At 37.3% G+C, this 288358-nt stretch overlaps 6 protein-coding genes across 13 annotated transcripts; 2 read left to right on the top strand and 4 right to left on the bottom strand.

The window, feature by feature from the left end:
• Window positions 1-27958: 27958 nt before the first annotated feature.
• Window positions 27959-218774, bottom strand: LOC105386401 (connectin). The gene is made up of 4 exons (XM_048627160.1): window positions 218584-218774; window positions 53634-53666; window positions 29094-30162; window positions 27959-28849 (listed from the first exon to the last, which is right to left on the bottom strand). The coding sequence occupies exons 3-4, from the start codon at window positions 30148-30150 to the stop codon at window positions 28308-28310; spliced, it is 1599 nt and encodes a 532-aa protein (XP_048483117.1). The 5' UTR covers window positions 30151-30162; window positions 53634-53666; window positions 218584-218774; the 3' UTR covers window positions 27959-28307.
• On the top strand, window positions 131709-135691 carry LOC105398842. The gene is made up of 3 exons (XM_048627165.1): window positions 131709-131920; window positions 132623-132835; window positions 133474-135691. Exons 1-3 carry the CDS (start codon window positions 131878-131880, stop codon window positions 133542-133544), a joined length of 327 nt encoding a protein of 108 aa, XP_048483122.1. The 5' UTR covers window positions 131709-131877; the 3' UTR covers window positions 133545-135691.
• LOC125489902 lies at window positions 143146-148872 on the top strand. The gene has a single exon (XM_048627478.1). It carries the CDS (start codon window positions 143146-143148, stop codon window positions 148870-148872), a length of 5727 nt encoding a protein of 1908 aa, XP_048483435.1.
• A 51304-nt stretch (window positions 218775-270078) lies between the features above and the next one.
• Window positions 270079-274742, bottom strand: LOC105387772. Its single transcript, XM_011558555.3, has 2 exons — window positions 273787-274742; window positions 270079-271005 (listed from the first exon to the last, which is right to left on the bottom strand). The coding sequence occupies exons 1-2, from the start codon at window positions 274574-274576 to the stop codon at window positions 270992-270994; spliced, it is 804 nt and encodes a 267-aa protein (XP_011556857.2). The 5' UTR covers window positions 274577-274742; the 3' UTR covers window positions 270079-270991.
• Window positions 270409-270810, bottom strand: LOC125488497 (cyclin-dependent kinase inhibitor 1C-like). The gene has a single exon (XM_048627479.1). It carries the CDS (start codon window positions 270808-270810, stop codon window positions 270409-270411), a length of 402 nt encoding a protein of 133 aa, XP_048483436.1.
• A 7085-nt stretch (window positions 274743-281827) lies between the features above and the next one.
• LOC119692681 lies at window positions 281828-287356 on the bottom strand. 8 transcript variants are annotated; one of them, XR_007267297.1, is made up of 3 exons: window positions 285852-286941; window positions 282721-282834; window positions 281828-282364 (listed from the first exon to the last, which is right to left on the bottom strand). XR_007267297.1 is itself a non-coding variant. In XM_048627269.1 (3 exons), the coding sequence occupies exons 1-3, from the start codon at window positions 286532-286534 to the stop codon at window positions 282271-282273; spliced, it is 906 nt and encodes a 301-aa protein (XP_048483226.1). In that variant the 5' UTR covers window positions 286535-286941; the 3' UTR covers window positions 281828-282270. The 8 variants fall into 8 exon arrangements, 5 of the variants coding, with proteins under 5 accessions (XP_048483226.1, XP_048483224.1, XP_048483223.1 ...); XR_007267298.1 differs by lacking the exon at window positions 285852-286941 and adding an exon at window positions 284861-284974; XM_048627269.1 differs by having other exon boundaries at window positions 282706-282834.
• Between the last annotated feature and the right edge of the window lie 1002 nt (window positions 287357-288358).

Raw genomic sequence — 288358 nt, forward strand, 5'->3', positions numbered from 1 at the left:
ACATAAATCTGTATCAAATTTTAAAATTCAATATAATTTATTGTTAAATTCATTACGATACTTGATTAAGAACAAAAAAATTACCTCTGAAGTGTATGCTTTAGGAAACCCCCGAAATCGCAAAGCCCCAAAATGTAAATTTTATGCCCGCTCCGTATGATAGAGGCATCTAAACAGACTACCCATTCGTTTCCATTGTTACGTCTATTTTACTTGTTATTATAGCGAAATTTTGATTATGAATTGAATGCACAATGGAATGTACTTACTCACACGTTTCATCATCAGTCGATAATGAGCACCAAACTATTGACTAAATTGAATATACCTACGGATTCAAAATATTTTTTGTGTATTAAATCAACATTTTATAAAATTATTATAATACACTAACCTTACTAACTATAATAAAATAATACAAAAGTAAAACTGTAAGACTTTTTCTCTCCTGTGAAAGCATAAACAAGAACAGCATAACGCCAAAATACAATGTAACAACACTAACAACACCTATAAATAGTACTTCGCCAACGCTATAGCGCTACTTCCTTTCAATTCTCACGTTTAACTTTTAATCTCGCGTTCAACACTGAATGTGCAATATCAAAATTGCTGGCACAGTCACCCTCTTCGCCGGATTATTACTGACTTTTTAAAAACGTAAGCTTTTATAAGTGAGAATTTTCAACACCTTTTTAAAAGAACTGGATTGCAGGGTTCCGCCGGCGTGGCTGTAAACGGTACTTCAAACTTTCCTTAGACTTGGGTTTTACACCTCTTTGATTATTTGTTTCGCGGAGTTAACTGGATGGAGCATTGGTAGCTCAGTCGGGTAAGCGGCCGCTTCTCACGCCAGAGATACGAGTTTGAATCCCAGCACTGACATGTAGGTACCAATGGATTCTTTGAATTTAAGCACAATGTAAATTGTATACCATCGCCCTAACGGTGGAAGAAAACATCGTGAGGAAACCTGAATATATATCTATCTAACTATCTGTCCCGCAGTGGACTAGCGTGGTGGGAAATGGTCTAAGATTAGGAAGGCAGTTAAGACCTTGGGGATATGTACCCTAGAATGTAGACAAGGAGATCCGTATTTCATATTTATTTTTAAACAAAACAATAAGTACCTAAATAAAGAACCATAACCCTAGAATTCAGTCAGGCTTGCTCGGTGCTAGACGTTTTGGTCTATTTGGCCCCATCCGTCGCCTCTCTCTCTAATGATACGGACATCGACAGGATAACTGTCATATTTTTTCAGTCAAAATATTGAGGTGGAAAATATTTTTTATACTTTGGACCGAAATGTAGAGTTAATATGTGTGTCTGGTTTAATTTCCAAAATTAATCCACAAAAGTTATCCAGAATGACCCCCTGAGTCACCCTCTTTCGTGTGTATAAAATTACGAATGAATAATCATGTGCACACAAAAAGATCCACATGGAAAACCTCACAATACATGAATAAAAAAGTATCATAAAATACCTCCTATGATATCACAGTCATGAAACCACCAACACATCCCTCAAAGCGCACAACTTCTAACCCTTTCAATGCACTTCCAAATGAACCGTTGTCACAAACAAAACCGGCTATCGTTCAGATTAGCACAATAAATGAATAAAAGACCAACAATGAGCACTGGGCTTAAAGGCGCGCGTATATTAAGCGCACAATAGGGGAGGCGCGACGCTTAAATAATACGGTAGATATCCGCAAACTCACTGTGCAGTTTAGGGTTGAACATGCCTAGGTAGTCTAGACACTAACAAAGTTTTTTTTTTGTATATAATGGATATTATCTGAGTTGTTAATGTGCTTAATAAAGGTTAGGTAGCTCGGAAAGGGAGTAACAAGGGCGGTCACAAAAACACCAAAAAAATTACAAAAAGCCATCTCAAGTTAAAAAAAATGCATATTAAAAAAATAATTAGGTACAAATATCTTGTTTCCAGATTGATCATACAATTCTTAGTCATCATCATTTATAGCAGTCCACTGCTGGACGTAGGCCTCTCCCAAAGCACGCCACTGGATGCGATCTAGATAGCTTTCCGCGTCCTATCATAGCCAGCCACCTTTCGCAAGTCACCCCATCTAGCCCGTGGACGTCCCACACTACGTTTCAATTCTTAGTAATACGTGCCAAATTTCATATATAGATCAAGGTCAAAGGGAAATACTATATGATATGAATTTGCATGTCAAAATTCCAATATACTATGCTTTATATTAAATCTAAAACTGTTATAAATAAATATATCATAATTATACCTTATTTATGGTATGACGTGTGGCAATCCTACCTTCCACACACTCTAATGATCGGTCGCCATCCACGGCCCAATTTACTGTACCGTGTATAGACCATACGAGCTCTTTTGTTTTTTATCTCCTTTGTCCTAAATGCGATGAATTTAAATTGTGAAAATCCGTTCCATTTTTTATTGGACCGAGATAGCGCCTTCGGATTTTTGCGTGTCGTCTAAATTATTAATTTTATTGAAGAGATGTGAGACAGAAAACCACAGACGTCTGTGTAGAAAACGAAGTTATACCTACGGTCTTTCATACTGACTATTCCACCTTGGTTTCAATTTGTAGTACCTATGCAAATACAAAAATCTTAAAGAAAATCCAACGTTTGTAGCTAATACTCGTAGATCAACAGTGACGTCACACGTAGCGCTACGTGCTACGACGTGCTACGAACAGCTACGGCGGCGTAGTATTTTTTTTTTGGTAAAATTATTATAAACTCAATAGCATATAGGTAACAACGCGGACTCGGATGTTTCAGTAATTATGTTTACGTTTTATAAAGTTTATTAGTTTAATAATAGGTATTATAATAAAATTACTTACGGGTGTCAAATTTATAACATCAAAATGATGCTCCATATAATCCATATTATTATGCAATTTGTTCACATTTATTGAGTCCATTAAAAGATCGTTTAAAATTGTATGAATAATGGACCTGCAACACACAACAACGTACTTATGTACATTTTTCAGCCGCGAACTTAAGCCATATAAATTAAAATGATATATGGCTGTGCTAGTACTGAAAATTTAACAAGCCTTTGAACAGTGGTTCAACTACAACTTTATTTTACAAAATATAAATATTATTTATGAAATAATTTGGGACTGTTTTACTGCGCACTTAATTATTTTATCTATTTCTTCTTTATTGATCTACATGTTAATGCAATACGCGTACGCCTTCCTCCTTTATTCCATAAGTCTTTCATTCACCCAAAGGTTGCCTGAACGAGATTTTAGCGATAAGCAACATCATGCTATTTGGAAGCATAAGGATGTTACCTCAGGAAATACCCTTTTTTTCAACATCCTGTATAATGTAGACCCTGTGTTCTATTAATAACAATACGTAATTGTGTAATTTGCGTTATCGTGGCTTTATAATGTATTTTTAAAAGCCCATTAAACACATACAGGAATACGCTAAAAGTGCGTTAAAGAAAGAATCTCCATAAAACAGTTTGTATGAGTCACTAGTGTGTCCTTACTGTAACTAAGTTCTCACTATAAAAGTAAACTTTTCATTTGGCCGTAGCCACTAGAGGCCTATAAAAGCTGATTCTGGATTAGCTTTACTGACCAATGTTATGCTGTGGTGTATTTTTGGTGTAATTCGTTGCAATGTAAGTACTTAGATAGAAAGTAGGTACATTTTACTAATTATTTAAAATAAGATAATGTGGTAAAAACAATGACTACAATATAATTTCACGTCTTGAGACCCTCATACAGGGTGTTGCAAAAAGGATATACTAAGCCGAAACCTACATGTAGGTACACTGTACAGCATGTTATATCTAAGCCCGAAAATGAAATCAGAATTTTAAAAAATGCGTTTTTTTTTTATTTTCCATAGAAACTTTGTTGGTCCCGTGACTTTTTTATTACGACTTTTTTTTCGGGAATTCGGAAATTCTGATAACGTTTTCGGGCTATGAAATAACATGCTGCACATGTAGGTTTTGGCTTAGTATGCCCTTTTTGCAACATCCTGTATAAGGGTCTCAAGACGTGAAATTATATTTTAGTCATTGCTTTTACCAATGATGCAGCATTTTACCATACTGACCTGCATTACCTGCATACCTTACAATAAGCATATTGCATGTTTTTATTAAGGGGATCCCTAAAGCTAAAATGCTAAAGTCGGCCTGATATACTTGATTAGATTGGAAAAACGGTAGCTTCTATCACATTGATAAAAATATATATTGTAGCAGAGGGTATACTGAACATGTTAGTTGCTTAGAAATTGGTGCAGGATTATAATAAGTATGTTAAAAAAAATTGCAAACACACCATGTCTTTTGCCATTTTTTGACTTATTATGAAAAAACCCTCGAAATCAGAGGGCCCATTTTCATGGAATCTTATATGTATGTGTAGGTAATTAAATTCTTAACAAAGTTACCTTAAAGAGTTGGATTTAATGGACCAGAAGTCAACTTTTTTTGCAAAAAACTAATAAATTCCGGTTTAAAAATGATGACGCCGTGACAGATTTCAGATTTCTTCAGTCGTCGCCCTGGTGGCGGCCTGTTAGGAGCGATACCCACGCCATTTTATTTTTAATCAAACATTTCACAAAAACTGATTAAATCAACAAATGATGACTGCAAATATTATAATACATATGCATTTGCTATGAAAAGTTAATTTTCTAAACATTTTAGATGGAGAAAAGCCGAAAATTCTTAGAAAACATTTCGCCTTTTCGATTTGTTTACATTTTTTACTATAGAGTTACAGATGCATAGATAAAGGTAAACATTACACATAATGACACTTATTAGATTCTCCGAATAAGAACTATACGGTCAATACAGTATGCCAAAGCGCGAGCCTGTTTATATTCTGAGGGGTAATAATTTAACTTTATTTTATTTTAACGGTTGTGTATGCTAGGTAAGCTACACAATATACAGGGTGTTGAAAATTAAGTTCTCAATTTGTATTATTTGAAACCAAAAACCGTAATTTTTTATAATATATATTTTAAGATGTGGTAGTCTGTACACTAAAGGGTGTTCAAAAGTATAAGTACTTTTAAAAATTGAAGAACTAAAATGTACATATTTTTTTAAATCTATGAAGGTATTTAACAAGCTTTGCAAGCGGTTAAGTGCGACTTTATCTACATATATACACACATACATACACTCTCACGCCTTGTACTAATGTACTCCCTTGCGGGGTAGGCAGAGGTGCATTGCTGCACCCACTACCTCTGTAGTACGTGGTGGTACGGTCTCGACCTTTCGGACAGTCAGTTTAGCATCCGAAATGCGTGATCGTTCGTTCACTGTCGGAGCAGGATGAGAACTAGCTCTTAGCTTAAAAATAGTAACCGCGTTCCTAGAGGGCTGACATCCCAAGGATTCATTACGAAAAAATGGACAACATTTCATTTTTTTTACCCTACATTTTTATTAGCTATTCGGAAAGTTTATTAAAAATTAGAGGACCCGTATTTTTTTATTTTTCATGTACATTTCTTTTTCCATGTTATTTTTAACTTTAAAGTTTATTATTTTAAAACCGGAAGTGACGTCACATATTAGGCTCAATTTTGATTTAAGTCCTTTGCCTTAGTCTCGAAAAAAAAAAACATAAATGACACTGACAACTGACAGGGTGACATAAACTTTGTTTACGTGCCAACCAGCAAATGGGTCATTTTCAAATGACAAAAAAAGTGTGACATTGATAATTCTTATGATACAAAATACTTATCATGAAAAAATAATTTTACTAAGCATTCCAGTCAAGCATAATTGAAACACATGAATGCATAATATATTACTATTTTTAAATAAATATAATGTACTAACCCCAATTTTTTTAGCTATGTAGGCGGTGGCATGCTCTGGGACATATTATATAGCGGGTCATCTCTTAATAAATGCGTACTAACCATTTTATATACGATCAATAAAAAAAAAGTCAAAAAGTGTCGGAACAGAATTTATGAAAATGACCCAAATAAACAACAAAACGTCACGATAAAACGTCAACGTCAATCAAAAATGACAGTGACAGTTACTTTTTTTTTTTCATCGATAGGCTTTGAGCAACAAAATTCATCGCACCTAATGCATGACGTCATCAGCACTTTTTGACTATTTTATGAATTTCTCCAAAATGATACATCCAAAAAATTCAAAAATATTTTTTTCGTGGCCTTTATAGCTAAATCTCGAAATGGTTTCCGATTTATAGCAGCTTTAGTTTTTTGAAATGTTGTCCATTGCTGGAGCTGTGCTCGCCATGCAGTGCATGGGCTACTTAGGAATCTGGGAGGCTGTTGCAAAGGAGTCTGTTGCCTCTATACGGTACGGGTGCCGTGCGATTTATGGCCCTTCCAGGAGCACCTGTTTTGTCAAGTCGAAGAGAATGGCTCGTATTCGACGCAACCTGCAGTACTGGTGGGATTGGTTGGAGGTCTGGACAGCACGTAGCTGCAGCAGCCGTCATGCCGTCATTCGACGCATAGATGCAAAAAAAAGTTGAAATTCATGTTAATAATTAGATTTTAATTTTACAATATTGCAAAAAAAAAATATTAACATTGTTGAGTATGTTATTTTATTTTAGTAAAGTAGTAATAAAAACAAAGGCTTATTGCATAGTTTTCGTTCACGCTCGCCTACATCGCACGTTGTATATGAGAATAAAGGGAATTACTAAATTTTCTTGTTTAAAAATCACGGTTTCTGGTTTAGAGGAAAACAAATTGTAAAATGCGGAATACAGTTTTTTTTTCGAATAAAGAGTAAAACAAAACATGTAAATTCAAAAAACGTTTCTATTGACACTAGGGCATACAATACCGCAATACCGGGAACCCGGAAAAAAAATAAGTATTTTTCAATACCAGTATTGAAAGTTAATACCGGTATTGAAGTAATACCGGAATCGGACTTTTTAGGCTATAAATAAAGCGATTAAGGTATAGTTAGCCTTGTGTTCTTATATACTATGAAAGCGCACTAGTTTCCAATAGTTTAATGTAGTTTTTGGCCGTTGGAAATCTACTGTTGCCCATGCGTAAACCGACACCAAATTTTTTTTTTCAAATCTATCATTTTAACTCTAATACTCAATTGTCGTAGAAATCTATATCTATAATTACAGAATTTGATTGCCTTTTCTTGTTTTAATTTTGGCCTATAGTCCTTTAAACACAATATTTGCCATTTATAACAACAAGAAAGTCTAATACCGGTATTAGGTAGAACCGGAATCCCGAAGTAGTAATACCGAAACTCAATACCGGTATTGAAATTATTCCGGTATTGCATGCCCTAATTGACACCAACTGACACTAATTGACTTTTCGCCGAGAAAAGTGGAGTTACAATGTTTGCGATCTAAAGTGATTATAGAATAATTAGAACACACTCTCACTCACATCGAAGTTATTTACCACCCAGGTTGTCTTCCCACATCCAGGTACCCCGTTCACCCAAGCGATGGTGGGCATCGTCCAGCTATTCCAGGTAGCGTTAATGGTTTCCGCTTTTGCTAGGATTTTGTCCTCTAGCATAATCCTGGTACACTGAGCTACGACCACCATTTGGTTGTTGTGTGGGAGAGTGAGTTTCGGGATGTTGCGTTCCCAGGGCACGAATCCGCATTCCTCGCTATAAGCCGCCATATACGCTCCAGTCATTTTGCCTCTGAGGACTTGGCAACTACTGTTATCGTATATGCAGGCTTCGGCCTCCTCGAGTAAAACTTTTAGCCGGCTTTCGTTCTCTTGCCTGTAGGTCTGCATGATCGTTTTGCAGGACAAGAGATTTACCTGCTTTGTGGCGGTTGTAATTGCCATAAATTCGATGGCGGCATTCTCTAGATGGTCGTTTGAGGTGGTAGCTGTTTTCAGCTTCGGTGGGACCACCTGGCCCATATCCGCTCGAGTAATTTTCCTCTGGGCAAGCCTTTTTCCAGTTTTAGGTTCTCTGGAGATTTGGCGCCTCTCGGGTGTCCTCTGTGGTTTTCCTATAAGGCTTGAGGCAGCTGCTTTAAAAGCCTGGAGGAACCCTTGGACACGCCCTTGCGATGTTAAATTGTGCATCCTCCTTTCCATGTTCCGTTGTTCTGAAGCGGCGACAGCCCCAGCGGTCATCCTCTCCTGTAGGCGTTCAGATCCGGTGACCAAGTATTCGGCTTGTTGGTGGCAGTTGTCAATGCCCCTCGCAAGTATATGACCTTTGAGAAAGCTTAGATCTTCGCCTCTGTCCTCGTACACCACTATTTCATGATGTTTTGAGGCTTTTAGGCAACCCAGCTGGTCAACAATTTCGCCTTTCCTATACTCGATCACCATTGCGTCTACGCTTATTATCCTGGGGACGTTACTGTCTAGCGCTATCTCTCCAAGCTTACTGAGCCATGAGCATGCCTGAACGAACGGGGTGTCGTCGGCCCACTCGAATAGTGCGATGGTCTTGTTACGCCATCGCACTAGTCTGCAGGGCTGATTTCCCACTAGGGTTACTGGCAATGCGTCGTAGGCTTTACGCTTCATGGTAGCCTTCGATGTGCTCCCATTTAGGAGAGAGGCTAGGCCGGGTGATATGGCCACGCTCTTTCGCGCCCCTGAGATACAGAAGCTGATGCCGAGTCTTTCACTGCTTCCGTCCATGAACAGAGCCACGCTTCGGAGTCTTAGTCTAGCTTCTCCTTTTTCTCCACAATCCAACAGCTGATGTGTTGCTGTTTCTTTAGGAGTTGCTTGTGGTGGTGCTGTGATGGTTGTGACTGAGGCTTGATATACTGGTATTGATTGCGGGTCGGGGCGGGGTATGGTGCTGTTTCTCCTGGCTGCTACTCTGAAGACACGATCTGAATAAGATAGAAAATGAGGTCTATGCTTGGTGTCTGCCAGAATATCTTTTAATTCTGACTCCACCAAATTCCTGTCTATCTATGTCTCCAGATCTTGTCTTGCAGCAAGGAAACGGGGGCAGTCGAGAATTATATGCCAGACCGATTCAATGATGTTGGGGTCGCATTCACATTCTGGGCTTTCTTTGAGTTTAAATCTGTACAAATACTCTCCCATCCCCCCATGTCCAGTCAGCATTTGTACGTGAGCAGGGGTCAGTTTGGCACTTCGCGTAATCCGGTAAGCTTGGTTGACATCCGGTAAGAATTTACGCGTGACTGCTCCTGTACTGGATGTCGCATATCGGTCTTGCCATTTCCGGACCGATTCCTCTCTGATCTTTTTCCTGACATAGGACAGGGGGACTTTGTCATAGTCGTGGGAGGTGCTATGTAGAGCTGCCGTTTTGGCGAGCTCATCGGCTCTTTCGTTCCCGGCAGTTCCAATGTGTGCCCTCAGCCAGAACATTTTTATCTCCCTGCCCTCGCACACGACCCTCGCAATGTTTTCCTTTATGCTTCTTGCCAGGGGGTGGCTCAGTTTCGGATTTCGGAGCAGATCGAGTGATGATCTCGAGTCGCTCAAGATGTTCACTTTGTTATCCGTACTAGAGCTCACCAGTCTTGTTGCCCTGTGAAGGGCATAAAGTTCCGATTGGAAGACCGTGCACGACGGGTGGAGACCAAAAGTCTCGGACAGTTTTTCTTTTCCATCCTCCCACCAACTTAGGGCGGCGCCGACTTTTCCCTCTATCTTGCTTCCATCCGTGAAGATTTGGGAACCGGTATGCAACGGGTTGGTGTTTTCAAAGAACTCGTAGTTGGTAGAGGTAAGTGTGGACGGATGTGGTAAGTCCAGGTACCCTACTTTCCGTTCGAGCTCTTTGCCTGGCGGGAGGTAGTCGGTTGACAAAAGTTTTTTGGATTTGTACAGATTTGCTGCCTCCTGTATTCTGAGATCGAGAGGCAGCAATCCCGATAGTGCCAGTGCAGATGTGAGCAACACTGTTCGGTAGGCTTTGCATATTTTCTGCGCGAAACCTCTTTGCAGCGAGAACAGTTGTTTTTTGTTCATTTCCAGTTCAACGGCTTCCGACCAGACGCTTGCGGCGTATGTCATGATGGGCTCCACTACTGCGATGTATATTGTCCTCACAATTTCACCGTTAAGTCCCCAGGTTACTTTCGCCGCTAGGTTTCGGCTTAGTTTAGTATACCCTTTTTGCAACAACCTGTATAAATATGGGCACGGGCACGACTTTTTATAATTAATGATTAAATATTAAAAATACTTTCAAATAAAAATAAATATTTTCGTATCACTTACAAAACAATATTACTTACTTAGTATATTTTTAACAAAGTGGCATGTCTTCACTTTAATTCTTTCGAGTACTATGTTAAAATTTCATGTCATTGTCCGTAGAACGCCCCGCATACCTCAACCCCCCCTCACTAGATTTGACAGATTCTGATTTTCTTCCAGCTTTAGTGACAGCCTTAATAAATCTAAATTAAGAGCGTGCCAACTGTAAAATATTAAAAAAAAAATCTTAATCTGTATTTTTTATATTACTAGTAATGTTAATAGTAAGTAGGTAAGGATACAAAACTGCTACAAACATAAGACATTAAAAAAATATAGTCGGACGAGAGAAAAAAGAGTTAATTGTATAAAATATGCTAAAAAATATCCACCAAAATAGCAGAATCCAAGGTGATTTTACGTGTTACAGCAATAATATGCGTTACTGATATATTATTCAAGACACTCCGCGCCGGCACTGAGATTTACGGCGCTGCCGCGTTTTTCTGTGAATTTTCAGGGTATTTTGTTTATTGTCGTAACCACGAGAGAAAACTGTGCGTGAAAAGCATGCATAGGTAAAATAAAGTTTAATTCTTCTTCGAAGGAAAAATGGAAGGCCTTTGCCCAGCAGTGGGAAAATAAAAAGGCTAATTAAAAAAAAAAAAAACTTCTTAGCGTTGATGTGGTAAACACTAGGACAGAACTAAGGTAGGCCACCATGGTTAGAGGATTCTGGTCAGTTACCCCGACTGCCCAGGGTACGCCAGACGACCATTGATTTATCAGGTAACACCATAGAATAACGCGGACTAGGTACAAACAAACAAATAAAATAACATTAATTGTATCCGTTTGTACCGATAATTATATTGTTTTTCACTGTCAAAGAAAGGAAGTTCACTTAAAATTTCCTGTTCAATCATTATTTCCTAAGAACAGATAGTATATTTTTATACTTGAAATATTAGTAGTTAGTTTTTTCTAGGAAACTCCTGCGTTTTTATTTTTCATAGATTTATCTGGCTGATTTTTTCATTTGTCAGATAAATGTTCTCTGGCAAATAAAATTGTTGCTTTCACTGTCTAATACGATAATAAGAAGCGACAGCATCAGAATTATTCCCCAAGAAATTATTATTCTCTAAGAAGAAACATAACCACTATCTGTGGGTCGACTTCATTGATGATCACGTCATGCGAAGCAATGTGTACATTTCTTAGAAAATATAATAATATGTGCGGCTGTTGGCCTAAGCTTTTAAATATAACAATATTAATTAAGTAGGTATCTCAGTTTTCAAACGAATTTATAGGACATCACAGATTTATATTATCCTAACTAATATTATAAATGCAAAAGTAAATGAGTCTGTCTGTCTGTTACTCTTTCACACCAAAACTACTGAACGGATTCGAATAAAACAAACTTTTTAACAAAAAAAAAACCGACTTCAAAAAAACAAAAAGATGAACACTAAAAAGCGAAAAATAAAGACTAAATATTTCTTGTCGTAACCTGTTAGGTACCTATTAATTTAAGTAAAATAGAATATTTCCACTATCGACTTATCTGCTTGATGTCGGTGCCAAGCCGAATACCTAGATAGGTAGAATAAATATACACACGCCAATGCACTATAATAATATGGAAGTATCCACAATCATCTTCTTCCCGCGCACGAGACATACTTACATAAGTACCTACCTAACGCTTGCGCCGGTGTGGGGCTGGTTCTGAGCAACGCAACCCAAACGGGCAGACACGTGCGGGCAGACGCTGTCAACGGACGTCCCGAATTATGAAAAAATCGATGCTTACGTTACGTTGTTGATAAATTTCTATGCTAAGTTGAATGTTAGTCTTTGATAGTTTACAAAATTAGTAGTAGATATTTCATTAGATTTATATTCCACTTTTAATTTTATTTTGCTGTAGGTATACATGTATCGCTTAGTACCTATTAAGTAGGTGTTATATTTCGAGCTTGGCACCGACTTCGAACAGATAAGTCGATAGTGGAAATATTCTATTTTACTTAAATTAATAGGTACCTAACAGGTTACGACAAGAAATATTTAGTCTTTATTTTTCGCTTTTTAGTGTTCATCTTTTTGTTTTTTTGAAGTCGGTTTTTTTTTTGTTAAAAAGTTTGTTTATTTTTTGCTTTTTAGTGCTAGTAATTAAGTTTAGAATTAATAGATTAGTTTAGTCATAAGTAAAGTATAGGTACTTGTAAGTATATTAATAAAGTTTAAAAAGTTTGTTCTGTTTGCTGTTTTGTGATAGTCATTAAGTTTATAATGAATAGTTTTTTGTTAGATAAGCGTAGTTATAAGTAAAGTTAGTATAGGTACGTGCAAAATAAATATTTTTTTAAAGTTTGTTTGTTGAAGGTTTTTTTAACAAAGTTTTGTTTGTATCATAAGTAGAAATTATGGGGAGACCAACCAAAAATGCAGCCCGCATGAAAGCAAGCAGAAAAATGGAGGATAAAGTTAAAAAGAAGGAACGCTTATCCAAAAATTTAAAGCGAAATGCTGCATCGCGTTCTCAAGAATCGCAACATACTCGTGAGGCAAGATTGTCTCAGATGAGAAATTATATGCGCTCTCGATTATCACAAGAGATGACTGAACAGCGTGAACATCGATTGAGCGTTATTTGTGACCGTTTGAGTAACGAAACTCCGGAGCAACGTGAACATCGACTCGATGTTATCAATGAACGTTTGAGTAACGAAACTCCGGAGCAACGCGAGCATCGACTCAATGTTATCAATCAACGTTTGAGTAACGAAACTCCGGAGGAACGTGAACATCGACTCAATGTTATCCATCAACGTTTGAGTAACGAAACTCCGGAGCAACGCGAACATCGACTCGGCATTATTCACGAACGGTTGAGTAACGAAACTCCCGAACAACGCACTGAAAGGCTAACTTCAATGAGACAGCGTAATCTTGAGAACAGTCGAATTGAAACGGAAGAGCAAAGAAGAGAACGCTTGGAGAATATGCGTGAAACTTCCCGCAGAAATAGATTCCTGGGGGAAAATAATTTTCTATCTGCCATCAACGAATTTGCTGATGTTCCATGTGGTATATGTAGAAAATTATTATATCCTAAGCAGAGATGCTATCTTGACACATCATGCAGACAAGATTTACTGCCTAGTGAATTAGTAGAAATGAATAATATTGTGACATGTTCGCGATGCTCTACCAGCGTGAGGAAACGTAAAGTGCCTTCCAAAGCATATTGGAACAAAATGGACGTTACACCAATACCACCAGAAATAGCTAGTTTGTCAGATGTAGAACAACGCTTACTAACAAGAATAATTCCGTTTCTAAAAATTATTAAGGTACAAAATAGGTTCAGTCAAAATTGGTGTAAAGGACAAGTGGTTTTATTTGCACAAGACGTTGTAGAAATTGCTGAGCAATTACCACTTCCTCTCTGCAATGCAGGATTGGTTGTTGTAGTAGAAACTCGGGAGAACTTGCAACAACACAGAGAGTTTAATTTAAACATTGAAAGAGTAAAGACTGCGTTACAATGGCTACTATTACATAACAACCTATATCAAGACGTCATACCAAACTTTGCTAGTATATTAGACAACGATATTTCACAGATATTTCAGGTTGCTGAATTTCATGATGATGATAGCAATGGCAACCAAGTGCAGACTGATAGGGCTCAGCAAATCACTGTACAGCAGATACAATCAAATCAACCCAGCAGGCTTGTACACATAAATAATGATGTATCTATTTTACGTGGTTCTTTTCACCAAGGTAATGACAGATTTAGCATAGACTCTCGTGGAAGGCAGTGTACTGGTATCGCAGCAACTGCTTCTGTCGCCTTTTCATTATCAGATGCAAATACATGGACGGTGAGTGATGTCGACTATATATTGATAGTTGGAGATACATACTATCATGAATGCATTTTAGCACGACAAAATCCCAATGCTGGAGAACAAAACGTTGAATATTTAGCGTTGAGAGAACTCCTGCCACGGTTGTTGTTTAATGGGCATTGGGTGAATGTTAATGTTCAGAATAATGTCTCGATTGATGGGCATATTGATAAAGATCAGAGCGAGGAAGGATTCCCAAATTTAAAAAATGCCTTGGCTTGTTTTTTTAGGGATCACCAATGTGGAATTCTTACAAGCAATTCAGTTTCTGTGGCTATTGCTTGCCAAAGCATATCGGGCAATACATATTATTGGTTATTTGATTCTCATGCTCGGGGGCCAAAGGGTTACAAAGCGTCATCCAGAGGGACTGCGTGTTGCATGCGCTTTGTCAACATAGATGAATTATTCGCAATCCTACGTCGCAATTTAAAGGTAAATAAAGGTGATGATCGTTTTTTCAACACATACTGCATTACACCGATTTCAATTTGCATCGACGAGAATCAAGCAGAGCAAGTAGTTGCTTCTCAAGCATCACACCACGAATCATTACATGATCCACCCTGTAATAATTTGGACGCACCTTCTGTGGTGGAATACGTCGTAACGCAAGAGTCATTTATTTTCGGATGCTCCCCTCAAGGCCCTGTCAATATATCCCCTGTAGATACGTTCCAAGATACACCTATATCTATTGGCACCGACAAGAGAGAAGCAGTGCAAGAGGTTGCTTCTCATTCATCACCCGTAGTGGAACACGATGTCATTCAAGAGTCACTTGTTTATACCTGTTCCTTTCAAGGTCCTATCCCTGTATCATCTGATGATACTACAACTACACATGAAAACCAGGTTATTCAACAATGCCCAGACACTTCCCAAGATATTGTGTTGCCTCCATATCCTATTCCGAGTGTGTCGAATAATTCCACAACCCCGATAACGCATCTACGATTACATACAACTAATTTAGAAAAACGAGTAATTTGTTCGACAAGTTTACTTTATTCTATTGACGAAGACGTACCGACTTTGGATACCATTGTTAACGCTAATAATGGACATAATTTAGATGATCCACTCCGAGTTGTTGATGTCCAAAGAAAAACTGCACCACCGCTTAACATTGAACGAGAAAAAAGGATGGAAGAACTTTGTTGGTATTTTCTTTACCCCGATGGTAGAAACGGTTTTGGTGAAGATAGAGATATCAGTATAACTGCTCTTGATTATTTCCAAGCTCGAATTATGAGCAACGATCCTCGATTCCAAAGAAACGACTATTTATTCTTTGCTCTGTCTGTGGTTGAATATTTTAGAGCTAAGGCAAGTGTTTCCGTTTCATGTAGAATGAAACAAGGTGAACATACACCTCAAGGTCTCGTCGATAATATGCACCTAACGATGAGAAATATCAGAGGCTCGGCTGCATACTGGAAAAGATGTTGCTCTGAGTTAATTGCTATGGTGCGGAGTCTTGGCCCTCCAACTTGGTTTGTAACATTTTCATGTAACGATCTGAACTGGCCAGACATGATCAAAGCATTACTCATAGCAGATGGACGCCCTGATGCAATGCCTGACGCTGTCGAAGACATTCCCTTTGATGAACGACTCGAACTTGTACAAAAATACCCAGTTGTTGTAGCGAGACAGTTCACACTTAGGGTAAACGCATTAATGAGATTTTTAAAAATGAATGCCGACTGTTTAGGAGGATCTATTACAGATTTTTGGCACAGAATAGAATTCCAGAACAGAGGGAGCCCCCATTTACATATGCTTTTGTGGTGTAATACTGTACCAGATTTTGATAGTCCTGAAGGGCTTAGAATAATCGATCAGGTCGTGTCATGCTCACTTAACGGTGATAATACTGAGCTGGTTAAAAGGTTGCAAATTCACAAACATTCCACAACATGCTATAAAGATAGAAATACTGGTGTGTGTCGTTTTGGATTTCCGAGGCCTACAAGTGATACAACGACCTGCTTAGAACCTGATGACGCCCTTCGTAATAATGGGCGTTTTTGTATACTGCAGAGAAATGCAGACGAAGTTATGGTTAACAACTATAACACAGTTCTTCTAAAAATTTGGGGAGCAAACATGGATATACAACCTTGTGGAAATGTAACAGCTGTTGCATATTATATTGCCAAATATGCAAGCAAATGTGAACCCAGTGATTGTGGCGATGTTGTGAGGGAAGCGGTTCAGAAAGCAAAACGGCAAAGTAATGATGTATGGAAGCAATTGTTTTCGGTTTCTATGGCGATCCTTGGACAACGCTTAGTTAGTGCACCAGAAGCGGCTTATCGTCTCTGCCACTTGCCTCTAAAGATGTGTTCTCGAAAAACAGTCTTCGTCAATAGCTGTCGTCCGGAACAACGTTACAGACTATTACGATTTGGTGAAGATGAAACATCGATTTTCAACAACATATTCGATCGCTACCAGCAACGACCAAACGAATTAGAAGAGGTAAGTTTGGCTGAATTTTCGGTTCGTTACGAAACTGTTTCGAGTACAGTGTGGACCGATGATGACGGTGACATTGAGCTAAGAGATCAGGAGAACGAACACCCACGTTACATAAAACTACTGGATCAGACCAGAATGAGAATCAGGAATCAGGCCGCAGTTTTGCGCACTCGGTACTATACCCTGAATAGTGACCGAGAAGGGTTTTTTTACAATCTGGTTGTGTGTCACATCCCTTTTCGCAATGAAAGTGAACTCATGGAAGAAGGCGAAACAGCTGAAGCTTGTTTCTTACGCCGACAATCAGAGTTAAGGCCTCTTTTACATAATTTATCCGTGGAGCAGTTTGCCCATGCTGAGCAAATTATACAACAAGCTCTTGTTCAAGCTGTAGCACTAAACACTGTGAACGATGACAGAAGCACCAACGACCCTAGAGAACATAATATAAACATATACGCCGAGGACCAGATCAATGTATATGCAGATCAAGATGATTTTATCGACAATAATGATTCCACTGCTATGCCCGATGAAGTTTTTGTAAATGGAATCAGAAGCCTCAATGTTCAACAAAAAGATTTATTGAAACAGGTGTCAGATTCCATTGATAAAGATATCAGGTTAGATGAAAATCAGCAGCCTTTGTTATTATTTATCACGGGTGGAGCTGGTAGCGGGAAATCATTTATATTAAAATTAATTGTTGAGCATATTAAACGCTGCTATGCTCCCACGGTGGACGTGCTGTTGAAACCAAATTTTGTTGAAGTGGCGTCTTTGACGGGTGTTGCAGCGCGCCAAATTTCTGGTCGAACGCTTCACTCGGTATTTTCACTTCCTATTGAAAAGACCACTACGATGACTTATCGTAAAATGAGTGGACAGCCATTGGAACGGGAAAGACGGAAGTGGCGTTACATAAAATGGTTAGTGATTGACGAAATATCGATGGTGTCGTATGAAAATTTGCGTATAATCCATTTACGCCTGCAGGAGTTCAAAAACAATCATTTATTGTTTGGAGGTGTAAATGTATTGTTATTTGGCGACATAATGCAGTTACCGCCAGTTAAAGGGCATTGGTGCTTCGATCAACCTTTGTGGTCAAACGCAGAAATACATTTATGGCAACAGTTCTCCTTCTGCGAACTCACCATCAACATGCGTCAAAGTAGCGACGAGGAATTCGTGGATTTATTAAATAATTTGCGATTCGGTGAGCTCACAATCTCACAATTGCAACTTTTGTGTGAAAGACGGCGAGTTGAACAGGTTGGTGATTTCGCGGATGGCGCTGCAGTTAGAATTTTTCCTACCATCAGATTGGTAGATGAATATAACTGTAAAATGACGGATCAATTATTACAGTCCAGTCGCGTTTACACCATGCACGCTGCCGATGAGTCTCGAGAGGCTGCAACGTACGGAAAACGGCCACCATGTAACGTAATTCCTGCTGACGTTAATAACTGTGGTGGTTTGTTGCACGTACTAAAACTGGGAAAAGGATCCAGGGTAATGTTAAGGCGCAACATATCAGTTACTGAGGGTCTCGTGAACGGTGCGATGGGAATCATTTGCAAGTTTAAGTGGCCGGCCCTTCGTCGCGATCAGTTAGAAGCAGGTGAGTTGCCTGATGCAGTTTACGTTAAATTTGACGATGAGACCATTGGCATCAAAGTGAAAGACAGTGAAGGCTTAGTGGCAATAGCTCCTTCAACAGCAACATTCCAAGCTAACAAGGGCTACGGGGATGTAGAAAGAAGAATGCTACCGTTAATCTTGAGTTGGGCTGTAACTGTTCATAAGCTTCAAGGTACCACCTTAAATAAAGCTGTAATTGACTTGGGAAAGAAAAACTTTGCCAAAGGCCAAGTGTATGTTGCCCTTAGCCGGGTGAAGACATTAGAAGGTATTGCACTTTGTGATTTAGAACCAAGAAAATTACTTACTAGACCACATGACGAAAAAGCACTACGAGAAATGGAAAGATTAAGACGATTAAAAGAAGTAATTTAAGGCCCGAGTTCACAATACCCTACCCTACCCTTCTTACCTTTTAAACCTTCCCTGGATTCCACGAACATTTCAATACCAAAATTAGCCAAATCGGTTCCACCGTTCTCGAGTTTTAAGCAGACTAACGATCATCAATTCATTTTTATTTAGGTATATATATATAACACGATTAAAGCTTTCAAAGCCGTTAATGCCGTATATATAACACATAATTATAGGTAATTCGACAGGCACCTAACCTAACCTAAGTAAATTGTCTTCAAATTTATAGTAGGTACTTAGGTAATAATTTTTTTCTATAAAATTAATCGTAAAGTAAAAGATAAGTCAAATCGTGTATCAACACATAATAATATTATGTTATAATTGATGCGAATGATATCAATAAGTCCTACTCCTAGTGTAGTGGTTAGTGACCCTGACTGCTATGCCTAATGTCCCGGGTTCGATCCCCGGCCGGGTATATATTTGTTTAAAGACAGATGTTTGATATTTGTACTCGGGTCTTCTTCTGCGATGAAAAATCAGCTCTCCGTTACCCATATTATAATTATCTGTCTAGTTTGGGGTCAGATGGCCGTGTGTGAGATGTCCCCACATATTATTATTATTGCTTTCAATCAGTAAAGTCCAAACAAAGTTGCTGCTTATCGTTGAGGGGTTCCCCCTGAATGCCTTTTGTTTCCATTATTAAATCAAATTGTTATGATAAAATATAATAACTATATTTAGGTTCTGTGCTCCCTCCCTAGATGGCACTGCGAGCGTTAATTCTACATCGCGGTATGGTTGTATTTCTGGATTGGCTCTTATTTCACAATACTGTTATAAACCGTGGTACGCGTCGCGGCATTAGGTTTTATTCAGCACATTACATTACATACCCAAATTAGTGTATGTTATTCCTGCTAGGCTAAGTAGGCTAGACCACTTAATATTAAATTTAAGTCTTACTACTAGGTATTCTATACGACATCTTTACGTCCGAACACGTTAACAAATTCTTCATCGCGGTATTAAGATTTTTTCTGCACTATATATAGGCAAATTAGTATTTGCTACCAGTTTCGTCAATTCATACTAGAAATTATTAAAGTTATGACTGTTGTTACTTCCGTAATTTTAATACCTGGTATATTTTTGAAGTTAATAGAATTGGTTTCAAGCTGCAATAAGTCCTACTAGCTAGTCTATACGAGTCATTTACGTCCAAACATGGTGTAGTTGCTGCTTACCGTTGAGGAGTTCTCTTGACTGGCTTCCGTTTCCATCATCAGATCAGCTCCAGGTCACCATCATATTTTTTTGTTATACGAACTATATTTAAGTTCTAAATTTCATTAGAATCGGTTAATTGGTGCTCAAATTGGAAATTCATACCCTGTTTTTACCCTTTTTCCCACCCTTAGGGTTGGAATAAAATTCTGAAAAAAAAATGGGACCACCCCTGAGATAAGCCCAGAATATCAAAAAAAGAATTATCAAAATCGGTCCGTAAACGACGAAGTAATCGTTGAACATACATAAAAAAAAAAAAAAAAAATACATACAGTCGAATTGAGAACCTCCTCCTTTTTTCGAAGTCGGTTAAAAATTTGGTATACATACGATTTTTTATCCTGGAATTCCCACGGGAAAACTTTTTAAGACGAAGCGAAGCGCGCGGGCACAGCTAGTTAGCATATTTAAGTCACATTGGTATCCCTCAAATTAAATACACACAGAATTATATCGATAAAATCCAGACATTTGTGTAATAGCAGCTCAGACATATTTACTCAAATCCGTTTTACCTAAGTTTTCATGAGTCAAGAACTCCGATGTAGCAACTAAACAATCAAAACTTGGTTGAATTCTTAAGTAACAAGATTAGTCCTTTGGGACTTGTATTAAGTTTTCGACTAAATCAAACTTTCAACAAGGGTCTGATTGATGTATTTACCTGGAATTATTTCTGAAAATAGATCGAAAGATCTTTGTGCTGTATTAGCTTTTTACAGGCATTTAATAAATCTATTAAAAAGTTAAGTACAATGCTGTTTGAAAAATGAAGCGTAAACCTTATGAATTTATGATTTGCTTCGTCGAATTTCTACTCTAGTTGACGGTAAGAGTATCAGGGATTTCAAGTATAATACTACTTTAAACTATCACTGGTTTTATCCTAATAAATTCCGTGGACAGGAGACCTTAAATTCCTACTACCATTTAGGTACGTTTGTGAAAAAGCGATATTTTTCACATATTCTGTAGCCGGTGTTGTTCGGAAAACATTTAAATTCTTGTTAACCGGACTCCCTTTATAGCCAACGGCACAATAAGTTCCAATTTAACCGGTTAACTGCCCGTTAACCGGTTCAAACCATTCGCGGTCTACGCTCTACCGTGTCTATTATATTATAGGTATAGTTTTACACTCTTACGCGCTATCGTATGTTTTATTGATGATCTTTATAAATATTTCTTTAAATTTTAAACCCTCCTATTATGATTTTTCCTCATGCACACATGTGTAAAAAAATGTTTTGATGAGTTTACTAACCAGTATATATACCTAGTTACTTTTTTAGTTTTTTATTTCTTTGGTTTTTTCTTGTATCAATTGCGTTTCTTACATTAAGTACGGGTCAGCTTTTTTTCCGGTTCAGAGCTGTTGCCTTTATGAAAGGTAGTTTTCGAATTTCAAAGAAATATAACTATTTATAAGTTCTCATTATTTTTACTCAAGAAACAATTAATAACCGTCTTTCCGGTGCAGTGCAGTAAAATTCTCAGAACAATTATTTCCCGAAGACGTCGTTTTAAACATGTGTACTTATTCTGAAACTGCTCTTACTTCCATCCATAGTTTTCTTAGATCATTAATCTTATTTCATTTATAATCGATTCTAGTATTTTCAGTAGGTATATAAATAGCGATGAATTATCCTTTTCTAGTCTTAAACTCTAACCAAAAATCCAAGTAAAATAAGGGGCCGTCTCCACAAGCGATGAAATCGCGACGGTGCTATCTTACGCATTTTACTCTCAATGAAGGTGTCTCCACACGGCGATATTATCGCTGCGATGCGACGAGTGGTTGAGTATGGTGAAACCATACAATGATGTCGATTCTGAAGGCAGAAATTCTAAATTTAGAGCTGTCAAAACCTTAATTTCTTTTTTTAAAATTCGTCTCTATGATTGTTTCCGTAAATGACATTTTATGCTAGATTTTTTTTAGTTTGTCAGCGTTAAAATTAGAATATCTGCCTTCAGAATCGACATCAATAACATACTAGTACTCGTTATTCTATGGCGAAACGTCAACTCGTCGCAATTCTGTGACCTGTGGAGATGGCCCCTAAGCCAACGCAAAAAATTCATGTACAAACGTCAAACTCTGTACATAAAAAGTTATCGTTTGTTTGCATGTTTCGCTTTGCCTTTTGGCGGATGTTTTGCACTATGGGTCGAGTTCAGCCGAGCCTGGAGGGTTAATCTATACTGACGAAAAATGAACGAATGAGACATGTCGTGCGATTGGCACGTTTAATACAACTAGATAGAGCCGTAGATCGCGCAGCAGCTCTCTGAAACGTTGTTTTTCGTCATATAGAGTGACCCCCTTGCACTGCAGTAGAGTGGGTAGATTTAATATTTGTATGTGCTCACGTAAATTAAAACACGGCCGCAGGCTTCGTAGGATTAAACTATAACGCTTCTTGGACAATTTGTGTGACTACCGCAGCTATTCGCAGTGTGTGTATCTGAATTTAGGACGATTGGTGGACCTTAGTTTACTGTTTGGTGAAACATTCTTGCTATCTAGCTTTTCTACGCATCCCTTTTTCAGGATTTTCCATTGGATGGTAAATATTTATGATACTTATATACACAATAAACAATAAAGGAATTCTAAGGAGTTCATTATGTTGTTCAATAAAGATATATTTTTTCTTATGCAGAATAAGATATTTACAAGACAAATATTTCACGATGACAACTGAACAAGATGATGACAATGGTGATGACTAGAACTGAACTGCAGAAAATTAATGACAAAAAAAGAAAATCAAAAACTGCAAACGACTGCACTTTCATTACTATTTTTGCCTTTCATTCTCCAAGTACACTTTTTATTATGACACAAATCCCCAACTCACTGCTAACATACATATTCAACGACACTCACCATTCCAAACATAAAAGACGGCGGAACCGGAAGTAAAAATTTAAATTTCAAACTAAACATGGCGTCATCTGAGTGACGACGCTCAAACGCATATGCATGGCGGTATCAGGGCAGCGGTGTAAAGAAGACATGGCATAATGCACCCACTGAGAATTTAATTACTGTCACATATTATTATATTATAACACACGGCGGCATATATAAGCTTTACCTTTTTTTACTCTAATAGCATTAAACATTTCAATGTTATTAAATCGATTTCTGCTTTGCTATGCACTATACTATCAAAATAAGCCAGCAATAGATTGAATGACATTTTTTAAATATTTAGTGAAAGTCGCGCAAACTGCATACTCAGATACAATAATAAAACTTAATGTTTTAGAAAAACGTATGTCAATACCAATAAATATGAAGGAAACTAATTTTGACAATCCTTTTTACCTTCTTTGCAAAAAATACACATTTCAGTATGCCACTTCTCCTCTAAACCCGAAGGTAATTTTGAAATAGCCCGGGGGCATATTTTGTTGTCGCGACGCAGCCTTCAACTGCACCTTGCCAAACGATAACTGCGCGATATGTGTAAAATTTACACAGTAATAGTGCAATAATTTTCGTGTAATAGCTGGAATTGCCCCCCACGTAGGTATGCCTGTGTAGATAAGCTGGCCCCCAAGTCTGCTAAGGAATGGCCGCACAGTTGTGTGTCGGCAGCATGGGTTTTGCACTGTAGGTGTTCATTATCTGCGTTTTAGGAAATATTTATTGCATTTTTTTTAAAGAACTAACGTTAATAAACAGTAATAAGTGTTAGTGTTTCATATTGCACTACTGGGACTCACTCACCAAGAGAAAACGGATACCTAAAGTCGGAAAACCATTCAGACGACACAGCATTGAGCCCCCATTCCTTAGCAGACTTGAGGCCCTGAGCGTTTACTTATGAAGCCGTTACGGGTAAGCTTGGCTCTTACTGCGGTTGGTAATAATAATAATTATAGTCTAAGGAGGATTTTCGAGAGTGCACTCGGCCGATGAAGCCGAAATAAACCTAGTGCTAGTTTTCAACCAAGTTTAATTTTGAAGTCTTTAATGAAACTTATGATTTTGAAAATAGGTTTTGTGCTTTTACTTTGATGGTGCGCTTTGGAATATATTTTTTATCTTCGAGCTAAAAATGTCGAATACCTAATATGTTTGTCTTTCTAACGACTCACAAGTGACATTTTATAAGTAGAATTGCATCATATTTCAACTATTTATTTTGCACTAAGCACTTAGTATGTACGGTAGGTACTTTTGATTACTTTTATTTGCTCATTTTCAGTTGGTTCTAGAAACTTCATAAGCTATCCTCAGAGAACACTCCATTCACTCAAATTTCAATTTTACGCGTCAACTTTCTTGAATTCCGACCAAACTGAGTCAGTGTGTGCTCTGCCTTAGGGCCTTTTCATTTTGTCAATTGAAGAACGTTTTGAAAGCGTCTTTATGTATATTTTTTTCTGTAGTTAGGTACCTAACTCATCTTTTCAGCATCGTAAAACGTTAACAGTTAAAAAGTTAACAAATGTATGTATATCTATCTAATATTCGATAATCACACGTCTACAGAGCGATCCAATTAAATTTATAGTGATGATTACAGAGTCCTGGTGGCTTAAAAATTATACGATCTGATCCTCTCAATCGCGAGACCTTAGACCCGAAGGAGACGTGCATAAAGGTTCCATCCGAGAGAGCCAAGAGCAAAAAGACATACAAAATATAAATACATGACGAAGTGCTACGAAATTTCGTAGCCCGTAGCTCTCTCGTAGCATAAAGCCTCGTAGCATATCAAGGCTAACTAGCGCCACGAGTAAAAAATAAATTATTATTTAAAAAAAATATTATTTAAATCACTTGACAATCGCTAGTGTGATGAAGCCCCTAGCGCCGGCAGTATGAATTATTATATTCATGCAGAATATGAAGTCGCCTCGCATGCCACGACTTACGTTTGTACTAATAAATATTAATTTTTATAATAACATTCGTGGTGGAATAATTTGAATAAGCTCAAAGAGTTATGCTGGGACTCGGCTAGAAGTGTTTTTAAACTAAACTTTTTCCTATTTAGATTTACGAAACCAAGAATTAATGCATAATGTAAGATTTTCCTTCCTCAAAATTCGTGTTGTATGCTTATAGCATTAAGTTCACCTTTTGTACACTTGTATTTAATATTTGTGAAATAAAGAAAAGAATAACTCTCGATAACGGGGCTTTTGTGAAATGGTGGTACAGTAATAATTGTAAAATCCTATGTCAAAATAAACCATATTTAAAAAGAATACACTTCACCGTTTAAAACATTTAATTTGGAATTTGATGATAATATTTACGTTTTTATTTGGTAATTCATAGCTCACAAGTGTAATAAATAGACTAGACATGTGACATATTTAGCACTCTTTCAACGCGTCATGTACCTGTGCGTCAATCAATCTATCAGTGAGTTTATCGAACTCATCAATCCGCGCGTTCAACGTTGAATTTCAAAGTTTATTTCGGCTGGGCTGAAACCTAAACCTTGTAATTAGGATTCCAAAAGTCTAGAAAACTTTTCCGTCGGGAATGTTGAATGGATCTAATAATTTAATTAGAAAATAATTGGTTTTTATACTAAATTTAAGAAAGCATTGCGTATTTTTAAAAGAAATCAAACTATAATATTATTGCGTTTTAGTTACGGATTGTTATAATCTAAGGCGCTCCGCTCACTGCAACCGGCTGCTTTCCTATGTTTTCTTGGTATATGCAGTTGCAGGCCTAGTTCGACACTCACAGAATAAGGTGAGGCGGCGTCTCGTCGCGGTGCTGGCCAGGTGCTGACGGCGCCAGAACGCAAAATTGTAGCGGAACATTAGGTAGGCATAATTCACTGCGCCTGAAAGCCGGCTACCGTGACGCCGCCTCGATTTGAACTAAGTTCTAAGTTACTTTGTTCAGAGTACAATACCATAAAAAAATTACACGCCCACGCTATGCTGTATGCCGTAGCCAGAGACCAAACCGTCACTCGTGGTCGGTATATTTTTGCGGCGTTCCTGTCAGTCCGTATATCAGTCAATGGTTTGCTGAGAGCAAATGTATGGCTGCGACTCCGTACTGCAGAACGAATGGTGCCGGTTGTCGGGGCGGTTTATGTCATATGCGGTGATTGTATGCGTAGGTTTACTGTCTATAATTTTGTAAATATCGATAGATAGAATAATATACATATTTAAATATATTAGTACGTAAAAAAATTGAAAAAATATTACCTAAACTTTGATTTTTTAACAAAATGTGAAATATTTCTCGGCTAGTAGCACAAAACTTCAACTAGCAACTCGTGTTTAACCTTAATAATTCTAATAAACATTCCAACATCATATTTTACATGTTTAACATTTTGTTATTCCATTCATAACATAATGCAGCAGCTAGAAGCATTTATTTCTGCAAGTAAAAACCGCAATTCTCTGAGCGACATGAAAATTTCAGGCCACTTTCAGTTTCCTACACGTAGCGCCATCTATTGCGTACAATCGGAACAAACACTGAAGCCCGTCAGGCTATATTGCTGGTTGTGTAGGTGCGTATATCGCGCTACTTTAGAAAGATGGCCTCAGTAGCAGTTTTTTAACGCCTTTGTTTCGAGGCTTTATCATTGATTGGTGGAGTTATTTGGTGGATATTACGCCATTAGTTAGATAGCGTGCTAGTAGATAGTTGTTTGGCTTTCTGCCAGTTATTTTCTTCTTAAAGTCGTAATTTATGCGATTAATTCCCGAAGGAGAATGAATCAAACAAAATACTTGTAGTAGTGTCATAAGTAGGAGAGGACATGACAGTCATGGCGAGTGTAACGAGCTCTTTTACACCTTATACCTGTATAATATATTATACGCCCACCTAGACGGAATTTTCCAAGACTTAATTTTTTGATAAAATAGCAGGTTACTTATTCAGGGCTAATATTTACTGCCCATACTTTTTATTTCATTTTTATTTTATATGTGTGAAAACTTTGAATTGGCTATTATTATATTATTATTAATCGAAATTTCTTATGTATAATATTTAGCTGTAAGTTTTCCTATGAATAAATAAATAAATAAAAAAAATAAAAATTCACCCTCATTCAGTGTACAGAGTTCCTCATTCTATGTTACAATTTATTAACATACATTCTAACTGCCTATTAACCTACGTCGTAGGCGTAGAAGGTAAATGTATTATGTGGAACTTCTCAGCGTGTGGATTAGCCAGTAAGATGTGTTGTCAGTAGCTGACTGCTCAGTACACAACGGACGTATACAGGGTGTTGCAAAAAGGGTATACTAAGCCGAAACCTACATGTGCAGCATGGTATATCTAAGCCTGAAACTAAAATCAGAATTTGAAAATTCGCGAAAAAAAATAATAATTTTCCATAGAAACTTTGTTGGTCACGTGACTTTTTACTATGGGAAAAAATTTTTTTTTTTCGCCAATTTCCAAATTCTGATTTTAGTACAGTTGATATGCCACCCGGAGAGACTCTTTTAATGCACATAAATGCTATTTAACTAGTGAAGCGGTATTTTCTATTAAGCTCATACTTACGCATCCGTTCTGCTGTTATGAGATACTTACTCGTCCGAGTTTCTCCTGTGCCTTATTAAACCCGCAGTGAAGAAAATTAGCAGATTCTTTAGGTTTTAATAGTTTTTCCGATATTGAAACTTGTTTATGTAATAGTTTTATGTAAGAAAGACTAGATTAAACTATTTTATTTAAACGTTTTTAGAATTAAAAGGCTTTATAAATGTATATTTTATAGAGGCTCACTACTATAAATAACTTAAAAGGCAGAGGAAGTATGTAAATTTAATAGAGAGCAATATCAGATTACAATAATAATGTAACGCTGTTGGGATTCGAACCCAAGATTCGTTGCCGTAGTTTGTCTGATACTTAGTCGTCCAATCTGTATAAATATTTTTGAATATACCTATAGGTTTGATGGATGAACAGCTTAAATAAAACAAAATGCTTTACAAAAAATTACATCGTTTAATTCATACAAAAAACCTTGTGAAAATACTTTTTACAATGTTACACAATAATAATCAGACATAAGTGTTCATATTTAATGACGCTAAATTAACTCTATAATGAATGGTGCACAAAAGAAATGCTATTACTACTTAGAAAATACCCATTAATTATATAGTACAACACATATTATTATTATTATTATGGTGAGTAGTATCAACACTATTGTTTAAACATGTACGTATGTATTAATTTTAAGTGCTCCAAGTATTATTACCATATATTGTATACTCCAATTTATTTTAAGCTGAATCTTAGCTAACCTTACACTTTAATGACTAGACGAAAATTTTATATGCGTAGAAAGATGCTTACGTCAAAAACAAATACAACCAGACACTCCATAAAACAGTCACTTGGAATTGAAACGGCGTAAGTGAAATCGCTACGTTTGTCTGATCTTCGAATCTGTATGTTTTCATTTCATTCTGAATGGGAATTATAGGGTCGACCATGAAAGGCGGTAGTTCTGTGGTCTTTATCTCCTTTTTGGGGCACGGCAGAGTATTGGGGGCGATCTTCAAAACATTCCTTTTAACGCCTCTCTTAGCGGTCTCCTGATTGATATCGTTGTTGTCTGTAATAACATCTTTGACTTCTTCGAGCGATTTCTTTACTGTGACGTTGTTTTTAGCGTTCTGAGTCTCGATGGTGATTCCGGCGTGCAGTATTTCCTGATTGTAGTCCTTAGTGTTGATGCTATCGTCGGGTAGTTTGTTGTAGGCCGCGCTGACGACCGGGGGGTCCATTTGGCAGGTGACGCTCCCGAGCGAGTCCCGGGTATTCTGGCTCTTGGTCTCGTTGTGCAGCAAATGGAACCATTTCAGTTGGCAGTCGCACACGAAGTTGTTTTCTGCAAAAAAGAACAACCGGTTAAAACAAACGCGAAGTAGGCCAGATGAAATAATTACGGAATCCCTCGACATTTGAGTTTCCGCTTTCCTTATCACCTAAGCGTTCCCGGCGGTGGTATCAAAGAACAAGTTAGTTCCTAAGCATATTAAAGCAAATACGAGCATCTCTATTTCAACTCGTTTAATATTCAACGTGTGTTTTAAGTTTGTTGCGGAGGCGCGAGGATATCAAATATTTATTACCTTCGAGGAGTAGATTGCTGTTCTGAGGTTTGAGGTTGTCGAATATGGGCTTGATATTGTCGAAGGTGAAAGCGTAGAGTTTGTTGGAGCGCAGGTCGAGGGAAGAGAGGCCGCGGACCCCCTCGAACAGTCCCGTGGGGAGCCGAGCGAGGTCATTGTCCTCTAGAGACAACTTGCGCAGCTGAGACAAGCCGTCGAAGGCGCGTTCAGAAACAAACTTCAAGTCATTCTTCCCCAACAACAGCTCCTGCAGGTTCCACAGCTCCGCGAAAGTAAACTCCGTCAAGTTACAAATGCGGTTTCGCCGCAGATCCAATTTCCGCAAGTTTGCCAATCCGTCAAACGTGTGCCGGTTCAAATTGAATATGTTATTTTTGTTCAAATCCAACTCCAATAGGTTGAACGTGTGCAGGAACGTGCCGTCTCTTATGGTTGAAATGTTGTTTTTTGTGAGCACGAGCTTCTGTAGTTTCGGCAGGTCGAAGAACGCGTTGGTTTCAATTTCAATAATCATGTTGTCCTCCAAGCTGATCATTGTGACATTAGGTAGATGTGCGAAGGCGAACTGTTGTAGATTCTCGATTTGGTTTTGCGTGAGAATGGCCTCGCGTAGGTTAGTGAGATTGGCGAGGGCGTAGGGCGCGACGTCGACAATGTTTCCGTATTTGATGTTGACTGAGCGCAGTTTTTGTGAGTACTGCAGCGCTCTGTTGGGCACGTATCCGAGCGCGCCGTCCACACGCACGTTGAAAGATAAACTCTGCAGATTGGGCTGCGATGCGAAGCTCTGCCAGATGACGTCATCGCGGGGGATGCCCCCGTTGAACACCCAGCACTCGGCTTTTGTAGCATTCCTGAGCTCCCTCGTGTTCTCACAGTAGCAATGCACCTTCGAGTCTCGGTCGGTTATGTCGCAGATATTCTTCTGGAAACCTCCCGTTTTCTCCTTCGTTCGCCTCTTCGGGTTGTCTTTAGCCAGAACGTTGATTTGCATCTCGGTGACGAGTGCGAGTGAGACGACTATATAAATGACGCCGGCGATTCTTGGACGCTCCATTTTTCGATTAATCTGCAACAAGAGAAAATTGTTCCGTAAATAAACAAAGCAATTAGGTTCACGTCAATCAATGTTAAATTTTGCGAAAGTTACACAGAATGGGTATTGCAATTTTCTAATGGACTTTTAATGCTATCTATTGTTTTTAAAATTAATAAATCAGTTTACTTAATAATTAATAAAAATACAACGAGGGTTTCTTTTATTATACAATCGATTTTTGTAACAATGTAGTTTTCACTCGGTTATAATATCAAATTTTAAAAAAATATTATTTCTATCTGTATCAGTTGGTTTAAAATAAGTGTGACATAAGATTCCTAATAAATTTTGTAGCATTTTTTGTTATCTTTACAAACTGACAGTAACTAAATGCCTGTGAATGGTATTAAAAATGTAGCTTTTATTTGGTAAGTCTAAATTTAGTTTAAATCCACAGCCGTAATGAAATAGTCAGATGCAAGTACATACGGCTGCAAAAATATATGTGACTCTAGATTCTGGTAATAAATCCAAGTGGTATCTTGAGAGAGCTATCCGTTTAGTTTTTTATCGCATTTCTTGGCTCGGCTAAAACACTGGAGAGTGTTTGAATCTTAGTCTAGTCTTAGTTTTATAAGATAATTTAACGTTTTGCAGCGTTTTTGTCTTAGTTGGATAACCGTTAGAGACGTTCAAACTGTTATGCAATTTTATCTCCAGTTAATGTTGTAAGTAGTCTAAAATTTTATCTACGGGAAAAGCATTTTACTTCGTGATTTTGATTGCACTGAAAACATTATTAATAAGCAAAGCAGTCACACTCAGTGCTGTCCGTAATACTTAGTCCATCGCAGTACAGAGGCTGGAGGGTTTTTGCCATATTCACATGAAGATATCGTTCACACAATATTTGTTTAAAATTATCATAATTTCACACCGTCATATTTGATTCAAATATTATATTTTACAAATCAATACAAAATAACAGCCGGAATCTAGGTACTAATTTACGTTAAAATTAGAACAATCAGACAATTGTATTTGCACGCATAAAATATGAACCGCCGGTCCAGATTGATATCGACAAACACTTCGGCGCGGCGCGCATACGAATAACGTGATTCTGTAATGTGTGTTTTGTATATTTGTTCAACTGTTTAAGTAGTGGAAATGGCGATTTTCATTTGATTTGTCGACAAATAAAATGTAAAAGCCATAGAATCAAGGCAAACACTATAATAAAGTTTATTAGGGCAATAATAAAAATATTCGTTGTATTTTATTTCCGTCTTGTTCATAATTTAAGGATAGTGGAAGTAAATAATAAGAATCACAAAAATATCTGCCATATTCTACCTCTTACAAAGATACTCTGGTTCTACCTTTTCATAACTTATAAATATTGCGATAATTGTGTTTTAGCGTCAAGCTTAAACTTTTTAACAAAAACAAGATAACACCAAAATTCAGTCCGACATAAAGACATCATATTAGGACTCCAGACAAAAGACGATAAAAGTTTTTGTAAGTTCCGGACAGACTCTAGAGTGTACGACTTAAGTTTCCACTTTCCTTATCTGTCCTCTAGAGAACATTTAACGTCAGATATTTTTACTCACAGCTAAGATACGATTCATCATCATCATTCATTTCATTTATCTAGTGACACTGTTAAACGTTTCAGAACTTCAGAAGTTCAACAATAAAATGCATAAAAATCGCAGCGGATTTAAATGATGAATGACAATTTGAAAAGTTTCCTATTTATTATTATGGATTTTATAGAGAATACTAATAGAGTAATGGAATTTAAAATCAATATTTCGTCATATACTAGGTACTTTAATGTACCTACAATGTAATTCCCGAAGGGGTAGTCAGAGGTGACTCGCAAGGGAGTCACTCGCTTTTCGCTGTACATTTGTATTCATGGGATAAGTCGTGGGCCGGATTGCCGTTTTTGAAATTGAAATACATATCGCACGTTAAATTTAACGATATTAAAAATTTAACAAAGGTAACTTTATAAAAATAAATATCTAAGTCATATTCAGTGATCATTTCACAAAATACCTAGTTGCAAATTTTGGCAAAAAGGGAAACCTACTCAAAACTTTAACTAAACAAGAAAAGAGGCCAGCACCTTGAGACAATAGAATCTTGAACAAAAGAAACAAAAACCCTTCGGTCACGTCCGACTTATCTTCATCTCTATCTCTTGGGGGTATTTAGAGTGAGACGGCAACAGTTCACGCACTTCTTCCGATGTAATTTCAGATATGAGCCGCTTGATCGATGTCCCACTTGTTGTCACGGGGTGTCCATTTTGTTTTGTTTATTGCGACAAAATGGCGACAAATTGCTGCGCCATATATTTCAGTTGCACCCGACATGATGTATTTGTCCGTTGATTTATGCCCAATTCATTTGGCCGCTGTTGTTTTGCGACAAAAAATATAAAGTTCGGATTTATTTACTGTCATTTTGAATTTTCGAAGCGATTACCGTTCAATCTTCGGTCGTGCATTTTTATGGTGATCAAATTGATTTGTGGATCATAAAATGTTAACTAGCTGCCATTGCTTTGGATTTTATTCTTTTTATGCTAATAAAATTTATACTATCAATTTTATAAGCTAATTCAAATAAAAGCATAATATTGTACTTAATATGTAAAAGGTCATAGTATAATTAAAATGACATAAATATTCGTTATTCAGAGCGATGGAACACCTGAAAATCCATAAAGATACCGAATAGAAGATTTTATCAACAAAAAGGGTTTCCCGTTATAATTCATTAAGCAAAAATGATAACACTGTGGCAGCAATAAAGTGTATTATCGGTCGCTACGTGACAATAATACGTTACTAACTCATTGGACCCGACCGAATTTCCACAGTACAGGAGAATGGGATAGATTTTACTTCTATAATATACAACTTTGTGATTATTTTAATACATTGCCATAAAATATAGACACAAATTCAACAGATTTTTAAGCGCCGTAAAATACCTAATAAAAAACTTTAGCTAAACCTACATAGAACTGCTTGAAACTGATATCCTTTGGGATAGCGGTCAGGGTCACTAACCACTACACCATTCGGTAGTCCAGAATCCTGGGAATGGCAGTGGAACAAACAATAATCGTATTTCCTATGAACCTATTCTATTCTATTCTCTCTCTGTGGGGGTGTAAGTACCTGCACCTGACTCTCTCGAGTGGAACCTTTGTGCAAATCCCCAAGGTCTAAACTGCCTTCCTAAGCTTGGACCATTTCCCACCATGCTGGTCCACTGCGGGTTGGTGGGTTCTATTGAGCTAAATCAAGATATGCAGGTTTCCTCATGATGTTTTAATTCACCGTAAGAGCGATGTTATACATTGTACTTAAATTCAAAGAACTCATTGGTACATATCAGCGCCGGGAGTCGAACCCGCATCTCTGGCGTGAGAAGCGGGCGCTTAACCGACTGAGCTACCACCGCTTAAAATTTATTTTGGTATGATGCTTATTTAATAACTCCCGGCTCCCGGCCTACTATCGGGAAATGCTTAGTTTGTCTTTCGCAAGCACTCTTATGAATCCTCGATCGCGGAATCCGAACGGACGTGCGTTCAAATTTAAACGAACCGCGCGCGTGTGTACGTAGTCGTATCGGAGATTCCATCATACTTCGTACTAACATTAGCTTTGTAAAGAGGAGTAATTTTATACGTGATTGTATGTAGGTGTATGATTTGATAATAAAATCTAACCTACGAGGTTGACTTTGAAATTTCTTCCACTATAATATTATTAATATACTAATTGGGGTAGGGCACCAACGACGGGGGTAAGTAAAGCTCTGAAAGCGCATTTATACAGGGTGTTGCAAAAAGGGTATACTAAGCTGAAACCTACATGTGCAGCATGGTACCTACATCTAAGCCCGAAACTGAATCAGAATTTTTATGTTTCGGCTTAGTTATACCCTTTTTGCAACACCCTGTATAAATGCGCTTTCAGAGTTGCTGCCAATGCGGCAATGCTTGAACTCAGTGACAGTACTTTCACTATGACTTTTATCCTAAAGATAACCTTTATCCAGGCATTGTTAAGCAGGCGCTAAATGACGTCAAAAAAGCACCTAGATTACAACCTGCCATAAGTGACGGTAACAAATCTAATTCTTTTGCAGCTAAGGGAGAGATTTATGTGAGAGTTTTGGCAGCCAATATCGGTGACCTCTGCCAACCCCGGCCCAGCCGGTGAGCCGTTTATATTCATTACTGATGATGTAGACATGAGGGTTTGGTTTAGCCGTGGTTGTGAATTTAGTAGCTTTTCGATTTTGACCCCTACATAATGCCACCGTTTTCCGGAAAAAAATAACGTAGGTTACACCTAGCTAGCGGTGTGACCTTGCGGCTTCGCTAAGCGAGCGAGCTAGGAGCTGTTCTCTAACGTGAGCTAGGAACTGACAAACTTAAGAACACACATAAATTCACATAAATTATTAGTGGTTTAAAAAATAATGTAATTAAATGGAAAACACAGAAATTGCTACTGTAGAGTTTTCTCGCAGTACAATGAGGGAGTCATCGAAGGTAACTATTAGAACATTAGGCTGATACTTAATTCGTGGGCCGTAAGGATGATATTTATTTGAACTGAAACAGTACTGCTTGAACAGCCACCACTAGTACTCTGCCTGTAACTAAAACAGGAATTTCACTTACTATTTGGTGGAAATTAATTCGAGAAATGCAATGTTAATAGAGAAGTTTGGTGCAGTAAACGATAAACTTCTGTTTGAGGGTAAATAGTATGGGATAAAGCATTCGCGTAATAAGTTTGGGGACGAAATTTGTTTCATTAATTAGACACTGCGAGGTAGTAAAGTTTGGAACTACTTATTTGGTGCATACCTGCATTTTGAAGGGGAATTTTGAAAATGGTTTTGGCTATAAGCAACGTACAAAATGGTTTTACTCGTTGCATTATCTTCACCTGGTTTCATACTAGGTACTTATGACTTAAATATTTTTTACCATTCAGCCGTCACACTACATTTTTACAAACATTAAGGTTTGTAAAATTCTTATTTCCAGATTTATGACTACATATACTGTATGACACCGTTATAGGTAATTAAACGTCACTATATCAAGATTCGTTATAGTAAAAATGACGGAACATGACTTTAACAAAATTTTACTCTTTCTTGTAGAACAAAGAAGTCTAGACTAAGTATTTAAGTAACAAAGTCGCAACGTATGATCACACACTTTGTCACTGCGGGTGAAAATTTTATCACAGGTCCTAAAACTCACGGCACTAAACTAGACGTATCATTATTTATTACATACGGCCGCAGCATAATGTATTGCTCACTTCCACAGGAAGCCTGGCCAATTTTGTCTCCTGGTTATAGTAAAGAAAACATTAGAAGCTTAAACTATGTTCCCACTATGTATTCAGTTGCTTATAAGTGCACTTAGTTTACGCACGTCTACATTTTATTTAGGTTTTTTTTTGGATTTAATTTAAGTTCTGTCTCAAAATAATAGACCCGTTTTGACAGCTACAAAATGTACTGTACGCCAATAGAACGATACGTCACTTAATCGCAGGACAATCGACTGTTGATGAACCGCCCTGAATCTGTAAATTTAGTATCTGAGATAAAAAAAACAGACTTTAGTTACTTTTGGGGCAACAAAACATATTTTTTATTAAAACCGGTAAATAATAATCCAGAGTACCTATGTGTATTTTATGTATTTCTTCAAGTTAATATGCATTTTTTACCTGTCAAAACGTGTGCCGCTTCTACCATAGTTTATAATATTACTCTTTGCTCGTTACACGCCTGGTGGGCGGAAGGCTCTTTGTTGTCCGTTTTTGCAGCCATTTTTACACCTTTTAAACTCTTTCATGTAACTCGCTGTTAGTGGGCACGATGAGCTCTTTTTGTAACGTTGTGTAAGACCAATATTATAAAAATACTATTTTTAATTTACATGGTGCTACAAAAGCGGTGTAGTAAGCAGTATGAAGGTGAGTTTCTAAACAAATTTATAACTTTTTAAAATTTCCGTTATCCTTCAAGAGAGTACTTAAGATATACATGCCTGTATTATTAATTGAGAAGCAATTTTATTGGCAGCTACGACGCAATCGAATCAAGTAGTATCTCACAAAAACTCTACATAACAGGTAGGTATACATAAAGGTACTCGTTTCAAAAGTACTTATCAATCACCAGATTACAGCCATGAAGTCCTGCCCATAAGGTCACTGGCACCAGTCTCCCTGCATCATCAGCACTCTGCATAACACGGCGTTGGCAGCGCGCCGCCGCCCGTGCCAGGGTGCACAGATGTTTATTTATTGATTTGATTTCTGAACGCTATTCGACCGGATGGGGCAGTGGTTAAGATGATAATATAATCAAATGTAGTAGGTAATTTAAAAACCCGTTATAGTGACTCTGACTGCTGCGCCGAGAGTGCTGGGTCCGATCTGGCAGATATACAGGGTGTTGAAAAAGTGGTACACTAAGCCAATGGCGGGGGTAATTTAGGGGATCATTCTTAAGCTACTTATATTACTTATGGAAATTCACGCGTGTGTTTAGAAACTTTGTTGGTCACGGAACTTTTAACTATGGGAAACTGAATTTTCGTTTCGCGAATTGACAAAATTCATAAAACAAAAGTGTTCCAGGATAACCCGCATTTAGCCTGGTATACCACTGTTGCGACACCCTTTATGATTTCTTAATATGCGTGTATTAATTGTGTCGTTTGACGATGAAAATTCTATGAATATGGGCGCTAATCACTGGCTAAAAACCTCATCAACATTACACCATATCGGAATTTTCTTCCTGAATATGAATATAAACTGTCACGTCATTCCCGCGCCTTTCAGTTCATAAAATGGGGAATATAGCGTGTCATAAAAGGTATTTTCATTGTGAACTGCCGACCGCGCCTGTGGCAACCCTATGACCTGTTTGAATCACTAATAAGGGAGGTCTGTAAGTCGGGCATTTTGTCTGAAACTGTGTCGTAATGGTGACAAGTTTATTCGATGTTGTGAAATATACGGGCGAAACGAAATATCGCGTGGCTTCCGAAAAAAGTTAGTCTTTAAACAGTATTGCTTTACCATCTTCAATGTTTAACATAAAAGTGATTTAAAGGTTGTTTGGTAGAAATATCCATGAGCAATATGACTTTGTAAATAGCCGTTTTATATTTGCTGCAAATGAAGAAGGTTATAGGTAATTGTAAAACTAAAGAGCTTTACTACAGTAAAGGTTATAATAGGTATAAGTATTATTAATCCCTTTACAAGCCCTAATAATCACAACCACCCGACACAACCAAACAAACCAACAAGGCACAGCAAACAATCGAAATTATGTCTACACAAACACGGAATAAGCCGCATTATTGAGTGTGCAAACGGCCGCTGGGATGATTCGATATTGGCACCGTTTAGCGCGGTTGAGAATAATCAAAACAATGTATTTGTATTCATGTAGCGCTCCCTCGCCGCCCCTTTACTCAGCCTGTGTCGCGAGACCGTGGCGGGGGAAACAGCGGGAAATATTAACTGTACTACCACAAAAAACTTTAAACACTGATTAACTGGTGTTTAAATCGAAATATGACTGACTTTGTAGGCTTTTGACAGCGCTAAACATCTGTTAAATACTGTCTAAGTTTTTGTGGTAAGGCCCTAATGTTTTAAATATTATAGACCAAAGACGTGGCTTGATTGTGAGAACGAAGATATGAGAGAGTGTGAATGAGGATATGACAGAGAATATTTATTTGACGACCGAATGGCGTAGTGGTTAGTGACCCTGACTACTGAGCCGAAGGTCCCGGGTTCGATTCCTGGCTGGGGCAGATATTTGTTTAAAGACAGATATATGTACTCGGGTCTTGGGTGTTGATATTTATATTTAGTATCTATCTATCTATGTATTTGTGTAGATATATCAGCTGTCCGACACCCATAACACAGGTTCTGCCTAGCTTGGGGTCGGATGGCCGTGTGTGAGATGTCCCCACATATTTTTTTTTTTTTTTTTATATGGTAAAATGGCGTTTGTGAGCTATAACAACACCAAAGCTTGTTTTTTTAAATATGAATTTTAAATAAAATCATGTCACTTATTCTGGTGTAGGAGATCATTGTGAGGAAAGCAGCACATCTAGATTCTATTGCATTGTACTCATTCAAAAACGGAGAACGCGAGACCTATCACGTGAGTACAAATCTACACCGAAAAGCGGGTATCGCTTTCGGGGAATACAGTCGTGAGTATAAAGCCATAAGAGTTAATATGTATGTATGTGGGTATGTAACTCAAGTTAATCTACGTCTTCTGAGTGTGTCCCTGAAGTTACTAATAAAAAAGTCTGTTTTCCTTTATCCTGAAATAAAACCCCTCTTTTTTCGTGGCCACAGCCCAGTTGGTAGTAGAAGCAAAGGATTCTTTTACGTCAGTTCAGTCAGTTGCAGAACACGCCGGAACATACCTTTATATCCATCCGTTACCGTTGCTATAACAAAGACATGTCGATTCTATGCTTTTTGTACCATTTGTACCTCTGTACATGTACAATATTATACTATGGATGTATTTATTATTATTTTATATGTAGGTCAGATAGAACCCTTAGGTTGTTGTTGTTGAATATTACGTTACCCAAAGTCAAAAATTATGTGAAACGCGAAAATTACTTTATAAGTAAAGTATCTATGGATGAATTGTTTTAATTTAAGCATATTGTAAACCACTAAAGTAAATGTGTAAGTGTATGGATGAATGAATGTTTTTAACTCTTTAATCGGAAACCGGCTCAATAAAACCCAATACTGTTTTTGTAAGAACAAGCCATGAGTTCACAAGACATTATTATAAAAACCATCATAATAAATTAACGGCACACAGCAAACACATTCGCCATTACCAATTTGGAGCTCGCAGATCCTTAGAGGTACATTACACGTACATCCTAATATTTATGCCCGTTCGTTTTTATCCCACACCTCAGGGGTCTGATTGAATTTCTGTTGAGGATGATTTAGTGCGCATAAATAACCGATTCGATAACCCGCGTGATTCGCGAAAGCCCCAAGATTTGGTCTCGGTATATTGTGTTTTTTGATTTTTTTACTTCGAAATAAAATGGTGTTATAAGTTGGGCGTTTGCCTATTTATGGAGTAATAGTTTTTTTAAGGCAGTTATGATTTAATTATAGTTGAGGCGATTTATGAGAAGCTTTAAAACCTTACTTTTGATTTAGTTGAACCGATGATGAACCTTGTTCCAGGCGCGAACACAGACAATAAAATTATGCAGAATAAAAACCACGTCAAACTTATATTATTCACATCCTTTTCAGTCTCGGTTTCAGTATAATAGATATATCCTCCTCGGCCATTCCTCAGAGCCTGAAGACAAAAGTCTTCAACCAGTGCGTTCTGCCAGTGATGACGTATGGTGCAGAGACGTGGACACTGACGGTAGGACTGGTCCACCGATTTAAAGTCGCTCAGCGTGCTATGGAGAGAGCTATGCTTGGGGTTTCTCTGATGGATCGTATCAGAAATGAGGTTATCCGTCAGAGGACTAAGGTTACCGACATAGCTGTCAAAATATGCAAGCTGAAGTGGCAGTGGGCTGGTCATATCTGCCGAAGAACCTATAACCGTTGGGGTAGACGAGTTCTCGAGTGGAGACCACGAACAGGCAAACGCAGCGTGGGACGCCCTCCTGCCCGCTGGACTGACGACCTTAGGCGGGTGGCGGGTAGTGGTTGGATGAGGAAGGCCGAGGACCGAGTGTTGTGGCGCTCCTTGGGAGAGGCCTATATCCAGCAGTGGATGATTATTGGCTGATGATGATGAGAGGTATATAACAGGTGAAGAGTGTGTGTAGCATTGCACTCTGCCGACCTCATATATTATATGAGTCAGACGCAAGCCTCCATCTGATGTTGCACTTTGTGTAGAAAAAAGTCAAAAGAGTTGTCCAAAATCTTGCAGTTGCGTATAAATTTCCTTGTATTTCCATAATAAGCCTTTGAAACAGAGCTCCGACTCGCTCTCTGGCTTGGCAACACGAGCTATGGGACGCTGCCAAAGAGGTTTTAGGTAATTTAAATCTGCCATTATTTTTATTTTTCGCGTTATTGAATGTCGCGTTCGAATCTTAAATTTAAAGAGGCTGCGCGCGTAGCATGGGTCGCGATACATACATATGTTGTAACTATCTCACGCAGCCTTGATTTAAACGTGGGTGCGTTGTAAACTTTCAGCTTCATGTAATTCTGTAATTTTACTAAGATAGTAAAGATTAAGAAATATTTCATAAACTATGGGTTTATTTACTGAGATAAACATTATAGTAGTATAGGCAATCGCAGTCCATAGAAACCTTTAAGTCTAAGGTTCGTCTGCACTACCTCCAGAAACAGAACAATCAGCAGCAGATCTAATATATAGTTTATCTGTTTTGTTGTAGTTTGTAAGTGTGACGATGATATTATTATTTTTATTTTTTTTTGTTATAGTAACTATATATTTAAATTATGTATGTAGGTATATATATATTACGTATTTATAAGTATATTTTTTACGTTTATTTTATGATATTATGTATAAGTAAGTATATATTCTAGTGTTAAACAATAGATATTAAACAGAATTAAACTGTTCTCATTGTCTTTCGCACTACCTATCATTTTCTCCACAACGCCCAAGGTTAACTGGAAGAGAATGCTTTTAGCATTAAGTTCGCCTATGTACAAATAAATTTATGTGCAATAAAGAATTTAATAATAATAATAATAATATAATATTTAATAGTTTTTTTTTTTACATAATTTATATAATTTACAATTACAAACTAAACTACCTATATATTATACAAACTAAACCTATGTACATAACTAAAACTATATATAGAAGAGACCTTCTAAGCCTGGTCCCTGTGGGAGGGTTCCCAACACGCTGGCGACATTGCCCCGCTGGATCGCCAGACTCAGGCGCTGGCGGAGGTACGCCCCGGCTCGTTTGTCCCCTGAGACGTCTGCGAGCCGGGAAGAGATCTCTTTGACCAAACTTTTGGCATCCGGACCCCATGGCCCCATCGTTTCAACGCCAAACGGGAGAAATAGGTATGTGCTGTCGAGCGACCTGTATTTCTCCCGTTTCAGGTTTTCAGCAGTACCAGCCGCCGCTCCCGCCGCCCTGGATGTATGTGGGACGTGTGACGCCGCCAGTGTGTCGACGCACGTGGCATCCCACACTAGCGACCTCCCGTGTGCCCAGGGAATGAGCGACATCCCGTCGGGCCTCTTTCCGTCGTCGCGGATGACACCGGCAGGTTCCAGCACCGCCGGGGTGTTGACTGACACAAGGGCCCGGCGCAGGATGTCGTTCAGTGCGGCGTGGCGGGACAGGCGGCCGGCACTGCGTCTACACGAGAGGCCATGGTGGCCAAGTTGGTTGACCTCCGCTCCGCACGGGCAGTGATGGGGCTGGACAATTTTCATGCCAAGCCGAAGGCCGATCGCCGTCTGGAAAGACCTGTCGTCGAGGAAGGTTCCCACCATCGGCGAGGGCAGGGCATGGAGCCAGAGGCCTGACTCGCGTTCTGCCGTCGCCAGGAGTCTTGCCCTCTCTGTGTTGTTGGGGCTCGTCTCGAGCAGGTGCCTTCCTGTAGACAGGCATTTGGGCTCGTCCCACAGACGCTGCGAGTGCGGGTTTTCGGGCAGTGCCTCACCAGGGCAGATCAATTGCCATGCCTCCTTGGCTTCACCACAGCACGAGACCTCAGAAACACCCAAGGATGGGTGAATAATTTTATTATACAAGGCCAGTGTGCTGTGGGTTGAAGACAAGAAGGCGGGTAGGGCTACATCCGACACCTTTCTGACACCGATGCCGCCGAAACGGATGGGTAGAGAGGCCTGGAGCCAGTCGCGGTCTCTGAATGGTAGGTTTAATATTTTACTGAGTGAATTTTGTATTAGGTTGTCTATGTCTGAAAGGATTGTTTTGTTTTTGAAAATGGGGCTGCATCTTAGTATGTATGTGAAGTTGGGGACAAACAGTGAGTACCGGATTATTTGAAAAGCCATGTGTTTACTTATTTTGAGGAGGTGTGGGATTTTATTGGTGAAAGAGTTGATTTTTTCAGATATGAAGTTGTTAATTGACTGTTCATGGATGGGAGCTCCGAGGAGGCGCAGAGATGTTTCGTCTAGTATTTTAATATTGGGGGCTAATGAGTTGAAGCGTTGGATGATTATCGATTTTCTCGCTTCGGATATATGTGATGGGATGAAAATTTCGCACTTAGAGCTGTTGAGTTCCAGGCCTATTTCCCTCATATTGTCCGTGAGTGTACGGAGGTCGTCGAGCACGGTGTCAGACTCGCCTCCCAGAGTGCCGTCGTCAAGGTACCACATGTTCAGCTTCGACTTCAGGGAGGATATCGTTTTGTGGATGGCGAGGCTGAAGATGGCGGGGCCGAGCGGATCGCCTTGTTGGCAGCCGACTTCGGAGTGGATGAGATTTGAATTGTAGATGAGATTGGATGGGGATGAATAACATTGCCAGAGGTATGGATATATTTCTGGTGTGAGTTCTTTTATTTCAGTTAGGAATGTACCTCTGTCTATTGTGTTGAATGCGTTTTTGATGTCGACTTTGAGGACAACCTCGCCACCGTCGTGTTCGATATAGGTCCGCAGTGCGTGGACTGCGGCCTCGCATCCTCCCTTGGAGCCGAAGCCGAGTTGGAGGGGTTGCAGGTAGGTGCTTAGTTTTGGTAGAATTTGACGGCAGCAGACTTTGGAAGCTATACGTCTGAGGGTGGAGCCAACGGCGATGGGTCTTATGCCCCCATCCTTTTTGTTGAGGGCACAGAGTCTGGCGCCGTACATGAGGGGGGCAATTAATGTGTTGACCTTCCCCGCTAGCATAAGGTTGATAAGTGCCGTCAAATTGCTCAGCAGGGTTTCTCCTGCCTGGCCGGTGCTAGCGAGGAGGTCTTTCAGGTGTTGGGGGCTTAGGCCGTCCAGTCCGCCGGCGGAGCCGCAGCGGAAAGACATGATGGCCCCGTACACGTCGGTCCCGAGCACCTGCAGCGGGGCGGAGTCGCTGGCCGGGGCGTCGGGGAGCTGGGCGGAAGGCGGCTGTGGCGGGTGCTTTGATTGTAGGCCTTGTAGCGTCTCGGGGGTGTCTGGGGCGACGCAGTCATTGGAGAACATAAGTTGGGTTGCACCTTTTATGTCTCCATCACTTATCTTGGTTTCTATTATTTTATACTTTTCTTTAGGGTGGTAACTGAATTTTGTTTGGTTGGTTTCGGAAGGCGGGTTTGAGCAATTGTCTTTTATTGCTTGGGTCAGAGAGGTGTGTCTTCTTGTGGTTTCATCTATATGTAGGGTTTGGTAAGTGAAAAAAAACAGGGATTTCCACGAATCTATGGAGTTTTCAACGGTGACGAGTCTAAGTACGCTGCTGAGTTTGCTTGCCACGCTTAGGCGGGCACCCCGTGGGATTCTTTTTACTACTGGATGTCTTTTTTTTTAATTTATCAGCTGCTCGTGTAGAGGTTCGTCAGATGGGGTGGTGGTATTCGCGTTTGATGGTGGGGTGAGCGGTTGCGAGGGTGGGTTCTTGGGGTGGGTTTTCCCGATGTGGATGTTCACACCTCTCTGACCTTTGTACCGTGCGTTGCAGTCTTGGGGGCATAAGGGACATCTCATGTAGTCGTGGCTGGAGCTCCGGTAGCCTCCGTGGCTGGGGCCGGCAACGCTCTGGGACATTCCGATAATTCGCAGGAGAAATCTGCTATAATTTGGCAGGAGGAAGGCATTTTAACTAGTTTTAGACATTTTGTTTGTTTATTTATAAAATTTTCGCTGTTTTCGATTTTGAAAACTATTATTACCAATATTGTTTGGTTTTGTAAATTTTATGAAGTCACTTAAATATCTTGTAAAGTTAATTTTGTAAAGTTAATTTAAGTAAGTTAGGTTAAGTTTTGTAATAATTTTATACCTATATTCTGTCCGATCAGGAAACTGTTATAATTAGTTATTAAGGTGGGCGTTAATGGCTGCGCCACAGTGTTTCACTATTGCAGTTGTTAACGTTTTAAATTGTCTATTGACCTACTGTTCTTGATCAAAATAAAGATTTTTATTATTATTATTATTATTTATGAAACATCAAGAAAGGATCATCACGCTCCCGCTGAATAAATTTCAGTATACAACTAAATATATTAATAATATTTTTCGTGAAAAATCTTTAAATGACTTTATGTGTAATTAATTAGGTATTTCAAAATCAGGGATACTTTTACTTTGGTATGACTTTTCTCAGCTTTACATTTTAAAAGGAACAATTCAAACATGCAATTGTTAAACACTCAGTTATATCTTTTAAAATTGTGTTACGTCATCTTTATAGAATAACCTCATACATTATTTAATTTCACACTGCATAAAGTTCCATAAAGGATTATGGCGGCAACAGAACCAATAATCCGGGCGAACAAAGGCGCATTAGGTATTGCCAATAATAGGTGTTGTTCAAATCCGCGTTGTGGCATACGATAACAAAATTATCAATTGTTCACTGGACTCGCAAATCATTACTGGGTCAGTGGCGATTCCACTAACTTTAAAGTCTGTTTTTTTTATCTCAGATACTAAATCGTCATATTCTGAACGGTTCATCAACAGTCGATTGTCCCGCAAATAGAACGATACGTCACTTAATCGCGGGACAATCGTCAGAATCCCATGGTCTGTTTTTTTTAATCTCAGATACTAATATCTGATGGGAGTCGAATCATTTAGTTAAGCTTGACAAAAAACAATCGAACGAGAACTGTCATGCAATCGTTACGTTTTAATACGATGAGATAGAATCTTATTAAGGACAGTTAAATCCCGAAACTTTGTTTTTCGAAAGGTAGAGTGGAGTGACTTCAGTTTAACTCGTGTGTAGTGTGTTCGAAAGGAGCATCGTTTAGTATCGTGTGGACCTGCTAATTCTTTCTGCAATGTGACAGACCCTAGACCAGGTCTAGTGTTTGTCACCGACACACGATAAAAATAATCTGTAGATAGTTTATTTGTTTTGTACAGGAAGAGACCCTGTAAACTTTTATCGTAGGCTCATCATGAAAAATCAATGTCATAAAAATGAATTTTGATATTAAAATTGATGAGATGCCGGAATGAATTTCGTACAGTATCTAACCTAGACAAAAATATAACATGTATGACATGAAAAGGTATTACTCATTTTTAGCAACTGAAATAGTAGAAAGTCTCTGCAAACTATGTGTTCCATTCCATTAGCTGCAAAGTAAATAAAACACCCGTTTGCTATGAAATTTTAACCGAAATGTACGGTTTTCGATTTACTCGTAATTTAAACTAGCTTTTGCTCAAATATTGTAGCATACGTATATTTTTGTATAGGTACATGTTTCTATCATATCCATGAAAATACATAATTAATATTTAAACTATATTATATACAAAACTAAAATTTAAGATCATGATTCAATAAAAAAGAACTATCTTAGCTAGTATTAAGGTAAGCAAGCTTAAATAAGGTAATTAAGTTTGCCATCCAAAAAGCAATCTTCACATAACAACATAAGATTCAGTAACTTGTGTCACTCCATTAAACCTAAGCACCGATTAACTCCCAGTCAATAGCATTCTATACTAAGCCCACTATGTGGAGGATTATTCTGGAGAGAGAAGCAATCGAAAAGCAATTATAAGATGCTCTCCTCTGATTGGCTGGCTACGAGTTGTTAACGGTTTTGTATTTGTGAGGTAGGTCAGTTCAATATCGGATTGGAAATGTCTTGAGTGTGCCCGGAAGTCCAGAACGAGGTTGAAAGATAGATATGGTTTCGTAAGTTTGGATCAATAGATACTACCTACATTTTAGGTATTGTGGAGTACTATTTGTGGCGCGGCTCTATCTGTTGTAGATTATATGCAACAGGGTAGTTTGGTGATTATGATGATGTCGTGTGTTCGCACACAACGGAATAAAATTACTCAATATTAAACTCGTATACTATACTAACGTATTGAATTTTCAATCGTTCCAGATTTATAAAATGGGCTTCATCATCACGACCCATTACGTCCCCACTGCTGGGGCACGGGTCTCCTTCCAATGAAGGAAGGGTTTAGGCCTAGTCCACCACGCTGGCCAAGTGCGGGTTGGTGGACAATGTGGAAAATGGGCTTAAAACCTAATAATTATAACAAAATAAAAAGCAAACTCTAAAAATTACTAACAAGTATGAAATAATTAAGTTTTGAGACCAATTTTATGTGACAGTACTTAAGCAGGTACTATTTGTATTTGTATGTTGGTGCAGTGAAAAACTAATCCGAAGCATTATGGCAATCCCGATGGAATGGATGGCAGATGGCAACTGAATACAATATGACAAACACTAGCCTAACCCTTGCGTTTGCCTCCGATACGCGCATTAGAAGAAGAAAAACTATTTAGCTGAACAGAATAGGCTCTTCGTCGTAATCAGCGACGCGTCCCGCATACCAAGCGGTTCCTTGTCTTTGTGGTCTCCAGTCTGGGAGTTAGTGTTAATTTGGACTCGACCTAATTTAGGACGAGCAGGTATTGGCGAAGGGGCAGTGGTGGAGGGGAGGATGCAGCGTGCATTTTACCCCGGAATAATAATAAGGAAGGAATAAGGAGTTCAGAGTTGTGCTTGGGGAAATAGCACCAAATTGCAACACTGAAAGGTTCTGGTACAAATGTCCAATCATAAAAATATATAAATTAAAGGTACTTAATTATAACTTGACTAGTTTCATGAAATACAATAGTTACGTATGAAACATCTTTTGTATACCATATTTATTGACCGAAGAATAATATACAGCTATAACATAGATGTAAATTATAGCAAAATAAACAAATACAATACTGATGTAACATTTAACACTTATGTAGCTCCACTCAGTAACTACAAAGCGGAAGCTTAAATCAATTTTCTATGGATTCTCGCGGTAATTAAGATGGATTCCCGTGAAATATTTTAAGTTCGTAATCTAATACCGAACCCAACTCTCGGATAACTCTTCAACTTCTTCGATGATTAATTTCGGGCGAAACTAAAAACTTCCGATGAAAATTCACCAAAGGAAAATTGTGAAACTACTAATTACGTTTCAAAGGAAGTCGCTGTCCGTCAACATATTTCCGTTTTTTGCATCGGCTTTCAGATATGAAACTTGTGATGTTGAAGGAACTTAGAATATAAATAACGGAGGTACACGAAAGTAGCCACCTCGAGTGATATGTCTTCCTACCTACCACCACACAGGAGAAATTGACAATCCTTTAGCAGCGTCGCATCGCCAGTCAAACATCTGTCAGATCCATACAAGTTACGTCAGATTTAAAAGCGAACGACGCAGTTTAATTATTATTAAATTTATTGCTATAGGTCGCGCGGAACTACAGTGACATTGACAACAAGCGCCCCCGCATTCCCCTCCCACCGCTCACATACCTAAGGCGCGGCCAGCTAGTTCCGCGCTCACTATAATGTACGGTGGTGGTAACCGCACTGATTCATGTCCCATCAGTTATACATTATGAGCGTTCGGCGTAGTAATCAGCTACTGACGCAAATTTGACTCGCATCTTGGGTTTCACTGTATCAATTAAAAGAAGATAGCGAAAAATAAATTGCTAAACATTTAGGTAAGTATATAGAATGTTTCAAAAATGGTATACTAAACCGAAATGGGTTGACTCAGGCTGTCATACTGTTCAGAATCATATACACTGTACTGAAACAAACATTATACAAAGTCTCATAAAATAATAAACTAAGCAAAAGAAAAAACATGTTTTATTATATTTTTTCGGTCTACTTATTTTGATTGCCACTCGTCATCATATAAAAAGTTTCTATAACTCGAAGGTCGGATAACTTTGGAAGTAGCTATTTCTCCGAGGAACACATTTGGGACATAAGAGGTAGGTATAAAAATATAGTGTTGGGTTCTAAAACTTTTTTTATTTAATCCAATGTAAATTCACAAAGCTAAGATGAAATTAAGTACCTATGTATGGTCTCCCGTTCCTAAACAGTTATTAACAATTTGATTTTGTATGCAGTGATTCCCACGAAAAAGCTCTTCTGCTTAGAAGATGTTTTATTTTATAAGTGAATTTCTCATTAGCAGGTCATTCCAAACAATAAATACTTAACAATGTTTCAATATAAAACAAACTTCAAAATCGAGAAAAAAAACTGCTGTTTCAAACTAAAACCACTAAACGAAAAAGTACGGAACAGCTAATATTTCTTATCAGAGTCTCTGCGTATCTTGGCTAAGTACATCTTGAGAATTCAATGCCAAATTTTCACATCAAACCTTTCTTACTTTGTATAGTCTGAATTAACTAAAAGAGTAAACATAAACAGAGTACTACTTACTAAGGTCACTCTATACGACGAAAAACTAAGTTTCGGAGCTCTGCTGCGCGAACCACGACTTTATATCGGGTACACTACATAAATCCGAATTACTTTTTTACGAATATGAAAATAACGATTTTTAAAATTACGAATTTCATAGTTCCGAATAATTCACAATCCCGAAATTTAAGTTTCCGAATAACGAAAATCACGAATAGTTTATAAACGAAATTTCAAACAACAGATTTATTAAAATGACGAAAGTCAATTTTCCGAATATTATTATTTCGATCTTTCAAAAGTACGATTTTTTATAATATCGAAATGTTATAATCACGAATCCCGAAGTTTTAATATTCCGAAAATACAAGTTATCGAATGTATCTTAGTTAACAAGAAATAGTTATCTTTTAGGAATAGTGTGTTATTAACCGTATAATCCGTATAGGTACAATTTAACAATATTGTTTAAGCTACATATATTATGTGAAACTACTTTGTTTTTTCGATATCTATGTGCACCTAACACGCTCCTCCTCGCTTTGCTCGTCGTCGCACCTATCTTTAGGTTTTGGTTGTAAGGTTTTTTGGTAAACACCATAAAAAGCCGAGCAATTATTTTGCTCTATATTTGAAACGCTCCGCTCCGCTTCGCTGCGCTCCGCTTTGTTTTTCGATATCTATGTGCACCTAACACGCTCCTCCTCGCTTTGCTCGTCGTCGCACCTATCTTTAGGTTTTGGTCCTAAGGTTTTTTGGTAAACACCATAATAATCCGAGCAATTGTTTTGCTCTATATTTGAAACGCTCCGCTCCGCTTCGCTGCGCTCCGCTTTGTTTTTCGATATCTATGTGCACCTAACACGCTCCTCCTCGCTTTGCTCGTCGTCGCACCTATCTTTAGGTTTTGGTTCTAAGGTTTTTGAGACGTTCTTGTTTTTTTTTATCAAAATCACGAATTATCACATTTTCGATCGGGATTTTAATTTTTCGTGATTATAATTAATGGGTATTTTATTTTTCGTATACTTAAGTAATCGTATTTTATTACGTTCATGTATTTGACAATCGTAATTACAAATCTTCTTGGTTATAATATTCGAAATTATAATTTACGTGATTTTTATAATTCGGTATTTTAAAAATCGGTATAGCAATATTTCGTAAATTACTAATTCGGTATTTTCAAATTCGGAAAAAAGTTTTTCGGAATATTTGGGTGTTCCCCTTTATATCGTTGTTTTAAACGTGTTGATTGCACGACAGCTCCCGTTCGTTTGTTTTTCGTGAGTGTAGAGTAACCCTCCAGCACAGCTTCTGCTTACCACATCATTGTTTGTGGAACACTCTTTCCGTCCTATTCAACTCCATCCATTCCATTGTAATGAAATAGCTATTTGAATTGCATCTGTTTAACTCTGCAATTTTGATTTGAGTATTTCACGGATTTGTGTTATTCAGCAGTTAAGTATTGAAGACTTCTAGTAAATTTATTGGAATTTAAGTTACTAACATAGAAATGAACCTACAAACTTGTAAAACTCTCTCAGCACAAGCTCGCTTGTACCTATTGGGGTCCACCTACCCGCACTAGGCCAGCGTGGTGAACTAGCCCTAAACCCTTCCATTGGAAGGAGACCCGTGCCCCAGCAGTGGGGACGTGATGGGTTGTGATGATGATGATGATGATGAACCTAAAAAATATAATTATATAACTTAAAACATAGTTTTATTGAACCAAAAATTATAACTCTACAATTTTATCTATAAATGCGGTAAATTTTCAATGTAAAAACTTTTTTTGAGAGCCTCATCCGAAAACCGAAACATATATAATCATAGACTATAATTATTAGTTTAATACAAGATATTTTGTTTTCAAGTCGCAAGTTTCTAATAAATCCTACGCATTAAAACAATATGAAAACCAATACGCAACATACCAAGAATTACCACAGTTTATCTAAGTTCTTACAGTAAATTAGACTGAGGTCATACCTGAGGTTAAGGCTGTGTTTAGTTTCATCAGAAATACAGTTCTATGAATTGTTTCATAACTTAGTTGTTGCTGGAGGTAACCAGGGTTCATTGACTTCAGTAGTTTTGGAGATAGAGCCAGGTTAATAAGATTAACATCTCACTTATGTACCTACATAGTTGTCAAAGGTAGGTTCTGTAATAGGTATAGTATTAATTGTAGTTTCACGAAGTTAAATTTATGTTGATATTCAATACATTTAATTCTGAATAATTACAATAAAAAGTATTTCATTAAAAGTTCTTGGACAAAAAGTATTCTAGTGTGTATAAGCAATTTGTACCTACTGTAAAGTTTTTATTGAATCCGATCAGTAGTTTTTGCGTCAATGACTGCATTTGACTCTCGCAAACTTTCACATTATAACAAATCAACAAAAGCAATATAACAAATTACTAGGCATAAGCCTATCTTAAGACACAAATTCTTAAGTTTCCCCGACCTAGCCTTTCCAGTCACCGACTCACCACCTGTCTAAGACCGTCAGCCGCCGGGCGTCCCACGCCACGTTTGCCTGAGCGTATGCATGCATGCATACAAATAAGAACTCACGTGCCCCAGTAACTTTATGTATCGAACAAAATATTCAAATAGCTAAAGTTCTCCAACGCAACCCGGACAAGCTCCTCTAAACAATACGATATTCAAAGTGCAAGCCGCATCTGAGAACATATTATATGAAAATTCTGTGTAGATATAATATTTACGCTGTTATTTGTTGCGGTTTCGAAGAATTTTCATACTTTGCAAACAGCAAAACAGTAAGTAGCCTTGTTGAATTCTTACGGTGAAGGAAAACATCGTAAGTAAACCTGTGCATATCTAGATGATGAACCCCGCAGTGGACCAGCGAGGTGGGAAATGGTCAAGCTTAGGAAGGCAGTTTAGACTTTGGGAATATGGAAAATGATTCCATTCCAGAGATCCAAATGCAGGTACTTACACTCCCACAGAAAAGAGAACCCAAAAGTAAAGTCTAGAAAATAAGTCGATATTATCTATATACAAGTTATATTTCACAATTGCTTTGCAAGATTTACACAAAACCTTAAACGCAAATTAACTTTATGCGTTTACTATTTTTATATTCAGTGTGTACTTAGGTATACCTTCATGAAAGCATTATTGGTACGTATGTTTAATATGGTAAAAGCTATGAATTCGTTATTGCAGTTACGGTCTCAATAGTATGAGATCGTATGAGCAATTTACATACAAAGTGACACAGAAAAGTTCTTTGAAACATTCCCAATACAAACGCAGCATTACTTATGCTACTAAACCAATAAACATTTACATTAAGGAAACTAGTGTCAAATGCAATAGCACAAAACTGTCTCCAGTTTCTAACTTTTCTCGGAACTAAAACGTTGGAAATAAAAATGCAATACTGTACCCGCATCCTTAGGGAAATACTTCGAACGTTGGTTACTGAAATAAGCACTTTCCGTCTTCCGTCCAACGTCTTTGGTCGTTGGAAAATGGCTCTTATTTTGAACAGCTTAAAAATTGGGAGTTTAAAATGAAATAGAGGTGGTCGCACTAAACGGTTGATACTCTTTGAACTGATCAAATATGTAGTTGTGCCTCGTAGTTTTCAGTAATGAAAATTTTATGTGGTCTCTCTACAGGGACTCGGGTTATATCAATAATAAATAAAACTTCCAATTGAGAAACCTATTTGTCTTCCTGGTGTGATAGACAATAACTGGTACTTTTATGTGTGATATAGATATTATAGTACATTTTTAGGTTTTCTTTGTATAAACCAACCAAATAATTGCTACTAACCGTCTCGTCTAAGCCCAAAAAATAAACTTAAAGAAAAATTTACTCAACGCCATTGACAAAAAAACTCGCAATAATCACGTAATAAAAAGGCGACAGAAAGTTTTTTTTAACCCGTCGCCAGGATGACACTTGGAAGAAAAAAACAACGATGGCTCCGTTTTTATAGCAAAAGTTTGTCTCGACTGTTATGGCGGATCGTCGAGAAAAAAGGGTTAAAATGGCACAAGTACTAAGGTTTATGTTGTAACGGCTAAATGGGAGTTTTTTGTCACATTTTTAGGGAAAAATGGCAACGAACCTTCAGCTGCTTTTGATTCAAGGTTGTGTTGTTGTAAGAAATCATAGTGTCATAAATTCCTTTTCGCCTTTCGTCAAATGCTTGAGTAGTAATTAAAGGATATTTTTTTGATTTAGGGTGGCTTGCACCAAACTTTTAGCGCAATTAAATCAAATGCTGTCTTGCTTTGACAGTAAAATGACAGAGCAAGAGATTTTATAACTTTTTTGTGCAAGTCACCCTAAGTTTATTTATTCCTAGTACTTAGCTCACTTTCCTGATTCATAAATAATCAATGCGAATAAGCAGTAAACCTAATCAATAAGACGCCTATAAAATCTTCAATAATATCCTCAACACTTTTGATCACAATGCCGGTGCCCATCCTCTGCAAATAAAGCTTAAAAAACACAAAACCAAATCAATAGTAAACAAACACATTACTCGTCCAAATTGACCAGAGTCAGACAGCCTCATAAAACCGGCAGTTGGGGAAAAAAGGCAATGGTCAGTATTGCTCTTGGATGCTGTCCAAATGCTCAATTCAGAACTATGCTCGCTCAGGCACCAGCAATTTTATATTAGACCAACTGGCCATTACCTTAATCGTTAATCGTTATAATGAGCTCAAACCATTTCTGATTGGTCCTCCTTTCTGTGTTTGAATTTAGAAGTTTTAGATACTTTTTTATTGTACGAGTAATGTCAATGAATGAATATGAGAGGTATTATTGCATTGCAGTTTAAACATTTTTGTTCGTAGTCATTACTTTTTACTACAATTTGTACGCCGTTGTTGCGCAGTTATTATATACTTACGTAAAATATTATTAACTTTAATAAAAAAACAACTATCTCACCTATGAAATATCAGCTATGGTGGCCCCAATGATCTGTAATTAGAAAAATACACAATTAATTAAGAGCGTGGGCTATAATAATAATATACTATATTTGAAGTTTCTGCTCCGAATTATCCTAACTGTAAAACCACACTAAAAGCAGACCTAAACACCGACATTTATAATAACTCTCTTTTAACGTCGGTGTATAAAAAAGCGGCACCTATAAAAAATGCGCGTACCTATACATCTAAAGTCATTACTATAAATATTGTCCTCCCCCTTGTTTCTTGTTAATGTAAAAAGGCATAAGTACTTTATCAAAATTTAATACACAAGTGCGTTTTTTAATAAAAGAAGACTTCAATATCATAATTGAATTCGTAATAAGGGAGGGGAGATTTCGCTTTCAAATATTTTATATCTGTATATAACAATAAAAGCGGTTGTATCTCCGTCGAGTAAGCAGCACTCGCTTCTCACGCCAGAGACGTGGGTTCGAATCCCGGCGCTGACATGTTCCAATGAGTTCTTTGGAATCTGCCAAGTGCAGGTAGGTAGCACAGAGGAAATAATAGAATAGAATAGCAAAACAAATATGATTTTGGTGTATTTTCATGAGTTATTGAGTAGTTTAGATTAGGTAAATACCAATAACTTAACAAAAATCTATGAGTTTACTTACGGAGATTAAGTTGAACCTAGAATAACTAGCAAAGTCCAACCTCTGGCTCTTGATTTCCGCTGTCATGTTATCCCTTTGCACACGACATGATTCATAATCATAATAATCATAATTTTTTTGAAGATTATATCATGAATGGTACTTATTCTAAGTAAAATATTGTGTACTGTAAAACACGAGTTACTACATAGTAGGTATTCTGAGATAATGTCGAGAGAGCGGAAATCGGGGGGCCTGATAATAATAGTCACAATTAATAATAATCATCTTGACCTATCGTGTTCGGCTTTAAGTGTATTACCTAGTAAATACGAGCTTACGCTCCCGGCTGATTTACTAATCTGTGATTTGTCAAAAGCTATCTGACGGCGGAGTCAAATGAGACATAATAGATTAAGCTTTATCGCTGTTGGTTTGTGTTCGACTAGGCCTTAGTTGTAGTAATCAATTTAATTGACTAGTCGGAATATTCTGGCTACCATTATGAGGATTGGAACCTGGTGTCCGATACTGTGTGCATATCGCGAACTGGTTTTGTGTACCATTCTCCGATTAAAATGTATTAAATCTGACACTTATTACTTTGTAGATGTTGTTTTGTTTTGACTTTGCGATAAGACAACCTGTATCGTCACTTGTTCCTAAGGGTGCTTACATAAAGATACTGGTTACCTGTATCTGCCCGTACCGGTAACCTGCTGTTTATCTTTCTGCGAGTGCGCTAGAGCATTTCCCGGTTTTAAATCTCAGTGAGCGATACATAATCAAGTTACCGGTACGGGTAGATACAGGGAACCCGAATCTTTATGTAAGCACCCTAATATCATAAGCTCCTCCTGTATGCAAGTTGTGAAAGGGCACGTGAAAATGACCACTGCTTACGAACCAAAAAGAATGATTCCATTTCAAGAATACTACCCCAATCTGTCACGACAGTTGACATCGGGCACATTATCAAATGGGCTGCGTAATTATTTCCATAATAAATCGCGCCTTTTCTCGGATGCAATCCGTCAAAGAGACCAAAAGCCGTATCTTTTCATGAATAAGTCCCCCAAGAAATATCACTTTCACTCTGATTTTTTGACGGATATAAAAGACGAACTCATCATATTTTTTTCCAAGAAAAATAAATTGCGATGAATTTAGCGTATATTTGATTAATGGTGTGTTTAAGGGTTATTAGTTACTTGAATGAATATTGTGGTTGAGTCCTTAATTTACTTTTAAATATGCGATTTAGGATATAACTTTGCTATGAATAAGGCCATTTAACATGTAGATTATCACCTTTTGAACAAAATTTCCTTATTTTTTTCAATAAAATATATTTTTTTAACTTCATACTGTACAAGAACAAAAAACGCTATCCGAAAACTTACTTCATACTTTCCAAAAGACAAACTTAACACTTTGCTGTACACAGTCGTTTCACAACAAACTTAGCGAGTTGCAGACTTAGGACCGAAGTAGTCGGTATGAGCGCTGTGGGGTCACTCTATATGACGAAAAACTAAGTTTCGGAACGCTGCTGCGCGAGCCACGACTCTATCTCGTTGTATAAAACGTGCCGATTGCACGACAGCTCTCGTTCGTTCGTTTTTCGTCAGTATAGAGTAACCCTTCTGAGCTCCCTTTTCTCGTTGAAACCTCCTTGCTGTTATGCACACCTGGTAGTTTTGAGATGCCGAATTTTATCCACGCGTCCGAAGTAAGGGGTATTATAAGTTGGAAACGACTATTTATTTCAGATAGGATCACAATGGATAGGCAGGAGGATAAGAGTCTATGCAGTTAAAGTTATTATTATAATCATGGCGTGCTTTTTTTACCTAGGGAATAATAAATATCTGGTGGGGACAACTCACACACGGCCGCCTGACCCTAAACTAGGCAGAGCCAATATGGGTGTCAGACAGATCATATAGTATCTGCAAAAATACATAGATAGATGGGCAGTTCTTCTTTTTAACCTACATAATGGATAAAAAATTATCCCGAATTTGAAAAAAATTACTTTAGCTTTTTGGTGAACTCTAATATTTTTTATGATAGCTACATTTCTATTCTATCGAAAAAGGTGGTTGGCCGCGAAGTTTAAGTATTTTTTCAAGATTTTCAGAACATAATACGTGGATAAGGCAAAGAAAATTACACCTTCGTCACAGAATCTTTTATTTTTTTTTATCGAAATAGTCTTCGTCGATTAAAATGAAACTTTTTTGATACGTTAATAAACAAAATACTATTTTAGAAAACATATGAAGGAATGGATTTTTAGTAATAACAAAATATTTATTAAGTAGTTATTACCACTCTGTCACAATTTCAGCTAAAATGAAGCTTGTTTTTGCTATAAATATTTTTTCGCTACTAATTACAGTCAAAAATTAACAGCATAGACGTTAACATCAATGACTAAATTTAATATGATTTTTCCAAAGTTGCACTATTTATAACAGAACATATAAACGACCAAAAATAAGTTGACTACCAGGAGACACCAATCGTTACAGAGTGGTAAACGATGTGACATAGTTGTTATTCTATTGAATATGCGGCAGCGTTTTGGAATAAAACAGTTTTATTTAAAAATAATAATTTAGTAACTTACTTATAAATCATTATGGTTTCAAGTTAGTCAAAAAAATTACTGGATATATCTTTATTGTTAGTATAACTAATGAAATCACACTTGAGAACCTCTGGAGAGTGAAATATCCGTATTTCAGGAACTTAAAGGACAAATTTGTTCCAACTACATAAAATAGTGTTTATCTGCACAAATAATATTTTCGGCAACCTAAAATTTAAGTAACTTAATGGAAAATTACGTAATTTGTTAAAGTTTTAACCAGCCATATTTCGAAAATACAGCAGTGGCTCATAGAACTTGAAAAAAATACTCTTTCCTTTTTTAATTGCCTTAGAAGCTGGAAGGACTTTAATGTTATCATCAAACATCCGATAAATCATTCTCCACCATATTAAACAGTCTACCACATTCATCGTCTGTTCTTGAGAACAATAGCACGAAATTACCTTTTTCACAAACGAAACTTTTTATTAATGCAGCGCAAGTGTATTGGACGTTCCTTTCGCTTCTTACTTTAACCAAAACGTGTAGTTTCTCTTTAATTTTTCTTTGGTGAATTTCCTCAGGTTGGAGTGTTTCGTAAGAATGTGACAGATTTGTCGTGTGACAGAGGGGTAAAATGTGTTGCAAAGTCGATTAGCATTTAAACAGTAACATAAAGTGTAATATTCACATGTTGATTGCAAAGTAATTGTTATTACCAATGAGTAAATAACAAAATAATTATTTAATTGTATTTTATTTTAACAATTACCTACGTGACGAAGCTGTCGCCAAATAAACACACGCACCTCCTGTCACACTTTGCGGGTGGCCGATACGCGGTGTCTGGATCTCAAAGGGGAAATCTTACCAAGGGGAAAAGGAGACCTAAACTCTGATCGATGGCAATAAGGACGAGTGGCTCAAACAAATATTTTAAATGGCAACCTACGTGACAGAATGTAACTACTAAAACATTAGGTAGTAAGAGACAAATTTTCAACATTTTTTTAAAATATTTCTGAAATCATTTAAAAATATATATTTTGTTTTACTAAATAGGTAATATCTTCTGGAGTTTAAATAAATTTTTATATTTTATGTCGTCATATATATTTTTTGTAACATTATCGAATATGCGCAGGATGAAGTGGCGGGAGACAGCCAAGATTCGTATGAAATACACCTCTGTCACGCGGATTTACCACTCTGTAACGTAATTTTAAATACAAAAATATAAATTTATATTTTTGTAAACGTGCACAGCCGTTGTGTTTTTAGTACAATGCACGCTGAAATATAAATAAATAAATAAATATTTGAAAAACTCATGATTTTTTCTTCACAACTGATGGAGACTAAGTTATGTAGGTTAAAAAGAAGAACTGCCCAGATATATTTTTTATAATTATGTATAGAAGTGCTCATCACACGAATGTTTGCCCCGGGCGGGATCCAAACCCGCGGCCCCGTTCTTCAGAAGCATTAGTAAGTAATTTTTAAACGTTTGAGTTTGACTGCTTTTTATCTAGGAGTTCAAAACAATTTGAGATTTCACAATTGAAAAGATATTCAAATATAAAAGAATAAAGTAACTTACGAATGCAGGTTTCACAGTAAAATCTTTTACGATTCGCTTTTTAGCTCAAAATCTCGAATCGGAAATGAGCCATAAATATGTAAATAGGTTTCCGGATTAAGTTTTAAAATCTCAACATAAAAGTTCAAATCTCAAATCCCCTGCAGAGAAATGTATTTACAGAAAACTAAATTTAAGTGACGAATTTATTATAGATTTTTATATACCTACCTACTATTAATAAAAAAATACGTGGAAGCCGTATTTTTGAATTTGTACAGTGCCTGGTTAACGAGTAACGAATATTAAATTTATCCCGACAAAATGGGTTGTTAAAAACTTATCAAATAGGTGCCCAGTAGGAAAACTGTTTGACCGTTACTAGGCGTACGTACTGCTGCAAATTGCAAAGAGTGAGAAACTGTGAACATTTACGATGACTTGCAATAAACATATGAATGTAATTGAATCTATTGCTGTCCTGCTCAGTCAATATAATATATAGTCAAAGCAAGATAGCAATAAATTTAATGTTTGGTGCAAGTCACCCATTAGCATACTAAAACGCTGCGATAATTGTTGCTACCTTAAAAGTTTGCCAACTGTGGACGCAGCCTAAATAATGTCTTAACTTTTGTCCAGAAATAGAGCTGTCAAAAGGATTTCTTGGACTTTACTACGAGGCTAATTCAATCTCCTAACAGGAATTTAGATTAGAAAACGAATAATTGGATTTACTGGGAATTGTACTGAAGATCTAGCAGACGGAATAAGGGAAGTTTAACTGTACGCAGGTAACGGAGATCGGACTGTCTACAAGACGGTATTTCATAGTTTATATCCGACTAGCTGTTCCCGCGAGCTTCGCTTCGCCTTAAAAAGTTTTCCCGTGGGAATTCCGGGATAAAAAGTGGCCTATGTTCTTTCTCAGGGTCTAGACCATCTGTATACCAAATTTCATTCAAATCCGTTCAGTAGTTTTGGCGTGAAAGAGTAACAGACAGACACAGTTACTTTCGCATTTATAATACCTATTAGTTAGGATTTTCTGATTATCTCTATTTTCTCTAGTATTAGGTACTTTCAAATCTTATTAAACCAGATAAGTTTCAGTATAAGTTTATAGCGGGTTTACTACTAAGGAGTATGACTGCCATCTTTGGATATTTTTTTACGGAAACAGACTTATCAAGCTCACCTAGCTACAACCATATAGGCTGTATACAGAAAGAAAGCTGAAAACTTGTAAGCGCTTACTTTACTATGGATATTTTTCCGCGCTTATCAGCGCTGGTTCGACAAAATATAGAAAAGTAAGAGCTTATAAGTTTCCCGCTTTCTTTCTGTATACAGCCACAAACCCTATACAGAATGAAAGCTGCGGTCTGTCAGCCTCATGCTTTTGCCGAACCAGCGCTGATCAGCACAGGTAACAACTAGAGAAAAATATATATCGTTCTTTCTGTAATATCAGAAATACTTCTTTATATAAAGGTTTCTCAGTAGAAATTAACTTAGGAGATTAAAATAAAAAAATAATAATTGAGAAACAAACGAAGTCTAAACGACTAAAAAGAGAATGAGAAAGCTGTAACTCCCCCAGTATCAGATAACCTAGATATCCAGCCTTTCATACCCTTTTTTTAATGAAGCATCTCGGCTGAGAACGTAAATCCTTACAAAACAATCTAAACGTAAGAGCCGCGACGATCTCTGCCTGTAGGGTTACTCTATATTATTATGACGAAAAACAAAGTTCCGGACTCTGTCTTGTTGTATTAAACGTGCCGATTGTACCCGTTCGCTCGTTTTTCGTCAGCAAAGACTAACCCTCTCGGTACGTAGAGTCTAGGCGAAGAGAGAATGCGTAGAGGCAAAAATAATTGGACAATTTTTGGCATTCCCGACAGTAGTAAACGGGATAATAATATATAAATAAGTGAATGGGTGTTACGGAAAATCTTAGGTTTGTTCCTAGGAGCTAACAACTACGCTGAGTTGCTTCATCTGGTCTGCTTATTGGTACTATTGGTTTGCTTCGACACACTAATTTTTCCTTTTCATGGAACTGTAATGCATCTATCTCTTATTTATGTATGTGTGTTATGTTTAAGGGGAACAAATATATGCTTTGTCTATATATTATTATTTTATATCTAAGCAAGAATATAACATAAATATTTTAAAACTAAACTTTAAAAATCTTCATAGTCGTTTAGGTTAAATTTTAATATAAGCCAGCAGGTTTCAAGGCGCTTATTTTATGTTCCGCAGAGTCTGGCACTTTTTTGCTTCCTGCTAAGCGTTGCAACGAGACTTGAGAAAAAACCGAGATTGTTCCCACAATCTTCTAGAAGATAAAAGTACATTTTTATTTAAGCTCCGTTTTGAAGATAAATTATTAAATTGTTTGCTGGTTGCGGTTTGTTCGTTTAAGTTAAAATTTACAACATCACCTATTTAATTTAGTTTCTATACAATAGTGTGATTAATCACACGTAAATAATGTAGGTATTATGTCTGTTTATTAAAGCGAATGAATAATTTGCTTTAATGAAATTTGATTTAATGACTATCCTTAAAAGCGGTACTTATAAGTTTTTTTTTTTAAATTTAGCACAGCACACTTTTACAAATGAAAATGTTGATGATACTTTCACATAAATTTCCGTACGAAAAGTTGTCCAATTTTTTTTCCTGCAAAGAAAAAACAGACGGACGTCACATTAAATACCGTAAACATATTTTTATTATTCCACGCACCACCCTCGCTCATTGGAGCGTGAATGATAAATAGACTTTATCATGGCCGCCACACGACATTTTTGGGTTCCGTACCTCAAAAAGGAGGAACAGAACTCCTATTTAATAGGATCACTTTGAATTCCGTCTGTTTTTCTGCCAGTATGATCTTTTATCTCTGAAATTTGTTGCAATATAAAGTTGAAATTCATATCATACTTATAACAATATTCAAGTCTACGATCCTTAGTGATCCCCTGAGTTATGCCTTTTCGGCTTACGAAGATAGTAATAAGTACAACTTCTGCAACACCTTGTATAGGAGATAATCAAAAGTGGTCAAGATAATTGTACATACACATACTCACGACTTCAATCCCCGAAGGGGTAGTCAGAGGTGACTCGCAAGTGCGCCCACTTACTGATTTCACTGTACATGTGATGATGTGATGAGATGTGCGGGAATCCTCACGATGTTTCCTTCATCGTAAGAGTACGTGGAATAAATACTATACAATACACTTTATTTTCAACAAGAACAAAAATTACAAAAATCAAATCTTAAAAATAAAACAGTAGTACAAAGAGGCGGCCTTATTGCTTATAGCAATCTCTTCCAGACAACCTTTGGATGGAAGAGAGTGAGTCTATATGATTGTGAGGTAGTTGTGGTGCAAGTATATACATAAAAGTATACTACTTAAACATACACTAAATAAATAAAACAACAACCTAAAATCGTTATTTCTAATGAATTCATTGTTACATTGGCAGGATTGATTGATTCATTGATACATAGCCCACGACTTCAAGAATGAGAGCCACCACGACTAGTCACAAGAGTAGTCTAGATACAATATTGAAATAAAGGAAACTCTAATCGTACTACGTACATGAGACGAAAGCCTTCAAAGCCCTACCTTCATAGTAAATTCTTTACCCATCTAATGTATTTTCCCCTTTCAGTTGCAATGGTCTAAGCCATTTTCAGATAATCCCTATAGAGCTTCCTTTTACGTACTACGAATGTCGAGAATATCTTATGCACATGAACATAAGAGCTATAATATAGGATTATACCTATTAATGGTAATGTAGCATTGTTCTATTAATTAAGTTACATAATATTAGGTTGAATATTATTTGGTTTATCTCAAAAGCACAATGGCTTATAAATTAAACTCACATTAGCATTTTATGTACTACTAGCTGTTCCAGCGCGCTTCGCTTCACCTTAAAAAGTTTTCCCGTGGGAATTCCGGGATAAAAAGTAGCCTATGTTCTTTCCTAGGGTCTATACCGTATGTGTACCAAATTTCATTCAAATCCGTTCAGTAGTTATGGCGTGAAAGAGTAACAGACAGACACAGTTACTTTCGCATTTATAATATTAGTTAGGATTAGGATTAGGATGTAACGCGTCGCCTCTTTTCGCCAGTTTACCGATTGATGTATTTACTGGACATCATGTAGGTACCGATATCTAGTACCAAAATAATTTAAACTGACTGTGTCGAAGAACTTTTCAAATACTTTTAAACTCGCGAGCTTGTAAGTTGAAACTTTCAAACGAAACTAAATAAAAATATTTACTTGAGATTTTTCGGCTCTTTTATGCAAGTTAGGATTTTGAGGAAAGTTGTCTAAAAAACTCAGTAACTAAACAATTATATAAGTACCTAAACAATATAGTTTACTAGGGGTACATTGTAAACAGATTTGTTCTGCGACTTTAGGAAAAAACTGATGTTTACTATAGCTTTTATTATGTTTACATAATAAAAGCCAACCATAGTACCAATTATATTTTATATCGATAGATATTGGCTCTTATGTGAGATATTTAGTTCAAAACATGCTTTGGTGTAACTTCCAGACTTAACGTTCTGACGCTAGTAATACAAACGGCTGCACTTACAAAGGCATAGCACTTTAGACCTCGTGACCTATTTATACCAACTCTGCTGTGTTTCCTAAGCATCACCAAATTCATAATGCAAAGCTCTATACTCAATGATTTATGTAACATCTACTTAGTTCTAGCTAATGCATGGCAGACTACTTGCTAAGGTCATATGAAACAAGTTACGGGTAAGCAATGCAGTTAAAAGCGACTAAGACCAAAATATAGCTGCAAAATAGAGCTGTCTAAATTTTAGTGATAAGGTGACCATTACATTTAAAGAACCAAGTGCCAATTTCTCCATTTTCATTATGTAACCGACCAGAGACCGTTCATCAATTATACGTCATTTCCATATAAAATTCTTGACAGATGTGTCAAAAGTCAATCACTAATACCTGGTTATGCTTTAACCGACTATGGAGAAAGTGGCACTAAAGAGTCGTCACCACGCCACAGACGCCATCGTGACGATACTATCGTCATGTCAGGCATTGCTATTAGAAGATTACGGCAATATTATCGCCGAGTGGTTGAAGGCGCGAAACGTCAACTTGTTGCGATTGTCCTGTGGAGACAGCCTCTCAGAATTTAGTTGAGTCTTAGGGCCAAATTCACGGGTTGCCTAGAAATCTAAGTTTTATTAAACTTCGATTTCATTAATCACGATTGCCGATTTCGTCTAACTGCGTTTAGACTAACCTGAAATTCATCGGTGCTATTTTAATCTCGTTTGCGTCACCGGTGTTTCAGCTACAGACGAGCCAGCAACACTGAAATGCGTTTAGTTATTGCGTTGCGCCGTACATACTTTTTGCGTATTTTGATTTCAAGCAATGGAGTAACAAAACGTTTTGACACATTATAAAACAAAAAAATAATATATGTCGTTGTCAAAGCGTTGTTATTTGCTCAGTGGTTTGTTTATGACGTTTGACAATGACAGCTTTCTATAACTGCGATTAGCAACGCTAACTGGCCAATTTATAGCAGTTACAGCTGTAACTGCGTTTTGCTCTAATCTTGGTTAATATTGGTCAGTGAAAATCGAAATGAGCGTATAAGCTCGTTTAGAGCATAAACTGCGTTTTCGATCCTTCTAACGACGTTTAATTACTTCGGTGAATTTGGCCCTTAGTTAGGTTTATCCAGATCCCAATTAAACAGGTTTAGACTGTATTTCATATAATGATAGCTTTTGAAACAATCAGTATTCCTAAAGAAGCCTAGATTCTCCATTGTTGCCAGAATATTACTCTCTGGGCACGACCAAGCTTCCAAAGTTTACAGCGTTCACAGTAAATATTTTACTTAGTACCAAGGAAGTTTTGGTAATAGGTCTTTTGCCGTCGCATCTTGTAAACATCTGTTCGTCTCTTTCTAACTTGCGTCAGTTTGGGAAGTTGGAAATGGGAATGCTTTTACAATGTAACTGCCTAGGTACCTACAAAGTGCACTGTTGGTACTTTTACTTTGTAGTTAAGTTTAGTGGTAAGATGTAAGTAGGTAGTACGTATAGTGTGATGACGTACTCGGCTATCTATACGTCTAATAGTGATGATAAGGTGTACAAAAAATATTATACTGGATTGGAATACTAATAATAAGAAGAATTGCGAGTAAACTAACTAATTAGTACTAATATAGACCGAAATAATAGGCTACCTACTCAGTAATTAATACTAGACTCTACCTACTTAATTTATGAACATTTCATTGCACATCATTATAGAAAATTACAAAATACATATATGCGTAGATTAAAAACATAGTGGATGTAAAAAGGCGGGCCAAAAATCAATTTCTTCAGTACTTGATTGCTATGGAAAAGATGAAATTAACACTTTAATCTTATATTATTTCTCTATCATTGAGGTGGATGGGTCAAAAATTATAGGATCGTTCTAAATTATTCTAAATTGTTCGCATCGATAGCCAAGTATTTAATTGTATTTCCAAAACAAGAGAAGTGGATAAACCATGGAACTTTTAAGGGGTGTTTTAACTAACAATTATTGTTTCTAATTCAATTCGGCACTCCATTATATTGTTGTTAAGAAGTTCCGCGTCTTAAGAGCTTTTGCAACTAAATGTAAAATGTAAAGGGGTATCCTAATTGTTTACTTTTAGTTTCATCCTGCTGATTTGAAATCTTGTATTTTTTGAAAATGTTTTATGATTTTATCTTCGTAAACCTAATTAGGTAGGTTGATAATGATAATTTATTTTTCACGTCGTCATCATCAGCCTGTTGTTATCACTTGAAAAGCTTGCTTTACTTTGGCGTTTCCAAAGAAGCACCACAACCTATTCTGTCCACAACCACTACCGGTCAGGCCGTTGGTCCTGCTGACCGGCGAGCGTCCCACGCCGCGCATGCCAGCTCGTGGTCTCCACTCGAGAACTCGTCGGCACCGGTCACCAGACTAAACAGAACATTTCCTGTATACAGGGTGTTGCCCGTTTGGCCACCCGTTTGTCCAGCTAGTTTGACGTGATGCATGTTAACTTTGCACTGGATCTGCTTTTAACCAACCAGTCACATTTACCCGCTAAATGCTAAAGAGTAGCTGTACTTACCCCGACCACATCGCGTTCAACTAAACTTGTCTCTACTGACTTCAGTTGGCTGTCTATCACATCAGCTGTATTGCCACTGCTGTAAGGTCTAATATTTTGTGTTTGGGTTCAATCGTGAAATGACAAGCTTGTGTGAATACAGGGTACATTTCCGACCACAATATTTCAAGGGCCGCACTCCACTCCGTCTGATGAACACATCCGACACAGCCGAAATGGACAACTTACCCACATTTTGATGCATAAAGTGTGTAGCGTTGTACGCCATCAAATTTATAGTTGGAGGCAAAGTAGGTTGGCAACGCTGAATATAAAATGTCCGGATCTTTTTATTAGTCTATGTCGCATACCAAAAAAGTTGTTTTCATCAACAGTTCTTTCAAGCGGAAAGACACACACTCACGGTCAGTGCGTTATATTATGTAGGTATAGGTCGATGATATGATGCTGAAAATTGAGATTATAAAGTGACTTTTATAGGCCTTAAGAAGAACCTAACCAACGTTAAAAACCCCCGACGTTCGACACTAAAAGTAGCATAACCTTTGAACGGGTAGACCGGTTTTGATAAAATATGGCTAAGAACACTTAAGGTAACGCTACCTATAACCCTAAAAACACAAATCGAAAATTTGTTAAGCCGTTTCTGCGCTACGCTAGCACATACAAATACACACTTCAGATATTCGTCAAAAACCCTCCGCCTAAGTCCATTCGGCCGGTCAACATCTACGACTCTCGCCGAGTACAGAGATGCAATTTGCGGCAAGTAATGACGTCCGGGAAAAAACCGGGCAACTGCTCCCATCCATCCAGCAAACTTGGACAGTTCCAATAAAAAAAATGTACTACGTGATTGGCATAACCTCCAAAGTTTTACCGAACTAGGTTAAGTGGATGTTGAAACTATACTCGATTCGCGGAATGCTGATAGGCTCATTATCTGGTACCGGAATTGAAGAGTGGAAAATAAATGAAATTGGTTTTTGAACGGCTGACTTCGGTTTGGCTTCTAATTTTCTTCGCCTAATGGTGAAAGCGTGTTCATTGCTGGAACTGTGGAAACGAGTTTCATATCGTGTTATTTCCATTCTTAACTTTATTCGGTTAGCAAATGTATTGATGCTAAGTGGATAATGTACTTGTCTACTGTTTGTTAATTGTATTTCTCGACATTAATACGGTTTACATGTAGCTTAATGCTGACCTGCTAGAATTACGTATTTCAGGGAAAGTTAAATATTATGGTAGTTAAATTTTCAAATTTGACATAAAATGCGCCTTTATAAAAAGGTTTTATTAATAGATGCGAAACACACTATCAGTTCAGTAAAAACGCTTCCGAATCAGACCGTCATATTCCTAAAGACACATATTTACATGTCAAACTTATAACATCACTTCTTCCTATCGTGGTTAAACCAGCCATTTCAGGCAACAACATAAACAACCAGCATCCGACGTTTCTGCCACTTCCCTCATATTGCGTGATGTGCGAAGTTTTTGCTCAGTTTTTCTCCTCTGTTTTCGGCGAGGTCGGCCGAGCAAGAAAGATAAATGCCTCCTTCTTTCCACCTGTGATGTCCGACTACTCGCAACTTGGGCGAGGTGAACTCAGGTCAGTAAGGGAACTACAGCTACCGTACCACCGGTGACACATTAAGGTGGGTAACAACGGTGTAATGTTACATAGCAAGGCATTTGTGCAGTCAGTACGTAGTATTACGGGGAAACCAGCGAGCGACGAGCCGATTTTAAAACACAGCGTTGCGTAACATGCTCCCTGAGAATGTTACATTACAGTCCGTAACGTTGGTCAGTCCCCACCTTTAGCAATTAACAATCCATAAGCAGCGAACGTCGCTCGCCTGTCAAACATCTGTCAGATCCATACAAGTCGCTGCTTCAGTTAATTGCTAATGTGCCGGTACTGCAGCATGTCGGTAAGAAGCTGATGGGTTCTCACATTGCCACGTAGGTCTTGTGTGGTGTGTGTGAATAAACATGGTGCGTATCGAACAATATGTAGTAAAAACATAATGACGACGCTGACTGGATGTATGTTAGCACAGTAGTATGAGAGTACGGTCAGCATCTTAACTAGCTTTAAACTTGTGTGTGCACCTTGCCAAACTAACATAATTTACAAAGTTTCAATTTACAAAGTTGATAAGTTTGACAGTGTACGTACATAGCTACTTATAAAGCCCGTATACCTACTACTACTAGCCCGTACTATTACTTATAAAGTTTACATACAGTAAATATTATACTAATTTCTGTTAAACTACAGAATATGACATTCAATTGTATCGGTGTAATCATACTGCTAAAAGTTTACTCCAACTTACAACCTTTTGCTCCGGTCACTCAAATTTTTTCCAAAGAGAAATGTCGACTTATAAGGCTCGTACGCTGGGGGTTACACAGTTCCGTTACACAAATTATGTGACACATTTCTTACAAGGCAGCCCGTAAACTTTATTTGTATGTTTTTTTATTTAAGAGTGTGGCCTCTTACCAGGGCCCGAAGCTTACTGAATTTGATGGATGTCATTTGGATGTAAAAACCAAAAAATTACATATTTGATAGTAGCCAGCGAGCTATGCTTTTCCCGGGTAACGATTGGGATAAGATCTTTAGACAGGCTGAAATTAGCATCCACACTATCTCTTGATCCTCATTTAAATTTCCCGTTTATGCTACTTACACAAGATAACACATGTGTTTCTACATAAAAATATTAAATGCCGTCGTTCCTTTACGAGTACTAAACGAAAGGCAAGTACACAATTGAACATCCCCAATATTAGTACGAATAGTGTGTATTCATCATCTTCAAATGCACATTTGAAACTTAAATGCAAACGAGTCATAAATCACCTCAGATCTAGTTTCAAACAGAACTCAAGTTCACACGTTTGACTCAGTTTAAGAATCATTCTTTACTCTAAGAAGATAACGTCTCAGGAATTTTCTATGCCTGGAGCTGGATGATAAAACACGCTAACTAATTATATTTATATGTTTCATTTTAATAAACGACGAATAATTGAATTTGAAAACCTGCAGAATTTTTTATTATGCTAAAATTTTATTCTTTGAGTTTTTTAGGTTCCATAAAATATTTCTAAGCTAGGATTCCACAAATATTGTTTATTTACTATAAAAGTAAATAAACAATGTTATGAATAGTAAATAAAGTAAATTTTTCAGTTGAGAGCGTTCGTATGTATTTGTTATTTAATAACGTAATTTTTTAATACTTCACCGCAATAATTATATTCCAGAGATTCACTCCCGGAAAAAAGGCAACGTACAGAAGCCAGTTTCTTTGACACCATCTCCCAGCCTATAACAAGTAGCGCCCTCATAATATATGGTTGTTCTAATTCGACCGACTCTTTGGCCGCTCTCCAAGCCCAGTGTGCCCGCGTCTCTGCAAACTTTAATATTTTGTCTCGGCAAGATATATTACAGCTCTAAGTGTTGAGAGTTCTTTAAAGTATGTTCTGGCTATAAAAATGGTGATGGTTGAAATTAATGGCAGCTACTCGTCGGTCGGGGAGTTTTCATCGGAACTTTATTCAGTTTGGCCTCCTACTGGCCTCTATCCGGAACGAAGTTGGCTGAAGGCTGAAAGCTGATACTTTTGTTACTCTTTTTTGTCGGTCGCGAGTTGGAAATAATTTTTGTTTGGTTAACTTTGGACTTTTGAAGATAAGACAGTGTACAAGATCATGTTTTATTTGAATGTGTGGTTTAAAGTTTTGGTTCTGGTGGACGGAACTTTCAAAGTTTTTTAGTTTCTTGTTTTGCGTTTGGTACAATGGAAATGAAAATGTTAACAAATGTAGTTACTTTGATTGGACTAGATATAATATGGAATGATAATAATAGAATTAAAAATCATTGAGAAAGCTACATCAATATTTTTCTGATGATGGAAATAAACGTACTAATCAGCACATACAAACTGCACTTATATGCTTATTATGTTGTAAGTTATTGTCTTTGATAATTTGCGTTAATTTAAAACAATACCGCCACTTTGTACATTTATTTCCAATGTCCAACAAAACAATCTCAACAATCATAATGGTACCTACACTAACCACATCTCTAAGGCTTCATTAATAACTCTGACAGTTTATCGCCAAACAATGCGCAAACACTGTACGTCTAGTATAGGTTGTTGATAGTTGACACAACGTTTATAGTTTCAGTTTTCTTCCATACATTTACAAGCAGCGCCTCTAGCGGAAACTATCATAAACTAAAATTGGTAGTATGAGTTATTTCAAATCGTAGTTTTAAAAAACGAAATAAGTTTACGTGTAAATTATAGCTTTTTGGTAGTACGAGTTACATGTTTGACAGATCTTAGGTAGTCAGCTTCAACGAATTCGAAAACTTTCATAGTTGTTGCTCTCACTGAAAATTTGTAGGTGAGAAGCGTTTTTGTTGTTGGTTAGGATCTAGTTAGAATTTAATTTGTGACTATCAGCGATCATATTTTGCGTGGCGAATGGCTGCAGAGGCAGAGGAAACCCTATTAACCACTAGGAACTAACACAAACTTAAGAATGCGGAGTAATGATGGCAGGAATAGTGCTTGTTATTAGAGATAGTTTATATTGGTTCAGTGACTGGACCCAGTAGAGTACTATGTTGGTACTGATCCCGCTTGGACGCTATTTTCAACCAAGTCCAATGCGACTGTGTCGTGAAATCTGCCTTACTGCGTCCGTGCACTGAACCAATGTATATCACCATTAGGGTGCTTACATAGAGATACTGGTTACCTGTATCTACCCGTACCGGTAACCTGCTGTTTATCTTTCAGCGAGTGCGCTAGAGCATTTCACGGTTTTAAATTTCTCAGTGAGCGATACCTAATCAAGTTACCGGTACGGGTAGATACAGGGAACCCGATTCTTTACGTAAGCACCCTTAGAAATGAAAAATAAATGTTTAAAAATAATCATTTATTACTTATATAGTTATCCATTACATAAATGGCCTAAATCCCCACGAGAGGACGATAGCGTCGCGGCGTTGACTGCCACGGACGAATCACGCGTCGACGGGTTGTCCTAGGACTCTGCCTTGGTCTCAGTGGGGCAACAAGTATTGGGCTTCTTCCGACGACAGGGCATCTTGGGCTTCGTCCAACGACAGAGCGTCTTGGGCTCCCCACATGTGCAGAATAGGTCGTAGGAGATTCTACACCATGTACGGACATTTATTTATGGCAGTTAACCTGCCGTGGGGTCCATCGGCAGGCTTGTTTAGGTCCCCATTCCTGTAAATAGTACGAATAGATTAGGTCTAGTAAAATATTATTTATTCCTACAATTTTACCTTAAGTTATCGTAAACATAATAAGTATATAGGTAGGTAGGTACTTACCTTTCCATAAAATCTACAATTAGGTACTTCGAATTGCGATGCACTTGTGAGGATCATTCTTAATTTTATAATTTTTATAAATAAAAGCTTGTAAACCAAATTTCAGTTTGTTTTTGTTAGAGTCATTGACATTGATTGACATATATATATTTTGGTTAGAGTCATTGACATATAATATACGAAAATCAAGACGCCAAAATGACATGTGTGTTTGCCCTTTCTTTTTACAAGCGCTAGAAAGAGGTAAAGTATCTAGAGTGAAGTTCGCACAATCGAGTTGTAGCATAAACTCGTCGCAGTCGTAGAACAGTGACGGATCTGATTTTTTTCGATTTTCGGATTATTGCAGATTCTTCTTTAAAATTTCATTATTTACCTATACAACAAAAGTTTTTTTTTAAATCTTTTATAATAAACGAAATACAGAGTCGAACACTGACGGTTTTGATTTTTTCGCGTAGAACATGGGCGCTTGTGCCGTCCCGTCGATGTTCCGCGGTGACCCTCGCCCCCCGCGACCCGCTCCCGCGCGACGGTTTGTTTGTTCTGTCAGTGTTCTCTGTAGGAGCACATGGAACACGTAATGAGTACTTAAAATGTTTTTTTGCTATAATTATTATTTAAAAAGTTCTGTTTTCCATGTAAATATTGTTTTAATACTTCTCCCATAGAACAAAGACGGTCTCTTAAATCCGTCGTTATTCTTGAAACTTTGTTTAAAAAAAATAAAAGCCCTAGTTTTCGCTAAAATCATTGACAAGTTAGTTATAATTAGGTACGGTGTATTAAAAAAACAATATTGTTTGTTTGTTAAATTTAGTGTCGGTATTTCAAATGCGACTATGTTCTTTGTCCTAACTATTGGTGTTTTGTATATACCGTCATTGTTTTATGGATAAGTGGTAGACGTGTGTAGATAACCGTCGTTATTCTTTGGAATTATTTTAGGATACGTCGTTGTTCTTTCCTAATATTACGTATTTTCAATGGAAAATAAATAAATTTATGATTTTTCAGTATATTGATGCTAATTTATTATGTTTTGAAAACTATGTGCTAAAAAACAATGTAAAATTATGTATTTAAGTACTTTTTTTGTTCATCAACTCTACTGCCAGAGGCAGGTGACGATGTGAGCACGGTACCATGCGGGTAGGTTTGGTTGGAATTATGTTTTTCCAGCCATTAGCATGAGATACCAAACATACAAATCAAGTCAGCCGCAGAATCCACATCAAACATTAAATTTCTGTATTAACAGCTACCTCAACAGTTAACAGTTACATCAACTGCAAAGGGAAAGTCCTAGCATCAACCGAATGCTAGTGATTGTCAAACAGCTGATAATGACCATCGCGAAACAGTTTGAGAGGATCCTTACATGGCTACGGATAAGATGACAGCAATTTCCTTCATTGACTGACCACAATCAGTAAATTCTCTAGTTCTAGGGGTGAATGGCATCGCGGGGGAGTCAACGTGATCGGACAGCAGTGAATTTACTGTTTGTGGGCAGAAAATAATTAAAGAAATTGGTATCATCTTATCCGTAGCTATGTAAGGATCATCTTGAACTGCTTGGGGATGATAATTTTCCTCAGTTGTTTCACAATCACCAGCACTCGATTCATACTGGGGCTTTTCCTTTTAAAAATAGGTGAGCCCACTTTATTCACGTATTAATTTCAGGAAAAATTCCCCGTAAATTCTGTAATTCTCACATTATACTTACTTCTCCATAAAAAGGGTGAGAAATCCGACCTCGGAAACTATAGACCCGTTAGCTTGACATCACACATGTGTAAATAATTCACAATCGCATCCGTCCTCTGCTGAAATAACATCAACCACCAGAACAAGCCGGTTTCCGACCTAGTTATTCTACCGCGAACCCTCTATACACGCTAAATCAGATTATTGAAAAGTTCATAGAGCTTAACACACCACTTTACCATGTATTTATTGACTATACAAAAGGTTTCGACAGTATCTACCATCAAGTAATACTTTCCGCCCTTAACACCACAAAATTCATCCAACCTACATCGAACTCGTTGGTACTATCTACATAAACAGCTCAGCCAACGTGAAATTGGAAAAACCTGGTACTGGTCCTACGTTTCCGATTGAAAAGGGTGTCATACAAGGCGACCCTCACTGTACACGCTTTACAATTTTCCTCAAAGAAGTCTTCAAGAAGTTGACACAGTCCTGGGAGGACAAGGACATCAATTTCGGAAGTAAAAAATAGTCAAACCTCGGTTTTGCGGACGATATTGCCCTATTCTCCCACTCAACGCCCGAGCTCCAACAAATGTTGCGAGAGCTATCCACGGCAAGCCTTGAAGTTGGACTAAAGGTGAACGTTCGAAGACAACAGACATGACCAACAGCACGAAACGTAGGGTTGAGGTAGATAGGCAGGAAATATAATATGTCAATGAGTAATTTATTTGGGCGAGATAGCGTCCTTCGTCGTGGGTGCTAAGACCGCCAAACTGAAGTAAGTAGTATGTCGTATGCAGCCGGATAGGTAGGGTAAAAATGCTACCAAATGGGTAGCCGATAACGGCCGCCGGCACAGGGGCAGACCCAGAAGAAGATAACGGGATGACCTAGACGTGTTTAGTAGGAACTGGAATGAAGAGGCCATGAGCAGGGATAGCTGGAAGACCCAGGAAGAGACCTTTGCCCAGCAAAGGGTCACAAATGTCACAATTGAGTTGGGAAACTCCGTCACATATTCTCCTCGGCCATCCCTGATCAGAGAAGAAGACTTTTATCATTAGAGCCTGAAGACAAAAGTCTTCTTAAACCAGTGCATTTTGCTAGTGATGACGTATGGGGCAGATAGGTGGGCACTGACGGTAGTACTGGTCCACCGATTTAAAGTCGCTCAGCGTGCTATGCTTGGGGTTTCTCTGCTGGATCGTATCAGAAATGAGGGTATCCGACAGAGGACTAAGGTTACCGACATAGCTGTCAAAATGTGCAAGCTGATGTGGCAGTGGGCTGGCTATATCTGCCGAAGAACCGATAACCGTTGGGGTCGACGAATTCTCGAGTCACAAATACGGACAATCGTAGGCTGGTATCCAGTAGTGGCTGGATGAGGAAGCCCGAGGACCGAGTGTTGTGGAGCAGCTTGGGAGAGGCCTATGTTTAGCATTGGATGATTATTGACTGATGCTTGGACACAATGGGGTCTTCAAAAAACATCTTAAATAAATATTATATAATAATTGTATTTTGTAAAAAAATAGGACCTAAACAAAAAATAATATAGCGCAATCAGCACCCTCCTAAATAGGTTATTTAAAGATCCGTCTTTGAATTTTTCCATATATTCCCTAAAACAACGACGAAAAGTATAATACGCCATTAGATACGCAATAAAAGTCCGTAAAAAAACGACGTATCATATAATGCGATATAGTAGGATACTTAGAACAATGACCTATCTGATTTTTCAGGAAACCTAGACTTATTACAGACTAATTATACAGGCTATATTGCAAAAGTCCATTCGTATAATAATGTGACCAAATTTCAAATGAATTGCTTCAGCCGTTTTCATTTTATCGAACAAAACGTTGTTTAAAAACTTTAACTGGCTCTCCTGTAAAGTTGCTGTTTTGCAGATCCGTCATTGTTCTACGACTGCGACGAACTATATCGCATGAACTATAATAAAAAAATGTAACTCATACTACCAATTAACTTGGAAACTATAGTGCCACAATCTTATCTGTTCCGGTGGTCAAAATGTGCAACAACGAGACGTCATTGTCAAACGTCATTTCATACTCTGTGCGTTATTTGAGCGAAAAAGCTGACGCTACGTTATTTAATTTGTTTTGTGATTTTCTGGGTGAAATACTGCCAAAAGCGCTGTAATGTGATGCAAGAAAAGTATTACTATATAAATATTGGCTTTTATGCAGGACGAATAACGTATTCAGGCGCCTTTAATTCCGTTTGAAAAATTGGAAGAACGAGTTGCAGCGGCTACAGGTAAGTGTTGCCAAATATGACGAATAATTTTACCCATATATACTCCATGTAATTTTATGAAATATTTTCCCGAGAGGCCCGTGCCCCAGCAGTGGGGACGGGATGCGTCGTGATACTCGTGATGAAAAGTATATAATCTTTATTTTTCTTTGATTACAGGACGTGACATGATACTTTTAATCTTAGGCAATATACTTACCAAGAAGAATTTCGCGCACCTGCAGCGATTTTAGACGAAATAATGATGATTTATGACATGTCATTGTTTTCCCAACCTATCAAGAGTTGGCTAAAAGAAATTGCTTTTTGGCAATTAGCCTTTGGAAGGAGACCCGTGCCCCAGCAGTGGGTACGTGATGGGTCGAGATGATGATGATTATGATGATGAATTAGCCTTTGCACACTGTATCAATTTCTTTTAATTGTATGCTCTTGTTTCTTGTTACTTTAGAAAATGAAAAATAAAGTGTTCAAAAATAATACTTAATTAATAGTTTTTTTTAAGTCTATCTATCTCGTTATTCCCACGACCCACATATATTACCTATACCATTGTTATCTAGATTTAATCTCCTATATCAGAAGCAGAACACAATCAGAACTAATTTTATTTCTGTTCGCCGTGGACAAATTTTCCATACAACAAATGTCGTTTGATATATTATATCCTCTACTTATGAATGTACCTAATTATAACAATAGGTAATAGCAGAAATGCATTGTCATTTAAACCATAAATAGGCAAAATTTAATCGATGGCATCACTGGATTCAATCACAGCGACGTCGCCACCGGAACAGATAAGATTGTGGCACTATAATAGTTTGGCGTGCTTACGATTTCTATCAACGTTGACATATATTGCAAGCCCGTACTAGACGCTCTGCTCAATGATAGTAAAACCTTCGTCATGTAAATTGACATTTTATTTGTCAAAACTAGGGGGAGTTGGGGGATGGTAACAAATTAATTCCCGGAAGTGAACAGTGGTTAGTAAACAACTCAAAGTAATGTAGAAAATATTCATTGTTTTATTTCGTGCTTTTCATTGTAGGTATTTAGGTAAAAATCGTAAGCGAGTTTGATTCCTGACTAAGTGTGATTTGCGCTGTCTTGCTTTGACAGTATATTTATCAGATGAAGAGATCATAGATTAAACTTTGATAAACTCATTGACAAGAAAAATTGCTCCTCACTTATTTTCTCCTAACTCATCAGACTCTGTCTCGTTGCACTAAGCGTACAAAACTACATAGGTAATGGTCCACAAACCTACCGACCAAGTACGACCACGTTATTTATTTAATTCTTTATTGCAAAAATATAAAAAAGGGCTTAATGCTAACGTTATGATAAGCAGTAAAGAAATTATGATAAATTTATTAAATCATGTTAATTCTACTACAATACGTTTAATAGCTTGTCCTGTGTGGAACTTCTGTCAACCCTTCTGGTGATGTTGACTGTCCTCTTGGGACGGGATGGGCTCCAGGAAGTAGGGAGGAGGGTTTATTGATTACTTAGTTGTTGATTCAAAAACCATTATTAAATTGGGACATACTTTGTTTACCTAATAACTTCTAAAATATACAGACTTTTATTTGTTCATGAGCTGTCTTGTGTGGAATTAATAATATAATTTTAGACAAAAATGGCGCCACGAGGTTTTGAGCCTTGTGGTGACCCTCTGTATCTAATATCTACAATCATATTTGGTTTACGTGTCTCAAAATCCCAATTCCAACCTAAATACTAATTCGCACAAAATCTTACATGTCCATACGACGACTCAGACCTAACCTTCGCCGCGTAACCCCTAAATTAATGTGAAAAAAGTTTCTAGGATAAGTCCTAATAGCAAAAAGTACGGTAGCCCACCTCTGTTTGGTAATGGTGCTCTGATAGGCTTTGCCTAATGGCCCCATTTGCCACTTTCATGTTTCACCTTCTCGGGCAAAAAGCCACTTTTATCAAAACACGCGAAAACAAGCACTTAACTTTGTTTATGACTTATAATTTATATATTTTAGTGTGCCCACATACGGGAATACACGAATATGTGTACGTACGTTAGTAAGCACAAAACATTCTCAGAATGTATATTCTCTATACAATGTTTATATTAATAAGCAGATTCCAATTTTAAAAAATCTGAGCAATAAAATGTCTAGTTATGTATAACACGCGTAAAGTGGTGCCAGATTCAAATCCCTATTTAACTATTTTTTTGAAGAAACATGATTATTTTTCTTACGTAAATACCAACTCTTTCCTGTATAAAAAATCTACGCCATCTAGAGCAAAGTGCGAGTGTTTATTTCTCATAACACGTATGTACACAATAGTTCGTTGAATAATTCAGCCATTCCAACTGACACAGGCAAACCTAAATTAATTCAGCATCACACATATTTCCTCGCAAGAATCTCACACAGCTCACACATCTCAACATTCTCAACACAAGCACTGGTTTAGTTGGAAAGGAAACAGACACCGAAGTGAACACTTTAGTTCCCTTTGTGAAGTTGGCAGTGGAAGTGTCAAGTTCTTTTTTCCCACCCTGTAGATGACGTGTGAAGCGCACGACCAGTTTGCGAAGACCTCTGACCCGCTCAAGTTGCTCGAGTAAAAAGTGGGTTGACGGCGAAAGGCCAGAGGTCATGTGGATGGTCGGCTGTGCTTGTTACAAGTACTATGATAGGGTTGAAGTCATAAAGATATGATGGCGTTTATAGGCGTCTTGTTTGCGTAAACAATTGTGTTTTGCTCTTGTCTAATTTTGCTCTCGTGGTTCTATTGTGCCGTGCCTGAATATTCTGCGTTTCGGAATCGTTTCATGGTTTATTTATGGCGATTAATGAAGGTAAGTATATTCTATTTATTTATTTAGGCTCTATTTTATAATTGATGACATAAGTACCTATTAATAATTATTTATTAAAACACAACTACGAGTTCAATCCTAATATGTACATAGGTGCTATCTAAATCTATATCACATATTAAGTAACTCGCTATTTCGCTCTTAGTTAAATTGAATTCACAATAACTCCAACATCTCTTCCATAATCTAGTTTCGCCATCGAACGTCCATTTCCACGTCATCCTCCACTCGTAAAGTAGCAAATCACGTGAAAACTCACTGCGAAATAGGAATATTATCAAGGAAATGGGAATTATTTCCCGAAAACATGAAATCCTTTACTACTGAAAGCCGAAAGCCTGCGTATTTTAATCCTGTGCAAGCCTGCACATCTGCAGCCATGTTTATTTCAATCTAGTTGCTCTGACAGTTTCGATATTCAAAGTGAATCGAACGTCACATTGGAAATGAGGTTGTATTCCGCTGTAACGACACTAACGACGTAATGTTGCCTAGATTTTGAAAGCGTGATAAACCAGGAGTAGTGTTAAAAGTTTCAGATATTTTTGAGGATAAGTACTTGATCGTGCCATGCCTTCTTGCTGTCTGCATGACTGCAATAATGTTAGGTGATTGGAATAGATGCTACAACTTTAAAATATAAATATGTCCTCTAGGTTCCTAGATTTAAAAAAAATATCTACCGGTACCGGTAAAAATATCTAGTGGTTGTTAACCGAGCTTCTACTCAATAGTTAATGTACTTGGGTACATATTAAATAACCTTCATTTAAAATTGTATTACGAAGTTCCTGTGTACACATAGGTATAATGTAAGTACCTATTTATATTTTTCTACTCAATACACCCACCACCATTATCTTAAGCCGGCGCATCTGCGTTTCCAATCCCGTCTTCGATATTCAAACTCGAATGGGACGTCAAATACAAAATGAATACAGAATGAGTGAGAGAGGAAGCGCCTAGAGTCTAGATCAATTGAGGAAGCCTAGCGCAACCTTACTGGGGGCGAGTCTGCTCACTAACAGCGGCACGCCGTGGATACAATGGCTTGTACAGTGCCCATGGTTTTCAGCCATAAATTGACTTGTTACATAAATAAAAATGAAGTACAAGTTTTGGTCCCATTTTAAATAAACAAATAGATAAAATAGTGTTTTACTACTCATAATAAGAATCCATAAACGCACGTGAAAATCCCAATTGACTTATCCCCAATTGACTTATAACAGCTCCTGAAATTTAATTATGCAAAACTGTCTAACTAAAATAATAAAACAAAATTATATTGTCTTTTTGACCTACCATAGAGCGAAAACTACGAACTTCCGACACACCGTAGTAAAGTTGTTTATTAGCGGAACTGTCATCCCGAGGCGTCATTTGGCGTCGAATATCAGTGGAACTGACGTCTTTGATATTACTCGGTCGGATCCGAGAACATTTCATTTTAATTAACTACGCGCCGCCTCTACCCCTTTTTAATGTCGTCTTGCGAAGCGAATGCCTCTTGCTGTTTTCATATTCAGCATGGTACTCTGAGATTGGTTTGGTGATATGATAAACTAAGAACTCTTGAATTTTTCAAATATGTTTTAAATGTAAACGTTCTTAATTTAACGTTATAGGTAAATCATCATCAACATGCTAATTCTCCACCATCAATCGTATCCTGCCTAATATGACTGTATCAATCAAAAGTACATAATAATTATAATAGTACTAACCTATGCCATCTTAAATTTTACCAGCTATGTCACATGCTAATATTAAATTTCCTTCTCTACATCTACCTACAATTGTTGTGAATAGACACCGTCTAGACCGGAACAATGTTCTGGCCCCAATTTGTAGCGTCCATTATCTCAAGATTGGCTTTACACTCAATCCTTTGAGCCGCCGTGATAATGTGTCCAGTCCAGGATCATAAGTACATTCATGACAATAAGGATATTGCATTGGTCACCGAAACAACAGTGAATTTGAGCTACCAGGCTGACATAGGCACTGCAGAGTTCTGTGCCAACTTGGCAGTGCCGTCGTCTGTCTCGCTCACTCGCAGGAAGGTTAGCGGAGTTGGGGTGCCTCTCGCTCGCACCGACCGCAGAGCGAAGTTTGTCGGTTAGCAACGTTGAGGCAAATTTATAGGCCGGGCCAATTTCCGTCCCGTCATGGCCAGTTCAAAAGGCTAGTCCAGTAGGACAAAGCCTCTGATCACGGCAGAGAGTCGCAGAATACAGAATTTTGCATCGGGCACAATGATGCTCTAATATCGCTCTCATGAATCACGACTTAGGACTAGTTATGACACAGCCAATGTGAATGACATCAATCATGCTCTTGAGAATGGAAATTGCTTGATTTATAAACGTGAGTTCGTTTCGTAGAATGCGATTAGATGTAATGTAATGGAAGACTATTACGGATTTAGGTTTATTTGTTCTAATAACACTGAGAGATTATTTCTATTTTACTTTTCTGAAAAACCGATATGCTTGATAATGGTATAAATGCAATTCATAGAGTTTCTGATTTCAAAGCATACACCTAAGTCTTGATTAACGAAAATTTTATTCAGACAATGACAGCGCTGCCTTTAACACTTATAACTAGAAGTTGTGAAATAATATTTTGACAAATACCTATAATGTCATGAAAATGACTATTAGATTATATCCCCATAAACTGAACCCTCAGGATACTCATTTAACATCCATGAAAAACAATTATGGACCTGTTTAATTTTAATCCTAATTCGCTATGCACTAGAAGCTAATACTAATAAGCTAATCCAAAATTTAATGCGCTAATTTCAAAGCGATTTCATATTGGTGCATAGCAATTGCAAACATATTTGGCAGACTAATTTAACTCAAAATATGCATCCGATAATGCCTAAATAACCTATATCAGTGCGTAACAACACGACAATGCAAAACATTATGACATTGTATGGTATATGCGTAAAATTTAACAGACAAGTATGACATATCAGCATCTGTGCTATTCTGGAATGGCTAGCAATGCTAGAGAGTTGTTGTAATCACTTTTAATAATTTATTTTCATTAGGTATAACATTCACAGAGGAATTCACATCCATAAGTTTAATGAGTAAGAGGTAATCTTTTGCTGTAGTGATTTATTTTAAGTCCTAAGGTTTATTAAATCTCTAATAACTAATTAATTAAAAACAGACACATATTAATAACAATAGGGTTATAATTATTATGAAAATATTCTTACTTGTTAATAAAATGTTATGTTTTTGTCCTTTGCTTTATGTCTGTTTAGTTCATATACTACTGCTAGGACTACTCCCATTGTACATATTATATTACTTACTAAAAAGTAGGCCATAGGCCCGCCCCCTATTACATTGGGACTAACATTAACACTGGCGAAAAGTAGGTGCAGCAATGCACCTCTGCCTACCCCGCAAGGGAGTTTAGTACAAGGTGTGAGTGTTTATATTTATATTTTTGTTATATAGGTACTCAAAGGTAAATAAAACAGTACACCTACTTGTATTTACAGAATCGAACTTTACAGTTTCGGGTGGAAATATGTGCATAATTCTGTATACATTTGAATGCGCGCTCGGATTCATGTAAATTTGTTCGAGCCTCATCGAGAGTGGTATGCGGCGTGATATCCGATGTTAATCCAGTTAATCAGCATTCTAAAACTGTTAAGGTTATAGGTACACAATAATCAAATAACAATACGTAGGTACCCACTACTATAAAAAATATATCAGAATGCTGCAGTGTTATGCAGGGTATAGAAAACCGAAAGGACTCAGGAAGTCATTCTTAAAAACTTTTACACGATGATTTTTGGAAACTTTGTTCTCGGGTCTTGGATGTGCCCGTAAAATGGCAATAGGCCCGCCCCCTATTACATTGGGACTAATATAACACTGGCGAAAAGTGGGTGCAGCAATGCATCTTTGCCTCCCGTAAGGGAGTATATTATAGTATATAGTACAAGGTGTGAGTGTTTATAAAAAAAAAACTGCCTGCACAACCAACATTTCCCTGTCGGGTTAAAATAAAATAAATCATAACCCTCCGAAGCAGCTGCACCATCTTACTATATCAAACTAGCAGCTAATAAAAACAAGGACGAGCATGTAAAACACGGCTCCAGCTTGTTTAAGTATTCACTCGTTTGTGCACATTATGCTTTCGCATAAGTACTTGCAGATTCATTTTTAACATACATTTGCATTGATTAACATTGATCGCTGCGCTTTGCGGCGGCCATTTTGTATTGCACCAATCTCATGGAAATGCTTTACTTCTATGTGTATTGTATTGTACTGACGAGCACTGAAAAAGCTGTTTTGGTTGGTAATATGCTGATGCGCTGTTAAATGTACTTCAATATTGCAGACGGCGTCATTAAGCTAGCCTTTTCCGTGTAGGAGTAATTTGGTGCAATTGTCACTAGAACTTTTTCATTGCTTGCGAGTGTATTATGGGAATCAGGATGTATTGCTACATGCAATAGAACTTAATAATTGTATGGTATTTTAAATCGATCTGAAAGTATATCGAAAGTCCGATTGAGACTAAACTCAGTATCCGATTTTTCATCATATTGTATATACACAAGATTTTTACGTAGAAAGCCGCAACCTAAAATCTTGCGTCTCTATTTCTATGACAAATGATAACACACATACACTCTCTTTGTTTTTACGATTTGACCTGAAACTCAGACGAAAAATAGAGCTAATTTATAACAAAACACAAAACATATCCTCAAGCTCGCATATGACTTGTGGATCACTCTATATGACGAAAAACTAAGTTTCGAAGCGCTGCTGCGCGAACCACGACTCTATCTAGTTTTATTAAACGTGTCGTTTGCACGACAGCTCTCGTCCGTTCGTTTTCGTCAGTATAGAGTAGCCCTCCTGTTGCGACGCGACTCATTGTACACAAAAGTATGAAAGAAGAGTCATTTCGAGAGAGCTGCACAGGCCCATTCGTGACTTGCGATGAAACGTGCAGTAAATGAGACAGGGGCACACCAAGCTTCGTGCATGCGGGTGTGTGGAACCTTGTCATATTTAAAGGTTTGGAACTTCGCATGAATATTCCAAAAGCTTATTTGGATTTGTGGGTGCAAATGAGAGTTACATACATGAAAATAAGAATCAATCACAGTTCTTTGTAGTTCGTAGTGAATAACGATCATTTAAATAACAACGAACAATCATAAGTAATCAACTTTAAAAACTTACTATTTTATAACCAATGGAATAAACCTGAAGTGACTTGATAAAGTACCTATGTATTAAGTAAGTAAAAATAACAAACAATATTCTTATATTCCTAATGCCACCGTGTCAGCATTCGCATGCTACATTCAAACAACACACTCGAGCGAACCTGAAACAGTCCATTTTCACGTGAATTACGAAGATATGCAGCCATTTATTTACCTTCATCTGCTTGTGTGCGGAATATATGTGTTTTCTCCAGCTACATCGCCGGCCTAACATAAATAACGTTTTGCTAACATTTACTCAAATCTGAATGGTCCCTGAAAACAGCCGGTTTTTTATATTTCATTTTTTCGCAGAGTAATCTACTCGTAGCCCCGCTATGGTGATCTGCAGCTATTTATTCACGTTAAGGCTTTATTTTATAAATAGAGCAGTTAAAAAGTTAAAGTAATGAATTAATTAGGAAATTAAATACTTCCTTTATGAAAGTAGTTCTCCCACCTGGATAAAATTACAAAAAAGTTTTGAAATAAAATAGGTACTTAGATATTACAAAATATAATTTCAAAACATAAACTATAATAATGACATATCAATTAGGAATCATAATTATATATTTATATACGCCATTAAGTGTTAAATAAATTACAATAATAATGTGTTACAATTACTTCCTAGAACTACCAACAATAAGAAAAACAATAAAGGTCAAAGGAAGGAAAATATACAAAACACAATAATCAAATAAAAGAATGAAAACGAATACACGTGTATGTCATCCCGAAACCATTGCCATTTTTTCCACTCAATTGTCTTTAACTGACAAACCCGAACAAAAGCTTTAATGTAGACACAACCGTTAACAAAACTTCGCTAAATTAATATTTTCCCCGAAAAAAATACACAAAGCCCGCCAACAAAGAAAACGGCAGCATTTGACAGTTTTTTTTTGTAGCTCAACAAAGAGTTCATTAGTGGGTGCCGTGTATGTACATACAGGTAGTCGCAAAAAATCACCTCAAATGTGTAAAAAGCATATCGCGATGTCCTGAGGTACCTAATTAAAACTGCGGTTTAAACAAACATACCTGTGGCATTTTTATTATACACAGTTTAAAAATTAGTAGGTATTAATAAATAATAATTATTAAGCTTATATGTATTGTATACCAACTAGTTTTAAGTCTTTTTTTTGAAAAGATGGCTCAGGAGTTTCTTGCCTCCGTTCTTCTCCTTAGACAGAAAGAGCCCCCCCTTATCCGAACGGAGAGTAATTTGTAAAAATTGACGTTCATCAGAAAATTTTATATTTGTACGATGAATAAAAAATTTTGAGTTTGAGTTTGAGTTTGAGTATTTGATGTCACAATTTATGTTATGAAAATGAGTTATAGGCAGATAGTCAAGTTACAATATCTTGAAAATGAAAGGAAATACTTAAAAGGCTCAAAAAAAAGACAGAGACTTCAAAAGTAATGAGAAACTTCGATGGTCATGTGACTTTTTAGTAAGTGTACAGAATGATTATTTCACGAATTTCCAAAAGTCGTAGAACAAAAGTTGTTCAGATTAACCCCCTGAGTTAGCCCTTTTCGTTTTAGTATACCACTCTTGCAACACCTTGTAGATAACATACCAAACAATTATTCTCTTTTCTAAATTATGAAAGACAGGAATGGGATACTTAGAACGTTAGAACTATGTTTCTACCTATCCCTTTCATCACATCTGATGCTATCAGTGAGTTGTCAAGAGTAGTTAAGGCTTCAGAAATATACGTGGCTTTTACTTCTAAGTACTACGAAGGGGATTACAGGCTGTTCCATACTGATTATAATCGTGTACAATATTTAAGAAAAATAGTTTTTTTCCAAAAATAATGTTCCTGTATATATATTAGCTATACAATTTGTACATGAGCCAATTACGAATCCGACAGAAATTGAAGATCGAAATACATGCAGATTGCAGAGTTTAGATTAGATTACGTTACATTTTAGTAATTTAGATTAGATTAAGTAGGTTACTGCAGTTCAGCTATTGTACCAAGAATCTTAGCAGGCATATTAGTATTATTTTTTATTTGGGAATTTTAGATAGGTTTGACTAAAATATGCCTCTTTTCAATTCCATTCATGGACATTTAAAAAACAAGAAATTTTAATTTATCTGTTTGTAAGTTTAAAAAAAAATTAAATGAAAATCATTTTTCCTGGGGTCGTCTTGGGGGTGTTTTAAATCTCTTTTTCAGGCAATTGCATACCTACTTTCAGAACAATGGTTTATTGAAATGTAGTTGGTCACACAGGAGTCTCCCGATTAGTAAAACCCATGTCACGACCGCGGCTAGGTAATGAAATATTAATAATGTTTCCCTTTCATTGGAGTTGCTGAGGAGGCAGTTTAGTTTGTACATGTTGGGAGCTATAGATAGTAGAGTAGTAAGTCTTGATATTTTCTTGCTATATTTACTGAATTAATATTATTAAGTATTATCAAAAAAACAATCCCATAAAACATTTTATACAATAATTAAATTATTAACCGTTTTAAATCAAATATTAGTTACCAATATTTTTTTGCCACAAAGAAATTGTGTATTTAAATTATAATATTATTTATCTAAGATTATTTAGAGCTAACATATTTTTATATACAATGAAAAGTAAAAACAAGAACAAAACAGTGTTATTTACTTAACTATTTGCTAGACTCTGCTAGAGTATTCTTTATATAGGTAAATAAAAACATAACCACCCATATTTCACTGCGTAAAAATAAAACGGTAAAAAAACATGTTTACTCCCGCCAGATGAAAAAAATATACTTACGAAACAATTTAATGTTTTCTTCGTAAAAATACGAGCCAATTCGCTAATAATAACAACTAAATTCATGGTGTTTTTTACTATTTTTCATATTTTTCTTATCAAATAGTAATTGCTTGAGTACAATAATATTGCATGCGATATAAAATCACCGAATTTAAGTTAAATTATGTCAAATGGTGAAAATTAATTAATTAGTTGTCGATGACAAACACTAATAAGGCTAGCATGGAGAAAAATAGGCTAATCAGATTCAGGTCTTGATTTGATCCGTACATTATTCAAGTCATGTATCAAGCATGACAGCAGGATATACATTTTATTGGGTTTAACTGATGGTTGCGATTTTTATGTTAACTACGAATCAAAAAACTGGAAATAAGTGACATGCACTAACCGGCCAAAAAAGGTTGGTCATGTAAAAGAAAGAGTAAATGATACTTCACTTGAGGTTGCTCCTTCCTTACACCCATAGATAGTAAATATTATTGAAATGTAAAACCTGATCCACAACTTCCAGTCAATTATCCTCAGTACAATTTTGTTACCTCATAAATAAAAAACAGCACTCTTTCATCCATCATAGCAGAGAAAGGAAAGCGCTTAAGAGCGATACCATGAAAGAAAATGAAAAAATAAAACATATTTTATTATTAGCCTCGGGAACCGCTCTTGTAGGAGAATAAAAATGCACTTCAATGCTTTTATTATTTGGATTAAAATAGGTACCTATCATTGTACATAAAAACGAGGATACAGCGAAATTTATATGGTTTTGGCTTTTAAATAGGTTTAATTTCCCGCGTGACTATATGAAAGAGAAAAAAGTCATATTTAAAGGAAAAAAAACAAAAACTTATTTCAGTACCTACTTGACACCCATGCATACATAATAATTATATTCTTTCGATTGTAATCCCTGCTTTTCACTGTACATTTGTAAATTTGTTCGTGATAGATCGAGGGCTGTATCGCCGTACAATGCAGTTAGGGAAGCTAAATGTGCAGGTTTCCTCACGAATACATCTCGTTTTCATTTCGTTTAATGACGGAGGATAATCTCAATAATGAGGTAAAACCTCACAAATTGGTACAGCACACAAAGCGGCGGTGTAACCAACCGCACGTGTCAAATTTCCGTTTTCTTTCCGTCGTTTATAACCCGCGATGACAGATTACACTGTTTCATCTCACACTGTGGTCAGACCCTTCCGGAAATTCGGACACACACCTTTTTGCAAAATGTTTTTTAGGGGCTACGGGATGTGGCGTGAAGACAGCTAGACTTTTAGAGATGTACATTTTGCTACCTTGTCACTAACAAAGCAAGTCGTTTATTTTCAAAGACATTATTTAATGAAAAACGGTATTTTAGGAAAGTTATCAATGCTAGGGTCAGAAAATTGTTGATTCTGTAATACGGATTCAATAAAAATATGTAGTGCTCTTGTATGATGGTTTTACTAGAGCCATATGATTTGGTTCTTTTATTTTATTGAGTACCAAAAAAATCTACAAAGATAATTATTAACCTACATAAATTCCGCCATTTTAGAGAACAACCAACAAAAACTAGCGTTCAATAAACTGTTGTTTGTTCAAAAACCACCGGAGCAAATACTACTAATGCACTTTTGCTTTGCAGTTTTTTATTTCGACTCCGTTTTGGCGTGTCGTGAAATTTATAGCGTGAAGCGCTATTCATTTCACAAAACTGTAAGTCATCTGTGCCTGATAACGGGGGCGAACGCAAGATTGATTCGAAAACGAATATTTATTTGTTTTCCGCCGTAATCCTGGTATGAAACGAAAAAATAACATGTTTAAAATGCGTTTTTCCACGTCAACGTTTTGTTGAATTTTCAATTTGTTTATTTGCTGTTTGATTTATATTAAATTAAATTAATTTACTTACACAAAACTACAATACAATGTAGGTAGGTATTAAATAAGATTACATTTTATTCATTACCTTATTATATAATCATAAGATAACAGTATTACAAAACAAACACCAAAGTGTGTGTTACAATCTAAACTCTTTCGCTTGAATATTTTTCTACCAACAAAATAAGGACGATATTTGCAAAATCTCTTGAAGTTTGCAATTTCTGTCCAATAAAAAAGTTGAGTTACCCTGCTCTCAACACACAAAGGGGCAGAAAAAGCTTGGAAATTGTTTGTCAAATAAAGTTATGCCAATAAACGTAAACAGTGTAGGAATAAACTCGGTCCTGGGAAGTTGCCCCTCTGAATATGAAATTACCTGCATAATTGTATGATTGTACCGCATTAGCTATTGCAATGTTGTGTTGAAACGTTAATGTGTATTTATGTGGGGAATTTTGTCGGCAACTTTAATTAGTGGTTCCAGCGGTATTTATGATTGGCATTGTTTTCAGGTTATCATGTATCTAATAAGCGGTATGAAGTCCGTACAGCAACTTATTAAGCCTAATTCGAAAATTACCATTTCTTTTAACAATTATGCTTTCTTGATTTTGCAATTCAATCAAATAAAAATTCAACGGGAGAGTCGCAATCAAAACTCACATAACTCAACACCAACATAATCGTCTTTGCATAATCTCATTCGTTCAGCTTTAAAAGACCAATTATGCAGATGCAAGACTCAATAAATAAAAAAATCTACCCGTTTAATTAAAACCCGGGCAAGGAACGAACGGGAAGGAGTCTACAGAGAGGTGGAAGAAAAAAGGCCGCAATCGGTTTAGTTCAGAAAAAAGTCCCTTGTAGTGCGGCTTCGTGTTCGATAGTTTAGATATCGATAAAAAATATACATACATGCTTATCGTGTGTAATATGTATGTATTTTTATAGACCCTAAAGTTTTCAGTACTTGAGATTCAAAGGACGCAAAGCGCAGAATATAGAATATTTTGCGTTTTGCGTCTTTCTATTAAAGTTTCAATACTGTATTGTATATACTGTGTTGTATATTGTACTGTGCTACCAGGTTCTGATAATATTGAAAGAAAAATATGGAAAATTTATAGGAAAAAAAAACTACAATGATAAAATAGTAAGTACTTGATTACTCTGCTCAGGTTTATAGAAACGGGTAAAGGTTTAACTATACCAGGGACGATATCACAAAATTACTCCTAAACGGAAAAGACGAGCTTAATGTTTTTTTCATTGCCCGTGAGTATAGGTTTATCGATAGCAACTAGTCTGTCCTAGTCGTCGTCGTAGCTATAAGGAGGTGTGAGTTTACGCTACAGGAGTAAGGAGGAAGGCTAAGGAGGATCGCAAAATTTCCTTTACTTCGATTTATGGCTAGATCCTGTCAGACCACTACAGGTCCCGTTTAATCGTGTTAATTAAGTTCTTAGAAATGTATTCGGTAGCAGTAGGATATTGAATACTTAAGCCTTCCTACATTTATATTTAATTGGTTGTCAATAACAACATAATAATATGCATTTGCATATACACAACAAAAAAATATTCATGAAGTATAAAACAAAAAATTACCTACATAAAATATTAACCTAATAATATTCGTTAAAATCATGTTACAATGAAAGAGTCCGCCCAATGGTAGCAACTCGTAAACTACATTTGCAACTAGAAATTACATACAATACCTACATCCTCGCAAACTTTACAAATTGCTGGCCCTCCAACTTGGTAAAGTTGCTTGACTAGTAAATTTATTCATGAACATCTGCAACCGAGACTTGTAACAGTCAAAGTGTTCGGATTTTGAATGTCACACCGGAAGCTGCCAGGACGTATGGATAGAAGTCGTGTTCCATTTTCGAACCGACTGGTTGAATCAACCAATCACGCGGTAGCGCGAGCGCGGATGTGTTTTCGCCTCTTTTGATATTGTAATGTACGTTGGTTTTCAGTTGAGAGATATTTACGAGGCTTGCTATAGAATAATACTGAAATAAAATACTTAATATTTTTTTCAAATGCGAACCCTTTTGTAATTTAGAATAGAAAAAAAGGTCAGTTCTTGTTGTTTGGTATTTAAATTGGAATTATCTTCCGAAATTACGAGTACAAATTATTGAGTTGGGTTATTCAATTGGGGTGCATGAAAGGAGCCTAAAGTAACGTCAACGTGAAATCAACTATTCCTTACATGATGGTCGTTCTCTGAGCAGCCAGCTACTAACGCTAGTCTGACCATGATAACAAAGGCTAGTCTAATATATATACTATTAAATAATCTAACAAAATTTTAGGTCAATACTTACTGAAATTCCTAAATTAAATCAGGCAATAACTTAAAATCTCTCTAACAAACCCCGTGAAAGTACACAGTACAGTTAACAGTAATAGCTCATGCTCTCGCACCGGAAGCAGGAGCGTGATGATTCCGCTCGCGGCGCTTCCGGTGGCAGAGGGCGCTGCCGGCGCTCTTCCGCGTTCTTTTTTCAAACGCCATGACAAATGAGAAACGAGCGTTTACAAAGTTAGCTAGCGGGTGACGTTTCGGAAACCTTTGTTGAATGTGTCAGTTTAAACAAGTTTGTGTGTTACGGTAATTTCGAGAAAATTTGAGTCACTGTTATGAGGTTCAATTTTATTTTGAAAGAAACTATTTTTGATTAGGGCTTTAAAAGCGGAGTGTCTGCTAAAACTTACTTTCAAAAAGCCCTTACAGACTTTAACACTTTTTGACAGCTTTTCCTCTACGACAGCTGACCCAATTCACATTCCATAGGCAGATTAGAAAATCGTCCATTTTCCTTTTCAACCTATCGCCTAACAAAATAGGCCACTTGGTCTCGCACCCGTCACTTATCCGGACAGTGCCGTATGTGGCCCGAGTGATTGGGCCCAAATTGATGTAATTGCCCGACCATTGTGCGGCCGTGATGCCGGGTTACTTTCAACTGTAACGTACGGATGGGGACGAGCCCGCTATTTCATTTTACTACGCGCGCTGAGTGGGTCTAGCTGTAGCATTGATGGCGTATTTTGCTGCGAAAGTGTGCAGGTTTTATTTTGGGAGTGTAGGTATTTTTTTAAGCAACGCAACGTAAACCGTAGTGTGGCGTTTGAGTTTAGCAACACTAAATTTATCTGCCTGCCCTAAGCGAATGAAGAAGAGACCAAACTTTTTTTGGTGTTGGCCCTTGTATTTTTTTGGAAAGATACCGTTGTCAAACTCTATTATTTGATATCGACATGCATGATTAGAAGGTATAAGAATAATCTCACAATCAATAAGTAAGGTATTTGTCATAATTATGTTGTGAGCTTAGTTTTTATTATTTCATATAATATATTTCGCTTACACTCCACTCCTCTCTGAAAACGAATAAGTGTTTGCCAAAAGTAAATATAAAAACTGCTAGTAGCTCTATTCCCATATATTTTAATCCAATACACTTGTGTTCGGCGCCGGTAATCCATCTTCTCTTCACATCGGATATTACCAATAAAACAGAGTAACACTGAAAATGCCGGTTTCATGTTACTACTTCAAATATAGCTTAATATTACGCCGCTTTTGTATGAGGAATAAAACGAATTATTTCGCAAGATAACGTTATATTGCGTACAACAAAACAACAACATATTTTGGCTGTAAAAGTTTTAGTGTCGCTTTATTCGGGTATTGTTTTATGCGAATTATAATGAAAGGGATAAGCCAATGGCCAATGATGGAGAATAAAGTTAGCTAATCTACACAAGTTTTAATTTTTACCAGTGCCTGAAAGATAGAAATAATCTTTTTCCTTCAATGATTGTAGGAAATGAAATTATACAGGTTGTTGCAAAAAGTGAGCATAAAAAGGTAACTCTAGGAAACATTAAATTATTTTTTTTACTTTTGAGTCTTGCAATAATAACTTAAAATAAATACAATGTTCGGTTTAATAAGGTAAGGTAAGGTTCGATGGTTCAATGTATAGGTATACCTAATTTGAATAAACTTCAAAATTATTTGTACTGCTAACGATATTATAATATCTAATAAACGCGGGGTAATGTCGCCGTTATTCAAGTTTCATAGAAACGATTATGAAGGCGCGCCAGTTATTAAAATCCATTATAACGTACAAGTTTATTGCGTTTTCAGGGTTCCGTATCAAATAAATTACGTAGGTAGGTAATTTTTCAACTTTTTTTTTCATCAAAGACTAGGTCAGTGTGGTGGACTAGGCCTTAACATTATGACTTCAACCCTAACTACGTTTAGTGCACTTATTTCACACGGATAAAGATACTTCAGTAATATCGTTTGTTCTTTTACTTTTTGAAATTCAAAGGATCATAAGTATGTAGGTAAGTTCCTAATAATAAAGTAATAATGCTAAGAGTATACGTACTCTTTTAATATTTTATGTTAATAAATACAATTATATTGTAGGTATGTATCTAATTGAATCATATGCCATGGTACGGAACCCTGAAAATGAAAACCTGAAGCCTACTTGGCTATTTCTTTTCGCTTCTTGGGTAGGGTGTGTCGCGCTTATAAAAATGGCTAGCTAACGGAGAGGTAGAAATGAGAAGCCAGGGTTCAGCTTGACACAAATTTATTTAAAGGTCAACGTGGGTTAGGCCTACACTACACGATCAGTCAGTTTTCAGTTGGTACGGATAGGGACTCCCCTGAGTCGAAGAGTATCGGCGTGGAATCCCGATAACGCGACCGGCGTGGAAGTCCTCTTCTCCAGTGCCCAGGTAGGTAGGCAGGCAGGTCACGTGGCCGTTGCGTGCGCGTGGCGTGTAGCTCGGCTGCGCGGCGTGGTCAGCAACACGAAGGTAGGGGGTTGCCGAACCAGCACGTAGAGGGCGAGCCGTAGAAGTAGGTAGTTCCGTGCAGTAGGTAAACCGTACCGTGGACCCCGATATTGGGGAAGACACGCACAAGGCACCACTGGTAAAGTCTAGGTCATTCGACACTTTAGAGCGGGCTAGGCACCTAGAGGACTGCCGTGAGGAAGGGTCACGCGCAGTCGATGCCGTAGCCCGTGGACGAATCATCGAGAGCCAGTGGTCACCGAGTGGGGCTGCCGCGAGAGTGGGGGTTTTGTGCCCATCCGGCGGCAAGGGTGGACCTACGGAGATATTATTTTTACACATAAATGATTGTATATAAATAGATAAACTTTTTTTGAAAACGTAAGTACAGTTGCAGCAGTAAGTGGTATAATACCTAAATATTAAAAAATATATATTTCTGGATATTAGATTGGATAATTCTTTAATATTATCTTCAGGAAAGCTATCAAAAGGTAATGTTGTAGGCAAACTATGAACCACCAAAACACATGAGCTTAATAGTCAGTCCAAATGGCTTTCCCGTCGAAACTTAGACACAAGCTAAACTCTGTCACTTGGTTATCAAACGCATTATAAGTAGAGCTAATTCCGTTCTAAAAATTAATGGGTTTTTACTTGGATAATTATTATCATACCTAGTTCTGAGCAAATGCCATTCAATAAATAAATACATCGGCAAGAAGTTAAAAAAAAACATAAGTTCAAAAAAATCAGCAGGACGAGAACGAACACAAGTGAACATTTTCATTCACTAGATCTTTTCGTTACGAACACCTTAATTTGAATGTAGATCGCTAAAAACCGAAGGTGGGTTTCCATCGATATTTTTTACTACCGTGTGACTACTTTGTATATATTCTAACTTACTGTAGGTAATTCAAACTCACTCCTACTAAAACACCTTAATGAAAATCTGCAAGCTGCATTAGTATGCCGTAGTATGTAGTATTAGCCTATGGCCCGCGGGACTGACAACCTTAGGGGCCGTCTCTACAGACCAATCAGCGTATTCAACCACTCAGCATGTGGAGACACCCTCTATGAGAGTAGGCCCTGTGGAGACGGCTCTTTAGAAAGGTAGTGGCTGAATGAAGAAGGCCCAGGACGCAGTGTGTATAAAATCACACGCAAACTCCTTAATAGCCTGAGATACTTACCATTGGTTATCCAGTAGAAGCAGATACTGCATGCAAGAATAAAAAGCTCAACATTATGACAACACTTTCAACAAAAAGAAACAGTCTTTGTTTGTAGGAGCATGCAAACGTTATATGTACGAGATTCTACTATTTTTCCGACAAACGTTGGAATAAGTAAACATAGTAATAATAACAAGAGAGTTATGGAAACATCTTCAAATCCGTTCCTTGGAAATTCTTTTGTTGTGAAGAAAGGATCATACATTCTAGTCGTAGAATTTCCGTGTTGCAGACTTTATAAGTTATTTAGTAAAATATACCAGGTGCATCATACAATATTTTAACCCGGTACGGTACTCTTAAATGTACAAATAGATAGCTAGGAATAATTTTATGCCGTTTACGAAAAAAAAAACTTGAGTAACGTAAAACGTATCACATAGGCTTTTTCTTTCACTACGGTGATTAAATTATAGTCTAGCTCTTTTGTTATTTACCGACACCACAGGAAGATTCTTGTTAGCCTCTACAAGTACTTTGTCACAACATAAGTTCAAAGTGGAGTCGACAGTACCAGCCTCATCTGCCTCCCCTCACCATATGTGGGCCATCAAACTCCTAGTTGGCGGGTAATGTCAGCTGAATATTTCTCAACGCCGGCACTATGGGCGCGAAACGGGCTCTTAACCTTATTTATAGCCTGACATTCTCGCCTCGTGTTAGATATGGAGAGGTTTAACACGTTCCCTGACCAGTATGATGTATCGCCGTGATGAGATGACTTGCCGTGTCTAGGTTAAAGCACTGATAAAATGCTATACTGTACAAAATTTCATAATTTTAAAATATCAAGATCGCGTAAGAAAAATACGAAATAGAAAAATTTAAAAGTGATAATCCCGACTATAATAGACATAATTAAATCTTGTCTGATTTTCCCATTTTTGACATCTATTTCGAATTTACCAATAGAATAACGTCAAGAGAAGTGACAGCACTACGCACTTAGAGCGCTAATGTAAACACTTCAAAAACACAACCATTGAACGCGTTACAAATTGAATTATGTACCGAGTCTGTCACTCTCTACGACGGATTTCCGCGCCAAGTGACTTCTAATATGATTTCCGAAGAGCAACGAGTAAAGGAGATATAACATGCCCTAAAAATTTTGAGTTTATTTTAATATAGAACTAGGTACATTACAGGCCTTTGCCCAGCATTTATGGTATCTTTATAAAAAAGTAACTAAATTAAATACACTTGAAAAAAACATTCATCTAAGTAAGTATTTGTTGGACAATGGACATTTACAAAACAACTACAAACTATCACATTAATTTTAAATGATTAAATTTAATTCTGCTGTCCAAAACTACGATATTATTGACTCTACAATAAAAGTAATAAAACAACTAGCTTAGATTAGATTGAAAGAAAACCGTCATTTCCACTGGCAATCCTTGTGCTAAGATAATTTCTCAGAAACTGGGTCTTAATTTTAGATCTTTTCAAGCCGAATCTGAGAGCTCCTGCATATAACCATGTTTTATATACCTATGTATGTACTATGTATGTATATAAGTGAATTTAATCCTCGTCTTATCTTATTTAAAACGAATCCGTCGAGTTCAGAATGGAGACGTATTTTACAAACGCTGATTAATTCCTATAAGGCTGGGAGCACATTGTTGTGTCTCTATTTTTAGGGTTCCGTAGCCAAAATGGCAAAAACGGAACCCTTATAGTTTCGTCATGTCCGTCTGTCCGTCTGTCCGTCTGTCACAGCCGATTTACTCGGAAACTATAAGTACTACAGTGATGAAATTTGATGGGAATATGTGTTGTATGAACCGCTACAAAAATATGACACTAAATAGTAAAAAAAAGAATTGGGGGTGGGGCCCCCCATACATGTAACTGAGGGATGAAATTTTTTTTTTCGATGTACATACCCGTGTGGGGTATCAATGGAAAGGTCTTTTAAAATGATATAAAGTTTTCTAAAAAACATTTTTCTTAAAGTGAACGGTTTTTGAGATATCAGCTCTCAAAGTCATAAAAAGTATGTCCCCCCCCCCTCTATTTTTATAACTACGGGGTATAAAATCTAAAAAAAATAGAGGTGATGCATGCTAATTAACTCTTTCAACGATTTTTGGTTTGATCAAAGTATCTCTTATAGTTTTTGAGATAGGTTGATTTAACTGTAATTTTGCTGCTACGGAACCCTTTGTGCGCGAGCCCGACTCGCACTTGGCCGGTTTTATTTTATATGTTTTTTTTTTAATGTTTTGGTAAGTGTACACTGTTATTAACTGGTCTTTATCCGTTGTCCGTGAGATTTCTCACGACGTTTTCTTTCATCATAAGATCACGTGGTAGGTATAATTATTATATTTTAATTCCTCTATTGAAAATAATTCATTGGTACATGCCAGAATTGGATCCTACTGCCTCTCGAATGGGAGCCAAGACATTATCCGTTTCGCCATCACAACTTTCGGTAATATCTTTATGCACAGAGCTCAAAGCTTCATAAGGTTATGAAGCTCACAATCAGAAACTTTGCACTGTAATTTAATCCCATTTAAGCATATCCAGTAGTAGCAACAAATTCAAAAGTTCCACGAAAAAAATATGGTCCCTAATACGGGGTAGAAATTTATCAGTGAAGTTCACCATCCCATGCCAATGTCCCGGCCGGTCATATATAATAATATGCATTTAAAGAATCAAATCTGATTTCGTAAAAAAAAAAACCATACTGATAACGACACTGACATGTACGTTTTATGAAATATCCTCCTATTTTTAATATTTTATTAGTTCAGAATAATAAAATAAATGTTCAAATATTACAAATATACAGTTTCGAGTTTCAAAGTAGTGGAATTTCAACAACGATGATATTTTTGAGCTTCATATTGTATTTCAATACGTAATAACTGGATTTTACTATTACATTTTATATTAACAATTTTTGGTACTTAACCGTTTTTTATTAAAAGCTTTTTTTATTACTTATTAGCTATTTAGTTTATTATTATACGGTAAACACATTGAACGTACCTGAAAACAGTGCCGCATCAGGTAGGTAGCCACCACACGTGTTTAGGTGTAAGCTGAGTTGCGAGCTTTTTCGGTGCTGAACATCACACACTTTTTCGTGTAGGTAAAATACTATATTATTAGAAACCTACGAATTTTGTAAATACATGTTTAGTTGCAAGTTCCTTCTATTTTATTTGTTTGCTATTTAAGTGTTTGTTTTGGTGTGGTGCTAGACAAAAAAAAAATTTTTATTCTTTTATCTTCAACACAATTTTATCGCCTGAGTTTCAACGATACTCAGATCTATAATGTATTTTTTTCTTACTTGGCACAGATTTTGAGCAGTCTTGGAGTGTCTTTTTATTTGAATAATTTTTTTAAAAAAGTTATAAAATAAAACATGATGACAGATGAAATACTTACAAGCAAAAATGATTGATTTCGTAATAAAACCATTTATTTTGGCTTTAGTTTATTTGTTTAATAGTATTTTGATAAAAAGACACATAAAGATTGTTTACCTTTTGTGCTAAATAAGAATGAATACAGTATAACGCTACGGGGTACTACGGGCTACGATGGTGCTACGGGCTACGAGGATGCTACAAGCTACGAAATTTCGTAGCACAATACAAATATTTATTATGTTATTTAATTATAATAATATATTATGTATGCCACCCTAATCCTAACTAATATTATAAATGCGAAAGTAACTTTGTCTGTCTGTTACTCTTTCACGCCAAAAACGACAAAACTATTGGATTTGAATGAAATTTGGTATACATGTCGCAGGCATCTGGTTTAATCTCCTTTTTGATTAAACCACTAGCCCGTTCATTGGATGCCTGCGACATACATATGGTCTAGACTAGACCCTGATAAAGAACATATGCTACTTTTCATACCGAAATTCCCACGTGAAAACTTTTTAAAGCATAGCGAAGCTTGCGGGAACAGCTAGTTTTTAATAAAATACCTAACAAATATTTAAACAAAACAAAAGTATTAGATACTAGAAATACTGCAATTAAACATTTCATGAAACCCATTAAAACTTCAGAAAACAAACATAAATTATGGTGAATACAAAACACAACAAACTAATAATTAACTGAAAGAAACGTTTTGTCCGAATTCACAACTAGCGCAGTTATAACCCGACCAACACAACTTTGAAAGTGGTTCCAAAAAAATATACCTACCATAGCTCTGATATTTTTTATAACTTGAGGCAGCTCAGTGTATACTTATGATTAAAAATATGTTTCCTGTATAAACTCAATTTTAGAAAATATCAGCATGATTTCTATTTCTATAAAATAGGTATGCTTTATCCAGAAAATGCAGATCAGTTTGTTAGACTTATCTGGCAAGGTGTGAAATACAATGTATAAGACGATCCAGAAAATAAGAATTATGTACTTACATAATATTCTTATTTTCTTGACAAATTATTTTGAGCCATAAACTACAGACATTCGATACCTAATGCAAATAATTATGTTCCACCAAAAAAAAAAAACATTGATGAGTATTTATTATGATTATTTCACTCAGTTCTATATTTACGTTGGTCGAGCAGCAGATGAACACGGGATTATCGACTATTACCGTATCTTAACTGCTCACTTTTGTATTGAAAGTGCAGTAAAACTGTCACCAGTTATTTTACTAGCCCGTATATTGAGTTTTATGTAGCGGACGGCGGATTTGAGTCTATCAATGGCCGGATTAAGGTGGGAGCTCGGGAGAATATGGGCAGCAGGTTTAGTCATCTTTTATGCTTTAAAATATGAAGATAAATACTACCACTACTGGGGGGTGGCCGAGTTTAGGGGACTCAACCTTTTTTATTATATCAATATCAAAAACAGCGATTCGCGACCTATCACGTGACGCGAGTACAACTTTAATGTGCATGTGCAGCGAAAACGATCTGCTTGAAAGTAACTTCTACTACTGCTGCGACTACCCCTATCGTGAACATATTGATATAACCTATGTTTTTTGTTGTGTGTATGTATATTTATGATATTCTAGGGGCTGTTGTCTTGGTCCTTTACATAAGTCAATTCATAAGTATTCCCTTATAAATAAATAGCTATAGAAATCATCCTTTGCTATTTTAAACAATAAACATTAATTAACATAAAGTTTGCTACTCTTAAAACGGTTCACAATGAAGGGAATAAACTCTGAACAAAAACACTTATTCCCTCTGAAGCGTCGAATTACAAGCGCTTCTTTATGACACATTTCTGAGACAATGCTTTGAATTTTTCGCCCAAGAATTCGGTACAATGTTTCTGTTTTCAAAGAATTATTCAAATTCTGACCCAGTTGCGTTGGGCTACAGTTGCATTTGCTACACCGCATTGCGATATTCGCTTCGTACGTACTGGCCATCTATTCCTTGTATTATTTCCTATTATTTCTATAAACATATTTTATTTTAAAGGAATGATACAATATAAAAATACCTCTTAGCGTCAATTCACACGTACCACAACCACACCACGTCGCAGCGACAAAATGTGGTCAAGCTGTGGTTACGTGTGAATTGTGTGACAGCGGCTTTTTGCAGTTGCGTTGTGGCAGCGACAAAATGTGGATGTGGTTGCGTTGTCGCTGTCATTGCGATGTGGTAACCACGTAGTCGTGTGCAGTTAATACGGAAAACAGGTTGCCGCGGTGCCGCCGCCACGTGGCGGCGTAGCCGTTGCGATGTGGTTGCGTTGTGGTTGCGATGTGTTTGCGATGTGGTCGTATTACACAGGTGGTCGATAACAACGGCAAAATGTGGTACGTGTGAATTGGATTATTCATTGTCAATACAAAATATTTGGTGGGTGGGTGCAAAAAAGTATACACATCACTTATAATTGTTTATTATTAATTAATGCAGAAATTAACAGTAATTGAAAATAATAGTGTGTTTTCAAAACATAATATAGACAAATTCAGTGGATAATTGTTAGTGGGCAATTTACTCTATGTTATAATAATATAGCACTCGTACCTGCTGGTTGACCTTTGTTTGACCTTATAACTGACACAAAACAATAACAACAAGATAATAATGACCTCCTCTCAAGCACTTCAAGAGACACAAATGAGTCTGGAGAGAACTGTAATCGCCAGAATGGATGAATTTAAAAGAAGGCTTGGGAGTTTCAGTTCATCCACTAAGAAGGCGGACCTTGAGGAGCTCACACAGGAGTACTGCAGCTTCAAGGAGACAGTACTGCCCATGCTGCGACTGCTACAAGATCAGATTCTCCGTATCGCTGCACAGGTTGATGAGATGGACAGCCAGACCCGCCGGAATGCCCTACTCGTCTCTGGCATTAAAGAGGATGATGGTGAAAGTCCTGCGGCATTGATTTGCAATATGGCAGTTTCTGTGATGGGGATCTCCAACTTCGACAAAGCATCAATTGTACACTGCGTCAGGCTTGGTGTTCGACGGCCTGATTCCAATCGACCGATTCTGGTTAAGTTTGGCAATTTGAAGTCCAAATCTGATATATGGATGAGCAAAACGAAGCTGAAGTCAAGTCAGGTCGTCATTAGCGAGTTCCTGACCAAGCCTCGTCAGCGCATCTTTCTCCGCGCCCGCCGACACTTCGGGATCAGCAGCTGCTGGACGAGGAGCGGCACCGTCATGGTGAGGTTGCCCGACGACAGCCGGGTCAAGGTGCTGACCGAGGCGGCGCTGGACGAGCTGTGCAAGAAGCACCCCGCCGTCACTCCAGTAGCCAAGGAGGCAGTCAAGGCTTCCATTGCCAAGCCGGCGACCTCCCAGCACAAGGGCTCTTCTCCTAAGGGTCGTACTGCGCCGTCGGCGCCCGCGACCAGGAGCAAGACTGCTGGCTCGGCGGCTTCGAGGGACAAGCGGTGATTGCACGTCATTGATCGTTTGCGTTTTCTTTTCTCTTTTCTAGCTTCATTTAATTATTATCTTGCAAGTTGAAGGTATTTTTTCTTATTAATTTTTCTAGTTACCTCTTTAACCTCTTTTCGAATTGTAAGTTAATACTGTCAATGTCAACTGTCATCTGTCAGTGTCTGTGAACACAACCATGTTGAGCCTCAGAACATTAATCTCATTTAATAATTTTCTTGTATACAATGTAATTATACCTTGTTTCACGGGGAAAGACATCTGACAGGACCCTTATTACATTCGAATAATGTAGTTAATATTGTTATTGTTTTGTTTATTGGTCTTTGTCTCTTTTATGTTTTTTTTTGTTTTACTTTCAGCCAGCAGGAGAGTGCAGGCTAATTTTATTCTTTAATATAAAAGTGATTCGATTTATTTTTTTTTGGCTTCAATTTTTTTTTTAACGTCACTTGATAGTATTTACTGTTTATTATTTATTATATTTTATTATTTATTGATATTTTATTTTATAATATATCTATTTATTTATGTCTGATACCGATAATGAATCTTTTATTTCAGCTAATTCATCGCTATCTTACTTAAGTGCTGACGATGACCTCACTCTGAGCGCCGTTCTGACTAAGGAGTTTGCACCGTTACATAAAAACTTCAACGCCTGTCACATAAATGCTCAGAGTATTCCCGCACACTTCAGTGAGCTCCTTGACACTTTCTCCTCTGGTTGCTCTGATGCTATCCTGGTGTCAGAAAGTTGGCTTAAACCCACCTTACCCTCCACCTCATACTCTTTGCCCGGATACATATTAATTCGTAACGATCGCGTGGGTGGTAGAGGGGGTGGGGTTGCCATTTACCTAAAAAGCAGCATTCCATACAAGGTTATAGCATCTTCACCCGCTAGGAATGCTCCTGCTGAATACTTGTTCGTAGAGCTTAACTTCGGTTGCAAACTCCTCCTTGGTGTGGTCTACTGCCCACCTACTAATGATTACTTCTCCTCCTTGGAATCCGTCCTAGAACATCATATAGCCAACTACACACACCACTTAGTTTTGGGTGATTTTAACACTGACCTCCTTGTTACTGACTCTCGTTCACGTAAATTCTTCTCCATAGTCGATTCTGTCAATCTACAAGTCATGCCGTTAATGGCCACTCATCACTCCAACACTACTGACACTCTTCTCGACTTGATCCTTACTTCCGATAGCTCCCTCGTCGTTAATCATGGCCAACATCTAGCCCCCGGTTTCTCTCGGCATGATCTCATCTTCTGTTCATATTTAATACGCACCCCAAAAACGAAACCAGTGGTATTGTTACAAAGAAATTTTGCGAAGATGGATGTGGAGAAGCTCAGACAAGATGCTTCGTCTATCCAATGGAGTGATATGCAGGACCTACCTAGCATTGATGATAAGGTCGCTTTCTTATGCTCCAATGTGATAAGCATCTTTGATAAGCATGCCCCAGTCCGACCGGTTAGATTAAAACACCGTCCCTCGCCATGGATCACTGACACTGTCCGCAAGGCTATGGCACATCGCGACCGTTTATTTCGTCGTTTTAAAAAAGACCGTACCGATGAAAATTGGTCCGCTTGTAGAGCTGCAAGGAATCGGTGCAACAAGCTGTGTAGGAACGCCAAACGCCGATTCATATTTGAACAAATTGAGCTCTCTTCGCCTGCAGGTACCTGGAAATTCCTCAGGACTCTTGGCGTGGGCAAACCTCCTAACCAGGATACACGTATTCCCTTTGATATCAACGATCTCAACCTCCACTTCACTTCAGTTTCATTACTTGATCCTGATATCAAAAGGTTATCTTTAGATAATATTAAGAATTTTACAATTCCCACGCCGGACATTGACTCCTTTAATTTCGCACCAGCAACTCGGGACGAGGTCAAAAAGATCATTCTTTCGCTGAAATCCAAGGCTGTGGGACATGACAACATAGGACGTTTTATGATCACAACCCTTCTTGACATCCTACTCCCCGCTATAACCCATATTGTTAACTTTTCCCTTTCCTCAGGCCAATTTCCTAACCTTTGGCTCAAAGCCTACGTCCTTCCTCTGCCAAAAGTCCCAGCGCCCACCGCTCCCAACGAGTACCGCCCTATCTCCATACTACCCTTCTTATCCAAAATCCTAGAGTCTATTGTGCATCGTCAGCTGACTATGTTTCTCTCAAATGGTGGTCTCCTGAACCCATTCCAATCTGGATTTCGTTCTGGACACAGTACCACCACAGCCTTGCTTAAGGTGACTGAAGACATCAGATGTGCCATGGAGGATCGGCGGGTAACAGTACTGGTCCTGGTGGACTTTAGCAATGCGTTCAATGCCGTAGATCACGACCTGTTGCTTGCCGTTCTTCGATGTCACAAGATCTCCGATCCCGCTGTAAGCTGGTTTTCTTCATATCTTCGTGGTCGCCAACAGGCAATACGTTGCGGTCCTTCTGATATTTCAGACTGGGCTGACTTGTCTGCTGGTGTTCCTCAAGGCGGCATCCTCTCTCCCCTACTTTTTTCAACCTTTATTAACTTAGTCACCTCAAATCTTCTATGTTCCTACCACTTGTACGCCGATGACCTGCAGATCTACAACCAGGTCAAATTAGACGATTTAGATGCTGGCATTGCTAGGGTCAATAGTGATCTCGAGGAGATATTAAGATGGTCTCGTAGCTTTGGCATCTCCGTTAACCCTAGTAAGTGTCAAGCCATGATTGTGGGTGGTTCAAGGCTGTTATCGGGTCTCGACTATGCTGCGGTGCCACCAGTCAAATTTGATGGTCGTGTTGTACCTTTTTCTGCAACTGTGAATGATCTTGGCCTGATCATTGATCAAAACCTAAGTTGGGATCAGCAAATTGATAAAGTATCCCGTAAAATTTACGCATCACTCCACTCCTTGCTTCGCTTAAAAAATTTCCTTCCCCAGCACACTAAACTTGCCCTTGTTAATTCTCTTCTTCTTCCCATTTTAGACTATGCGGATGTGTGCTATCTGGACCTAACTGAAGCTTTGCTCAATAAGCTTGAACGCTTACTGAACACGTGCATTCGTTTCGTTTTTGGGCTGCGTAAATATGATCACGTTTCACAGTACCGCGCTCAATTGAAATGGCTCCCCATCCGTGACCGTAGGAACCTGCGTATCCTTTGTCTTCTCTTCTCTATCCTCCACGAGCCCAATACCCCACCTTATCTAAAGTCTATGTTCCAATTTCTATCTGACACTCATACCAGAGACTTACGTTCTTCTCATAATTCAATTTTAGCCCTACCCTCCTTCCACTCTGGTTTTATATCTGACTCTTTCGCGGTCACGGCTGTGCGTCTATGGAACGATCTCCCTGATTCCATTAGGAAAGCTCCGTCTCGCAACGTTTTTAAGCGTCTTACTCGAACTCACTACCTTAGTAAGATAGTTAGTTGATAGCTCTTTCCTGAACCTCTAAATTAATTCTTGTTATATAATATTAATATTTATATAATAATATAAAAAAAAATAAAATATTATAGTTTATATATATATATATATATATAGGTATATATTATTTATATTATGTTTATTTATATATTCATTACTTATATATAGTTACGTATTTTATATTATATTTGGTAATTATTATTAAGTGACTTGTTTTAATTTTGTAGTAATAGTGTTGTTTTCTTTTTGCACACCTTATAATAAAATTTTCTTGCACCTCCTGTGGGTTGACTGGTAGAAAATGCTTGTAGCATTAAGTCCACCCTTTGTACACTTATTTTTATATTTGTGCAATAAAGGATTAAATAAATAAATAATAAATAAATAAAATATACGCCCGACCACATGGCGTGGTTGTGGTGTGGTTGTGGCTGTGGTGTGGTTGTGGTACGTCTGAATTGACCCTTACTTAGAATTCACGTTCCATTTTCAATCAAGCTACCGTTTAAAATATTATAAAAACAGCGTTTTCTAACGTCAGTTTGATTTTTATGCGTTTATTTCGAAACTATTAAACCACCAGCAATACACAAACGTTCCGTTGAATTTATTTTCCACCAACCCAAAGCTAAAATTGCAACAAAATATCTAAGAAAAATTGCCTTCACAAAATTAATTAGCAAACACAAAAAGTGACACTCACAACCCACAACCTCAGATGACCGGAGTAATTAGCGCATCTGTCTCGCCGTCTCACTCATTCATCACGGATGTCAACGGCCGAGCAAGAGATGTCTAGAGTTAATCAGCTCCGGATGACAAGTCTGACAATCTCTTTGAATTAGATAATACATAGTTATAATGTGGGTGTCGTGTTTAAGTTTAAGTTCAGTTTAGTTTTTAGTTTTAAGTTCAATTTTCTCTATATTATATTAACTAATCTTTTATTAACTAGCTGTTCCCGAAACCAGGGTATCAGCTAAATCCATACCAAATTTCATTAAAATAGGTTCAGCTGTTATAACGCCTTCGCCTTTATAATATTAGTAAGATGTTATAGCTTTAGTTTTCTTAGAAAAATTAGACCCAAGGTACCTACTTGTGGTGCTCCTTTGAAGAGTCCTATGTCCAGCAGTGGATGATTATGGATGAAATTTCTCAGAATAATGTTATTAGTCGTTGGGCACTTTTTCCTTTTACAATGAGGCGTTTGTTAAAAAAAAAAAAAGTTCCTTTTTGGAGAAATAGATGGCGTTGTCTGGGGTTGTACCAACTTTCAAACCCTCAGAACACACTCAGATCACAATATTTATGTTATTCTGTGAGGCTAACGAAATGTGAAAGTGACGTAGGTAGGTAGAACATTGACAAAAGAATAAAGAGGACTTGGCATAAAAATCGGTACTTAAAAATATATCGTCGTCTCTTTTTAACTTATTGGTGTTATCGTACGTAAAAAAGGACAACAGTAGTTTTGTCTTTGCCTAAAATTACAACATTGCGATCGGTCGCCATATTGATTGACCAAGATTGACATCCAAACACAAGGTACTTCAGCTGTCAAACAATTTGTTTGTTTACATTTTTCAAGAAAAAAGCCGCCATTTTAATTGACACCAAAGTTTAGGTAAGCGCATTTTTTTCGTTGATATGGCATGTCCTCTCTTTATTCTTTTGTCAATGAGGTAGAATTGTAGTATTATTTTCTCTATGATGTCGATGTCACTGTTGCTTCAGCGTTCAGTGCGATTGTGCGTACAGCCGTTCTTTTCAAGTTTTCTCATCAGTTCTCGCACGCAGCACCCGTTCAAACGGCGCGCATAGAGAAAAGAACACTACGTGACGGCGCGGGTAGAACTATTCACAGAATACTTAGCACTATCCCAAGCCACATGCAGTCTGAGCCTCGGAAGGATGGCTCGCGCTACCACCCGACATTTAATCACAACTAGTGAGTTCTTATTCTGAGTTTAGTACTCTTTGCTCTCTATGTAATTTTTGACAGTTGGTACACTGCGTTTTCACGCCATCTATCGGCTTACCCAAAAGCTCAACTGACAGCTGTCAAGGAAAACGGCTCATATTGGTAAATTCTGCGAACACTTTCATTCAAATACGTACCAACATTATCAATGCAAGTAGTCTGATAATACCTGAAACAAAACAATACATTAAAACAAAATGAGCAACCTTCCAAAAGTGCTTTTAATTTCAACGCGAACAGAGAATAATGTGAATAATCAGAGCACATTCACAAATAAAGCACCTCTTAAAAATTAAGGTGGAAATCGGGTCAATATACCTCTCTTTGCCGTTTTATTTAAATTTACATAAGTAAATTGTAACGAGCGGGCGAATGGGAGAATGGGGTCGCAATAAGGCTCTGTTGAGTTATTATTCGAAGCATTGCATGCTGCGGTGCTATTCTGTACAGCTACCAAGCCACCACCGATACATAAGTAGAATCGCTCGCCTTTGAAACATCTGTCAGATCCATACAAGTTTTGTCAGATTTAAAAAACGAGCGCCGCTGCTTAAGGATGCCTAAGTGCCAATTTCGCCATAGTGGGTTAGAGCATAACCTAAATTATTGCTTGACTTTTGACCCATCTGTCAAGAATTTAATATGGAGATGACGTATAATTGATCCACTTTTCCCTGGTTAAGATCTAACCGACTATGGAGAAATTGGAGCTAAGGCTGTGAACGAGCTGTCAAAATCACCCTCCGGCCCGTCAAATTACTTATATGAAGCGGTTAGGACAACAAATAAACTAAGAAGGTACCACTAGCATGCATTAACTTGCCACATACCTAAATACCTATACTTACAAACATAATAAGGTACAGAAAAAAATTAAAATAATGTTCGGGTAGTATGTTGAATTCTTCTAGCTTTAGTCGAGAGTATCGTACGCGCTGAATGGGAAATGTAGCATTAATTTTGTTTAATGAATTGTCGGCAAACACCGGCGGCGGCGATAACGAAAGTTCAATTATTCATTATTTAACGATTGTTTTTTAAATACCTTAGCTTTGTAGTGTACCATTGTACCTACCATCATAATTTAATATTGTAAAAAGGGTTAAATTAATACATAGTTTTTTTGTTGTTGTTGTAGAACAGAACAAAATTTAAGTTTGTTTGTTTTTAAAACATTTATTCCTCTAAAACTTATTATATTACAAGAAATATAAATACTCTGCCAAACTGTTATAACAGTTTAGTGGTAGACCATGCTCTCATACTTAAATATAGGTACTTAGGATAGTGACAAACATTAAACTAACATAATCAATATTTTAACAAAATGGTAAGTATACATAATAAAAACTAGTTCGCCAGCTTGTCTTGCTTACCGTAATACTTACTTAATTTTAGCCTAACTATACGTTCTTAGTTGTAAAACCCACAATTAATCTCTTATAAACTTACATAAATCTATGTTTAACATGTGCGTTGTAGGTAGTTAGGTTAAATGACAGTTTATCATTAACTATGAAGTAAGTACAGTACAGTTTAAAAGGGACAACCATTTATAAAGGCATTTCGTTGACTCATCAAGGCTAAAATGACACAGCCCTTAATAGCCCTGTTACAACATTATTTACATAATCGTCGCTACACCAAAAATGCCCAACCTCCCCTTTGTACCGCAGTAGCGTTCTTATTCCATATGGTGTAGAGCTCAAAGTTATTTGTTAAGGTTTGTTTTATCGTTACGATCTTTTCTATGTCATAAGGAGCTTTCAATATTATTAAGATTTGTGTTGATATTAGTGCTTTCAATTTGATACAATCATTAGAAATATCGCTTCAAATTGTGCGAAAAAACTATTACAAACCTTTTTTGTTTAGGCATGGATTTGTAAAAGCTCTAAAATAATAATAAGTAATATTCACTTCCAATCACTTCCATGGTAGAGTACATACGAGGAATTTGTAAGTGCAAATAAAAAAGGTAATTTTATATTTACATAAAATACATTTGTACCTACCTATTCACTATTAATTGAAAAAGATAATTTTACTTACATACTAAATACTACGCACAACATAAGAGCTCTGTTTTGTATTAAAATAGGTTCTATATCTATGTCATTAAGACTGTCATCCGATGATAGGATAACGCGCTTTGTCCCAAAACAAGTCCTTTGGGACAGAAGATATTATGAAGGTGCTAAAGATAAGGGCTTAAAGGTCCATTAATTAAGATTCTGTGTCTAAATTTGAATTTGGCTTATAGAAATATAAACGTACTGGCTTATACAGAGTATTGCAAAGCTATGGTTTAGTAAGCTTAAAGAAGGGCTAGCCTTACTAAACAACTTTTTCCTTAGACTTTTGAAAATATCGTCATAGAAATAATCTAGTAACGTGACCAACAATCATTTTTTTCACGAATTTCCAAAAGTTGTTTGAAGAAATTATAAAGATTGCCTGAAAGAGATCGCTTTTAGCGGTGATGCTGCCTATTGTGCTTACTCTTACATTATAGAGGTGTGTTTTTCAATAAAGTCATGTATTGGATTGTATAAGTTACTAACATACCTATGAAACTACTATACAGGGCTAAACATAACGTGCCGCGTTCCCATTACTCATGCCAGTAAACACGCACTACAGGGTGTTCAAATTTAAAGTCAATATCACACTTTGATGTCAATAGAACTTGTTCACGGGAGCGACTGTAATTCGCATTAAGTATTCCAAGTGTAGTTTAAGTTGATGTAAGCGGTTAATTTAGGATTTGAGATTATCGTGAATATACCTACAGGGTAAAATGTTATCAGTGGTTTTCATGTTGCCAGGAAAATTTATGCGAAATACTGAAGCACCGTTTACTTTTAGATTTCGATCGTTAGGTATAGTTATACAGCCACCTTTTTTTATTTTTTATTTATTTAATCAAACATAAAATACATTTAGGTTACAAATGAATAGCGCGTCAGAAACCTGTTAGGGTTTATATGCGCACTATGGTTCCTCGACTGAAATATATACATAAATATAGTGCTACAATCAATAGGTAGGTACAATTAATTTCAATTTTATCTTGCGAATAAAAGTTACTAGACATAAAAAACTTATTAATATTACGTGGGTACATGCAAAATCTTTATTTCTCTGGTCATTACGAGGTGAGCAAAGCATTGGTATGCGTACAGTTGCGATCTATCTTTTATTATACAATAAAGGCTCACAAAGAGATATGATAAAAGTAACTCAACAAGATAACCAAGATACAGGATGATACATTTTTAGCATGTAAAACAATGTTTAATCTTGTATGATATGTATGTTTAATGTTTTATTGATGAGAAAAAAGTTTTTTTTTAAGTTTCTTTTAAGTTCATGTTGTTAATCCCATTTCTTATATCAGTTGGAATTTGATTTATTAATTTTGGTATTAAATATTTTGTTGTGCGTTTCCCGTAGAAGTTCGTAATTGGTGGTAATATAAGTTTTTTATTTGTTATTTTTCTAGTTGAGATGGGATGGGACACTGTTTGTTGGAGATCCAAGTTGAAGAAGTTCTCTTTAAGCAGGGAATAGTGTACATTACTATGAACTGGTAAAACTTTACAATGTTGAAATAAACCTTCAGTATCATCTTTGAATTGTTCTTTTATTTTTGGGGGTACCAGCATTTTAAGTATGCGTAGTTGTAATGCATAAATTCTGTCAAGATAAGTATTAAAGGTTCTTCCGTAGCTACATGATTAGTGATTCTGCGAGCGATTTATAAATGTTTAATCTAATTGTGTACGGTATCTTGCTCTTAATTACACCTAGTCTTCCCATGATGCATCGGAGATAGAACCTAAAAATATGATTTATTTGGTTTTAGTTCCACAGTATTAAAAACAAATATAAACGCACAATTCGGTTTATTTTCATTCGTTTCGATCGGAAATCACAGTTAAAATAAAATAAATATAAATAATTAATTAATGCAGCTAATAATGCTAATATAGCACTTTAAGAAAATATTTCTACACCAGAATATAACTAAGTTCCTAAGCTAGTAAGTAGGTATATTTTAAACCTTACCGCCTGATATTAAAGGCGATAAATCCACGCTAGCACAGTTGAACTAACATTTCAACTACAGTTAGATCCGCCCCGGTGCTCTCGTGCTAGCTCCGTTTTAACAAAGAAAATAGTTACTCAACATTATGCTTTGTAATTTTCATAATACCATGCAATTCAACTTTTGAATTTCTGGACGAAATCTCTGAACGCCTTAACGTGTTATTCGAATTCTTATTACCTAGTTAGAAATTTAGTAATAAGTATAGAAAAATATAATATTGTATCACTACTATTCACTTAGGTGCTTAATATATGTCTAAGTATGAATCACAACAGTCAACTTAATGCGGTAATCAGAAGTAGGTAAGTCGTTTCGAATTTGTTTTCTAACGAGTAGGTATGTATTCAGTGGTATATTTTATGATACCACCGAACCTATGTACTTATAACAGAAATACAACTCAAAGATCCTACAAGAATACCTAAACTCTCTATGAAAAACTTTGCTATAAATCCAACTTAACGCTCGCCTCGAACCCCGCATAAATGCGCTCTCTCATAAGTCAATTATGACGTCACAGGCACGCGTGCATTCAGAGCGATGCACAGCGAACTTCTGAACGTTCTCTTCAATAGTCGTTTATCTCTACTATTAGTATAACTAGTTTTCGAACGCGTCCCGCGAGTGCAAACTTTCCCGGCTCTATAACGTTAATTAAGTTATTCCAATATTGAATTTCGAAGTGGGCGCGCGGCTGTCGAAAAACGGTGACTGGCCGCCGGGAAATTGATAGGTTTATTTTTTTTTACAGGTGAAAAATGCGAGCAAAAAGGTTGTAAACTTCTTTGTAGTGAAAAAATACTTTAAAATTGTGTGTTTATGTAATTTAGGCCTTCGTTTTTACTTGGTATATTTACCTATGTACATACGTTAAATGTAGCATCTATACATACATTAAACGTGGTGTTAGGAAAGGAGTGATAGGATAATGAACCAAAAGGATTTTTACATGGGTAGATATTCTAAACAACGTTGCTCGACGTTTTCATGTTTTTAAAGATACAATCTTTAAAAAAATAAGTGAAAATTAAAAGATTATCATAATTTTACTCACCGTAATATCTCATAAATACACTGACGAGCAATGAAACAGTTCTATGACATATGAAACGGCAATGACAGTAGGTGGATCAGTTACATGGCTCGCGAGCGTAGAAGCTAGTTTTAAAAATATGTCCATTGCAAAGTTGGTCTGAAGCATGATCACAGGATTCGATACTATTTTTGAAACTATACAAAGATATGGAAAAAGAACAGTATTGTATACTGTCACTGTCAAAATGTAAGGCAAATTTGTCAGTTCCAAAAGTAACATTTGTTTTTTCCATATGTTTGTGTAGATTCGAAAATAGTATCGAATCCTGTGATCGCTGCACTGTTCACATCTGTGTATGATTGACACTATCCTCATTATTTCATATCACGTCCCAATTAATGTTGGCTATAAACCATCAATACTGTATGAGTCAAATGTATCATAATATATACCTGCGGACTGAGCTTCTGGAAATCCAATTATTAGAATTAATTAATGTGCAAAAACATCATATTTTGAATCAGTTTAGTGATTTCGTTTAACAACTTTAGAGAACAAATTAATAGCTTCTTCTTACTCTATTTGAATAATGCATATTAATGTTAACATTTATAAATACAACTATAATTGAAAATGGTCCGTGATAACAAAAAGAAAACAGCAACTTCTAAGCCAATATTATAAAGACCGCATAAATAAAATTTATAATTTTATGCAGGGTGATACAAAAGGACTGAAACTGTAATCAGAAAGAAGGTGACTCAGGGAGTCATTCTGATCAACTTCAGTCGTAATTAGAAAATTTGTGAAAATTTTATTCTGATTCTCAGTAGAAACTTTGTTGGTCACGTGATTTTCCAATCTAGAAAAGCAATTATTTTTCCGAATATCTAAAACTCGCAGAAAAAAATTGTACAGGATGACGCCCAGAGTCACCCCCTTTCGGCTTACCCATTTTGCAACACCCTGTATTATGTACCTATACTTAGGTACCACGCCGCATAATCTCATAGAAGTGCAAAACCGCAGAGCTCTTTTTTCATAAAACATAAAACATTTTCACAGACAAATCTGCAATCCCTCTCTAATCCCCCTTTGTTGGCTGAAACTTTAGAAGATTACGTTCTAAAAGCATTTCCCGGACCGAGGTGTTAGGTGCGCGCGGCGGCCGGGCGCGTGGCTGGCACTGGGGTTCCGTACTTATTTATTTACGAATACTAAAAAAACACACACAAAAACACGCACTCACGCCTTGTACTAATGTACTCCCTTGCGGGGTAGGCAGAGGTGCATTGCTGCACCCACTTTTCGCCAGAGTGTTATGTTAGTCCCAATGTAATAGGGGGCGGGCCTATTGCCATTTTACGGGCACATCCAAGACCCGAGAACAAATATCTGTGTTTAAACAAATATCTGCTCCAGCCGGGAATCGAACCCGGGACCATCGGCTCAGTAGTCAGGGTCACTAACCACTACGCCATTCAGTACTTATTTATTTACTAATACTATAAATTTAATATACACTCACGAGCAATGAAAATGTTCCAGTGAGACCCTCAATTACTCCTAAACGGACAAGGCTAGCTTAATGACGCCGTCTGCAATAAGCAAGGAATATTACTTATAGTATTTTTCGAGTACCATGGCAAACCTATATGTATTTATCAGAAACGAAGCACATGTATAATGATTACATGAAAAAGATCCAGTGACATATAGGACGACAATGGTAGGTAGAACTTTTTCATTGCTTCACCAGTGTATTATGTGAAACAGCTTTTAAAGGGCAAATACGGAGAAAGGTGATTACCAGCGCCAATCGCACTTTGTATGAAACAGCGATCTTTATGTACATACGCCCTTAATGAGATATTTAAAACTGCATTCAGGAGATGATACTTTTACTTTGTTTAGCTTCATAATGTTTACTCCACAGATTTATGAACGCATATTATTATAAAATTTATACTTAACACGTTAAATTAATAGCTTTCTTTTATTTTGTCTACAGCTGGCTTCCAAACAGAACAACACCGTTGGTAAGTTTTCATTTATTTATTTACGGGACCCTAAATACCTTAACAGATTAGCGATCCATTTTAGTAAAAGCGATACACACCGCCCGGCACCCTGTATGTATCCGTAGGACAATATAGTAGGTGTTGGTTAGTGAAAGTTTGCACCACAAACTCTTGGTAATCATGATAATCTGTAGGTCGGCTGGTGGAAAATGCTTTTAGCATTAAGTCCACCTTTTGTACACTTATATGTTTTTAAATTGTATTTTTATGTATTTGAGTTTTAACACAACTGATGTGTTTTTTTTTCAATTAGCGACGCTAGATAGTAGATGGCTTCTCTCATTGCCTTATTTTATCTCTGCATTTCACTTTAGAGGATTTAATTTCATTCAGACAGTATTTCATTGAACATTCTTACTACATCAACAACAATCATCAACAAAATTTGTTTTACATATATATGTAGTGTCCCACTACTGCTACTGAGAAAATATCTTACTATTTAAGTAAGTAACATAAGAATACAGCTTCACATCCAGGTTTTTATTAACAACGTGAGAACACCTTACAGAAATGTACCCAGTGAACCTTGTACTTCCCCCTATTTACCGCCAGTTGCTACAGACATTTTAAGTAAGACCCACTAAAGTTTTACTCAAAAACGTCTGACCTTATTTCAAGTTCTTTTTCAGCCGTTTTCAATTTACCACTTGCGGTATTAGAAAAACTTTGTGAGTGCTCGGAATAGATGGTTGCAAGTTTGACACTTTAAGCACATCTTCTCTTCGTTTTAAGTAGAGTTCCGAAAACGTTGTGTCTTAGCCGAAAAGTGTCCTCTAGAGTCTCAAGTATTAAGCCGAAATATTTACGAGAACGAAATTCCGAAGAACGAAAACGAAATTTCACCGTAGGCATTCTGCTTTCAGACACAGTGCAGCATTGAAACTATTTAGAATATGAATATAACACCTTACATAATTTATATTCGTCTCCTACCTAATTTCATTCAATGCTATTGGGTTGATCTCTTTTTTGACCAGTATCCCTGAAATTTTATATGAAAATAAGCCTTCAAGACATAGGCCTCATTAAGGAGCATCATCAAACTCTATTCCTAAAAAAAATATCAACTTAAAGTCAAACGTGACACAAGGTTTCTAGAATGCGGTTGCTGGTTCCACTTATACTAACACCCCAGAATATAGCCGAAAGTAAATGCAAGTATGTGGCCTCTATTTCTACGTACTTTTAAATAAACTTTACTTTTATCGACAGAATCAGGTGTCCCGGTGTCAAACCCTCCGTCCCAAAAACCCGGGATTATAAAGACGTCCCGGGAGTGTTTTACAGTTTTCTGGTGCTAAAAAGTTATGCTAAAAATGTTGAGTAGCTTTAAGTGATTTTGTTCAAGTTTCTGAAATAATTATGATACTAATACACAAAAGTAACCACTGGACCTCTGCACCACCTTATACTTTATTTTGCCTGTATAAAAAGTAAAGTGCAGCCACTATAATTAAAAAAATAATTGTACCAATCACAAAATTTAATACAATAACAATTGTATTATACCTACCTAGTAAGATAATACGAGATAATCTTATAATACTTTCCCAGAATTGGGTATCAGATACTCGTACTGCATTTTTGCATCGGGAAAAGTACCGCAGCTTTAAATATAAAAATGATATAAATATTCAGTATTTAGGTTACGAATACACCTAGATGTCCGGATGGCGTAGTGGTTAGTGACCCTGACTAATGAACCAAAGTTCCCGGGTTCCCAGCTGGGGCAGATATTTGTTTAAACACAGATATTTGTTCTCGGGTCTTGGATGTGCCCGTAAAATGGCAATATGCCCGCCCCCTATTACATTGGAACTAATATAACACTGGCGAAAAGTGGGTGCAGCAACGCACCTCTGCCTACCCCACAATGGAGTACATTAGTACAAGGTGAGTGTTTATATATTTAGAATAAACCTAAGTGTAATTTTTTGTCTTTCTGTTTTAAAAGTATGGTGTCCGTTTGTGTGTCAATTACGAAGGAAATGTCTGAAGAGACATATTCTTCAAAAATTATTTTCAAATGCATTTATCATTGCTCGTAAGTGTATAATGTTTGTGTTGATTTATTTATTATTTATAAGGTTATGATTTTGTTGTAATACTTGTTAAGTTTAGATCATATTATCTTCCTAAGGAGGGTTATCTCTAATGATGAGATGCGATGATAGTCACGTCTATTGAATACGTGATGGAATTTAATGCTATCACCACACCAGCATGTCATGTAGTATACATTTACATTGCACCTTTATAGAAAAGCAACGTTTAATGAAAGACTACATCTAATAACTGCGTAGGCATTGCCTTTTCAGGGCAATAAAAGGGCTGTAACGGATTACCATACAAATAAAGGTGCTTTTTTCAGTTACCCAGTAATATTAATGGCTAAGTCCAATAATAGCGGCGATGGCACAGAATAGGTACTCATTGAATCAGAGAGCATGTATTGTATACAGGCTGTTGCAAGAATTTCAAAATTCGCGAAAAAAAAGTCATTCTCCATAGTAAAAAGTCACGTGACCAACATAGTTTCTATAAATTCTGATTTCAGTTTCGGGCTTAGATATACCATGCTGCACATGTAGGTTTCGACTTAGTATACCCTTTTTGCAAATACAACATAGGGTGGAACTTTTTCAGTGAACATTTAGAAGGTATATAGAACGGTGTGAAAATGGTTTAGCTTTCAATGAGGGAACGACATAGAAGTTTTTAAAAACAGTTTCATACTAATAATGTTTCACAAAAATTTTGAAACAAATCAGCTGTTTAATTTTCAAATTGATCGGTCCCTATCCGGTATATAGAAGAGTTACCGATATTGATAAAATCCCGCCCTGTATAATGCTATGACCAAATATTTATTATGCTAAATTAATGCATTTTAGATACCGTTCCGTCCTTTGTTGGCTTTGATTAAGTGATATTAGTTAGAAGTACGTGAGTTATTGTTATTGCACTCTATCACATTTGCTAATGGGACTTATTTATAGGTATGTACAAAATAATAGGTATAAATCTATGGAAGTAGAAAAAAAGACAAAAGGAATCTCGCTAACTAAAAGTGAGGCACCCAAAGTAAGTCGATTTCATTGTTGAGACGAGCCCGGCACACACATATTCACACTCAAAGTAAGTCAGTCTGCCGCCGCGCGCCAATCACGTAGCACCTACGCACCCAAACACTCTCATGTCGCCACCATTGCTGTGCCTCATTTTATAGTTTGCGAGATTCCTTCCGTCTTTTTTTTACTCCCATGTATAAATCCTTAAAGACCTTTTCTTAGTCTAAGGCGCACCGCTCACTGCTTATATGGATAACAACATTTTTTTTTCAATAATACCTAGCTATATACCTAATTTTACTTTCGAGTCGTCTACTTATAAAATTACATGGTATATTGACCACACACCACTTACTTTAAAGTGCATGTGATTTTCTATTTTACCTTTAATTGACGAATGCATAAAAAATTTAGAAGCAATTGTACAAATTGCAGTGTTGTTGACTCGAATAATAGGCTTGTTACTCGACTTTAACAAACACTGCAACCAGTTTGAATTCGATGCATGATTTTAAATAAATAAAACTTAATTATACTATTTAATTTTATTTCACTTAATAAACATGTTTGTCATAAGTTTGAGTTGAAATGGTCTGTCATTTTATGCTTTTAAGTATAGACAGAGCTTCAATTAAACTTTGCTTTAACTACGTACAAATATACACGTTTTAAACACACAAATTATCATCAAAACAATTTAATAACACGTTTTGCGTGAAAACAAAATACAATAACGAACCATAAGTACCAAAGAACCAGGCCAAAGTGTCGATAAAACAAGCATTTCACATGTATGCGAATGCCATTATAAGCTTTATGAACATTTTCGACATCACCCAAAATGGCCTGTTGATGTAAATGTGTTCATTTTATGTAACGTTCATGCGCGGTTCGGTTTAAATGTAACACCCTGTATGTGCCGTGAATCTTACTGTAACTGGTGTAAGCTTTTTTAATGTATGTATGCAGGTATAAATATTTTGGGTAGGTTGTAGAGTTGTATAGTCCTCTATCCACGTTAACCTATCGATCATTGAAGGAATCAAGATTGAAATGATTGATAATAAGTTATATAATAATGTTGATTCTGAAGGCAGAAATTCTAATTTTAACGCTGTCAAACTAAAAAAATTGCTAGCATAAAATGACATTTACGGAAACAATCATAGAGACGAATTTTAAACAAAGAAATTAAGGTTTTGACATCGCTAAATTTAAAATTTCTGCCTTCAGAATCGATATCATTGTCAGTACAAGTCTGCATGTTTGTAAAAGGCTTTCTTTTTAAGTTGAAGAAAAAAATCAATTATTGTCGTTTTAGAAAACAAAGAACATCTATTAAACTCATTTATTTTTGAACATTGTACCTTATTTAGGTAAATAACCTAGGCACGAGGCATATATTTATTTATATACTCTTGATACAAGGAAATAGACGCTTTTAATGGGGATGAATACATTTCATTTGCTTCCTCAGTCGTATTCATTGAAAGAAGTCACAGCAATCTTAAGTAATAAGTTTATTTAGGCTACGACTCATTTTCTGATGTAACATTTTTGGGAGTTCTTCAGCTAATTTATTATGAAGGTCCTCAAATGCTAAGAATAACAATATACGAACAAGATGTTATACTGCCCCATACAAAAATAATGCAAAAAAACTGTTACCATTTTGTTCACTGTCAAACCGTTTTAAGTTCAACCTAATTCACACACACACACGCACTCACGCCTTGTACTAAATGTACTCCCTTGCGGGGTAGGCAGAGGTGCATTGCTGCACCCACTTTTCGCCAGAGTGTTATGTTAGTCCCAATGTAATAGGGGGCGGGCCTATTGCTATTTTACGGGCACATCCAAGACCTGAGAACAAATATCTGTGTTTAAACAAATATCTGCCCCAGCCGGGAATCGAACCCGGGACCATCGGCTCAGTAGTCAGGGTCACTAACCACTACGCCATTCGGTCGTCGGCCTAATTCATTCTATTTTGACAATATATATATATTTTTGTTTAATTTAATTATTACTTAAGTTCTTACTTCTTACTTAGCTGTTTTTGAAAGTGAACTTTTTTTTTGCTGTGTGTCAAATAAATGATTTCTATTCTATTCTATTCTATTCTAATGAATGAATTAAGTCACAAATCTTCTAACCGAACTAATTCAAAATAAGAGCTCATTGGTAGAAGTAGGGTGTTATTTGTCGAGACGTTTTTTATGCACCGACACTCCATCCTGTGTATATTGTTAATCTAAGAGGTCCTCAAACGTCACGATGTTAAAATTGGGTACGTTTATTTCCGGCAGGTTTTTTCGTCTTTCATCTTGCGTAAGTTAGTTATTAAAATGTGGAGATGTATGTTTTGACTTGATGTTGACTGCTGCCGTTTCAAGTAGGTAATAATGTAAGATACTTACGTAAGTAATAATGTTTTTCTAAAAATACTCATATATAAACATCCCACTTGTGACAAAAATAATGTAGGTACAGTCAGCTGCATAAGTAGCTATACACTTTCGAACCTTGTCAATCTAACAAACCGCCTATCTATTCATTGAAGCATTGACGGTTCGTCAGTTTGACAAGGTACAGAAATGTAAATGGAAACAACTTTTGCAGCTGACCGTACCTATGTAGAATTTTAGTTCCTTTAATTCAATTTATAAATAAAGTTTTGTATTGACAAGAAAAGGAGCATAATATAGAGGGACTGAAATAACGTACAAACTTTAATCCGGCCGGATCCGGTAAGTATCGTTCCTTAAACAAATATCTGCCCCGGCCGGGAATCGAACCCGGGACCCTTAGCACAGCAGTGAGAGTCACTAACCACTGCGCTATCGTCATCAGTATTAAACGCTCTCAAAAAGAGAATTAAGTATAGCGAGACGGACTCAGCTGCACCACAGAACTAGCTTATAAACCCTGTGGTAGGTTTAGCTTATGTACTGTTACCTACAGGTACAGCTGGTAGTAAAAGTGGTTAAAAACATCACTATTTTAAGAGATAATATTTCATACAACTGCTTTCCAGCTATCAACAGTTGGCTGGAAGAAATAGCTTCTTGGCAATGAGTCAGCCTTTGTAAGGAAATTTAGTACCTATGTTTTACAAATTCTTTGGAGAAAGAATTTGTAAAACATAGGTACTAAATTTCAAAGCAAAAATGGAGTGTTTTTGTATATAAATAAATAAGAAATTAAATCAATAAATCATTGTCATGAAATTCAAATACATTGAATCAGGTTCTGGAAAGAAGAAACTAGAATCAATTTTTAGAATTAAAATTCATAATGTGTGTAAATTATTATTAAGTAGAAAAATATTAAAAAGTGTCATAAACACTATAGTATTGAAGGAGGAGCGTTTTATTTTCAATTACCCCTACTAGGTTTACAAAAATCTTATTTCCAAGTGCAACTATCTGGATGTAAACTCGACATTTTACGTGTATATTTTTTAAGAAAATAATCTGTTTCATTGCTGTCACTACCAGCCGGCCATATTTAATAACCGTGCAAGCCGGGCTCCTATTATGATTGTTAGTTTTATAAAAATGCTGCAATCTCAGCCCGGGCCGCGGCTTGGGGACCTATTATGTTGTCGCATGGGCTTATGGAGGGCTGGGTGGTTTAGTGGTTAGTGACTCTGACTGCTGAGCCGAGGGTTCCGGGATCGATCCCCGGCCGGGCTAGATATTTGTTTATTAAGGGCTGATTTTTCAATGGTTGTTTGGGGAATAATTCTGATGGTGTCGCGTCTGACTATTTGTAATAGACAGTGACAGCTACATATTTATTCGTCAAATAGCGTTTATCTGACTATTGTAAAATCAGCCTTAAGACAGATATAAATATATATATCTCGAAGTTTTCCTAAATTCTTTTAAAGTACCTACAGATTTCATAAAATTTGTGTTTGATCTGAATAAATTCTTTTTATTAAGTTTCTGTCTTTATCATAGCTACTATTTAGTTATAAGTGCAACTATGTATATCTGTCATTGTGATTTGTTGTGTATGTAAGAAAGTGGACCAAATAAACGCTTTACCTATCTATCTATCCATCTATTATAAAAAGGTCAAATTCATCAAAACCTCTTCCGAGTGCAGGTTTTGGGTAAATGGAGTAAATACGAGGAGTACATTTTGTACAATTTAATTAATGCAAAGTTTAAGCTTGTTCATTTTCACGAATCTCCACATTTGAAACAGTGGCTCAGTTTAATTAAAAGTTATTGTTCGAAATAATTATTTAACATTGTGTCAGAATAATAATGAATTAACCCTTTTCATTTTCAAGTCACTAAAAAACTCTTTTTGTGAATTCATGCATCAACCAGATTAAAATTATTTTTACTGAAAGAAGCAATTAACAAAATTTAATGTGTATGATAAAATAGATCCAATATAACATTAATAATTGTAATGATCAGTCCTCCAAACTTATATAGAGACTTAACTAATCAGGTACTAGGAACACATAGCATTTACGAAGTAAATTTCTGCCAGCATACACCTGTAGGGCGATCACGAAAAACAGAGCTAACGTATAGAATCGAATGCTAGTACGACTATTCGAAAGTGCTGTCAACCTGTCAACAAAAATATGGCGGTGTATAGATTTCCGAAAGTTTGACAGCTATCATTCCATAGGTCATTCTCAGAATAATATTATGTACTCTGTGGTCATTCTATTCGAAAGGTAAAAAGTATTCGAAAGTGCTGTCAATTTGACAATAGTCGCACTCGCATTCGATTCTATACGTTAGCTCTTTTTTTCGTGATCGCCCTACTGCATGGTTACTCTATACTAACGTAAAACGGACAAACTAGCGCTGTCACGCAATCAGCACGTTTCATACAACGAGATTACTTCGCAGTTCGCGCAGCAGCATTCCGAAACTTAGTTTTTCGTCATATAGAGTAACCCCATGTAGTATACAGCTGGCGGTGTGTGCTGGCTCGGAGCTAAGGGGGCGTAATCGGGGTTTGATGTCACAAAGGGACTGACTGCAACTTAACAGGAGGGCCTCAACCATACTGCACTTAGCTGATGCCACAGGTACCGTAGCAGATGGATCAGTTTGTTTTGCTGATTAATTTACTGGCTTATAAAGTTTAGTGTGGTATGAATGGTATTATTTTTTACCGACTTCAAAATAAGGAGGAGGTTCTCAATTCGTCGAGATCTTTTTTTAATTGATGAACTGACATCGATCTATTAACATCATTCGGGAAAATTTTGGTAATGGCAGTCCGAAAACAAAGTACCTATCTATGTTTAAACAAATCTATCCCACCGGGAATCAAACCAGGAACTTCGGCGCTTTAGTCACTTTACTCGCCAGAGTTTACTATTTTCAGTGAAATATGTATAAATTATTCTGTGCCCTCTCTGGGGGTATCTAAAACAGTTTTGCTGTAAAGCCGTCGATGGCCTCTTAACTTCTACAACTTCAATTGCTGTTTTCTGTTGAATCTAGAAAGAAGTTTGTTTATAGTGATTGGTGTAAGTTACTTATTTATAGTTTACCTTCCTACAATCTAAGTTCCTTGTACTGAAGTTAGTTGGTCGAGTTTGTAGGTTTCAATTCATAAGTTTCATATTAGGTAATCTAAGCTACAGGTCGCACAACTGTACTTTAGCACCGAGCAGTATTGATTATCACGTCAAAATTGACATAATGTGTATGGGTCTGACAGATAAGATAATCTGTCACTCGGCGGTGGAAAGGCAGCTGGTCAACAAAATTTTTTAAATACAAAACTTTCAATCTCACCAATAGCTGCTTCAAAACAACATTAAAAACATGCTCTTTAAAATCTCTAACCAACTTCAAGTGGAATCTGCGGACCTCACATACACAAGACTCACATAAAAACTCAGCAAACGGGTCTCCGTACTACCTATGTTATAAACATGCAATCTCTCCGTTGAGGAGGGTTACTTTACCTTGACAATAAACGGTAGATAATAATTGTACAATATTTTATGATGGTCAATATTATGATTCTACCACCATTTCACAAAAGCCCAGGCACTGATAAGAATAAATAGAATAGAATAGAAGTCCTCGAGCACATTTTCGATGCTTATAGAGTGAGCCCCCAATATCCACAGAGTAAGTTATTACTTCGGACAAGTTGTCGGGGAGACGGTAAACGAGCAAGTTTCTAAATAAACTAATTTAGTCTGTGCGCTGCTGCTGTGGGTTTTTCAAGCTCTAGTGTGTTCCGATAGAGTTTGAGGATCGGAAACAGATTTCCGAGTTGCTGTGCAGAAACTGAGGGCTTTAAAGGACGGAAATATATATATATACATAATAATATATTTATTTTCAAATGATAATTAAGATAAGATGAAGATTAAAAATTTAATTCTTTAATCGGTTTGGTTGACATCGAATAAACAAACATCAATATATCAAAAATAAAAATAATTTACAGTTAACATACATTTACTAGTAAGTATAGGTAACCAGATACGTAGGTAACACTAAGTATATAAAAACCTTACAACAGCCGTTAGTTATTTTCGAAAGTCCTATAAATATAAAAATAAATGTCATTTAACCCCCTCAAGAACACAACGCAATTTTGGGTAAAAAATCCGAATTTTTGCTGAAATTTAATAATATATTATGTAGGGCAAAACTAAATTGCCATAAAATTGGCTAAAAATTTAAACTTATTTAAATATTTAAAGGCATTGGTTCAGCCTTCACCGATTCTCAATTTAGTATTAAATGTTATATAGTTAAGTATAATAAAACCTATATTTTTTTTCTGGAATTTTTAAGTATACTTATTTTATAAAGTAAACTTAAAAAATTACCTTTTCACAAAACAGTTATTAAAAAATAAATTATTTAAATAATTCCAAGGAACAATTTGTGGCCGATTCGCTCTTTTTGATCTCTACTAAGACTACTCTCGTATCTCTATTAAGAAACTAACAGAAAAGACAAAAAGCCACATTAAGTAGTTAAAGAATGTATGTATTTAAGTTATGTCTGAAATTCTATTAACAATTCAGTCTCATAGCTCTACAGTCCGCATCTATTTGGTGTTCCGTGTCGTAATCTGGCGAAACAAAATTGAAATTGAGTTTCTATCGTCATTTCATTTCAAACTGATCTGTTTAATCGGTCCAAATTATCCGATTTCGTAAAATGCGTTTCCGATCAGCATTTCGAAATGTGATTTCAGTTATTGGATTACATTCTCTTAGATTTTCCTACTAAATGATGATATTAACCTTAAGCGTACGACTACGACACACATATAGAGAGCAAAAATGGGATTAAACAAAAAGGAAAACACCTACCCATAGGTATATTATTTTTGTGAACCTTAATAGTACTTTAAGTATAACAGAATTTCGTATTCTGTGTTCTCATTTCAGGTTAATAACTTCTATACAACTTTAGCTCCCGTGCAAAAGGCAACAATGAAGTATTTACGAAAAGAAACAGCAGAAAGTGTGAAAGCCTACCGCAATTAGGTTGAAGTATTTCATTTACTCTACACCGGGCAGCTCTCATTTACCAAAGAATTCACCAAACCGCCATCCCTCAGGTAAACCCGACATGAACTAAATTAACGTTGTATTGCACAAACTTCATCTTACTCAGCTTGTTTCTTCACCGGTGTTATTCTCGCTTCTTGTTAATTCACTCTTAGGCCTATATTTCACCGGGACGCCATGGCGGCGCAACCAGTCGCCGGCTACCAACAAAATGTATAGAGCTGGTTGCGCCGCCATGGTGTCCCGGTGAAATATAGCCCGTAGAGCTCTATACATTTTGTTGGTAGCCGGCGACTGGTTGCGCCGCCATGGCGTCCCGGTGAAATATAGCCCTTAAAGTTACATTCGCGTCGGCAGTGATGTTCTATGCCACGCTCACATAAATTGAAAGCCTTTTGTCTAAACAAGAAGGCAATTTAACATTTTGAATTCTATTTAACCAGCTGTTAAAGGCAAGACAGGTTATGTGACTTTTATTGCGAAGGCGAAAGGGTTTATTTTAAAACAACCTAGGTCAGGATACATACGGCAGGATTTACTTTGGATTAAAATAACTAACTTGACAATTTGCCGCGCAAACTTGACGCGCGTGACATTATTTTGACGTTTAATACAAAATGGCGGCTGTTTAGAGCGGCAACGCGGTGGCAACTGGAATTAATTTCGTTTGAGTGAAGTGCGGTCGACGCGTCTCATCGTGAAATGTTTATTGTGTTGTTGTTCCGTTCACGGAATTTATTGAGAATGTTGTTTGTTTGCTTTCTTCCAATCTGGAAGGTTAGTTAAGTTACTTTTGCATGTATATTTTACGTAAGGGCTCGTTTTCGTTCTTAAAATAAATTCGATTTAGCGTTGCACAAATGTCATTTTAGAGTCAGGGTGGCTTGCACCAAACATTTATCTTTTTTTGTCGATAACTTCAAAATAAATGTAAGAGTTACATAATATTCATTTAACTGTGTAACTACATGACACGAAGACAAATAACCGGTAGGTACTTACATCAAACTCTGTCTCTGTGCTAATACGTTATACATTTTCAAGTTGTAGTTGCTCCGACTTTAGCCAATAATCATGCATTTTTCCTCCCTACCGAGATAGCCTCGTAACTAAACGCAGAACATTTTATTCTTACACAAATAAGACCGCAGCCCCCTTATCTTAAATTAACACAAATTAAACCTACAATATACGAAACAGCAAGAGGGAGGTAACGAACAAATTCTAGTACAAACCGGTCTTTGGTACTCTTGAAACGCAATGCATTGGGTCAGACTTACGTTCTCGTCAAAAAAGCTTCATTTTTTTTAAACCGTTTTCTTAATTAAAAAAGTATTATGGTACCTAATACTATTTTAGAACCTAGCACCTATCATCTATGATTTTATTTCTTTTCCGCCAGAGATTTTGGCCTTTCTTCTTATTTACTTCTAAATTATATACGTATATAGACAATGTCAGTAAAAGTGGTGCTTATAATAGCTTTAAGTTTTAACAACAGGTAAGTAGGTATTAGCTTAAAGAACATTTTTCATGAATTTTAATTATTGGAAACATGCTTATTGAAACCATTGAAACCATTGAAACCATATATTTATTGCGATTGTGGTCACAGGTGAGTTGCAGGTGTTAGACAAGTATACAATGTATAAAGTATACAAAAGATGAACAGGCACAATCTGCTTTAAACAAAGCGTACAATATCAAAATTTAAAAATCATAATATTAAAAGAAAATATAAATAAACATAAAGATGGTTACATTATTAATTTCAAATGACATTATTCTTCAAACAATAACATGCAAAAAAAAATAGCTTAAATAATTATAATGGCACAAATAAAACAAAACAAATATATTATATTATTATACATTGCATCTGGCATCAAAAAATAGTAGGAATAAAACTTAAAATTAAAACATGTCAAAATATTATTTATCATTAAAAAATTCATCTAGATTATAATAGCATTTATTTATTAACCATGTGGACAGTGCCTGTTTGAATCGTCCCACTGGTAAAGACGTAATTTCCTTTGGTAGAGCATTATAAATCTTAACAGCCATTAGATATACACTCTTGTGTGTGGTAGCATTGCGAACAAAAGGGAGATCTAATTTGTTCTTGAATCTGTCTCTTAGTCGCCGGCTATAAGATTCCGGTTTTGGATTGAAAAGGCCAGTGTTCTTTTTTATAAATAACGTTATGTCTAATATGTACAATGAACACAAAGTGAGAAGTTTTAGCTTTTTAAAATATGGTCTACATGATACGGTAGAGTCGTTTATTCCACATAATGCTCTTAAGGCTTTTTTTTGTGCTAGAAATACTAGATTTATATTAGTTGAATTGCCCCACAAAATTAATCCATAGCGCAGATTGGAGCATACATAACTATGGTAAGCCATTTTTCCTGCTTCTAGTGTGGAAATATTAACAATCCTTCTCAGGACAAACACATATTTATCAATTTTCGTGCACACCATTTGACAGTGTGCCTTCCAATTAACATGTTGGTCTAGTATTATACCCCACATCACAATATTATTATGAAAAGCACACAATAATATTGTGATGTTTTGAATGAAGAAAAGCAAGCTTGTATAGTATTATAACACATAGCGTTTCAAGAGTACGGGGTCTGACCTATTTTGTGTTTAAAGCGCTCACGCCTCAAATACAGGGGGCGCTTTCAACTGCATCCAGGCTAAAGGAGGTATGGAATTAAATTGTGCCGCCTCCTTCCCACTAGCTTATCTCGTAGAGATGCACCCAGTACTGGAATCCGTGTGTAAGCTATAATTTTGAATGCATAATTTTAAAGTGGGGTGACAACATTACAGTGTAAGGTTTTGAAACTTTTACTTTTGAAGAATGTGTTGGTACTACTCGGAAGGGCTAGTACGGAGCGCATTTAAGACGTGACAAGAGTTTTGCATCGCGCTCACTCACATCCCGCAGCCTCAAGAGCGAGCGTGACGGAGAACTCTTGTCACGTCTTAACAGCGCCCTGTGCTACAGGCCCAGGTTAGCATATAAGTAGGTATAGTAGTTATAGTTTGGTTGTATATTTAATGAGATTACTTTATAATTGTGGGATTGTTTATTTTCAATATTCTTCTTGTAAGTATATGCAAGTTTTGTTTAAATCCATTTTAAAACTTATGTCGACATCTTTACTTTACAAAAGATAATAGCGTAAGATGTCGTGTTAAAATTTTAAGAGGCATTTATCATTGTACCTAGTCTGTTTCCTGGACATCAAATTTAATCCGTCACTACTTATTCCTTATTAAATGTGAATCCGGATTCGTACCGGAGCCCCAGCGGTAGTCGGAAGGCTTTGGATACTCTAGCTTCACAAAAAACGAACCCACGAAAGCTGTCTAGCAATTGGTATGTTTAGTGTTACGAGATAGAGTTGGGTGTACGGTCAGCTGCATAAGTAGCTATACCTATACACTTTTGTATCTTGTCAAACTACCTAAATGACAAACCGTCAATGTTTGAATAGGCAGTTGGTGACTTTGACAAGGTACAAAAGTGTACAGCTACTTATCCAGCTGACTGTACGTAGAAGCGCTCAGTAACTTTTTTTTTGTAAGCTAGAGTGATGCCGCTGAGCTGCAAAATATTGCAGCGAGTTGTGTCACTGGAATTTTCCGGAATGTTGCCGGAAAATACCGGATAAGCGACGCGTCTTAAGCTAATGTCGTAGAAGTGAAGTTTTTATGACGGCGGTTTACTCTTTGAAAGGAAGTAACGGGTTGTATGTGCTCAATGTGAAGAAATATCAAAGATAAAAGTTTAAATGACGCGTGCGTAAAATACGTAGCTTGTTTATGTTTTGAACCGACAGGGAAAAATAGTACTATGCAATCGAGTTCCATATATTTATGTTACGGTTAATACCTATTATGGAAGAAATTCTATGATCCAGTCCAACTCGCATTTGGCCGGGTTAACTGTAAAATAATAAACATATTAGTTTTTCGACTTGTTATATTATAAATATCAAGTGGTTCAGTATTATAAATAACCAAGATCCGTCAACTATCTCCTTTTATATCGAACTAATCTATCTACAATCTGTGTTAGCAACCTATAATAAGAAACAAACAAGAAAAGTTTATGATTATCCACAAACAATTACATCAGTAAAGCTAAAGCATCACAAATTCTCAGAACACCAGAATTCAACATAACTTCATATTTAATTATTTCCTAAAAATAAAAAAAACAACCTTCATATTTGCAAATTAAATAAGGAACACCGGGACTTGCTCAGTGAAATTCTGAAAATAATTTGGGTTTAGGTGAAAAGTCGCGCACAAAAAGAAGAAGTGAAATACCTATTTGTAAATCCTTGACTAAGAGGGATATATTCCCTTCTCGAGTCCTGCTGTGTCTACGAAAGTTAATGTACATATGCAGACATGAATAACTTAATCAGGTTATTTAAAATTCAAAAATATTGATAACAACATATAAATTTAACGTGTCTGTGTATCTGTACTTTCAAAAGTTATGCAACTTTCACTGTTAAATATCGGGTTTTTTTAAGGTTGGTTAGGTTATTTTCTATAACCTATTTCAAAAAGAACCACCCACTGCAACTCAAAATCAATTTAACCTTCAAATACCAGGAACTTCTCTCAAACTCCTTGTTCTGAGGATAAGACGTAGCGTCTTGCATTCCGTCCTGTAGCGCCATGGATCTCGCGGGCTATTCCCAAATGCCTCACCAATTTATCTCCACGAATTCTTCGTCCAAAACGTCGTTTAGTCGCACTCTTATTTCTGGCTGGATTGCGGCTTGAGCTTGATTTAGGTTTCAATTCAATTGGGCTTACCTGACGATCGAGCGAACAGATTTTGTTGGTGGCGTTGAGTGCTGGGTGCTCAAGGATAAAATGTACGTTGAGGCTATAATTTTTCCAAGTTTGGGTTTGGTAATATCAGAAATAATAAAATAAGACTTAGATGCGTTTGTTTAATTTTATCTATGTATGTTGTATAAAGAGGAGAACTGACGGATGAGTTCGCGGTGGTCACCGGTCTAAAGCAGGGGGATGCCCTATCGCCTATGCTTTTCAACCTAGCCCTGGAGCATGTTCTCAGAGGAGTTTTAGAACTTGACTTCGGGCTACAACTCAATGGAAAGCACAAGGTGGTTGGCTATGCCGATGACCTAGCGGTGCTGGGCAAAACAGCTGAAGAGGTTCGGAAAGCTGCGAAACTCCTTGATACAGAAGCCGGAAAAATTGGTTTAAGAATAAACCGCGGAAAATCCGAATATCTCCACATGAAGCGCTACAAGGACAAGTCCGTTCGCAGACAAGACCTGCATGTTGGAGATGTGACGTACAAAGGGGTCTCCCGGTTTAAATACCTAGGTTGCACTGTCACGGATACGAACACTCGCGACGAGGAAATCGATACCCGCATCCAAAGCTTCCTGCGCTGCAGTGCCGCTTTGCATAAAGTGTTGACGTCTAGGCTTCTGAGCAGAAACACCAAACTCAGAATTTACAAAACGGTAATAAGACCGATACTGATGTACGGGTGTGAGGCCTGGACGTTAACGCAGAAAGAAGAGAGCAAACTGCTGGTGGCGGAACGGAAGGTCCTAAGGAAGATCTTTGGCCCAAGACAGAGACCCGATGGAAGCTGGAGAGTCCTGAAAAACGCCGAACTGGAAGATCTGATGGCGGGGGCTAACATAGTGGGAGAAACAAAAGCCCACAGACTTCGCTGGCTAGGCCATCTCCAGAGAATGGGAGAAGATCGTAGCGCAAAAAGAGCCTACATGGGCCGTCCGACGGGGCGCCGACCGGTGGGCCGGCCCAGGTACCGCTGGAGTGACGCGGTGGAGGCGGACCTGCGCGAGTTACAAGTCGTTGACTGGCGGGAGACTGCACTGGACCGTCAGAAGTGGCGATCTCTTGTATCGGAGGCCAAGACTCACTTTGGGTCGCTGAGCCAGCGGAGTAAGTAAGTAAGTAAGTATGTTGTATAAATGGGTTGGAAAACAATAAATGTCAAATTCACGTTAGTTGTGTTAGTTTTAATAAGGAAATATGATACGCGCTAAGGTCCCGGTTCCCAAGGGAAAACCTTTTGAGGCATTCGCCTACAAAGTTCGCGGGAAAAACTAGCTCGTTCAGAAATGCAACAACAATGCATGACGGCTACCATTTTCTTCTCCACTCACGATTAAGCCGTGTATCCTGTATAAATTATCAACAATAAACAAATAAATCTTATACATTCAAGGACATCACAGGAACATCCTGTACTTAGAGCTAGCAGACGCAGAAGCTGAGAAATATGGTAGAGAAAATGTCCCGACGACAAGAGAACGAAAAAGCCGCGGCAAACGATAAAGAGCTCTTTGAATATTGCAGCTAAATTCATTTTTAATTAACTCGATACAGAGTTGACCGACATGTCAGCTTTTTAATTTCGTCGGTAAAGCATTAAAGCGTTTTTTTACGAGTGAGTTTTCCTTGAATATTATATTAAATTTTTAATTTTCATGTTTGACATTTTATTTTTGGCCATCTTATTACTCACGGTGCTACTGAGCAAACTTGCGCCCGATCATAATGAAATTTCGGTTTGTTTACCGTGTTGTTTATTAATAAAACTGATATTGGTATGTATTTTTGCCAAGAAATATTTGGCAAGATATAATGAGACTACATATTATCTTATGGATAAATGTTATAATGTATTTAATACAATAAATAATAAAAACTTATAAAGAATTATAAGCTTTTACATTAACGTATACCTACATATTATCAAGAAATCTAGTAATTTATAGTTATATACTACACATACAATGACATACATTCCTACATATTTTATCTTATCTTTATCTTATCATAATAAATTTATCATGGCATAATAAATTAAAAACATACAAAAAAGGCGTGCAGTAAAACTCTTAACACTTTACACAGTATCTGTTGGCTAGCAACATTAATTGTCTATGATCATTATCTATGTTTTCTATATTTCATATCATTGTCTATGTTCAACTTCCTCTTCCGTTTCTGCTCTTCACACGAAAATACACGGATCAATCACAATTCCCGTTTATTATTACTCCCACGAGCTTCAAGCACCCCCAGGGCCTACAAACCAACCACATACAGTCCACTCCGCTCCATGGTCCTTCTCGGATCGAGGGGTAAGCTGGGAAGTACGACAAACGCAAAATCCGTGCGAACTATTTTCGAGCTTCGCGCCATACAAGTTCAAAAAGGGCGCCATCTTGCAGCTCCACGCAAATTATCCATCGTGGTGTGCAACAAGAACGCAGCGGAAGGTGCAATTTCGATCGTCGAGGTTGGCAAGACTGCGCTGAGATCAGCGCCACCAACAACCAATCAGCGAGCGCGAATCTGCGAGTCTGCGCTGAGAACAGTGCCATCGACCAATCGGCGCGCGCGATTCTGCGGGCCGAGAGCATCCGGCGCACGAAGACACCGCCGACTGTCAGCCGACCCGCCGCAGCCGTCAAAGTCGCAAACGCAAAGTGCAAATCAGAAAAAATTCAACTCACGCCGCCATTTTTCGGTTGACATCGAACAATATTTTAGTATTAGTGACTATAAGTGCTAAAAGTTAAGTGGTGCAATTGTATTTACAACCAAAAATGGATTTAAAAAAGCTAAAATCCGCAAGGGGCTTCGTAAAAGGTACCATTACACGTTTATATAGCTTCGTTAGAAATGAGTTGTCACAGTTGCCGCTAGAAACTTTAAAACTTAAATTGGATAAAGTAAATAGTGCATTTCTGGAGTACGAATCCCTCAGCAAAGAAATCTTGTGCATAGATCACGAAGATTCTGAGGATTTCGCAATTGTAGAAGACCAGTTTTGTACGATTGCCACTATTTTAAACAAAGAGATAAATTCACGGTCACCACCTCAGATTCCAGCGGCAACTGTACCTTCAACTCCAGCTACAAGTGCAATAAAGTTACCTCCTATAGATATACAAACTTTCACAGGTAAATTCATAGATTATGTACCATTTATAAACATATTCATGTCACTAATTGACAACAACAATAGTCTAGATAACATCCAAAAACTGTATTATCTCAGATCGTTTGTGAGAGAAGAGCCTTTTGATCTCATCAAGAACCTGCCATTGGTAGGTGAAAGCTATCAGGAAGCTCTTAAACTACTTAAAAATAGATATGAAAATAAGAACAGAATTGTCAATGAACATATATGCAACCTTCTAGATTTGAGGACAGTAGGAAAATCTACAGCAAGCAACTTAAGAGAGTTTGTATCAGCTATTAGGCAACAAGTAGCCGCCATAAAAAACCACAATCCAAACATCATATACTGGGATCACATACTAACATGTATAATTCTGCGCAAATTAGATGGTTATACGTCTCGGGCATATCAACTCGAGCGGGACCTGGACGCCGAACCCAGCCTGGAGGATTTGCTCTGCTATCTGGACAAAAGGGCTCTGGCGCTGGAGGGCACCGACCAGGGTCTTCACCACCAACAACCCCAAGCAAGATGGTCGAACTACGGGAAGGTAGCAGCACATGCAGCCGCAGCTGACAAGCCGCCAACCTGCTTAAATTGTAAGTCGACAAATCATAAGCTATTTAATTGCAAACAGTTTCAGTTGATGGCGAGCAAGGAGAGGATAGATTTTGTTAAACAAAATAAGCTGTGCAATGTCTGTCTTGGTGCGCATTTTTCAAAGTGTAGGTTTCACTTCAGATGTGCTGAGTGCAAAGGACCCCACAACACTCTGGTGCATTACAATGAGCCTGCCCTCGCACCTCCTGTTACTTTAACAGGCAATAATAACAGTAATGTACTTTTACCCACAGCTAGAGTGAAGGCTATTGCAAAGGATGGTACAGAGGTTCATTTCAAAGCACTACTGGACAGTGGATCTCAAGTTTCAATAGTCACCTCAAAACTAGTCCAGCTCTTGGGTTTAACTCCCAAACAAAGTGCCACAAATATAATAGGCATATCAAATGCAAAGAACCATTTGAAATACTGCGTCCCGTTGGAGATTCATTCACTGAAATCAGCCTTCAAGACCACAGTAACCTGTCACGTCACCGATCAGATTACCTCTCAACTGCCCCAATCTAAAATCAATTTAGATGAGTTACAGCTTCCATCTAACATTGAATGGGCAGACGAGCAATTCAATGTGCCAAGTGACATTCACATGTTAATGGGTGCCAACATAATGTTTCAGGTGCTACTGCCGGAGAAGAGCAGTGTGACTCCTGCCAACAACAGCGGGAAGCAGTCGCCAGCTCAGAATGATCTGCACATCTTTAACACACACTTCGGCCACATCATCGGAGGGAGTCTGCCGACAGGTTCCATTAAGGGTCAAATATTATGTAATAAGGTAGTGCTAAAATGTGAAATGGATCTCAATGAAACACTAGGCCAATTTTGGACAAATGAAAAAGTACCTGAAATATTTTCAGAGAAGTCTCCAGAACATGAGCTCTGTGAGCAAATATTCCAAAATTCAGTAGAACTCAAAGATAAACAGTTTCAAGTTCCATTGCCCTTGAAATTACCTCTGTCTGAAGTAAAAGAGACACTAGGTGATTCATTTAATTTGGCTCTGAAAAGATTTCATAACTTAGAAAAGAAATTAATGGCAAACCCAGAGCTATTCATGCAATATAAACAATTCATACATGAATTTTTATCTCTTGGTCATGGTCACTATGTCGACATTGAGATGTATGACATCAATAAACAGGCAGCTTACTACATGCCTCACCATGCAATAATTAAGCCAGAGAGTAAAACAACAAAAGTACGCTCGGTGTTTGATGCGAGCATGAAAACAAACAAAAAAGTATCATTGAATGACTTACAGTTGAATGGTCCTGTGGTTCAGAGAGATCTATTTGATATTATGCTGTTGTTCAGATTAGGTAGGTATACCATTACCTCAGACATCAAGCGCATGTTCAGGAACATCCTGGTAGATCCAGCGTTCACATCGCTGCAAAACATTCTCTGGAGGGACGATCCCAGTCAACCAATAAAATGCATTAGACTAGATAGGGTAACCTATGGTCTCAAGAGTTCGAGTTATTTAGCTACTAGATGTTTAATAGAACTAGCTAACAGGTATGAGAATGAATATCCCTTAGCTGCATTCATACTAAGGAACAACACTTATGTCGACGACGTGTTGTATTCTCACAATGATTTAGCCACAGTACGTGAAGCTAAACAACAATTATGCTCGTTATTGAGTTTAGGCAGTTTTAACACTCATAAGTGGTCCTCCAACAACGAGTTGGTTTTGTCAGATATACCATTGGAGGATCAACACTTTGACAGTATTGATTTGCAAAAAGACAACTACAATATGAAAACCCTAGGTCTTCAGATTAATACTAAAGAGGATAATTTTATCATAACTTCACCAGGAACGTTCGATACAAATCTACTCACAAAAAGAAGCATACTTAGTTATATAGGTAGGTGCTACGATCCGATCGGTTTCATAAATCCGACAATAGTAGTAGCAAAATCAATAATGCAGAAGTTATGGATCAACAACACAGATTGGAATTCATGCCCTCCAACTGATGTAGAAAGGGAATGGATCCAATTCACTGAAGACTTAAGACTCATGGAACCAATTCAAATCAATAGAAATGTAAGGTTTTCAGACGAAGACACAGTGGAGTTGATCGGGTTTGCAGATGCATCCAGTTCCACGGCACACGGTTGTTGCATCTATCTGCGAGTAACCACCCCAACAGGTAATACCACGTTACATCTACTCTGTTCTAAGTCTAGAATAAACCCTATACAAAAAAAGGGGATGACAGTGCCAAGGCTCGAATTGAATGCCGCACTATTGTTATCTAAATTAATGTCGAAAACATACGACACATTAAAATTAAAAGTTAATGTGAGCAAAGTTTACTTATTTAGTGACTCACAGATTGTCCTAGCATGGCTCAAAATGGAATTAACGAATTTACAAGCATATGTCGCAAACAGAGTAAATGTAATCCGTCAGCACACCGTCAGCTGGCAATGGTTGTATATTAGTACTGATAATAACCCAGCTGACCTCGTAAGCAGAGGCGTCAGGCCGCATGAGCTGTCAAGTTGCGAGCAATGGTGGCACGGCCCACGTTTCCTGAATGACAGTGAGTATAACTTTCCTATTACTGAAACGAACACTTCATCTGATTTACCAGAAGTGAAGCACTGCTTAGTGCTCTCCAGCGACCACGGGTCTCACACAGGCCCGCTCGAGTATGTGTTGGAGCGCTTAGTCAGCAATTGTTCTGATCTTAGAAAGATGGTTAGACTCTTAGCATACATATTGCGATTTCTAAACAATATGAATAAAAATAAAACTAAAATAAATCACGACTATTTGTCTAGTGCTGAATTAAATTCCGCTTTAATGCTTATAATAAAGTACGTTCGAAACAGAGATACCTAGATTCTTTGTGCAAAAATAACAATCTAAAAGGAAACTTGTCAAATTTACATCCTTTTGTAGATAACGAAGGCCTCCTGCGCGTAGGTGGTAGACTTGACCATGCTGATATAACTTACAACCAAAAACATCCAGTTATATTACCAAGAGAATCTCACATTACTACACTGCTTATTAGAAGTGAGCATGAAAGACTACTGCACGCAGGCCCTAAGCTATTATTATCTAGTTTAAATCAAAGATTTTGGATTTGTAATGGATTATCAGAAGTTAAAAAAATAACTCACAAATGTATTACATGTTTCAGACAAAAGGCTACGGTAGCCAAACAACTCATGGGTTCATTACCGGCTAGTAGAGTAACCTCTACCAATAGAGCTTTCGTGCGAGTAGGTGTAGACTTCGCTGGACCTATCGATGTTAAATTGTCACGCGTAAGACGCTCAGTAATTGGAAAAGGTTACATCTGCGTTTTTGTATGTTTTACAACAAAAGCTATTCACCTCGAGCTAGCTTCAGATTTAACCACCGACACGTTTCTCGCTTGCCTGCGAAGACAAATTTCGAGGAGAGGTCTTATGACTGAAATACATTGTGACAATGCTAGCACATTCAAAGGTGCCAATAATCAATTAAACGAACTCTATAAGTTGCAAAGCTCACAAAATCACCGTCAGCAAGTTTATAATTTCGCTTCTCAACAGGGTATTCAATTCCATTACATACCATGTTATTCACCGACGTACGGAGGGATATGGGAATCGTCCGTGAAAAGTACAAAGTACCACCTGAAAAGGGTGATAGGTAAAAATGTGTTAACCTACGAACAGTTAAGTACTGTGCTGTGTGAAATCGAAGCAGTCCTCAACTCTAGACCGTTGCTACCCTTGACCGCTGACCCAACTGACTACTCTTACCTTACACCAGGTCATTTTTTAATTGGTAACGCCTTAATGATGTACCCTGAAAGCGATATCACTAATATCCCACAAAATAGATTAAAGTTTTGGCAAATTTGTACTCAAATCAAACAATCATTTTGGAAAGTCTGGCACAAAAACTATTTAAATGTATTACAAAATAGACCTAAGTGGAAATTTGATGTATGTAATGTTAAACTAGGTAGTCTAGTTATTTTAAAAGAGGACAACGCACCTCCAATGATGTGGCCCATGGCCAGGATTGTAAAACTCTTCCCCGGGCATGACAGCAAGGTTAGAGCTGTAGAAGTGAGAACTCCTAATAATAAGTCTCACATTAGGGCTATAAATAAAATTTGCATATTACCTATTGAGGATAATATTTAGTAAGTAATTAATTTTAAGTACTTGTTGATGTAGTTGTAATTCAACCTAACTTTGATGTTATTGTTAAACTGTTTTGTTAACACCATTGTTATTATTGTGTTTTATTAGATAACTACATGTGTAATTTCCCTTTGTTGTTAATATAGTATAACATCAGTTGTTAATATACTTAATGTTGTGGTTTGAATGTTATTTCCTAATACGTATAGGTATATTATTAAAAAACCATTATTGTAAAAGTAAATTGATACCTAAAGATGTTAAGTACATAGGCACAGAGTTATATTTCATACATTTATTAAGAAAAATATTATTTGTTTTCTCATCTTGTGAGGCCGCAGCATGTTGGCTAGCAACATTAATTGTCTATGATCATTATCTATGTTTTCTATATTTCATATCATTGTCTATGTTCAACTTCCTCTTCCGTTTCTGCTCTTCACACGAAAATACACGGATCAATCACAATTCCCGTTTATTATTACTCCCACGAGCTTCAAGCACCCCCAGGGCCTACAAACCAACCACATACAGTCCACTCCGCTCCAGTATCACAATAAGCCTTCCTGATCTTGCCGACAAGAAAAAAGAACCACAAAAGTATACAGCAACTTCGTGCAACCAAACAAGATTTATACAAAAATTCACAAAGTGGGGAGTAACAACGGATTCAAAGGAATATTATATCTTCGCGATGTGTTTTGCGAAACTTTCGCCATATATCATTCTCGTGTTACTTTCTTTCGTCGTACTTACTTCATGAAAATAACTCTATTATACGGAGTGTATTCTTTTAAAGTTATTCGTTTTCTCGCCGGCGCCTTCCTACATTTGGGCGGGAAGCAGGAATGAGCTATTCGGGCTAAGTTTGTGAATGTATTTCAGGGATTTCATATCCACATAATATACAAAAGAATCATTTTATAAGTCACTCATCAGCTTGCTTCTTTCACAGGAACTTGTTATTCCTCGATAGGCTATAATTTAAATACATTATTAAAGTAACTTTTAAACAGGTAGTTAGGTACATAAACCGTATTATTTATATTTTTCAGTCAGTAGAGTTACTTGTTTTATTAAATTTTAGTTTAAAACCGTTCCAAAATACTCACACGTTAAAATACCCATCAAAGTGGACCAAGGGACCGAAAATGAAAGAAATATACATGAAAAGAAGACCCAATAAGGTATTTTCCGTGAAATCGGTTAGAAAATAAACAAAGTGCGGCAATGTTGAATGAATATGAATTGAAAATGTTTCAATTCTACTATTAGTTCCGTCAATAGTTCCAATCAAAGAAAATCTCAACTTCGGTCGCAAACTTTGTCTTTTGATACGTCTGTTTTGCCTCCCATTGAACTACTCCCTGAAATAGTGATGCTGAAAGTTTCATAATTTTATATCGATATATCTATACTTTCATCTCATAACGAAGAACTGTTAAATACATTGATGGAAGAGAAAAACCAGATCCAGTAAAATTATACTTTTGGTCATATTTTTACTTCCGAATAAGTGCACTCAAGAATGTCGATACAATTTTTGTTACGCAAATCATATTTTTTATAAAACCGATGCAATTTTCTTAAACAATGAATGAATGAATTTTTCAATACAATATTATATAGCCTCACTAGCTAAATATATATCGATAGAGTATCAATAGCCTACCTTGTATACATTTTATCGATAGTATATCGATAGTCGAGTATGGAACGGCACTATTCTGGACTGGATCTACAATATTCCCAATACTAATGGTCTATCAGAGCTGTGCAAGTTTTAATTGTGCGGAAGCCATTGGCAGAATCATAGCAATCATAGAGGGTATACAGGGTAGTGTTTTATAAGTGATCAGCCCGAAGGCAGCTTCATTTATTATTCCTTACTAGGTTATTCATTATTAACCTGTGCCGACTGCCTACAGTACCTAAGGCTTATTATTTATTATAAGATAACATTCATTGGCTTGCCTGAAGAGGCATAAATGACCAGTAAAACAATGCCAAAAGAACAGTTATAATTATAAATCAACTTCGTTTGTTGAAACATCAGAGAACAGCCAGAGTTCAGTTAATTAATACTACGCATATAAGTAGGTATACATAGTATGGATAATAGGATTAACTTGAAAAGGCAAACTTGACATGGTCGTGTTAATGTTATGATTATTAATTATGTGTATGTTATGCTAATGGTAGGTTGATGGTGTAATGTAATATGTGCTTACATAGTTAATGCGATTTGAATAGGGTTAAGTTAATCATTATTTGCTACTTAGGGTGTCTTGCACCAACCCTTATAATCGAGATTAAATCTATTCCGGTATTTACAATAGAACACACTTTATTTGCACCAAAAACAAAAACTTAAAAATAAAGCAGTACAAAGAGACGGCCTTATTGCTTAAAAAAATGACCAGGCCAATGACTTTTGGATAGACAATAGTGAGTATATAAATGATAGTGAGTTGTGGTGGGTGCAAGGATATACATAGTTATAACCATCATAAAATAAATAAATAGATAAAGGTGGCGTCTTTTGTAGAAACTGGAATGGTGGAAGCTTTGGCTTCTGGTGAACCTTTGTCCACCATTAGGACACAATAGGCCAAAAATATTCTTTTAAAATACATAAAAAGTGTAAAAATATAGGTCTTTAATCGAATGAAACCCAACAAAGACGTTCATTTGAACCGTTGAAACTCATAAGCGTTCACGGAGCCACATCGCCCACCACATTTAATGAGATAGCTCGATAAAATGAAAGGATTCCTTTTATGGGCCATTCATATATTTTATTCGGTCGTGATTGGCGCACCCGGCCCAAACAAGGCCCACTCCAGCGGGGCTATTCTGGTACTTTCAAATTACAAAGTAAGCTGTACGTTAGGTACAGGTTTGATGCTTTTTGTGAAAGTGATACTGACAAACAATATTACACTATATTCTAGAGGTAAATAGAAATCACACTGAAAAGTTGAAAAAAATAACATATTCTCACATATTTTATTCCCGACGAGCGACGGTATGGTACTTGGGGAAAAGAGTATAGCTTGACCAGTAGATATTGTGGTTTCATTTTTGGGAGCATGTAGAGATTGACATTGAATAGCTCTTTAGAATATGAGCTGGACTCTCTAAGAAAAAAAAAACACGCACTCACGCCTTGTACTAATGTACTCCCTTGCGGGGTAGGCAGAGGTGCATTGCTGCACCCACTTTTCGCCAGAGTGTTATGTTAGTCCCAATGTAATAGGGGGCGGGCCTATTGTCATTTTACGGGCACATCCAAGACCCGAGAACAAATATCTGTGTTTAAACAAATATCTGCCCCAGCCGGGAATCGAACCCGGGACCATCGGCTCAGTAGTCAGGGTCACTAACCACTACGCCATTCGGTCGTCTCTCTAAGAGTTTGTTATTAATAAAATAGTTAATTTTGTCTTGGATTTCATCGCGACACGGTAAGATAAAAATACCAGAATCAAACGTAAGTACGGAACCGGGATTTCGCCCAACGAAAGATACTTAATTAATCATTTTACGACACCCTTTATAACTTTACAGCTTGTTTGTTTTTATTAGCTGTAACAAAAACAAGTTAGTTAGGTTAGGAGGACAAATGAATTCATTAAATTTACGATGGCAGAGCTACTAGACAAATCATAAACACTTTCACTTAGAAACTCCTTTACGAGGTAGGCAGAGTTGCACCCCTACATAATAATATATTAAGTGTATATACCTAACAGCGGATACGATTTGGATAGGTGAATAATTGCTACTCTTACAAGAAAACTATTTATTTAATTCATTTATTTATTTAATTCTTTATTGCACAAATATAAAAATACATGTACAAAAGGTGGGCTTAATGCTAAGAGCATTTTCTACCAGCCAACCTACAGGAGGTGCAGGAAAACAAGTACAAAGATGTGCAAAAAAAAAAAACCGTAAAAGTATGTAAGATGAAAAAACTAGAAACTAAAAAGTCACTTAATAATTTTCTTAATATATTATAACAATACATTCAAATAATTATATAAATTTATAAAAGATAATAATAATATACATATAATATTAGGATACATAACTATAATATATACAAACATATAATAATATAATATCCAGACAGGTACACGAAAATGCTATTTATTTAAGTTGCTGAGATAATGAGCGCGGGTTAGTCGCTTGAAGATGTGGCGAGAAGAGGCTTCTCTAATATTCTCGGGAAGATTATTCCATAGGCGAACGGCGGTGACAGCGAAGGAGTTAGACATAAAGCCGGAATGGAAAGAGGGCAGTGCTAATAGATGATTATGGGAGGAACGGAGATGACGTGTATGAGTGTCAGAAAGAAAATCAAACATGGATTTAAGATAGGGAGGAGTATTAGGCTCGTGGAGAACGGAGAAAAGGAGACATAGGATACGAAGATTCCTACGATCACGAATGGGGAGCCATTTTAGCTGTGAACGGTACTGAGAAACGTGATCATATTTACGTAGCCCAAAAACGAAACGGATACAGGTATTTAATAAGCGTTCAAGCTTATTGAGTAGCACTTCGGTCAGATCCAAGTAACACACATCCGCATAGTCTAAGATAGGTAGAAGCAAAGAGTTTACTAAGGCTAGTTTGGTGTGTTGTGGAAGAAAGTTTTTAAGGCGAAGCATAGAGTGGAGAGAAGCGTAGATTTTGCGGGACACTTTGTCTAACTGTTGCTCCCAACTTAAGTGCTCATCTATGATCAGACCAAGATCATTGACAGTTGGAGAGAAAGGTATCACACGACCGTCAAATTGAACTGGTGGAACAGTGGTGTAGTCCAGAGAGGATAGAAGTCTTGAACTTCCTACAATTATTGCCTGACACTTTTTGGGGTTGACGGAAATGCCAAAAATGCTGCGACCACCTTAGTATCTCATCGAGATCTCCATTCACCGCCGCAATGCCAGCATCAAGATCGTCAATTTTAACATGGCTGTAAATCTGCAAGTCATCGGCATACAAGTGGTAGGAGCAATGAATGTTACGGATACTTAGTTTTAAGTTAGGTATATAAGTTAGGTAAATAAGTTAGGTATTAAGTTTTGATTTGTTAGTTATATTTTATTGATTATTGACTCAGTTTACCTACCATTATTGTTGTAATAAACGTTTAGGTACTGAAAATAAATATGTGTACAATAAAGAAGTATTATTTTGAGTTTATGTTATGAAAGAATTCTTTATGTTATTGTTATGATTGTTACCTATTGTTTTGTATTCTATTAAAAGGAATGTTTAGTTTTAAGAAGAAATATGTAATATTATGTTAAGTTTTTTAACTCAATAAATCATGGTGCGGGGGCGCGCTGCCGCGCTAGCATATAAATGGGTGGTACGCCGTAAGCGGCACCTCACTTCGACTCCAGCCGCCCACGCAGCAACAACTGAAGAAATCGAGCATTTTCACTGAATAGGAATTACCCCTAATCCCTCTCAGTTAATGGTCCTTCGAGCCGGATCCTGTTGAAAAAGGAACCTGTGAAGAAAGAAAATTGCTGCCTAAGCGTGGGTGGCTGGTTTTACCTACTGTTCCCGAACGAAGAGGGGTCAACGAGCACGGCACCTTGGGGGTCCCAGGGCGACTGTTGGAGGCTGTGCGGACCATTGGGTCAGCCTTCAGCGAGCTGCGGCCTTTTGAAGACACCAGGGGGGACCAGTGAAGCTCAACAACACTTACAAACGATTTTTGTTTCTACACGCGCTAGTCGCGGCTCGCGTTGTCACCTTGCGGTGTTAAACGACTCGTGAGTAAACGCCTTCGGGCGGGAGTGACGTACGGACGACGTTACCAGTTGCCTTTTTCAAGGCGACTGTACAGTTCGGCCGAGCCTGTCAAGGTGTGCGAATCCTAGCGGAGGCCCTCTCAGTAGGCACAGCTGACATTGCGGGACATTCCCCCCCGTAATTAGCACTCCGACTAGGCGTATCACCCTCTCACGGTCGGTACCTTACCTTCACCTATCCCGCACGATCCATTCTCCGCTAGAGTAACCCTCGAACGGAGCTGCTAGGGTGTTAGGGACCGTTAGGGCTGGAAGAGCGAAAATCCGAAGACTCCCCCGACTGCAAGATGAGTACTACACGTGAAACAAGAAGAAAAGCGCAAGTCAGAGAGAATGAGAAAAATACTGACGTTGAAAGCGCAGGAAGATTAAGGCCACAAGCGGCCGAAGAAAGAAGCATAATAAACGCACAAGTGAGAGAGAATAAGAACAATACTCACGTTGAATGTGCAAGGTCACAAGCGACCAAAGGCTCGACAAGTACCGAGCAAACTTCAAGCACGGAGCGGACGACAAGTACAGAGCAGACAACAAGTACAGAGCGAACAGCAAGTACAGAGCAATCTGCGAGCACCAAGCACACGTCTAGCACCGAGCGAACAGCGAGCACGAAACCGAGCACTCAAGCAAGGAGTGCGAGAGAGAAAGCGAATAGCACTAATATGCACGAAGTGAGACAGAGAGATTCTTCATTAGGTACGGTGGTTAACCGTGCGGTTAATAAGAAGCCGGGCTCCCGAGCATCTTCGTCATCTAGCAAGAAGCGTGCCTTTCTCGAGGCGCGTCTCGAGTTGGAGAAGCGAGAGAAAGAAAAAGCAGAGGCCGCCGCGGCACTAGCCAGAACGAGAATGGAGCTGATAGAACTGGAAGAGCGAGACTCAAGCGACCTGAGCGACATAGAGGGCAACGATGACCTAGTTTCTCAGTGGGTGCACAAGTCCATCCAGTCCAAGCCGGTCTCCGAGGCAGTACGCACGAATCATCATGAAGACTACTTCGAGCCACGGAGGAAGGAGCGGCAGAGTGACGCCGCCGTCCTTGCGAGCGCTATCGCAGACGCAATGAAAAGCGTGACTCGATCGGCGCCGACTACAGCGCCACGATACATAAACGAACTACACCGTTTCGACGGAAACCCCGGCGAATGGATTCCGTTCCGCGCCACATACGAAGATACCGAAAAATACTTCAGCGAATCAGAAAATATCGCTAGATTAAGAAAATCCCTGTTCGGTCAAGCACGAGACGCCGTGAAGTCACTATTATACACGAACGCACCGCCTCAAGAGATACTCAAGTCATTAGAGCGACGATTTGGAAAGCCACTGCATCTTATCAAAAGTGAGATAGCGGCGATCAACAGAATACCGCCTATGACTGCCGACATCAAGGGCATTGGCGTGTTTGCGAGTACCGTGGCCAACAGCGTGAACACTATCAAACAACTGAATAGAACGGACTACCTATACTCGAACGACGTGTCCGAGAGAATAATCGACAAAATGAATATGATGGTTAAATTCCGATGGTACGAATACTGGTCATTAAATGATCAGCAACCTATTTTATTGGCGCTATCGGCATTCTTAAATAGAATAGCGGACCAATTCGAAGCATATGATTGCACGCCGACTACCTACAAGTCATTTCAACCGAGGGAAGCATTCAAAGGAAAACCACGACGTAATATGGTACACGCAACTCGGGAAGAAAGCGAATACAGCGGCGACGAATCATCTACCTACTCATACAGCGAGGAAGAAGAAGACAGCGAAACAGAGATAGTAGCTACTGCCACCCACGAGACACTGAAGTGCAAACTATGCGGAAAAGACGGGCACACGTTAATTAAATGCCCTCAGTACGAGAAAGCAAGCACTCAAGAAAGATGGGAAATAGTGAAGAGAATCAAAGTATGTTTTCGCTGCCTGAGACAAAATCATCGTAGCCCGACCTGCCGGGCCAAGCCATGCGGCAAAGACAACTGTCCGGGACGACACCACGTGACACTGCACCGTGACAAACCGAAACCTGTCGAAAAAGATGACGCCAACAAGATCGTATCCGTGAACCACATAAGCGCGACGCGTGCATACCTAAAGATAGTTCCAGTGGAGATATCTGGACCACAGGGCACCACGAGAGTCACCGCACTGATGGATGAAGGATCAACCGTAACCCTCTTGTTAAACGAAGTCGCTGATAAAATCGGAGCGCAAGGACCCACCGAAGAGCTATCTATCGAAGGAGTGGGCGGCCACCGCATGAAAAGCACCGATTCAATGCGTTTAAAATTACGCATAAAAGGCCAGTTCACACGCGAATATCACGATATGGACACCCTGACGATCGGACAACTGAACCTCGCCACACAAGCCGTCTATAAAGAAGACTTAGAAAACTGCCCACACTTGGCATGTATAGCGGATCAGCTGACATACGACCGAGAGCGGCCTAGTCTATTAATAGGACAGGACAACTGGCACTTAATCGTGTCTCGCGAGTTAAAGGCAGGAAAAACGACGAAACCTGTAGCCTCACTTACCAAGCTAGGGTGGGTGCTACACGGGTGTCATAGCCATGAAGCGAAACCGGTCAAGTTCGTGAACCACATACACAGTCAGAGCGAAGAAAAAATCGAAACGTTGATAAAGGAGCATTTCAGTCTCGATTCGTTAGGCATCTCGCCTAAACGACCGGCCAGCGACCCCGAGCAACGAGCACTTATGTTGTTAGACAAAACTACGAAACGTCTACCTGAGGGAAGGTTCGAATGCGGGCTGCTATGGCGCAAAGATGACGAAATCATGCCAAACAACAAGGAGAGCGCACTACGCCGACTGAAAGGCATCGAACGTAAAATGAAAAAGGACGAAGCATTCAAAATAAGCTACAAAAAACAAATAGACAACTTACTAGCAAGCGGATACGCCGAACCGGTCACAAGCGCACCCACTACGCCGAGAGCTTGGTATTTACCACATTTCGCCGTAGTACACCCACAGAAGGGCAAGATGCGACTGGTATTCGATGCAGCCGACCGATCACACGGCAAGAGCCTGAACGACGCATTATTAAGTGGGCCAGACTTGCTACAGTCCTTATTTGGCGTCTTGATACGCTTCAGAGAGGGACCTATAGCCGTCGCAGCCGACATAAAAGAAATGTTCCTCAGAGTGGCCATGCGAGAAGAGGACCGCGATAGTCTACGCTTTTTATGGCGCGAGAAAGAGACGGAAGAGCCACGAGAGTACCGTATGAAAGCACTCATATTCGGCGCGTCATCGTCCCCCTGCTCGGCGATATATGTGAAAAATAAGAACGCGAAAGAGTTCGAAAACACGCACCCAGAAGCCGTACGCGCCATTGAACGATGCCACTATATGGATGACTACCTACAGAGTTTCAAAACCGAAGCGGAGGCACAAAAAACCGCTCAAGACGTAGATCAGATCCACAAACACGGCGGTTTCGAGTTACGCGGCTGGGCAAGCAACCGATCAACCGTTATACAACAATTACAGACGGTTAAACCCGAAGAACAGGTTAAAATCGGTCAAGACGGACAAACAGAGAAAACACTCGGAATGTTATGGAACATCGGTAAAGATACACTTCAATACACACTGAACTTGAGAAACACGCCCCGTGACGTCATCGATGGCACACGCCCGCCTACGAAGCGTCAAGTTACGAGCGCCGTCATGTCAGTGTTCGACCCGCTAAACATAGCCACGCCCGTCCTCATACAAGGCAAGAAGTTAATTCAACACTTGTGGCGTGAAGGAATTAGCTGGGATGAAGAGATACCCGAACGATACATAGCCGACTGGAAAGAATGGATACAAGGCCTAGAACAGCTGCAGAGCCTTCACATCCCTCGTTGCACATTTTCTTGTGACGAGGGGGAGATGCACACATTCGTAGACGCCAGCGAAACTACATATGCTGCGGCTACCTACTGGAGGACGACTCAAGATGGAATACCTACCGTGAGACTGGTCGCCGCAAAAGCACGCGTAGCGCCACTGAAAATAACTTCAATACCGAGACTAGAATTGCAAGCCGCGCTACTGGGCTGCCGACTAGCATCCAACGTAGAGAACGAAAATTCAGCAAAAGTCACGAGGAAATACTATTGGTCCGACTCACGAACAGTGTTAGCGTGGATAAAATCAGACCCGCGCACTTTCAAACCGTTCATGGCACACAGACTGGCGGAAATCGAAGAGCTAAGCAAAACCACCGAATGGAGATGGGTGCCGACTAACGAAAACGTAGCCGATGACGCCACACGACGAGCGCCTCGAGAATTCGACCCCAATCACCGTTGGTTCAACGGCCCAGCCTTCCTGAAAAACCCACCGACTAAGTGGCCAGTGGACCGGAGCGAGCCCTCGCCCGTCCCAGCGGAAGAAAATAAAAAGACTGTCGCAGCGATAAAAGTCGTACATACAGAAATACCTAACCCACAGAGATTCTCCAAATGGACACGCTTACTGAGAGCCACTGCACGCCTATTACAGTGTGTCGACGTGTTCAAGCAACTCCTGAAACATGAAAAGGTCACCGCAATCAAGCGCACCGTGAAAGACAGTACGTGGCGAAAATACGATAAGAAGAAACAATCACGCCCGTCACCGCTCACCGCGCCCGCGTTAACCCACCGTACCTACCTACCTATTCAGCCTGAATACCTACAATCGGCTGAAAATCTGCTCATAAAAACAGTGCAAAGAGAAAGCTTCAACAACGAAATAAAGTGCATAACAAATAACAAACCACTAGAAAAAGACTCTCGCTTGAAGCGATTATCACTGAAAATCGCTGAAGATATCCTGAAACTGGACACGAGAATATGTGCCGCCAACTGCATAAGTGACACATATAAACACCCCGTAGTGCTAGACGGAAGACACAGAATAACAAAGTTGCTCGTCGCTCATTACCACAGCAAGTTCAATCATGGCAACATTCACACCATAATGAATGAGATTCGCCAAAAGTACTACATAACTTCGCTCAGAGCTATAGTCAAGACCACCGCTCGAGAGTGCCAATGGTGCAGAACCCACAAAACTGCGCCACTGACGGCACCAATCGGTGATTTACCCGCTGAAAGGTTAACCCCATACCAGCCGCCGTTCACATACACGGCCGTCGACTACTTCGGTCCGCTAACCATTACAGTGGGCCGAAAGACTGAAAAACGCTGGGTAGCTCTATACACGTGCATGACAACACGCGCTGTACACTTGGAAATAGCCACCTCATTGACCGCCAACGACATGATACTCACACTAAGAAGATTCGCGGCGAGGCGAGGCATGTGCTCTGTACTCTACAGTGATAACGGCGGAAACTTCGTACGTGCAAACTCAGAACTGAAAACTGAATTCGAAAAACTGAAAGACCTAGCTGGCGAAAAAGGCATAAAGTGGAAATTCATACCGCCCGGAGCTCCTCATATGGGCGGTACGTGGGAACGATTGGTCCGCACAGTAAAAACCGCACTGTACGCGACCCTGAAAGAAAGACAACCACGTGAAGAAGTGTTACATACACTGTTATTAGAGGCTGAACATCTGGTTAACTCACGACCACTAACACCACCAAGCCTAGATCCAAATGAAGAAGAGAGCTTAACGCCTAGCCACTTTTTAATTGGCCGATCGAACGGTTGTCCACGCATCGGCGATTTCGATGAAAACACCTTGATAGGTACACCCACGTGGAGAACAGTGCAATACCTAACTGACACGTTCTGGAACCGCTGGCTGAAAGAATACTTACCTACACTGTCACCGAGGCCGAACACTGAAAACCATCCTGAAAACCTGAAACCCGGTGACATTGTGTTGATAGTCGACTCGAACTTGCCAAGAGGAGTCTGGCCTAGAGGCGAAATAATGACTATACACCCAGGCCCAGATGGCAGGACGAGAATCGTAGATGTCCGAACAGTTGCTGGAACGCTGAGAAGACCCATAACAAGACTCGTGAAGATCACCTGAAAAGGAAGTACCGTCTCATACGTGTGGTGCTCAGTACTCATCTTCGCACGAGGGGGAGAACTGTTACGGATACTTAGTTTTAAGTTAGGTATATAAGTTAGGTAAATAAGTTAGGTATTAAGTTTTGATTTGTTAGTTATATTTTATTGATTATTGACTCAGTTTACCTACCATTATTGTTGTAATAAACGTTTAGGTACTGAAAATAAATATGTGTACAATAAAGAAGTATTATTTTGAGTTTATGTTATGAAAGAATTCTTTATGTTATTGTTATGATTGTTACCTATTGTTTTGTATTCTATTAAAAGGAATGTTTAGTTTTAAGAAGAAATATGTAATATTATGTTAAGTTTTTTAACTCAATAAATCATGGTGCGGGGGCGCGCTGCCGCGCTAGCATATAAATGGGTGGTACGCCGTAAGCGGCACCTCACTTCGACTCCAGCCGCCCACGCAGCAACAACTGAAGAAATCGAGCATTTTCACTGAATAGGAATTACCCCTAATCCCTCTCAATGAAGGTGTAACTATTGTGCCATTTTTAATAAAATCATAGTTTAGTAAGCCGACCCTGGTCATCTTAATAGTAAAAAAAAATAATACGGATCTTCAATTAACAAATGGTCTGATTTTTATCCCGGATTTCCCAGGGGAACACCTTTTAAGGAAAAGACAAGCTCGCTGGATCATCTAGCCACTTAAAATGTGTTTATAGTTATTTATACAAATAAAACTAAGGTAATCTTTATGAAGTGAAGTTCGGTAAATATAAAAATTGGGATTGTTTCCGTACCAATCATACACATCCTAATTCCCAAAACATTTATAAAAAATGCATTATATTACATAAGTAATTTACAGGACTGAAAGTTGTGAGTTCCGTATTTCGTCCGCACAGCATCGCTCAAATTTTATTACAACGAAGTTATATTCCTCGACATTTTCGCCAGGCGGTGTATCCGACACACTCCGAAGTTTTCAGCTTCACAATATTATATTTAAAGGCAAACAATTATATAAAATTATACACGCACCAAACTTCCAGAAGCCTTATTAAGACTGATTGAACTTAAATAATTATGGTTAATTGTACTGGTATGATATGTATCGCTATCAGTTTAAAGATATAGTACCTAATTGACGACTCATTGGGTAAACCGTTGTGAGTCGTAACATTTATTAAGTTTTCAAAACTACTTCTGGGCCTCTTGTACGGGTTTTGCAAATTAGGAACATGAAAAAAGTTTAGGTTTTCTTCTGTCATCTGCATACATTATTTGTCAAAAGTCTCATGATAGTTTCCGCTAGAGGCGCCACTTTGTATGCGAGAAAACTGAAACTTTTATAGTTTTCGACAATGTATCAAACCTGTACTTGACGTTCATGTTTAATTTTGAAATAAAGTACGCTAGAAACAAGGTTCCGTGTTCGACTGTCATAATTATTTTTATTTACATTTACACGTCTGTCATGTTCAAAGTGATCACAATAAATCTTAATATTACACAATAAAGCCCCATTTCGAGTGGAAAATTACATTTTGCAAAGTAAATTTCAGGACAAGTAACACGTAATGAATACGGGCTTACAAGAAATCAAAATGTTTTGAATAATTAACATTTTGTCTCCGACTCTCGGTAATAAGGTTAAATCCGAAATGAATTTCAATATTAATTTAATATTTATCACCTTTGTCTTAAACGAATTGAAGATTTTATATTATAGCTGGAAAGGCAAAAAAATATTACTAACTTTCAAAAGTCAACGCGGAAAATTTTGGTTTCTATCTGATTACTGCAATGTATAGTAGTTTTTTTTTTTATTAATAAATAAACAAGCATTTCTTAGGTATAAAAATAAATTTCACACACGTTTTGTTTTATTCAATTTTAACATCGACCCGTCCTTGTTGATAGATGCTTAACCTCAAAATTAAGAAATAAATCCGGTTTAAAACTACGATGCTACAGCTATTAAAATACCAACGTCAATCTTTTAACACCGTGAACTTTTCATCTACGGTAATAAATAACATTGCTGCAAATAACTAATAAGTGTGGGATACGCACCACCATCCATCAAGTTACGTAGCCAAAGCGGGGTTTGTATTGAAAATAGAAATCTGCGCATCATCCAACATTTACTTAGGCATTCTATTGAATGTATAGCGAAGTGGCTCTTTGTAAACCTCAAAGATATATGAGGAGATGATTAAATTGAGCTCACTTTAGTCTGTGATGAAACTTGTACTTTGTATCTGAGGGGATAATTTGATTTTTGAGTGGCAATGTTTTTAGATTAGTTTTGGCGTGAATTGAAGCATAAACGGCTGACTTTTTTTGATTGAACATGCCTAGGTAAGAAAAGCATTTGAATAGGGACAAATTTGTGTTTTTATTTTTATTCGAAGCTAATGTTTTCTATTTTTATGGTAATAATTCATAGAACAATGCCATGACATAATTTAACATTATGTATATTCTAAAGAAATCGTTAAAAGAGAAAAAAAGTTTTATCTCGCTTGAATTGTCTTTATTTCAGATATACCTACCTATCTACCAAAAGTTAATTTACAGATGTAATACCCACCGTATTTACTCATCCCCTCCGCGTATTAAGCATCGGCCGTAAACCTGTGTAACTTACAAACAGATAAGCATCTTTGTAGCTCGAATAAAATTGTTTTATGTTTATGAAACTACCCACATTATTGCCGGAGCAGGGCCGCACGTATCTGGGCCTTACTGAAGTAATCCCCAACTACAATTAAACTCTCATTTCAGGGCTCACCTTAAGCCGTGCACACAATAAAAGCTATAATACTGGTTGCAAGTACCTAAATTGCCAAATATTACTGAAATACGCTTAAATATTTAGCACGTTTCATAATTAGGTTATGCTCAATGAAGTCGGATTACCTATTTTTTCTTTAAGTGTACTTAAATAACTTATTTAAAAATGCTGATTAACTTTAATAAATAGGTCGGTACATTCAAATAGACCATTAATAATTTTTTGAAAAACAGTACCTATCATTGACACAAAAATAAAATACATAGTGTCACAAAAAGGATATAATGGTGAAGGACTCTCGTTATTCCTCTCTTTTATTCTACGATTTGTAATGTAAGACATAATTTACAAATCTCTTTGTCGGTTGATAAAGTCCTTAAGATAAAAAGAGACACCCACTTCCTATAACACGGCCTTAACATTAAAATGCCAAATTGTCAACCGAAAGACAATCAAAAACTTCGGTAATGGACACTCCGGATTATACCTAAGTGGATTTTAAGCACATTAAAACTCATAAAGTCACTAAGTGATGGCAGTTACCGACGGTGAGTAAGTTTCGGGTCTATTAATAGGTGCGGTTGAAACACGGCTTGCTTGATTTTGAAAAGTTTGTTGTTTCACACGATAGATGGTGGCATCTAGTAGAGACCATGAGTGAAATGTAGGTGCCGTGAAAATTCCTAACGTTGTTTTACTGTATTATAAATCTGAGTGGTCACTAGTGGTAGAAGTACCTAGGTATGTTAAACATAACGTTTCCTTTTTAAACAAAAAATATGGTTATATCGATGTTAAGTATCAAGTACCTATATACATCAATCATCATGAAGGTTTATGTATGAAACATTTAAGAAAAATACATTAAATATACCTAAGTTATGGTAATGAAAAAGAAATTACCTATCTTAAAAGTGCTAGCAACGATTCATACTACGGCGACATGAAATAGAAATAAAAAAAAACTTACAGCCTAACAATTTAAGTAGCCGGTGTTAGAAACGACGAAAGAAACATTTTCCCGTAACATTTCATAGCTAAGGAACCGTTGAGAAATCTCGGAAGGGCCTGCACTCCGGATTTGCGAATACAATTCAAACCCAATCGATCGCGATCATGACTAGTAGCGAACTATAAAAACTAGACTTTTCATGAATATTTATTTATTTATTTATACACTCGCGAGCAATGAAAAGTTCCACTAACAAAGTGTCGACACAAAATTTAATTAACAATTTTAATATAGGTACCTAATATTTTAATTTTTACTAGATAATGTTCTGAGGCACTGTTAAATGTACTTCAATATTGCAGGCGGCGGCGTCATGAAGCTAGTTTTCTTTTTTATATTTAGTGAGTAATTTGGTATTGTCTACGCCGTGACGTAGACGCGGCTAGCCGGTTCGGCGGCCGCCCCTCCGGCCCCTCACCTCAAGCCTCACCCAACAGCAGACCTCCAACCATCGCGCTACTGAACGCACGTTCCCGCGATTGAAGTGAAATTAGTACTCAATATACGGATCAAACCATAAATGATCTACTTATTTCTCATGTCCCTAATCTCTTGGACATGAAGTGGCGACCGGACACGACCTGCAACTAGAAATCATCGGGTCAAACTATAAACTACGCAGCAAGACGAACATTCCAGAGCGCGCGGCAGCCGCCACGTTGGTTACGCAACAAGCAACCACGTTGTAACCTCCACTTCGAGTCGATTCCTGCTGCACCCAGTGGAGATACCACTACCTACCTACTGCCTAAATCACTGGACGTCGTCAGGAAGACCAATCAAGACCAATCTGCTGCTGCTGACGTGCCTACCTGGGCGCAGAGCCTAACTCCGAACACGAGAAGCCATAACCTACCTAACTTTCTACCACGAGGAGCCTGAACGTTGGAAAGGCACCTTACTGCAGAGGCATACCTGGAGAACACCTACCTGCAACGCCTGCACACCTACCTGCCCGCGGAGCCATTCTACGAGGAGTTGAAGTTGCCACTACCAGACAACGCTTCGCCTGCCTAATCGAGTGAGCCCGTTCCTTTCTATTTCTTTCTACTCCTTTCCCTGTGGCTTTTACTTGTGCAGACTGGAGGCTAGGTTCTCTTACTGTTGCTACCTAAATTCTACTTCCTATAGTATTCAAAATTTTTAAGCTACAAAGTAGTACAAGTCTACAGTAAGCAAATGAAACCATTACGCTAAGTTCTAATTACATTTACTGAGCACTTACCTAATACCCTTGCTTTCAACTTAATTATAAATCGTTTCTATATTTCCTACCTATAGAAAATTCACTTTGCCTATAAGTACATAGCTTTCACTATTTATTTGCTAGTTATAAATACGCGTAAGCTACACTCAATCTTATCTTACCCAATTAGGTACCTACGTACTAAATAAAACCTATTTACATCTAATGCAATGCTTACAACCGGTATTTGACCATATCGATTGCCTATTTACATTGCACTAGCTTTGCCTAAATTCTACTCAATTAAACCTATCACCTACCAACCTACCTAACTATTTCACATACAGGCCTACCTATGCACCTATAACTTGTATGTCTATAATCTATAACAGCTGATCAACCCAATCCATTGACCTATCTTCTTCAATTTGTTACCTACAGTTTATTCAACCTTCTTATCTCGCATCCTACCAAATCACCTTTCTATTCGCTCGCTTTGCTTCGCTTTAGACGGAACAACATTCTATTCCAGTGGTCGGCTCATACCTATCAGCCCGCAGCGGGCCAAGCCTGGAGCTGTGCACTCCGCGCGTCGCGCGCCGAGACTGACCCCCTCCACGCGCCGCTGACCTTGACCGCCGAGCCCCAGCTGATCTCCGTGCCGCTGAAGTCAGGAGCGTACCGTAACAATTTTAAATACCTAACTAATAATTTTCTATTGATAATTTCATCACATAATGGCGTCGGACGGAAAAGGCGCAATGAGTACCGATGTTAAAGACTTAATGGCCAAACGTAGTTCAATTAAAGGCCGCATTACCAAATTTAAAAATACTTTAGACATTTTGCAACCTGTACAAAACATTTCTACTATTGAAATAAACAAATTAGTGATGAAACTATCAAAATTCGAAGCCTTATTTATCGAGTTTGATGAGCTGCAGGGTCAGATTGAGATTCTGAACTATAGTAGTCAAGATGCTGAACTAGCAACCCGGGATTTGTTGGAACAAGATTTCTACCATTGTATTGCAACTGCCCAAGATATTATAAAAAATAATACTCCTCCTAGCAATGATGATCAAGCCAGTTCATGTACTTCCCATTCCCAATGTCACCACGATGATCACAACACTCTGGGCTTCCGTTTACCGGTAATAAATATTCCCGTTTTCGACGGAACATATTTCAAGTGGCTTGAGTTTAAAGAAACCTTCACATCTTTAATTCATAAAAACGAAAACATAAAAAATATTTACAAATTTAAATATTTACAATCCTATCTGGAAGGTGAAGCAGCTCGAGTCGTTTGCAACTTAGAAGTTACCGACCAAAACTATTCTCAAGCGTGGGAATTATTATGCAGTCGCTACGATAACAAAAGACAGCTGATAGCTAACCACCTTAAATCATTATTGAGTATTGATAACATTCGTGAGTCGGACAAATCATTGCGTTATGTAATTGACCACATAAATAAAAATCTACGAGCTCTAAAAACACTAGGCCTACCTACCGAACATTGGGACGTTTTGATTATGTACCTAACTAGCACTAAATTAGATAACAGTACGTTGTTTAAATGGGAGGAAAGAAAGAATTCTTTACCTGAAATACCTACACTACAAGACTTTTTCGAGTTTCTGAAAAATCGGGCCGATGTCCTCGAGACAGTTAACAGAGGTAGGCAGGACAAAGTTACCAAACCAAATAATATAATTCCTTCTTCCAAAAATCAAACTAAAGTACTCAATGTTACTACAACTAAAGATCCATCTCAGTCCCAGTCTAAAGGTTCCGTGACATGCATTTTGTGTCAGGGGGGGCACTTCCTACATGAGTGCTCGGACTTCAGGGCCAAGAGTCCCAGTGAAAGAAACTCAATTGTTTCTTCTAATAAATTATGCAATAATTGCCTAAAGAGCGGTCACACCGCCAATGTTTGTAAGTTGTTAGGTCATTGTAAATTCTGCAAACAACGACACAACACACTTCTACACATAACGCCTAATAATAATAATAACACACAAACTAACCAATCAGTTGCAATGTCTGCCCTTTCCTCAACCGAAACATTGTTATGTACTGCAATGATAACATTAACAAATCCTAATACCAACCAAAGCATAACTGCTCGAGCGTTACTAGACTGCGGCAGCCAGTCAACGTTCATCACCAAGCATGTTCAAGACAAACTTAACCTACAACCCGAAAGCTCCGATATAAATATTATTGGTATCGCTAACACTCCCTTGAACCTAAATACACAGCGATGCGCTGTGAGCCTACAATCTCGTGACTCCAAATTCAATGTCACGACCTATTGCCTAGTATTGCCTATAATTTCCGATAGACTGCCTAAAAATGCAGTGGACACATCCTACCTAAACCTACCTAATGTCGAACTAGCAGATCCCACTTTCTTTGAACCATCAACAGTTGATATGCTCATTGGTGCGGATTTGTTTTGGGACATATTAGGATCCAAACAGCTCCCTCTAGCGAATAGCAACTTAACTCTTAGGAGTTCTAAACTGGGTTGGCTTATCGCGGGACCACTACCTATTAAATCTAATTCCAAACCTAATGAAAAACATAAAACTACCCTATGTAACTTTCTTCGTCAAGATGACTCACTACAATCAATTGATGAAAACCTAACAAAATTCTGGAAACTGGAAAGTTTACCTGAAACTAAACCTATATCTAAAGAAGATGCGCTGTGTGAAAGGCACTTCTTATCTAATACTACAAGAGATGATGATGGGCGTTTCTGCGTAGCTCTGCCTTTACGTACTGATCCCAGTACTTGTCTAGGTGATTCTTACAACTTAGCAAAAAAGAGGTTCTTCAATCTAGAATCTCGCTTTAGAAAACAGCCACAACTAAAAGAGCTCTATTCAGATTTTATACATGAGTATGAATCTCTCCACCATCTCTCTAGATCACCTACCGATATCCCACCTTACAGTCAATGCTATTTTCTACCACATCACCCAGTCTTGCGAGAAGAGAGTGAATCCACTCGTTTACGCGTAGTATTTGACGCAAGCGCGCGTAGCACTTCCGGTTTATCAATCAATGACCTTCAAATGATAGGACCGTCTATACAGGATTCACTTTTCAACATTTTGTTACGATTCAGACTTTACAGATATGTCCTATCCGGAGACATGGAGAAAATGTTCCGTCAAGTTTTGGTTAGGGATACTGATCGTAACTATCAATTGATTTTATGGCGTGATAATGAAACCGACCCACTTGAAGTTCTTCGCCTTAATACGGTAACGTACGGTTTCGCTAGTGCTAGTTTTCTAACAAGCCGGTGCATTTGGCAACTTGGCGAAGAGTGCGAGAATCCGAGCATTAAAACTATTATTCAAAACGATATTTACTGCGACGATTTACTGACTGGCGCAAACACAGAAGAAGAGCTGCGGCTAATTCAAGGCTCAGTATCGAAAGAACTTCAACGGGGCCGCTTTCACCTAAGAAAATATCGTTCAAACTTACCTGATCTCTTTCCATCAAAATCACAAGCTCTAGAGCAAGATAAATTAATGATAAGCAACTCCACTAGCACACTAGGGATTGGGTGGGATCCTACTTCAGATCAACTACATTTTAAAGTTCAACACATACCTAAAACTAATGAAACGACAAAACGATCTATCTTATCGACTACATTTAAAATATTCGACCCTCTCGGATTACTATCTCTCTATATCATTAAACCTAAAATAATTTTGCAAAACCTATGGAAACTAAAATGTGATTGGGACACTCCAGTGCCCAAAGAAATTCAAAACGCGTGGTCCAAATTTTCCAATCCACTTCATGAACTATCAAATTTAGAAATAAATAGAAGAGTGCTTGTTGACAACCCTATAAATATACAAATGCATTGTTTTTGCGATGCATCCCAACAAGCTTATGGTGCTTGTATCTATCTTCGATCGTACAATGACCAATCACAGATCCATACCGCACTCCTAACTGCTAAGGCTCGCGTAGCTCCAACAAAACCGACGACGATCCCACGCCTTGAGCTTTGCGCTGCACTACTTGGGTCACAGTTAAGCGCTGCAGTTACTAAAGGCCTAAGGTGTACTATTGACAGTCAAGTGTTTTGGACTGACTCACAGGTCGTACTTGCCTGGCTGAAGTCGGAGCGCGCGACTATGACATTTGTTGCGAATAGGGTAGCCGCCATAAATGAGCTTACCAAATCTTCTTCTTGGCGCTATATTCATACGTCTGAAAACCCAGCAGATCTTGCATCACGTGGTATCGATCCCCAGTCAAGCAATGAATCTACGCTTTGGTGGCGTGGACCTACCTTTCTATCTCAACCAGAATCTCATTGGCCTACTCAAGTCGTCTCTATACCCAAAGACGTACCTGAACTGAAAGCGTACTCCGCTATCGTGGGGGAGGCTGCGCCTTCAGCGCCTAAAATTGAATTTACAAAGTATTCTAATCTATCACATTTACTAAGAGTCTACGCAACAATCTTGAGATTTATACATAACTGTAGAAATCCAAACAACAAAATTATAGATCCATTAACATCTACTGAACTAAAAGCTGCACTCAACATTCTACTTAAAATAGCTCAATCAGAGTCCTTTTCAAAAGAAATTAATCAATTAAAATCAGGCACACCTTTACATGCAAAATGTTCAATTCTCTCCCTCAACCCCTTTATCCACACTGATGGACTACTTCGAGTTGGAGGAAGAATTTCAAATTCTACTTACCCCTTTGATAAAAAACATCAAATTTTATTAAAGGCTGATCATCATCTGACTAAACTTATTTTTGAGCAAAAACACAAACGTCTCTTTCATGCCGGCCCCTCTCACCTACTTGCATCCGTGAGAGAAGAATATTGGCCTATTAGTGGTCGAAATCTAGCTAGAAAGGTCACTCGCCAATGTATAGTCTGCCGTCGTTTCAACGCGCAACCTATGTCTAACATTATGGGTGACATACCTAACGAGCGCCTTCAAGCGGACTATCCCTTTAACACTGTCGGCATCGACTACGCTGGTCCGTTCTACATCACTGATCGTAAGGGCCGAGGATGCAAGATCACAAAATGTTATCTTTGCGTTTTCGTCTGTTTTCGTTTTAAATGTATCCATTTAGAAACAGTCAGTGAACTAACAAAGGATGCCTTTATTATGACTTTGTCTAGATTTATTGCTAGACGAGGCCTACCTAGCGTAGTATATTGCGACAATGGTAAAAACTTTGTTTCGGCAGCGAAAGAAATCAGTACCTTCCTCAATTCCAACAAGAACTCAATTGCTGACTTTGCAGCTCAAAAGGGCATAGAGTTCAAGTTTTCACCTGTATACGCTCCTCACTTCAACGGCCTGGTTGAAGCTGGTGTCAAATCAGCCAAGTTTCACCTCCAGCGAATATTAGGCAATAACCACCTTACGTTTGAGGAGCTATCCTCCATGTTTGCCCAAATAGAAGCCATACTCAACAGCCGTCCCCTATGTCCCCTAAGCACCTCTCCTCTAGACTTCCAAGCCCTAACCCCGGGACACTTCTTAATAGGCAGGCCGCTGACGTCTTTACCCACTCCGAGCTTGATTGACATCAACTTCAATCGCCTAGACCGATTTCAACGCCTGGAACAACTAAGGCAACATTTTTGGCAGCGCTGGGCTAATGAGTATATTTCTCAACTTCAACAGCGTACCAAATGGCGAGTCAAGTCCAACGAACTCAAGCTCAACGATCTGGTCCTGCTAAAGGAAGACACATCTCCTCTCCACTGGCGCCTCGGGCGCGTGCACCAGATCTTCCCTGGACCTGATGGCATCCCACGTGTGGCCGACATATCCACCAGCAACGGGATCATGAGAAGGGCCCTAAACCGCATCTGCCTTCTCCATCGACCAGACGACGAGTGTTGAAGGCAAGGAGCCTTCAACGGGCGGGAGGATGTCTACGCCGTGACGTAGACGCGGCTAGCCGGTTCGGCGGCCGCCCCTCCGGCCCCTCACCTCAAGCCTCACCCAACAGCAGACCTCCAACCATCGCGCTACTGAACGCACGTTCCCGCGATTGAAGTGAAATTAGTACTCAATATACGGATCAAACCATAAATGATCTACTTATTTCTCATGTCCCTAATCTCTTGGACAGGTATGTCACTGGAATTACTATTTAATTGCTCATATGTGTGTACCTTTATAGTTGTGCATTCAGATGAACTTTACGAATTTTCAATCTAGTTCGTGACAGTGTAAACATAGTAATTTTTAATAAACTAAATGTATATATTTTAATACCTACTTTATTGCGGTGGTACAAATATATGATTTGCATACAAAAAATTAGGCAACAGTTCCTAACTTGTTAGGAAAAAGAAACTAGAGTACTAAATAAATAAAATCGTAGTAGTAAACTCGGAGTAGCCCTCTGGGGTCTCGTTTGAACAATTCTCCCTCACCTAAAAGTTAACACTGAGAGTATTTCCTTGTTACAAATTAAGGGATCATGAAAAATACAGGAACAGCGAAAAAAGATTCACAAAAGCTTCTCACTTTGATGTTACGTTCATTCACTATTTTTACTGTTTTTGTTTTTGCCATGGCTGGATTTTGTTCAATTTGTTGCATTTCCGTAATAGTACAACGCGTTTTATTTGGGAATTCTGGATGTATGTTAATTAATGACGTATTAATTGTGACAATACAAGAATACGTAATACGGTACTGAGTATATTTTTTAAAAGGTGCGGTTTTAAACTAATCCAAAGCATGTCACCAACTTAAAAATAAAAATAGTTTTAACCTGCGAACATATCAGAGAACATAATTATATAAAAACAGACTTACCGACAAATTGAGAACTTCCTTGTATTTTGAAGTCGTGTAAGCATTTTTACTACAAAAAATCTGCTAATTTACCTGAAAAAAACAAAACCATATGAGTATTTAAATATGTTTAGCAAAAGTATTTTAAACTAGTCAGTACTTATTCACCAAAGAAACACCTGTACGTTGAAAAACTTTTAACAACCCGGTATACAGCACTAGAGCAGCTCGCCCTAAGCACTTTGGAGCTATAAAAGGACCATTTTTCACCATTTTACAGCTTAATAGCACGAGTAAAGTTAAAACTAACAATAAAATAAAACTAGAACAGGCGAATAACTTTTAATAGTTGTCCTGCCCGGCATAAAACGAGCCACACGAGGACGTGTGTGTTACTACCGGCTGTTTATGGAATATAACTCTTATGTCAAGCTCAGCAGGGGTGAAAAAGGCTTCAGTTCTTTGCACGTAAACTTTGTGTCGATGTTACGTACTGAATTTTAAGTTATACTTTTTAATACGTGATTTTTTTGTTAGGTAAAGTGGTAATTGAAAAAAAATAGTACCTACCAACTTATTGATGGTGGGTAAATTTGAAATATTATCATGGTGGAGTGTTGGTTGGTACACTTGGTATACCCGCTAGACCTACGAGCAAAGAAGCCCGCGGGAAGGCTGATTGTATCGCTCCATGGGAGAGGCTGAATTATTAGTGAACTGGTGGTAATTACCTACCAAAAAAAAAATACTGATAGTAAAAGCATAGCCGTCTTTTCCAAAATATTACTCAAGAGTTTAAAAATGGGTAGGTTTCTATTTTTAAATTCAAATTCAAATTCATTTAATTTATTCACACTAAATCACAACATACACGTATGAAATTCTACAAAACATTATAATTAAATTACTGGACTAAACCACCTACATAAATTAAAAAAATCGGTTTTCAATAAATATTAAACAACAATAATGTTGAACCAACTGCTCAGCAAAAACTTTTATACTTTTGATAACTGCTTTCATTAAACCAATATGATTGGTCCGTTCTCACCGCACTGAAGTTAGACACGGAACGCTCACATTAAGCTGCGTACAGACCGGCCCAACGAACGCCCAACGATGGATATTTATCATACATAATACAGGGCAGATTGCAGCAACGAAGGTCAACGAAACCCGTTCGTTGGCGTCCGTTTGGCCGGTCTGTATGCAGCTTTACGAACTTAACTACTCTACAACAGGCGTGTCGACAGTATTACATTATCAAAGATTTAATGACTTTAGAGGAAAATACACATTCAAAGGATTTAAAAAACTGATTTAGTTTTATTTAAAAAATTGAGATTAATAAGATTTTCAATAAAATAAAAGAGTAAAATACTGCAATCGGCCATTTTGACTGAAACGCCAATCACAGCGCATGACGTCATACTTATGTACGCTTCACTGTGTTTTGATTACCTTACATACTGATTGCGCGTTACGATTGATATATGTATATTTGTTTTTGTGATTTATCGACTTTATAACACGAATCTATCTTTAACAATGGAACCAGGTTTTATTAATGCAAACAGTGCAAATTTGCCCAGGATCGATTTATTGATGTTGGGCGAGTTCCTTGCAACAAATAAAGAATTTTGCCCTTCCGAATTTAGAAACGTTAAAACCTCTTTGTAAGTTTATTTTATTAGTATTTATCTTTAAGGCCCGGGTCTCCTATTTACGCCGTTGGTCGCGTCCAGCGTCACGCCGTAGGCCGCGTCACGATGCTCACTACATCTACGCGCCAACGTCGGCGTGTGAGGGAGACCGCATCAGTACATTTCTATAGTGAGCATCGTGACGCGGCCTACAGAGTGACGCTGGGCGCGACATACGTCGTAAATAGGAGACCCGGGCCTAACTCTCTCTCTCCCTCTCTCTCAGCCTTCTGTAGTCCACTGTTGGACATAGGCCTCTCCTAACGATCGCCACCCCAAACGGTCACCCGCCATCTGCATCCAGCGGCTTCCCGCTACCTTCTGCAGATCATCAGACCAACGGGTTGGGGGCGACCGACACGCCGTTTGCCGACACGGGGTCTCCACTCCAGAACCTTTGTACTCCAGCGGTCGTCGGCTCTGCGGGCTACGTGACTAGCTACGTTATCTTTAACACTAGATATAAATATGACTAAGTAGCAATCAAACTCGTTTTAAACTCGTAGAAGTTTTATTTCGCCGAAGAAGTTTGTTTCGTAGAAGTTTGTTTCGCCGTGCAAGCTTTAACCATTTATCTCTTATTATTTTCTTGTATGGGACATGTACAAACACCTTGTTGGGTGTCGTTATTGATGTATTTTTGCACTGAGGCACTGCACACCACTTATAAACTTTAGAATTCATTTTTAACACAAAAAATACGCAGTGTTTGTTTACTTTGCTGTTGTAAACAAATTTGACGTACGTAAGTGTGACGTCACACACGACGCCATGACACGGCGAGCTGTTTTCGCGCAGTATTTAAAAATGTTTATAAAAATGGCTTTAAATTTCCAAAATCTTAAGTTTATTACCGAAATATAGGTTTTGTTGTAAACAATAGATGGTTATCTGCATTACGGAAGAGGATTTCAAAATCTTTCGCCTTCCCTACTCCACAACTTCATAATCTAACTTCAGCTATATTTGGCTTTTATGCTAATTGTAATACGGTTTAATATTCTATTTCGACCGGACGCTTCACTGTCCAGGGCAAGTCAAAGTTGGGCGGGCGGGGGTTACGGCGTTTTGATCATTTAAATTTAATGTTTAGACAATGCACTTATGATAAATTATTAGGGCTTTACCACAAAAAATTCAATTCAATTTTGGTTGAATGGCTCTTTGCCGTGTGTGACTAACACGGCACAAAAAATTAGACAGTATTTAACAGATGTTTACCACTGTCAAACGCCTACGAAATCTGTCAAATTTCGTTTTGAACACTTGCAAAACGGTGTTTAAAGTTATTGTGGTAGCACAGTTAGGTTTTAAAGTAATTATTGTTAAACCTACTTATTATGTTTCACACTTAAGAATATGTGTAAAGTTGTAACACTTTTTACAGTAAGTGTAATTAAAATTAGTAAATGCTGATAAGTAACCGCGTAACAGCAGTTTTTTGTTTCTGTCAAGTAACGTGAAATGTACTACGTATAAGGGCTGTGTTGACAAACTGATTAATGCATTATAGGCACCAGCAGTTACCGTACAGTCAGAAATTGAAAACCCGAAGAAATATTTTATAGTACAAACGTTGCCTCCCGTGAAACCCTTACTAACTTCGCGAATATGCAAATATTATGAACCGTCCAAGGGGTCACTCTCTAAGCCCACGAACGAAGAAGAATTGTCGCGCAACCGGCACACTTAATACAACACAATAGAGTCGTGGTTGGCGCTGCTGTTTTGTTTTTCCGGAGCGCTGCGCAAACCCCGGCTCTATCTCGTTGTAATAAACGTGCTTGTTGCGTGAAAATTTTGGTTAATTTGTTCGTCAATTTAGAAAGTGACCCCACAGGGCGCGGCCAGAGCATTTCACTTAATAAAACGCCCCCGAATTCATATAGAAGCATTCCAATTTACATTTTACACTTACCTAATTTGATTTTTTCGGACCCAATTATCCGAAATTGTATTTTTTGTTTGGAAATTGAGGCAAATAAAGTGTCCAAGCTGTGAAACCTTACGGTATAATTAGATATAAGTTTCCATCTGTGTGCCGCTGAAGCGTCCGCAATCGAGATATCTTCAGTGATCATAACTGATATGAAACTGACTGAAGTAGAATATGAACATACAAAACAACAAGTATCAAGACTACTGTGACTGTGTGCGTGAGCCACGCGTACGTAGTACGACTTCGTACTTAAAATTGAACAGAACGGTTTTGTAATAGCCTTCTTAAACAACACATGGAACAGCCACTCATTGGACGCGTTTCTGCGGCAGTAGATCCCGGCTGCTGCTTCGGTAGCAGTCGTGAAGCCTAGTCGAAGCCTAGTTGAATTAAAATAGGTTTGGTTAGTAACTGACAACTTACTCAAAGCGGGTCACATCTGGCCATTCTTCGATTAAAATAAATAATAATAATAATGAATTAAATACAAAATAAAATAAAGTTTGTTTTGCTCTGATAAATTATTTTAAAAAACTAAAAAAGTTTATCCGACTAATTTTAGATGAAATTTGAAGTAGGTAGTTAATAGTTATTGAAAAGTAGAAAAAATCACAATATCTTTGGGGATTAGACATGGTTCAAAAAAGAAAACAATACTCATTGCATATTGAAACATACCTTAAAAACTAATTATTAAAAAAAAAACTCCATTATTCCAGTTAATACAGACACATCACCTCAAAATAGATGAAACATCTTATTCGAAAGCTTATAAGTTGACTATATGTTTTAAGACGTCGAACGTTACACTCATCGACTTGAGGAGTTGTCCTTTAGTCATACAATTGAATAGCGCCATCCAATGAACGCGCAAGTGATTCAACCAAAAAGGAGTTTCAACCTGCCTGAGACATGTATATAACCTACATACAATAATTTATTTCATCCCATGAAAATTGAAATCCTATCCAGCCCAACCATCAATACATACTATAGTAACGAGAGGTCACACCTGAAAATTTCATTAACTTCTATAGATAATAATAGATTAAAAACAACGTATATTGCAATTAATAATTAAACGCATACACGAATTCCTATGCAAAAATAGATTGCTAGAATATTAGAAACAATATTAAGAGATTAAAATAATATTAGAAAACTAGATTTTTATATTTAGATTTTTACATCTACATTGTACCCAATATATTTAATACAAACAAGGATAGTCATTACATTCCACAGAATAACCAAACCATACCGCGAGGTAGAAACAAGCTCAACAACGACATCTAGTGATTTTTGTTATGAAACACATTGATACGCCTTGTTTCACCATAGTCTGTTAGATCATTAACACCCCTGTTACATTGTAATGTAATCAATTACCTATACGTCATCTCCATTTTAAATTCTTGACAGATGTTCCAAAAGTCTCTTGTTATGATCTAACAGAGTATGGTGAAACTGGGGCTTAAATATTAACACAGAATAATAACTAGTGATATTATGTAGTAGATGGCGGGACGACTTGGACAAGTTCCTACCTGAGTGGTCCGAAGTGGCGGAGGATCGCGATCGTTGGACCAAATATAAGGAGGCCTTTGCCCAGCAGTCAGACATAAAACAGACTATTTAAAAAAAATTAGGTACAGGCCTTCTAGAATGTAGGGATTTTCTTTATAACAAAGCTTATAGATTGTTGGTACTTATCTATATTTACTGAACCTACGCTTAATATTATTTCCGAAGGTAGGTATGATGGAAGAGGAAAAGGTTATCACAATGAAATCGGGCTTCTCCTAAAAAGCAATTTCCATAATGTGTCTTTTATATCGAGACCTCGAGATAACGAAATACGAAAAAATACATGATTTAATGATTGATATCACATTGTTATAAAACAATATTACATACACTACATAGGTTTATATTTATGTACCTACATTACTTTTATCTTTTTGTAGTAAAAAACAAATTGTCTTTTCATTGCGAGATTGGTTCTTTGTTTTATTATTGTATGTGTTCTTTGAAAGATTCCTGTTTTTATATGAACAAAGCTTCAGTGTTATTTGTTTTTTTAACTTATTGTCAAATTACTCGAATACAAAGTGGCGCCCCTATTGGAAACTTTTGACAGATAATGTATGCAGATCACAGAAGAAAACATAAACTTTTTTCGTTTTCCTAAATTTCAAAACCCGTAGTTTTTGGCTATTGGTAATAATAATTATATTATGACAATGTTCATATTCCTATAAAAATTATAAAAATATTATTGTGTCTTTCACTTAACCAATTTCGGTCCGGATTTCAGGGCATGATACTATAACCACTGTTCTTCGGATAGTTTCTGGCTATAGAGATTCTTTGTAATAAAAACGCACAGGTATAATTGAAAAAAAAAACAGATTTCAATTTGAAATGGATAGTATTGGAGCAATTCGCAAAATGGTCGATTTTATAGACATATCCAGGCACAAGAGTATCTGAATCCAATGATTTAATTTGATACCTTGTTGAATTTGGGTAAAACCTTTTTTTCAACAGCAGTTTTAGTTTTATAACCATACCATACTGAAGTAATTTTTAAAAACATTTAGAATTTAATAAATATATTTAAAGATATAGTATCACCTATCTCGGGGGAGTAGTGAACCCAATAGGAGGAACAGAGATGGACATCGAAACCCGCCTAAACAAAGCTAGAGGTGCTTTTGCCCAGTTAAAGCCGGTGTGGAGCTCTAACGCCATGACCCGGCGTACAAAAGTGAGTATTTTCGAGTCTAACGTAAAGTCAGTCTTGCTATACGGTTGCGAAACATGGTTCGTTCGGAAAGACCTATCCAGCAAGCTACAGGTATTTATCAACAAATGCCTAAGGCGAATTTTGCGGATTTACTGGCCACGAACCATTTCTAACGCGAAACTGTGGAGGCTGACTAAGCAGAAACCCATCGAACAGGAAATCCTCACAACAAAATGGAGGTGGCTGGGTCATACCCTCAGAAGACCCGAAGAAATCCCGTCGAAGCAAGTGCTCAGCTGGCAGCCAACCGGAAAACGTAAACGGGGCCGCCCAAAAACAACCTGAGAATGAGGCAAAAGTTGTGGGAATGAAGTGGGAGGATCTCGCAGCCGCTGCCCAAGATCGAGCCAGATGGAGAAATCTACTCAAGGCCCTTTGTCCCTGTTGAGGGATGTATGTATGTATTTAAAGATTACAAATTTGCATTCCGAGATGGAGTCTCTGTCTCGAAGCTTTTGCTTTATGATTATTTATTTTCAATAAAACCTACTCCAATTAAATCTAAAAAAATATTATAAAAAAATTATAGTGGTTCACTTTTTATTTCGCTTCTTCATTTTTTTTACGGCCATATAATAATCCCGTAAATTAAACCGGCAGCAGCGGATATCTCTAAATCAAAATTAAAACTGCGAGAATTCTACCGGAAAATAAGGTCGTAATTTTCTAAATTTAACCCTCGAACGGCCATCGATCTATCACTCCGTGGCATTTCCATTGATTTATAAGTTGTTTGTTTCAAAATTATTACCCAATCTTCAATATAAGACCGTAGACTTTGAAGAATTATGCCGTAATCCTTTAATAATTGGATTATCGTTTGTGTTTTATGGAGATTTAAAAACATCAAAGTATTAAAAATATGCATTTAAAAATTATATCTATCTACCCCAGTATTATCAAGAATACCTATAGATTGTAGTTTCAACCCTCACAGAAAAAGAGGAGTGTTAAAACAAGGAGTGTTAAAAAGATTAAGTGTCTGTGTGCGCGCAGCGTAAAAGTAAGCTTAACAGCATTATTGATTATAAATCACCTTCCTATGGTTCTAGCATGGGTATGTTTGACAGATAAGTAAATATTATTTAAAAATTACTGATACCTACAGTCCTACATATACATGACATACATGACATTACTCAGAAATTTAGACGTTTACCCAGCAATAAATAAATTCGTAGCTACATGGAAACAAACACCAACACACTTATAAAATCACCCTTTTTGAGGGTTAATATAACATGGTCAATCCGACCCATCACCCCAACAAGCATGAAAATAAACACAGCGATCAATACAGTGTTGATCGCGCGGCGGCGGCGGCGGTGGCGGCGGCGGCGGCGGGCAAGTAATCAATCAGACTGACAAAGTGCGGAGGCTGTTGTGACGAAGCGAGCCTGCACAGCGTCGCTGTCTGCGATGTCGATGAAGATTTGTGCGTCGTTCATTTGTTTTTTATTTATATGAATTCAGCAACGGTCAAGTCAAAGTGGTGGTGGCGTTGCACTAGGAAAAAATGTGGTTAATTTGTTTTGTAGTCTCCGATGAAGGCACGTTAGTAAATACACAAAAAAAAATTGTCCACTGATAAAATTTCTGTAAGAACCTATTTGTAATCGGAAAGTAACTTCCCGACTAAACTGTTTAGCCAGTATTCTAAACCTCGTCAAACAGACTTTTACATTTTTCAAAAGAATAATGAACATAAGATAACCATAGAACAAACTTATATTTACGTAGGTATGTAAAACAGTCAAATAACCCAATTAGTTATTATATCGATAAACTATAATACTGTCCACCACTACAACACAAGTCGACGATTAGACTACAAGGAGTGTCTTCAAACAACAGCCCATTCACTCCGTGCGACGAATTCAAGTTAAGGAGGTGTTTATAGTAATAGAAACAATTGCATTAGTTTATACAATTGTATTCTTCTATTCTCAGTGGGGTTGTAAGTACCTGCACCTAGCTCTCTCGAATGCAACCTTTGTGCATATCCCCAAAGTCTAACCTGCCTTCCTGGACTTTTTCCGACTACGCTGGTCCACTAATCTGATAATTAATGTAATGTATTGTAAAAGTAATATTATACCTGCACTTGACTTTAGTTTACAGGTAATTTTTATGAATCATCATAAAAATGTTCTTTCGTGGAGTAACCTTCATACATCACATAATAATTATACTAATTGAGCATTAAAGTCAGTCCAAGCAATAAAATGGTTTGCTCAGCCAAACTTTAAACACAAATTTGTTAAAACGGCGCCATTTCCTAAATAACCCACATCTTTTGTGTTGAAACGAGTTTTTAATCAAAACGAGCGTCTCAGAATTTTCATTAATTTGGAACGTCTACCCCTTAAATAAGGAGGCTTAACGAATTATTCCAGTTAACATTAAGACAAGCCAAGAAATCTGTGGTAGCGTCTTGCCATTCGCATTAGCTCTGTGCTTCTAAAGTACTCTTCATTTACATGACGTGCGGGAGCATACAGGGTATAAAAGTGGTCCTACCAAAACATTTCATGTTAAATATTGCAAATAGAAGAACATTATTCACCTCGTACTGTTAAAACGTAATCAGAGCATAATCTTTTGTAGATCCAAGTTTCTAACCCTACATTTCCATCTCGTAGCCCGTAGCCCGTAGCTCGTAGCTTGTAGCCCGTGGCCCGTAGCCCGTAGCCCGTAGCCCGTATTCCGTAGCCCGTAGCCCGTAGCCCGTAGCCCGTAGCCCGTAGCCCGTAGCCCGTAGCCCGTAGCCCGTAGCCCGTAGCCCGTAGCTTGTAGCCCGTAGCCCGTAGCCCGTAGCCCGTAGCCCGTAGCCCGTTGCCCGTAGCCCGTAGCCCGTAGCATGTTACCTATAGCGTGGCCCGTAGTAGCCTTTTCCCGCTATTAACATAGTAGGCGTGCAAACCATGGAATCAACTGTAGAGTCGCAGAGTTGGCTTATTTTGGCGGTGCTTTGGAGAACCATAAAATGTTAACGAAATCTTTAATCACATATCCTACCCATCAAACTGAACAACTTTTCCAAAAACATACCTACCCTCGCTGATATTTTTTCCTCAATCTCCCATACAAAGTATATTTTTTTAGGAAAGTTGTTCAGTTTACATCCTGTTTACATTCTAAGGGTGACGCATGGAAATTAAAATCATACAAAGAGACAATAAATAAAAAACTAGATACCTACATATAAATAAATAAATATGTGGGGACATCTCACACACGGCCGTCCGACCCCAAGCTAGGCAGAACCTGTGTTATGGGTGTCGGACAGCTGATATATCTACACAAATACATAGATAGATAGATACTAAATATAAATATCAACACCCAAGACCCGAGTACAAATATCTGTCTTTAAACAAATATGTGCCCCAGCCGGGAATCGAACCCGGGACCTTCGGCATAGCAGTCAGGGCCACTAACCACTACGCCATTCGATCGTCAATATGAGTTACTCTATACTTACTAATACATTTTTTCGCGGATTTAGAACGTGTTAGTGTACAATAACATGTGTGATGAAAAAACACGAATGAATCTCCAACGAAACACGATAGCTCGTGAAAAGGATTATAAATATGAAAAATACTGCATGTTTTCAAAACATGTTTAATCCGTAGAACTGAACTGACGGATTTCTAACAAAGGGAAACTGACTGAAATAGTACGATATGTCTATGAATAGATAATTATTAATATACACACGCACGTTAGACTAGCAAGAGATACAATGCTATTAAATTAAGTACGGATTTGTTAATAATTATACTATAGTTTTGAAGATTGCTTCTTATGTTACAGTGTGAAGTAATTTCACCACAAATTAAGCTCAGAGAGTAAAACAGTTTTTTTGTTAAAAACACAATTAGTAACATAAGAATGATATTTCAAAATAAAACCAAACCAAATTCACATTTAATCGAAAACAATCAGATAACGTGAACGTTTTAACCGTTTCTAGATCATCCGAGTATATAAATCTTTTTAACGTAAAAAGGCTCCGGTTTTCTTATTTTAAAGTAATTTTGAACAATCTAGATTTGCGCCAGTCGTTTCCACCACCGCTGCCACTGCCGAGTGTGGGCCAAGTTATAAATGACAAGGCTCAAACAACGAGCAATAAGATTTCCTCGAAACAGTAAATCCTGGGCTGGAAAATATTTACTTTTTTATGTAGATACAGATCTCGTGAAAACAAATTGAGTTTACCCGTGAGTCGTAGTTAAGATAGTTTTCAATAAATTTGAAAACTCCATCTAGCCACTACCGGAGTGGCTTGACGAGGAAGGCCGAGGATGAGTGTTGTGATGTTCCTTGCAAGCCCTATTTCTAGCAGTGGACGATTACTGACTAATGATGATGACATTTTGACCCAACAAATATTATTATCACTACTTTCATTACACAATTTTATCTATAAAGAGAAGATTTGCAATAAGGTGGAATTAATGCTAAAAGCATTCTCTACCAGTCAACCTGCAGGAGGTTCAGGAGCAGAAAAATCATTATCTTTGTAAATGCTCGTCTGTCCGCTGCCTCCTACACCTGGCGCCGCGTCCTCGACAGCTCACCTCTGGGACTGTCAAGCCTCCAGCCAAAGTCCCAAAAGCGATCACATTTGTGTTTGCCCCTACAGCTTTGTGGAACATTCGAGAAATCCGCCAACAAAGGAGAAATTTTTCACTCCTTATTAGATTTGTGGCTGTACTTTTGTGGCAGTAATTGTTTTTTTTTCTCCCGCGGATTTAATTTTTGTCTTTTTCGGTTCTATTTTTGAAAATAAATTAGAATTATTTGCCCGGTATTACAATAAACCAAATCGTTATTTTATGTCCTTTTTTAGCCTTTTGACACTACGGAACGGGTTTAAATAAATTATCATGGGTGTGTTAAGTATTAAGTATTATATCACAAGGTTTAATTAACCCATATTAAGTGTAATATAATTCAGCTATTCATTGCTTACCGAAGCCAGACAAGTTAATTAAAGTTAATAATTTCCATGAAAATTCCTTGAGCATAAACTAAAGGTCACACATGTGTACGATTGGCATTTCACGTACAACCCGTTCACTGTTGTTTGTAACCCCCGATGAAAAAAGAGGATTAAGAAGGAGGCTTAAGATTAACTTGTCTGTGTATCTGTCTGTGTAAACGGCTGAACCGATTTAAGCTTTTTTTTTCTTTTTTATGGTTCGTTCAACCCTAGTCCAGATCTAGTGACTAGAAGACTAAAAACGTAGATTCAAAGTACACATTTCTAGTTAGTCTTACTTTTTTCTACTCGGAACACGGCGATTTATGCCTGGGCTTTCCCAACATGCGACCTAAAATTTAATAAGGCTTCGAGTACACTGAATTTACCTTAAACCATGCTCGGCTGTCAAAGCGTCCGTAGTCGAGCTAGCTTCAGTGAAGCGTAACTGATCATTGAAGTTAAACAACCCACGACACTGACATAAATTTTTAGAAGTAATTATTTTGTTGCTATGGTTCCTTTACAGTGATCACAGGATTCGATACTATTTTCGAATCTACAAACATATGGAAAAAGAACAGTATCGTCAACTGTCAAAATGTAAGGCAAATTTGTCAGTTCCAAAAGTGACATTTGTTTTTTTTCCATTTGTGTAGATTCGAAAATAGTATCAAATCCTGTGATCGTTGCACTGGAACGTTTTCATTGCTCGCCAGTGCATTCGCAATGCACAGACTACACTAGTACAAAGAGCGAGGACCTACTTAGCACAAGCGGAGGCACGGAGTTAGCCGGAGACGCGCAGATAATTACATCTGAGCTAGAGACAGCGGCATTCGTGCCGGGGAGTAGAATGGCAGAGAATAGCCGTTTGACATTATTATTGTTGAAATGTATTTATTAATCATTGCTATGTTATACATTAGGGGCGTCTTGCACAACAAAGTTAAATAAAATTAAATCTATGACCTCTTGCTCTGACATTATACTGTCAGAGCAAGAGACAAACTATTTAATTTTATTTAACTTTGTTGTGCAAGACGCCCTAGGTACAAAAGAATTAAACATGATGAGGAACATTGTGATTTAATGAACCATATCTACCAGTTATATCTAATCAATGTACCTAAGGAGATGACCTTGCAAGCTCATTTTTTTTACGATGGTAGTTTAAATAAATATCTACGCCCTCGTCATATATACAATTAATTATGACATTGTTAAGACCTTCACTTCAACAACTTTGTTTTCGTAAATATCAAGGTACCTTGTAAAACAAAGACACTGTGTACAGTTAGGGGCAGATAAACCTGACCCCCCTCAGAAGCATTGTTAATATGAGAGGGGGGTCAGGTTTCTCTGCACCTGACCATACTACACAATTTAGGTACTTTTTGAGCGATCTCATTTGTTCATATTTATGAACTAGGTACATAATATTTTGTAAAATTACAAAACTGCTGTAGAATCCTTATACTCAGTTATGTTCGTGGCTCTTATTACATTTAAAAACGCCACAAAATAATCATAAATATCAAATGCATCTTCTGTGCTTATCTTTCATTTGACGCTGGTCGCGCCAAGCAAACGAGAATTAATTTTATGCGAATAGTTCGTTAATTTAATGCTGTTTTCGGTGTATGGTTTGTTTTCTTCATTGCTCAATTAGATATTCTGTATAACAGTTTATGCTTGAAACGTGATAGAAGTTATATTATTTGTATATGGAATGAGTACCTAAGTACTAGTATTATTATTATACGTATGCAGTTGTTGCAAAAGTAAGCCGAAAAGGGGTGCAAGGGTTTTTTCAGAACGAATTTGGTTCTACGACTTCGATTGTCTTCTGTTCTATTCTTTTCGGATTTCAATACCACTTCTGCATCACCATGTATATCTCATAGATGTAACAGAAGATGATGCAGCTCACTAATAACTACAGGCACCAACAAGGTACAAAACATTTTCTCTCTCTCTCTCTCAGCCTTCTGTAGTCCACTGTTGGACATAGGCCTCTCCTAACGATCGCCACCCCAAACGGTCACCCGCCATCTGCATCCAGCGGCTTCCCGCTACCTTCCGCAGATCATCAGACCAACGGGTTGGGGGGCGACCGACACGCCGTTTGCCGACACGGGGTCATTCACAAAAACATTGAACACGGGGTCAAAACATTTTCACTGCTGACATATTTGTTATTTCTGTTTTATTCCCGCAGTATAGTTGGTGCACAAAGCACCTAGTATCCTATTATATTCCACCTACCTACAATGTAACCAATGTTGTTTACACAAAATAGTATTTTCCTAAATTTTCAAAAGTTCTGTTTGGATTTAATGAATTATGCAATCGCACATTATGATTTTAACATTATTCTCCGAACAATGGCGTGGAACAAAGCGATCCGATATTTCATTATGAAAAGAGTGCTGTGCTGTGCACACTGTGTGTATTGTACAGTCGATGGCAGAGAAAACTGACCCCTCTAAGTAGTATTTATATTATTTGTGACATGTCTGATTGAATTTATTTACTTTATTATATAATTAATAATAATTATATGTACATATATATATATATACATATGCACTCACGACTGTAATCCCCGACGGGGTAGTCAGAGGTTGCTCACAAGCGAGCCACCCACTTTTCGCAGCGCATTTGTCCTCACGTGATAGGTTGTGAACCATATCGCCGTTCTGGAATAATTAATTATATTTCTTTATTATAATAACAATATATGTATGACGATGTGTGGAGCTGAATAAATGAATAAGAATATTGTCGCTTTTGGGACAGCTCTGGTTTCTTTGCTCCAAACTGTACTTAATGGAAAATGTAGTTAGTTACACGTACCTTCAGGTACTAAATGCCAATAGTTACGAGTAATACTTTTAACCAAATTGGCAATTTTTTTCGATTTTGAACTTCTAATATACAGGGTGTAGCAAAAAGGGTATACTAAGCCGAAACCTACATGTGCAGCATGATATATCTAAGCCTGAAACTGAAATCAGAATTTCAAAATTGCGCGAAACCATGTAGAAAACAAAGAAGTTTTTTTGTTTTGGTTTATCCGTTTATAATCGGTTTATTTTTCGACACCGTAATTCAGGGTGTATACTAACTCCCCTTCCGAGGTTTGAATCTCGCCCAGGGCAAACATTCGTTTGGTGAGCACTTGTGTTTGACTTGTGGCTGTTTGATCTTTATACATATATAAAATAAAATATTATGTTAGATTTACGTACATGTTGATGAAATCCTAGTTTGTGGTCGGACAGCCGGATTGGAAAGTGTGTAAATACCAACTATACGCAATGCCGTAGCCTAGCTACAACAATACTTCGTACCACAGCTGCGGCAAGCAAAAATATACCTACATAAATATTTGTACTACGCTGTAGTATTTATTTTTGCTTACATTTCTAAATTAATCAAGCCAATCCCACACACATAATAATGTGCTTTTAACTAGCTTTTAACAAATCCCGTATTTGAAATGTCTAAAATGAAATACTATAACTATCAAAAGTGAATTTTATTCATCAGGCAGGCTTAAAGCATTTTAAAATAGATTTTTCATTCAAATATTTGCTTAGCTGCTCATATAAAGTCCCCGTATTAGTGTCATGCCGCTATGTGATCGTGTTTGTTCGCGCTAGAGTAAATTAGGTCTCATGGGCATAGCCTCAAGATCAAAAGATAAAACCCCTGGCTTGGTAATAAATATTTTTAATTAGTTATAAATATTTATAAACACTGGCGTAGTTTATTTGAATTATAGAGGGCGCATTCTCGTCATTAAAAAAGATTCCGACGAATTGAGAACCTCCTCCTTTTTTGTAGTCGGTTAAAAAGACATTGAAATCACATAAAAAAAACTGTAATTTTCCATTTAGAGCATAAACATATGAGACGTATTTGAGGGTTAAACACGTTTTGATAGAATTAAAACGGTGCCCTTATAACCAAATTAGAAAACATGAGGAGGTTCTCAATTCGTCTGTATGTATGTATTTTTGATTTTTATTATTATTGTAATGATTAACCTCTTACTTAAACTTAATAGGGGAGACCGGGGACAAAAGTAACAGTTTGTAGTTTCTGTCTGATTTCTCGTTATTAATAACATTTACGATAAAATAAATATAGTCACATAAAACTTTCGTCTATAGTCTACAAATATCCTTTATTACTTTACTTAATGCATCCTGAATTTTAGCAATTTTAAAGCCTCAAAAAAAAAAGGGAAATCGTTACTTTCGACCCCATGGTCAGGACGAAAGTAACAAGGCATGGGTCGAAAGTAACAACCCATAAATTCTGCCCAATGTTATAAATACGATTCAAAAGAAATAACAAAAAAACAATCAAATTATTTAGTTAAGAAAACTTCTTAAAAAACTATCAAAACTAAAAAAATCTTATGACTTATTGACAAAACTAAAAAAACACTTCTTAATATAAACTGTAAATGAGATCCATCATTTAAACTGACTAACTGATAAGAAGTTGTTTTATTTGTGCCATAATATACAATATTATGACACAAATATCTAATCAAAACAACAAAAAATAAAAATTTACAATGTGACATGGCAAACTTACCTAAGTAACACGTTACTTTTGTCCTGCCGCGAGCTGTTACTTTTGTACCCATCCCCATTTTTTAAATATCAGGTGACATAACTTTAGAACAGCATGTGTTATTCGAAAACAATTTATAACATGCTACAGACAATCTTATAATGAATCAATGAGCAAATAGTCATATGGTTCTTGGCATCTTAATTCTACATAAACACTAAATGAATAAACACCAAAAAACTTACTTTTGGTGTGTAAAATCACAAAATGCTCACTAAAACAAACTTGCACCGCGGCTCGGGCGCGGAAAATGATAGCATGCGCGGGGGGCAGTGCAAGCTGACAACCAGCGGTCGCGTGCGACGTTTCGGCTATTGGGGAAGTCTACAGAGTCTTTGTTACTTTCGACCCGCTGTTACTTTTGTCCCCGGTCTCCCCTATTTAATTACGTAAATGATCATAAAGTATGTGATTCAGTCACTTAAATAACATACGATTAAAATGATATGGACAAAATCCCTGCATTTGATCCAAACTTCCGACAGACAGATAGACATGCAAAATATAAACATAAACACCTCCCTTTTTGAGTGAGGGGTTAAAAGCATTGACACGATTGGGATTGGATAAAGCGAAAGAACAAATATTGATTCGGCAAAAATCTGTAGGATGAAGAACAAGAATTTTAAGAACACAAATAAAAGAAACGCCTCTCTTACCAAAATAACAGAGTATTTTGCTCCCTTAAATATCTTGGGGTGAGTCTAAATAAAGAATACAGACATCTAAAGGGCCCAGTGTAGGTTTTTTTTACCGATCAAGCAATGAAAACCAACAGATACTGTACTACCACAAAAATCTTTAAAAACTGTTTAGCAACTGTTTAAAACGAAATTTACCAAATTTTGTAGGCGTTTGACAGCGCTAAACACCTGTTAAATACCTATAACGTTTGTGTGGTAAGGCCCATAAGGTCGTTTGTCCACCGCACGACGTCAACGTCACGTCACGAGAACGAGACGTGACGTAGCCGAAGAAGTAGACGCAGGGTGTCCCACACAATGTTTTTTTAATTTACTATTATACTAAACTAAAAAATAGGTGTGTACCTAATAATGTAAGTAGGTATTAAAGTATATTACCTACTCTGTGGTAGGTATTTTGTTATACGTACTCGTCATAATATGATTACAAATAGGAAATTACCTATAATATAAAATTAACATGGTCTAAGTACACTTATCCAGCCAGGTTCAGCTAAAAATATTTCTATCTTTAGGTCTTTTTGCTCTTGAATTTAAGTTAACATAACAAATCCTGTTATTGTGAACTCACCCTTAGACCTTTCAACCAAGCAATGATTCGGAGTGAAGCCGCGATCAGTAATTGGTTTTCGTCTACACTCCCCCCCCCCCCCCCCCCATCATTTACACCAGGAAATATTGACTCTTGAAAGCGTATTGGAGAAAATTTTATTAGCATATAAAGAGAGTTCTCAAATGAAACTCGATTTTCAGTTGAGTCGGGCTATTCTAATGTGAATAACGGCTTCAATAGTTAAAATTTAATTATAAAGACTGCATCTCCAGTTGGCAATCAGTAATAACGAACTAAGTGTCGAAAAATTAGTTTTTTTATCAAATTTCAATAAATGTCTTAACTACACTCGTGACTCTCACTTGCATTGAAAACCCATAAGACCAAATTACGGAAAAGGAAAGCTTATATCTATAATATTAGTACAAGTGCATTTTACAGCGCATCAGAATATTATGAACTAAAAATTCAAATACCTACTCTGTTACATTTAGAAGCGTCCGTAGTCGAGCGGGCCTCAGTGATCGTAACTGATCGCTGAGGTTAAGCAACAACTGACACGGTCAGCCATTGGATGGATGACCAATTTCAAGTGGTGCTTTTCTGGACGCTTCCGTGCTTCGGACGGCACGTTAAGCCGTGGGTCCCGGTTGCTGCTTCGGCAGCAGTCGTTAAGCCTAGTCAGAGGCCTTCGGGCGGCTTGAAAACATCTGACAGTCGGGTTGCCCACTTACCCGACAACTCTCTCAGCACAAGCTTGCTTGTGTTGGGGTCCACCAACCCGCACTTGGCCAGCGTGGTGGACTAGGCCTAAACCCTTCCTTCATTGGAAGGAGACCCGTGCCCCAGCAGTGGGGACGTAATGGGTCGTGATGATGATGATTACATTTAAATTAAATGTTTTGAAGTATTGGTGCCTATTCGTGGCGGCATTTTGTGGGTGGCAATTTTTCATTGCTCCCGAGTCTATTGCTATAGTTCAACAAATACCCACTTTCACAATTCACACAGGCTCACATCTGCTTCACATTCACGTGCTTGAAGCTGAAACCACATTTCAGCGTGAAAGATAAATCAGTAGGTAAACTTAACCTTCCAAGTCGGTAGACATGAAAAGTCTTGTCACGGCAACAATGGGGCAAGATATGTTGCCTCCTTCCTTCCCGCAGCCTTCCCCGCTTCCTGTCTGGGCCTAGGTATGTTATGAAATGTGATATTACTTCGAGGATTTTGTCTACGGGAAAGCAAGAAGGGTTGAATCACTTTTGTAGCTTTTCATTTTTTATTATTGCTAAGAGTAAACTGTTCGCCACCGACTGAGTTAGCGGCGTATTAGTTTATTGTGTGAGGTATAACAAAAGTACGTGTTTTTATCTTGAGAAGGTATAATATACATATCAATAGGCATTACTAGAAATGTAAATAACAATACGATGAATTGGTAAAAATTAAATACAAAAATCAATAATTCATGTCTTAACAAAAAAGTTTTGAACTTGAACCCGTTGAATTAGGGGCGAAAAGCAATGAAATACTTTAAGTAATACAAGACCAAACATAATGCTGCTATCTTACAAACTATTACAGTAAGTTTATTTAAACTACGCCGATAAACAAGTTCTCTTACTTAAACCAACACTAGTTATTGCGCAATCGCGTGTTTAACAAGAATTTGTTCAACACCTTATTATATCGTTAACTTTTATGTGGTTGGGGTGTTCCATGACGCCTAATATAACTTGCTTTAGTTAAGTTGTAATTTATAATCGAGGGCTTAATTTTTTGGGCATTTATATAATGTATTTTTTCTTACTTGTCGTAGATTTTGAGCAATCTTTTAGTGTATTTTTATTTAAATTAATTAAAAACCAAAGTTATAAAATAAATCATATACTCGTAGTTATTTCAATAACTGTAGGTACTTACAGTGTTTTTAAATAAATATAGGTACCTACTTCATCCGACCCATCAGTCCCCACTGCTGGGGCACGGGTCTCCTTCCATCGAAGGAAGGGTTTAGGCCTAGTCCATATCATCATCATTTATATATTATGTACTATTTATAGGTACCTACTAAATCAACAGGAAGAAAAAAAGGTATATTTACGTGGAAATAAATTTATAAAACCGAGACGGGCTAAGTTCACTAACATAGTTTAACTTTTGTTTAGAAAAAATAGAAATAGACAAAGTTTGTTCGTTCGTATTTTAAAATTGCATTTATAAAAGTTTTAAATATGTTTAAAATAGTTCTTTTAGCTAGCGACCTCCTTTCGTAGCGTCGAACAAATAAATAGGAAGAAATGAAACTATTTCTCGCTATTACATTTCATTTTGCAAACTTAAATAGTCATTTATTTATAAAAAAAAACATATGTTATCGCTTTCTTCGGACAAGGAAATTTGAATCTTTAGCATAGCATTACAATGTTATTTTTTTTTTACTAGTAACGTGAGTGTTAAATTTGTAACTGTAATAATAATAATATTGAGACTATCAGTTATTTAAATGTTTCGCTATAAAACATTATTGGTTACGTGGCTTATTTCTACTAAGGAGACCTGTTTTTGTCACGATTTTCCAAAAGGCTTAGGACCAAAAAACCGACTTCAAAAAACCACTAAAATGTAAGAAATAATTTAAGGTTTACACAAATTCTACTCGTATGTGACAGTACAAATATACCTAAGCAGGAACTGTTCTTTTTTGATGTTGGTGCGGTGACAAAGTAATCTGAAGAAATATGGCACCAACTTCAAAAAAGAACAGTTCCTGCTTAGGTATATTTGTACTGTCACATACGAGTGGAATTTGTGTAAACCTTAAATTATTTCTTTCATTTTAGTGGTTTTTTGAAGTCGATTTTTTATTTTTTTTAATTATTATTTTATTTTATAGTTTTTAGTTTATTTGCAATAATTTTCAATCAAAAGAAAGGTGCAAATGATACCAAAAAGTCCTTCTAATCAATACGAATCATTCAAGCCTAAACACGAAGTAGTTGCTATATACCGTTGAGGAGTTCCCCTGACTGCCTTCCGTTTCCATCATCAGATCAGCTCAAGGTCACCATCATATTTTTTTGTTACAAGAACTATATTTACGTTCTTAATTTCATTAGAATCAGTTAATATGTGCCCAAAATGGAAATTCATACCCTGTTTTTACCCCTTTACCCACCCCTTGGGGGTGAGATAAAATTCTGAAAAAACCAATACAAAAAAAAAAGAATTTTCAAAATCGGTTCATAAACGGCGGAGTAATCGGTGAACATACATAAAAAAAGATCCCGACGAATTGAGAACCTCCTCCTTTTTTTTAAGTCGGTTAAAAATAGTTTACAGTATTCCCCTACTTTTCCACCAATCCACACTAGGCCCCCGTGGTGGACTAGGCCTAAACCCCTCCTTCATTGGAAGGAGACCCGTACCCCAGCAGTTGCGACGTAATCGGTCGGCGGATGATACCACTTTTGCAACACCCTGTATAAGTCAGATAAGTCAGTTTCAAAAACGGCGATTCGACTATCACGTGAGTACAAATATTTACAGCGAAAAGCGGGAGACTCACCTGTGAGTCACCTCTGATTACTCCTTCGGGAATTATAGTCGTGAGCATAATAATTATTTCCATTCCAACTATAAAGTACTGACATTAAAGAGAGCGATTTTGCAAAGACTTTTTATCATTATCGGTTATTTACTTACATTTACATACATTTATAAAATAAAATACCGTTTGGCAATGACTTTTTAATGGAATTGTCCTTAAATAAATAAAATACATCGATTAAATACGGTCTGTAACAATTAGTTGGATCCACTTCCGTTTTCAGGACTTTATAGTTTTACTGTATATACATACGTATGTATATAAGTCTTCTATTCACCCACAGATCATTGTTCTGAGCTTAAAAATGCTGCCGGTGCCGGCGAATGGAAATCGTGCAGAAAACAACGCTTCCTCGACTGGAACGGATTTTCTCCCATTCGTTCTGAAACTTTGATGTTCACTCGCCGATGCGTGCTGAAACCGGCATTTGTTTGAGAATTGCATGTTTTTGAACGTACTCGTAGATGTAGGTTGAAGTAATATATTTTTTTTAATGTTAATGATTAGTGTTAGTTTTAAGTATTCCGATACACGATAGTTATATTTTTTTAGAACAAAAAAACTGATTTGTTTTTTTTAAGATACAGTGCGACAAACTTAACTGTTCCGGTGAGAGCGAACTAAATTGATCCATATCTCATTATTTACTAATGAATTATATATTGATATAGAGTAGAAGGGTTTATTGAAACCACAAGAGCGAATTACCACTACTGGCAATGTTAAAATCTTATAGAATGATGAAATATTACACATTTACGTGAGCTGTCACCGGAACAGATAAGTTTGTGGCACTGTATTTATTTAGCCCTTACAACATAAGTGACATCTGTCTTATTGTTTATTGATCATTTATTTATAATATTTCTTGATAATACAATCAATGGCATTTATTATTATTATTATGCTAGACACACCAACCAAAGTTATTATACAGTCACGGGCAAAACAACAGTTCCACCTACAAAATGAGATATTTTTACAAAATGTTTACGTTTTTAGTTGCTAATATTCTGATGCGCCGTTAAATATACTTAAATATTGCAGAAGGCGTCATTAAATTAGTTTTTTTCGTTTAGGAGTAATTAGGTGATTTTTCTCAATGGAACTTTTTCATAGCCCGTGAGTGTGAAACTTACACAATTAAGCACCCTTGTTTTAAAATGAGAAATACCTACAATACCTGAAATACATGTGATTCCTTATCAACAGGGAAGCGTAATTTTATTTAAAATGGATTTAGCGTCATTCCCGTTCATAAATCAAACGGGCTATTATTTCATACGGATGTCATTTTGAAATGAATACAAAACGAATCAGAGATAAGGGTTTTTGTACGTAAACACACCTTTTTACTATAATAAATCATTTAGCGGACATCGTAGGTACCACCAGGTATATACCTAGATATCCAAAATAAAAACAGACATAGCATTCAAAAAGGGTTTATGATTTCCTATATTATCATTCTTATACAATGTGCATACTTTTGTGTTATTCTTTTATCGTTTTATGGTACGTTGCTTAAAAAAACAACAAAAATGCGGCTTTATTGCCCCTTAAATACCCCCCTATAGGACATAACGTGACATGTATCTACGCTTAAAATTGTCCGGCGCAGGGGGGTCACTCCATCTGACAAAAAATTTAGTTTCGTAATTCTATTTCGCGAGCCACGACTCCATATCATTCTAATAAACGTGCCGATTGCACGACAACTCTCGTTATTTTTTCGTCAGTATAGACTAACCCTCTAGTCGACCTATTAGACCTCCCGTTTCGCCGTACAATGACAAAAGGATGGTCAGACTCAGACGGACACACCACACTGAGCCGACCTATTGTCCCGCTCGCCGTACACCCGGAGGTAAATACAAAATCGATGCTTACCTCATCCTGTCGCGTGACATTCTATTAGCGTGTGCTCAAACGCCGGCGGGCCAAGGAAATTGGTTCTCAGCTTATCTGGAAAAAAACCTATTTAGCGCTGCGAGGAGACGTAATTTTATGTGAGAGTATGCGCTAGGGTACGCACAGACTGGGACGAATCGTATAATTAACATATTATAATCTTCATTATAAACGATCGAATGAAAATTGGTAAAGTAACGATAGCCATTTTTTTATATCTATTAAAAAATTTACTTAGCTCTACTTTCCATACAAACGCAACACTCACTGGACTTTTAAGGACATACTTTTTTTTGTTATTATGTGATCTAAATCTCCTCATAGCATGGGAGCCATAATAAACAGAATTCGGTTCAATCTGAAAGCACCATACACTTAGCTTGGTGTCAAGTAAATTATTTATCCCGTGTTTATATTTTAATCAAATAAGTCGAAAGTACGAGTACATATTATAGTAATAATGTAATGCTTAAGAAATTCAGCACAAATATGTAAATTTCAAAATTATTCCTCAGAAAAAACGTTGATGAAAAACGCATACTTACCTAATATCATGTTATACCTACATGGTGATGCAAACCCGCATTATTTTTGCATGTAAAAATTGATTGACACAATTTCCTTGATAGAATCCGCGGGACGCCCCAGCTACAGCAAGTGCATGGAAATCAAGCTATTTGTAGCGAGCTCACAGGCTGCCGGTAGCTACGCTATTCTGGAACTACGCTATTGCTTGCTGCAGGAAATTATGCTATGTTTTTTATCTATCGTATAACATCTGTTACTAACATCACATAGCCAGCGGTGCCCAAGAGAAAGGTCCAAGCTCCACTAGCTGACCACCGATAGAGAAGGATGGAAGCGCCTGGTGTCAGCCCCAGACTTCTCGGAGGAGTAGTTGGAGTGAAGAAGAAGAAGATAGCATCTATTATAATATATGCATAGCATATTATGTGGCACCTAAGGAATTACGTTAGTGTTGCTTCAATGGTTTGAAATCTACGAAGTCTGTCAGCCAAATATTGTAACTTAGTGTTAATAATGTATAAGAAGTCCTAATTTATAAAATTTTAGACAGTCCATTTGTATAAAATCTGTGAGATAAAACCAATTTTTAACCAGAACAGATTATTTAGTATTTATTATAATGAGGGCTATCGAGTTTTTCATATAAATTAACTCTCACAGCATCCTGAGGCCTTCACACCTACAGCCTCTTCGTCAACATCAACAGTAAAGTTGCAGAATAGCACGACTATTTGCTATTCCGTCAGGCTGCCAAGGTTTGGCGACCTATAAGCCGTTCATTTTCCTATTGGGGCACGAATCCGGGGTCTATCCAATTTTTCAAGACTTTCCGAAGACGCGCGTCTTTATGTTGCCTGTATTTTTATGTCTTTTAAATGGAGTATCGAATGGGTGGCGGTGTCAGCGTAGGTTCTTGTAGCTATAGTTATAGCAATTTTAAGTGAATATACCGTTTTTGTTTGGTTGATTTGAAGTCAAAATGAGTGAAAAGCTAAGAAATTGTGAAAAAGCGATCGAAAAGAATCGATGAAGGGGTGTTATTAGAGATTAAGTTCCAGACATAATAAAATTGAAATATCATAATATATAAAAATTGTGAAACATAATTTAATTCCCAACAAAGTGCATACAACCAACAGCCCACAAACTTAAAAAAGAACCCTTAGCTTTACCGACCATAGACAGCGTAGAAAAGACAACTTAGACCGACAATACAAAGCAAACTTTGTGTATAACATTCCGACAAGAGACAGAAGCAGAGTTTGACGCGACTGTACAAAGGGAAGGAAGTGGCGTTCAACAAAGGATTTCTTGAAAAACTTGTGGAAGCGATTGTACGCCAGGCCTCGATGCTATTGTAAGAACTGTGGCCTAGTAGTGAGACCACGATGCGTGACCGTGATAGTTTTAAATAATAACATGAGAAAAAGCAAAAAAATATTGTAAGTGACGATATAATAACTAAAAGTTATATTTATTCGAAGTAAGTATTCTTTTTGACTTATTTATATCCGTATTATTTTGGAAAGCACACCTGATTTTCGCCGAAATAATGAGTTATTCCACACATCTGGACTTTTTGGAACCCCTTGTACACGGATGGAATTTTATCAATGGAGAACCAAAAAAAAAATAGCTATTTACGAGTACGTACTTACCTTATTTTACTCTACAGGGTGAATTTCAATACGGTGTATGTTGAGTGGAAAAATATTACCTGCAACAAATAAAAACATCCATGATAGTTAACAATTTCTAGCAAAAGTTTAGTGGAGTATGATTATGAAATGTATTATTATTCTATAAACATAGACAAATACTACGTAATATTATGCATGAAATAGTAAGTAATTGGATACAACATTCGTAACAATTTTGATCACGTTTGTTTAACAAGAAACGGAAGTTACATCGTAATACAGATTTTAATCAGAAAACTGTTCCTTATTATGAGAGATATAGCTTATCTCGATTAGAAGGGATAGCACAGTGTGCAAGACGAGCTCATCAAGATATGACAAAAGTTTTGCATTGCATTCACTCACATGTCACGATAAATAATTTCTTGGCGTCTTGCGCCCTGTGCTAGGCTAACCAGTGGCACAAATGACATTTACAACACCTTGTAAGTAGTTCACTATGCGTATATTATGGCCTATTCGTAATTATTAATCTAATTTATACAAAAGTCACATATCACCGCCTACACAAGCTCCGCGTCACACACAATGCCTTATGTTTGTCTATGTGCGTCATAAAATAAGATAAATAAATACTGTAGCTTATTCAAGGCATATTTTCGTCTCTAAAGCAATATTGAATTTGATGAACACGTTTATTGCACTCACAGACTACACCATATACAGGGTGGTATTTTGTAATGCCACCTGAATAAGTGCTCATAATAAAGTACATAGAAAACTTTACTGAAAGGAAATAATAATATTTTGTAAAGAAACTTAAAAAGCTTTGGATAATTGCCGGCTTAGCGGAACTTGAATTGGTACATTCGGCAATTACCTATGACTATTGATGAGATTAAAAAATACCAGCCATTAAAAACAAGAATAATTTAGGAGATTCCGCAGTCCGCTACCTATTTACAATTTGGCTTTTATACGGATTTCAGTTAAAACAGGCACTGTATCAATTTACAAACACTATCTATGCTTCCCAAAATACGACGCTGTCGTTATGATGTAATTTTCCACGATACATGTCAAATACAGAGTGTCTAGAGGACATTTGAAAATCTCAGTGAGGGTTCAGTTTGCATAGGACTAGTATTAGGAATTTTCGCAAAATCTATCCCGTAATTTTGGATTTAAATGTCGGTTGCTTATTTTTTTTTGAAATCTCAATTGTCTCAAGCGTTCCAATTGGTGGTCTTATTATTCTGTTATATTAAATCGGTTTTATGTAAGCAGAGAACGTTCGGAATTGAGTAATCAGAAACTGTTTAAATAGATAAGTTCCAATTAATAATTTAGCACTGGTTAATCGTTTAACTATCAAATATTTCTGTTAAGTCATTTCTTAACTAGAAATCCTTGACAAGTTTGTTTGGCTTATATGGATCAAAATACAAATGAGATTTAAAAAGTATTTTAAACGGTAATCCCAACAAGCAAAATGGTCGAATAAGGGCCCATTTATAGCACTTAAAATCGAATAAGTATTGATTAATGGCTGAAATTTTACTAGATTGTGCCATAAAAGTGGTACAGCTATTAATAAGCATTTTTATCTAATTTGCGCTGTAACAATGTCGAATACACATCTACTCGACCTATATTCGACCTATATAGCCCGTTTATTCGACATTTCTATAAAAGCTGCTTTATTTTATTTAACGCACACATTAGTGCTGAAAGAGAGCTTTAAGAGTTATTAATTCGCTTATTGATTGTTCAGGTTGCTATTATAGAACTATTACTCATCATTGTATTATTTGGATCTAATTAGCTGAATAAAAGATTTTATTTTACTATACTGCATCATTGTAACTCTTATAGCTTCATTAATCGACATTTCGAATAAAAGCTTTCAAATAACTGTAATAGCTCACATACTATTTGAAATGCTCTTATGGCACATTAATTCGATAAATAATTCAGTAACAGCATTTTGGTTACGTTTATACAGTTTATAGTATTTTAATGTGACAAGCAAATAAATAATTCCATTGCACATTCATTTTTTTATTACGTGATAAAATGGATTACAAGTCATGGAAATTAAAAAAGAAAATTAAAACAAAGATACGGAAAAATTCAAACTAAGGTTCAAACAAAGTATTTGTCTCAAAATTCGTCAAGTGCGATGGCCGAAACGTCAAGTGGTTCCGTTGTTCCACAGAAAACAACTGAAGAAATCGTGGGCCTGGTGTCTCGGTCCATAAAACATATCCTCCCTTCTCAATTGTCTGCACAATCTTGAAAACCATTCTGGAAAAAAAGCGTGATTAGTATCTTTTCTGCTTTATTCAAGTTGTATACTTGCTTGCTTTGCAATCAATCAATCACTTTTAAATGTTTGCTATATTCTATTCTGAAAATCAATGTAATAAATTTTTCATCGTGTGAAGAAAATGAAGTTTTTTTTTATAATTATATAGTTGCTAATTTATCATTAAGTATGAAATGAAGCAAATATGAACCAATCGTTAATTAATTACATTTAATAAAATACATCAAATGACATTCACCCCAACTCGGGTTAGTCAAGCTAAGGATTTTGCATTGAGGAACCCTAAATTTATTTAATGATGGCTGCTTGTTTTGCTATAAGTGCAACATTGTAACTATTATTGCATCAAAAATCGATTAATAGTGCTGTAATAGTGATATACGAACAAACATGGCTATTATTTTATTTTTATAATTTATTTAATTAATTTTGACCATATTTACTATTTTTTAAGAAAGATTTAACGTAGCCCTTAAACATATGTTAAAGAATTCCTATTACTTTATCGATAAAGTTAAATGCGCCTAAGATTTTTCGTATACGAATGTGTAAAATGCAACAATAGAAATTGCACTAGTAATAACTCATTTAGTTATTAATGGAGACTTACTTACCTTTATGCTTTTGTAATCAGTCATTACGATAGATCAGTCACAATAATCCACAGATTTTCTTCCATATATTTTTCTGCAACAGTGTGACTAAAATTCAGCTAAATAGTGGGGAAAAAGAAATTTTGTTGCATTTATCCCACAAAAATGAAGAGTTGTAGCAACTCGACAGCTATTATTCTACTTATTAGTCGATTAATGAGCACCACATCGCTGTTACTGCACCCTTAGTGTAGAAGCTGCAACAAAATTGCTATGACAACCCTAAATTGGGTACAGTTTACTTTTACTCGACTTTTAACCTACTATATAAGCTTCTTGGTTACAATCACTCGACTTTCATAGCACTGAATTGCTGTATAATTTGTGCCCTTTTCGCGTCGAGACAGCGCTGCCGTGACCATTATTCGACTAATTACGGGACTTTTACAGCACATATTAGCAAAACAGGAACGTGGCCGTTACCTTTATTGCACATATTTTTGCTACTTGGGATCCAACGCTAATTGCGAAAAAAAAACATACCTAATAATTGAGCGACTACAAAAAATAGGGCGTTCTCAATTTTTTGGTAAGTACGAATATGTATAATTTACTGTTTATAGCATACGTTTATGAAACCAATATGTAATACACCTCCTTTATTTTTAATTTTGTTGTCATCTCTCTCTTCCTCACAGTTTATTCATGTAGTTGTCTCTGTCACCCGAGTCTCGCTATAGAAGCTTCTTATTTCCGTTAATTAACGGCTATGGAACTTTCGAACACGCTTTTCTTCTAGCAAGTTAGTTTTGATGGAAATCCGGGCTTAATATAAAAGTTTTTCGGCGTAGAAATTACTCCCGCAGTACAAATAAATGGAATCACTGATGGGAAATAGAGGTTTTATGCCTTATGCTGTATTTATTAGTTTGTGTATTCTACAATATATATTGTAACTATTTCATATATCTCTATATCTAAAACCAGTCCAGTAAAACGTCACAATTTTTTTGATACATACAGTGACATACAATTTGTGGAGAAACGGTTTCGGTAATTCCGATGAAGTGGACGTTAATGTGAATTTCTATACAAAGAATACTGAATGCGATGCGTCCGTTGCGTACGATATCGAAAGGTGGACGTTACTTATCTTAAACAAGTTTACGTGCCGCGGGGCGGGGGCGAGTTAAAAAACCTGGCCGTAAAGAACCAACGGACAAGCTAAGTAGCTAGTTAACACGACATTCTTAGTTGATGATATTCTGATGCACTGTTATTTCACTTCATGGACGTGCAAAATTTCTAGCAAGTGTATTTGCTGCTGCCGCCTGCCCGCAGGACTGACGACCTTAGGCGGGTGGCGGGTAGTGGTTGGATAAGGAAGGCCGAGGACCGAGTGTTGTGGCGCTCCTTGGGAGAGGCCTATGTCCAGCAGTGGATGATTATTGGCTGATGATGATGATGTATTTGCTACAGAAAATCTGTAGGTAACTGGAAGATAAGATAACTATGTTACAAAGAAAGTGTTGGAAATGAGACCTGAAGGAAGGCGTAAGAGAGTAAGACCAAGAAAGACGTGGCTTGATTGTGTGAAAGTAAATATGAGAGAGTGTGGAGTGAATGAGGATATGACAGAGGATAGTGTAAAATGGCGTGACATGACGCACAAGCCGACCCTAAATAAGGAAAAGGCTAGGAAGAAGAAGAAGATCTGTAGGTAACAACGCACGTAGTTTTAAAAGCTATGTCTAATGGCTACATACTTACCAGCTACAGCCGTGAATCATTTAACATTTCAAACGTCCGAATCAAAGTAAATGCTTCCACATCCGAAATACGCTTACGAGCAATCAAAGGTCGCATTTGAAATTCACACACAAACTTAATTACATTTGGCGACCGAACTGGATCCGGCAAATCACGCCCCTTTTATAAGCTCATAGGCATGTAAGTACCTTAACAACATAAACGGAAACCTTAATTCTATGAAACGCTATGAGCCTTTGACCGAAAACCAAAATTCAATGTGTGTGACCTTAAAATTCATCCATGAATGGTGGTTTAAGATGCCCGCCGTCCAACCACCCTTGAATGTCCAAATTTAACCCTTAAAATGTTGAAGCAAATACAATAGGGATAAAAGGAAGCTTATTCTAGAAACATTATTGATTGAAACGAAATGTGTGACGGTTTTAATAACGATTTCTAAAGACAAGTAATATTAGAGAATTTATAAGAATAAGTAATATTTTTTTTTGTTACTTAAATTAAAAATATATTTATTTATAAGTACCAAATGTTCCTCTCATTGCTTGACAATCTTGATTGCTGAAACATGAAATTCTAAGAGATTATCTGAGGTAAATAGGCGTGTCCGTCGTCTAGACGGGATATTACCCTAATTTAATTTAATAAAAGTATATTCTGGTGCCGGAATACACCCCACCGAGCCAATATGCAAATTTAAATCGTCTCAAAGTGGGGTCTTCTTAATTTATTTAAAAAAAAAAGTATTTCTTGAGAGGTAAACATAAACATCGGTCGATTCAGGCAGGATTATATTTTTATAAGTGGATACAGCTGCAGTAACTTTGTTTTTTTTTTCAACAAACACCTTGCATTACCGTCGTTTCCAGTTCTGAGATGTCAAACATTTAAGAACGATATTTTTGGAAAAATTGAAAGTAGGTATAAAAAATAGCATAACAACAAATAAATTTAAAAAACTATACAGTCGTTACTTTGAAACGGATTTTATATGAAGCCAAGTTATCTTTAAACGTAAAAAATTAAAAACCGACTTCAAAAAACCACTAAAACGTAAGAAATAATTTAAGGTTTAGACCAATCCTAGGTCACAGTATAAATATACCTAAGCAGGTACTGTTCTTTTTTGATGTTGGTGCAGTGACAAAGTAGTTAATCTGAAGAAATATGGCACCAACTTCAAAAAAGAACAGTACCTGCTTAGGTATATTTATACTGTGACCTAGGATTGGTCTAAACCTTAAATTATTTCTTACGTTTTAGTGGTTTTTTGAAGTCGGTTTTTAATTTTTTTAAAATTATTATTTTATTTTGTTATTTTTAGTTTATTTGCAATAATTATCAATCAAAAGTAAGATGCAAATGATACCAATATGTCCTACTCGTTAATACGAATCATTCGAGCCCAAACACGAGGTAGTTGCTATATACCGTTGAGGAGTTCCCTTGACTGCCTTCCGTTTCCATCATCAGATCAGCTCAAGGTCACCATCATATCTTTTTGTTATAATAACAATATTTACGTTATAAATTTCATAAGAATCGGTTGATAAGTGCCCAAAATGGAAATTTATACCCCTGTTTTTACCCCTTTACCCACCCTTGGGGGTGGAATAAAATTCTGAAAAAAAAATGGGACCACCCCTGAGCTCAACCCAATACATCAAAAAAAGAATTTTCAAAATCGGTCCATAAATGGCTGAGTAATCGATGAACATACATAAAAAAAAAAAAAAAACATACATACAGACGAATTGAGAACCTCCTCCTTTTTCGAAGTCGGTTAAAAAGGACATGCTTTCATAAAGACAGAGACCTTATTTAATCATAAAGTTTAAACATAAATATTCTTGTTCTTAAATAAGAGCGTTACATTCAGTAAAATGAATTAAGTTAAAGTAAATAAATTCGGGTGTTCACGGTAAGAGGAAAGTTTCAGTCTTGATAAAGAATATCTCCTTTGTTGACACTTTTGTTGGACAAAAGACAGAATTGTATAACTTTTAGGTAACTTCCGTTAAAGTTACTTCTAGGTATACCTACTAAGATTATTAAGTAAGTTTAGGAAAATATTTGTGCACAGTGACCAAAGTTAGGATCAAAAGTATTCAAAATAATGTTCTCTTTTCATACCGTTACGATAAGTAAAAAAATATCAAGCAAAAAAATATCAATGTCCTGATTTAACAACAATAAGATTACTTGATTTACTTATTGATACGTTTTTTGTTATTACTGTAGTTATGTACATAATTTACCTATTAAGATTATGTTTACAAGTATAACAGTTGTACATCAAATACATTTGAAATGAATACTCATCAAACAACCGCTAAGGTACACATTCATCAAGAAAACAGCCTTACAGAAACCAATAAATTGGCCCGAAACGTTACAAAAGAGCCTATTCAATTAGGCACTTTATAAAAAAGCGGAAATAAAATACAGCAAAGACGAAGAAACGAGACAACGTAATTATCGTTCTGTCTCCATTTCTTCCGGCCATGGCGAGATCAATTCAACGATGAATATTATATGTTTCAATTAAATAAACGGCAAGGAACTGGTTAGCGGCAAATAAATTATTCGTATCTGAAGTCAAATGTGTGCGTAGAATGGATTGCACGAAGGCGCTCGATATTTTATCTTCTTCTTTATCAGTAGTAGAAACCAAAGAAAAATGTGGACGAAAGTGGAATGAGTCTCACCTAAGACCGATGCCACACGAGACGAGCGTTCGTCGTTCTGGATAATAGTTTAGTGCCCCACCCACCTATCGCTTACTTGTTTTGACAATTATTCGGATTCAAAATGTACTGAATTTGACATTAATTACTTCGTGAATGTTGTTTCTTTTGACTTCGCGATATGGCCCCTGAACGACACGATGCGTCGCCGTCCGTCACTCCAATGGATTCAGCTGACGCAGCGCTAAAGCAACTCACACACAACTCCCGTCAGCCATCGCTCTAAGATAAAAAGTTTGATGATGGTGGCCGAAGATATCACTTTGGGCTAGGAGTCAAATACATTTTGGTTCAATAGGTATTTAGTGTGGAATAGCTTCTTATTTCTTTATTGACTTCAGAACGGTTCCCTTGAAGAAAGTACATACATTGACCTGGCAACGGGAACGTCAATGATAAAACTCCGCCCTGTATATTTATTACAAGTAGCAAAACATTGAAAAGCGCTTTCAAAAAGGGGATTTAATATCCTGCGTCACAGTAAATACCCACTGTACATATTAATTTCCTTGGCTGAATAGGGATGGGTATCACGAGCGTTCAAACTCCAGTGACGCGGACACGGCTTTAAAAATACTTAATAATACACCCACGTGCAATGAAAACGTTCCAGCTGCCATTTTTCAGTGCTGGGGTACGGGTCTCCTTTCGAAGAAGGATGGGTTTTATCCCTAGATGACTTATAGCCAGCATGGTCAGCAGTTAGGCTTGGTGGACCCCATAAGCAAGCTTGAGCTGTCGGGTAAATGGGGAACCCGACTGCCAGATATTTTCAATTGCCGAAGGCCTCCGACTAGGCTTTACGAATGCTGCCGAAACAGCAACTAGGACGCACGGATTATCGTGCCATCCGAAGCACAGAAGCACCCAGACAGCAACCACTTAAAACCATCCAATGGGTGATCGTGCCATGTGTTTCTCTACATGATCAGTAACGGGCACTCAAGCTAGCAGAGCTTGAATACGGATGCTTCTTGTTTTCCGGTATTACTTATACTAAAACAAAATCTTGTTTCCGTAACCTCAAGAGTATTTCGAAGACTAGCGAGAGGGCTCTCCAGTGTTGTATTGTAAAACTTTGTCGATATCGACCCCAGTGTTATTACTTAAGCGGTCGTTTTAATTAAAATCGTGTCGTTATATTAATACGCCCCAAGAGATTTCCAATCAGTACGAAAACTTTAATATTTACTTCAAAGAAATATTTGTTCAGTGTTGTTATTTTGTGAGCTCTGGTGCTCTATAGTGATTTTGTGAATGATTTCGGCATTCGATTCAAAAAGTGGGTCACATAAATAAAATACAAATCCTTATCATAGTTGCTACTTTATGAAGCTCTTACTTTTCAATACATTTCGCTAGGTCTCCCCACCATCCCATTCGTAGTATACAGTTATTTCTAACTATTTGAAAATAAGGGATTTTTGATCAAATTTCTGCTCTTTTCATTTAAGGCTGTCACTAAAGCTGGAAGAAAATCAGAATCTGTCAAATCTAGTGAGGGGGGGTTGAGGTATGCGGGGCGTTCTACGGACAATGACATGAAATTTTAACATAGTACTCGAAAACATAAAAGTGAAGACATGCCACTTTGTTAAAAATATACTAAGTAAGTAATATTGTTTTGTGATACGAAAATATTTATTTTTATTTGAAAGTATTTTTAATATTTAATAATTAATTATATATAAAGTCGTACCCGTGCCGATATTTATACAGGTTGTTGCAAAAAGGGTTTAATACTATGCCGAAACCTACGTGTGCAGCATGTTATTGATGTTATTTCTAAGCCAGGAAATGAAATCAGAATGTAAAAAAATCGCGAAAATATTATCAGAGTTTAATAGTTCAGGGTGTTGTGTATTAAACTCTGCCCCCGTGTAATAAAAAAAGTATAGTTAGCCGAAAGGGCGTTACTCAGGCGTCACTCTGAAAAACTTTTATCCTACGTAATTTTTTATATTCATGAAAAAAACGCTTCTTCATATAATTTTTTTTTGGTCACGTGACCTTTTAGTTAGACGACCTGTTTTTTTTTGGTGTTTCAAAAGCAGAACAGTAGTTTGCAGAACTCTGCATTTACAGGGTGTCACAAAAGGTTACGTAGCTGGCAAAGGGATATGGGGAGGTCACCAGAAAAATAATAACATGTAAGTACCCCCGCAAGGGAGTACATTAGTACAAGGCGAGAGTGTGTATTTTTTTTTTAAGTACTTATGTGTATTTGGGATATGATAGAAATAATATTTTTGTTTCTTAAAAACCAAAAAATTTACACCTTGCTGCGCTCTTTTGCTCACTGTAAGTACACCTACAAATATTGCTGTATTAAAAAAAATGGTTTTGTTATAACGATTATAAAAAAAAAGTTATTTTCATGTCAAGGAGTCATTTACCTAATTACGATTTCACTCAACAGCAGGTGAACTGAAAAAATAAGTTCTAGTTCTATCATCACTTTAGATCGCAAACATTGTAACTCCACTTTTCTCGGCGAAAAGTACTCTTTGGTGTCAATAGAAACGTTTTTTGAATTCACATGTTTTCCTCTTTATTCGAAAAAAAAAAAAACTGTATTCCGCATTTTACCATTTGTTTTCCTCTAAACCCCAAACCGTGATTTTTAAACAAGAAAACTTAGTAATTATACCCTTTATTCTCATATATATACAACGTGCGATGTAGGCGAACGTGAACGAAAACTATGCAATAAGCCTTTGTTTTTATTACTACTTTAGTAAATTACAATAACATACTCAACAATGTTAATTTTTTTTTGCAATGTTATGTTGTTAAATTAAGATCTAATATTTTATTAACATGAAGTTACTTTCAACTTTTTTTTGCATCTATGCGTCGAATCACAGCATGACGGCTGCTGCAGCTTACTGCTGTCCTGTCCTCCAACCAATCCCACCAGTACTGCAGGTTGCGTCGAATACGAGCCATTCTCTTCGACTTGACAAGACAGGTGCTCCCGGAAGGATCATAGATCGCACGGAACCCGTACCGTATAGAGGCAACGGACTCCTTTGCAACAGCCCCCCAGATTCGGAAGTAGCCCATGCACTGCATGGCGAGCACAGCTGCAGCAATTTTTTCGTGATGAATCATTGGGATGTCATCCCCGAAGGAGGCTCTCAGCCTACCTCACGACCTGTGTGACATTAGAAAAATGCACTGTGCTAACGCCGTTTGCGAGCTTGATTTGCAGGACCGCGTTGTATGCCAAGTTCCACAGCAGAGGGGTCCAAGACCTACCGCTGTGGAACTCCGCAACTGAACTTCTTCAGTGAAAACAAACCCTCTCTTTTCGCATCCTTAATGTACTTGTTAGACACGTATGACCTCTGTCAATTTTCTGCAGATAAGAAGACAAGTGATGGTATACAAGAGCCGCCCTAAAGGTTCGTCCTCTAGGGGATAGAGTTGAACGCGGTTACTATTTTTAAGCAAACAGCCAGCGCAACAACTCGCCCGTGGTTCTTATCCTGCTCCAACAGTGAACGAACGCAAAGTATTCTACCCACTATTCGAATCCGCATTTCGGATGCCAAACTGACTGTCCGAAAGGTCGAAACCGTACCACCACAGAGGTATGACTCGTTCGAAGAGCTTATCAGGCTCTTACAGCAATCAGATGTGTCGGTACACTGAAAGATAATCTACAGGCCTGCTTTATTTATTTAGGAGCACTAATGGCCTCCTTTCAGTCATTGAGTCACTGGCACTCAGGCTGCGGTTGAACAGGAAGATAGACTGTCTAAACAAATCATTTTTAGGCTAGTTAAAAAAAACTTTAGGTGGGTAGTATGCCAACTAGAACTACAAATAAAACAGTATTTTTGTCTCCTCTAAAATTTGGTCACGAGGAGTTACGATGATTACGATCTAAGGTGACGCTGACGATATTTTATACAAGGTATTGAAAAAAGGGTATAAAGCTTAGCCAAAAGTGGATTTAGGTGCCATTCTGGCGACCGAATGGCGTAGTGGTTAGTGACCCTGACTACTGAGCCGAAGGTCCCGGGTTCGATTCCCGGCTGGGGCAGATATTTGTTTAAACACAGATATTTGTACTCGGGTCTTGGGTGTTGATATTTAAATTTAGTATCTATCTATCTATGTATTTGTGTAGATATATCAGCTGTCCGACACCCATAACACAGGTTCTGCCTAGCTTGGGGTCAGATGGCCGTGTGTGAGATGTCCCCACATATTTATTATTATTATTATTTATTTATTATTCTGATCCACTTTTCTTCTACAATTTTGAAAATTCACGTAACAAAACCTTTTACATAGAAACTTATTCGATCACGTGACTTTTTACTATAGAGACCGAATTTATTTTTCGAGAATTTCCAAAACTTGGAGAACAAAAGTTGTTCAGAATAACCCCTGAGTCAAACCCTTTCGGCACAGTATACCCTTTTTGCAACATCCTGTATAGGTAATATCAGGTTTATAAAAGACCTGGGCCTGTAGAGTGAGACTCGGCATGGGGAGTCATAATTTATAGATCTTTTAGGTTGCAGTGGCGAATGGGCACTGGTAGCCCTGCCCTTTTCTATAACTATAACTATAGGTAATTTTATGGCAATTTAAAAATGGTATAACATTTATCTATTTGAAAAAATCATTAAAAATATACATTACCTATCACCCTAATTTAAAAAAAAAATTCAGCCCTTACTTTAAACTTATAACACCCCTCTATTTCCTTCAGGGGTTAAAAAACCTGTGTATTTAATATTTTCTTATGAGTTTTTTTTTAAAAACTAGGCTCTTACATAGTTGTACATAATATTATGCGGTATTTTATTCCACTTGTAACGCATAAAATTCATAGCTACAGTAAACATTTCATTTTTTTCATGGCGAGATACAGTCGCACTTAACCGCTTTTTTGCAAAGCTTGTTAAATAGATTTAAAAAATTATGTAAATTTTAGATCTTCAATTTTTAAAAATACTTACTTATTTTTAACAACCTGTAGTGTACAGACTACCACATCTTAAATTATATATATTTTTAATTAACTACGGTTTTTGGTTTCAAATAAAACAAATTATGAACTTACTTTTCAACACCCTGTATATTGTGTAGCTTACCTACCATACACAACCGTTAAAATAAAATAAATTACCCCTCAGAATATAAACAGGCTCGCGCTTTGGCATACTGCATTGACCGTATAGTTCTTATTCGGAGAATCTAATAAGTGTCATTATGTGCAATGTTTACCTTTATCTATGCATCTGTAACTCTATAGTAAAAAATGTAAACAAATCGAAAAGGCGAAATGTTTTCTAAGAATTTTCGGCTTTTCTGCATCTAAAATGATTAGAAAATTAACTTTCCATTGCAAATGCATATGTATTATAATACTTGTAGTCATAATTTGTTAATTTAATCAGTTTTTGTGAAATATTTGATGAAAAATAAAATGGCGTGGGTATCGCTCCTAACAGGCCGCCACCAGGGCGACGACTGAAGAAATCTGAAATCTGTCACGGTGTCATCATTTTTAAACCGGAATTTATTAGTTTTTTGCAAAAAAAGTTGACTTCTGGTCCATTAAATCCAACTCTTTAAGGTAACTTTGTTAAGAATTTAATTACCTACACATACATATAAGATTCCATGAAAATGGGCCCTCTGATTTCGAGGGTTTTTTCATAATAAGTCAAAAAATGGCAAAAGACATGGTGTGTTTGCAATTTTTTTTAACATACTTATTATAATCCTGCACCAATTTATAAGCAACTAACATGTTCAGTATACCCTCAGCTACAAAATATATTTTTATCAATGTGATAGAAGCCACCGTTTTTCCAATCTAATCAAGTATATCAAGCCGACTTTAGCATTTTAGCTTTAGGGATCCCCTTAATGTGGGAAAAATCGTAGTATCACTATAATATCACCTGCATTGGCTTTTAGTTTTCTTATATATATAAACCTGCCAATCGTTCTATTCCTAATTATTTTCATAATTATATAAATCCTATTGTTTGCATTTGCAACAAAGAACCAATCCAATAATTATTTTATCTACTCCGACCCGTAGCCAATTCCCACATATACCTACTAACTGGCGAAAAAACCAGCTGAGTAAATCCACACACCCAGCAAATCCATCTCGGCAACTGCTAACACAATCCGGCGCGCGGCGCGAATCAATTTGCTCGCGACGTATCGTGTTGCACTTTGCACTGTTGAAAAACGATACTGGGCGTCTAGAGTACACACGAGTATAGGTAACACGTCTTCTTAGCTTGTTGGTCACAAGAACTGGAGCTGGACTGAGGTTGGTCCCGAGGTGAAAGGGTTAGCCAGCGGTTAGCGATTAGCGTCAGTTGCTTAGGTACCTACATTATGAATATATTCATAATTTAAGCTATAATATTATATTGTGGAGGCTCCTTTTATGCATCCTGCAACCACAAATGGCAGTAGTTGCTTGGCAAGGATGAGGAAAGCATAGGCAGATATTCTGAGACACTGGTTGAATATAAAAACCGAGCAACGCCATTGGTGACCGCTATGTTGTTTGGTCGTTATTGGTTTAAGGTAGGCCGCACACCTAATTTTCGTTAATAAATTCAACATGACGGATAAATTACCGCCATTTTGTTACCCTTTCATGATACAATGTGCACAAGGTAACTTTTGTAACTCAATACATTGAACTCTCTACAATTTCAGTTACTCTAAACGTAACTTAGTTAAGTCGGCAGCTTTGTAGAATTAGTGCTAGTACGGATTTCACTTTGACAAGTCAACTAATCAGGAAAAATGTAATCAAGTACCGATACTAGCCGAGCTTACGCCAACATTGCTTAGTGAGACCCGCCAGACAATATTGGCCTTAAGCTGCTTGATAAATTGATTTAGTTCAGCAAGTTCTCTACTTATTTAGTTATACTGCTCGATGTATTTGCAAGAAAAACAGCGTTCAATAAGTTAATATTTATCAATGCATTATTGTTAATGATGGTGAGTTTTGATTAAAATTTATCAGGTATTACTTTTTTTTATAACATTTGTATCTTGTCATTCAATTAACCATGGTTAAATTTCTGCGTTAAAAATACTTAACTAAATAGGTATGATGCATGCCAGAATAAAATACTTGTTTTGTTATGAGAGCTGACTAATTGGCTACGGTGTAGTATTATGTAGCTACGTGGCATCGGCGTAGCGTCGTAGCGTCGTAGCCGTGCTACGGATCAGTGTAGCACTAGAACTCTGGTACTTTCGTTTTTTGAAAATTATAATGTCATAATACCCATTGAGCACAGCTGTCTATTATGTTATAGTCTACTGTAAGGTAAATAATTTTTATTTACATTACCTAAGTCTCGGCCAAACCAATTAAAAATTCTTAGAAATAGGGTATAGATAACAATAAAAATAAAAATAACAGCACTGAAAATTATAACTTTAAGATGCCTTAAGTTTAGTTTGAACAAAACACAAATTCCGAGAAAATAGGTTTAAAATACAACAGAAAATTATAAATCTCGAGGTGGGATACGCTATTTTAAAATCAGGACACCTGATAGGTGCATTGTCCGCTTGCCAACACAGGTGGCTTCCGCCAACAGAGGGCGGTGCGGGGCGCATACAGAATGCACCTAGAACATTGAGGTGTATGATTTTATAGCAAGGAGAGGCGCCAGTTTTTTTTAGGTATTAACTTGATAGGATCTAGCGATAAACGATACATGTAAAGTGCGAAAAGTTGACTACAGACTCAAATGCCAGTACCAAACAATATAGTAGGGCAGCAATTATTATACTCGTACATAGTGTTTTTTGACATTACAGTGCCACAAACTTATCTGTTCCGGTGACAGTTCAAGTAAATATCTAATATTTCTTCATTCTATAATATTATTATAATATTAGATTTTAAGTTTGCCCGTAGGTAATGGTAATTTACCCTTGAGGTTTTTATTAACCCATCTAATCTATATCAATATACAATTAATTAGTATGTAATGAGATATGGATCAATTTAGTTCGCTCTCACAATAATCCTCGTGATCTGATGCGGCAAGGTTAGGCCAGACCTCTGGATATTTATTCTTTTGACGCGATTTCTGTAATCGTTCCTCAATTATGGTAGCACGTAAAGCACCTTTCACGTTTAAATTTTATGGAAGTAAGTTCCTTCACAGTTAAAAATAAACTTAACGTAATAAATCAGTTTTAAAAATACCTAAAAAATATTGAGTCTGCGGAAATAATAATTTTTCCTTGTCAGCATTCCGTTTGTCTGCGGGCGACAAATTAGCCCTTTTGTCTAAAAAATGGCCGTCGCCATTTGAAAGGTTTTGAAGACAATGACAACGTCCAAAAGTTTTAGAGAAAGCCAATGGAACAAGGAAATTGAATTGTATTTTATACCGACAAAATATGGTGTTTTAGGTTGACATGTACTATTTAATTACATTTAAATTGACCCTGTTTTATACTTTGACAAGTGGACACGCATCGTATATGCTGCACCCTTCTGTTTTCCCATGTATAAAACTTTACTTTTCTGAGTTATTTGAATAATAATATTATATTTTTTTTCGGATATCGGTCCATCATTTTTTACCAGTTCCACAAACCGAGTGCCTAGTACATTGACAAGTTTATTATGCAATATTGATATACTATAAGTGTTTCTACCTTAAACGCTTGATTCTTTTAAACTGAACGCATAAAAAAATTGGATGTACCTAGTAATAATTCATGAATTAATGTCTCGCCAGAAGAAATAAGTAAAACGCCAAAAGGGTGAAAGTTAATGAGATGTGCAAATTTTTCAGCCTGAAAGCTTCACATCGGGTCCGCAACGGAAGATAAATAGAGGTTTCGAAGAAAATAATCGAAGCCTTAACAGCCATGATCTCTTCGCCCCGTTGTGCTAGTAACGGATTAATTAGGAGTCTGGCCCGTTGCCCCAGTTAAGATTATAATGTTCAATACATTTTCGATAAGTCGAAATATTATTATTATACGTGTTTGACTCATATTTATCGTCGCATTATTATCATAATCATAGTCCACATCATTCTACGGCAATAATAAAAATGAAGGACAGAGATCTACCACAAAAACAACACATCCATAAATCACCATAGAAAAGCCGAAAAATACCAAACATTTTCTATTTTTCTCCATGTAAAACCAATAGCAAGAGTATTATCGTTACATTTTATTAAGACAAGTACATTATTATCGTCTCATATTGCACAGCAAAGAAAACAAATAAATACATGAGCGCAGCAAAAAAACCGCCAACGACCATGTCATATTGTCGAGTTCACCTACTTCAGCGTTTTGTTTTTTGGCAGTCGATGCCGAGGCTATGAAGAAACATGACTAAATAAAAATTAAGCATGTGGATTAATTCAATACATGACGACTGGATGGCGTAGTGCTTAGTGACTCTAAGTGCTATGCCGAAAATCCTGGGTTCGATTCGCGGCGGGCGCAGATAAATATGTGTTTATATTTAGGTATCTGTTTAGATGTATCAGCTGTCCGATACCCATACTCCAGTTTCAGCCTAGCTGAAGGTCAGATAGCCAATAACCATGTGTGAGATGTACCCACATATAATTAGGTATATTATAAAGTGTATTGTTTTTCGGACCCGAAAAACTCTACGGGTGGAATCTACAAGTAATTTCTACTATTTAAAAAAAAACCCATATGTGGGGTTAAATCTCAATATTCTAGAAATAGCGGCCATTTTAAAGTTGCTTTGAACTTTTTTTATGTAACTTTTAAGCAGTTGTGGATATTTTTATTGGATAGAGATGGCTTTTTGCGGATAAAATAATTTAATTTCATGTCTGTAAGGCGTTTAAATCTCAAGATAAGATTTTCTATAAAGAAGAAGAAAATCTGATTTAAGTTACTTATACCACATATGGGGGTTTTTTCTCGATGAAATTTCTCTTAGAATCCACCCTTAAAGTTTGTCGGGTCCGAAAAACAACACACTGTATCTCTTTGAATTGAAGAATCGCTAGCATTGTCTGAAATCTATTCAGTTGTTTCTTCTGAATATATACTACCTATATGATACGTAATAAAATTATCCATCACGTAGACATCTTTGTTCTAAATAAGATAGCCTCCTCTTACACCCTGTAGATTGTAGAACTAGTTATTTACTTCGGGGAACGATCACCGCGGGTCAGAGAACCCTGCACGAAAAAAGTCTTGGAATAAAGAATAGAAAGAGAAGACAAACTTTACATTATTTTGCACGAAAAATGACTGTGATACTTTACCTTTTTATTAGGTCATGTTCTGGTAACTCTCTATATGAAATATAATTTATTAATACCTCTTGTTTTCACACGTTAGCCATTTTCATATTTTTTATTTCCTATCTATGTGGTTGTCTGGAAGAGATTACTTTTAGTAATAAGGCCGCCGATTTTACTATTTCTTTTTTAAAGATAAAGATAAAAGATAAAAATTCATTTATTGTAAACATGGGTAAATAAAATGGTGTTACAAAAATATAAGTTCTCCATGCTTTGCACTATACAGTACGTACAACTTTTTGGATTACCTACACTATAAAATTCATGCAAATTTATATAAATTAAGTTCAAACTGAGATAACACAATAATAGCAATATAATAATTAAATAGTCATACAATAATAGTCATTCATTTAGTTATATAATAAATTATAAAATGTCATTTAGGTAGTCATTAATTGTATAATAACATTTTTTTTGGAAAATACAATTAAGGGTCGGCAATAGGCAATCGAGGGTTGGCATTGTCATAGAATTATGTAGTAAATGATGCTCTACAGCCTTGAAAAAAATCACACAGGTAGCCGAAGAGTCTAGCTAGGTGCTGAATCATTCGAATTTAAGTAAATGCTTATGGATAACTGTAAATTAATTACGAAAAACCAGTAAATCACACTCCCGTATTGTAACAACTGTGTCGTAATTATCAAGAATTTTCATATGATTCTTATCAAATTATAAAGATAAATGCTTGGACTAGGCGCTAAATACCTTGTTTTTTAATAAACACACACCTAAATAAATAAATAAATAAATATGTGGGGACATCTCACACACGGCCATCCGACCCCAAGCTAGGCAGAACCTGTGTTATGGGTGTCGGACAGCTGATATATCTACACAAATATATAGATAGATAGATACTAAATATAAATATCAACACCCAAGACCCGAGTACAAATATCTGTCTTTAAACAAATATCTGCCCCAGCCGGGAATCGAACCCGGGACCTTCGGCATAGCAGTCAGGGCCACTAACCACTACGCCATTCGACCGTCAACCTATTTTGTGTAAATTAATCCCAAACTTGAGCAATTTTTTTCCCTCAAATCTTCATACAAATATCTATGGCGGCTTTCTGTGTTATAAAATCATAAACACAAGCGACGTTTGACTCAGTCGGCCGGTGGCCTCCAAAGAAGGGTCACGTCGGTTTAGGCAGCACTGACAGCTCGCGATCTAATTGTGTACAGACACAAAATCACTGCACATTGGTTGTCATTGCACTTTTTCAACTTTTATGACACCAACATAATTTGATTTGAAATTGAGGAAGCATAATTCTTATACTATATTCAATAAATTAAATGATAATGTTTTTTATTAGTTAAGTCCATGGTACTTCTTGATTAAATTATAATTATTAATGCATAACTAAAACTAACTAATATAAAATTAAAATTAAACCAAAAAGAAGATGCTGGCCAGATCGCTGCCACTGTCGGGTAGGGTACCCAAGACGCTGGCCGCGTTACCCCGCTATATAGCGATGCTTAGCCTTTGTGATAGGTAAGTGCCAGCCCTAGGGTCCCTTGAGACTTCTATTAGTCTGCTGCTGATGTCTTTAAAAAGCTGACGTGCCTCTGGTCCCCACGGCCCTGGGATGAGGAGCAGGAATATAGTGAATGGATCTAAGTGATGACAATACGTAGGAAGATTAGGTTAGGATTCAAAAACACAGTCTCATGGTGCTGGTTGAGGCATGGTCTCGTGAGGATCTGATGAGGGCAGTAACACGGAGGTGACTGAATTTTATTTCAAAGATTTAATAGCTAAAGGCATCGAGTTTGGGCGCGGTGGTAGCTCAGTCGGGTAAGCGCCCGCTTCTCACGCAAGAGATGCGGGTTCGAATCACGGCGCTGACATGTACCAATGAGTTCTTTTAACTTAAGTACAATGTATACCATCGCTCTAACGGTGAAGGAAAGCATCGTGAGGAAACCTGCATATCTAGATTTAGCACATCTAGATATGTGAACCCACCAACCCGCAGTGGACCAGCGTGGTGGGAAATGGTTCAAGCTTAGGAAGGCAGTTTAGATCTTGGGGATATGCACAAAGGTTCCACTCGAGAGAGCCAGGTGCAGGTACTTACACCCCCACAGAGAATAGAATAGAATCGAGTTTGGGCTATTAAGTATGTTTTTCAAAGAGAGAGAGAAAGATATTTTAGGTTTCCTCTGGATTAGTTAGGTTTACTGGGTTTACTAAATTCATTCGTAACGTAAAATTGTCAATGACGGAATTTCTTCTATATTTCTTCTATGGCGTGATTTGCAAAAGTACCTATCTAGTCAACCTGCCACGGGGTGACTTCGGTGGGTAACTCAGAATAATACTAATTATATGTTATTGCATCAATAATAAAAAAATCAAGAAAATATTCAAAGTTTCCATCCTCGCTTTTCACGCACACAAATCACAAACTCATGCCTTGTTCTAGGAGCAGGGTCTACCCTGGTGCATTTCCATGACCACTTTTCATTAGCGTCCCACCGGTTTCGATGCTCAGCGGAATAGCACCATTAACCATTATTATTCTGAGATATCATCACTTCTTATTCTGAGTTACCCAACATAAAATCACGCCATCAATTGAAATCATTTTTTAAATTAGGATTTGTCTATGGTGTGGTCCCCAAATTTAAGGGTAAAAGCCAAATAATTATATTTTAACCTTTTTTTATACCTATTATATTAAAAGACCTATTCAACGATACCCTACCTACACCATCAAAATAACCGGAAAAAATATCAGCCCCAATTTACTTGTATGGGAGAGGGAGTACCCCAATTTTTTTTGGGTACTCCTCATACTCGTATCTATGCGAAATATCAGCTTGATATCTTTACCCGTTTCTGAGAAAAAGGGCAGTGACAGACAGTCAGTCAGACAGACGGACAACAAAGAGATCTTATAACGGTTGCTTTTTTCCTTTTGAGGTACGAAACTCTAAAAATATGAAAAAATATTATTCTGCCACCAAAAAATATACTTACAAACATACATACATACAACAATCAAAAAACATTACTCTCCTCCTTCGGCAGTCGGGTTAAAACAAGTGAGACTGATTCTGAACTTTTGTTCTACGAGTTTTAAAAATTAACCAAAAAAACCTTTATCATAGAAACTTTGTTGACACGTGACTTTTTACCATGGAAAACGAATTTTTTTTTTCGCGTTTTTGCAAAACTCGTAGAACTAAAGTTGTTCAGAATGACCCCTTGAGTCATCCCCTTTCGGCTTAGTATAACTTATTATCTACACTTTAATACCTGTAGTTACCTTTCTACAAGTAAATACCACATTTGTTTAGAAATCTAATCGGGTTCCGACCCCTATTAATTTCTACTCTTTCCTGGTGCCTACCAGTGTAAGTAAGAATTATACTTACTTACCCTAAAATCACCCAAAATGTACTTGAACATAATTGTCAATAAAGTTGGCGAGTAAAAGTTTATCGACCCACTGTGCAAACTTACATGTGTGCGTGTCACTGCGTGTGCTGTGTGAAGAGCATTGAAAACCCAAAATTGGCGCGGCACGTCACCCTGTACGGGGCCTTAAGTTCATTTTTAAATTTAATAATGTCAAGACATCTTATATTGTAAGGCAGTTTGTTGTACAGCTTAGGGCCCATACACACAATACTCTTAGTTAAGAGCGTAGTGTTGTAGCGCTCAGTGAACAGCCTGTCTCTGTTGCGACGTAGTCTTACAGTGACATCGGTCATTGTTTTAAATAAATTTGGATTTGTTTTCACAAATAGTAGTATCTCATAAATGTACAAGCAAGGAAATGTTAATAGACTGTTTTTGATAAAGTATGGTTGACATGAATCAGTGCTTCTTAAATTAAACATTGCTCGAATGCACTGTTTTTGAGCTTTGAATACCTTATCTTTATCTGTGGAGTTGCCCCAGAATATAACTCCATATCGTAGTATTGAAGCTGCATTACCATGATAAGCAGTTAGGAGTGTTTTTAGATTTGTAGTACGTGAAAGTTTTTGAAACTATTTTTTTCTTTTCTATGTTTGTGAAACTATTTCTGTTTGTGTGCAATAAAGAGTATTTTATTTTTATCTTTTATCTTTATAATACAACCAAACAAATAAATATAAATAAGCACTTATAACGCTGATGTAGTAATAGGTGCAAATTCACTCACTGCCGTATGATCATTTTAAATATAAATAAAAGAAGGAACCAACCTTATCATTTTATGTTTTTTTTGCTCTGAAGGTAAGGGAAAGGAAAGACCTGGAAAGACCGTTATGACATGGCTAGCCACAGTGTAAGCAACATTCAGAACAGTGATATCTAATAATATGCATTTAACTAAATATGTTGATATAATGCCACATGTTATGTACATCTAAACTACATATCTATTTCGTTTTTCGTATGTCTAGGATAAGTTTTTAGGTATAGTAGTAGTAGTTTTAGGTATATAAGTTTTTATATGTTTCACAATCATATTATTTTAGATCGCTTAGTTTTTGCACACCGATACTCTCCAATCTCTACCTCTTGCATGTTGACTGGCAGAAAAGGCTTTCAGCTTTAAGTCCACCTGGTACATTATTAAAAATATATCCGAGTGCCACTACTGCAATTCCCCCGCTGTGCCCAGCAGTTGCAGCTGGAGCATCCTTAATCTTGTTGAGAAGTACAATTATTGTTATTGCGCTGTACCGGAGTTGTTGTTACATTGTTTTTGTTGTTCTTACCGCGGCTGTGCCGGTGATGTATGCGGTTGCCAGTCGCACTGATATTTTGAAGCCTTTTGTAGTGAAAACTGTGAGCTTTCGTAACGATAATGTGTTTGGAAATACACACACGAGTAATGAAAATGTTTCACTTTATGAATTTCGACACTAAATAGCCCCATTTTTTAGATTAGGTATTGCATTTCCTGATCCAAATGTTGCAGACGGCGTTATTAAGCTAGCTTTTTCTTTTTTAGGAGTAATTGGGTGCTTTTATTAATGGAACTTTTTCGTTGCTCTCGTGTGTACTTACAGATGTCCAGTCCTTTAAACCAGAGAACAACCTAAAGTCTGGTCAATGTATCTATTTATTTTTAGTATGCAAAAATTGAGAGAAACCTCAGGCACTTCATACTACCTATAATATTAGCTAGTAACAAAACTAGTAAAGTTAAATTTAACAAGTAGATTTGTTTTGGACTCTTTAATCTACTTCTAGACATATACTGCTAAGTATTACACAAATATTACCTTGTTTTCTTGTGATCGTCGATGCGAAACATTTTAATGAGCCAATAATAATTGTTTGATTCGTTTGGACGACAAGAACAAGATGAAATATTGGCTATGTTTTGATTTTATAAAAAAATTAAGACAATAGATACCTATTAAATACTAATAGGTACACTAATTACTTTATCTCTAGAATAAAAGACACGCGCATCATAATTATAACCCAACAACAATTATTATTATTAATAACCCGCTGCTGGACATTATGCCTCTCATACGGCTACCTTCGTCTTCTTCATGCCAACGCAACCACAGCCTTAGACCCGAATTCATGGAACGAACTGTTAGGTATAACGCACCTTTACTACTGTTGCCGAGTATTCGTATTATTAATCTAGATTTGCCCTTGTGTGCAGTTTTATTCATTAAAAGTCTCGTAAAATATATCTATTCTTTTTTGTTTTTTGTTTTCTGTATTATCTGTGTTTGTGTTATTAGCGTATACCTAAATTGTTTTTCTGTGTAAGTGGTGTATTTGTGTAGATCTGAATAAATGTCGTTTCCTTCTTTCCTTTTTTAAAACTTAAATCTTCGTATTAACGCATAAGTTAATTATGATTAGGTTATCTAGGCGTATCTAGGATACCTAGGTGGAAACCTGCCACTAGCTCAGTCGATCGGAACCTTTGCCCACGCTCCGTCTGACTTCAACGTGTAAATACAGGGTGTTCCGGGAAAGGTATTTAAAGCAAACAAAGGTTTTTCTCTGATGGTTATTAAAAAAAAACGGATATTGGAAAAACGGTTGAACCACTGAATTGAAAAGATATTATTAAATTATACCTATACCCAGCTCTTGCTAGTAACAATTAGTACGTATGAATAGAAGTTTATACGTTTTGACGCATACAATATTACAGTTTGGTAAAGTCGGGTTATGTAGTCACTGTTAGATAAAGAGAAAAATATAGAAATGGGAATATTTACTAAAATAAAAAGTCACGTGACGATGAAAGGTGATAAAACCTTGTATGTGTGTACTTTGGGCTCAAACAAGAATTGAGAAAGCCTCGGAACTAGAGTTATTCAGTGTCAAAAGATGCATAGGGGCAGATTTTTCAATAGTCAGATAAATGTTATCTGACGAATAAAATTGTTGCTGTTACTGTCTAATACAACTTTCAGACGCTACAACATCAGAATTATTCCCCAGATAACTTAACTGGCTATTGAAAAATCAGCCCTAAATTACATTTATTTATTTCAACTTACAATATATTTATTCAACATCCTGTATACGTGTAAGCCAGCTATGTAATAATGAGTTCATGTGTAAACATCCTGACACAGTCTGCTGCCTTTTTCTGCAGTGTTTTTTATCCTTGACGGTAAAAAGAGGGGTTTCACGTTAACGCGTCTGACGTCATAGTATCTGGATGTGTGTATATCTGCATGAAGAGATGTCAAAAAGGTGTCAGTTGCCTACACCTGCGCAGACAGTAGGTAAATAGGTAAAGTTGTCACCATATAATGACATGTTTTGACAGCCATACAATGTTGCATATTAAATATAATTTTGATACACTTAAACATAAACGTATATATTGTGACGCTACTTAACTAAATTTTTTGTACCATAATCACTAGGACCTTTAGTTGTTCAGGATAACATTAAATACCTTTTAATTCACAATTCCTATGTCCAGCTTTACGCTTCTGTATTTAGAATTAAACTTTTTATCACTTTTAGTCTTTCTTTTCATCTGCAACAAAAACCGTGGACATAAATTGAGGGCAAATTTTATTCGAGCCACAAAAATACCGTCAGATATTTTTGGCAGCCGCTCTGCTTGGAAACATTTAACCCATCTACGACATTATTGCTCTATGACACGTCCCGTCATTTTACTGGCGTTCAAGCAGAAACAGCCAATTTCTGAAGAAATAGGGGCTACATTAGCACTGCAGTGGTCTGGTTGTTTTATTGAAAAGTGCTGGAGAAGTGCGCTTTCGGTGGCGATTTAAGTGCCACTGGAGATACGAGCGAAATGTGCTATTAGTGGACAGTGTCTTATTATTATTATCAGCAATTAACAAAGTTTTGCTTGTATCGACAATGTTTCTTCAGAGAAGTAGGTAAATTTATTGGTACACCACCCTCTAATTTGTCACTTTGTTTCCGCAATGTATAAGGTTGCCTGTAAGAGATCGCTCTCAGCGATAAGGCCGCCTATTGTACATTAGTTCTAGTCTATAAGTATGTTTTTTGTATGTCTGATTTATGCGGTGTTCAATAAAGCAATGTTCTATTCTATTCTATTCTAAATTTCAAGAGTAACGAAGTAGTAAGAAGTAACGAATTTTTGAAAGTCGTAGAATAAAACTTGTTCAGAATGGCGAGCTGAGTCTCTCCCTTTCGACTTACAATACCACTTTTGCAACACCCTGTAGAAAAATAGAAATTCCAGGAAATTACCGGAGGAATTTAGAAACTTCATAACTCTAGCACTCAGCTTTAAAACTCTCCACCAACAAATAACATATTGCAACAATTTAAGTTCACCTCACAAAGGTTGGTGTAGCACCTCCAACTAACTCTGAGTTAGACCAGTTAGCGTCTGCACAACTCACAACTGTATTTCAGCACTCATAGTGTTGAGTTGAAACTGTTGATTGGGCAAAGTGGCTCTGGTTATAATGAAGAGTGGTGGGGGGGAAGTTTTATTGATGTACACTTGTACGGTTGTATAGTGCGCATCGTTTTATAAACCCAGGTTCCGAGTTTAACCATCGATAAGTGCTTCATCATCATTAGCTTAATTGTAAGGATTTCATAAATCAATCTCACTTAAAACCGCAATGAATTTTTTTAAGCTTCTCAAAACTTCTTCCTTGTTAGCAAGAGTATCGGATAATTTTTGTGGGAAGTAACCTCATATCTGATTCGCTATTTCAAAGAAACCCCGAGTAGGTAGGTAGGTTCGGTGGCCTGCGCCTAAAAGTACACAGACGGAGTTTTTAAAATAGCGATCTCAAGCTCACATGCTGCTCAAGCACATCCACATAAACACCACTGCTACACACATCACACACAACACGTCCCCGGATTTAAAACAGATGTAGCTGGTCCCTTCATCATCAGGGATCGCAATTTTAAAAACTCCGCCTGTATACTTTTAGGCGCAGGCCACCGTACATCCTAATCCTAACTGTGTCTGTCTGTCTGTCTGTCTGTCTGTCTGTCTGTCTGTCTGTCTGTTACTCTTTCACGCCAAAACTACTGGACGGATTTGAATGAAATTTGGTATACATATGGTCTAGACCCTGGGAAAGAACATAGGCTACTTTTTATCCCGGAATTCCCACGGGAAAACTTATTTTTAGAAAACATTTTGCTAATCTTGTTAGCTTCGACTGCTCTAGTAATATACTAGGTTAGCTACAAATACCGTTAACAGCTATAAGCCATCGATTTAGAACCTTATTAACGATAGTTGCCTCTATTTACCACGTACGCGTAACCTCTTCATCTTTTAATAATAGGTACGTAACTGCATGGATGTTATGCATGTTTTTAGTATAATTTAGGGATTATTTAATGATATCTGCATTCAAATATATTTGTTAATTCTGCTAACAATGGGTAACACAGACTCAGAAGCATACGCCAACTCTATAACAACCCTTGTTTTCAGCCAACCGTCAAAAAAAAAAACCAAACACAAATAAAAAAGACGAGAACCAAAAAGTAACCTCATTTGTATGGAATTTAACCCTGTTTAATAAATTAAAACACCTCAGCCGAAGATCAGCGGCGCGTGTGAATAAATAAGCGCATATTTCCCTCTCGCCCACACCCTTCGCCCGATCTCATTTGCTATAATATTTAGCGGGGCCTATTACGGGATAAGTTTTTTACGGCAAATTCCCGGAATAAGCCCTTCAGTTTATGTGATTCCGCGAGACATTCAATAAGTTTCCCGGTTTCCCCGGCCTCCTTGTAACTTTGCACATCTTATGCGACCTCTTTCAAGATGGCGCTGAAGGGTGCGGTGGCGCTAGTGTCTACGCGAATGTACTACAGCTTCAATGTTGATGATTGATTTTATCTTTACTGTAGTCATCGTTTAGCGTAGATGGTTCTCATTTTACCTGTCTGTAAATTGCGCATAGTTCTAAATAGCACTTAACTTTATCTCATTGTAGGTAAGCTAATCTAATTTGTCTTTGTCCTACAAAAGTGTATAATTATAACTGTATTAATATGCGCAGCAAAGACTATAAACAGTACTAAACAGCACTAAACTTTATCCAATAGACAGATATGAAACTTTAAATCCAGTTGATAAAATACACCTTCACTGCGATTTACTAGATCAATACTATTTTAATAGGCAATACAACATACGCCTACAACCAACAAAAAAATCAATAGTTCCTTATTTACCCACGGCCCAAAATTCTTGCCAATCTGTACTTGTAACGCACAGCGTCATAATAGTACAGTACACCCCACGCTTCCGTCTCGTTAATAAAATATTAGGGCTTTAAGCTCGCGGGTCCCCAGACACAAGGGCTGTAGATATTAGTGCACTTTCTACAGATGACATTCAGAAGGGGGATATCCGTTTAGGATTGAGACATACAAGTGCTGGTTTAAAATGGATGGTTCTTTGTTTAGTGCTTGTAAAGGGATTGGTGGATTAGGAATGTTAATGATTTGATAGTTATGAAAATGTTTAGAATAATGATGTGTGTCTTTATTTTTAGTCTTACACGGGAAAACGCGCCTACATTTATGACATACGAGCTGTTCCCGCGAGCTACGCTTCGCCTTAAAAAGTTCTCCCGTGGCATAAAAAGTACCCTATGTTCTTTCTCAGGGTCTAGACCATCTTTATACAATACAATACAATACAATCCTCTTTATTTGCACCAAAAAAAAAAACAGAATCAATACAAAATAAAACTTAAAAATAACAACAGTACAAAAAGGCGGCCTTATTGCTTATAGCAATCTCTACCAGACAACCTTTGGATGGAAGAGAGTTATATAAATTAAAAATAGGATTAGAGGTAGTTGTGGTGCAAGAGTATAATACACTACATAAACACTACATATACTAAATAAACAAATAAAGCAACAAAATAAATACAATATATATATACCCATATAATACTATATACATATACATACCTACACAGAAAGATACATGATATACAGCAATAATATATTCAACTAAGGCAGAGACTTTAGGTAGTGCCTTTTGACCCCTTCTTTGAAGGAAGCCACAGAAGGTGCACGTCTTATTTCCTCAGGAAGAGCATTCCAGAGCAGTACGGCCGTCACTGTGAAGGAATCGCCGTAAAAGTCAGTTTTGTGCAGCGGAACTTGCAGACGCAAGTTCCAAATGACAGACGGACAAACACACTTTACTTTCGCATTTATAATATTAGTTATGATTAGTTAGGATTAGGATGGCATTAAAATAAACCTATCTTTTTAACCCAGAATTTCCATGAAGAAACTTTTTAAGGCGAAGCTTCTGGGACGAGCTAGTAAATTAATAAGATGCTCATAAAACTCTATAATGTTCCATTACACATAGTTCGCTGGCTGTGCTTTCAAACAATAAAGTATGACTCAAAGTAATTGAATAGATTTATGCGTTTCCGTTTCGAGACATTTACGACTCTCGTTAAAAATGGGTAATACTTTTTGTTTGTAAGATAATTTTATTTATTGATAAATTTAGTATAAAATATAACAACGGTAGTATATATAAATAATCACTTTGATTATTAAATTTTATCATAATTATTTAATTTTGCTATGGCCTAACTTGTATCTTGGTTATAGGTAAGAATTTAAAAATAATATTTCTTTTTGTTTTAGCTCAACATATTTATTTGTCATAGTATTGCATAATTTATCTTACAAGAAACCTAATACCTACCTATACGCTTTGATTACAATGAAAGACAAAATTAACTAGGAAATTTATCGTACAAATTATTTTGATGCTATAAAACATATCCTTCATTCACAGAAATCCACCGAATACAAAAAAAAAAACATCTTAACATTGTACAATTTGTAAGAAAAGATTAGCATAAAAAACGGTGCAATCGGTCCCTCGGTAACCTTTACCCCGGCGTTTAAACTTCCTCTCCAATCCCATTACGGAATCACCATTAATTATTCCGAGACAAAAAATGACCTCTTTAATCAATATCCAATTAAGGGGCCCTCCACATATCGGGGCGACTTAAGACACGCTATCTTAAATTTAGTGTTGCCATCTTACACTTAAATTTTTTATAACAAAAATATTTATTTTTGTTATGAAACTGTATTTTATATAGAATTCCATCATAAAATATAAATTACACAAAACTACCATACTTTTTATCGCATTAATTTAGGTGTATACATATTATTTTGTTTGTAAAAATCTTGCTACCTTTAGCTTCTAAACTCTCCTCCAACTTGCATACTTTTTGAGCGAACTAATTTATCTTCAACAAGTCACTTTTTTAATCATTTGGTTTATTAATTTATTTTCTTATGGCAACACCGATCGAACTCAGCGCTAACTAGATTCTGCTTATCGTGGGGTGTTTTTTTCACAATGAAAGTCGGCGGAGGGTGACAAATGCAGCTTCGTAAATTAATTGACTCTATTTATTAGTTGACACGTATGTTCTGGATGTGAAAAGGCTGGCATGTCAATATTAGCCTCATTTTCCGTTTCTCTGACGTTCGATTGATGATCTTAGTTACACCCTCTTTCTGAGATGAGTGTTTGAAAGTAACTAAACACATGTATTTAGAATCATTTATCTTTGGATTAATGAATGAAGAATCTCTTCTCTGCCTATTTTTCTTTCATTATAGTATAGGAAGTATAGCTAAATAAGTCACATGGGCACCTAAATAAGTTAAGTGTTTTTTTGGAAATCTGTATGGCACATCGTTGTGTTTATCTGAACAATTTTGACTCTACAATTATTAAAATAAGCAAAAATATATTTGTCTTCTCCATAAAAACTGTGTTGGTCACGTCACGTCAGGGCAAAATACGTAAAATGAAAGTTGATTAGAATGACGAGATCAGTCACTCTGTATAAAAATACCACAGTTACTTCTGTTTAAATGTCCCGTGAAAATATTTTTGTGTGTGTGTACACAACATAGCTATAAGGAAAAACAGTAAAGTGTATATCCTCCTTACATCCGATGGGTTCAGTTATTTATCGCTGTTAAACCTTTTTGGAAGAAAACGTTTTTCCTGAATTCAAGTAAAACGAGATACATATTATTTATTTGCACCGCCATTATATAGCATTATTTCTTATAGCACGTCTCCCCGCCCTTTATATAGCTTCCTTGATCGGTTTTGTTCTTTATTATTTATTAATTCTTGTGAAAATACTGGCCTACCCTCAATTGTAAGCTTCGGGGTAGAAGTGGTATTACGATGAATAAACTACAACAAAAAAGCCATCACTGCAGATTCTTTTAGATAGATCCATCAAAAATAGTACAGTTCCAAATTTAATTCTTACACCGCACAAATTAAGATCTTTAAAATTACTTCCAAAGTGTTACACTAAGTTAATCTCTTTTTACCTATACAGGGGGTTGTAATTCTATTCGTGAAAAAAAATACTCAAAAATTAATAGTAAAAGTCAGATGAACAGAGAATATTTCAATTAGGAAGTAGCCTAAAGTTGTAGTTGTAAAGTATTTATTATATATGTACATTGTACAGGTATTATTCAAAAAAATAATTACTTACCCAATATTGTAAAAGACAGGTGAACAGAGAATATTTCAATTAGTAGCCCAAAAGTTGTAGTTGTAAAGTATTTATGATATGTACAGGTATTACCCAAAAAAATAATTACCCAATATTGTAAAAGACCACAAATTTATTCAAGTTGTTGCACAAAAGTTGTTCAGCATTTTCCCTGGAGTCAGGCCCTGCTAGCTTACTGTTCCTGTTTTGTAACACCCTATAGATAAGAAAGAAGGGATAATTATATGCACACCTGTGCCGTTATTTATTATTATTACTTCGAAAGTTATTCACTAAAGTTGAAAGTCAAGACTGAAAATACAAAATGGACCTTGTTTCATTTTCATAATGTTTCAATTATGTGTTAAGTATCTCACTAGATTACACTATAATTAGTTGTAAGAAAGTACATGGTATAGTGAGACTAGTCAGTTGGTACGATTTCAAGTTTTAGTACATATGGCATAGATTTATGGCAATGGCAATATCACCCTTCCTTCGTCGGAGATAAAAAAAATGCACGTATGGGAGGTTCTATTACCCCTCCCGCAGATTAAGATCCATGCATTAAATTCATGTATTTTTTATCTAGCCTCCTGACCCCGAGAGGTATAAATGTATACACTGTTAATAAAATTTTTTTAAATTAAAAAAAAATACTACTGAACTGTTTTGTCACTTTGTCAAAGAACAAATTGTTTAAGGGATAGGTACTTTATAAAACTTTAAAAGAATAACAGGGATACTCCATAAAACTTTTAATATAGGTATTTTTAAACTATATATTATATTTTTTTTCAATGTCCTACTCATAGCACGCCAGGTGTCAGGAGGCTAGGTTTTAGGTTTAATAACATACTCGTAGATATATAACAAAAACGGGATATAATGGCCATAGTTAATAACTCTTACTGTTGTGTCGAGGATCTTGGATATGATTTCCGGCCTAGATTAGATAAGTTAGATTTTTCCCGAAAAATGGAAATAGACTTGCCACATATTACATTAGGCCTAAACAGCAGCAGCAGTGGGTGCAGCAACGCACCTCTTCCTAACCATCCAGCAATTTTATGCGTGTTTTGCCTACCTGAATCTGAAATACAGAATGGACCGTCTAACCACTGGGTCATCCTAGCAAGCGCGTGACAATCCAATCTCTACGAAGGCACTATTACGTGCTACAAAGCAGTTTGCACTCTGCTCCTACCTCCGTACAGTTTGCGTACTAGCCTTATTTCCAGCCAGTTATCTCACAACTTTATGTTAAAGCACAAAAACACGCCAAGTTATAAAAACTAACAACGCAACGTTGCAAAAAATCCAACTATTTTTCCCGTGGAGAGGCCTGTAGAGAAACTTTGGTAATATTGTTAAATATTAACATCTGAGGAAGTTTTTGTTTAACAACTTTGGGGTTTGTTTTTTTGTGGTATTATTAAAGTTGCCTTTTTGGACCTGTGCGAGAAATAATTCTTTATTTAAAAAGCTTTGCATTTTATGTTTAATTGCGACATTTCCATGTTGGAGTTTGGAGCAGAAATAATATGAAAAACAATTATATATTAGAACTCATTATTCAGTTTTAATGATTAAATATTACTTAGTAATATTTTTGCTTTATTTTATAAATGAGGAAACGAAATAATTATGTAATCTAAGTATGAGAAAGAAATGTGTAATATACGTATGGTACCTCAAAATTAATTTCACGAAGTTTAAATAATATAATCTTAATTAAAACCTTAGTAGGTATGAGTGTCAGAGATTTGGTATTAAAGGTGAAGCATCCCTAAGTACATGACTTTTATATAAAAGAAATATTGTTTATAATGTTCTAATTCATAAAGCATAATAATTCAAATAAATTAAACCATTAAAAAATAAAAAAGACACTGTTTACTTTTGCATGAAATCTCCAACAATTCATGAAGCTAAACTTTTATCCGTGCCCTGGCTTTTAAGAACTATTAAATATAATTTCAGCACATAGTTTTCTACAAACCAAACTTTTTACCCACCTCAAAACTCAGCCAAAACTGCACCGACACCGCTCCCCGCCAACTGTTCCAAACTCACACACAACAAAAAAACAAACTGTTCGGAAATCGAATCATGATCACAGAAACAAAGTTTGAAAACGCGCGAAGTTTGCACGGAATCGCGCGGGAAAACACAACGACCCCTCGCCGTGTGTTTAGTGAGACTGGCTGGAAACAGCCGTAGGTACCCGGCGCTTCCGCGATACAGAGCCATCTGTCGGGGGGCCGCCGGACCGAATTCGAATTTTGTATTTGCAACAGAAGAACGGAAACGGAGACGGCTGGAACGGAAGTGAGTAAACTTTTCGTATTGTATGTGACCAGTCTTTTGAAATAAATTAATTTTAGAATATAATAAATAAAATAATAATGATTAGTAGGTGGTTTGCAAATTATTTTATAAATTAATCACATGGAGTGTTATTATTTAGTATATCTAGTGATGAAGACGATTATGATCATATTAGATTAGAAAATAAATTACAGGTTATAGGTAATTTTATTAATTTAAGTCTAAGATTCAAGGTAACCTAAGTACACGCCAGAGGCCGGTAGTGGCTGAATGAGGAAGGCAGAGGAAAGAATGTTGTGTGGCGCCCCTTGGTCTCCCAGGAGCGCCTTTGTCAAGCAATGGAGGATTACCTACGGGCTGATGATCTTAAAAGTATAAAGAAAATAGGAATTTCTCTAAAACTGCACTTTAGTTAAGTAATATATTTGCAAAACATACTACTGCCAGGTAAATACATGTTCAGTCTATGCACATATCTAATAATAAACGAAAGCTCTTACTCGCATTTCTCATAAACTTGTGAGAAAGACCTGCTAAGACTATTTAATTCTCATAACACCTTAATTAATTAAACAAATTGCAGCTCCTTAACCTTTCTCACCCCTATTACGGGGAACATAAGGTACACAATTCAACAACCCAATTAGTTCAAATAACTAATTTCTTGTTAACAGCTTTCTGAAATGAAGCTCTTAAAACATATTAAAGTCCTAATAACTGTTCTTACAAAAATATTACAGAGTTTAACATAATTATGCATATAGTACTTTCTCATCAGTAGGTATTTTAATATTGAGGAAAGGAAAATTATTTTTTACTTGGTACGTTGAAATAATATTATGATACTGTCGAGAGGTTTCTTTTAAGAATGCCAACCATAGAGTAACTTATGTATACTTAGTAAACATGCCTACTTAACTCCATGACTAAGGGCCATTTTTTGATCCCTAGTTAACTCAACCATTGGTCAAAAATGGCGACCATTAGTTAAAAACCGCTCAAATTTGTATGCAGCTGTCATGCTTGACAAGTGACTTGACTAATGGTTAAAGTTGACCACGGATCAAAAAACTGGCCCTAAGTGGAAAAATAAAAATGTTTATAATACATTAGTAATATTGCACATGCATTTTTATACTTAATCATATGGTTTTAGAGCTTAGGGAGAGTTCATTAAAAACTCTTAAACTGACGAAAGAAACACAAGGTTAGATAGACTCTTTGTATTAATTATATAGTATCTATATATTCATGCATTACTATGAATAATATATACAAAATGCCTACCTGGGAATAAACGCTACGTAGGAAGGTGTACAGTATTACTGTACAAGGAAAAAAGATCCCGACGAATTGAGAACCTCCTCCTTTTTTTGAAGTCGGTTAAAAAGTAAATAGGAACAAGATGAACCTCATACCTATGTATATGTACAGGCATATCTGCTAAACGATCGAATCTGATCAATGTTATATGTATAATTATGTATACCGACATGTTTTGTTTATGTAATATTGTATCCAGTTTGTGTACATTCCTGGAAACTACTTATTGGTTTCCAGTTCATATGAATATATACAGTTGCTATGTATTTATCATGTATGCGTGTGTTTATATGTATACACTCACGAGCAATGAACAAGAGCCAGTGAGAAAATCAACAAATAAACGGAAAAGGCTAGCTTATTGACGTCTGCAATATTCAAGTAGGTACATTTAACAGCGCATGAGAACATTGCCAACCAAAGCGTAATTTATTCTTTTAGAGTCGTCATTTTGTAATAATTTTTCACGAGTGTATTTATATTTACTTATATCGGTCTGCACCAAGGTACCATCGACTGTGTACAAACCTAACCTGTGTGTAAAGGAAGGGATCGAAAAATACAACATTGAACACAATTCGTCCCTTGCGGGCCATATTGGGCATCGAAAGGCCTCTTTACTCTGTCCGTTTGGTTCTCCCCTAAATACTTACTAGTAGACGCATGGTTAATTCATTCTCAGAGGGATCTTGAGAACAAGGAGGTCGTAACCTCAGACAGGAAATGTGTTATGCGTTTGACACGTAGACTAAGTATATACTATATCCTAAGTCTATGGTTTGACACGTGTTAAGGTTCCATCACATTAGGGAGACGGGTTGCACTGTATGCCGAGGCGCACATATATAACATACAAACATAATAATATGCTTACGATTCAATCCCCGAAGGAGTAGTCAGAGTGGCAAGCAAGCCACTGTACTTCGCTGTACATTTGTACTCACGTGATAGGTTGCGAGCCGTGTCGCCACTTTTGAATAAGTACAATGCACTTAGGAAAGAATCTGGATGTGCAGGTTTCCTCCTTCACCATTAGAGTACGTGGTATAATGTATTTAAATTTATTATTTCTAAATAATTAATTGGTACATACCACGAAAATACTAGTGGCATAATAATATTTAAATATATGGCCCAGCACGTTGCTGCCTGTCACACCGCCGACATAATCTGCTCAAACCTTTATTATAAATTGCTTTATATAGTTGCAAAAAGTTTCAGATCCAGACTTTTGGACTTCGATAATACAGCCTTATTGCTGTTAAAACTCTATCAAATGTCTTAACATCGGTCAAATTCCGTTTTGAAGTCCCGTTAAATGTTTATTTTATTTAAAAAAGTTAATATCCATCCATTAGTAACCCGGAGGTATTCGCGAGCCGTGTTGGTAATCGGTAGGTACAATCTATATCCCCGGCATAAGCTTCAAAAATATATTTCCTATGTGAACGGAATATTTAATGTTAGCGATAAACGTATATAAATAATCATAAGTTGTGTAGGTACCTATGCAGTTTTGTTTAATTTAATGGCACTCGTCTTTTAATGGAGGCATCAAAAGAGGTGTAGAGGTGTCTTTCGTAGACGCGCTATTAGTGTTACACTTTACTGGGTTATCAATAGTATCAATGTTATAAAGATTTACTTATTCTATTTTTTGCTTTCATATTAATGAAAAAATAAAGGCGATTATTGCAAACCCCGTATCGGCAAAAAATGGCTTGCAAAATAAGCACTACCTACATAGGTAGGTATAATTTGTCAAAAAGTATTTTCGCCTTTCGGCGGTTTTCATTCGAAAAACTATTGACATTATTTACGATTCAGCAAACACTACGTTTGGTATAAATAAATGTATTTCTGTGTCGCTTCATTGGACAGAATTGCATGTTTTTTGTTTACTGTTATGTGAAAATGTTATTAGCGAAATTTGCTAGACAACGCGACCGATCGAGTTATCTCGTTGTTTTTGTGTGACTAACTCCAATGGTAATTGAAAAACGTTGCAGTTTTTATACATATACTTATTTAAAAACTAAAGAAAATATAAAGCTCCTATTTTATATGATGTCATTTTGAACAACGTTTGCTGTAAAAATTAACTCCATCGCGGGACCAACAAAATTCCTACAGGGTTTTGCAAAAACGGTAAGAAGGTGATCGGGGGGTTATTCTGAATAAAATTGTTTTGCGAATTTTCAAAAGTCATAGATCAAAAGTTTTTCAAAATGACCCACCTAGTCACCATGTACTATCATCAGCCAATAATCATCCACTGCTGGACATAGGCCTCTCCCAAGGAGCGCCACAACACTCGGTACTCGGCCTTCCTCATCCAACCACTACCGGCTACCAACCTAAGGTCGTCAGTCCAGCGGGCAGGAGGGCGTCCCACGCTGCGTTTGCCTGTTCGTGGTCTCTCCACTCGAAAACTCGTCTACCCCAACGGTTATTGGTTCTTCGGCAGAAATGACCAGCCCACTGCCACTTCAGCTTGCATATTTTGACAGCTATGTCGGTAACCTTAGTCCTCTGACGGATAACCTCCTGTACCTATAGAGAAGCTAAAAATATTTTCCTGAATTTTTCAATGTTGTTTAGGGCAGGGTCCCCTTCCGGGTTATCATTTAATTATCACTTTTAAAACACCCTGTATACATACTTAATCATTTAACATTTTCTCGCAGCTTATTTACGTCACATAAAACTAAAGTAAACCAACACAACTCTGATAAATTCGTTTAAATATTTAATCATACGAAATGGAAATTAATATTCGATTGAAAGGATAAAATGCATTAATCGAAAATAGCTAAAGGATTAACATTGCTCCGAAACTACTCTCAACCCAATTTCGACGAATAAATTGTTAGTGCAACAAAATTTAAATACTTTTATAAATAACATTTTAGATACATAATAAATCATTTTATCATCAACCAACAGTCAATCAACACTGGGCTTATATTTTTAACAATATAACTTTTTGCTTGCGGTGCAATATATGATTTTTATATAATTTATTATCTATTAAACCAGATTATGGAGTATTATGTACTCACAGAAAAGCTAATAGTAGCTTAGCTATGCAAACATGTATTTAATACAGGGTGGGCTACCTGGGTGGGTAAAGTACAATTGGTACAATGACATACTGTCATAATAATTATTATCTTAAACTTCTTGTCATTTTAATCAATCACTCTGTTTCGTTTGGATCACGTCTTTTAGGGCCACCCTGTATGTATGATAAAGATAACTGCACCAAATCATAATACAAACGTGACAATCGCACCATTACTCTCATTCCAGCAGGCAAATAAATACCCTTTGTACTGGCAAATAAAGTTGCTTTTTAAACTACAAGTTAGTTTTTACAACTGCCCGCGAACAAAGTTTAATTATTATGAAAGGTTTTCATTAAAATCATTTTGTATTAAAACCTCGACGCTGGATGAGCTCAGTAAATTAGTAGGAAAAGTTTGTTGCGAACAGCTACCTTATAGCTTGCGGAGTTGCACCAAGTAGGTAGTATTACCCAATTTCCTTTTTACTATCGTGTGTTTTTGTTACAATAGTGTTCTTTTGTTTTTTCTTATGTGTTTGCAACGCGTTCACACGGTAAGTAATCATTGAGGTGGTTCTGAATGCCTGAATGCAGCATGAGCGAACGTAGATGCGTTTTATCTGGGTTGGACTGTGATTGTTATCTACAGGGTGTTGCAAAAAGGGTATAGGTACTAAGCCGAAACCTACATGTGCAGCATGGTATATCTAAGAACGAAAATGAAATCAGAATTTCAAAATTCGCGTTTTTTTAAATCTATTTCTATAGAAACTATGTTGGTTACGTGATTTTTTAATATGGAGAATGACTTTTTTATACCCCTTTTGCAACACCCTGTATACAAATGGAGATAATACACACAACGGGCCAGAGTGAAAAAAGCCTTGAGATATTTAGAATAAGTTTACGTGATCTCCATCCATTGGAACATCCTGTAGAACAGAACGCATCAGAAGTTTATCAGAACATTTATTAGACAGTAACTGAGTGAGATGAGCACTCACGTCATGTTAGGCCGAGTGAGTGATCCTATTGGTCTATACCAGGGGTTGCCAGCTTGATTAGAATCAATACCGACTTTTACCCCGAACCCTGTGAAATGTACAAAAAAGGTAGAATTTTAAATACCTATTATATTGAATAAATCAAAGTCCAGTAAACCATTTTGTTGCTATAATAAAATGGACCATAGATTCACAATATACGAAGAAGATGGTAGGAACATTTGAAACTGTCCGCATTTGTTTGCTGTCAAACAGTTTTATGTTCAATGTAATGACAACCATTGTACCAATGAATAAAGTCAAAAATCTTTTAAACGAACTCATTGAAAATAATAGTTTAGTGGTACAGGTGGGGTGTTATTTTTTGCACTGACACTCCATCTAGTTTGTATTAAAACATCGTTGTACTGGACTGATCGCCGCGATCGACTGGTTGGCCACCCCTCGTCTATACTGTCTAATAAATTGAGTTTCTCTACCGCAGATATGCATCAGACTTCAGGAGCTACCATGCCATGCCCACTGTTTAATTATAGAGCATAATACAATAGCAATAAAGACGCCCCGTTTCAAAGTATGTATAAAGGCTTTGTAGGAGATTTGTAAGTTGACGCAAAACACAAGAATTTCGAAACTTTGTGTCATTCAAAAATTCTAAATGCATTTCGCGCTGACTTACCTTTCAAAAACCTTTTGTAAGTTCCATGAATACGGGAGGTTTGTAATTAATACTGTTATGTAAGGTTCACGTTATATTTCAGCCTTATATCATACATTTTGAAAATGAATTTTCTAATACATTTTAATACATTCCCAAGCTAAACACACAAGCTGTAAAGACGCAATTTCACATGAACTTAGGTAGTTAAATTGAGTTTGAACGTTGTTCGTGGAACCGTCTCTATGCGAGATAACGCAATATTTGACACAACAGGCGACGCGTTCACACTTTGACACAAGTTTATGAACGTTTAACTCGATCAACGTGATTATGAGATATTAGTTCTTGTAACGTTGTATCCTTGTAAACTTATAGCCCTCTTACGGGTTTAGCTGGAGTAATTATCATGAACGTGTAGGTATAGGTAAAGGCGTACACTGCACCCAGTCTTAATGTCTTGATCTATGCATCCGAAATATTGTCTGGCAGAGATCGCTTCAAGGGATAAAACCGCCTTTTGTACCCTTATTAAGATAATATTTGTTTTGTTATTTATTACTACTGAGCTGTGCATACATCAACCACATAATAACGAACCATTTATACCTAACTACTTCTCAAAGTTCAAAGCTTATGTTTATCTACGTAATATCGCATAGCATATAGTATGTGAGTCCAAAGAGCTTAGTCAGTCACTTTGCCGAGACTCTGTTTTGTGCCCCCGGATTAAACGGCCTAGACTGTCACATGGGGTTAATCTTTAACTGTATGTGAATAGAATTGGGGCCTCGCTCTAGCCGAATTGGTACGAGTTTCATGCCAGTACTGTTGATTTTTGACTGACAAATCTAGCTTTTCTGATGCAAGTTGAGCTCCAGTTGGTTTAAAGGTATTAATGAACTGTGTTTTATGTAAAAGGTTTTTTGTGAATCATGTAAGTGTTTCGTAGGTATTCAATAAGTATAAATGCGATCTGGACAACATCTTCTTTTAAGTTTAATTTTTATTTTATATTAGTTAGTTTTAGTTAGGCATTAATAATTATAATTTAATCAAGAAGTACTATATAAGTATAAATATAATTTACACTCGTATTTCTATGGCTATTGTTAGGTTTTCATGTGCCTAGTATAGTTTTAACGATTTTTCTAATAAGACGCTTATTCTTGAAAATATCTGAATAATCACTATCCGAGTGATAAAAATTCCATTATCACAAAACAAGATTTGGGACTTAAACAAATAGTAATAATGTTTTTTTTTATTTCACAGATAACCTCTATCCAGACGCTGTTAGACTGGCGATGGCGGTAAGTCATTGAAATTAATAGCAATTGCCATATCATAGCGCATTAGTTACAGAGCCGATACTTATAAATCATGAGAACAAATCCACATGAGGCAAATTTGACTATCTAGTTATAATTATAATCATATAATTATGTAGTAGTAGTATAACTGTATTATTGTACATAAAACACTTAAAATAACTTATGTAGGTACACAATTATTAAACAGGTTACAAAAGTGGTATACAAAAGTGGTATATTAAGCCAAAAGTAACTCAGCAGGTAATTCGAAACTATTTTTGTTCTCCACCATTAAAAAAAAATTAAAAAAATAACATTTAAAATACTTATATACTAGAAAGTCTCGTCACCAATATACTTTCTACGCAGGAGCAAAAAAATTAGGATAATATGAATATAGTAGTTTTTTCCATCCGCAAACGAAGAGTTAAAACTTACTTTACTTCGTTAAATAATTAAATTTACTTCTTTTTCCGGAAACCCTTATTATCAGCTATTGAATAAACCTCAATGTATTATTTTGTCAGCCAATCTACTAGAGAGTCTACAGAGACAAAGCTTAAAAATACAAAGCTGCGGCGCCATCCAACAACAGCCCTCGAAAGCCGAATTCCGTATTAATTACGTGTTTTCTTTGGGAGGCGAGACCGCCATTTGCAATTCAGATGCTGTTACAAAGGCAGGTCTAAGTGCCATAGATTCATGAGCGCGCCCTCTGCTGGTAATTGGCTGTTTGATTCAGTGTTTAGATAATTCATTGGTTAAATGCTGAGGCCTGTATCGGATGCGCTTGTTTGGACATTGTTAAAATTTTTGCATTCGATAAGTTTTTTAGGTTAGTAATTAATTCGTTAGTAAAAAATATATATTGTGTAGTCAAATTCTCGTTAGTTCACAAAAATGTTTACTTTGCTACGCGCGGCTACGAGCTACGAGGGCTACGAGGTTGCTACGGCCTACGGCGTAGCACTTTAAAGTATTAACGATTCACTGAGTTTTTTTATGAGGTCCGGAACGCACTCATGCATTTTATTGGATTATTTTACCTGGAAAATTGACTTTTATACGTTTGTATATAAATACATGTATTCAGAGCCACGTTTGTTCTAAAATGGATTCACACAAGTATTAGAGGTTTAGAAGTAGTGAGTTATAATATAATTCATCACCATTATCTACATCTGACAGTGGTTTTAACTTGAGTTTAATTATTTGTTATTAGGAACTCGAGTTTCGAGTTTACTCAAAATTGTTTGACATTATTAAACATACTTTGTATGTACCTATCTAATGCAGAAACTGTAATGCATGTTTAATAGTGATTTTGATTCATTTATAATACCTAAACCATATAATTATTTTTGATGGATGAACTACCTCTGCGGTCTAGTGGTAGAAGCTTCGCAACCCACTTCGACAACCCAGAGGACCCGGGTTCGATTCCCAGATGGGACCATCAATTTGTGTTTCAAAATTGTGGTTCCAAGTTTGGTTAGGACATAGAAGGCTGATCACTTGATGTCCGAAACAGTGAAACGATCCATGCTGTCGTAAAGCAGTCAGTCCTGTGCCTAGCTCTCTCCAGTCGTGTCGGTCAATCCGTCCCATTGGGCTATGAGAGTGATGGAACAGAGAGTGCTCCTGCGTGCATGGTCGAAATTCGACTTAGAGAGAACTATTTCAGATGTTAATTCTATACTGAAAATTAGTCATCAATATCAGTGTGAATAACAATGTATAATTAATTCATACTCAAGTCCATCACTTGTTTTAGTAAATATGTATTATATTAAAAAGACAGCGAAAATTTTACTAAATTATTGGAATAACAACATGATTGATGGCGACCGAATGGCGTAGTGGTTAGTGACCCTGACTACTGAGCCGATGGTCCCGGGTTCGATTCCCGGCTGGGGCAGATATTTGTTTAAACACAGATATTTGTTCTCGGGTCTTGATGTGCCCGTAAAATGGCAATAGGCCCGCCCCCTATTACATTGGGACTAACATAACACTCTGGCGAAATGTGGGTGCAGCAATGCACCTCTGCCTACCCCGCAAGGGTGTACATTGGTACAAGGCGTGAGTGCGTGTTTATTTTATTTATTTTTTTATTTTTACAACATGATATTTTCAGGCAGAAAAACGGTTATGGCATTCCTTCCTTTATGACTTTGTCATCTAACTTCTGATTAAGGGAGAAGCTTTTTTTATGGTCTTATTTACGATAATAATATTATCAAGTCCAACATTTTATAAACATCCCGTATACGGCAAAAATCGGCCATGAATACAATTTAATCTTCAAATATCTATACTTAAAATGTCTAGATTCTCGTAGGAGTATTGAATAAGACTTAACGAGCATCAAATAAAATACTGACTGAGAGAAATCCCAAAAATGTTAAGCTCCTCCTATTTCACTGAAATCTATTTCACCTTTCAGATGTAAATGGTAATTTCATTATTTATTTATACGTGTACAAGTATAAATTCTTGATTTGGCTCTTTAATTAAACCAATTAAGATTTACTTGACGACAACCTTTTAAGGTTCCATGGCCAATGACTTACGGCGAGGATATTATAATTTGGCATAACTGTAAGGGACGTTATGGTTTGGTTATGGTATCTGTAGGTTTTCAATCGGTATATGGTATTTTGATGTTATTGGGACAAGAGCTTTAATTTGATAAAAAATAATTGATTTATTACACGTTAGTAGTACAGGGTTTACACTAGCAATAAAATTTATGTCGATTTAGGGTGTAAAACTGTAAACAGGTGTGACAAGAATACTCTTTTTAGATTTTTCATAAGAAGTTAGAAGCAGAAGTTAACATAAATATGCATAAAATATTTTTTATGTAAACCCTGCGTAGGTGTGTACGGTGGCGTCAAACTCTGTACACGTATCTCCCTAAATCAAACAGCCGTAGGAGTTATTTTTGACCAGCAAGTGCTTCATTCACGGTGGCGTCGACTGTACATACCTCACGCTGTTTCGGACTACGCTGACACTTTGTAAGTACAAGTTACACTTCCCATCGGCATAGATGAATGTCCAGTCCGTAGACCAATCAGGTAGCTGTATTTCATGACGGCTGCCGGGTTTCAGACTGCGTTCCAAGCAAACTACTCACCCGTTATGTGGAGTAGCCAAATAATAATGATATATTTTACTAATTTAGTACTAAGGATATTGCGCTAATCTGAGTAGGCCATAAGTTATGGTGTATAAATGCACTGAAATTCGATGTGTTTCACGGTAGAACCCTGTTATAAATGTATCGATGCCTGTAACTGGAGCGGACGCTTTGTATGTAGCTAGGTACTGAGACTGTATCAATCGAAGACTATAGGTATTTTGCTGTGTTCCCAATATGCAAACTGTTTGCTGCCGACTTGACTGAGTTGTTCACTATCACAGTATAAAAGTACTACTTACACTTACTTTTCGATTAAATTAACTGTTATTATACTCTTAAACTAGCAAACTTCAATATTTTTGTACTAAACCGATACGCCGCTAAGTAAGCTAGTTTTAAACCTACTCTACGCAATTTGGGGCTTTTTAAGTTGATTTTAATAACATTTTATTTAAATGAAAAATAAGTGTAATTATACTCTTACACTGTGATAGTTAACAAGTAGGTAACGTTTCATCTAGGTATATTCAAGAACCATTAAACAACGTGACTTGGATATAATTTAAGTAACTGCTAAACTTTAAACCGTCTGTATCACTGATATATACAGGTCGTCAGAAAACTATTTTCTTAGAGGGACTATAAAATTTTATATCGCAATTTTATTCACTATCTGGCCACCGTTTCGTGCTGTTACAAGCGTTTTATTTGAGTTTTATTCGCGTTTAAAGTTTCTTAGTGGAATTGAGACATTACTTAGTCAAACGGGTGCACTGGGAAACAGATATCTGCTTAAATAACTTAAAAATAAATATATAAAGGAAACTGTAAACACCCCACCCTAAAGTCACTATCAGACAAATTCTAAGCTGACTTTCCTCATTCATAACCTATAATGCAGTTGAGGTTAACATTGGTCATATAATCACAAAACAAGTAAAAAAACTTTTCGATCTGAATTGGTGAAAGAATGTCAGACATAGATTACTAGCTTAGTAGTCCATAGACATTTATTGCACGCTTCAACTTTAGAATGAATATGCCGTATCTTACACTTTTTATTGTAATATTATTTGAATATCATTGAGGTTAACTAAGCCTAGCAAAGGACTGAAATAAATATTGAAATTTCAACCTCAAAAACAGACCTATCCCGACCTAAAAACACAAGGAAACATGTAAATTATACAAGTGTGCCATTGATTATTCATAACTGTTACCAGAAATAACTCTCTCTGTAAGTATTGGAAACGAGATAAGAACTGCTATTAATTCAGTATCAACAGAACCTTTTAACCCAACAACCAGTGGAAAAGTTAGAATATTTTATTGAAATTTTGGTTATTATATTAAGCCAATGATATAAAGTCCTAAATGTAGCGGGAATATTTGGACGGCTGCTGAAAAAAGAGTTAAGAACTAAATAAACCTAGTCTTCCTTATTTATTTTTAGATAGGTCTTTGTATATTAAGTATTTTCTTTAAGTACTTTTATTTCATTATGCTTAAAGTTGCCTGTAAGAAATCGCTCTTAGCGATAAGGCCGCCTATTGTTCATTGTTCCTAGTTTATACGTTCTCTTTGTATGTTTTAATTTGTGGTGACCAATAAAGATATTATATTCTATTCTATTCTATTCTATTCTAAGTATTAATTCTACAGCAAGCTCGTGACTCGTGAGCTAGCTTTGAGCACCAACTTATTATTTTATTAAGCTTTAAAATATTTTCATTCATTCTTTCTAACTAAAACACATTCAAACTACACATATAGCGCATATAGAGCCAGTTTTTAGCAGAGCGTTTTTCAAACCAACCTGTCAGAATAGATGCCTTCCCAAATTCTATACTATAGTTTTCTAACTAGCATAAAATTATAGGAATAAGTGGGTATACTTTATAACACCTTAAAATTAAATAATTGAGACCGATTAAGTACCACTTTTATTCACCTGTACGAAACTTCAGCAATTCCTCTGTACAAAGCAAGTATGTAGGTCGTATTCAGTGCTACGCGATTCTTAATCGATTCCGTATTGAAGAAAAGGGTATATCCAGTGTCACGAGGTTCCAATATAATTCGATATGTTTGATCTGTTGATCTTATTTTATCTCGAGCTATTTCTCGACAATAAAATCTAGAAGTAAGTAATTTCATCTTTACTTCGTGACTTCGATTATAAACTAAAATTAGCTTTGTTTGAACATAGGAGGCATACATTCATACCAGGATCGCTTTAACAACGTATGAGTACGTTATGGAATAAATTAACGATTAACAAACTTAACTGTTTAGTACCAATTTCGCCATAGTGGGTTAGAGCAGAACCACGGATTATTGCTTGAATTTTGACACGTCTGTCAAGAATTTAATATGGAGATGACGTCTAATTAATCAACCTTTCCCTGGTTACGATTTAACCTACTATGGGGAAATTGGAGCTTACAGTGGTACTTTTGAACCAGATTGTTTAATAGTAGGCTTTGTTGTCTGCGCCCCAAAGCGCCTGAGTGTAGCGATGATTTCATTACATCATCAGCCAATAATCATCCACTGCTGGACATAGGCCTCTCCCAAGGAGCGCCACAACACTCGGTCCTCGGCCTTCCTCATCCAACCACTACCCGCCACCCGCCTAGGGTCGTCGGTCCGGCGGGCAGGAGGGCGTCCCACGCTGCGTTTGCCTGTTCGTGGTCTCCACTCGAGAACTCGTCTACCCCAACGGTTATCGGTTCTTCGGCAGATATGACCAGCCCACTGCCACTTCAGCTTGCATATTCATTACGCATCATAATTATACAGGGTTATTTGCAAGTAGTCCTGATCCTTTCAGGAAGTGATAGAGGAAGGCATTTCCAGTCGATTGAACCCAATAATGCATTATCCGAAACTTAAACATTTCTAAGATATTTAATATTTAAATTTTCTATCACCTCCTGAAAGGATCAGGTCCACTTACCAATAACCCTGTATATTAAATATAAATCAGTGTGTCCAATTCATGCCACTCATTACCACAAATTTAAAGAAAACCCTGTCAATGACGAGTCCTAATTCTAAATACAGCGCGAGACAATTTGCATTGCAAATACCGCCATATACAATCAACGTAAGAAAATTAATTCGCGAACGCGTACCTAATGTAAGAGATGAGAAAAGTGAAGTGTGGCTATACCCTATTTCACTACAACAACTGAGAAATTCCAGATAAATAAATAAATAAATATGTGGGGACATCTCACACACGGCCATCCGACCCCAAGCTAGGCAGAACCTGTGTTATGGGTGTCGGACAGCTGATATATCTACACAAATACATAGATAGATACATACTAAATATAAATACCAACACCTAAGACCCGAGTACAAATATCTGTATTTAAACAAATATCTGCCCCAGCCGGGAATCGAACCCGGGACCTTCGGCATAGCAGTCAGGGTCACTAACCACTACACCATTCAACCGTCTAATACATGGGTTGTTCTTATTCAGGTTGTAGCAAAAAGGGTATGAGCAAGCCAAAATGAAGTAACTTATGAATTAATTTGTTTAATATCTCATGTACAGTTTTATTTTGTATTGATTCTGTTTTTTTTGGTGCAAATAAGAGGATTGTATTGTATTGTATTGTACAACTTTAGAATATCTATGGAAACTTTGTTGATCACGTGACTGTTTACTATGGGATGTGTTTTTTTTTGTGTACTTACAGTGCCACAAACTTATCTGTTCCGGTGACAGCTCACATAAATTTCTAATATTTCTTCATTCTATAAGATTTTAAGTTGGCGCGTATTGTTAATTCGCTCTTGCGGTGTTAATAAACCCATCTAATCTTTAACAATATACAATTCATAAGTAAGTAATGAGATATGGATCAATTTAATTCGCTCTCACCGGAACAGATAAGTTTGTCGCACTCTACTTTAGGATTATAAATTTGTGATACAGTACCACAAACTTATCTGTTCCGGTGACAGCTCACGTAAATGTGTAATATTTCTTCATTCTATAAGATTTTTAAGTGGTAATTCGCTCTTGTGGTTTCAATAAACACATCTAAATCTATTTCAATATATAATTCATTATTAGTAAATAATGAGATATGGATCAATTTAGTTCGCTCTCACCGGAACAGATAAGTTTGTCGCACTGTACCGTATCTGTACTTGTCATTCAGTTCATCAACGATCATTGATAAAGTTCTTTCCTGTATGCACAAACAAGTGATTGAATTGAAGCATCGGACAATCCGATTGTACCTCCGACCGAATGAAAACTGGGCAAGTGTGACGTCAGCTTCACCATTTTGGACCCGAATGTTTTGAGTGAAGTTTTCACAAAGTTTGGCAGTTTATTATTATTGATTTTGCTAACAACTTCAAAAGTTAAACGGTTTAGATCTTCATGTATTTTCAAAAAATAAATTACTATATGGGTATTTAATCTTGAATCAAATTAGATGGTCCACTGCCAGAGGTAAGCATATTCCACGGAGAACCACAACATTTCATTTTTTTGTCTTGCCAACGTAAAAATTATTAACATACGCATTGTGCAACCCTAAAGAGACCATTGTCGACTGACGAATAAAAACTATTGGTCTCACTTTGCATATAAATTCAAAAGGCGAATAATATTGTTACAGGCCGATTGCTAAAAAATATCGGCACCTTAGAGACATACGTGTAGATGTTTTGCATGTTTATTTATACCCGCCGCTTGTAGGACGTGTGACTGTGAATATATTATATAAATGTTATGTAAGTAGGAGTTTACGATTTTAATAGCCGAAAAAGGAAGATAAAATTGTATTGACAATATTAGCAACGGAGATTCGATGGTTTCGATTATACATTGTACATTAATTCCAAAGAATTCATTCCCACAACATGTCAAGGTCGGGATTCGAACCCGCAGAAGTGAGAATCGAGCGCTTACCACCGCTCTTAGGCCGTATACAGAAAGGAAGCTGGAAACTTATAAGCGCTTACTTTACTATGAATGTTTTCCGCTGTTTTGGTAAAGAATGGAAAAGTTATCGCTTATAAATTTGCAGCTTTCTTTTTGTATACGACCTTACTGAGCTAGGTAGCTCTGGCTTCAATTATACATACTAAATATATGTTATGTACATAGTAATACACGCTTATGTACATTACTTTCGCGTTCTGCATGTTTGTTTTTATTAATTATTGCAATTTTGACTTTGTTTATTTACTTACATACGCTGTGTGAATACTTTGTGGCCGCGAATCATTTTTGTGGAACATGGTTTGTTTTTGTAAATGATATTTATTCACCTCAATACCAACATTACTGGGTTGTGTGATATTTTATTATTTGTGAAGTAGCTTTGTACATATCATAATGTAATTCAGCATGAGAACATTTTGTGAATAAAATAAAATATACACTCGGTAGCATTGAAAAAATTCTAGTGACATAGCAAATGTTTTAAAAAATAGGAAGAAAAACAAGAATTTAAAAACCTAGCGATAAACTTTCTATTTTTTTATTTTAATTCCTTCTAAGATTCAACCGCAAACACACACAAACAGAAACGCGCGCATTTACGACTTTCTTAATATTTTTTCCGCGCCAAAAACATGAAAGGCTGGCAAATTTCCCGCCTCAGGACAATCGAATGAAATCAATCGCGGGATCAGCCGGCGCTGGCTCAGCTCGTCAGGAGACGCCTGCGAAACCTTCGACGGAGGTCCTAAAACAACACGGCGCCAAACAGAGAATTTTATAGAAAACTAGCTGTTTTCGCGAGCTTTGCTTAGGCTTAAAAAGGTTTCCCGTGGGAGTTCTGCGATAAATAGAAAAGTAAAGTTAGTCCAGGGTGTCAGCTAACTCCAAAGCGAATTTCATTGAAATTGGTTCAGCCGTTTTGACGTGAAGAAGTAACAAACATACACAAACTTAAATGTCGTCTATATAATATTAGTAGAATATTTGTTGATTATATGTTGAATGTACTTAATTATGGCAGACGGCGCTAGCTTTTTTCGTTTACGAGTAATTTGGTGCTATTATCACTTGCATTTTTTTATTGTTCGTGAGTGTATATTATGATAGTCAACATCTGAAGCAAGATGATATAAGAAAAGAGCTCACGCTACCAGTATAAGTACCTATCGGAAAATAATTGCAAAAAATGTATAAAGGAAGGCATCACAGGAGGAGGAGGAGGCTTCTATCGATACTAATTAAAGAGAATCGGATATTATACTGCTATCTGTTCCGTCTGTAACGTAGTTTTAGGTCTTCGTCTATTATTAATAATACCTTTCTTGTTGTACTTCTTATGAAATTAATATGATTTTCTTCCTATGATATTATGTAATGACTATTTTTTGTTAGACAATGGAGACTACATTCTGTATTATTAGATAATGTTATGTTAATCCTAGCTTTCAAAAGAGAACAATACATATTAAGGGAGATTTTAGAGTCGGTTTCGATATATCTGAACGGTTGATAAACATCTTGCTGTCACTTTCTAAAACCTAACCACAATTTCTATCTCACATAATATAACATTTATACTAAAAATTAAAAAAGAAATGCATGAATTTCATATCCTGCCTTTCAACTAATGCTGTATTATTTAAGATAATGTATTAGATTAAATGCGGCGCAGGCGCGGGCGGCCCCGCGTGCGCTGGCGCGACGAGCTGGAGCAGTTCAACGGTCACGGTGTCCTCTGGACGCGACACACACACTATCGGCATAAATGGAGACAAATGGGGGAGGCCTTTGCCCAACAATGGGATCACCTGTAATTATAAATTAATGAAATTGCATTTAAAAATGAAATTAATAAGATATTACCTATTCTGATTCTATTGTCTGTATTTTATTATTGCATGAATTATTAAGATTTTACTATGGATTGTATTAATTGAATTTGGCTATGTTGTAATTTGATACTTGTAGGCTTAGTTTTAGGTATAAGTAAATTTATAAACTGCATGTTTTTAGTAGGAATTTAATGTTATTTAAGTTACAGGTAGGCTTAAATAAATAAATAAATAAATAAAATTAGATTAAATTATCCATAAAGATCCCGCAATTACAATGACGAACAATAGGAACGCATTGAATCACGACCTTTCTATCGAATTGCGGATCCGAAAAATCCGATCGGACATTTAAAAGGTTAGCCGACCAATAGAAAAACACCAGTAAATTCGTCCGAATGCCATCACCAGACGGGAACAAACAAACACATTAATTAATCTCTTTGTGTCGGTCGGGTAGTACAAATAGCAGTGACAAACACAACACTGTATTGAGTTACTGGCGCGAGTTAAACTGATGAATATTAATTAGAATTAGTCATATCGAATCATATTTTACTGCCAGTGGCAATACTATCTACTGATGCGATAGTTTTTATCTTAAAAATGGCTACTGGTATTGAATCGCTCGATGTGAGGATGTTGCAAGTCGAATATTCGGCATATCAGTACCCCGATCACCAGAGTTGTTGACTTAAGTCGATACGAATTCGATAGAAAGGTCACTGGAATTTGTATGCGTTTTATTCGTTTCTAACGTTGCCGACAGGGGCAAAATGATTTTTCTAAGTACTACTACTTTAATCCCCAAAGGAGTATTCACAGAAGTCATTTTAAGAAGTGGTGTCACTACAAAAATCGAACGATGGAACGGACGAGAGCTGTCATGAAATCGTATAGTGACAGACAGACAGCTTACATACACGAGCACAAACGTAAATAAATAATTTTGGAGCTGTCATTTGTTTGTCTTTCATTTTCTCATTATTTTATGGGCAGTCACAAAGTGAGAGTAAGGGTGCTTACATAGAGAGACTGGGTTCCCTGTATCTACCCGTACCGGTAACCTGCTGTTTATCTTTCTGCGAGTACGCTTAGCATTTCATGGTTTTAAATCTCTCAGTTCGAATACCTTATCAAGTTACCGGTACGGGTAGATACAGGGGACCCGGTTCTTTATGTAAGCACCCTTAGTGTTAAACCAATTAGAATAGGCGAGTCCAAGTCCAGCACAAACACGTTCCCTTGTAAAACACCCCACTAAACTAGTCCCGAGAGCTCTTCAAAGCCCAAATAACCTGACACCGGCCGCACGCTGACAAGAAAACCAATGTTCATAACACACTTCTTAGAAACATCCAATATATCCGCTGCCGCAGAAAAAAGCCAACACCGCCATTACCGAGAGTGGCTTCGTTCAACCATCTTGTTCTTGCGTTCAGTTGCGTGACGTCACTTCCGTCTCCGCTCGCCGTAGACTGCGTTCCGAAATAGATAATTCTGCCAGCGTAAACCTCGGAACAATGACAGCCGGACTTTTTGGTAGGAATATAATATTTTTAAACCAGTCTAACCCGAGTCACCGTCTTTGATTCACGCCCGTCTTGACATGGCGCAGCCGGTATTAGGAACTAATTAAATCGTCGTGAGTGTTTAAACACGTATAAATCCCGAATATACAGTGGTCGCAGTGATAAGACGTGTGGTAAATTTAATAAAAACAGTATAAATAAATAAGATTAAAAAGTAAATTAGAAAATAAATTCGGTGCAGATTCAAAATGGAAGCCGTATTAAAACCGCCGTTACCATTCCAATTTGATAACAATATTACAAATGTAACCTCGGGAAACCTAAGCAAATCATGGGAAGAGTGGAAAAAGTCTTTTGAAATATACTATCAGGCGTGCGAGTTTTCCAAAAAAGATGCAAAGGTGCAAATTAGTATTTTGTTGCATATAATTGGCCCAAGGTGCAGAGAAGTTCACGATACATTCAAAACAAAATGCACCACAGTCGACGAAGTCTTAAAAGAATTTGATAATTTCTTTTTACCGAAGAAAAACTTAACAGTAGAACGTCACAAGTTCTTTATCCGAGAACAAAGGGAATTTGAATCCGTTGAACAGTATGTCTTCGAACTGAATAAGATGGCCGATCCAAATGTGAGTTCAAAGATCTTTGTAACGACCTTGTCAAGGACCGTTTGATTTGTGGAATCCATGATAATTCATTACGGGAACGTTTGCTTAGAGAGAGTGACTTAACGCTGAAAAAGGCGTTAGATATTTGCCAGCTTGCCGAACTATCAAGGGTGCAAGCTACGAATATAAATACCGAGGTTTCAGCGCATCACGTGAACGAGATAAATAATAAATGTTGCGGCAATTGCACAGGCAATAGTGCAGAAAATACGGAATCGGTGGATTGGATGCAGCAGGGAGTACGTGAGCGTCGCAGGCGCGGGCGTGGGCGCGGGCGGGCGCGAGGCAGGGCGCGAGGGCGCGGGCACGGAGACCCGGCACCCGCCGCCGCCTCGGCCGCCGCCCCATCGCCGCCGCCGCCGCCTCCTGCGCGATCCTCGCGTGTGTGTTACAAGTGCGGTATGAGTCATAACATGTACCAGTGTCCCGCGTATGGTGCAAAGTGCAATAAGTGCAACCGTTATAATCATTATGCGAAAATGTGCCAAGTATTGTATGAAATCGATGGGAATTCATCCGATCAGGTAATTAATAAGATTAATTCCGATGATTCGTGGTCTGCCACTTTGTATGTAAATAATAAACCTATTAATTTTAAACTGGACACTGGGGCTGACGTAAATGTGTTGCCTAAAAGATATTTGAATCAAATAGGTGTTTTAGAAAGTGAGTTGACAAACACAACTATGAAATTACGTGGATATTCTGGGGCTAGCATACACGTTTTAGGTAAGTGTAGTTTAAAAATTACTCACAAAAATATAACCTACATACTAAAATTTGTTATTGCCGATGTTGATTCACCTGCTATTTTAGGTCGAGAATCGTGTGAGGAACTGAATGTAATTAAGCGAATAATGTCGATTACTTCCAAAAATGATAGTGAAAGGATATTAGACGATTACCCAGATGTTTTTGAGGGTCTAGGTTGTTTGCCTGGCAGTTACAAAATACTTTTAAAAGATAATATACAACCGGTAGTTCATGCTCCTAGAAAAATGCCAATTGCTATTAAAGAAAGTTTTAAAAATAAGTTATTAGATATGGAAAAACAAGGCATTATTGCTAAAGTTGAGGGACCTACCGATTGGGTCAGCAGTATGACGCTAGCTAAAAAAGCGGACGGTGATTTTAGGGTGTGTTTAGATCCGCAAGACCTGAATAGGGCAATCAAACGTGAACATTTTAAACTTCCCACACTTGATGAAATCACATCTAAGTTGTCAGGTTCTAAGGTATATAGCACGTTAGATGCGAAATTAGGATTTTGGCAATTGAAGTTACATGATGATTGTACTGACTTATGTACCTTTAATACGGTGTTCGGTAGATATAAATTTTTAAGAATGCCGTTCGGTATTTCATCAGCTTCGGAAGTTTTCCACAAAAGGCTCCTAGAGCACCTAGATAGCCTGGACGGTGTTTGTCAATTTATTGATGATTTGCTTGTCTACGGTAAAGACAAAGAAGAGCATGATTTACGCCTGCGTAAAGTACTACAAAAATGTCGTGAAATCAATATAAAATTGAATAGAAATAAATGTAAAATCGGATTAACAGAGATCACATATTTAGGTCATAAAATAAGTGAACACGGAATCTCACCCGATGAATCACACACAGAGGCCATTAAAAATATGCCTGAACCTAAAAATGTTAAAGATTTGGAACGGTTTTTAGGGCTCGTGACCTATGTAGGTAGTTTTGTTCCAAACTTGTCTGATAAAACACACATATTGCGCGAACTATTAAAAAAGGATATCGAATGGCACTGGAGCGAACATCACAACAAGAGTTTCAATATGATTAAGCAATGTTTAATAAGTCCGCCCGTGTTACAATATTACAGTCTAGACAAGCCAGTCACGCTGTCTGTAGATGCCAGCAAGCACGGGCTAGGGGCATGTTTGCTGCAGGGCGGTTTGCCCGTTTGTTACGCGTCTAAATCGTTAAATAAAACGGAACAAGCATACGCCCAAATAGAAAAAGAATTGTTTTGCATGCGTATTTGCTTGTGAAAAATTCTATACCTACATATACAGGCGATCCGACATAACAATAGAAACAGATCACAAACCGTTGATTAGTATCATAAATAAACCGATAGTAAACGCACCGCCAAGATTACAAAGAATGTTAATGAGATTGCAACCATATTCATTTAAACTTGTTTATAAGCCCGGAAAATACCTACACATAGCGGACGCGCTGTCCAGGGCAGTTGCCCTCAGCGAGAGCAGCGGCGAGCTGGAGCCGCGCGACCACCTGGAGGCGCGCGCCGCCGTGTGCGCGGTGGCCGTCGGCAACGACCTCACCGATACGCATTTCCTAGCTATACAAAAATATACTCGCCAAGATACAGAGTTACAATCGTTAATAAAAATTATAAAAAATGGTTGGCCGGTATCGCGATCAGATGTGGACGCGTCACTTCGTTGTTATTGGAACATTAGGGACGAGTTAACGGTAGATTTTGGATTAGTATGGAAAGGCGCGCGCATAGTTATACCTAAATGTTTACGCTCAGAAATGTTACGTAACATACATATAGGCCATTTAGGCATCGAAAAATGTAAACTAAGGGCGAGAGAAATAATGTACTGGCCGAACATGAACTCGCAACTTGAGGACATGGTATCTAGCTGTCAGGCGTGCCTAACACATAGGAAGGCTAACAATAAAGAAACATTAATGCAACATGACATTCCTGAACGGGCATGGTCCAAAATAGGCGTTGATTTATGTCACTATAGGGACAAAATATTCTTGATAGTAGTAGATTATTATAGTAAATTTATTGAAGTTATAGAATTGCAATCCATGACCTCCACAACGGTGATAGACCAGTTGAAGGTAGTATTTAGTAGGCAGGGCATAGCAGATATAGTCATGTCAGATAATGGACCGGAGTTCAGCAGTGAAAGCTTTAGGACATTTTCACAAATGTGGAAGTTTCGGCATGTAACATCCTCGCCGAGATATCCTCAATCGAACGGACAAGTTGAAAGAGCTGTACAAACTGTTAAAACAATGTTAAAGAAGACTACTTTCGATGGGTCTGACTTCCGTCTAGGACTTTTAGAATATCTAAATACACCAATAGATCACACTTTGCCGTCGCCTGCTGAGCTTCTATACAGTAGAAAACTTCGCAGTATTTTACCATGCTCATTAAAATTATTAAAACCTAAATGTCATACAAATGTTATACCATCATTAAAACGTCGCAAGGAACAGGAAAAGAAATATTTTGATATTGGCGCTAAAGATTTACCTCCTCTTATAGTTGGTCAAAAAGTCAAAGCATGGGTAAATAACTCTTGGAAAAACGGTACAATCAGAAATATAAAAGGGCAGAGATCGTATGAAATTGAAATGGAATCGGGAGGAATAATGATTCGTAACCGTAGACATATTATAATTGACTCAAGGGTCTGTAATAAATTTCAAGGATCAAGTAATGTCGGTCGGAGTAGTTTACAATATGATGACATTGTTATCAGCAATGGCGAGTCCCCCCCGCGCAGCCCCGGTGTCCAGGTAAATGAACCTGTTGTAAACAATGCGACTGACGCTTATGTAACTCGTTATGGCAGGACGGTGAGGCCTCCTGAGCGATACGGATTTTCAACGCCACAACTGCACACTTGAAATACCTACCAATGTAGTTAAGAAATCTATACATTATAATAAATAATAAAAATAAAAAATATGTACATATTACATTACATAATATTATATCTAGATGAATGAATGTCATTGTATTGTAATTTACCTACTTAATTTATTGATGAAACAATTTTTTTTTAATTATTAATTCATAATTATGATTCGTAATTTGTGCATGTATCCAATAAATTATTCAATATACCTACCTAAATACAAATAATTTGAACTGTGTATATAATGTATGTGTCGCTGTCGACATTCTAGAAGTGATTTTGTTCTACATATTTACAGTGTATTGTACGTCGGATACCAATTTTAGTCATGGTAAGGTACCTAGGAACCTACCTATTCTCTGATAAAACTGTAACATTACATTTATGTGTAATAATAATTGTGTACTCTGTAGAATGAAGTGGATCTATAGGTACTTATGAGCTAGATCATTATGATTGTTATTGGAGATGCCTATGCTTTATTCGTATAATTGTATCGTCTACTTATTTTTTTTAAAGAATTTTTCATAGAATTACAAGAATTGCATGACATTTACCTAACATTGTTAATATTTTCATAGAATTGCATGACATATACCTAACATTGTTAATATTATTACCATGTTAAATTTTCTTCTTATGAATTTATTGTTTTTATGAATACTTATGCTTTGAAATTCACACATTTATATATTATGAAACAAACATGTACTTATCCTCCTTCACTAGGTAGAAGCAGTAGATAAAACATAAGTACAGACCTAATCTTTGTTTGATTTTGTTAAATATAATGTGTACTCGATTAGATTCAATTGATTCTATCATTATTAATTCATATTACTTATATATCAATGTTTTTTGTCAATAATGCGAAATTTGTGTTTATTACATGTAAACAGTCGGGATTATTGCAAATATCCAATTGTAACTATTTTTTTTGTTTTTTTTTCATTATTTTTTTTGAAAGGAGAAGGATGTCAATATTGTAATGATGTGGGTAGCATGCACTTATAGAATAAACCAGTCTAACCCGAGTCACCGTCTTTGATTCACGCCCGTCTTGACAAACACGGCCGTCCTGCGCTGTGCCTGCCCTCAGGCACTAACGCTCAGCATTTCTGTAACAAACACAGCATATAGTATTTATCAAAGCAAAATAAATGAATGTGCTGCTGTGTGGTTTGTTAGGTTCATTAACATTGTTGGAATAAGAATTGAATTTTAACTACAAAATGTAACGGAGGTTTTAAAAAAAAAACAAGTGACGTTTGGGGAATTTGGTCTATGGACTGGAGATGGATTGATTCTTGGATTTTGCGATTGTTGTTAAAAATTGTAAAAGTGCGAAAAGTACGAATATAAGCGAATGGTCGAAAGTTATACGGTGTCTCATTTCACTCAAGGATAGAATACAAGCACACATAAGAAGGATTAGCGACTGTATGCAACATTTCAGGAGTGGTAAGTTTCCGCGTGCATTTTTGTAGTAAGAATCTTAATAATGACTTTATTAATCTTGTGAATACTACGATTTTATGTGGAATACAATAGTATACTTAATAGCTTCAATTAACAATGGATATTTTACCCACGAGTGAAGTTAAACTTAAATGCCAAAGTTTTCATAACCTCAAATAGTTAGAAAATGAGGAAAAATTGTGTTTAATTATGAATGCAAGTACATCGTACAGTCTATATGAATATAGTTAGTTACGCGACCCATAAAGCATCCCTTTGGAAACAAGTGACATATTGATATTTGGTCCCAAAACTTATACACAGAGTAGTTAATACTGCCTAAGAGGTGGTACATGTCTGGTGCCGATTCAAACCATGTTTTTTTTGTGTGCGAGTTTCAGAGACACCACATTGGGGACCAAGATGGTCCCAGGACCATGGTTTGAAAAGAAGAAGAAGGGCCCAAGGTGCCCAAGGCCGAGATCACCGAGTCCAGGGTGCCATGGAGGATGAGGCCCGGGCCAGGGTCTGTGCTTGAACAGAAGGCAGCCGGAGCGGAGCAGACGGAGGCTGCAGAGGAGCAGAAGGCAGCTGGAGGCTGGAGCGGAGCAGACGGAGGCTGCAGAGGAGCAGAAGGCAGCTGGAGGCTGGAGCGGAGCAAACGGAGGCTGCAGAGGAGCAGAAGGCAGCTGGAGGCTGGAGCGGAGCAAACGGAGGCTGCAGAGGAGCAGAAGGCAGCTGGAGGCTGGAGCAGAGCAGACGGTGGCTGCTGCGGAGCAGAAGGCAGCTGGAGACTGGAACGGAGCAGACGGTGGCTGCAGAAGGCAGCTGGAGGCTGGAGCGGAGCAGACGGAGGCTGCAGAGGAGCAGAAAGCAGCAGGAGGCTAAAGCGGAGCAGACGGAGGCTGCAGAGGAGCAGAAGGCAGCTGGAGGCTGGAGCGGAGAGAGGACAGCCGGAGCGAAGAGAGGACAGCCGGAGCGGAGAGAGGACAGCCGGAGCGGAGAGAGGACAGCCGGAGCGGAGAGAGGACAGCCGGAGCGGAGAGAGGACAGCCGCGGAGAGAGGACAGCCAGAGTGGAGAGAGGACAGCCGGAGCGGAGAGAGGACAGCCGGAGCGGAGAGAGGACAGCCGGAGCGGAGAGAGGACAGCCGGAGCGGAGAGAGGACAGCCGGAGCGGAGAGAGGACAGCCGGAGCGGAGAGAGGACAGCCGGAGCGGAGAGAGGACAGCCGGAGCAGAGAGAGGACAGCCGGAGCGGAGAGAGGACAGTCGGAGCGGAGAGAGGACAGCCGGATCGGTGAGAGGACAGCCGGAGCGGAGAGAGGACAGCCAGAGCAGAGAGAGGACAGCCGGAGCGGAGAGAGGACAGCCGTAGCAGAGGACAGCTGGAGCAGAGGAAAGCTGGAGATAGCAAAGGACTGGTTTGAGGTAAAGAGGTTGGTCTTGTCTCGATAAAGAGATATTTTTGAATGTTTAAGGGATAGCTTTACAACACTACCATTCACTTTGCACTGCAAAAGCTTCAAGGTCTGGCTAAGATTTGGTATGAAGGTCTTAACTCTATTCTCTTGACTAGACCAGAGTGGCAAGGAAAACTTTTAAGTGTGTTCCGTATGAACAAATTATGGCCAGATCTTGGAAGAGGTGCTTGGCAGAAAAGAAGACTTGATTGGTCAATTGAGGTTTGTTTTTGTGAGAGGTTGTCTCTCCTCAATCAATGTGGTGTTCAGAGAGAGAGAGTGCTGCTAACTGTATCATACACTGACTTGGTAAACAGGCACTTAGATTGGATGATTTGGTTTTGCGCTGTTTTCATCTAGACCTGTTGTTGCAATTCTTGAGGAGCAGTGGGGATTCCAGCCCTACAGGACAGGCGGCCCTGCTCTTTTGTAATTATGACATACTTTATATTTTTATATGTTACAAGATGGACATGTTAACAACAATCAAAACTATTGTGATGTTATTCAAAGCTCATCTTTGGATCTGTTTTAACTTATCTTTTAGAGACTTGTTATGACTGTAAAGTAAGGGGGCACCGGTTTTTTTCACCGTATCCTAAGCCAGTTATGAGTGCACTTAATGCAACAGGGTTGGGTTCACAACTGATGATTGACTTAGTAAAGCCAATAATAGTAAAACTACAGTTACAGATGAAATTAAAAATTAAAGGGTAATGGGGTAAATGTAAACTACTAGATAGGTCAAATTGTGAATGAAGTTACAATTAATTAGATGTTTAGTATTCCCTTATCCTACCTCTATTATTAGATATTGATGAAACTCAAATGCTTACAAAATACTAATGTTGAATCTCATCATCAGCATAGCTCTTTACTGCTGGACGTAGGCTTTTCTCCCAAAGCATAACACTGGATGCGATCTATAGTTTTCCCTGACCTTGACCTTAACTAATCACATTTCAAACACAACATAAAAAAAAAACTATTCAAAGTTTGTTACATTCAGTAGGGAAAATATTGTGATGCAAATAGATACCTTACAGTTGTTTTGGTGAACAATTTAACTTAAATCAGTATATTTTTTCAACTAGTTTTATTATCTGATTGAATTTATTAAAGTACAGCTAATAGTGTATAGTGTTAGTGTGTGTCACATCTGGGGTCATGAAACGCTTATGAATAATAACTAAGAATCGAATTCTAGAACCAGTCTCAGCACTAGCGAATTTCTGATGCTACATTTACCCTTGAGAGTCTACAGATCTTTTATATGGGTTCTAGAATGCGACCCTTACACTTACAACCACATGTGGAAAAGTATAATTAGCTAGCTAGTAGCTATTTACCTAAGATATTCATATTGTGCTATAATATACATAGCAGTAACTTCTCCAAATATTGTAAAATGGAATGAAATTAGCTAAACTTAAACAGTTAGGTACTCTAGTAACCAAATAAAACATTAAATTAGTTTAAAACAATAAATGTGCAAATTCTTGAAGAAAATAAAAATAAAAATACAATTGTTTTAAACATATGATAATAGTTACATTATGTATGTAATATTTTTACCATAGGTAGGTAAATGTACATTCTGAAACAATTGCAACTTAACTTATAACTTAATAAATACATGGTGCATAGTTCACTCAAAACCAGTAAATTTAATTAACAAATTCCGAATTAGACTTTTACATTTTAAGAATTTAATTATAATTATAAACAAATAATAACATAAAAAGTTACATATTTTCTACATTACAGAGTTATATACCAAATCTATATCTAATATTTTATTTTATAATACTGAGAAAACTTAACTAAATTTTAATATAGGTAACGATGCAAAAGTAAATTATGTTACTCAAGTTTCCACTCTACTGTTACTCTAGGTAGACTAGGTAAATGGTACAGGGAGGTTTAACTATACCTATAATAAACTAAATCTAATCGTAAGAGTTATGAACAACCGCTATTTATGAACAATACCTACATACAAAAGGAGAGAACGACATTATAAAATAAAAACTTAAAAGAAAAAGAACTAAAGTAACCAGTTTTATGAGAAGCAAAATGATCACTAATCAGCCTATTGGAAATAAATGATAATCTATAATGTGACGTGCACACTGAGTCTTTACGAAAACTTAGAAGCTACAAGTGCTGGGAGTCTGGTGCTGCATGGGGTCCATTTTGTAACTTAGGTGCTCACTAAGACGGGTTTTTGGGATATTCAACCCCTAAGGGGGAATAGGGGGTGTCAAGGTCAGAGTCAAATGTTTTATTCAATGCATAAATATAAAATTTCCGCGTGACGCGATTTAGAGCAAAGTTATTGATCAGAATTGTACCGGTCATATTATGGGATATCGCATAGCACCGTTTAAGTTAGACGCTTGAAAATTCACATGCCAACCTTAGTGAATGCAAAGTTATTTGGTATTGCGTTAGTTGGCTACATGCGAAACACATAGATTATTAATTGAAATGAGTATTTTGCCATTGCCATTTGCCATACAAGTCTTTGCCGTATGAAGTCTGGTAAATCATTTTTAGTGAAGTATTTGTCAATTCTCATGTAAGTAGTCTAATACCACCATGACAAGTTGTTGGGTGGGTAGTTCGGGAGTCGTCCACGGGAAAAAAAAATTTAAGGCGAAGCGATGATCATAGGCAACAGCTAGTGCTAGTGATAGGAATGACCATGGCTTTATAGTCAGAGTCACGTAAAATAAGTATTATTCAAAATAAAATAAAAATATGTGTGATCGGAATGACAAAGTTAATTTAAAAAAAGGGGCCACGTAGGGCTGTCTACTAAGCCGTGAATAATAATAATGAAAAATATGATGTCAGCTATATTACGGTTGGATAATGGAGGAGGTGATGACGCTTGCAGCTGTCATCATTAGCTGGGAACAGCTATACCGGTCCTGGAGGGCAGGTATTCTAAAAATCTTTTGTATTTGTTAACCCAGTTTATACATTCATGGTACCTAGGATTCCACACTTGTGAGGCGTAGTCGAGTATGCTCCGAACGTATGAGCAGAACTTGTATAAGAAAATTTTAATTAAAAAAAAAAAAATGTTTATTTCAAAAACTTTTCACTTATAACTAATACAAGGTAAAGACCTCCTATTAAGCATAAAAATATCTGTGCCAGGAGATCTCGCTCTCCATATCAAATTATCATTTAAATTATTCAGTTTCAGAAATAAATGGAAGGTAACAATAATAACCTATACACAGGTCCCTTCTTGGACAAATTTCTCGTAGTACACTCGATTTCGGCATGAGTAATACACAACCTATCCCATCATTCGGTGTGCTGGTGGAAAATGTCTAGTTCTAAACTAAAACTACATCACATACAAATAAAAAGAAAACCCTAATTAACACAAAACTAATAGGGCGACAAAGGCAGAAAAACAGCAACTTATGCACAAGGACTTGTTCTGACGATCGATGAGGGACAGAACTAGAAGCTCTTATCGCCGTACATAGATCTATTTAAGGTTGCAAGAGTCTTAGGAAGAGAAGTAGCTCCTTTGCCTGGCATTTTCAGCACCCAAAACATTGTAATTTTGTAAAAACAATTTTGGCATTATTATTGAAAGACTGCTTGCTAAAGATTGTATAATATGTTTATGAGTTTGGTTACTGATAAAGTTCAGTACATTGTTTATGATGATAATAATAATAATCCATTTATTTCAGATTGGTTACTGATAAAGTTCAGTACAATGTTTATGATAATAATGATAATAATCCATTTATTTCAGATTATATGTTTGTGAGTTGGGTTACTGATAAAGTTCGGTACCTATACTCAGTACTGATAAAGTTCGGTACATTAGGAAGATGATTACGAGTTGGGTTACTGATAAAGTTCGGTTCCTATACTCAGTACTGATAAAGTTCGGTACATTAGTAAGATGATTGTGAGTTGGGTTACTGATAAAGTTCGGTTCCTATACTCAGTACTGATAAAGTTCGGTACATTAGGAAGATGATTGTGAGTTGGGTTACTGATAAAGTTCGGTTCCTATACTCAGTACTGATAAAGTTCGGTACATTAGGCAGATGATTGTGAGTTGGGTTACTGATAAAGTTCGGTTCCTATACTCAGTACTGATAAAGTTCGGTACATTAGGAAGATGATTGTGAGTTGGGTTACTGATAAAGTTCGGTTCCTATACTCAGTACTGATAAAGTTCGGTACATTAGGCAGATGATTGTGAGTTGGGTTACTGATAAAGTTCGGTTCCTATACTCAGTACTGATAAAGTTCGGTACATTAGGAAGATGATTGTGAGTTGGGTTACTGATAAAGTTCGGTTCCTATACTCAGTACTGATAAAGTTCGGTACGTTAGGAAGATGATTGTGAGTTAGGTTACTGATAAAGTTCGGTTCCTATACTCAGTACTGATAAAGTTCGGTACATTAGGAAGATGATTGTGAGTTGGGTTACTGATAAAGTTCGGTTCCTATACTTTATAGTACTGATAAAGTTCGATACATAAGGAATATGTTTGTGAGTTAGGCTACTGATAAAGTTCGGTACATTATGTATATGTTTGTTAGTTAGGTTACTGATAAAGTTCGGTTCCTAAAATCTATGTTACTGATTATGTTTGGTACATGATGAATATGTTTGTAAGTTGTTTACTGATAAGGTTAGATTTACATACTATATATTAGTGATAAAGTTCAATACATTATGAATATGTTTGTAAGTAAGGTTACTGATAAAGTTCGGTTCCTATACTTTATATATTACTGATAAAGTTCGGTACATTATGAATATGTTTGTAAGTTAGATTACTGATAAAATTAGATTCATATACTATTTATATTAGTGATAAAGTTTAATACATTATGGTTGTAAGTTAGGTTACTGAGAAAGTTCGTTTCCTATCCTATACTCCTTAGTTAATGATAAATGTTGGGTATATATTATTAAGTTGGATTGTTTTGTATAATTTGTGTTAACCGAAGAACATTCCCATTCATTTGTTATTGTTAAATGCATTTATTGTTTCTTCCAAGTTGGGTTACTCTTGAACATTCAGTTTTTATAAACTTAAATTCATTTAATTATGTTTAAATTTACTTTAAAAAAGCATTGTGATTACATTTTGTTTAAATATAATATTAGTAAACTTAGCTATATTATTGTTAAACTTAATGATTATAAAACATATTGTTGATGTTAACTGTTTCTAAATTGTAGTTTATAAAACATAGTTTATTTCTGGTTTGATGATTGTAAGCTCTGTGCCATGGACCAATGTTCCCAGCCGATTGTTAGGTTACGCACCGGCGTCGTGCGCGGGGTCGCACACGTTGTCAGGATGGACGATTGTTAGGTTCATTAACATTGTTGGAATAAGAATTGAATTTTAACTACAAAATGTAACGGAGGTTTTAAAAAAAAAACAAGTGACGTTTGGGGAATTTGGTCTATGGACTGGAGATGGATTGATTCTTGGATTTTGCGATTGTTGTTAAAAATTGTAAAAGTGCGAAAAGTACGAATATAAGCGAATGGTCGAAAGTTATACGGTGTCTCATTTCACTCAAGGATAGAATACAAGCACACATAAGAAGGATTAGCGACTGTATGCAACAGGTTTGTGTGAAACTGGTATTCTATGAGTATTATAGGTCCTTCCAAATTGCCATTTTTATAATTCAACCAAAATCGCCAAAGCTTCTTCTCAACTTTATGTCGAAGACCACCTGTAACCCAGGCTCGTCTAAAATACCCTCATAACCCAGGCTCGTCAATGACCACCTGATATCCAGGCTCGTCAAAAGACCACCTCTAAATCCAGGTTCGTCAATGACCACCTGAAACCCAGGCTCGTCAAGGACCACCTGAAACCCAGGCTCGTCAAAGACCACCTGAAACCCAGGCTCGTCAAAGACCACCTGATAAACAGGCTCGTCAAGGACCACCTGAAACCCAGGCTCGTCAAAGACCACCTGATAAACAGGCTCGTCAAGGACCACCTGAAACCCAGGCTCGTCAAAGACCACCTCCATACCTAGGCAATAGAAGTACCTACGCTCATATCCTTCCAGATCACAGTCAACAAAATAAGTACAACAATTCACAAATATTCTATTTCATTCTAAAAAACTTTTGTATCTGAAATCATTTTTAAATGATAAAGTAAATAACAATAAGTAGGTACCTTTGCCAACACGGTAATTTACTCTGTAGTCCAGTCGTCGATTCTAATCCATGGTTTCATATTCTCAGCTGCTGCTGTACCAATGTATGGTTTGTTACAGCGCTCACTGCCTCTCATGTCCACCACCTCATACCGATCATGACCCAAAACTTTCTTAATTTGAAACGGCCCTTTAAATACTGGAAGCATCTTTTTACTTCTTCCATCATTAGACTGACTTTGTATTTTAAGTAATACTAAGTCCCCTTCGGTATATTGTCTGGCTTTCATTCTAGTGCTGTCAAATCTTTCTTTCTGCTGTGTCGCACTCTGTTTTATATTTTCATCCACCCACAATCTTAATTTGGTTACGTCAATCGCATGGTCACTATCCTGCTCCGGAGCCAAACGGTCGCTATCTGTTCTTAATCTATAGCCAAAGAAAACTTCACTAGGTACAGCTTTTATTGTTTTATGATATGTACTATTCATGGCCTGCTGCAGAATGGGAATACACTCGTCCCATCTATCATCCGAAACGCTTGCACCCATAGCTCTCATAGCCTCTAAGATAGTTTTATTAAATCTTTCGACCTGACCGTTCGATCGCGGCATTCCCGTCGCTACCGTATGTAGACGAATGTTACTATCGGTACAATACTTTATAAAATCGTGAGAAGTGAAACACGACCCTGCGTCTGTTACCAACCTTCTACAGTGACCAAATATTTTAGAGAAACTTTTTAGTTCTTTAATCACGTTACTAGCATCCGTGTTGCGTACCGCTGATATAAACACAAATTTAGTAAATGCGTCTACCATTACTAACAAGTATTTGTTACCCTTTAGCGACTTAACGAAAGGACCCAAATGGTCCAAATGCAAGGTATGAAACGGCTGAGCGTACTTGGGCACCGGGAATAATTCTCCCTCTTTTCGTCCATGTTTATTTTTGTTATAAATACAATTCAAACAATTTTTTATGTACTTTTTTACCGTTCTCCTCATGCGGGGAAACCAATATTGATACTCAAGACGCTCCACCGTTTTATCCTCGGCAAAATGACCAAGATCGTCATGATTACATTTAATTACTTGCCAAATACACTTTTTAGGCACTACCCAACGTCGGCCACGAGCAGTACGCCGGTAAACTTTATTGCCCAAAAGCTCGTAATTCTTGTAAATATGTTTATGTTTCTCGGACTCCCCTGACTCTAAAGCCTTCCTAATTTCGGTCAACTTAGGATCTTGTATTTGAACCGAAAGCAACCAGTCCGCTTCAGTAATCGACATAATAATTTCGGCTTCAGATTTTTCACCGGACTGTACAGGGTTGCGGCTCAATGCATCTACATGTTGCATTCTTCTACCCTCCCTATGAACGATATTATAATCGAATTCTTGAGTTGCTAATACCCAACGAGATATCCGAGGAATTATTTCTTTTTTTGTTAATGCAAACCGAACTGCATTACCATCCGTAACAATTTTAAACTCGGAACCCAGTAAGTACAACCGAAATTTTTGCAACGATGCCACTATGGCTAATAATTCCAACTCGAAAGAATGATATCTCTTTTCATCTTCCGTAGTTTGTCTACTGTAATAGTGTACAGGTTTTTCCCCTTCATCTGTAACCTGCATCAATATTCCCGCTATACCTTCTCTACACGCGTCAGTATATAGTACAGAATCCTTCTCAGGATCGAATATAACCAATATGTTATCCTGTGTCAACGCTGATTTCAAATTTAAGAAACATTGGTTATGTTCGTCCTCCCATTTCCATGTACTATCTTTTTTTAACAGATTGGTTAAAGGACTTGACAAAACCGCACAATTTCGAATAAACTTACGAAAATAGCTGATAAGACCGAGAAATTGACGCAATTGATGAACGGTTTTAGGTACAGGATAATCTCTAACCGCTGTTAATTTCAATTCGCTCGGTTTAATTCCGTCTTGCGTTATTTTATAACCCAAAAATTCAATTTCCGACTTTAGAAAATGACATTTTTTTAGGTTTAGTGTTAACCCGTACTCTCGAAAAATTTTAAGTACTGTTTCCAAGAGATTTAAATTCTCATCAACCGTTTCGCTGATTAATAACAAATCATCCAAGAATATTATTACCTTGCCAAATCTCAAGCTACCTAACACTTTATTCATCACTTGTTGAAAAAATGATGGTCCGTTCACTAAACCAAACGGTAGACGCAAAAATTCATAATGACCATCCTCTGTGATAAAAGCTGTTTTGTCAATTGCGTCATCCGCCATTTTTAATTGGTAATATCCACATTTTAAATCTAAATTTGAGAACACTTTTGCCCCATTTAACCTATCAATGAGGTCCTCAATCCTAGGCATCGGGTATTTATACTTAGCTGTGATTTTATTCAAAGCTCGATAGTCAATACATAAACGTTTCTGACCGTCTTTTTTACTAACAAGCAAAGCTGGACTCGCATAAGATGAATTACTGTCACGTATGATATCATTATCTTTTAATTCTTCGACGGTTTTCCGAATGACGCTTCGATCTGCATGAGAAGCCCTATATGGTCTACACTGAATCGGCCTATTATCCAACAAATATATTTTCATTTCATACTCATTGACTTTTCCCAATTTGTCAATGGTTTGCGAAACACAGTCTTCATATTTACGAAATAGAACAACCAATTCACTGCTATGAGAATCTGTATCTAACTCTACCTCCGAGATTGAATTACAAAAATTTGTAAATTTTTCGGCGTAATCAAACGTTAACTGATCCGCAATACGAGAATACATCAAATCTGAACGTTCCGTAACATTTCGTCCGATCAAAATCTCACACCCAGTTAAATCATCAATCACATACATTTCTACATCTTTTATATGCACAGAATCTAGCTGTATGTCTACTTTTACCGCTTGCGTAATAGTTTTCTGGCTTTCTTTGGAAAAACCTTGCAATAAAACAGGAATCTCCAAAGTATATTTTTGCAATGCGTACTTTTCAACTATTGAAACAACAATCAGGGAACAGCTACTGCCCGTGTCAATGAACGCGTCATGTGAAAATTCGTTTAAGATCAACCTCTTATGAAATTTCTTTTTCGAGTTTGAAGAAACAACACAGTTTGTTTCCTGCTTAGCTGCTTCTTGATTCTTCTTTTTAAAACAATTTATTGCCCATTCCACGTGCCCTTTTCTACTACAAAAATTGCATTTTACATCACATTGCGCTCTTTTATGAGCACCACCACAAGTGAAACAACTAATAGGTTTTTGATGCGAATTATCCGACTGTTTTGTTACCATAGGCATACTCGATTGACTAGTCGACGGCTGGACAATAGTAGCGGCTTGCTTAAAATGGCTATCCTTTTTATAGCTAACAAATTTCGAATTCGTCGTTTTATGTATCCTACTATGCAAAAATCCGGCTAAATTGTCACAAGTATTACAATTACTAGCCTCTACCGACGATCTGAGATTATTATCACCTATGTTACCTAAAATTATAGAAACAATATCTTGTTCCGTAAAATTCAGGCACAACCGATCAATTTTTCATTTTTGTTCGAAAAAAAATTCGTACAAGGACTGATTTTCAAACGGTTTGTTATCTAAAATCTCTTTCAACAACTGAAACATATTTCGCCTTATTTGAAATGTAGTTGCAATCTTTTTTTCCCAATCTGCCCAAACCCATGTAGTCCAATCATTATTTGTACGTAGTAAAGAATCATACCAGATTTTAGCGGAGCCCTTTAACTTGTTCAAAGCCTGATAACGAACCATGCTATCCGTCCAAGAGAACGTGGTGGAGTAGGACTTAATTATATTTAGCCAAGACGTTACATTGCCTGTTAACGGGTTAAATTCTGGTATCATGCTGTTCAAAGTAATTGACTGCGTACTCACATTTTCCGGCGCTTTTACCTTGCGCTTACGCTTTGGAGGTGGTGGCGAGGGCGTGGCAGAACTCGAGCTCGACGACGACGAGCATCGCTTGCGCTTGCTTCTCGTAGCTGCATCACGATCGCGACGAACCCGCGATCGAGATCGTCTTCCCATTTGTAGGCGTTGATTGTTAGCACTTCTGATGTTAAACCAATTAGAATAGGCGAGTCCAAGTCCAGCACAAACACGTTCCCTTGTAAAACACCCCACTAAACTAGTCCCGAGAGCTCTTCAAAGCCCAAATAACCTGACACCGGCCGCACGCTGACAAGAAAACCAATGTTCATAACACACTTCTTAGAAACATCCAATAATATCCGCTGCCGCAGAAAAAAGCCAACACCGCCATTACCGAGAGTGGCTTCGTTCAACCATCTTGTTCTTGCGTTCAGTTGCGTGACGTCACTTCCGTCTCCGCTCGCCGTAGACTGCGTTCCGAAATAGATAATTCTGCCAGCGTAAACCTCGGAACAATGACAGCCGGACTTTTTGGTAGGAATATAATATTTTTGCCAACATTAGTAAGTAACACTTACATAGAGCGGATCCGAGCTACGATTCTAATTTCAAAAATATAGTAGTTGTGCGACCATTATGCAACCGTAAAACTGGATTCATTCTCCCGAATCCGTATGTCACGAAAATATATTTTCTGTGGGATTTACTCAAGGCATAATAGGTAAAGGTACTTACGATAATTTAATTAGTTTGGCATGGTGTAATTAAAACACGGAATAATGTACCTTATGTATTGACTTACCCTATGATTCCGCACATAAATAAATAGGTACTTACTCCATAAATAAATCGAGAACATCGAGATCGTATTATTTCTCAATCATTATTTCCCTGTGACGAGTGCGTATTTCGGCTCCTATTTCCTTCTGTATTGACGAATACATCAATAAGGCAAATAAGATCTGATGTTCCCTACATAAGTATAATATTATTACCTTAAGAGTAGTGAAAACGATAATATAATATGTTATGGAAGTAAAGCAAGGTAGAATAGTTCTTTTTTCAAGTCGATTTTTTTGACTGTGCCTGTCGCAGAATTTAATTAGTCAGGTAAGTAGGCTTATACGGAACCATCAGTGCGCAGTCCAACACGCACTTAATCGTTTTTTTTTAAAATATGTATTGGTATAAAAAAAACCTTTTAGGAACTTACAATAACTTATGATTCGTAACTATAAAATTATAGTTACGAATCTTGAACGTCTAGAATTTGAGCTTAATTTTTATAAACTGGACTGGTAAAAATCTATCGGAAAATTCGAAAATTTTAATTTCCATGGATTTATTTTTAGCAGAAGAAAGCTTCGCAAAAATAAATAGTAACGAATAAACCTTAAAGATCACAGCTTCTATTTTCACAAATCTTTCGGTTCTTCCCACTTAGCGCAGTTATTTACAAAAAATGTTGAAAAAAATCTTTCCGACGAATTTCTTTTTATGGCCAAATTGAAAAGATTTAATTCGCAACATGATTGCTCCTTTTCAGCCGCCGTGTTCCGAGCTGAATCAAATATAATTTGCATATTAAAAAACGTGCAAATTGCTGTTATTTTGGCAAAAACGCTTGTATATTAAATATGTACGAGCGTGGATTTTTATTTTGATTGCCTTGTCAACTTGCCTCGTTCATACGGGCCCATCGGAATGGAAAGCCTATTTTAATTTTCACATTACTGCACCGTAATAAATGAACATGAACACACATTATTTTAATACTGAGAATGTCGTGCGATGTGCATATTGTCGCCCGTTGTGACAAAGGCGTGTGCGAGATTGCAGATCATTGATTATGTCGTTTACTTCTAGGAATATTTCCGTTTTTTCCTCTATGTTATAGTAGCGGATATTATCTTCATTGTTTTATTGTGTTCCTATTATGTAAGTGTATATAGATACAGTCAGTCAAGATATAAATGTTGCTATGTGGAATGAAATGAATGAAATTTGAACTTCTACATTTCCCAAATCATAACAATGATTTACTTACATAAGTACTTAACATAGCATAGAGTTCAATGTCCCCGAGTTATGGTACTAACAACTAGTAGGTATTGAAGGTGGTGTATTAAGGTACGCATCCACCTATCGGTATCGTAGGTACGTATCACACCAAACAGATTGTCATAAACGTATAGAGAAACGGCGTCAGCAATGCCGATGAAGTAGACGCACTTGTGTGAATTTCTATACAAAGAATACTGAATGCGATGAGTCCGTTGCGTACGCTGCCGAAAGGTGCAATACCTTTAGTCCACCAATGGGGGTGCATGAAAGGAACCTCCTCGCGGCGAACCCTGGGCAATCGAAAGATTGCCTAATCCTTTCCCCACAGTGAAATAAATGCGAATCAGCTCAATTGTGAGCAACCTAATTTTTTTTTTTCTGACACGAAAGAAGAAGAAGAAGTCCACCAATGGACTATAACAAGCTATGTGCGTGTCTACAAACCTCGAAAAAAACGAACTAACGTTACTATTACTCGCGTCCCCAAAGTCTCCCAAGACTTTCATCCTCAGCGACGCATATGGAAGGTAATCCAGACGTTCTTTCAAGAAGAGGAAATTATTTTTCCGCCTCACATACCGCGCCGCTTTATGCCTGCGAGCTACTGCTGTGTGACGGCCACAGGTTCTTCATCACGTGTCTAAAAGGAAACTATAAACATCGGGATGTCAGTGTTTCTAAGTATAATTTTATTATGTAAAATGTAGGTAAAAATTGGGTCTACCTTGCCATTCAGCTAGCTAAAACAATCCATCGTTTTAACAATATTGTACAAATAATGAAAAATGCTCGATATTCTTTTGATTTTTTGGAATAAATACATCTTATTTTACTAATAATTTCCACATTTTATAGTAGAAGGGATTGTGTTATAAGACAGATCCATGATGAATGTCATTGAAATATTTATCCTTTTGTATGTTAACAGACCTTTATATTTTACCTTTATATTATAAATTAAGTGCACTATAGCTGTAAAACGGGACTATGTAGTTAATGAAACCACACTTACTATTTCAGTAGTGCGCTAGTGGCGCCCCCTTGGATCGGACGGCAAACATCGGTCGGAGTCCAGAGATTGAGCAATATTCCCTGTTTGATCTGATTGTTTCTTCATGTGAGACGGGTTTTATGTTGTGCTCGGGAAGATTTTAAAATTTGCTTTTCTCGAACGTAATTCTGCTCCCCACTATTGATGAAAGTCAGGGGTTTTGCAAAATGCGTTTACTGGTAGCGTATGGAAAACAGAAATTGTGTTAAGGCGTCATTTCGTACAGGTTTCAAATGATCAAATGGTTTCAGTATTCAATCGTATCCCAGCCATATTTTTGGGCCAGCAAGAAATCCTAATCCTAACTAATATTATAAATGCGAAAGTGACTGTGTCTGTCTGTCTGTCTGTCTGTCTGTTACTCTTTCACGCCAAAACTACTGAACGGATCTGAATGAAATTTGGTATACATACGGTCTAGACCCTGAGAAAGAACATAGGCTACTTTTTATTCCGGATTTCCGACGGGAAAACTTTTTAAGGCGAAGCGAAGCGCGCGGGAACAGCTAGTAATTAATAAAAAACCTAGATACTTATAAGTAAATGCTACAAATATGTACCTAGTTTATTAAAACGATCTTCAGTATCGAGTGCCTAATTTTTTTTCCTATAGTGTTATCTTCATCGAAGAGTGTTTTACACATTTAGGTAAGTAGTAAAAATCGTGAAAAAATGACTCGCCATTTTAACGTACGTAAAAGAAATCTCAGCTTCCGTGAAATTTGTTGATAATTTAAACTTTTTACAAAGTTTGTTAGAACTCGGATACTTAACAAAAATGTCTAAAAACTCGATCCCGTACAAGTTAACTTAATCTCGACGGCGCGCAACTTGTTGTCGGATCACCTCCGACTTTTGATGGAAAAAGAACATGTTCCGACTCGTCCGCGACTGCTTAGAAAAGGTTCTGTAGAGAACAGGTTTAATCGATTAACGATTTTAGTGAAGAGAGTGGGTTAAGTCTAATTGTTGTTGAGTGAATCAGTCTATGGCATCATTTAGTGCTGGCGTGCAGTGAATCGGCAACGAATGGACTCATGTTAATGAGGTCTAATTTTAATAACTTAAAACTTAAATTGGCTTCTTATATGAATATCATTATTAAAACTGTTCTTATTAAAACTGTTATACATAGAAAAGTTTTAATAATGTATTCTAGAAGATAAAATTATAACATAATTATTTAACACATTCAATTTTGAAAGCTAGTTTTCTTACGCATCCTCAATTTGAGCCATTGGTTTAAAACTCCTAACTTCCGCCGAAGAACCCTAAAAACCGCGTAAGAAGCCCGCCCTACACGTCATTAAAACTTACTCCATCGTCCAAGAGGAAAAATAATTGCTACGCTCATTTTAAATAACATTTTGTGACCCGTGTTATCATAATCACGCACATTTAAAATGTATACAATTTAGTTTGATTATTTATTGCATAAACTTCTGCAGTTCTCGAATAAAAGATATAATAATAATAATAATCAACAAAATCATCATCAATAAAATCAAGTCAACAGCGCTGGTCAATCCCGCACCGGGCCACGAGGCTCGGGCTGCCCCTCGTACTCTGGGGGGGGCAACGGACCGCTCATCAGGGTGACGCGATCGAGCAGCAGATCGTCACCACTACTAGCAGAGGAGCTGCAGGGCACTGAGGATATTACTGGACCCTCCACTAGAAGGTATAACCTAAGATCGCTACCCGGGGGTCGCCGGGGCACACCTGGAGCCGATGCTGGGTGTCACAGCATGAGAACCATCGGTAGTGAGGAGCTGAACAGGCGGGCCCTCACTGGGGATGAACCCGAAGATACTACAGCCGACAACCCACCACCACCACCATCACCGACGTCGACCCATAGCCTCTTCACGTCGCCGGACTCGTCACCGCACAGTCACTACACTCGGACAAGCTCTACACAAGGGTTATCATCACGGAGGACGTCTATATCATCACCTCCACACCTTACGCCAATGGATGTTGCGCAGGAGGCACGAGCCGACATACCTGCACCCACCAAAGGCAAAAATGGTGCGCGCAAAAGATGGTCAGAAGATGTAAACAAATTCATCTGGCGCACATATCTAATTTATAGCAAGTTAGAAACAATACCGAGGGGATATTTAGATCCTTTACATAGAGAATTCTGTCAAAAATATCCGGAATATGACGCATCTAAACAACGACTAGGTGATCAGCGCAGATCAATAATTAACAATAAATTGCTTTCCACCCAAATACTTGATGAGATTAAAGCAGAAGTTACAATTCACCTACAAAATACAAACTTAGAAACTCAACAAAACACCACTACTACACAAGAGACAATTTATGAAACAGGCAGAACTAGAATAAACTGGTCGGAGATGAACGAGACAATAATGAGATGTTACTACGAAGTCACTAAAAACGAGACAGATATGACAGCATATAGAAAGAAATTACACGAAAAATTTATAGATCACTACCCACATATGACCCACATTTCAGAACAACGAATCTCAGACCAAAGAAGAGTAATAGAAAATAACCACATGCTAACAACGCAAAAACTGCAAGACATAAGAAAGGAAATACAAACACAACTACAAAAAGAAAGCCTAGAGGAAGAAAATTTAGGAGACGGCCTATGTCTAAGTAATAGACTAACACAAATAAATGAAGAAACCCTATCTGACCTACTAGAGGATGAAAATTTAGGAGACGGCCTATGTCCAAGTAATAGGCATACACTGATAAATGAAGAAACCATACCTGACACACTAGAGCACGAACATTTTGGAGAAGGCCTATGTCCAGGCAATAGACAACCAATTCACGATGACTCTACGACTGCTAATAATTTCACTGAAATAAGATATTCAACTTCACTAACACAAAACGAAAATTCAGCATCAAATCTTAATGTAGAACTAGACCCGGACAACATCCAACAAATATTTAATCAAACACTCGACACTTTCAAAGATACGAATCCAATTGATAGACCATTCATCCCTAAACAACAAACGTCACGACATTTTGCTTCAACAGTAGATCACATAAATACTAAAATCCTACCACAACACGTCAACCATGAACTAGATTTTACTACACTGCAAACCTTGATATATGTAGCTGCATACACTGCCGCCACTATAAATGGCTCTCAAATAGGATCAAACAAAGATAAAGAATATCCACGATTACCACCATGGCGTATTAGATTAGAAAGTAAAATTAAAAAGCTGAGAGAAGATATTGGAAGATTAACGCAATACATAAACGGCAATAGACATCGTAATATAGAGCTGGCAGTAGATGACATTAAAAGAAGATATGAAGTACATGCGCAATACGAAGATTCAAATACAGACCTGACACATTTTCTAGACACATTAAAACAAAAATTAAACGTTAAAGCTAGCAGATTAAAAAGATACCTAACTTGCAATCAGAGGAAAACACAAAACAACCGATTCAAAAACAATGAGAAATTATTCTACAGAACTGCATTCGATACGGATGCACACAACAATATTAGAAACACTGCTTCTGTTACAGACACACCTTCTAAAGAGACATTGCAAGAGTACTGGGCAAACATCTGGGAAAACCCGGTACACCATAATGAAAATGAGCAGTGGGTTAATCACATCAATGGAAACACGGATATCCCAGAAATGCCCTTCGAATTTATCCCTGTAGAAATATTCATTCAAGTAATCAAACGCAGTCATAATTGGAAATCACCAGGATCAGACCACATCCACAACTACTGGTATAAGAAGTTCTCATGTACGCATCCATACATCCACTCTCATATAAATAAATTCATAACAACTCCAGCCACTATGCCAGCCTATATAACTCATGGGAAAACATACCTAATACCAAAAGACTCAGACACTAAGAACCCCGCGAAGTACAGACCTATTACATGCCTACAAACAATTTACAAAATTATAACTGGTTGCATAAGCGAATTAATATATTCTCATGTAGAGGAACACAAAATACTGGCAGAACAGCAAAAAGGATGCAGAAAGAACAGTCAAGGATGCAAAGAACAGCTGATAATAGACTCAATAGCAATGAAACAAGCCTATACAAAGAAAAGAAATATCCACAGCATGTACATAGATTATAAAAAAGCGTTTGACTCAGTTCCTCACAGCTGGCTTCTAAAGATTTTGAGTGTCTATAAGATAAACCCAGTACTAATATCTTTCCTTCAATCTTCGATGAAAAACAGGGAAACAGTTTTACATATCAAGCAGAATAATTCATCATTATCAACTGAACCAATTTCTATACAGAGAGGCATTTTTCAGGGAGACTCATTAAGTCCGTTATGGTTTTGTTTAGCGCTTAATCCACTATCCAAACTACTAAACGAAGCTGATACTGGTTTTGAACTGAAACACAATAATTCACATCACACATTATCTCATTTACTTTATATGGATGACATAAAACTGTATGCATCAAGTAAAAACGAGCTCTTCAAGCTCGCTGACATAACCCAACAGTTCTCCCAAGATATCAAAATGCAATTTGGAATTGACAAATGTAAAATTCATTCGATTAATAGAGGTAAAGTTCATGCAAATTCATATAAATTAACTACAGGAGAAACAATAGAATCAATGGATGAAAATGATACATACAAATACTTAGGATTTCATCAATCAAACCAAATACTACAGAAAAAAACAAAACACATATTAACAGATAAATTTAGATCAAGATTAAGACAAAGGAGAATGGCCATTTCTCTATGGCGCCATGACCCAGAGCGGCCATTGATGAAACATACACTGATGTGTAGTCCGTGACTACAGCATATACTGGTATTAATTTTATTATTATGAAGCATGGGAGAACGAAGATATAGGTGCTGAAAGATCAAGTCTTTCTACTGTACTAGATGTTACCCTCGAGCTAAAAATTGATTTTAAAAGTGTTCCCGTGGGAATTCCTGGATAAAAAAGTATTTTATGTTACTTCGGGATAACGGGAACTTAATAGAATGAAATAATTTTTGAAAATGGTCTCTTTATAAAAATAGGTTTCTGAGTGTGAAATGTGCAAAAATTATTATGATATTATTTGCATAAATAAAATCATGTAATACATTTTGTGATGCGCTTTGTATTGGGAATCCCATGATTTAGATTATAAAACATATTTGTGCGTGTACCATTCATCAAAATCTTATTTAACGAAAAAAATATATTCAATTAATTTACTTTTGAACCCTAATATCTCAAGAACCCCATGGTTTAGATTTTTTTTAATATTTTTCCCTGATAATATACATTTTTATCAATAACTTAAAATAGGTTTGGTTAGTGGCTGCTAACTTATGCAAAGCGGGTCAGGTTTCGCCATTCTTCTTTCAAATACTCAGCTTAACTCACGAAATCTGATTAAAGCAATAAATACATACGCTATCCCAATATTAACATACTCTTTCGGCATCATAAACTGGTCAAAAACGGACTTAAATAAACTACAGTGTATTGTGAATTCTACTTTAACGAAGTATAGAAAACACCACCCGAAGACATGTTCTCAGCGCCTAACTCTGCCTCGAGGGGAAGGTGGGAGAGGTCTTATCGATATAAAAAATTTGCACAACAAACAGATAGTTACACTCCGGTGTTTCTTTCATAAAAAAGCAGAACAATCTACTCTTCACAAAGAAGAATGGCGAAACCTGACCCGCTTTGCATAAGTTAGCAGCCACTCACCAAACCTATTTTAAGTTATTGATAAAAATGTCTATTATCAGGGAAAAATATTTAAAAAAATCTAAACCATGGGGTTCTTGAGATATTAGGGTTCAAAAGTAAATTAATTAAATATATTTTTTCGTTAAATAAGATTTTGCTGAATGGTACACGCACAAATAAGTTTTATAATCTAAATCATGGGATTCCCAATTCATAGCGCATCACAAAACAACGTATTACATGATTTTATTTATGCAAATAATATCATAATTATTTTTGCACATTTCACACTCAGAAACCTATTTTTATAAAGAGACCAATTTCAAAAATTATTTCATTCTATTCAAGTTCCCGTTATCCCGAAGTAACATAAAATACTTTTTAGCCTGGAATTCCCACGGAAACACTTTTAAAATCAATTTTTAGCTCGAGGGTAACATCTAGTACAGTAGAAAGACTTGATCTTTCAGCACCTATATCTTCGTTCTCCCATGTCTTATAATAATAAAATTAATACCAGTATATGCTGTAGTCACGGACTACACATCAGTGTATGTTTCATCAATGGCCGCTCTGGGTCATGGCGCCATAGAGAAATGGCCATTCTCCTTTGTCTCAAATATTGATCATAAACTTACCCCTTTGAACCTTCACAGTAAAGATAGTCAGCCAAATGAATCCAATGTAGGAACTGATCAAAAGATGGCAGCTTGGGCACAAAAGTCTCTCCATGGGAGACACAAAGCCGATCTGAGCCAAGCACATGTCGACAAAGAAGCGTCGAACGCATGGCTCAAGCGAGGCGAGTTGTTCCCGGAGACCGAGGCATTCATGCTCGCCATCCAAGACCAGGTCATTGCTACCCGAAATTACAGGAAATATATAGTTAAAGACCTCAACCAACCGACTGACCTGTGCAGGAGATGTAGAAGTGCATCGGAAACAATACAGCACATAACCGGGGCATGCAAGAGTCTGGTCCAAACTGACTACAAGCACCGCCATGACCAAGTAGCCTCCATAATTCACCAACATCTAGCACATTCAGCACATTTCATAAAGAAAAAAGTTCCATATTACAAATACAAGCCTGAAACCGTTCACGAAAATAACCACTACAAACTCTACTGGGACCGCACCATACTAACTGATAAAACTGTACATTTTAATAGACCTGATATTACCCTTCTAGATAAATCAAACAGGACAGCCTACATCATCGACATAGCTATTCCAAATACCCACAACATCCAATCTACACTCACAGAAAAGTTATCAAAATACCAAGACCTGGCAATAGAAATTAAAACCCAGTGGCGCGCCCAAACAATTCACATCGTCCCTATAGTTTTATCATCGACTGGAATCATCCCAAAAACCCTTAAAAATAGCCTGGAAACCATTAACGTCCCAAAATCTATCATTTACACCCTACAAAAAGCCACCATATTAAACACATGCCGCATCACCAGAAAATTCCTCACAACCTCCGTCATTTCATCCCAAAATTAGGCCCTCCTCACTTGGCTTACGCCCGTGAGATAGGGAATAAACCTCCAAAAGGAGTGAAAATATAAGAAAACATATAATAATAATAATAATATATCTTTATTTCAGGTGTAAAAAGCCCATATGTTTGATATATTTGAAACGCTGAAAAAACATAAATTCATGAAAAAAACCATGTGACATTCTACAATTGAATGCCGCAACATTCCGTGTATAACAAAACACACTTCTATGCAAAGCACATTCAAAATCTGAACAAAGTTTGATGGAACTTTTATTAGGAAAGTGTTAAGTAGATCCCTCAGAGTATCTCCATTTGGGTAATATTACGTTCATACTTGAAAATTTCATGAATATTAAATATGTTATCGTCCTTTTTATGGCAAGTAAAAAGAACTTGAGGTATTTTTTTAGCTAGAACAAGAAGTACCGAAATTCAACTAAGTAGAACCCCAAATCATTCTGTTGTCAGCCTTCCTCATCCTGTCACCACTAGCTTAGTTTGTTGGTCCAGTGCACCGGAGGGCTAACTTATTTATATTACTCTTACCCATAAGACTGCCTTACCCATAAGATTGAATATAATTATGTAAAAATGGTGCGTATAGGTAGGTACAGAGTTTGAATGAAATTGTAAATATTTCTTTACAGTATTATTTTCTCTATGACTTGAGATTGGAATTTAATTTGCTATGCCCTACAGGGCACTATGTTAAGGTCGTGAACGTACATAAATTATTTCATGGAACATGTAAGTTACAGCAAAATATATTATTATTATTTCCATACCAGCAGATACAAATAAAATATGTATGTATTACAAAGTATACAATATAAACCCACAAATGTAAATTCAACCACAGATTTTCCGGCAACACTGCAAACAAACCAATAGTTCCCTCTTCCTACGCCAAATATTATTTCACACTAAAATCATAGTCCCAGGTTTGATTCCTCTGTAGCGGCCGTATTTGCGTGACGTCACAAACTAGCTCAAATATTTGTCTGTGTCATAAAAAAAAGGATCACTAAGGCTGAATAGGTAGTTGGGATAAGGGTGTGTTCACTAGCAGCCTTAGTTTTTCCACTTTTGGTGGACAAAAGTATGTCTATTTAAACGTTTTTTTAAGCGACCCTTTAAAACATCTTATACGTTTGAGGTCTAAGTGGTAAATATCTACAACTTTGAATTCAATGTCTTTCAAGAATGAGAATAAGCCCCCAGTCTCAGTTGAAAATGGTTGGTTTTGGAGTTCCAATGGCAAGGTGGACGCGCTATACCCCAAAAGCCTTAGCACGACGGATTCCGAATACGAAATTTGAAAAATTCGAGACTATTCGACGCTCCTATCTTATGTGTGTTGATTGGCGATACCCGGAATCGATTCCCGTCTGGGGTTAGTTTTGTTTTATCACTGATATAAGTTATCCACCTCTGCCTGGTCCTTCTAAAGTCTGGTTGTGTGTTTGTTTATAATAAATTTTAATACCGGGTGTTGTAAAAAGGGTATACTAAGCCGAAACCTACATGTGCAGCATGTTGGGCTTATACATACTCGTAAGTTATGTAGAGGTATAGCAGACACAATAATTAAACAGTTGCACAAAAAACAATTAGTTTGGATCACACATTTAGTTTTAATTGTTTTGGTGGATAATTAATATTAACCGCATCGAATGGATTGCGTCCGCTGAGCGCATTGCCTAATCCGCGGTCTCGTTTAGATTTAATATTGTTATATGTTGGCGTAGACTATCTGTGCCTCGAGTGCGAGTTTTTTCACCTGTCAAGAAGTGAAATTTAAACGCAAATTTGTATGGCGCGGGAGACACGCCACCTAACGGTAAGTAGTTGTACTAGCTCCACGCCATACAAATCTGCGTTTTCGATTTTACTTCTCGATAGGTGAAAAAACTCGTACTCGAGGCCCTGCTACCATAATCACTCTTAAGTGTATGTGTTATTTCTGTGTGTTTTTGAAATAAATGAATTTTCTTTAAAAAAACCACCGACACATTTAATGATCAATTATCAAAGCAAGCAATTAGCAATGATCAATCCATAAGCAGCGTCGCCTGTCAAACATCTGTCAGATCCATACAAGTTACGTCAGATTAGAATAGAATAGAATAGAATAGAATAGAAAAACTTTATTCGACACAAAAACAACAACATGGACAGTAAAACAGGTAACAAAGATACTTAATTACTAGAAAAATAAATATTAATAAATTAGTAGGTAGGGTACACTAGGTGCTAGTTGCTGCTCAGTGTCGAAAAGGACTCCAGACTCAGCATGTGCTATAATCCCGGGGACTATAGCGCTGGTTTTCAGCTGGATCCTTTGCGAACGGAACGCCGTAGATTAGGAGTGCGATCGTTTGAATTAACCAATTACAAAGCATACAACAAAAAATAAACAAACAAGTAAGTGAACAAACAAGTGTTAGTTAGGTACTACAATAAAAGATATTATAAACAGTGAAACAACACTATAAACAGTGAAACAACAATATAAACAGTGAAACAACAATAATAAACAGTGAAACAACATTTAGATTTAAGGGTAGGTCTAACATTTTGTGTAGGCACATACATATTATATAGGCATTAACCAAACTCAAAAAGATGTAGGTACTCATGGAATACTTCATGACTGCAACTTTTGTAACAAGATCAGGTGTGTTTTGAGTCTGTGCTTAAAGGTGCTTTGTCTTTTTAGGTCGCGAATGGGAGGGGGGAGATTATTCCAACATTTACAGGCTGCGTATCGGAAACTACATCTAAATGCTGCGCTTCTGAAGTCAGGGGTAATGAGTAGATAGGAGGAGGCCCTAGTGTTATGCTTATTAAACTGATGTGACCATGTGAGTTTCTTGTAAAGATACTCAGGGGTTTCACCTCTAACAACCCCAAATAATAGGGTAGCGAAATGAAGCTTTCTTCTACTTGATAATTTTAATAAATTTGAACTGTTCAAAAATGGGGTCACATGAGCACGAGGAGGTATATTAAAACAAAAACGTGCACAAGCATTTTGGACTCTTTGAATGAGGTTCTGCGTTTTAACATACAGACAGGGTCCGTAGACAGTGTCTGCGTAGTTTAACTTTGATAAAACTAGTGCTTCACACAGCTGAATACGCAGCTTTTCACTAATGTACGGTCTTATTTTGTATAGCACTTTGAGTTTGTAAAAACAGCTTCTAACAACGTTAAGAATGTGTTTCTCAAAGCGAAGGTTTTGATCAAAGAGTACGCCAAGATTACGGGCCTCAGTAACTTCTTCAACACTTGTGCCGTTAACTTTTATGTTAGGATCGTGATTTTTTATTCCCAGTATTTGTTTTTTTGAGCCTAATATCATAAATTTAGATTTAGTCGGATTAAGAAGCAAGCAGTTTTTATTGGACCAATCTACTATCCGCTCCAAGTCCTCATTAATTTTGTTCACGGTTGGCACAGAATCCCCTGGCAAACAGGCAAGATATAATTGAAGGTCATCAGCATAAATGTGGAAGTTACAGTGCTTGATACAATTGGTAATATCGGAAGAATATAAAATAAACAAGATAGACAAGCGAGCAACGCTGCTTATGGATTGTTTATTGCTAATGTTCGGTGGTGGTAACCCCACAGCTTGCCTACTGTGGGGTTACTACTACTTATTGATCCATCCATACCTACCAACTTGATATTATAAAAATGGATGTATCTATGTGACTGTGTGTGTATTGGATTGTGTGTTTTTGTTGATACGTAATTAATGATTGATATAGGTATTCACACTTAATAATTAGACAGTCATAATTGTTTACCCGGCAAACAATATTGACACCATTAGCCTTCGTCTGAATAAGCAGAGATTGCCTTCAGAGCCTACAACATTCTAAGAGTAATTATAATCACTAGTATTTATTATTATAGTAAAACATAAATTATGGTATCAACAATTAATTATTAGCTCCAATTCTGGGAATCCATTAACAAGATATGGGAATTAATAAATGTACGTCTTAGTTATAAGTATTTTTCCTCACTAGCACTATGTTTTTTTCATACTAACATTTTCATTTTACGTTGGTAAGCATTTGTAGCATGTAATTATGCCTATTTAGGAAAAAAGCATAAAATGTTGGTGTAATTTTTTATCATGTCTTGTCACGCGCATCTTGGATCCCGTGATACGGAAGCACACTAGTACTAGGTTATAGTACCATCTACCTATCATTTAATCATAACAAATCCCTGACCAGTGCGTGCAACTAAATAAGCACACTACAATATAAACTGCCAATATCGGACGCCACAACGCTCGAAAGCATACTAAATACATATTTACTCAAAACCAATTTATACTATAACTTAATAATAATTAATAATCATAAATCAATTTGTCTATCGCATTAGTTAACATTACGTCAAATATCGATTTTAATTAATACTAGGAGTTGTATTAAAATTTTCAAATATGATGGTTTTATCATTACTAAACATTAACTTTTTTATTTTATTATTTTAATGCACAATATACACAAGTAATTATGTACAATCAAGTGGACTTAGTGCTAAAAGCATTTTCTACCAGTCAACCTGCAGGAGGTACAGGGAGAAAATTCTATGGGAGTTGTTAGATACGGGACACAAGTGAAACGCAAGACTGCTTAGATCGCACTGACGTTTATTAACTCCATATGAATGTGTGTGTAGCGCAGTACACATAATACTCACATACCCAACATTCCCTCCGCCATAAGCTTGCTTAATCTTTGTCTAAAACCTTAATTACTAATAATCTATTATAGAATGCCAAAGTTCCACGGTAAATCTTTAATGTGCTCGCAATATACATAGGTACATGGGTAGTTAAGTTATAATCTATTCTATTCTAAGACATATAGGTAAATAAGTACATGAATTATATATACGAAATTGCTAGTAGGTAAGTACTTAACTGCTATCCTAAAAATACTTTCTATAATCTACTTTGGGTAAGTTTCTTAACGACATAGCGAGACCCGATGCCCGGGAGGATAGTGTGTCGGCGGGCTGAGCCCCGCGGGTCGCGTGCTCGTCGCGGGGCGCGGGCGAGGCGGGCGCGGGCGAGGCAGGCGGCCCGGGCGCGGGCGCCGCCGCGCTGGCCTGCGAGGGCGACGCCGATGACTCGTCGAGCTCGCCGGGCAGGGCTGCAGGCGCCGGCGCTGGCCCAGTCTCCGGGTCGTCAGCAGGTCGCAACTGCGACTGCGTTTCTGTCTCATCCTCATCATCCTCTCCCGCTCTAATGGAGGAGGGTTCTCTTATTGAAGGATAGGCTCCATAATCACCAGGCCTACTAACGTCTAATGTGTTTGACCATCTGTACATTTGGTTTTTATGCCTTTTTAATTCAGTACCGGTATCTAGATCTCTTATCAAATAAATGATACTTCCAATTTTCTTTATAATTGAACCACGTTTCCAAACAAATTTATTATTATTTAAGTTCTTTTTATAAATAACCTTATCTCCTGGTACAAAGAGTTTCCTTATGACTCCTCCGCTATACTTATTCTGTGAGCACTGTTTACGAACAACAACATTAGTTAAGTCTGAAGCCGAGGGCGATGACCGCGGCTTTAACAAATCTAGGCGTGTTTTAGGAGGCTTTTTGAACACTAAAGAAGCAGGAGTTTGACCAGTGGTTGAATGGACAGAGTTACGATAATCAAAGAGAAATCTTAACATCTTATTATTCATTTCTTCCGCTGTTTGACCTTCAAGCAATGCGCATTTTAAACCTTTTTTTATAATTTTCACAAAGCTTTCTGCCTGGCCATTGCTTGCAGGATGATAAGCTGGTGACGTTAAGTGATTAATTCCATTTAATTTACAAAATGTTGTAAACCGCTCTGACGTCATGGATGACGCATTATCACTTACCAAACTGGACGGAATTCCATAGCGTGACATGTACTCGCATAGAATGTTTATGAGATGAATAGAGGAAGTATTGTTTTTCATATCATAACATTCCACCCATTTGGAATGCGCATCCACGATGACTAAGTAAGTTCTATTATTAATTGGGCCGAGGAAATCAAAATGTACTCTTTCGAATGGCTCTTTAGGGTATGGCCACGGAACAATAGGCGCGCGCGGCGGCGAGGGCCGCATACTTTGACAAATTGAACAATTACTTATGCAACCTTCGATAGCCGCGTCCACCCCTGGGAACCAAAATTTTGATCGTGCCAATGCTTTTGATTTCACGATACCTAAGTGTGAGGAATGTAATTCCCTTACTATTATTTCTTGCAAAACCTCGGGAATTACAACTTTATGGCCCCGCATTAAAATATTGTTTTCTACCGAAAGTTGAAAACGACATAAAAAGTAAGGTTTAAGCCCAGGGTTAGTTACTTTCCTAGGCCAACCCTCTTGAGTATATTTAACTACCCTACTTAAGACTTCATCCTTTTTAGTTTCGTTAGCTAACATTTCAGTAGTCACCGGTAAGCTACCATCAACGACAAAATGAACGTACGCGGTAGTTTCCGCTGAGTGCGTGGCCGCGGCGGCGGCGGCGAGCCGTGTTATCCTCGGAAACCAGTTCTGGTAGCGGGGCGCGTGATAAAAAATCTGCACAATTACTAGCGCTGCGAACATATTCAATTTTATAATTTTATGCTGATAGGAAAATTGCGTACCGCTGTAAGCGGTTTGCTGAAACTTCCGGTACCCCATGGTGGGGTCCGAATATTGAAACCAGTGGCTTATGATCTGTACGCAAGGTGAAAGGCTCTGACCTAGCGTATAGAAACTGGTGGAATTTTCGTACCCCGAATATGATCGCCGTGGCTTCTTTTTGTATTTGGGAGTATTTTTTCTCCGCGGAATTTAAAGTTCTAGAAGCGAATGCAATAGGTCGCTCCACATTGTCTTGTCCGATTTGAGATAAAATAGCCCCCAGCCCTGATGCAGAAGCGTCTACCGTTAAAATTATATGCGCGTTCACATCAAAGTGCGCCAATGTTTTTTCTGCCGACAGTGCCATTTTTATATCTTTAAATGCCTTTTCATGTTCTGCAGACCATGACCATTTGGCATCCTTTTTCAATAACTCATACAGCGGTGAAAGAACCGATGAAGCCCTCGGAACGAAACTCCTATAATAGTTTATTAAGCCCAAAAATTATTGTAGTTGGGCTACATTTTTAGGTACGGGAGCCTCAACAATGGCCCTTACTTTGTCCGGTGACTTCCTGATACCGTTTTTATCAATTATATACCCCAGATAAGAGATTTCGTCTTTGAAGAACTCACACTTGTCGCGCCGCAGGGTTAACCCCGCGTCCTTAAAACTTTGTAACACGGCCCTAAGTCTTTCCATATGCTCATTTTTATTTTTTCCCGTGATAAGGACATCATCAAGGAATGTTAAAACCCCCTCCATCCCAAGGATACTCTCCATAACTCTCTGAAAAATAGCTGGAGCCGATGACAACCCAAAAACTAACCGCTTATATTTAAACAGCCCTTTATGAGTATTTATACAAGTGACATTTTTGTCATCGTCCAGCTGACACTGATTATAAGCCGATTTCATATCTAACTTCGTAAACTGAGTCCCCCCGTGCAACTTAGAGAAAAGTTCAGAAACCGTCGGCAACGGATATTTTTCGATTTGTAGTAGTTTATTTAATGTTTGTGAGTAATCGGCACACAGGCGCACCGAGCCGTCGCTCTTGAGCACCGGCACGACGGGGGACGCGTACTCCGAGTACTCCACCGGCTCGATGACGTCACTGGCTACTAAATTATCGATTTCTTTGTCTAATTTATTTCTCAAAGCGAATGCAACGGGCCTTGCCTTCATAAAAATTGGCTTCGCGTCCTCTTTAAGATGAAGTTTTATTTTAAATTTATTAAAACAGCCTAACTTATCAGAGAATATTTCAGAAAATTCGGAAAGTAACTCTCGTAACTGCATATCTTTAGATATATCTTGGTCGCAATACTGTATGGGAGATAATTCCAATTCGAACCGAGTTATGAAGCCGCGACCCAGGATGGGCGGGCCCCCCTTCTCAACCACGTGAACGTCGAGATCTATTGTTTTGTTAGAATAAGTGATCGGTAAAGAAATAAATCCTAAACAATTAATTTTAGTCCCCGAATAACTAATTAGTTTTTTATTGCTTTTTTGCAATGGCCAGTCAGAAAAATTTGCATAATAAGTTGCATCTGAAATAGCTGTTACTGAGGAACCACTGTCAATCTCAAACTTTAGCTGTTGATCTCTAATTGTTACTGATTCTAACATGGGAGCGCCATTATGAGAACGAATGTTGAAAAGCTCACCGTCATCGCCCTCGCTCGTGTCACAAAGTCCGACGTAGTTCATCTTTTTACACATTTTACGGAGATGCCCTCTATTGTTACACTTTTTACACTTGTAATTAGCGAACCGACACTCGCTTGTTTTGTGGTTTTTACGACCACACACTGCACACTTTTCACTAGTCGCTGCTCCTGTAGTAGTGGGCCGCGGTCCCCCGTCCATCTTGAACAGGGGCCCGCAGCCGGACCCCGCTGGTGCGCTCGCCGCCGCTGCCGTGCGCGCACACCGCACGCTCTCCGCCTGGTCCACTGCCTTCGCTAAAGACAGATCGTCGATGTCCATGCCGAAAAGTTTTTCTCGTTCGGGCCCAGCCGACATTCCCATTACAAACTTGTCAAGCAGAGCGTCTTCTAGATGCTTGAAGCTGCAATGGGCGGCGAGTCCCCTCAACCGCACCGCCCACTGCGCATACGACTCCCCTGGCTGCTGCGTGGCCGCGTAGAACTGGCTCCTCACGGCGAACCCGCAGCGCTTCGGTGTGAAGTGAGCGTCGAGTGACTTAAATATATCACCGAAGCCTATTTCTTCCAGAGATTTCGGCAGCACTAGATTGCTTGCTAGTTTAAATGACTCATCAGTGAATGCGCTTAGCAAGATGGCGCGTCTCTTTAGTCCCGCTTTGTCTGAAACGTCGTTGAGGTCATTTGCCAAGAAAAAATGTTGCAACTTGCTCTTGAACGTTACCCAGTCATGTTGTTGGTAGTCAAAGTTATTTATGCTCCCAATAAACGGAGTAAACGCTGCCGACATTTTTGCACACTTTTAATAAAATAATATTTTTAAGAGGGTAGAACACGAATCGTCGCCACTGTTAGATACGGGACACAAGTGAAACGCAAGACTGCTTAGATCGCACTGACGTTTATTAACTCCATATGAATGTGTGTGTAGCGCAGTACACATAATACTCACATACCCAACAGGAGTGCAAAAAAAAACACGATTTAAGCAAAATAAACTAAATTCAACAAATAAATATAATATCCGACAACAATTTATACTCATACAATTTATACTTAAAATTCTCTTCTTAAGATCTCAGAAGAGTTAGGACTCACAAACTCTCCTTCTCACTCATCGTAAGTTTTCAATGGGAGAGAGCGAGAGAGTGGCATGACGCGGCGTCGTGTCGTGTTTATGTGAGGGAGCCCTCAATAGTAGTCACTTCTTAACCACTATGAAATATTTGGTTACTATAAAATAAACGCAGAAACCTAACTTAGGCATTTTTTATATCTAAACCATAAAGTTAACAAATTAGGAGTAATCAACATTTTTATTGTAGGATTTATTTATTTACAGCTATTAAATAAAGCGCTGAGTAGTGACTATCTTCATGAAAATTGTGTAAACTGAAAAGTTTTCAGTTGTGAAGTGTTTTGCGGGTATTCTTATTTATATTTTTGCATTTCCACCTTCGATTTTTTGTTTATTTTATTCACTTGACATTGACAATTGCCAATGTTGCCAGTGTCATTAATGTCTACATCAATCTAATCTGTGGTTAAAATTGTCAATGTCGATACTTGTTTGTTGCGAAATAACGTATTCTGAGGTTTCTGACATTATACGTTTTTATATTTGAAACGAATGTCAGTAACGTATGCGATAGTTTTAACTTAATATTTTTTAAATTTGTTCTTTATGTATAAATTTTAGTCTCGCATACTAAGTTCGGCCGGTACGGCAATTTACCGTGCAGGTATATTAGTATTGTTAATAGTGTAAGGTATTATAGTTAATATTTAGATTTTAGGTAGTTAAATTAGGTAGTTGCTTGATCTATATTTATATAGTGAATATCTATTTTTTATTTATTTATTCTTAATATTTAATATGAGTATTTATGATTCTGCCAATAGTGACGTTGACGACACTTTTCTATCTTGTTCTTCCATTGCTTCATCTGAGTCTTGTGACTTATCGTACGTTTCGTTATCATCGAATCTCAACAACGAGTTTTCTAACTGTCATAAAACACTGAATGTAGTACATATTAACGCCCAGAGTATTCCGGCACACTATTCCGATATGCTTACGTCCTTTGATAACAACCACATTCATGCCGTTCTTGTCTCTGAATCCTGGTTGAAACCTTCTCTCGACTCTTCTTTTTACCCACTGCCAGGATTTCAGCTCATCCGTAATGATCGTATTAACAAACGCGCCGGCGGAGTGGCTATATATCTCCGTAGTCACATACCCTATACCATCGTCAGCAAATCTCCGAGTGAGTATTCTGAGAAAGCCGAGCACCTTCTGATAGAAGTTCGTCTGGGCTACACCAGGATGCTTCTCGGAGTTTGTTACAGCCCGTCAATGACGATTAATTACTTTTCTTCTTTCGAGAAACTACTCGACGACTTCTCTCCCTTGTTTGATAGTACAATAGTCATGGGTGACTTTAATACATGCCTACTGAAAAACGATTCACGTTCCAATTCTTTGACGTCTATTGTACAGTCAAAAAATTTACATTTTCTACCCCTTCAAGCTACCCATCATCCGCCCAACTCTGAACCGACTTTGCTCGATCTCATCATCGTTTCCTCTCCAGACCATGTCCTGAAGCACGGTCAGTTCACAGCTGATTGCTTTTCATACCATGATCTTCTTTACCTTTCGTACAAGGTCCGCACTCCGAAGCCCAAAAAGCGTACTATTCTCCAACGTAATTTTAAAAACATGGATATACAGCGGCTGCTTGAGGATGCAAAAGACATTGAATGGGCACGATTGAACGACATCGACAATATTGACGAAAGGGTTGAGCTGTTTAACTCTCTCCTCACCAATCTGTTCGATAAACATGCTCCCCTTCGTCCAGTTCGAGTCAAACAGCTACCTGCTCCATGGCTTACAGATAAAATTAAGGGACTCATGACCAAACGCGATCACGCCAAGTACCGATACAAAAAGCAGCCAACTGATGACAACTTATGTGCGTACAAAGAGCTGAGAAATCGCTGCAATAGAGTGTGTAGGGATGCCAAGCGCCGTTACATCCACACATCCATAGAAAACTGTGAGAATTCACAGTTATGGAATTTTCTTAAAACATTGGGCATAGGGAAGATAAAGGCAACATCCAATATCGACATTAACCTCTCTGCACTTAACAAGCATTTTTCTACACCTCCTTTGATCCTAAGTGATCAAATTAGAACCGAGACACTCAATCACCTTTCTGACATGCCTGTCCCTGATTGCCCCCCTTTTAATTTCAAACTTGTTACTGGCCGTGACGTTAAGAGATGTATTTCTGCCATCACCAGCAAGGCCGTTGGTACTGATGATATTAGTGCCAACATGATTAATTCAGTGCTAGACATAATTTTACCACACATTACCAATTTAATGAACCTGTCTCTGATATCCAGTTCCTTTCCAAGTCTATGGAAGAATGCATTCATTCTTCCTCTCCCAAAAATCCCGAGTCCTACGTCCTTAACCCAATTCCGCCCCATTTCTATTCTTCCATTTCTGTCAAAAGTTCTAGAACGTCTTGTCTTTGAGCAATTTTCCTCCTTCCTCTCCGGCAACCAACTTCTGAACTCCTATCAATCTGGCTTTCGTCCAGGCCACAGCACAGTCACCGCTTTAATAAAAGTCACCGATGATATCAGATACAACATTGATAATCAGAATGTTACTGTCTTGGCTCTGCTGGATTTTAGCAATGCATTCAACTCGGTGGACTTCGACTTACTCCTTGGTACTATACGCTCTCTTAATGTATCTCCGGCAGTAACAAGTTGGTTCGAGACTTATCTCAAAGGGCGTCAGCAGTGTGTACGTACTGACACCGAGACTTCTTCTTGGTGTCCTGTTCTTGCTGGCGTACCTCAAGGCGGCGTTCTTTCTCCTTTACTTTTCTCGTTGTTTATCAACATCTTAGCTAGCAAACTTACCTCTCTCTATCACCTCTATGCAGACGATCTACAGCTCTATACCGGTGTACCACCTGAAAGCTTGAATACAGCTGTCAGTCTTATCAACGATAATCTTGCGATCATCTCCAAGTGGGTCAAATCTTTCGGTTTGTTGCTCAATCCCTCGAAATCGCAAGCGATTGTTCTTGGCAGCTCTCGAATGCTTAACAAAATAGACTTTGCTACAGCTGCGAGGATCAGGTATGATCAAATTGACATACCTTACGTTACCTCGGTAAAAAATCTTGGCGTGATCATGGACAGCACCCTTTCTTGGATTCCCCAAGTTGATGCTGTAAGCAGGAAAATGTTCGCCTCTTTTCATTCTTTAAAGCGCTTGCAGTACTTTTTACCATTTATGACTAAAATTACGTTGGCGCAGTCTCTACTGCTCCCAATTCTTGATTACGCTGACGTAAGCTATCTCGACCTCACTGAAGAGCTACTCAACAAACTCGAACGTCTCCAGAATTTATGTATCCGTTTTATTTTCGGATTACGTAAATACGATCACATTTCTGAGTACCGTGCTCGACTGAAGTGGCTTCCTATTCGCCTTCGCCGGAATACTCATATCCTTTGTTTATTATATAACGTGCTAAACAACCCCTCATCTCCCGCATACCTGAAGTGCAAGTTTTCTTTCTTGTGCTCTCATTCCCATGGTCGAGAGTTGAGGTCTCAAGAAAACAAGTTGTTGAGTATACCCAACCACAATGCGGCCTCCTACAGTGATTCTTTCGCTATGAAGGCTGCAAGTCTATGGAACTCCTTACCAGTGAGCGTACGACTGTCGCCATCGCTGGCTACTTTTAAAATCAATGTGAAGAAACACTATTTCAATACCTTAGGTTGGCAGATATAGTTATATATATATATATATATATATATATATATATATATATATATATATATATTTATTTATGTATTACAATATTAGGTATATATTTTATATATATTTTTCATTATATTTTAAAGTAGGTACTTAATTATTTTTCTTAGTAGGTATTTATTTATATGCTTATTTTGTATTAATGTTTTAAGTAGGTATAGGTATTTTTAAGATTGAGCAACAAGAATTGTAGGCTGTATTATATTAGTACTGTTTTAATTTTTAATTTTCTTTGTTGTAACTGTTGTTGTACCTGTAACTTAATAGCTCGTAAGTAACTCTTTTATCCACCAACAAAGGTTGGCTGGAAGAAATTGCTTTTTGGCAATAAGCCCGCCATTGTATGCTTTTACTGTGTTTATAAATTGTTATGTATTTATGTTTTTTGTGTACAATAAAGTGTTAAATAAATAATAATAAATTAACTACTGTTTTACTATCGCACCTGTAAACATTGACACAAGTTATAATCAAAATTCCAATTATCCAGATAATAATAAAAAGCTGTCTATTTAGCTTCTATAACAAGGGATAATTAAAATTAATTGGAGATGAAACGTATCGACATAGACTAACCTATAGACAGGTACGTGAAATCATGAGTGTTTAAAAATATTCTTCTTCACGTGTCGATGGCAATAACTAAAGCTGGTCTGCTGCTTTTCACCGTGTTGAAAGAATAGAATAGAATATCACTTTATTGGACGTAAAATTTTACAATTATTTGTCCATTGTCATAATATCTAGGGGCACGGCAGTGCCCCCACCAAGTCGAGCAAAAAAGCGGCACGGCCGTACCATCCTTTTCTCGAAGCAATTCAGGCCATTTTCGACCCCCTGTAACTTCGTTGTGGATAAAACTATAAGACTGAATTTTCACTAACCATGCAGGCATTGTAAAGAGACACGGTATATTTCAAATTTCATTAAATTTGAAACAGTAGTTTAAGAATTGTAACGGGTCAAAGTTTCTTAATTTTGTCACTGACTCACTCACTCATTCACCGATCATAAAAATTCTAAGGCACTTCTAGCAGACCTAGAAGCTTCAAATTTGGAATATAAGTAGTGTTTGGTGTATGAATCAAGTAAAAACTAAAATATTCCACCAACTCGAGTAAATTTTTTCAATTTTGGTCCAGTTTTCTAGATAGGTACATAACTGCTTAAATAATTTCATAATCACATATCTGGGGGCACGGCAGTGCCCCCACCAAGTAAATATAGGCGCACGGTAGTGCCCCTGCCAAATCGAGCAAAAAATTCCCTTCATGCAAATTAAATCCGCAAAGGATGGATTACCTACCTACGGACAAAGCACATCAGGCTACCAGTGCTACCACTTATAGTAAAATTTTCTTAATGTACAATGAACTTTGTGTATTGGAAACTAAGGTTGAAATTTAATTAGGGAAATTTGATGCAGTACGATGCTGTACAGTGATTCTATATCTCTATTACACGAACATAGCACAAAACCGATCCAGTTGCAAAGGGGCGTGAGACAGGGAGATGTTATTTCTCCGAAACTGTTCACCTGTGCACTGGAAGATGTTTTTAAGCTTGTAGAGTGGAAAAGACTGGGCATTAACGTTAATGGCGAATATATCTCTCATCTACGATTTGCTGATGACATAATTATGTAATTATTATGGCGGAAACGCTGGAGGAGTTAGGCGAAATGCTCACAGACCTCAATGATGCCTCTAAACAAGTTGGGCTGAAAATGAACATGGACAAGACAAAGGTCATGTCGAACGAACAGTTTCATCATCGCCCGTAACTGTAGGAGGTGTCACCATCGAAGTTGTCGATCAGTATCCCTACCTAGGACAAGTGATCCGATTAGGTAAATCCAACTTCGATAAAGAGGTAGCTCGTAGAATCCAACTCGGATGGGCAGCGTTCGGGAAATTACGACACATCTTCACTGAAAACATACCTCAGTGTCTGAAAACAAAAGTTTTCAATCAGTGCGTGTTGCCAGTGATGACTTACGGAGCCGAGACGTGGTGCTTCACCAAAGGGCTTATCCACAAGCTCAGAGTTGCTCAGCGTGCTATGTTAGGCGTGTCCCTGCGAGATAGGATTCGTAATGAAGAAATCCGCAGGAGAACTAAAGTTACCGACATAGCCAAAAGGATTAGCACGCTGAAGTGGCAATGGGCTGGCCACGTAGCCCGCAGAGCCGACGACCGCTGGAGTACAAAGGTTCTGGAGTGGAGACCCCGTGTCGGCAAACGGCGTGTCGGTCGCCCCCGTTGGTCTGATGATCTGCGGAAGGTAGCGGGAAGCCGCTGGATGCAGATGGCGGGTGACCGTTTGGGGTGGCGATCGTTAGGAGAGGCCTATGTCCAACAGTGGACTACAGAAGGCTGAGAGAGAGAGAGATGCAGTACGAAGTATCAAAGTTACGTTTATTCATTACGTACATTAGGTAGCCAAAAATAAAGATTCTTGATTCATACCTCAAGTTTGCGATTTATGTAGGAAGGTACCGAAAAGAAAAAAAAGTAGAACTATCTACAAAATACAAAAAGAAATGAGATCCCATCAAAAACAATACTTGTTAAAAAACCAAGTCTCGTAACTCAGTTGTTCTACGGTAAAACGGACTTGGTTTCATGGATCTCACAACTTTTTACCGTAGAACAACTGAGTTACGAGACTTGGTTTTTTTTGACAAGTATTGTTTTTGATGGGATTACTTTAACACCATTTCACAAAGGCCCTGTCATATAAGGATGAAAGAAATGGCGAAAGAAACTCCTCGAGCATATTAGAAGAATATGAGCAAGTCAGAATAGTTTCAGTCACGACGTCAGCATAGCTACGTCTTCTGGCCACTCAGCCCATAAGGCCTAGTGTGCTAGATGCTTTAGATGTGATAAAAATTTTCTGTTGCATTGGCTCTCGAAGCTGCGCGACATGAGTGTGCCAGACGGAAAACTTTTCTCACGTCTTGGCGTACGCGTCTTGCGCACCGTGCTAGGCCTTCAGGTGGTGTCAAATATAATGTTAACAGTTGATACGTCACTCGAGAAGGCCGTTATCTACCTACCTAACATAAAAGTACAGTAAACATACATAATTGTATGAGAATCAGTTGATGGGGCCTAGGGTCCTGACTATGATGATGATAGGATAAGCCCTAAGCTAATAAATGAGTGGACTGTATTTTATGGTATGAATAATTTAATGTCTGGTTTACAATGGTTGTATGACAAATATGTATGAAAAGATCGTGCGTCCGAAAGGTAAGAGGGTAAGAGGGTCCGGACAACCGAAGATGACGCATTTATACGTGGTGTCGCCGCTCCCCGCGCTCCTCCTCTTGCACCGATGTTGCCAGCTTCAATAGCCGCAACAAGCTCCCCGCCGTTGAGGTATTCAACAGTCCAAGGGTAGAGGACAGATATTGTTGTAGGCCCGTTGAATTATGCCTCGTTTGGTCTCTATGTCTGCCACTCTGCTGACTCCGTCTTTGCCGGGATGTAGCTGGACGATCCGTCCCATGAGCCACATCAAGGGGGGTTGCGTCTTGTCCTTGACCAAGACAAGGGATCCGACTTGTAGGTGTCCCGTCGACGTGAGCCACTTCGTCTTCTGCTGGAGCAAGGTCACGTACTCTGCGCAGTATCGCTTCCAGAAGTGCTGCCGCAGGAATTCGATGCGTTGGAAGCGGTCCAGGCGATGCACGTTGCAGTCCGACACCTGAGGATAAGGAACCGACGTGAGCGGTCGTCCAATGAGGAAGTGGGAGGGGGAAAGAAATGAAAGATCGGAAGGATCAGAAGATAGAGGTGTTAAGGGACGTGAATTTAAAATGGCCTCTATCTGATTCAGGCAAGTGATCATTTCTTCATAAGTGAGATGAGCTAGGGCAAGAACACGCCGCAAGTGGTGTTTGACAGATTTGACAGCCGCCTCCCAAATTCCGCCGAAATGGGGGCTATATGGAGGAATAAATTTAAAATCAATTTCGTCATGTGATAGAATGGTTGGAATGTCGCTAAGTGAGTTTCTAAAAAGATCTGAGAGCTCGTTAAAACCACCAATAAAGTTGGAACCGTGGTCCGAATAAATGGTCTGGGGCCTTCCCCGGCGAGCCATGAAGCGATTTAACGCAGCCAGGTATGCCTCCTTCGTGAGAGACGAGACGAGCTCGATGTGCACCGCCTTCACTGCAAGACAAATAAAAATGCATAGGTAAGATTTCGTCAGTCTTGCACCTCTTCCGCTACGATCGGCTATAAGCACTGGCCCAGCGTAATCCACCCCAGTATTTAAAAAGGGAAACTCTAATTTAGTTCTATGGCTTGGCAGATTACCCATAACTGGCTGTATTGTTTTAGGTTTCACTCTAAAACAACGTACACAAGTGCGAACTATTCGTTTAGCAAGGTTACGTCCCGAGAGTGGCCAGTAATTTTGCCTTATGCATGAAAGCATCAAAAGAGGACCTGCATGTAACAAGGTTATATGATGAAACTCAAATATAAGTTTGGTTAAAGGGTGTTTACTACACAAGAGTATAGGGTGCTTTACATTATAACTGTAACAACTGTTGTCAAGACGACCTCCAACTCTGATAAGATTATTATCTGTATCATAAAAAGGGGAAAGGGAAATCAATCGATTTTTCTTGTTTAAAGTATTTCCCGATTTGAGAATATGATATTCGTCGGTGAACATTTCTTGCTGAGCGATTTGTAGCAAGGCGATTTTTGATGTTTTTAATTCTGAAAAAGATAAGTTACCATATTTTTTATTACTATTTTTACAATTATAAATGAACCTCTGTAGGGTAACGTAACGTACCTTGGGACGCTTGTACCTCGGGACAATGATTTTATTTTTAAAACTGGCAAATTTAACAAAGTATCATTCTACCCTATGCGTAGTGTTTTACTCGCTTGGCCAAACTAGTGAGTCTCGTGATCATACCGGGATCGAGTGTGAGGTGAAGACAACATTAAGTTTTTTGGAGACAAAATTTACTTGTATAGTTTTTTGAGTTGCTTTATCTCATTGAGGCATGCTCAAAATTGAGACATGGATATCACGTATATATTTTCAGTTATTTCATTTTTATGATACGGCAATTATCTGAAAGATTCCTAACATAAAAATAAAGATACTGTTTTTTTTTTGTTAAAAATTGCTTTTTTGTACCTTGGGACACGATTAAATTTGTACCTTGGGACAATATTTCCTATGGTTTTGTACTATGGAGACTGCTAACTTCTAAATTACGTCTTATATCTCTGTTCTTATAAGTGGCAGAGTGAAACTAGAATGAAGAGGGTTGCAGTCAGTCTGGAACGTTTGAAACAAGCAGTAGATAAAGTAAAAACAGGAGAAAATATTCCTATTTATTTTATATAAAGTGAATGTTCCTTTTTGTAACGTAAGATTCATACATAATCGCAAAATATAATTTCGTTATAAACTAATGATAATATGATGTCAATGTAGTTATAAAATTTCGATGATTACAGAACTTTTTGCTAAAAATATTATAAATCAATTTGTCCCAAAGTACACTTAAGAGTGTCCCAAGGTACAAACGTGTAACGTACCTTGGGCTAAAACAAGCATTTTTACTTTTATCTTAATTTCAAAAAATCTGGCCATTCCAAAGCTCCACCACAAATACTAGTGATAATAGATTATATATCCTACCGAATAAAGTAAATTTCACATTAATATCTTAGTTGTACGCTGCAATATCTTCATTCAAAGTTGGGGTAGTCGAAAGTGTCCCTAGGTACGTTACGTTACCCTATATATGCAAATATTCTTATTAATTTACTGTAATTAGAAATTTTATTCATTAATGTATTTATTTCGTTAGTTTCCACTATACTTGTATGTAATACTATGTCTGGAAGTTGATTTATGTTTTTTAAGTTAGGGGTTGAGGGAAATTCTGAGTTAGAATTATGTAAGAAAGTGGGCCCGCTCCACCATAACGCCGATGCACTGATTAAGTCAGCCTTCACCCCGCGAGAAACAAGATCCGCAGGATTCTGTTTAGAGGGAACGTAGCTCCATGTGTCTCCGGTAGTACTCTCCTGTATTTCGTTGACTCGGTTGCGAACGAAGCGCTCAAGACGAGAAGTGGCTGTGTTAAGCCAGCCCAGTACTATTGTCGAGTCCGACCAATAATAGCACTGATCGATCTTGACGGTGAGTGAATCAAAGTACCTTTTTACAGAGTCTTGTGCCTAACAGGGCTCCGCAAAGCTCGAGTCGAGGGATGGTGGTGGGTTTGATGGGAGCCACCTTGTTTTTCGAGGTTAGAAGACAAACGTGCGCTGTACCGTGAGGCCAACACGCTGTATGTCGTTTAGGGACTTTCCTGAGCTTGAAGGCACGTTGGCTTCAAAAACCACGCGCAATTTCGTTGAGCTACTAGACTCGCGAATGACTCCGTGATGCGGAAGGAAATAATTAGTTTCATTAGGTACATAAGTATTATTATTCTCAGTCATGTGTCCTAAGTCAAGATATTCTCGCATAAATTCATGGTATCTATGTTTAAGATTATGGTCTTTGTCTAATTTGCGTTCTAAAGATAAGAGACGACGCTTGGCTATTGTGTAAGAATTGCCTAAGACTTCAGGAGATTCCTTCAGCGGCATGGTAACAATAAACCTACCATCAACGTCACGACAAGTGTTATTTTTAAAATGTTCCTCGCATTTGTTTTCTTCAAAAGATAAGCAATGTTTAGAAGACACTGAATCAAGTTCCCAAAAACGCGTAAGACTGGGTTCAGTGCGTGATGTGTCGATGAAATGGCAAAGATAAGATTGGCTATGGGGAATATTATTATTATAAACACACCCGGATAAGAGCCAGCCTAATTTAGAATGATGTAACTTAGGTTGACGTTTACCTAAGTCTATGGTTTTTGTACCTAATACGTCCCAAAAGAATTCAGCACCTACGAGAATATCTATGGCCGCAGGCTCATTGAAGGAAGGATCAGCCAGTAGTATTCCGGTAGGTATAGGTACATATGTTTGTTGTATCTATATAAGACGAGGGCAGACATTTAGTAATGTGGGGCAACACATGACAGCGCACGTTAGTCCTATAATCACCGGTGTAAGACTGTATAGCAAGGTCACAAGACTCTGTAGTGGAGGTCGCATGATTATTTATACCTGACACTGTGGAGCTCGCGTTATACCTCTTCAGATCAAGTTTCTCGCAGAGGGACTCGGTGACGAAATTAGAAGTGCTGCCGTTATCGAGGAGCAGCCGCGCTGTGTGCAGGCTCCCGTGCCTGTCTGCCACCTTCACGAGCGCTGTGGAAAGCAGTACAGAGCCATGGTTATTTAATGTACTTGGTGAAATGTCCGACGAAAGGGCTACATTGTTCGCTAAACCACTGGTTGTAGGCACTGAAGCAGATTTGTTGGTGTATGTGTTTTTGTTTACGTCTTTATGTAACAATGTGTTGTGTCTGTACTTACAGTACTTACAATGTGTCAACGTACAAGCGTTTTCTACATGACCTAATCGTAAACAATTCATGCAAACACGACTTTCTTTTGCTTTTTTAATGCGTGAATCAATGTCCAAAGCTTTGAATGATGGGCAATTAAATAAGCCGTGAGATTGTGAGCACATTGGGCATGAATAGGCTCTAGTGTTATCAGTGGACACTAAAAAGTTTTTTGTTTTGAATGCGTCATTGTTATTATTAGGTTTGTTATTTTGTTTATATTTAAATGTATCAGTTAAGGTTTCTAAGAGATCCGCTCTGTTAATTAAGAATTTAATAAATTGCTGTAATGTGGGCGAAGAATCAAGATTGTTTCTATGTTCTTCCCATTGTCTGTAAGAGGACGAGTCTAGCTTTTTGGACATAAGAAAAACAATTAAACTGTCCCAATGATCGGTTGGTTCGCCTAAAGAGGCGAGGGCACGTAAGTTTTTGTTAGTTACGTCAACAATGTTACGTAATGCTGAGCTAGACTCCCTTTGAATGGGGTCCACAGAAAATAAGGCACTAATGTGATTGTTGATAAGCAATCTCGGATTGTCGTACCTATCAGAGAGTAATTGCCAAGCAATAGAATAATTTTCAGAGGTTAGATCCAAGCTTTGAATGATCAAAGACGCGCTGCCTGTAAGTGCAGCACGTAAATAATGAAATTTATTTACGTTATTAATGCTGGTGTTGTCGTGTATAAGTGAAATATACGTATCTCTGAATGAAAGCCAGTGCTGATAATCGCCATCGAAGTGAGGAAGGTCAATTTTGGGCAGCCTGACGAAACCTCCTCCACGGCATTCCTCGGCAGCGTCGCTCGTCCCGTCACCCCCGGGAGCCCCGGCCGCCGGGTAGCGCGCCGCCGCCGCGAGCAGCCCGTGAGCCACGGACAGCAGGCGGAACAACTTGGACTCGAACTGATCGCGGTCCGCATAAGCCTCGTCCACGTTGTCCGACAGCAACTCGATTTCACACTGTAATTTATCAAAATCACTTTGTAGCAACTCGATTTTCTTCATACGTATCCCTAACTCCGTTTTTAGAAGCTCACTTAGCCCATCACAACCATCTAAGCGACTCAAAAAGGTTTCAAACTGCGTGAGTTGGGCCTTACACGAACCACGTTTTTTAATAAGAAGCTTTAATTCACTATTATCAATTTTGTCACTGTTATTAGCCATTATTAGATTATATTATGTTATAAGTTGTAATTAAGCAAGGCGATAAATACGTACTTCAATGAATGTAGCTAAAATACGACTAATGTATAGTTAAGGTTATGCGAAGCACATTGACGGCCAAGGTCAGCCGGCGGACAATAGAAAGAATGCGGCTACTGATAAGCAACGCACGATTTTATGAATGGGTGAATTTTATGAGTTTATTGCCTCTGAAACAGCTGAAATGCGTAATAGAAGTAGCTATATGTGAATGAATCTATTTATGAATGAAGTAAATCACACTATAAAGAGATCGCAATGCCCGATCCGATTAGCGCTAAATTAAATCACTGGAATTATGCAGGATTTGGAAAGCAAGATGAGATAAGGAAAGATAGGAAATTGGAACGACTCACTCCTTTTGTCAGTGTCCTTAGTCCTCCACGTGTCCTCCAAAATGCCGGCGAACTGGGGGTCCGAAGTCCACTGCGTGCGCGTGCGTCGATTCTTCGTAAAGACGGCGAAAGGACCAAACTGATGGGGCCTAGGGTCCTGACTATGATGATGATAGGATAAGCCCTAAGCTAATAAATGAGTGGACTGTATTTTATGGTATGAATAATTTAATGTCTGGTTTACAATGGTTGTATGACAAATATGTATGAAAAGATCGTGCGTCCGAAAGGTAAGAGGGTAAGAGGGTCCGGACAACCGAAGATGACGCATTTATACGTGGTGTCGCCGCTCCCCGCGCTCCTCCTCTTGCACCGATGTTGCCAGCTTCAATAGCCGCAACATCAGTCCTGTCGTTTCAAAAGTATGATGTTACTAATACTAGTTATTATTCTATGCTATTACCGATTTAAACAAAAAAAAAAGTTAAATCAAGGTCTGTCACTTTCTATTTGAATAAATACAGTTAAAGAAAGATAGCAATAGATTTTAGGTTGGCATTAGTTTAAAGTTCCTTCCTGCAATTAAGCTTAAGCAACACGAGCCTTCCATATGTTAGAAGATTTATTTCACCTTTGTCTTCCG

The sequence above is a fragment of the Plutella xylostella genome, chromosome 18 (assembly GCF_932276165.1).
Source record: "Plutella xylostella chromosome 18, ilPluXylo3.1, whole genome shotgun sequence".
Lineage (NCBI taxonomy): Eukaryota > Metazoa > Arthropoda > Insecta > Lepidoptera > Plutellidae > Plutella > Plutella xylostella.

What these genes read in the sequence shown, in the direction of transcription:
- LOC105386401 (XM_048627160.1), bottom strand. Translation starts at nt 30,150, where the DNA reads ATGGAGCGTCCAAGAATCGCCGGCGTCATTTATATAGTCGTCTCACTC. An exon ending in CAGCAATCTACTCCTCGAAG is followed by an intron (nt 28,850 to 29,093) that starts GTAATAAATATT and finishes TCTTTTTTGCAG; the next exon opens with AAAACAACTTCGTGTGCGAC.
- LOC105398842 (XM_048627165.1), top strand. Translation starts at nt 131,878, where the DNA reads ATGGATTTAAAAAAGCTAAAATCCGCAAGGGGCTTCGTAAAAG. An exon ending in CGCAAGGGGCTTCGTAAAAG is followed by an intron (nt 131,921 to 132,622) that starts GTACCATTACAC and finishes TGCGCAAATTAG; the next exon opens with ATGGTTATACGTCTCGGGCA. An exon ending in GCCGCCAACCTGCTTAAATT is followed by an intron (nt 132,836 to 133,473) that starts GTAAGTCGACAA and finishes ATAATGTTTCAG; the next exon opens with GTGCTACTGCCGGAGAAGAG.
- LOC125489902 (XM_048627478.1), top strand. Translation starts at nt 143,146, where the DNA reads ATGAGTACTACACGTGAAACAAGAAGAAAAGCGCAAGTCAGAGAGAAT.
- LOC125488497 (XM_048627479.1), bottom strand. Translation starts at nt 270,810, where the DNA reads ATGTACAGATGGTCAAACACATTAGACGTTAGTAGGCCTGGTGATTAT.
- LOC105387772 (XM_011558555.3), bottom strand. Translation starts at nt 274,576, where the DNA reads ATGTCGGCAGCGTTTACTCCGTTTATTGGGAGCATAAATAACTTTGAC.
- LOC119692681 (XM_048627266.1), bottom strand. Translation starts at nt 286,534, where the DNA reads ATGTCCAAAAAGCTAGACTCGTCCTCTTACAGACAATGGGAAGAACAT. An exon ending in CGCGAGCTCCACAGTGTCAG is followed by an intron (nt 282,835 to 285,825) that starts GTATAAATAATC and finishes TTTGTCTTGCAG; the next exon opens with TGAAGGCGGTGCACATCGAG. An exon ending in CCACGGTTCCAACTTTATTG is followed by an intron (nt 282,365 to 282,705) that starts GTGGTTTTAACG and finishes CCTTATCCTCAG; the next exon opens with GTGTCGGACTGCAACGTGCA.